This window comes from Meles meles, chromosome 7, assembly GCF_922984935.1.
Source record: "Meles meles chromosome 7, mMelMel3.1 paternal haplotype, whole genome shotgun sequence".
Lineage (NCBI taxonomy): Eukaryota > Metazoa > Chordata > Mammalia > Carnivora > Mustelidae > Meles > Meles meles.
Genome location: NC_060072.1, coordinates 72,503,207 through 72,791,564, shown reverse-complemented (window position 1 = coordinate 72,791,564; position 288,358 = coordinate 72,503,207). Strand labels below are relative to the sequence as shown.

At 38.9% G+C, this 288,358-nt stretch overlaps 3 protein-coding genes across 4 annotated transcripts; 1 reads left to right on the top strand and 2 right to left on the bottom strand.

Annotated features, from left to right (window-relative positions):
* Window positions 1-20,881: 20,881 nt before the first annotated feature.
* CMAS (cytidine monophosphate N-acetylneuraminic acid synthetase) lies at window positions 20,882-40,650 on the top strand. The gene is made up of 8 exons (XM_046012880.1): window positions 20,882-21,238; window positions 28,212-28,354; window positions 28,498-28,653; window positions 33,782-33,915; window positions 35,630-35,724; window positions 36,110-36,281; window positions 37,053-37,206; window positions 40,047-40,650. The coding sequence occupies exons 1-8, from the start codon at window positions 20,979-20,981 to the stop codon at window positions 40,235-40,237; spliced, it is 1,305 nt and encodes a 434-aa protein (XP_045868836.1). The 5' UTR covers window positions 20,882-20,978; the 3' UTR covers window positions 40,238-40,650.
* Window positions 40,651-56,857: 16,207 nt separating this feature from the next.
* Window positions 56,858-73,678, bottom strand: LOC123946276 (sulfotransferase 6B1-like). The gene is made up of 6 exons (XM_046011740.1): window positions 73,400-73,678; window positions 70,877-71,061; window positions 68,329-68,455; window positions 61,687-61,781; window positions 61,357-61,543; window positions 56,858-57,137 (listed from the first exon to the last, which is right to left on the bottom strand). The coding sequence occupies exons 1-6, from the start codon at window positions 73,542-73,544 to the stop codon at window positions 57,019-57,021; spliced, it is 858 nt and encodes a 285-aa protein (XP_045867696.1). The 5' UTR covers window positions 73,545-73,678; the 3' UTR covers window positions 56,858-57,018.
* A 25,038-nt stretch (window positions 73,679-98,716) lies between these two features.
* Window positions 98,717-254,221, bottom strand: ST8SIA1 (ST8 alpha-N-acetyl-neuraminide alpha-2,8-sialyltransferase 1). Of its 2 annotated transcripts, XM_046011739.1 has the most exons (6): window positions 253,986-254,221; window positions 202,930-203,074; window positions 161,096-161,205; window positions 150,721-150,813; window positions 107,466-107,718; window positions 98,717-99,155 (listed from the first exon to the last, which is right to left on the bottom strand). In XM_046011739.1, exons 1-6 carry the CDS (start codon window positions 254,219-254,221, stop codon window positions 99,108-99,110), a joined length of 885 nt encoding a protein of 294 aa, XP_045867695.1. In that variant the 3' UTR covers window positions 98,717-99,107. The 2 variants fall into 2 exon arrangements, with proteins under 2 accessions (XP_045867695.1, XP_045867694.1); XM_046011738.1 differs by lacking the exon at window positions 98,717-99,155 and having other exon boundaries at window positions 106,821-107,718.
* Window positions 254,222-288,358: the final 34,137 nt, after the last annotated feature.

The window sequence follows — 288,358 nt, the reverse complement described above, 5'->3', positions numbered from 1 at the left end:
CAGTGATTTATTCTTCCAGAGTTCCAGAGGACAAGTAAGGTGGCCATATCTTTCCAATCTCTTTCTCTGTGGTCACTCACAGTGCGTTCTCCTATTACATCTTTAATTTCCTTCTGCAATCCTCTTTTAAGGATACTCGTGGTTGTATATAGAGCACATCTAACTAATCCAGGATAATCTTTCCATCTCAAGATCCTTAACTTAATTACATGCAAAGTCTTTGCCCTGTAAGGTAACAATCATAGGTTTCATCCAGAAATTATGACATGTATATCTTTTGGGAAGCTATTATTCAACCTACTATAATTAGGACACCAAATCTAACAACATAAAAAGAATAATAAAAGTGTATACCACAATCTGTGGGATTTATCTCAAACATGGAAGGTTGGTTTGACATCCCCCAAATTCAATCAATGTAACATATGATATTAATAGTATAAAAGATCCAAAAAAAGCACATGATCATTTCAACAGATGCAGAAAAGATATTTGAAGAAAATCTAGCACCCTTTTATGATAAAAATACTCAGCAAACTAGGAATAGAAAAGGATTTTTTATACCTGATAAATAAAGGACATCTATAAAAAAAGAAGCAGCTAATAGCATACTTCATGATGAAAGAGTGAAAGCTTTCCCACTAAAATCAGACAGGAATGTCCACTGTCACCACTTCTGGTCAACGTGGAGGTTCTAGTGAGGGCAATTAGGCAAGTAAAGAAAGAAAAGCCATCCAGATTGGAAATAAGTAAAACTGTTAGCAGATGACAGAACCTTGTATTTAGAAAATCCAAATGAATCCATTAAAAAACTAGTATAGCTGATAGATGAGTAAGCTTGCTTGAACGTTAAGATCATCCCTTTACTCTGAAGTTTAGATGTAATTCTTTCATGTGCTATAACCTTGTGCTGCTCTTCAAGAGGAAGAACTCAGATTCAATTCAAGGAAATTTTCTTATACTAGTTCCATCACGCATGTTTTCACAGCTGCTCACGCACTATCTTATGCAGCCACGGGGTATAAAGAACAAAGTCTCAGTCAATTGCGTGGCCTCCTCCATCCTGGGGATAATGTCAACATTCTGGGAGGCTTATGTAATGTCAAAATAAGGGTGAAGCATTTGGTCTTCGTTATCACTGTCAATATATTCTATTAGCTGCTGCCACAATTTGCATTTCAGTCTGGTTTTTAGTTGCACATCTGTGTAGTCACAACTGTGTCCCCTGGTCATGACTAGGAGAACCATGGGCTGCGAGCCTGGCTACATCTGATACATACAATCTTTCTCTTTGTCATGTCTGTGCTTCCTCTCTGGACACACTGGAAACTTGGTGAGGCCTTATCAGTTTATTTATTTATCTTTAATTGAACTATAACTGACATATAATATTGTGTGAGCTTAAGGTATATAAAGTACATGTTGACTTGATACATTTATATATTGCAATATGACTCTCACTGTAGCTTTATCTAATGCCTCCATCACTTCTTTTTTTGTTGTGAGAATATTTAAGATCTCGTCTCTTAAAAATTTAAGGCTATAATACAGTATTGTTGACTATAATCACTAAGCTGGAGATATAAGCATTATATCTCCAGAATTTACTCATATTCTGTTTATAAGTTTGTGTCCTTGAACAGCATCTTCCCAATTCCCCACTCTGATCCTTTCTGCTTTCAAAGTCTTCAAGCTTAGCTGGTGTTTTGTTCCTCTACCGACAATATAGGTCATTAAGAGGATACTGTAAAGGGCAAGTGGCTGTCTCTGTCCATAGAGCATGAAACTCCTGATCTTGTGGTCTTAAGTTCAAGACCCATGTTGGCTACAGAGATTACTTTTTTTAAAAAACGTGCACCATAGGGTTGCCTGGGTGGCTCAGAATGTTAAAGCCTCTGCCTTCAGCTCAGGTCGTGATCCCAGGGTCCTGGGATCGAGCCCCACATCTGGCTCTCTGCTCAGCGGGGAGCCTGCTTCTCTTCCTCTCTTTGCATGCCTCTCTGCCTACTAGTGATCTCTGTCAAATAAATAAATAAAATCTTTTTTTAAAAAAGTGCACTGTAAAACTCTCCATTTCCCCCATTTTCTAGACTTTCTAATGCATTTTATGTAAACTTGTCATTTCTCTTTACGTTTGAAGATATGAATACTGAGTTAAAATGCCGATGTTTCAAGATTTCATGTTTTGTCAGTTAGAAACTCAAACACATTTTCCTAGTATAATATAAGTGTTAGTGAAAGGAAATGCCAATACATCATGTGTGAAAAGTAAATGCATGAAAATGTATGAAAGTTGAGGACAGTTTACATTATCCATTTTATTCTCCATATGTCATATTTAATAATTTACATATAGGTTCTCCTCCATAAAATGTCAAATTTCTTTACAGTTGGAGGGGTGTGTGTGTGTGTGTGTGTGTGTGTGTGTGTGTGTGTGTGTTTAATTTATGTAACCAATACATAATTTATGTAACCCAGGAAATTTATTTTACTCAGAAAAGGCCCTCAATAAATGTTTGTTGGTGAAGAGATGGATGACTATATAAATATATTCTGGCCAAAACCATAAAAGTGAAAGAGGTAGTCCTTGTATATTCTGTATATTCTGTCCCCCCATCCTTATCAAAAGGAGAAAGAAATTAAATCTTTGAAAAAGGAGAATTTCAGTGTCATTCTCCTGTTCTCATCTGTATCTCAAGTCAACTAGATAACATAGAACTGTTTGATTTCACAGATAAGAAGGCCCACTTCATGGTGCAGGTGAAAGAATACTTGTAAGTAACAGGGAGAGTAGAAAAAAGGAGTTCCTAGATTAATATAACCACATAAAACAAACAAACAAATATAGAGATTACAAGCACCCATGTGGACACTTGGGCTGTTTCCATCATTTGGCTACTATAGATAACGCTGCTACAAACATTGGGGTGCATGTATCCCTTTGAATTAATATTTTTGTATTCTTTGGGTAAATACCTAGTAATGCAATAGCTGCTTCATACGGTAGTTCTATTTTTTTTTAAGATTTTTATTTATTTATTTGACAGAGAGAGATCACAAGTAAACAGAGAGGCAGGCAGAGAGAGAGAGAGGGAAGCAGGCTCGCTGCTGAGCAGAGAGCCCGATGTGGGGCTCGATCCCAGGACCCTGAGATCATGACCTGAGCCGAAGGCAGCGGCTTAACCCACTGAGCCACCCAGGCGCCCCATACAGTAGTTCTATTTTTAAGGTTTTTTGAAGAACCTCCATACTGTTTTCCAGAGTGGCTGCACCAGTTTGCATTCCCACCAACAATGCAAGAGGGTTCCCATTTTTTCTATCCTCACCAACACACGTTGTTTCTTGGGTTGCTAATTTTAGCCATTCTGGCAGGTGTGAGGTAATATTTCACTGTAGTTTTTATTTGCATTTCCCTAATGATGAGTGATGTTGAGCATTTCGTTATATGTTTGTTGTTCATCTGGATGTCTTCTTCGGAAAAATGTCTATTCATGTCTTTTGCCCATTTTTTTAACTGGATTATTCATTTTGGGAGTATTGAGTTTTATAAGGTCTTTATATATTTTGGATACTGATCCTTTATTGGGTAGGTCATTTGCAAATATCTTCTCCCATTCTGTAGATTGCTTTTTTAGGTCTGTTGATTGTTTCCTTTGCGGTGTGGAAGCTTTCTGTTTTGATGCAGTCCAAATAGTTTATTTTTGCTTTTGTTTCCCTTGCCTCAGAAGACCTATCTAGAAAAAAATTTGTTATGGCTGGTGTTAGAGAAATTACTGCCTGTGATTTCTTCAAGGACTTTTATGGTTTCAGATCTCACATTTTGGTCTTTAATCCATTTTGAGTTTATTTTTGTGCATGGAGAAACAGAATGGTTCACTTTCACTCTTCTGCATGTTATCTTATTTTCCCAAAACTGCTTGTTAGAAGAGACTGTCTTTTTCCCATTGGATATTCCTTCCTGCTTTGTTGAAGATTAATTGATCATATAATTGTGGGTTCATTTCTGGGTTTTCTAGTCTGTCCTACTGACCTTTGTCTAGTATCACACTGTTTTGATTACTACAACTTTGTAGTATAACTTGAGGCCTGGAATTGTGATGTCTTCTGCTTTGCTTTTCTTTTTCAAGATTGCTTTGACTATTCAAGATCTTCTGTGGTTCCATACAAGTTTTAGAATTGCTTTTTCTAACTGTGAAAAATGCTGGGCTTATTTTGATATGGATTGCATTAAATGTGTAGATTGCTTCAGGTATAGTATAGACATTTTAATAATATTTGTTCTTCCAATCTATGAACATAGACTGTCTTTCCATTTCTTTGTGTCATCTTCAATTTCTTTCATCAGTGTTTTATAGTTTTCAGAGTACAGGTCTTTCCCCTCTTGGTTAGGTTTATTCCTAGGTATATTATTATTTTTAGTACAATTATAAATGGCACTGGTTCATTAATTTCTTTATCTGCTGCTTCATTATTGGTGTATAGAAATGCAACTGATTTCTGTACCTTGATTTCGTATCCTGCAACTTTATTAGATTTATGTATCAGTTCTAGCAGTTTTTTGGTGGAGTCTTTTGGGTTTTCTATATATAGTATCATGTCATCTGCAAATAGTGAAAGTTTGTCTTCTTCCTTGCTGATTTGGATGCGTTTTATTTCTTTTGTTTCTGAGTGTTGTGGCTAGGACTTCCAGTACTATGGTGAATAAAAGTGGTGAGAATGGACATCCCTGTCTAGATCCTAAGGAAAAGCTCTCAGTTTTTCCCCTTTGAGGATGGTATTAGCTGTGGGTCTTTTGAAACTGGCCTTTATTATGTTGAGGCACATTCCCCCTAAACCCATTTTGTTGATGGTTTTTATTATGAATGGATGTTGTTATTTTGTCAAATGCTTTTTCTGCATCTATTAAAATGATCATATGGTTCTTATGCTTTCCTTTATTAATGTGATGTGTCACATTGATTGATTTGTGAATATTGAACCACACTCGCAACTCAAGAATAAATCCCACTTGTTTGTGGCAAATGATTGTTTTAATGTATTGTTGGATTTTATTTGCTAGTATTTTATAGAGAACTTTTGTATCCATGTTCATCAGGGATATTAGCCTGTAGTTCTCTTTTTTAGTAGAGTCTTTATCTGGTTTTCATATCAGGGTAATGTTGGCCTTATAGAATGAATTTTTTAGAATAGTTTGAGAAGAATAGGTAGTAACTCTTTCTTAAGTGTTTGGTAGACTTCACCTATGAAGCCATCTGGTCCTGGACTTTTGTTTATTGGGAGATTATTTACCACTGATTCAGTTTCTTTGCTGGTTATCAGTTTGTTCAAATTTTCTATTTCTTCCTGTTTCAGTTTTCATGGTTCATATGTCTCTAAGAATTTATCTATTTCTTCCAGGTTTTCCAATTTGTTGGCCTATAGTTTTTCACAATATTCTTTCATAATTCTTTGCATATCAGTTGTTATTTCTCCTCTTTCATTTGTGATTTTACTCATTTGGGTCCTTTCTCTTTTCCTTTTGATATGTCTGGCTAATGGTTTATCAATTTTATTAATTTTTTCAAAAAACAAGCTCCTGGTTTCATTGATCTGTTCTATTGTATTTTTAGTTTCTGTATTATTTATTTCCACTCTAATATTTATTATTTCCCTTCTTCTGCTGTCTTTAGGCTTTATTTGTGGTTCTTTTTCTATCTCCTTCAGGTGTAAGGAGCTTCTTCATTAAGTAGTCCTGTATTGCTATATACTTCCCTCCTAGGGCCACTTTCAGTGTGTCTCAAAAGTTTTGGACCATTGTGTTTTCATTTTCATTTGTTTCCATATAATTTCTTAATTTCTTCTTTTATTTCCTGGTTGAGCTATTTATTATTTAGTAACGTGTTATTTAACCTCCATATATTTGTGATCTTTGCAGATTTTTTCTTGTGGTTGACTTCTAGTTTCATGGCATTTTAGTCAGAAAAGGTTCATGGTGTGACTTTGATGTTCTTGAATTTGTTGAGGCCTGTTTTGTGGCCTAATATATGATCTATTCTGGAGAATGTCCCATGTGCACTTGAAAAGAATGTTATTCTGCTGCCTTATAATGAAATGTTCTGAATATATCTGTTAAGTCCATCTGGTCCACTGTGTGCCTCAGAGCCATTGTTTCCTTGTTGGTTTTCTGCTTGGGTGATTTATCCACTGATATAAGTGTCTATTGATATTAGATATAGATATTAGATATAAGTGTCCATTGATATTATTGTATTATCAATTAGTTCCTTTATGTTTATTATTAGTTGTTTTATGTATTTGGGTGCTCCCATGTTGGATGCATAAATATTTACAATGGTTAGATCTTCTTATTGGACTCCCCCTTTTTTTTTTCCCATTTTATTTATTTTTTCAGCGTAACAGTATTCATTCTTTTTGCACAACACCCAGTGCTCCATGCAAAACGTGCCCTCCCCATTACCCACCACCTGTTCCCCCAACCTCCCACCCCTGACCCTTCAAAACCCTCAGGTTGTTTTTCAGAGGAGGCGAACCATAAGAGACTATGGACTCCCCTTTTATTATTATATCCTTCCCTTCTTTGTCTCTTGCTACAGTCTTTGGTTTAAAGTCTAGTTTGTCTGAAAGAAGCATTGCTACTCCAGCTTTCTTTTGATGTCCATTAGTATGACAAATGTTTCTCTATCCCCTCACTTCCTATGTGCAGATGTCATTAAGTCTAAAATGACTCTCTAGGTCATACAAGTGGCCCAGTCTGTTGAGCATCTGACTCTTAATTTCCACTCAGGTTATGATTTCAGGGTGGTGAGATTGAACCCATGTTGGGCTCCACAATCTGCAGGGAATCTGCTTTCCCTCCCTCTTCTTCTCCCCCTCACTCCACTTGTGTGCTTATTCCATCTTTCTCTCTCTCTCTCAAAAATAAATAAATAAAATCTTTAAAATAAAAAAAATAAAATAAGTCCCTTGTAGGCAACATATAGATGGGTGTTGGGATTTTTTAATCCATTCTGACACACTGTCTTTTGATTGGAACATTTAATCCATTTACATTCAGAGTAATTATTGATAGATATGTATTTATGGCCATTTCATTACTCGTTTGTTATTGTTTCTGGAGATTTTCTGTGTTCCTTTATTGTCTTTTTCACTTTTCCTTTCCACTCAATGAATCCCCTTCAATATTTCTTAGAGGGCTGAACTAGTGGTCACAAATTCCTTTAGTTTTTGTTTGTCTTAGAAAAATCTTTATATCCCTGTATCCTGAATGATAGCCTTGTTGGATAGAATATTGTTGGCTGCAGATTTTTCCCATTTAGCACTTTGAGTATATCATGTCACTCCCTTCTGGCTTGCCAAGTTTCTGTGGCGAGATCTGCAGCTAACCTAACGGGTCTTTCCTTATAAGTTAGGGATTTCTTTTCCCTTGCTGTCTTAAGGATTTTTTCTTTATCTCTATTTTATAGATTTTACTACCATATATCTTGGTGTTAGCCTGCTTTTGTTGACTTTGATGGGAGTTCTTTGTGCCTCCTGGATCTGGATGTCTGCTTCCTTCCCCAGTTTAGGGAGGTTTTCAGCTATTATTTCCTCAATATATTTTCTGCCCTCTTTCCTCTCCCTTCTTTTAGAACTCCTATAATATACATGTTATTATGTTAATGGAGTCATTGATTTCCCTTAAGTGCATTCTTGTGTTCCATAATTCTTTTTTCTCTTTGGTTTGGTGTTATTATTTTCCATTTTTATCCCTATATCACTTACTCATTCCTCTATTTCTTCCATCCTTGTGTTCATTGCAGAAAATCTGTTTCAAATCTCAGTTACTGTACTTTCCATTTCTGACTGATTGTTTTTTAACGCTTCATCTTTGCAGTAAGGGCTTGCCTGCAGCCTTCCATTCTTTTCTCAAGCCCAGTGAGTATCCTTATGACTGTTGCTTTAAATTCTCCATCAGGCTTGTTACTTTTATCTCTTCAGCTTAGATCTCTGGCCATGGCTTTATCTTGTACTTTCATTTGGAATGAATTCCTCCATATTAGCATTTTGTTAAATTTATGTCTCCTTCTGTGTGTTAGAAAAGCCCATATTGTTTCCTGCTCCTGAGAAGAATGGCTTTATGAGGAAGAGGTCATATAGTGTCCAAGCACTTCAGGCTCTCTGGAGTGTACTGTGTGAACTCTGCTCCTGTGTTTTGGCTGCTCTTTCAGGCCAGTAATCTGTAGAGGCTTTCCTTGTCTACAGTGAACAATGTTTGGTCCTTGGCCAAAATGTAGTTTTAACTAGATGTGCTCTGGTCTGCTTGTGAAATGAGAACTGACACCAACTGCATGAGAACTGAAGCCCTGCAGAACTCTCTGGTCAGGAAACATGGTTGGGCAGGGGTTTTGCTGGTCTTCTATGGAAAAGGTCTGCTGGGCTGGGACTAAGGCTAGCCTGACTGAGCAGGAAAGTACTACCAGAGGGCAGGGGTGTAGGACTTGGTGTAAGCAAGTTAGTGGTGTAACCACTTGGTGACATCAGCTGCTGGTGTCAGCACTGTGCTGCTTACTGCAGATAGCTCTGTGGGTACACTGAAGGGTGGAGGAGGGAAATGGCACCAGCCAGCCCCCTTTTCCCCAGAGGGGGATCTCCACACACACTGCTTCTCAGGGAAGCACTCTGAGAAGAGCAAATAATCTCCCTGCTCTGTGTCCCAGACTTTATTCAGATGACTCTTTCCATACTGTTGGCCTCCAGGTTTTTTGCCTGCCTTCTCTCTGGGAGCAGCACAGTGCCCTCCAGGCTCCATCCCACCCAAGCCTGCTGACCTTTAAAACTCCAAGTATTAGGAAAGCAGGGGCCTACCCTGGTCTTCTGAAAGAGAGTCTCACTGCACTAGGACTGAAGCTAGCTTGACTGAGAAGGGCAGTCACTCCAGAGCACAGAGGTGTGGGACTTGGTATAAGCAAGTCAGGCAAATAGTTCTTGGCTGAGCTGCCTTGCTGCAGGCAGCTCTGTGTGTGTGCTGAGGGGCAAGGGAGGGAAATGGTGCTCACTGGATCCTTTGTCCCAGGGATGCATCTCCTGAACTCTGCCTCTCAGGGACATGCCACAAGAAGAGTGAATAATCTCCCCACTGTGTGTCTGAGTGTTCCTCAAAATGCTGTTTTCCCTCCATCTGACCCTGGGCTCTTTGCCTGTCTTCTCTCTAGGTCGTGAGAGGGCATTGCAAAGCAGGGCAGTGTCCTCAAGGCTTTAATCCCAACCAAGCCCTCTGGCCTTTAAAACTCCAGTTTTCAAGCCCTGGTGGTTGCAAGAAATCACAAAAATCAACTCTTCTAATGGCTTTGGGGAAGTGTTCCCCAGTGTACTCCTCCTCCTGATGCAGGAATGCGCCTTTCTTAGTGACCACGGCTCCTCCTCTCTGTAGAACCCATGAGCCACCTCTCCCTCAAACCACATCTTTGCACATCCTACCTTCTCCAGTATGGTTTCCTCTCTTCCTTTAGTTCTGGAGTTTGTTCTGTCAGTCTTCAGGTCGACTTCTGGGGTATTAACAATAATGTGATAGATATCTAGTTGTGTTCAAGAGATGAGAAGCCTAGGAGCCTTCTCCTAGCTGCCATCCTAGCTAGTATACTAGTACATTTCACCTTTAGAACATCTGCAGCAAGGGCCTCACATTCACCCCTGGGAGCAGTGTAAATAAATTCTGGAAAACAATTTGACTATATGTATCAGGATTCTTAAAACCTCTGTGAAGCCTTCAGTTATCCAAGTTTCTCCCTATAGATGAGGTAACAGAAATGATAGTTCAAACTTTCTGCCTTTCCTCGCTCATGCATGAACTCATCCTTCATTAGTGCCCTCGGGTCTTTCTAGGAGTCTTCAGAAATGTCCACTATTTCTCCAAACAAGTCCTATCCCACTAGTGACATTGCTGGTTCTCCTGGCACCATGCCCCCCACCAACTAACCCCCCATCGTGGACTCTGTAGGTTTTCTCTGTTGTACCCAGAATAGCCACTAACAAATCTAGTAGAAAGCTCTTAACCTAGAAGCAGCGCTAGCCCTCTACTTCCCCTGCTCTGTGTCATACTTTCTCACCCAGAGCCTCAAGCATTGCTGTTTCTTCCTTCATCCTTCTCAGTCTCCCTCATGATGACAGCCCTTTCAGCTTCCTTTAATAACTCCTTTTATAGGACCCAAGTGCCATCCCATAGGGCCTGGCAGAAGACGGACCCCACATTGTCCTTTCCACTTTCCCACTCTTGCCCAAATACTCAAAATTTACTCACTGTGTTAATTTCCTATTGTTGCTATAACAAAATGACTTCAGATTTAATGGCTTAAGATAACTCAAATTTATTATCTGACATTTCTAGTCATCAAAAGTCTAAAATCAGTCTTATTGGGTTAAAATCAAGACATCTGCAGACCTTCATTCCTTCTGGAGGCTCTAGGGGAGAATCGTTTCCTTGACTTTCTCATATTCTAGAAGTTGCCTGCTTTCCTTGGCCCATGGCCCCTTGCTCTGTCTCCAAAGACAGCGGTGCAACATTTTCCCTCTGACTTCTGCTTCTATTCTTTTATCTTCTCTTTCTGACTCTAACACGCGCCTCCCTCTCCTTAGAACCCTTGTGATTATATTGGCCCCACCAATTAATTTCACCTGTAAAGCCTCTTTTCCCCTTGTATCATAGTCATAGTTTGGGGGATTAGGGCTTGGCTTTGGCAAGCTTGTATTTGAAGGCACAGAAGGTGTTTACAGTGGAGCACAGAGAGCACAGTAAACATCTTAAATACGCTCCAACTTTAGCTCATTCAGCCATGCTATTCACCTTTCTACCCAACATTTCATCTTTTCTACTCAACGAACCTCTTAAGGCAGTGTGCATTAAAAAAAAAAAGTACTAGGAATCTTCTTATAAAATATGAAAAACTGTGCCAGCTCATAAACTTTCTTCTCTGATACATAAATATTTCAGTAACTCCACTTATTGGCCCTTTACTATGTGCTATCCTCTATGCTAATTGCTTTTTATACATTGTGTATAAAAATTAGTCCTCAAAATAATTTTATGATGTGGTCATTATTATTATCAAACCTATGAGACAGATGAGAAAATTTAGACTCATAGAAGGTAAGTAATTTCTCAAGGTCCATCTAATAAGTGATAAAGGGAAGATCTGAACACACAGACCCAGAGCACAAAATGTGACAAGGTGTTCTCTGAAGAATCTTTCAATTTTGTGCAAGTATCTTCTGCACGCTGCCCTCACATCACAATGTAGTAGTTGGAGAAATAGGCAACGTGTTAACTTGATCATTCTGGTATTTCTCGCTTCCTTCCAGGGTCAGAGACTCCTATATGCTTGAAAGAAATGTGTTGCTCAGTCCCCTCTCCATGCAGAACGAAAGCAGTGCACGTGACCAGGACACTGGGCAAACTTTGTGACATCCCCTGTAAATTACTCAGCTTTATCAATAGCCTCCTTTACCCCATCATGGACTCCTGCAGAAATGGGACTGGACCTATAGGCTGGTTCTTTTTCCTAGGAACTCTTCTATATAAAAGAAGTGACTGTGTTGAAGAAACATTTGTTGCTAGATGCTATCCCTTTTGAGTCTCGGTGTCCTCTCCATTCTTTCCTTTCCCCAGCAAGTCAGACTTTAACTACTAAATCAGAATTTAACTACTCAATCATATATTTGTGACTGAGATATGTAGCTCATTCCAGAATGGTTCTCATAGCTTAGGGGTTTGAATCTAGCTTGGAGGATTTGAGATTCTGCCTTCAAATCTCCCCTTGGCCACTTGCCAGCTGTAGGACTTTGAACAGAAGTTAAAGTTACTTGGAGAGCTAAGTAAGGTGATGTTAAATGGTTAAGGATCAATAAAGATGAAATGAAATAATGCATGCAAAGACTCAGCAGTCTTCATGACATGCAAGTTCTCAATAAATGTTAACTATGATTATGAATATATTCCTGTAGAAAACGGCCATTTTCCACTAACATCAAAGTGGTGGGCATTTTTAATTCACCACATTGCAGAGTGTTGTTCTAGAAGATTCTCCTTCCAGTGCTAGATGGAAACTTCCTTTGTTTTGTTGGACTTAAATCTGGTCTTTGAAGGGCCAGTTCCACAACTTTATGGAAAACTAAATCCTGGTAACTTTCTGACCCACCCTGACATGCTCTGTAACAGAAGATGGCACCCTTATCAGTTACAGTTGAATTTGCTTCCCCCACCTTCATTCTATGCCAGTCACAGAACAATGGTTGTGTGTGCCTATCTGCCCAGGGGTTCTCTAATTGTGAACAGGTCTTTATCAGATTTTTTTAATACCCCAAGTAGCTGTACTACCTCCAGGCCACACCCTGTCAACTCTTCTGACAGAGTTTTTTTTTTTTTTTTTTAAGATTTTATTTACTTGACAGGGAGATACAGATTGAGAGAGGGAACATGAGCTGTGGGAGTGATGAGGGAAGAAGCAGGCTTCCCACTGAGCAGGGAGCCCAATGTGGGGCTCGAACCCAAGACCCTGGGATCATGACCTGAGCTGAAGGCAGACACTTAACGACTGAGCCACCCAGGCACCCCTTCCCACAGAGTTCTAAGACTGAATTAGCTAAAGCCCCTCCCAGCTCTGAGCTCAGTATTCTGAGACACCTCCCTTTCTTTTTCCTCCTAAATCATTATTAGTTAGAATTTGACAGGGTGAGGCCGATAATGGTCCAGTGAGTCCTTCAAGTCTTACAAATTATAATCATCCAAGGTTCCACAGTGACATTTCCCTTAAGATTAACCTTTCTTTCACTTGCTCCAATGGAATTTTCAGGTTTATTTTCTGCAGTTCCTTTCCTCCCTGGTTTCTGGATTAATTTCTCTAGCATTAACAAATACATGTTGTTGTTGTTGTTTTTTAAATCACTTATTTTGATATAAAAATGGGTGTGTTTTCAAAAATGGGTATGTTCATCCCAGGTATCAAATGCCAATTCAAATCTTAATAACTATAAAGCCACAAACACCAAGCCATTAACAATTTTGTTTACTGTGGAAGTCCTCTTTTTCAGGATTCTTTCACTCTGTTTATTATCTCTGCTTGAGGGATGTGTATCTTGAGTTATGTACCAGGAATAGGGTCTGGCCATTGTTGAAATTTTATCCCTTCAGGAACTCTCATCACACTATCTGGGAATACCTATGATTTGGGGACCATGTTTGTTCCATCATGGGACTGAGAAAATTCTACCAATTGATTGCCTATTTGGAAGTTATTAATCTAGTCTTCTGGAGATCTTTCCCAAGAATCAGGTCAGGGTGGACTCCCTCCTCCTCACTCCAACAAGTAAAAAAGAAATCTTTTTTACTTGTTGGAGTGAGGAAAGAAAGAATGGGGAGGAAAGAGGGAGGAAGGAAGGCCCAACTCCTAGATTACAGTGATTTTAAAGTTATGGCCATGAATTCTTTGATGTGCCACCCCCCCCCCCACCAAAAGTAGAGCCCAATTTCTCTCTCCTTGATTGTGGGCTGGACTTAGTGACTCACTTTTAACAAATAGAATGGAACAAAAGTCACAATGTGCAATATTGACACTGGTTTCCATCTTGGTTGCTCTGCTTCTCACTCTCTCTTGAATCACTTGCACTGGGGGAGCCAGATGCCATACTGTGAGCTGTTCCATGGAGAGACCCATATGGCAAGGAACTGAGGGAGGTCTTTGGTCAATAGCCAGCAAAGACCTGAGGCCGTTGGTCCAATAGCCACATGGAATTGAGGCCTGTCAACAGCCATGATGGTGAACCATCTTGGAATTGGATTCTCTAGTTCTTATCAAGCCCTAAGATGACTGTGGCTCCATCTGAGATCTTGACAGAAACCTCATGAGAAACTCGGAGACAGAACCACCACTGCTCTTTGACCCTCAGAAACTGTGAGATATAAGTATTTGTAGTTTTAAGCTGCTATATTTTAGGGTAATTTATTTATTTATTCATTTAAAAAGATTTTATTTATTTATTTGACAGAGAGAGAGACAGTGAGAGAGGGAACACAAGCAGGGGGAGTGGGAGAGGGAGAAGCAGGCTTCCCACTGAGCAGGGAGCCCGATGTGGGACTTGATCCCAGGACCCTGGGATTATGACCTGAACTGAAAGCAGACGCTTAACAACTAAGCCACCCAGGCGCCCTAGGGTAATTTATTATACAGCAAGAGATTCTTTAACTAGTAATTGTTGCCAGAATACTCAGATAGCACAGAAATTTAATTTGGATTCAAAAGAAAATAATCACTACATTTTGATCAAGTAATTACATTTCTAGCAATCTGTTTCAGGAGCTATCAGCTACATAATAAAAAATTTATATGCAAAGATATTAGGGATTGTTACCTTATATAAAACTGTCAAGCAATGAGAATTGTGAGATAAATTATATTCTGTCAATTTAAAGTAATTTTAGGGTTGCCTGGATGGCTTAGTTTGTTTGAGCAGCAACTCTTGATTTCAGCTCAGGTCATGATCTCAGGGTCTTGGGATGGAGCCCCACATTAGGCCCTGTGCTCAGCAGGGAATCTGCCTCAGGATTCTCTCTGCCCCTCTCCCCCCTTGCTCACTCTCTCTCTCTCTAAAATAAATAAGTAAATCTAAAAAAAGTGATTTTAAACAATGTTTAACAGTAAGTTTAAAGAGTTTGTAATGCAATATAGATAAACAAAAAAGAATGTAAAGTTGTATTTATATTGTAATTATAACTCTGTAGAAGTCTATACTTTAAAAATCAAGCTACAAAGTGGCTTTTATCTTTGCTCCAGCAATAGAGGTGAAGTCTTCCAGGGGTGTAGGTCTTTAACAACTGCAAATGTAAGTGCCAGCCAGGACTTTCTTTTTCATCACATGTAAGTCACCCCTTGTGACTCAAAGAAATACCAAAGGGTAGGAGAATTCATCCTGGACTGGGATTCTTGCAACCCTGCCTGGAGACGGACAGACTGCTAGATTCAGATGTTGGTATGAGTTCATTTCTACCCATTTGCTGGAGAGATTAAACAACACTAAAAAATTGTGACGGTGGGGCGCCTGGGTGGCTCAGTGGGTTAAAGCTTCTGCCTTCGGCTCAGGTCATGATCTCAGGGTCCTGGGATCGAGCCCCGCATCGGGCTCTCTGCTCAAGCAGGGAGCCTGCTTCCTCCTCTCTCTCTGCCTGCCTCTCTGCCTACTTGTGATCTCTGTCTGTCAAATAAATAAATAAAAATCTTAAAAAAAAATTGTGATGGTGTATGTTACCATTCACCACTCTTATTATTGGCTAGATTCTGGGCTAGGCACATTTATAGTATCTCAATTAATTCCAGCATTAAAAAAATGGTCCCACCTAAGCCAGAACTGAAATTTATACGTGGCTGTCAGATGGTGCCACACAATATCCCCCCCCTTTTTTTTTTACTGTTTTTATTTAGGTTAAACTAACCTACATAGTAACAGAAGGAAGCATTTGCTAAATGAACTCAACCAGTGTCTGAAGTGTGGGTTTAGTTACAAACACCTGCCTGGGCCTGAGGGGTCCTGCCAAGAGCTGACTAACACCTGGGGTTTGAAACAAAATTCAACAGATGGACAGAATGAGTCTGGAGTGAAGACCTTGGATTCTTGCACAGTCCCTGCCAAATGTTATCTTATATGGCAAAGACTTTGCAGGTGTGATTAAATTAGACTGTGGAGATAAGAAGATTATCGAGGATTATCCCAGGGACCCAAATTTCAATCACAAGTGTTCTGATAAGAAGGAGATAGTGAGAGATTACAAAGAGATTACAAAGGGGAGAGGAGAAGACAGTACAACTATGGAGGCAGAGTTTGGAGTGATGCAGCCCCAAGACAAAGAATTCAAGCTGTCACCCAATCCCATGATACAGGCTTAACTTTTTGATTAAAGGATACAAGTTATGGGGCGCCTGGGTGGCTCAGTGGTTTAAGCCTTTGCCTTCGGCTTGGGTCATGATCTCAGGGTCCTGGGATCGAGCCCCACATCGGGATCTCTGCTCAGTGACCTCTCTGCCTACTTGTGACCTCTCTCTGCCAAATAAATAAATAAAATATTTTTTAAAAAAAGGATACAAGTTATTAGGGCAAACATTTGGATTGTTAATCGACAGAGCTTGGCTATAAATCTTCAAGTAAAGCTGTTCCTTCCTTTTGGAACAGAACCCCCCCAAAATAAAAATAATAAATAATAAAACATAAATAAATACAAAAATAAATAAACTTTAAAAAAGAATGTTAACTTATGTATTACTCTGTTTTGTGTATACTAGTAAATTTTGACATAAAGACGTTTTTCATTTCTATGTAAAAAAAGAACAATAAACAGAACTCTTTATTTAAAAAAAAAAAAAAGCAAGCTGCCTTCAGAAACTAGAAAAAGCAAAGAATGGTTTTTCTCCTTGAGCTTCCAGAGGGAGCCTCCAGAGGGAGCCTTGTCCTGCTGACACCATGTTTTTAGCCCAGAGATACTGACTTCAGATGTTGGGCCTCTAGAATTGTGAGAGAATAAATTTCTGTTACTTGAAGCCACCAGCTTAATGGTAATTTATTATAGCAGCCACAGAATACTGATATACTGGTTTTGTTAAAGACTTTTGTGTCTATATCCATATGGGATAGTCATCTGTAATTTTCTTATGATATCTTGTCTGGTTTGAGGATCACATTAAGCCACACACCTGAACCTGTGTCCATGAAGCTCGTCTTCTGTTCTGCTACCAGCCAAAGCCAGTCCTGCCACCTAAAGTTAGATCACATCCCCTGTGGTCTACTAAAGGAAATGCACCAAGTCTTTCCTCTTTCTTCTGCATCAACAGTTTCTCTTTTTCCAACTCTCCTTATCACCATACAAAGATGCTATTATTTCCCACCTCTTAATTTAAGAAATAAAATCCTTTTTTGGTTCTGTTTAACCTTCCCATTACTGGCCCTTTCCTCTTCTGTCCTTAGGTCAAGTCTCTTTAGTTGCCTATACTCACAATCTCTACCTCCCCTCCTCCCATGCCCTCTTTCATCCACTCCCGCTGGGGGTTTGCCACCACCAAGCCGGTAGGCTTGCTGATCTTAACATTACTAATGATGCCACATTGCTAAACAAAACAGTCTCTGTTTATATGGCCATCAAAGCATTTGATACAACTGACTTCAGGCTTTCACACAGGTTTCCCTTCTCAATTTGGGCCATTCTGTCTCTTTTATTGTCTCCTTTCAGGTCCTGAATGCCGACATGGTAGAGGTCTTCCAGGCTCAGTCTTTGGACTTCCTGCCCACCAACTTTCCATTTTAGCTGATATCCTCTGGTTCCTCTAGATCCTCCTCTTTTCTGTCTACTATCGCGCGCCATATGTCATCTAGTATTATTGCTTTGTATATTATCTGTATGCTGATGATTCTGAAGCTATACTTATCTCTTAGACCTCTCCTGTGAACTCCAGGCCATTTTATCAAAGCCCACTTCTATATCTCTTGAATGTCTGATATGTGTTTCATACATGACATGTGCAAAACAGAATTCCTAGTTCTATCTTGTAAACTGTTCCTTTTGTAGTCTTTTCCGTCTCAGTTAATGGCAACCCCCTTCTAATAAGGGTCATGCCAAACTTCCTGTTGTCTGTCAGCAAATCCTATTAGTTATACTTTCAAAATATATTCAGATATTGAGCACTTTCATCATCTTCAGTGTATCTTTCTGGAGCCCAGAAAAGAACCTGATGCACAGTCATAGTGCACTAATGATTTGTTGAAAGAATGAACGAAGTCAATTATGTCATATCCCTGCTCTCTATAACTTCCTTGACAAAGCTTGGCCCATAACACCCTTCTGTGCTGTAATCTGGTCTACCTGTTCCTCTCTATTCTCATGGTTTGCCACTAACCAACAAGTATCATGTGCCCAATTATAGTGGCCCACTTTAAGTGTTCCAGTTTATCATGCTGCTTCATTCCTCTGTGCCTCCCACAATGCTGTTCCCTCAGCCTAAAACATTCTTACACTTTAACAGTATTTCAAGAGTTATCTCAGCCAACAGAACTGTCATTCTCACCTATAGACTTCTCCCTTGTGCTAGCCTACCTCAACACGTGCACTTCCATCGCTACACAAAACACACTCCACTGAATTTGCCTGTCTTCCCCTCAGAATTCTATGCCTTAAAAAAAAGAAAGGAATTCTATGTCCTGTATCTTGGTCATCTCCTGGTATCCCTAACGTGTACCACAGCCCCCAGAGTATGGAATGCAATGAACAGAACAAGCATATGAATGAAAGGACTCCTCTGTGCATTGAGTATGTTCATACACAGAATCATGAAACAAGAGTTAATATGAAAATATAGTCTATCACTACAAATACAAATGAATTATTATTTGGCAGCAACACTTCACACTCATCTCTAAAGGAAGGATGAATCCGAATATTTGCTTTGAGGGTGGTTTATTTTTATTCCTTCAAAGTAATCCAAAGACAAGCTAACATTTTTTTTTCTTGGCATAGTCATTCTTTCTCTCTAAAAAAAAATTATTGTGATAAGAACACTTAACATGAGGTGTATTGTCTTAAAATTTCAAGTGTGTGATTATTGTTGAGTATAGGTACAATGCTGTACAGCAGATCCCTAGAGTTAAATCATTTTGCTCAACTGAGACTTTATGCTCATTGATTACAGTGAAGAAGAATACATTAAATACATATACTCCGATTTTACTGAAAGAACATTTATCAAAATTTTATGTGCCATATTTGGAACTAGATGGATTATTTTCCACTTTTATTACCATCCTCTCTCCCTCTCTCTCTCTCAGTGTCTCCCTCTCCCTCCAAATTGAAATCAGCCAGTTCTTAAGTCAAACCAAAATTGTGCAAAGAATACAAAATGCTTTATTATCATAAGATTGCAACTATAAACAAAAATATGTGTGGGGAGAGACTGGAAAAGTAATAAAAAATGCAGCTCACTGACATTTACTGAACACATACTCTGACCCACACATTGTTCTATATGTGATTACAAAGAAGGAACAGTACTTCTGGAGCAGCTCTCACAGCATTTACGCAAATCACTATAATCTCTTTGATAAGTAACATTGGTAGCACTTGCTCTGTCCCCAGCTTGAAGGACACCATTGTGCCCCAGAGTCCCTCACTGAGGTGTTGGTGACCCAATAGAGTTTATGGGTCTCTAGGGAATCACTGTGGAGAATAGCAACTGTATTATTAGGGAGAACTAAGGCTGTTACCGAGGTAGAGAGGAAAAAAGATTTGGTGTGTAAGAAGCAGTAGATGTCCTTCTCACATGGTTGTCACAAAAAAAATCATTGTTGGTGTCTCTGAAGCACAGTAAATGCAAGATTTCTATTCAAAGAGCCCATAGGGGGAGGGGGCACAAACTGACTGTTTGGCCTAGAGCTCCGCAATGGTTCTTGGAGCACATCTCCCTCCTCCAGGCCTGCACTGATATCTGTTTACAGCCATCTTTTCACATTACTGCTGGCTCAGCACTTTCTCCCTGAACCGGTTCCAGCAAGAGCTGGTCCATCGGCTACCTCACAGGCAAGGGAATGTGAAGTTTCTAGTGGCTCTCCTAAGACCTAAAACGTGAGAGCTTTTTTCTCTTCCTTTCCAAAGAGGCCAAGACCTGAGAAGCACAAAGGCCTTTTTACCCTCCTTGAAAAGAAATGACAATACCATGTCCCATGCCTTCTGGATGTGTTAGCCTCTACTAGACAAGGAGACTCTCTATTTCTAGATACAGGCTTGCAAAAGTGGTGAAGACAAAATGTGTGTTAGGTCAGAGACACTTTCTCAAAAATCTGTAAAAAAGAGATTGTGTGTGCATGTGGATACATGCCTTTGAACTTCTAGGTGGATCAAGATATGATACCATCAGGGCTCTTTCTCTCTCTCCCTGCATATCTTGACACCGCATTTTTTTTTTTTTTTTTTTTTTTTGGTCTCCCAGCCCATTTCAGAACAGCAAACCCTCCTAGTTCCCCTCCCTCATCCTGCCAGAAGGAATCAGATTTATAGTGTTCTTAATACCCAGAAATTCAACAAGAGAAAGATCCTTTCTTCCCCAGTCTCTGGGAGGGTTTCCAGTGGGCTCTGCTTGGTCACCTGCTTGTCCCTAGACGACAACTGTGTTCAGGAAGATGAGATACTATACCCACCACTTGAGTCACACAGCCACCTCCGCAATGCAGAGGATGTGAGTGAAAACTCCACCAGATAATAGAGGTAACAATTTATAAAAGGAAAAGATTTATAGCAAATAAAACAAAATAACCACAAAAAAACAAGAACAGGTGATTACTGCACTGTAGGGGAATAGTCAAGGTTGACTTCCAAGTTTCCAATGCTAGATTTTCAGTGATGTTGATAGAAAATGCCGATGTAGGAGCATTTTGAGCCCATATAGAGAATTGAGGTTTTTTAATGTTGAATATAAGGTGCCTGTAAGACATTTGAATGCGGTAATCTCTTGGAAATAGAGTCAGGAACACAGCAGAAAAATATACAATTATAATTTTTAAATATAAGATTGATTCGTGTTAGGGTGCATCTGAGTGTGCAGTGGGAAACCCACTATCTTTCTTAAGTGGGGAAGTTCCTTACCAAAAAATCTATAATGTATGCTGCCTAGTTGAGAAATCTGCGTATAGTTTTCACCCCCTCCCCCCAAAAAGCTGCACTTCTTTCCAGTAATCCCCGGACTCTCAGTGCCTGGCGTGGGTTTGGGGTCTACCCCGCCTACGGGAACCCGGAGACACGGCCGCGGACTACAATTCCCGGCGTGCCCCGCGAAGAGACGGGCCGTGGCAGGGGCGGGGCCAGGAGCTGGAACAGCCACCCCCGCGAGTGCTCGGGCGGGGAGATCGGGCGGCGCCGAGCTGAGGTGGCGAGAGAAGAGCTCCCGGATGTGGAAAAGCTGGGGAGAAGGCGTGGGAGGAAGATGGACTCGGTGGAGAAGGGGGCCGCCACCTCCGTGTCCAACCCGCGGGGGCGGCCCTCCCGGGGCCGGCCGCCGAAGCTGCAGCGCAACTCCCGCGGAGGCCAGGGCCGAGGCGTGGAGAAGCCCCCGCACCTGGCGGCCCTAATTCTGGCCCGGGGCGGCAGCAAGGGCATCCCTCTGAAGAACATTAAGCACCTGGCGGGGGTCCCGCTTATTGGCTGGGTTCTGCGTGCGGCCCTGGACTCGGGGGTCTTCCAGAGGTGCGCATGTGCGAGAGTGGGCGGCGCGGTCTGGGCGGGGGTCGGGCGAGGGAGCCGGGCCGCTGGAAGGGCTGGGGCTCCCGGGGCAATTGCTCTTGAAAGGGGTGTGCAAGATCCGGGGTGTGGAGGCCCCGGGTGAGAGCGCAGGGAGGAAGTGCTCCAGCTTCTTCCTTGTTCCGTCGCTGCTCGTAGTCTTGACCTGGGACAGTGCCTGTGCCTGCCCTTGAGCATGCCGTCCGTCAGAGGGGAGATTGCCCCTTTTTCAGCCGTCTCCGCTGCCCTGGTTGACCTCACCGTGTAAAGGAAAGGAGGCCACCCCTATGAAACGTCTGTGGCGACATGTGAACTCCAGCAGGCAGAGGCCTTTGGGGTTCCCTTGTTGCTCAGCCTGTGATAACCACTTGGTGCCGATCGATTAGGGAGGCATCAGGTTCCTGAATGGAGTGAGGTGTCAAGGCTTTCTAGTTTCAAGCTCAGCTTGGAGATCCTTTTCTGACCTTTGCAAAATACTCCAAGCAAATCTGCCTGTGAGTCAGCACAATCTAGAAAACCCCCTGCATTTGTTCATAGGTAAGAGAGAGTGAGGAAACGTACAGCAGGCTGTTTTATGATATGCTTATAAATGCTTTCATTGTGTCTTTGGAACTTCGTCCGCCCCGAGACTGTTTTAATTGTGCATCATTCAGAGACATTGCCCATATGCCATTTTGGTCAGGAGGGACAAGCTGGTATCATTCATAAAAGAACAGAGATAGAATTTTGTGCCAGGAATGAGTTTACACATAGTAACTTCACCCTAATTATGCTTGAATTTGTTACTGTGGGAAGTAAATTATTTTAACTTTTGGATGGGGCTTTGGTTCTTGAAGAGATGATTGTTTTTGGAGCATCTTAATTGCCCACATTAATATATGGGCATACGATTTTCATTTAACTAGTCGTGTTTAAAGAAAGATACTCCAAAAGTATGGATTTACTTATTTTCTTAATGTTTTAATCCAAGGGGAGCGCTGGGTGGAACGAGGTAAATAGGGTAGGCACCCAGAAGATAACTCTGATGTAGCAATGTAATAGGAAGTGTGCAAAGGAGAGATAGGGAAAGCCTTGAGAATTTGGTTCAATTCAGTTAACATTTACTGAGCCCTAATTTCTGTCATGCACATCCAAGGAAATACCAAGATGAAATGACATGGTTCTTATCCCTGGGGCTTACTGCCTTTTGGAAATTTTTTCACCTTTATAAAGAGTGCACACTGGGGGAGAAAAAAGACTGAGAGAAGTGCATCCAGGCCAGGGATATGCCATTTTTGTGAAATGAAGTAGAGATCAAAAATCACTTTCACAGTAAATTAAGAACAAAACTCACAACTCTCGTTACATATCAGGAACCCCCTTTCAGCCTGGCTTAACAAAAAAAGGTAAGGCTTGTTTCAGGTACAGTGAGATTCAAAGGCCAAAATGATTCATTCATTCAGCAAATATTTGTTGACCATCTATTGTGTGACTGGCACTGTACTGTGTCCTTAACGAGAGGTGATAGTAGCAACAGTCAGTCCTTAGTCTCATGGAGCTTGCATTTTGAGAGACAAGCAATAAACAAACTGTGTATACTATATTTGGTGTTGACAGTATTTTCGAGAAAAATAAAGCAGGGTAAGGGAATGATGCACTCTGTCACCAGAATCCTCCATTTCTTAGTTCTTCTAGATAGGCTCTCCCTTTATGGTGTCAGGTGATTGTGCTGAGAACTGCAAAACTCTCAGCACATAACGACTTATCCAAACTCTAGTATGGTTTCCAGGAGCGTCAGGCCATGCTTCTGGATGATCCTAGCCCCCCTTAAAATGGCTGAGAAAGGTCAATGCTGCCAAGATAATTTACTGTTTTGTTTCAGGTACAACCTGGTGATTGGTGGGTAGCCTCTGAACCCTATCTCAGAGCAACTACTTTTGAAAGCTTATAGTTATAAACCCCTTTTCCAGCCTTTGAAATGTAAATTTACCACCCAAAACTGTCTCTTTGAAATGGAAACATCCTAGTAGATAACCCTCATTCATTCTTAGTCCCTGTGGGAGGATTAAGGGCCTAAATTCCATGGGCACCTTGCTTCAATTTGCACCTTGCCTCCATCATGAAGTTAAGTGTGTTTCTTCTCTGGATAAGCACCAGTTAACAAACCCAGATGGCCTAGTCACAGGGACTAACCCCCTTTATCACCCTTGCAGTACCTTTTCCTTAACACACTCCAGCCTTTAAGAAGTCTCCAGCCTTTGTTTTGGGGGATTTGAGTTGAGTTTCTGCTAGAGTCTTTTCCCTACTGCCATAGTTAACAAATCAAAGCTGTCCTTTCTGCCTTGCTCTCCAGCTTTGTTTACCCCTTTATTTTACTCCTTACAGGCTTAAGTCTAATCAAAGAGTTTCTTTGGGTCCCCAGTGCTTATGTTGGTACAGTTTAGCTGCCTCTTCCGCTGTTGGAGCCAGTGATGGAGCGTCCCCTGAGGCACAATGTGACAGTTGCATCAAGAGAAAAACTGGAATATGATTACCAAAGGGGAGTAAATGCTAGGAGTCAAAACCCAACAAAGACCCTTATAGCAGACATAGGAGATTTTGCTACAAAATGATTGGAAAATATATGTTATATATTAAGCATTAATTTTCCTGTTTCCATTTATTAAAATGCATTTATACAAAACTCCACGAAAGAATAAATGATCCCTAAGAACCTTTTCTGTGCCAATTTATTTAGTACATCTAGATGAGAGGAAGCATTTGACAATTGGAAGGATATTTCATACTTCAGGCCACCTATGGTATCTGTTACTATACTAATAATAGTAATTAGAAGAAATAAAACCAGTATTTTTCTTAACCAGCAAAATGAGCATAATTGGTCTGACTCTGCCTTCTTAAACTTAGAATACTGTGTAACAAAGTGATTTTCCTCTGTTTAGGTTGCATAGCTGTTTGCTATGTTGCATCCTTTCTAGGGATCTGAAAACTTCAACTAATAAGGTAAAAAAGGGGACTAGCACTACTTCCTCAGGGACATTTTTGCTGATCTCCTCAGTGAAAAGTAACTGTGTCTTCGTTTTCCGCACAGAGCAGCAGTGTTCAGACCTTCTTTTAGTACACGCACTATGCAGTGAAGTAAGGTCATAGACCCTGGAGTTAAACTGTGGATTTGAGTTTCTGGCTTCACCACATGTTAACTGCAACTTTGGGTAAATCACTTAACATCTGTGCCTCAGTTTCCTCGTCTGCAGAATGGACTTAAATATCCACCTCATAGGCTTGCTGAGGGGATTAAGTGAAGTAGTATATATACAGCCATTAGAATGTGTCTAGCGTGTGATCTGTCCTTGACATTTTACCCCCTTATTGAAAGTTTTTACAATCCTCATCTCTTCTATGGGCCACAGTTTCCTTACTTGTAAAATGGGAAAGTTGTAATGATTTTCAGAATTCTTTCTAATGCTGACACACTTTGACCTTGAAGAGTTCATGGAACTGTGTCTTTACTCTCTATTTCAAGGGTCCACCAACTTTTCTATAAAGGGCTAAATACTAAATATTTTAGACTTTGTCTCTGTTGCTTAGCTCTGTTGTATGTTGTGAAGGTAGCCATAACAATACATAAGTGAATGAGTGTAGCTATAGTCCATTGAAATTCCAATGAAAGCCAGATTTGGCCTGGGATGACCCTTGCTCTACTGGGTTAAAGAGGTTCTTGTGAGCAGGTACTCTTACTTACCTTGGTATGCTTAATGTATTGGAACCTCAATTAAAATGTGTTGATTTGGATTTAATTGATTTATTCTGAAGCTATGGTCCAAGTTTGGAGCAACCTTGCTGCCCCACACGTTCTATTTTCTTTCTTTGATAAATATTTACCCTAGGAAGGAATTGAAAATTGCAGCTGCCCAATTGTGTTTTTCAGGGCTAGAAGATGCTTAGGAGATTATTTTGTTCAGCCATGATTTGTTCATTGAGGCAGATTTTTCTGGCCTGCTCAGAGTCAAAGCTAACAATACTTCCAGGGTTGCTAACTTTGCATACTACTTTGGATAGCAGTTGAGAAAAATGCAAAGACAATTTTTTTCATTTAGTAAAAAGTTATTGTTAGAGGTTAGTTTGTAAGAGCTGATTTCAGCAGTGGTTCAGTGCTGTGTTAGTAAACCTCAGAACAAATTGATTTTGTGAATGTTACCTAACATACTGTGGGGGAAAAAAAATGAACTTTAGTTTCATTTCTAGGGTGTGGATTTGTGATTAATAATAAGCCTGGAACTTTAGTTTCATTTGTAGGGTGTGGATTTGTGATTAATAATAAGCCTATGCTCTGTTATCCCTAGAATGGCATTTTGTGATTTGAAATAATATTCACAGGCATCAGGGTTGATATTCCTGTTCATCCTATTAGATGGAATATGACTTCATTTGAGGCTAAAGTCATTAGCATTAGGCTTTGACATTTATTCTGTACTTGATTTTACATTTTATTGACCTGTTTATTCATTTGCTGACTCTTTCCTTTTGCCCTCTTTCTTCTGATTCCCCTAAACCAAAGGAAAATGATCTACTTACATAACCCCTTTAATAAATGATGTTCACTGTATTTTAAGTCTACATATGGGATGCTATTTTCATACATATAAATGAGACATTTGGACTTTCAGAACTTCAGTTTTCCTTCCAACAGAATCAGTGTGAGGATTAAATGAGACCATGTATGTATGCCTTTATTACCATTCCTATTTTATTATTTCGAATAGCTTGTGGTTTGTATTAAATCCTTCTAACAGTGATATGAGGTACTGTTATTATCACGGGTATTTTTTTTTTTTTTTTTAAATCACCTGCACTTTACTAAAAAATCGAGGCCTAGGGAGATGATGGATTTTGCCTAAGGTCATATAGCTAACATGTGGTAGAGCTAGGATTTGGACTCATTCCTTCAGATCCCATGGTGTTAACCATTTAATCTTTCATTTATTAACACATATAGATTGAGCGTGTTATGGAGCAGGCACTATAAAAATACTTTGTAAAAATAAAGCATTGTAGAGAGGTTAGTCGTTGCTTCCTTACCTCTCTTCCCTTGTCAGTTTAAGGAGTATTTCAGTACTGTGTTGGCCTCTGTCTCTACCAGTGGGCTAAGAACTGAAAGTTTCTCAAGAAAATGGACTACATGTCCACAGTAGGACCTGAAACATAATAGGCACTCAGTAAACGAATGAAATGATGAATGAAAATGAATGAATGAATGAATGAAAAAAATGAATGAGTGATAAAAGGGAGGAAGGAAAAACAAATCTCTTCCAAAACCTCTGTTATTTTTTATTTGCCTTTTAAGCATTTCAAAAATGTCACCGAATCCCATGGTGTTGAGTTTTCATTACAGAAAATCAAGATAAAAAGTGACATCAGTAATTTCAATTAGTGACATAAATTAGATGTCAGAAGACCATTTCTTTTGCTTTTCCTGTTCACTCCTTACTGTATTTACCACTTAACCATCCTCCCTTCACCTTCTCTATTTTAAAACTAGGTTTTCATTGGTACTTCCCTTTGTTATGCACCTTTGACTATGACATTTCTCCAGTAGAATATCTTCCCCCAAATATTTCTGGGGACTTCTGTGTTCTGCCTCACACAGACTGACAGTAAATGTAAGATATCTGATCCCTAGCCAGTGGCTCATCGTGTTTACTAGGCTTTAAAAAAAAAAATTAGGGAGGTTATTGACTTTATCTTTAGATTTAAATCTTCCTTCTGCAAATATTAAATGGAAGAATGGAAATCAATAAGTAAAATCTGGAGATGTTAGTTATGGGTTTTTGGTTTTTTTTTTTTGTTTTATTTTTGGTGTTCAGTAAACTTCTGTCTCCTAAAAAAATACTCCTATAGTTTCTCACTTTCTTTTCATTCTTGACAATTGAGCATAGATATCTGAAATATGTCTATCTGAAACATGCAGTTCCTCTTACCCCCAGCAGATGTTGAATAAAGGTGCTAAAAGAAAAATGCATATGCCAAAGACCACAAGTCATTAAACTGTCTTTGTGTAACATCACTAATAAAACATTGTGGCAAGAATATTCACATCTTTTTTTCTAGCAAAGGAAATTTGTGAAGGTCCAGGAAACTTAACTTCAGTAGAGACTGGCACACTTCCCTGAAGTAGCATTCTACTCATAGTCTTCATCTTAGAAAGTCTAAACGGTGAACCACATAAAATGTGGTGAAAGGTGCAGTTAAGTTAAATGTCCCAGAGCCAATCAACTCACATTCTCCATGTCTGTAATTATCAATGGCTAAAACTCCATCAGTTATGTGTCATATATTTATAGTATACCCATTGTTGGCAAAACAGGAGAGTTGGATTAGCTGATTATTTTGAGCCCAATCTAGGCATTACATTGCTTCTAAGCTTGAAATTCTTTCAGCTTCATGGTTTGACTAATACAAATCCGTTTTTTTTTCTTAGCAAGTATATTAAAATTCTTCACACACTAATTTGGATTGAATGAGGAATAAGAAGCAAGATCTTCTTTATTGCCTTTAGATATGAACTTCTATTTTACTTAATACCAGTAGCCTTAAATATACAAAGTGTCATTTTTTTCTATTTTTATAAAACTATATCTTGGGCTACATAAATAATACTTATATAAATAATATAAGACATAAGACAATACAAATACAAATAGTTTTGTATGTAAACAAAAAGTATATTTGGTACTATAGTTTTATTCAGACAGTTAATAAAGTGTTATATATATTATTATATATTATACAAAATATAATCCTTTAAATTTTATATTATGTTAGATCTGTAATTTTTTTGATGGTATAAAAACTATTCTAATATCATGTAAGCTGTATTTTGGTGTTGCAGAGCTCCTTTTTATCTTTAGAGGTTTCTTTTAATGATTTGACTTGTTATATTTATTTTTTACTATCTATCCAGTGTGTGGGTTTCAACAGACCATGATGAAATTGAGAATGTGGCCAAACAATTTGGTGCCCAAGTTCATCGAAGAAGTTCTGAAGTTTCAAAAGACAGTTCTACCTCACTAGATGCCATCATAGAATTTCTTAATTATCACAATGGTATGAATTTGATAGTTTATTCAAAATTTTATGTAATTTCTAATTTATTATTTCATAAGACTTGTTTTCACATTTGAATTTAAGATCTTTGTATTCCTTGCAAAGAACTTTGATGTCCTCTTCATTTGTTTTCTCTTTTTAAGAGGTTGACATTGTAGGAAATATTCAAGCAACTTCTCCATGTTTACATCCTACTGACCTTCAAAAAGTTGCAGAAATGATTCGAGAAGAAGGATATGATTCCGTTTTCTCTGTTGTGAGACGCCATCAGTTTCGATGGAGTGAAATTCAGAAAGGAGGTAATCTGTTATATCGGTATTGATTTTAGCTTTTATGGAGAATCTGCTTTTTCATGTGTAAATATTCTTTAGGAGTGAAGGGAGCAACACGTGATCATTAACTGTAGTAGGTAATGACATTTATAATCAGTTCTAAGTCTTGTGATTATTGAGACAAGACAGACCAAATTCCCTGCTTTACTTTTTAAAAATGGACATGTTAACACTCTATTTGCCTTTTGAGGCAGGCGTGTCCTTTTTCTAGATGTGAAATACTTCTGTGTTGGTTCTAGACTTACTCGGTAAACTCCATATAAATCATAATAGGATTGTGGGGATAGAAGTCTATCAAAAATTTCTAGAGGACCTCAAGAATGCATTCTGGAATTGCTTCCCACAATTTGTTAGATTGTCCAATGTAAGAAGACGCAGGAGTCTGATTTCTAGCCAGGTAAGCTAGTAAAATACGGAATAAAGAATAGGATGACCAAGAGTAGGTAAATGTAACATATGTAAGGAAAGGCAGTTTGATTTCTGTTAGGTGCCCTGGCATTTGTTGAATATAGTAGAGCTGCCTTGTTGTGACCTCAAGAAGACAGTGAAATGCATATGAGTGAAACTGGAGCAATGAAACTGGAGACAACGCAAAAAAAGAGAGCAAGTAAGAGGATGGAGGGGCTGAGAATAAGATTCTCCAGTCTCAAAATCTGAATGTTACCCAAACCAATGAAATACATCAGTAAATACATTTACAGCTTCATTACATTCAGTAAATATTTATTGTCTTCCCTGTGCCATGTTCTGTGTTAAGCTATACATTTTAACTTCGAACCTACCAGTTCTCAGAAATTTTTATTTCTGAGGAAATAATTTCTAGGAAGGCTCTTATTAAAGCTTAAGAAACAAATTGTTGAAGCAAATCAAGGAAGCCCAGTGTTAAACTGAATATTGAGCTTTATATGGTATACGATTGAAGTTCAAGAAGTCCAAGAAATATGTTTGTTAAATAGATGACAAAGCCAAAGCCATAAAAATTAGATCTGTAAGTATTTTTAAGAAAATTAGATATGTTCGATTAAATGTCTTTTAACATCAAGAAGTGAATATTAGGTCAGGGGTGGGAGGTTGGGGGAACAGGTGGTGGGTAATGGGGAGGGCACGTTTTTCATGGAGCACTGGGTGTTGTGCAAAAAGAATGAATACTGTTACACTGAAAAAATAAATAAAATGAAAAAAAAAAGTGAATATTAGGGACAAGACCTTTGTCTTGTCATTAATTTTCTTAGAATCACTATGAAACAGAATGCTATTGATGAACAGTGGTTCTAACCCAGAATGGTATTTCTTGTAAGTCTATTCTTTTGTTCCTTGTTTATAAAATCACTAAAAGTGCTACTGGATTAATCAATACTTGAAAAATTGTTCCATTTTATACTGTATTAACTTTTTGTATTTTTTTTGTCATCACGCTAGAACCTTACCATCTCATATAGTAGCCTCTAGTACTGTTAGCCCTCGAAGTGTAGTTAGTCCAAATTGAGATATGCGTTAAGCATAAAATATACATTGGATTTCTAAGATTAGTATGAAAGAAGTATATGCAATATCTCATTAATAATTCTTATATTTATTACATGTTAAAAACATTTTAGATACTTGGGCTAAATAAAATCTATTATTACAACTGACTTCACTTCTTTTTACTTTTTAAAAATTGTAGCCATTAGAAAACTTAAAATTATCTATGCAGCTCACATTATATTTATTGGACAGCACTGCTCAAGAGATTACACTCTGCACCCTTAGTTTGTTATTATCTACAAATAACTAATTTGTAGTTACAAATAACTACAGATAACTGTATTCACAAATAACTAAGAACCTTACAATAGTAAATTTCTATTTAGCCCCTGCCTTTTGTTCTATTGTCACATAATCTATTTCTATATATATTATGATACGTTGTTCTATTTATTTTAAATAGTTAATGGTACTTCAAGTTATTTTAAAATCGTCATTTATCTTCACCTGCATATTTATCTTTTTTTGTTATTCTTCATTTCTTACCACTTAACATGTGCTTCTGTCTTATAGTGTACAATCTGTTAGTAACAGCTCCTCTCAGCTTTTGTCTGTCTAAAAATGTCTATAATTTGCCCTTATTTGTAAAGGGCATTTTCATTGAATATAAAATTTTGGTTTGCCTTTTCTTTCTTTCAGCATTTTCAGATCGCATCTTTAAGATGTTACTCTTTTGAAGATGCATCATTAACACATCATTTCATTATTTTCTGCCATCCATTGTTTCTTAAAAGAAATCAGCTATTATTCTGATCCTTGTTTCTCTAAATATGATGTCTTTTTCCCTCAGGCTGCTTTTAAGATTTTTCCGTTTATTTTAATTGTTCATAGTTGACTCCAATTTGTATTGCTGTCGTTTTGTTGTATTTATCCTGTTTAGAATTCTCTGAACTTCTCATATCTGTAGGTTGATATCTGTCATTAGTTTCCAGAAATTCTGTGCCATTATCTCCAAATATTTCTTCTGCCATATTTTCTCTCTCCTCTCTTCCTGGGACTCAGATTTAAGTGTGTCTTAAACAGTTTTATGGGGTCCACATGTCTTTCACAGTCTGTTCTGTTTTGTTTGTTGATTTTTCTCTCTGTCCTTCATGTTGAGTAATTTCAGTTGACATATTTGAGTTCATTGATCATTTCCTCTGACTTGTCCAGAGCACTTTAAATCCTGTCCAGTGAATTATTTCAGATACGTGTGTTTTCCATTGTGGAATGTACATTGGAGTAATTTTTAGACATTCTGTTCTCTGTTGAAATTCTCCATCTTTTTATCTTTTTTAAATCTTTTCCTCTAATATCTTTAACATATTTATGATAGTTAATTGAAAAGCCTCGATTGCGGGTTCTGATAGCTGGGTCATTTGTAGTTCTGTTTCTACAACTGATTGTTTTTCTCTAATTATGGGTAATGTATTTCTGCTTCTTCAGAATAACTTGTATTTTGTCATCTGCCTGATACAGAGGCTGGAGTACAGCTGACCCTTGAGCAACACGGATTTGGACTGCACGGGTCCACTTATACACAGTGTTTTCAATAAATACAGTACAGCACTGTAAATGTATTTTCTCTTCCTTATGATTTTCTTAGTAGCATTTTTTTCTCTAGCTTATTTTATTGCAACAACACAATACATAAAATATACAAAATATGTGTTAATTGACTATGTTATTGGTAAGGCTTCTGGTCAACAGTAAGCTCTGAGTAGTTAAGGTTTGGGGGGAATCAAAAGTTACATGTGGATTTTTGACCATGTCAGTGGTTGGCCCCAACCCCGGCGTTGTTTAAGGGTCTGTATATATGATTTTCCTCTAGGGAGGGCACACCCTTTCTTCTATCAGGCAGATAGGATATGGAGCTACTCACTTTGATCCAATTAGGAGTTGTGCTGGTGGGTTTGAGCTTTAGTTTCACTTTACCTCTTAGTGCAGATGTCTTGCCAGGAGATGGATCTTGTATGTATTCCTGATAACCCGAAGCCAACAGGACTTTGGGATCTAAGCCCCACAAAACTCTAATGATCTCTCCTGCCTTCCAGCCAATCCCTAGCTTCTTGTGCCTCAGCTCACTCAGGAAACGTCCTGCAGGGGAAAAAGTGGGTGGGCTCTTACAGAAGCCAATCTGTGATTCTAGTCTACAGGGCCCATTAAAAACTCTTCTGGTTTCTCCTTACCCCAGCAGAGTCCTTCTGCTTATGCCAAGTTTGATCTTTCTTTCACTTCTTCCTCAGATGCAGCTAATAGCCCCAGAGAGAAAGCAGCTGCTGATCCTTGTTCACTTAGGAAAGACTTGCCCCTCTCATTCCTTTCCTTCAAAGCACCACTTGAATTAGTTTGTTTATTGCCTATCTCCACCACTAGACTGCACATTCTGTTAAAGTGGAAAGAGTTGTATTCATTGCTGTGTATCCAGTGCCTATAAAACTATACCCTGTGTAGTTAACCAGTGTATAATTGCTGAGTATTTTTTCTAGATTATATCAAGCACTGATGGACTAGGATTGAAAAAAGGATGGTTTAGTTAGGGAAGTAAGTAAAGTTATTTCTAGAAGCCATTGCTCACACAATTGACAACCAAAATTTGAATCAAAAAGATTCTGAATAATCACCAGCTTTAAACACACATGCACACACGCACACAGAATCATGTATGCATGTCAATACACATCCATAAACACAGTTTGGAAAAAATACAGTGAAAAGGCAAGAGGATCCCTTACCAGGATTACCAGTACTGAGGGCTTCGTTTGTTACATCATGTTGTAATCACTAATGTTGATATCGCTGAGCCTTCATTACCATGGATAGTAATAAGTAAATATTATTTATTATTATGCTTAGTATATTTTTAAATTACTGATAAGAATATGTAGTATACAAACATTTTTATCAATGTAAAAGTCTCAATAATTTAATGAGGAAATCTTCAGTTTTCTGTAATAGCTCTCTGCAAGTAATTTCTCAGCCACCTTATATAAACATGTACACTGTATTTCTATAGAAGTAAATACTTAATAATGAGAACTATATTAAAATATTCAAATAAGGATATTATATGACAAGTTCAGTCCTTTTTTTTCTTTTAAAGATTTTATTTATTTATTTGACAGAGATCACAAGTAGGCAGAGAGGCAAGCCAGAGAGAGGGAGAAGCAGGCTCCCTGCCGAGCAGAGAGCCCAATGCAGGGCTCTATCCCAGGACCCTGAGATCATGACCTGAGCCGAAGGCAGAGAGGACCAACGCTCTGAGCCACCCAGGCACCCACGTTCAGTCCTTTTGAAGCTGCCTTAAGGTTGCCTTGATGTCCTCCCAGAACCCTGTATTTTTTAAAATGCCTTAAAACCTCAATTATTCAGAATTCCTCTATAAAATACTTTATTTTTTATGATTAGATAATAATTATTAAATATTACCAAAGATAAATCATCAGCGTCATTAGAGATTTTATTCCTTTTAAAATCTATTTATTTATTGAGACAAAAATATTTTACAGTTTCAGTTTATTTTTAAAACTACTAAATGAGTACTCAGTATTCAAAGCAACAGAGACTTACTATAGCTTTTTGCTTTTAGTTCGTGAAGTGACTGAGCCTCTGAATTTGAATCCAGCTAAACGACCTCGTCGACAAGACTGGGATGGAGAATTATATGAAAATGGCTCATTTTATTTTGCTAAAAGACATTTGATAGAGATGGGTTATTTACAGGTTTGTGCCTTCATTTTGCAAAAATCTTTTAAACCTTTTTATGTGTATAACTCAGTTCTAAGGAAGACGTATGGCACAGTTCATAAAGGAAAATATCAGTTCCTAGAGAAAAGGCAATAACTGATAAGATTTATCATCTGAGGCCTTTATCCTGTAGGCTTACAATAAACTAATCTTTGGAATCCATTCAGTGAATAAGCAAGGAATTCTGCTACAACTAAGAAATGAATCAGATACTGAATGTTGTACACATGTCCTGATTTTCATTTTATTCCATTCAAAATTCTCTTTTTAATCCATGGTTTTTTACCATCAGGTTGTGGTTGTACAGTTGAATAAAAATCTATTGGTTTTAAAAAGAGACAAAATAACATAGTAGATGTGGAAGATCACCAACCTGGATGTCAGGAAAGCCAGATTATAGTTCTCTACCTCTAACTCTGTGGCTTTGAAAATACATTTCATCTTTTCCGAAGCTCTTTGCTCTCATTTTAAAATGGGGACGGGGATTGGATATCTCTCACATCTTTAGAGCCTACATGGTTGCATCTTATAGTATTTGTTCCTTTCCGTTAATAGCAATTATTTATTCAGCCCTTACTATGTACCAATGACTGTACAAAACACTTTACATCGGGTATCTCATGTAATTTGCATAGCAGTGGAATAAAGTAGACATTCCTGGCCCAATTTTGTAGAGAAGGGAATGGCTGCTTTAAAAAAAGGAAATAATTGGCTCAGGGAATAAATAGGTAGAAGAGGTATTATTGGGATTTGGATTCAGGTCCTTATGTCACCCAAAATCAGTATTTAAAAAAAACCCTCTACTTACTATAGTAAAAATTCTAATGTGACTTACGTTCTGAGGTAAGAGGGTTTTTAACAATCTTCTGGCAGTATATAGGCAAACTGTAGACTGTTTAGTTAAGTTTGAGTATTCAGGAAAATTAGGTTTGACACATGTAGATAGCACTCTTTCCAAACTCTGTGCTAAGATGACTGATATTTGACCCTTTCCTAAAGTGTGGAGAACAATGAACTATCTCATCGTAAGATTTATGAAGAGACTGACAATTCTAAAAAATGAAATTTTCCAGTAGTTGATTTTGATATTAAGATTTTCACAGTCAAAGGAAAGGCCTCCCCCTTTGCCCCCAGACCCCCAGATCAGGAAATTGTCCCTCCCTTTGCCCACATGTAATCCAGACAATTAATGTCCACTCCTGCCTGTAGTTCAGGGATCTAATACAGTTCTGTACAACAGATACTACAGTTATTTTTCCTCCCCAATCTTGCCACTTAGTTGCTAATTAGAACATAAGTTCTGAAAATCTTTATACTGCTTTGAATGATGACAGAAGAAACTATCAGAGGAAGGGGATACAATTAGGCAATTTCTAGAAAATTTTTTGTCAGAAATTGGAAGATGGGTATTTCTGCTTTTTTCAGTCTTAAAATAGAAATCTACTTAAAAATGGAAAGCTTGCACTGTGTAAACAGAATTTGAAGAATATTATGGCCTATGGTTTGAATATATAGGAAACAAAGAGGTTTTCCCTCAAAAAATTAGTTGTTGAATGTCATTTTACTGGGTAATTTATTTTTCTCAGTATTGTAGAAATGAAATGAATTCATTGTTCTGTATTATAATAAACTTTTTGGAATTGTGAATAAATGTTAAAAACAGTACTCATGGCATTCATACCATCTTTAGGGCGGAAAAATGGCATACTACGAAATGCGAGCTGAGCACAGTGTGGATATAGATGTGGATATTGATTGGCCTATTGCAGAACAAAGAGTATTAAGGTAAAAACAAGACTTGCACAGCCTTTGCACTGGACCCTGACATACTTTTAGTAGATATGTACAGTTTTCTAGACACTAATTTTTGATACTCCAGACATTTTAGTATCTTTGTAGTTAGTCTGTTCGCGTGAGGAAGACAGACACATAAAACATGCCTGTAGATGGCTTATTCAGTAACTAGAGAAACACATAGGCTGGTTAGACCACTCTACTCGAGGTCTTGCACTGGAAGTTGAAGTGTATATGTGAGGTAAATGTGAAGGGTAGAAGGGTAATGTTTGAGTAACTGAGTGGGAATGGTTATTAAGTTTACTGGTGTTAGCCAGTTGAGAGGGAGTGATTAGTATTGCATTTGTACTCAGAGGTCTATTTTGGTTTCTTTTAGATATGGCTATTTTGGCAAAGAGAAGCTTAAGGAAATAAAACTTTTGGTTTGCAATATTGATGGATGTCTCACCAATGGCCACATTTATGTATCAGGAGACCAAAAAGAAATAATATCTTATGATGTAAAAGATGCTATTGGGATAAGTTTATTAAAGAAAAGTGGTATTGAGGTATGTGCCCCCTGAATATAGTGATGTTTTTCAAGGTGATGATTCAGGGTCAAAGAACATATGAGGGAAATAGATTTAAATTTTTAGTATACTCTATTAAAATATCTGAAATTTAGCCTTCACATGGCTAGAAAACTGTCATACCTTTACTCTTAGATGAATAAAATTAGGAATTTGTCAATCAGCAAATATTTCTTGTTTATTCAGTAAGCATATTATTTTTAAATGGTAACTGTCTAGTAATTCCTGTAGGATCTTTCAATAAGAAAATTTTCATAAAAAATAGGTATCAGGATTTAGGGAAAAAAGCAAATATATTGTGGATTTTTTAAGATTAGCTTATTACGACTGAAATTTTTAACTCAAAATAACTTAATATATTTTCAAAAATGAAAGCCAAGATAGTTTCTTATAATTCCCTAGAAATCTTAAGTATGTGTATGTACCTAAGCAGCACAAGAGACGAGGTATAGACTTCCTCTGGATAAATCGAATTATAGGAGAATTTTAGGTTAGTATCAGACAATGTATATTTTTTAAACTGCAGATAGGTTCCTTCCCACTGTAGAAAACAGTGTCTTTTACCTTTATTGGACTATTAGAAAATGTTGTAAAAATTCATCATTTTAAAATAGCAGTTGATTTTACTTAATTGGTCCTTCACTCATTTGTGACTCATATTATTTACCAGGTGTTATTTTTATTAGGAAATACTTGTTTATTTACTCATTTTGCCCTTCTTTCTTTCCTTTTCTTTTTTTATTTTTTAAGGTGAGGTTAATCTCAGAAAGGGCATGTTCAAAGCAGACACTGTCTTCCTTAAAACTGGATTGCAAAATGGAAGTCAATGTGCCAGACAAGCTGGCAGTTCTGGATGAGTGGAGAAAAGAAATGGGCCTGTGCTGGAAAGAAGTGGCGTATCTTGGTTGGTATCTTATTATTCAGCCATCATAAAGTGGCCAGGATTTTTCTTTTTTCCTTCTTTTCTTTTTCTTTTGTTTCTTTCTTTCTTTTTTTTTTTTTTAAGAAAATAGAGAAATAAAGAAAATTCTCAAGATCGGCATCATTGTAGAGAAGTAGGAACTCTCTGCACTACTGAGGAAACTGCTAAATTGGGATGGGCTTTCTGGGGGTTAGCTTGATAGTGCATATATCAGTTGTATCCTAATAGAATGATTACTGACACACGGCTTTGGAGTCAGACTGCACCTGACTGGTCAGCTTTGGTAAGGTGAACCTTCATTTCCTCCCCTATAAACTGGAAATGTCAAGAGTACCTGTGTCATAGGACTGTCATAGGAAGCAATGAGGTAATCTGGGTAAAGCACTTAGCAGATCCCTAACATACAGGAAGTACACTCTGGATGGTGTTTGCTTTATTAAAATGCTCCAACTTTTAACTCTTCAGTTCCAGTTCCGGGAAGGAAATTGGACAAATGAGTGAATAATGGGGAAAAAAAAAAGAGCCCACTTAAATATCCTGCAAGCATAAAACATCCACAAAATGGAACGCTCTGCAACCATGTAATCTGTACTAAGGAGGGTCAGGTGTCAAGGTTTTCACGGTGGCATTTAGCAGATACGCTGTGTGCAGGCTTGGGGGCGGTTGCTGAGACTTAACTGCCTCCCAAGCTTGCAGTCTCGTGTCTACATTTTAGATATTAAAGATGACAAGTTATTGAAATACATATATGACATAAGCCATGTGTGAGATAAGTAGTTACAAGGGTAACATGGGCCTCAAAAGAAGCAGCACAGGAAAGCTTTGGGAGCAGGTCATCTGAGGACTTTAGGAATAGCCTTTGAACCACATGTGCAGATTCAGTGGAGAAGACGACAGAGCCCTTGACAGAAAATGATCTAGTTTTTGTAAGGAGAAAACAATTTTAGTGGCACATACAACAAATTCCAGGTGTACTAAGTACCATGCGACCCTCAGCGAGCTTTTCCAAACCTTCCTATTTATAGTTTAAGTGCAAAGCAAACTTTATAAAGCTATTGGAAAGAAAATTGAAAATAATATAGGATGCCTAATATAGTGTCTGCAGGTAGTAATAATAGTGTTATGTTGGTAAAATCATGCAATTGCATCTGCCAAAATATAGTGATTATCCAAAAATAGTGGTAATTAGGATGATATTGATTTTGTTTTTGCCTTGATTTAAAAAAATGTTTCTACCAAAAATATGCATTACTTATATAAAATTAAAAAAAAAACTATAAAAAGCAGAGGCTAGAAAACAAGAAAATAGGAAAAGACTCCAAATTTTAATTTAAGATCAGACCACTACTTTGCATGTGTCACACAAACATATGAAAATTTGTTCCTTAAAAATATCAACACTTATGTAGGTAAATTTACAAAACATAGCTTAGTTTCAGGGGTAGATTATGCAAATCAAATACTTGAATTTTCATCATCTTTCAGTGAAAAAATTCAGATTTCAATACATTTAATCATTTAGAAATTTTCACTAGATTAATGTGAAACAAATTTAAAACTTTTATTAACAAGCATTTTATTAGTAGCAGTTGGTCTATGGTATACTAATAATTCTACTCGGAATGGAGAATCTAAGGTACTGGGTGCTTCTGAAATTCATCCTATCAACACAAAACAGAAAGGGGGAGAGCATAGCAGGGCAGGTGGAGAAAGGGTATAGTTTTGTCAGTCTGATAGTAATTCTTCAAAGAATAATCAAAGAGAACTGTTACACATTAAAAGTACTTAAGATATAGATCAATAGAATCCAGTTGTGGACTTTGGCTTCTGACGCAAACAGATCAACTATAAAAAAGAAAATTTGAGACAATGGGATATTTGAGCACACACTAAGTTACTAGATGATATTTTTTTAAGATTTATTTATTTATTTATTTATTTATTTATTTATTTATTTGAGAGAGGTGGGGAGAGAGCACAAGCAGGAGAGGGAGAAGCAGACTCCCAGCTGAGTAGGGAGCCCAGCATGGGGCTCGATCCCAGGACCCCAGGATCATGAGCTGAGCCAAAGACAGATGGTTAACCAACTGAGCCACCCAGGTGCCCCAAGATGATATTAAGGAATTGTGGATATTGTTAATTTGATGATACTTTCTCACTTAAAAAAAAAAAAAATAGACATACCTATTAGAGATAGATATATGTTAGAGGTAGATGCTGAAGAGCTTTGGGATAAAAACATGATGTCTAAGAATTCTTCCTAGCCCTCCCTCTAAAAAACTAAGGGGTGGAGCAAAGAGAAAAACATTGATCAATGATCGAAAACATTGATAATCATTCCACATAAACTTAGGGTTCTTGCATGGGTTTAGGATATTTTTAATGAAAAGTTTAGATAATTCATAATTTACTTACAGAATTTCTCATAATTCTAATATGCATAGCAATCAGAAATTATAATCCATTCTCCTTCTTTAACTGATGAGTTGATTTTGAATTGCTTACAGAGAATACTAGACCTCAATTACACTTGTAAATGCTTCCTTTTTTTTAATAATCTTTTATTTTTTATTAACATATAATGTATTATTAGCACTAGGGGTACAGGTCTGTGAATTGCCAGGTTTATACACTTCACAGCACTCACTATAGCAAACACCCTGTCCAATGTCCATAAGCCAATAATCTGTGGTATTCTTATATGCAGTGCTTGAGATCTTACTGAAACCACCAGAATTACTTACTGGTTGCTGTTTGCATTATTAGAACTGAGTATTCTTTGTCTCCTTAAATTCTCACCCAGTGTTTCTTTCACTTGGTAGGAAATGAAGTGTCTGACGAGGAGTGCTTGAAGAAAGTGGGCCTAAGTGGCGTGCCTGCTGATGCCTGCTCTACTGCCCAGAAAGCTGTTGGATATATTTGCAAATGCAATGGTGGCCGTGGTGCCCTCCGAGAGTTTGCAGAGCACATTTTCCTACTAATGGAAAAGGTTATTAACTCATGCCAAAAATAGAAATTAGCATAATGTTAGAAAAAGAAAGTATACAGCCTTCTTTAGCCACTTTTATTTTTGATTAAGTACAATTCCATGTTGTAATGTTAACAGAGTGTGATTTGACCTGTGATGTACCTTAATATATTTTAAAGCAAAGTCTTCTCAAATCGTCACTCCCAAAACCTTCTACAAAATAATTGTGCTTTACTTTTCTCTTTATGCAAGATAATTATTTAGAGATTAATACAGTCTTTCTCAGATTTTTAGTAAATGCAAGTAAGAACATCATCTCAATTGATTTTGTATTGTACCCTGTTAAACTGTGTGTTTGTGTGCTTTTAATGATGCTGAGGTTTTATTTATTTGGGAACAGTGTGTCTGGTCAGACATGCCCTTCTATTAATTAATAAAATTACATTTCACAAACTTGATGAAAACTGTCTTGTTGCTATAGCAGGGATTTATCAAAGATTCCTGTTGTCCTTTCAACACTGACCACATGGTCAGCATGAGGAACAAGCCAGTCAGGACCTGGCGTAGAGCATCTGCTTGTGTTTTAGGTATATATACATATAGCGGCCACTCCATACAAATACAGAGCTGCAAAGAAATTCATATATTGTGAAGACTGTACATTGGAGTAAATCATTTGCAGTTACCTCTGAGGGCATGGTAATTTTATATACCAAATTTGACTACCACCACAATTTCTATCCACCACAAAGCACTCTCCTATCTGGGTGAATTCCAAGAACGGAGCTTTATCTCATAAATGTGGACTTTTACCTAATAAACACTAAACACTTCTTATGAAACATTTACATCTATTTCCACTGTAAAAAGAATTCAGTTCTGGCAAGAAGCAAGTCATTCAAGCCAAATCATACAGGAAGATCTTTTCCTCTGTCAGGATTGGGTGTGTCTGTCCAGTTCAGCGTCTGACCATATAAGCCAGACATTGCCAGAAGGAAAAAGGAACTTCTTCAGGGCACCTGGGTGACTCAGTCACTTAAGTGTCTGCCTTCCGCTCAGGTCATGATCTCAGGGTCGTGGGATCGAGACCCGCATCTCACTCCCTGCTCAGCAGGGAGCCTGCTTCTCCCTTTCCTCCCCACTTATCTCTCTCAAATAAATAAATAAAATCTTAAAAAAAAAAAAAAAAAAGAACATCTTCCACCTTAATTTGCTTTGTATCTCATCCTAGCTTTTCTCCCACCTTTCTGGCTTTTCCACTGCTAACTTCATTTTCTCCTACCCCTTAATTGTACCCATTCCCAAAGGTTCTAACCCCAGTTCTTGTCCTTCCCAGAACCACATCTATATTCCAAGTTTAAGCTATAGCCTCCATGCAGTGACTCCAGAATCAAGTCTCTGTTGTAAGCGCTGACTGCATCTCAGATTTTTCATGTTGTAAGCCGGGTTCTTGGATTTGACCTCTCAAATGTCTGATCTGACCTTTGAGATCACAGCTTTCTCAACTTTACCTTTTCATTTCTCATCCGATACCAAATCTTGAGCTTGAATACTATTACCCAGTGTCCTTTCAGCTTATCTAATACTTTTGCTAGATTAACTGTTGGCATTCATTGTTACCCTTTATGAAATATTTAGTGACTCTATGCTGACCACAGAATTTGATAAAACATTTTCTAGTCCAGATGTACTTTGGACATATCCTAATATTTCCAGCCTCAGGTCCTACAGATTCTTGTGGATCCCTCCACCCCAAATTACTCTCTATAATTCTCCAGCAATGCCTCGATTAGCCTCTTCTTAAATTCTTCCTTTAATCCCCATGCTAATCATTCCACAAAAAACTCCTGTCAAAATGCCTCCACCCACAGTAAATGCTACGCATGACTATTACACCATAGTGTTTGGGTATAATACTATGACCACACTGGAATCCTTTCATTTTGTGACCAAAGCCAAGTGTAAGGACAATTCAGTCCTCACTGAACTACTTCCTGTGTTCCCAATAGTAGGGAGTCTTAGTCAAGAAAGTACATGTTCAGCTCTGACATGTAAAGAACAGAAATTACCAATCCCTTCCTTACAGAGAGAAAAATTGAAAAAATTGAAAATCAGTGACTTCTCTTGGACCTCTCAGAGAACTGGGGTCAAAAAGCAACCTCTCCAAAGCCTGCAGGGATGGACATGGCCAGAGATACAGCACCTGATACCTACCTGGAGCAGAATCTGCTGGGTGCCTTAAACGAGCAAGAACACTTACCTGGTAATTTTGATGGATTGCTGGACATTGAGTATGGACTACTGTGAGAGTGAGAAACTTCTGCAGGTCAAAGTCGTGAGCTGGGGTCATGAGTCAGGAGCTGAGGTGGGAGTGGGGCACACTTTCCCTCCAGGAATGCCATCAGGTTCTCTCAGGATGGATCTGAGGATCCAAGAAAGATACCACTTGGACCCCAGTAGGAGTGGAAGAATATTCTACTACTTCTAATCTCATCTTTCTACTGTTCTAGTGCTTCCAGATCCTTGTCCCTACTCCTACTCTGCAGTAGAAAGCTTTGGTATAATAGTGCAAGCTTACAGCAACTGGGAGAAGGGAATTCCACTTCACTCTTGTTCCCTTCAGGGGGAAAAGCTCCATAGTCAACAGGGGAGAGGACATGAAGGAAATAGATCACGAACATCGCAGGCAGGAAGAACAGGAGCATTGGGAGGAGAACTGGACCCATGGATGAGGCCCAGAAACACTGGTGAAAGCCATACGCTCAAGACAAGCCCACCAAAAGACCAAGACTTAGAAGATTTTAGAATGCTCCCCTTCTTTCGCATGCTACAACACACCGATAAGTCCCCAGTTTAATACAGATGAATAGGCTGCAGATCCCAGACTGCCTGCAAAGAAATACCACAAGAAGTGCCAAAGCCAAAACAAGGACACTGAAGGAATTTGAAGTCTTGCACATGTAGCTAAAGAAGCATTAAATACAGTCCAACTCCCAGCAAGATTAACATAAATCTTCACTCTAAAGACCTGTTTGTCTTGGCACCTATTACTCGATAATATATCTGGCTGTCAAAAAGAAAAAACGTATATGGCATACCAAAAGGCAAGAAAAAGCAGTGCCCAAGAAGACAAAGCATTCATCAGATCCGGACTCTGACATGACACAGCTGTTAGAATTATCAGAATTTAAAAAGCTGTGACTAACATGTAAAGGGATGTGATGGGAAAAGTCTACAACATGAGAGACCAAATAGGTAATGCCCACAGAGAGATGGAAACTGGAAGAAAGAATCAGAATGAAATGCTAGAAAGAAGACACAGTGACAGAAATGAAGAATGCTTTTGATGGCTGAATCAGCAGGCTTGAAACAGACGAGGAAAGAATGGGTGAGCTTCAGTATTGGCCTATTTCATTTTATTTTTTTCTCTACACATCTGAATTACATGTGTTACTCTTTCCCCTAGCTTATGAAAATCAGAGTCAACATAAAACATTGTGTAAGTTTAAGAAGTACAACATGATAATTGAAAATATGTATACATTGGGAAATGATCACAATAAAGTTTATTGTCACCTCATACAGCCCATGACCTCATACAGCCTCCATTCCTTTCTCTTTTCCTTTTCTTTGTTTTTTTTTTCATTTTTTAAAGAAGAATTTATTTATTTATTTGAGAGAGAGAGCACAAGCAGAGGGGAGAGGCAGAGGGAGGAAGGGGAAGGAGAAGTTCCCTGCTCAGCAGGGAGCCTGATGCGAGGCTCAATCCCAGGGCCCTGGGATCAAGACCTGAGCCGAAGGCAGAGGCTTAAACGACCGAGCCACCCAGGTTTTGTTTTGACAACATTTAAGATGCATTCTCTCAGCAACCTTTAAGTATACAGTTTCACTGTGTCATTAACTACACTCACCATGCCGTATGTGGAACAGACTCATAACTGGACTTATATAAAAAGGAATTGCTTCATGTGTAGCTGTAGATTTGATTTGATAATGGAATATTATATATAATGGAGTATTACTCAGCCATAAAAAAGAGAGGAAATACTACTGTTTGTGATCACATGGCCAGAGCTTGAGAGCATTATGTTAACTGAAATTGGTCAGACAGAAAAAACAAATACTGTATGAACTCATTTATATGTGAGCTGTGCAATAACAGGGAGTACACTGGTTGTCACCAAAGGCTAAGGGATGGGGAAGATTGCCGATGGTGACCAAATGTACAGCTATACGTGAAGCAATTCCATTTTATATAAATCCAGAAACTAGTGAGCAACTCCTATACATCAGGCAAATGAGAACACCCTGTCACTGAAAACATTAGGAAAGGCTGAGGCCCCCCAGCCAGACCATAAACCGCATCCCCTGTACTGTGCCATACAAACATAAACTCCCAACTTCTCTCTAGGAGTAAAGGATTTGTACCGCATATTTACTGCCCCAATTTTTAAGACTTATAACCAAGGGAAAGGTCCCCAAAACACTGAATTCTGAAAGCCAATGAGGCTGGTATACATGAGACCTAAAAGACTACATACAGCAAGCAAAGGAACAGCTGTTCATAGGCATACAAACAACTGTCCTGGCTATCTCCCCAGGACTCAGTGCAGAGGGAGTCAGCCAAAGTAGTCCATCTCGCAGTTTCTCCCCAGAAGACATAATACTTACTTACACAAGCTACTGCCTGAGCATCCACTCTTACCAGGTATGTTTCTGGGAGTGTGTCCCTTTCATCCAGGTTGACTAATTTGTTACCATGTAGTTTGTTCAGAGTAGTCTCTGACAATCTTTTGTGTTTCTGTAGTGTCAACTGTAAAGTCTCTTTTTCCATTTATAATTCTACTTGAGTCTTCTCTCTTTTTTTCTTGGTTAGTCTAGTTAAAGGTTTGTCAATTTTGTTTGTTTTCAAAGAACTAACTCTTGGTTTTGTTGATTTTTTTCTATTGTCTTTCTAATCTCTATTTCACTTGTTTCTGCTCTAATGTTTATTATTTCTTTCCACTAACTTTGGGTTTTGTTTGTTCTTCTTTTCCTAATTCTTTGAAGCCTAAGTTAGTTTGTTTATTTGAGATCTTTCTTAATGTAGGCAGTAAGAAACACTTTATACACTATATGTTATACCCATCCCCTCTTAGGGCTGCTTTTGTTGCATTGCATAAGTTTTGGTATGTTATATTTCCATTTTCATTTGTCTTAAGATATTTATTTCTCTTTTTACTCATTAGTTGCTCAGGACGGTGTTGCTTAATTTTCAAGTATTTGTGAATTTTCTAGTTTTCTACTGATTTCTACTTTCATACCATCATAGTCAGAAAAAAATATTTGATAGGATTTCCGTATTCCTAAATTTGTTAATGATTGCTTTGTGGCCGAACATATTCTCTCTCCTGGAGAATGTTCCGTGTGTGTTTTAGAAGAATGTGCGCTCTGTGCTACTGGATAGACTATTCTGTATATGTTTGTTAGGTCCATTTGTTCTATAGGTTTACTCAGGTCTGCTGTCTCCTTATTGATTTTCTGTTTGGATGATCTATCCACAGTGATTATGGTCAAAGTGAGGCAAGTTGCTGACCACCAAACACAGATCAAGCCATCAGGAGATAAGAGTCTACTTCCTGGTAGAAGGAATTCTATTTTTTTTTAAGATGTTATTTATTTATTTGAGAGAGAGAGAGCACACACGGGGTGAGGGCAGAGGAAGAGGGAGAAGCAGACTTCCTGCTGATCGGGGAGCCCAAAGCAGGGCTCAATCCCAGGACCCAAGGCTCATAACCAGAGCCAAAGTTAAATGCTTAACCAACTGAGCCACCCAGTTGCCCTCTATTTTTTTTTTTTTTAAGATTTATTTATTTACTTGAGAAAGAGAGAGAGAGAGAGCGAGCGCGCATGGGGGCGGGAGCAGATGGAAAAAGAATCCCAAGCAGATTCTGTGCTCAGTGCGGAACCCAATATGGGGCTCGATCTCATCACCCTGAGATCAGGACCCAAGCCAAAACCAGGAGTCTGACATTAACCACTGCACCACCCAGGAGCTCCAAAGGAATTCTATTTTTATTCTTCTGTAATTGTCCATATGTCTGGACTTGGAATTTGGAGAAGCTGGAAAAGTTCTGTTTGAGGGTTGTTATTACAATTATTATGCATTTTGCACTTTGGGCAAGTTAGCCAACCTCTCTGTGCCTTAGCTTCTTTACTGCTGGGACTATTGTGAACATTAAAACAGCTAATACAAGTAGCATATTTAGAGAAGTACCTGGCTAATGCAAGGTTTCTAAATGTTGTTGTTCGTGATGATGATGACGATTGATTTAGCAATTAAGACATTTGTGTTTTAGCTTCAACTTTGTCACAAACTAGCTAAGTAACATTTTCAAATCATTTGACACTGCCAAGCTAATTTACTTGACTATGAACTAAGGGGGGTATAATAAATTGCCTCTGTGGTTCTTCTAACTCTTTAGCTGCCAGATGTACTGATGTTAACTTAGAAGAAGAAATATTTTACATAGAAGACATTATGCCTCATTTGTGATAAATACAGGTATTTAGGGCTCTGGGAAAATTTGGCTACAAAATCATAATGCAGAAGTCTTTTACATTTCTTTGTACATCAATGAGCTTGAGAAGTCAGTCCTCTTCATTAGACTCTATAGTTCTTAGAAAGAGAACAGCTATCAAGAAAGTAACTTCATCTGTGAGGACGATTTACATCTTTTCAACTCAGCAATGAAGGATCTATCGTGTTAAAGACACTGTGATAGGCCCTGAAGAAAAAAAATAAACAAGACCCTAGCTCACCACCTAGGCTGGCAGACAAATACAAGGGAATAGGATGAGAGGTAAATAAACAGAAACCAGGTCATGTAGGGTCTTGTGGCTTACATTAAGGATTTTTAACTCTATTCTCAGAATAAAGGTAGAAAGAGACCCTTACAGGGCTTGAAACAGGAGAAGCTTTTCAAGAGGAGGTGAAACTCGAGCCAGGCCTGAAGGACTTCAGAAAATGTCATTGGTGTCAAAGGATAATAGCAGAGACGTGGGATTAGCACAGGGTGTTCTGAGAATGGGAGAGATCTGTGGTATACAGGACCTACAGGATCCAGAGCGAGACAGCGAGAAATGAGACCAGAAATTTAGGACCAAATGAGGAGTGACTTCTCAAAAAAATGTTTGATCCCGTGTCCACTTTGAACCTCTGTTATATGAACAACTTACTTGTCTACTTTGCACTCGCTCTTCCCTTTGTGAAAACTTAAACAGGGATGCCAAACTGCTCACGGGCTAAGGTAATGGCTTCCCAGTCCAAGCGTCCTCACTCTCCTTTGTACCCTCCCCGCACCTCTAATCCACGGAGGAATCTAGCAGAGAGCTAGGCACTAGCCTTTCTCTCTTGAGTCCGTCCCCGCTAGGTATTCTCTTAAAGCCCAGGCTTTCTTGGGATTTATCGGTTATTTCATTGGTTTAATGTGTATCTGTAAGTTCCCCAAAGTCAGAAAGCCTAGCTGTCTTGTTAGCATCGTGTGGCTTCAGCATCGTTTGTGATGGGCCGTGCAGATGCCCCTGGAGCCTGGAGGACTGAGTCCCCCCACTGTCAGGAGGACAGTCAGCAGACAAGCCTCAGCTGTCAGCCCGCGGCAGCATTGCTTCAGCCAAAAGCTGCTTCAGCCACGGGCACCTGCTCCCTAGGGAAAGCCCATATCCTAGTAGTAGCTAAACAGAGGTGATGATGCCCCAATAAGAGGCGACACTAAAGGGCCACGCTGGCCTCGGAGCTCCCTGCTGGGTCAACTGAAGCCTTTGCTGAGACTGTATGGCAGCCCCTCTCTCCCTCTGCCCACTCCTCCCTTCTCCCTTTCCCGTCTACAGGCATTATCCCAGAGCACCCCCTCATAAACCTCCCAGGCACTGGTCTCCTTCTGAGAGTCTGCCTCTCTGTGAAATATTTCCCGAGTGAATCAATGAATGAATAAACAGAATACATCCTATGCCAGTGTGGGATGAGAGCTAGTAAAGTAATTACTGTTACCTGAATGGTTCATCATTTCCTCATTATTTAAAGTGCCAGGTGGGACTATGGTGACATCTTAACAGTCTCCGTTAAATTCTCCTGTGACTTTTGTTTGTTTACGATGACGTACTATGAATCCCTTTCTCCAAGTCTGAGAGTTCTGGTTAAGAATGTCACCATCCCCCACCTTCTGTGCTTTGTCTGCCTGAACTGGCCGGGGTAAGTCCTACTACTAAAAATACTACTAAAGTGTTTTGGTTTGCCCACACTTCATCGATGATATTCCTAATGCAGGACTGTTTCATGCTTTTGAAATTTTAAAGACAAATTAGATGCAGTGTTAAATACTTGTATGCTGAGAAAAAAATGCTTCATGTATTTCAAAACAAAACAATACTCAGTGGTTAGTTAACATTTTGGCCACTGGGTGTCATCACAGAGCTAACTTACAAAATGGAGGTTTAACCAGAAGATTGGAAGTGACTAACGAAGTCTAATAAGATTTAATAACAAATTGTTACCATTCAACCATATTTAGGACATTAATATCCTCTGGAGGAAATTCTTTGTAAAGTACAATTTCAGTATGCTTCAGTCTTTCTTCACAACAAGTCGTATAGAAATAAAGTTTCTTTTAACGATGTTTGGGGTGTCTGGAGTGAGTGGAGAAATGGGGGAGGCAGGCTAAGGCCTAATGAGGATCCGGAACTGGTTGGATTACTGCTGTGTTAGAGGTCCAGAGCTAACTAAATGGACATATTCTCAAAGCTACCCAATTCCGTCATCTGGTTACCTCAGGCCATAAACTTGACCTCTGTTTTAACTTCTTTGAATCCTCACAACCTCCATAGAGCAAGGACATTTATCTCCTCCATTTTAGCCAGATGGAGAAACTGAGGCACAGAGCGGCCAGACACAAGTTGGCAGAGAAACAGAATTCGAGACAGCGAACTCCCCAAGAGTAGCAGATTATACCTTTGGTGTGAAGGATGAGACAGTGTTAATCAAAGGGTGGTGGTCCCTTGGACCACCTTCATCAAAATTCTATATAATCATCATTAAATATAATAGTTGTTAACATAGCTATTCTAGCCACATGCCAGAGCTACTGAATCGGGACCTCTGGGATAAGGTCTGGGAATCTGCATTTCAGATTCTGTCTGAATTCTGTCAGGTGACTTTTGTGCACACTAAATTTTGAGAATCCTTGAGAGAAGTGACATTGGGAAGCCCTCCTTCTCTGGAAGGGAAGAGGGAGACTGGGCCTCAGAAAGTGTAGCAGGGATGGAGTCTGAGTTCAGGAACTAGTCCATACCTCCTTAACAGACACTTCACGTATGCTGGAGCCCTTCTTCCTGGTTACCAGCAGGCCTCAATGTTCCTGCCCCATGCAGCACCCCCCCCACCCAAACAGGGTGGAGGCCCCCCTGAACTCAGGGCTTCTCAATCTTGACTACACACTCAAGTCACTGAGGGAAACCTTAATATCAAACAGATGCCTAGAACTAAACCAGACCAATCAAATCCCAAGCCCCGGACATTGGGCCCAGAAAAGAGACATTTTTTTTTAAAGGTTTTTTTTGTTTTGTTTTGTTTTAGATTATTGTCATATGCAGAGTCAATAACTCCTGTCTTTGAGCAGCAGTTCTCAAACAGAATCTTAAACAAGTAACTGAGGGGTGATTCTCATGCAAATTCTGCAAAATACTCTTTGAGACACTGTCTTATGTAATATGAAGGTAGGGCAGAGAAAAGAATCCCAAGGAAAAAAAAATTTTTAGATAGACTGAGACCCTTCCAAGGCAGCATTAAAGTATGATTGATCTGGGGCATCCAGAAACCAGTCTTAAACCCCATGTGAGAGACCGAGCAGGAGGGGTCTGTCAAGGGCCATTGAGTTGAGTCACAATGTCTCTCCCCTCCTGCCTGACCACGCAGCGAGAGGATTGCATTTTGCATAATATGCAGCCCAGCTGGCCATGTGGGCACTCCAGGTTCCCTGCTGTGCGGTGATGGATGCACTGCAGGGCAGGTGGATCCTTCATGTAGGAGGGACGGCTGTCTCCCAGTGGCAATCCCTGGAGCTCCTTTATGGACCCCATTCCTGAGTCCACGCCAAGACGTAGGCCCCGAGAGCTCTGCCAATGCACTTCTCTTGTGGAAATCTCACTCTCCACTTGGGGATGTAACTCTCAAAGAAGCAACACCTTCTGGCTTGTTCCTCAGTATTTTCAGGGTATGAGACAGCACCAGGAGTCCATTCTAAAGGATTTACTACCCTCTTCCATCAATAGGAATGTAGTGGGTTGGAGTGCCTGGGTAGGTCGGTTAAGCTTCCGACTCTCAATTTCATTTCAGGTCATGATCTCAGGGTCGTGGGATCAAGCCCTGTGTCAGCCTCCATGCTCAGTGCAGAATCTGCTTGAGATTCTTTCTCTCTCTCTCTCTCTCTGTGCCACTCCCCCGCTTGAGTGTTCTCTCTCTCTCTCCTTCACCACCCCCCAAAAAAGTAGTGGGCTAAGTCTCCTGAAGGAAACCCTTTTATATCTGCTTAGAAGAAAACCTACAGTCCTGGCAGGAGGAGAGCAACAGAGATAAGGAATCCGAGGGAAAACAGGGTCCAATGTGACCAGGGGAACGACACCCCGTGTCTGAGTCCTGTTCCTTCCATCCTGTACCCACTCCCTGCACCCGGACCCCTCAGCCTTCCCAGATCTCAGGCTCAGTGCCCCCGAGGGAAGAAATTCAAAGCAAGGGAAAGGTCTGGCTTACATGGGCCCTCAGGGGTCTTTTTGTACACTCTCCTCATTTTATAGAAATAAGTGATACTGGCCACGTTCTCTTTGAATTTCGGATTGTTTCCCTCATAGCAGAGATCGGGCCGAGACCAGACTTTAGAGAGCCTGCATCTCTGAGAGAAGCCAAGAGCTTCCCTGAGCCAGAAGACCACCGTCCCTCATGCTGCTGCTCTCAAATGAGGCCTCTCAAACACACTGGCTGCTTGTCCTTCCTGCGTAACGGGCCCTTTGCTTGGCCAACACCCCAGAAAGAGCATGGTGATGAAGCTTGTCACCACAGCCTCATTGCCCTCGGGCCTCAGTTTGTTTGTACTCCCTCCGGGGCCCAGGGCATCCCTCCTCAGGTTGCATGAATCTCAGAGGAGAAACGTGACTTCGCTCCTCGGGTGGCAGAAGCTTATACCTCAGTTATAAATGAGAAGCTAAACACTCACCAAACAGGGGACAGGCGGAAGCAAAGGAGGAACAAAATGAGATATTTATTGGATTGGCTAGACCGACCTCTTGGGGCAAAATTAGTATCAATGTTATTCACTTGTGTATTTAGCCGATGGTTTAAAAAATATCTTTGCTGGAGCTAAAAAAAAACAAAAAACAAAAAAAACAAAACTTCTCAGGACCCTTTTCTAGTTCAACTGTATATTTCCAAATTACCTAGCAGAACTTAGCTGGTTTCACTAATTTATTTTAATTAAATTCTCTTCGGGTCAATGCCCCAGAAATGTGCCCTCTGTCCCGCACACCTGGCTAGTTGTTGCAAGGATGGTTTGGAACGACTGCCTCTCTCTTCAGTTGTCACTTGTCCAGATCCCCGTGGACTACCAGACGTTCACGAAATGAAGAAGCGATCTGAACTACTGACAATGGCTAAAGACCTGTATTTTCCCATCTCCAGTTGATAAGACTTGATCCTACAAATTAATATAAGCCTTTGAAATAAACAGCATGTTTGAACTGAATAGAATTATTCTATTCTAGTTTGAGATATTCCTTATCATGCCAGGGATAAGGGTAACCCCGCCAGTCAACAATTAAGGATGAGTAAACCCTCATAACTATTATACCAGTTGTCATGAACATTTTAATCTACTAGTGATTTTATTACAAACAACAACAACAACAACAAAATGTCCCAATTTATTTACCCAAATCTGCTTAGTTACAGCTTAAGATTATGCTCTTGGAGCTTTGAAAGGTTAATAACCCAAAATGTCCTTACCTAAATGGTGTTTAGAAACATGGTGTTTCTCTGGAATTAGTTTCTTAATTATCAACTGGGCGGCTAGGTGGATAGATGCGTCCTTACTTATTCCTGTTTCCTGCACCTTTTCATTTTCAAAATAGCTCAAAGGACTGTTTCTCACTTCTTCCCCTGATAACTCCTTAGAAAATTCCATTTAGGTCTGTGTATTTAGAGAAAGAACCAATAATTATTTCATTCAACTAAATTAAAAATAAATAAAACCAATGTGAATGTTATTTAAATGTTGCATTATTCCTCTTTGACTCTGATAATTAATATTTCATAAATGTGTGAATGAGCTGCTTAAATATAAAAAAAAGCATCTCTGTTTTATAATCTTACACATTACAGGAAAAATTATCATGAAGTAAAGAAAGGTTAAAAGCACACAGACATGCAACCCCCTACAGACTTCTCTACCAGATTTATTTACCTTGGAGGCGGGGGACAGTTACAGGCTATCCTTACCATTTATAATTCATCTTTGTTTACCTTTATGTTTGAAGGAAGATGGATAAGGTCTTTCACTACACACTGAATGAATTAAGAGATATTAAAAAGCAAGACTCAGGGGGCACCTGAGTGGCTCAGTGGGTTAAAGCCTCTGCTTTCGGCTCAGGTCAGGGTCTCAGGGTCCTGGGATCAAGCCCCGCATAGAGCTCTCTGCTCCACAGGGAGCCTGCTTCCTCCTCTCTGCCTGTCTCTCTGCCTACTTGTGATCTCTGTCTGTCAAATAAATAAATAAAATCTTTAAAAAAAAAAAAGCCAGACTCAGTAGTATTTTGTGACTGGTTTGATTTGGTAAGTGGAGAGAAAACAAGGAATTAAATATAACTGTAAGCGTTCCTGCCCGTAGGACCAAGAGGTTGAGCAGGTGGAGATACAGAAATGTGTCTCTTCATTCTTTAAATCATTCATCCGCTAATTCATTCTTCCACTCAACACATTTTTGTTAAACAATTTCTGAGGGCGATACACTGTGTCAGTCACTGGAGAAGCCACCCAGGGCCTCTCTGTAAGGATATGATAAAATTGGGAGGGAGAGACTCACATCCTGTGAATGGTAAATTAATAACAGAAGAAAATATAGGATCAGGTTGAAAAAAGAACTGACTCATGCAGACATGAAGTAATAGAATACAAAAATAGGGGTAAAGTGGGGAACAGTCCTGGAACTGAGTGTTCTGGAACGTGTAGGATTAAACTGTCTGTGAACTCAGTTCGCAGCCAACGTTTGTGAAGCACCCATGATGAGGGCTGTCCGGGGCTGTTGTGGTGGAAGATCCCAAAATGAAGAGAACACGAGCTCTAACTGGCAAGGACCTTACAGGCTAGACTAAGAGACAGACATTTACTTCATAATACAAGACCCGAATGAGTAAGAGTGGGAAGGGAAGGGTCCCTGGAGGGCCAGTGAGGGACGATGGAGAGCAGCGGGGACAGGGGACAGAGTTATCAGAGCAGGCTTTCCTGGAGCTGGTGTTGAACCAATTATGGGGTGGAATGCCTATGAGACACAAATGCAAGTGAAAAGTGCCACCTAGGAAACCTTAGAAGAATCCTTGGATTTAGCAGTTAACTTACTGACTAGAGAGGAGGGCAGAGAGAGAAGAAGAGGGAAACATCAGTGCCAGGGGAATAGTGAGAGGCAATTTGGATGAGGAAATGCATGTTAAGTTTTCTTGTCAGCTCCAAGGAAGTGAAAAAGCAAGGTGGGCAGGTCAGGGCTGGGGGGCTGGGGGGCTGGGGGGAGATCCAGGACCTACTTTTGAAAAGGCAAAAACCCAAGGGGCAGGGCAGCAATCAGCCGGCAGCAGGTCCCCAGCAACTGTCGTGGTCACTCAGACCCTCCTGTCCACAGGGCTCGGACACCGCCTGAGCTGGCTCCCATATCCCCCATGTCCTTGAACCCTCCCACTGGCCCCAGGAAACAACACCACGTCATTGGAGGTTCTTCTGTGCAACCAGTTACCTACTGTCTAGCAGACATTTCACATAGCATGGCCATAGTGGAAGTCCTGATCCATACCCCCTTTCATTAAATCCTCCCAAACCACTTGGCTGTCAAGCCTTGCCTCGGAATAAATGCTGCCCACAGATATTCCATTGATGAGCCAAAACTCTGGGCTTCATCTTGTTTCTTTCTGTGTCTCACTCCCGCATTAATAGGTTAGCTGGCTCGCTATCCATCTTCTATCCTGAAATTGGCCCTTTCTCTCTGTCTCCTCTGCCACAACCGCTGTCCACGTGGCCCTTTTCTCTCAGCCAGGCCACTGCCATAACCATGCATCCCTGCCTCCTCCCTCCACCCCTGGGTCCACCCAATCCAGTGGTCATGCCAGTGAAAGCATCCATCAGGACATGTCAGTCCCCTGTGGAAAATCGCCCAGCTAGCCACAATCTGAACTGCTCACCTGCCTCCCGGCCCAGGGAACCTGTGCATCCTTCACGCTGGAATCCTGTGTGACCCTGTCTGAGTCCCCAGCCCACGCCCCCGCTGGAGCATCTCTGCGGTCACTGCCTCCCACACGACCCTGTGTTATCTTCTCTATGGCACTTGGTGCTTGCCATATCTCAAATATTACCTTAAAAAATGCTATATTTACCCCCACTACAATGTAAGTATCTTGAGAGAAGGGACTCTTTCAAGTTTTTCATGTATCCCTACTCTAAGGCCTGGAACGTAGAAGGTGCTCAAAAAATATTTTTGACTGACTAATAATAATCCGGGAATTAAGGCTCTTAGAGATACCCCTTAGCTTATCAACCGTAAACAATTTTCTATCAAAACTGGATGTTGATGATCCCAAAGTTACCTATAAATCTAAAATTTTATAATATCTTGTACAGGCCTGTGTCAGTTCTTTCCCTCTCCGTGATCATTTCAATCTCGTGAGAAGATACTACAGTCTCATGTGATTTGAGCCTTTACCACCCGTCATGGTCTTCTTCCCCTGCTGTCTCATCAGACCTCCTTGTCTCACTCTGATGGCTTTGTCATTCTCTGCACATAGACATCAGGGAAAGTGAATTGTGATTTTGAGCTCCAACGTGAAGAGGAACACTTGACCAAGATCACACCTGCTTGCCTTTCTGAAACACATTTTATTTGTAAAAAGTACATATATTTAGGAGATTTGTGAAGATCTCATACTTCCTATAGAGTGATAAACCTGGGGCGCCTGGGTGCCTCAGTGGGTTAAAGCCTCTGCCTTCGGCTCAGGTCATGATCCCAGGGTCCTGGGATCAAGCCCCCCCCCCCCCTCTGCTCAGCAGGGAGCCTGCTTCCTCCTCTCTGCCTGCCTCTCTGCCTACTTGTGATCTCTGTCAAATAAATAAACAAAATCTTAAAAAAAAAAAAAAAGAGTGATAAACCCGGTACAGAAGACTCCAACAGATCTGTTACTAGAAATAAGATTCACGATACACTAAGGTCCAAAAGCAAAGCGTTTGGTTGAGCTCACTCACTCAGCCCATCGCTCTGGCAGCCTCGAGGTAGATCCTATGGCGCAGATGTGAGCCATGTGAAGTAGATGCTCATAGATGGTCATAATCCTGAACTAAGTTCACTGAAATTTCATTACAACGTCTTCGAGGCTAAAGCTGGAGAAGAATGCTCATTATAGGAGAGAGAGAAAAATAGAGATTGAATTAGTCCTGGAAGTGGTATTGGAAGAAAGAAAGCATACTGAAAATACGGGGAAAAATCATAAGCACTTCAAGGAAGATCAAGTGGAAAATAAGGAATTTTGTAATTTAATTGACTTTATTTTTTTTTTAAGATTTTATTTATTTGACAGACAGAGATCACAAGTAGGCAGAGAGGCAGGCAGAGAGAGAGGGAAGCAGGCTCCCTGCTGAGCAGAGAGCCCGATGCGGGGCTCGATCCCAGGACCCTGGGACCATGACCTGAATGAACTAAAGGCAGAGGCTTTAACCCACTGAGCCACCCAGGCGCCCCTTTAACTGACTTTATAAAAGATAAAATGCTAGCATGTCATGCCAGTGTTACTTTAATGTGAAAGAGGACCTTTTCATTCTTCCTTTTCACCAATTGTGATCATTTGATATAATCTGCCTGTTAGGTGTTCCACCTTAGTAAGACTGTTTGTCATTGTTCTGATAATGGACAATGGAGAACATTTCTACACAGACAACAGAGAATGCTGAAATGAAAGTGTTTGTTTAGAGGTCATTGTGTCCAAAGAGGCAGAAAACAAACTCTTCTCAGACATTGGCTATTTTAGATAATCCCTGGACCCTTTTGCTGTGCATTAATGCAGTTTATAGAACCCTTGCCGTAATACGCTCCCTCTGAATGGAAATAATCTCCTTCTCTTAAGAATATCCTGAAAGCAGATGTATAACTTGGCCATTTCAAAAGCACATATTATTTCCTTTTACTAATAATTCTCTGCTACCACCAAGTATAGTAATAACAGTCTCTCATACATGACACTTTTGACACATTCATAAAGTGTCCATTTCTCACTGAAAGAAATAGCTGCTTTTCATATTGGTAAAAAAATATTTATATATTCCCCATGTACTGCATCCCACAAAATGCAAAGTGGTCTTTTTTTTTTTTTGAAATAAATATTTTATTTATTTATGTTTTTGAGAGAGGAAGCATGAGTGGAGGGAAGGGCAGGGGGAGAGGGAGAAGCAGGCTCCCAGAGGGGATCCCCAGCTTCATGACCTGATCTGAAGGCAGATGATTAACCCACTGAGCTACCCCGGTGCCCCTGGAAAGTGGTTTCATTTCCCATTTATATTAAGAGTAATCTTCAAAGTGTTTTGCTAGTTCACTGTGTTTCATTTTCTCCGTGAATAGTTCATCAAATACTCTCCTCTGCTTTGAAGTAAAGTAGTTTTTCCAATCACCCACCGCTCCTGGAAAAATTGGAACAGACAAGAATCCATTTAAATATCCAGTATTCACAAAAGAAATCTGTCAGATTTGCAATAAAAGGTGAATGATTTCATTTCTTGCTGATAAGATGATGCAGGGTTATTCTTTTCCTCATTTGCATATTTGTTGTTTCCGATTTCCTCAGGAATGGTTGCATATTAATATGTATAGTGTAAAAAGTTAATTCTTAAAAAGAAAATAAGATTCAGATATATAAAGGTTCTAGGTTTTATGATAACAGGCAAAGAAATGTCTCAGCTAACCTTAGTTGAAACATAAAATCTGGGGTGCCTGGGTGGCTCAGTCGGTTAAGGCCCAGACTCTTGGTTTCGGTGCAGGTTGAGATCTCAGGGTTCTGAGATCAAACCCTATTTGCAGCTTCTAGTGTGGAGTCTACTTGATATTCTCTCTCCCTCTCCCTGCCCTTCCCGCTTGTGCTCCCTCTCATCTCTCAATCTCTCTCTCTCTCTAATAAATAAATACATCTTAAAAAAGAAAAAAAAAAAACATAAAAGCAGCTAAAGTGGACATAATGATGTCACTTATTTCCCTGCCTGTGTACCTATGAAGCAATGTCTGTGCTGATACCCTATCACAGGCCTGGGCAATCAGTCTCTCTTCTTGACTGAAGTATAATTAACACACAGCGTTACAGTAATTTCAGGGGTACAGTGCAGTGATTCAGCAATTCTCTGTGTTACTCAATGCTCATCATGATAAGTGTACTCTGAAACCATTTCACCTATTTCACCTTAATGGGTCTCACTGTAAGGAAATGTACTTTACAACATTGATAACAGAGCTGAAAATACCAGCACCAAGTTGCTTGTGTGATGTCCTCACCTTCAAACAAGGTATTTGTAGATCAAATCAGATCTATCCTTCCCTCCGTCCATCAGCCTCTCCTGATCCTACAGGTCACCCTCAGCCTTGGCCACAGCGCCAACCCCTCAGGACCACTCTTCTTGCCTCTATCACTCACACTGTGCCAAGCTCCAACCCTGGATCTTGCCCATCGTGGCCTTTAGTCACTTCTGGCCCCAGAATTCATTCCTGGGGCCTCAGCGTATAGATCCTGTTACACATCATCTTCCCATGTTAGTACTTCCTTCTCAGCAATGAAAGTTATGAGGAGGAGGGTAAGATGGCTTGGATTCAAATCTTCACTCTACCAGCAACTACTTGCATGACCTTGGACAAGTTGTTGAGGGGCGTGGCATCTTAGTAAAATGTAAATCCTATGAACACCACCCTCAGAAGTCTGCTGTCAAGTGTAAGGTAACTCCAGTAATGTGCCCGGCACATAGTCAGCCCACAGTAAATGCGGGCTATTTGCACTCCACAGTCTTCCTGGCTACAGAGTAAATCCCTGTATGGATGTGATTTAGTACATTTAACGTGTTCTGATTAGAGGCCAATTGGGCACATTTCAGGTTTTCAATGTCATGAACAATATTGCAACATGCATCCTGTCCATACATCTTTCCATAGTCCTGTAATATCCCCCCTAAATTTTAGTATGTAGGGGCCCTGGGACTTCTGACACTGATGTGGACCACTCTGTACCGTTGCCTGCCACCTTATCTCCATAGACAGTTTCTAGAATATCAGCTCCTTTTCCAACTTTAAAGCCAACTGCAGGCATGAATCTTCCTCTGTAAAGTGAGGAATTTCTCTTGCACCAAGGAGTCTGAATCATTGACTTCAGTCATTTATTTAACATGATTATTTTCAGAGGATGGATCCCTACTCCCACCTCATCCAGCCAATAGAAGGAATAAAGTGAATAGACCCATCCTTCTGTTTAATGTCTCATATAGTCCAAATTTAGCAATAGGCAGTCATGGGGACCAGTATCAGGGTTAACCTTCCGTGTTTTGTCAGATCCTATATAAGGAAACCACTTTTTGCTAGAATTTAAATTCATAAGAATTAATGTTGTTAGCCACAATTATATTGATAGGGTTTCACCTGGGGATATTTGTAGGGTTACTACCTCTGTTTTCATTAGACTGAAATTTCCTAAGTTAGTAGGATAAGACGGGTGAAAACTGCATATTTTGCTAATCAGATCTCAAAGGGCAGTGATAAAAGATATCAATAGTAGCAATGGATTCCACGAAACACCAGAACTTCTGCATTTCTCATCATTCTCTTTACCATAATCCCTCCCAATCTCTGTTTCTGGTGTCTTTGCTTGTTTTACCTGCTTTCATGCATCCTTTTCTAAATTCTCCCTGTCTCCCCTGTATCCTCTCTCTCCCACCCATCCTAATCTTTTTCTTGACCCCCCTATGTCATCTTGCTCTTGTCCTCCATTTTCAAACTTCGTAGAAGAGTGGTCCTTATTTGCTCCTTCCCTTCTTTCTCTCTCATCTTTTTAATCCCCTCAATTTTGCCTCCCATCACCACCACTCTGGAAATCACCCTCAGATTCATGAATGATAAATGGCCACATTTGACCCTGGCTTTCTTCATAATTCTGGCTGATTTCCTTTCCTGGCTTGTCTTAGCTGTTTCATTCCCATTGGAATGAAAGGGATCTCTAGGGCTTCCCTTTCTAACCCTTTCCCTACTAGTCCCTCCCACCCACGCTGAAGAACTTTACTTAATTCCACAAATTGCCAATGGCTCCTAAACTGACTTCTGAGCTGAGATCCACCAAACTGGCTCCCTGCCACTGCCCAAGTTATGACCCTCCATGTTTCCTATCTGGACTATTACAATAACCTCTTACTGGACTTTCTGCCTCTGGTTTCTAAACAACTCTTCTAAACAACTTTCCACCTGACTTTATTATTTTCAGGTCCCTTCTTAAAACAGCAAATAGAGAGGAAAAGACCCCTTCAGAATGTACAGAGAGCTTTTGGTCTCTGGACCCAATTTTTATCTCCCTCATTCTGCTCCACATGTCATATGCTCTTCTAGAACAGGAGACTAGCTGCAGTCTACCAATCCCATGGTGATTCTGGACTTTTCTTGCTGTTAACTCTTACTGGAGTATATTTCTTCCCTGTCATTTTCCTGGTAAATGCTTCCTGCTTATGCTTCCTGTCCCAGATCCAACGTCACCTCCTCACCTACTTTGCTGGGGAAAATTTATCTCACCCTTAGTCATGTTGCTATTCACAGTTGCTCATACTACTAATAAAGTTGTCAATCACCTTGTATTATTGCCAGCTTATGATCTTCTGAAGGACAAGACTATTTTATTTAACTTTTGAACCTCACATCTTGGAAAATAGCTTATTAATAAATATTTGCTGAATTGAGTTCTCTTCTCCCTCCCAGTCCTGGTTTTGCAACTATAAGAAAATGAAAAATGAACCGCCAAAAAAGACAAAAAGTAACTTGCAAAATTGAGGGACTATCTGATCCATAGGAGTTAGCCAATTTTTGCTTTGGGAGGAATTCTATTCAGATGAGCTAAAAAATGGAAACAAAGGTGTGTTTTCTAGTAGGAAACCTGAGTACCTAAATGTAGAAATTTTTGTCATTGTAAGTTATGAAGAATTTGAAGAATGTTCAAATATTTTCCCCTGGGATCTGGACTAAAATTCACATGGGTATCAAAATGATTCTATATCTGGATGAACCCAAACTACTTCTAAGTTACATGTTAGGAAGTAGTAGAGAAGATTTACTTCCTTCTCTTTGGGTTTTCATGCAGAGGAGTGCCCTGGATAACACTCCCAGCTTCTCTCTCTCCCCCGTACTTCTGTGGGGTGAGTTATTTGGTGAGTTTGGGAAAGTGCACTGTCCACATTCATCAACTCCCTTCTCTCTTCTGAAAAAAGCACATATCATGTACCACTCTCCACCATGCTCTCTGTGGGAGGCCTCAGTGCAGGGACAGGACTGCATTTGATTGTGACTAAGCAAGCATGTTTGCAAAATTTAGGATACGTTATTAGCAAACACGCAAGGCTGCACAGCCGAGGCCCATTCTTCAGGGAGTTTTATCATTTCCATCTGTTTGACACCTGTGTCTTTCTCTCAATTGGTTCATAACTGGGTATGGAAATCTCAATTTCTGGAAATAATGCGATTTAAGAAATTTGTTTAATAAACATTCACTCAGGGATGACAATGAGCAATCCATCGTGCAAGAGGTAGGGTGTATGATGGTGAAACGAGAGATTTAGAAATTATAAAGTGGAACTACTTCCAGCCAAAGTACCACATCCCTTTCCGACTTACCTTTTCTAAATACCAGGTTCCTGTTAGATGTGAGGGCACAGATGGTATGATTTGGATCACAGTTTTCTTTGGCTGCATTATTTTTCATTTCACTGAATGATGTTTTCTGAGCAATCTTATTAATTTCACTGTCACTCACATTTATACCAAGGAAAGTAGTTATTTTCTTGATGCTTTTAGAAAGATCCTAAGCAATAAGAAAAATTATTTTTAAAAAGTGTAATTCATCAAAACACCAAATTCATTCCCTCAACCCTGAAAAGAGAATTTATTGATTTGCTGCTTAATTTGACTTAAATTTTGATTATTGAAATGTTAGGAAGGACTTACTTTCTTCATTTCTTCATAGAATATAATTAGAATGTTTTTGTCATTTTTGTGCTCTTCCCAGCTTAAAACGTGATCAAACCAGGATCCATATACAACTAGAAGGAAAAATGAATTGTGTTAATATTCAAGATCATGGGTTGGCATCCCAGGATTCTTCCCACTTCACCAAAGTAGGCAAAATAAGACACACACATATTAGACTCTGGAGTGAAGGGATTTTACTTAAGAATTGTTGAATCACTATAGTGTACATCTGAAACTAATATACCACTGTATGTTAACTATACTGGGTTTAAAGTGAAAAAAAGAAAATGTTAATTACATATGTTAATACCATGTCATTCATTATCTATGAAGAAACATAATTAGGTTTAATAAAATTCAATAATTAAAAATTAAATTAGATCTTAAATATTTTTTAAAAAGCGTTTCCTTAGAAGAGCCCAATTTTAAAACACTACTGTTTCAACTAAATGCAATATTGAGAAATGAAGCTGGATTGCTGTATCTTTTAATAAGGCTGTGGTTTTATCTTTTTTTTTTTCTTATTTTTGATAAACATCTTTTTACCATCATCAGAAGTTACAGCAGAAATACAGAGATATACATTTTCCCAATAATTGTGTTCTGATAACTATTTTGGATCTTGGAAGAAATAAAGAAACATTGAGAATTTATTACTTTCTTCCTGTAAATGGCATGCTTTTTATAAGTTCTCAGCATAAAAAGTTTATAAACTTCCTCAAAAAAGGGGTGGGAGAGAAAAGAGAAAAGAAGTCTATTCATTTATCTTAGTTCAAGGTTGCAAAATACAGTGTTAGGGCTTTAAGAGTAGTTGATATTATCTCTTTATTGTTTTGTTAATTTGACAGATATCAAAAATGTCCAGGGCTTGAAGTAAAATGTTATCATGCAAAATAAATTATCAACTGTGATGATAAAAAACAAAAAGTGAGCAATTTCTTGTACCACAGAAAGTTGACTAGCTTGATAATCGAAAGCATATAATAGAGTAATTTAAAATACTGGGTATACATCTTTCCATGCATCCTTATTATCCATAGATTTAATAATAGCTAATGCCCAGATTATAAAATAGTTCCTCCGCTCGCAATGTTCTGAAGATCTGCTGACTATTGACTCATTTAATAAACATTTATGAAGCCATTATTGTCTACCAGATGCTGTGCCATATCGCTTTTAAACATGAAACTTTTGAATAAATTGATGTGTAGTTAACTCCTAGCTAACTGCAATTATTTACGGTTTCAGCCCCTGGGGAAGCAAAGGGCAAGGAAATAAGCAGAAAGCATTTGTAAAAGACCAGACTTCCGGGACTATGACGGTATCATCACAGAGCCCGATTTTCCACCCCCGGGGGCCCAGACGGTTGTAAAGCAAGAACAGGTGTTTGGAAGGACCATAGGTCTCCAGTTCCCAGCATTCTCACTGCCAGTTCAGTAATTTACAAAATACTTTATCTTGGAATGACGCAAATTACCCTATCAGTGATAAGGAGTTGACCTAAGAACTGCCAGCCTATTGCCAGGAACAAACACAGGGTGAGACAGAGCACTGATTTTCTCTCCTAGTAGTTTAGGCAGTGAACTGGTCTCTATTGACTCTGACTATGCAGGCAGTTGCCACCTGCACCACCCCACCCCCGGGCAGCTGCAGCCCAGCCCCGGTAGAAAACATCAACACACTCCACACTGTCAGGGAGCCCATGCTTCTGTGCCCCAGCCCCCGAGCCTGGGCAGGAAAAGACCCGGAGTCCCAGGGTCACGGCCGGTGGCTACCTGTGATTGACTCGGCCCACTATGGTTTTGCAGCAGGAAATGCATTCCAACATACCCCAATTAAATGTAAGAAAAATCTTTTGGATCATAGCCTGACCATCATTTGAGAGCCAGATATTCTATCATTAATTAATTAATTTATACTCTGTCTTGTTCCAAAAAGACAGAAGAATCTAAAGAAATTGGCTCCCTGGGTCTTCCTTAGCCATGCAGAGAATTATACTTTGGGTCATTTTTTTTTAATACAGATCCTCATTGTCCAGACCTAGGGCTTTAAAGAAAATACAGCTTCCAAAATAGAGACATGAAAATCTTTTTTTTCTGGGAAATGCTTTTCTCCACATCCTTCACTTAAAGATAGAATTTTCTACTACCTCCTGCATGGCCTTCCTTCTGTTATCCGGAATTACTTGTTCCCCCCGAAATGCCCTGACCAGAAAAGTTGCTCTTACTCGGCCAACCCAAGTGTGTTAGGGTCTGGACTGTGCATTGGCAATGTCACGGCTTCCTATCAACTTGCAGAACTCCTCCCTCCGAGATAATCCAAGCCCCTATAGGGCTCATGTCCTTTAAATATATCACTCTTCTTAGCCTTATCTCTGTCAGAAGTGGACGTTCTGATCTGTTCCCAGCAGTCATGGAAGACTCTGATCTTAGAACACAGCCTCCTGGGGCAGCTCATGTCTTGTCACCCACGCATTGATGGACAGCTTCTGCAAATACCCTACTTGGACCACTTACGTCCTTTTTAATCCTCATTTTCTTCGCCTTGTTCTTCTCCCTGACCTTTTTCTAGCTAAAACCTTCAACTTCCCTTTTTCCCTTATTATTTTAACCACCTGAAAAAACACTCAGTATTGACTCAAAACACATTACCTTCTTTTCTCCTTGCCCAATGCTACTGAGTTCTGCGGAAGAAATTTATATAACTCTATACTGACACCACTGCAAATTCATTTTTCCAGCCTTAAGGGTCCTGAGGCTGCCTAGAGAACTAATTTGTCCTGCATTAACACATTCTCCTATTTTCCACATCAGCGATTACAAACCTCCCACACTTTCTGAAAACCCTTTGTCCCACTCCTATCCAGTTTCAACGAACATCTTAATTTCTAGTTTCTAGAAAGCACTCTGATGATTGTGCAGAAATTCACGAGGACAAAGTGCTAGGAAATACGGAGTTCTCACAAAAGACTGGAGGGGGGGCTAGTGGGAAAAAAAGTATGATGCTAAAATATTATTTCATTAGATATTAATCTGTCAGAATATTGCCAGAACATAATTTACAGTTACTACTTAATTTGGAAAAACTAAAATGTATTTGTAAACTGTCTGAAAGGTAAATCAGATGGTTAGACAAATGTGTGCCTATCTATGTCTTTATGGTACAGTCTCCTCATATAATGTGTATATATTTATGGTTTGGAAATGGGTATAGGATATCATGATGCTTCAGTGTAAAATAATCTTTCTAGATAAATACCTACATGGAAACTTTCCACCCGAAAGTGAAACGATTTAAAAAGTCCAGGGGCATAGGGAAGCTCTATTTTTAATTTCTTCAGGAATCCCCTATGACCCTGCAATTGCACTGCTGGGTATTTACCCCAAAGATACAGATGTAGTGAAAAGAAGGGCCATTTGTACCCCAATGTTTATTGCAGCAATGGCTACGGTCGCCAAACTGTGGAAAGAACCAAGATGCCCTTCAATGGATGAATGGATAAGGAAGATGTGGTCCATATACACAATGGAGTATTATGCCTCCATCAGAAAGGACGAATACCCAACTTTTGTAGCAACATGGACAGGACTGGAAGAAATTATGCTGAGCGAAATAAGTCAAGCAGAGAGAGTCAAGTATCATATGGTCTCACTTATTTGTGGAGCATAACAAATAACATGGAGGACATGGGGAGATGGAGAGGAGAGGGAGTTGAGGGAAACTGGAAGGGGAGATGAACCATGAGAGACTGTGGACTCTGAAAAACAACCAGAGGGTTATGAAGGGGCGGCGGGAGGGGGTGGGGTGTGGTGGGAGGTTGAGGAACCAGGTGGTGGGTAATAGGGAGGGCACGTACTGCATGGAGCACTGGGTGTGATGCCAGAACAATGAACACTGTTATGCTGTAAATAAGCAAATAAAAATAAATAAATAAATTAAAAAAAAAAAAAAAAGTCCAGGGGCACCTGGGTGGCTCAGCTGTTAAGCATCTCCCTTCGCCTCAGGTCATGATCCCAGGCTCCTGGGATCAAGCCCTGCCTCAGGCTCCCTGCTCTGTGGGAAGCCTGCTTCTCCCTCTTCCACTCCCCTTGCTTATGTCCTCTCTCTCGCTACCTCTCTCTCTGTCAAATAAATAAATAAAATCTTTTTTTAAAAATGTCTATGTCCAATAGAATGAGTAGATTTCTACAGTAATTTCTAGTCATGACTTCATTTAAACATCTAAATAGTCCTACATAATCCAAGTCTGGGCCTCAAAATGATTAAACAACTTGTCCACAGTTACACAGGGGATAAATTAGAGTTAAGACTTGATCCCTCTTCTTCTGTCTCCATAGCCCGTTCTATTGTACCATGTTATCATTGGCAAGAGAAAGAATCCTCTTCTCAAAGAGTAGTCACTGAAGGAAATCCCTGAAATATAGTCACCTATCTTTGACAGGAGAACAAGCAACCTTATCTTATAAATACTGTTCCACTCAAGTAAATTTTAAAAAGCTTTAGCAATCACTGCTTACTCCTGGTGTCAGCAGGATTTCCCCAGATTTGCCTAGATTTCCCGATTATATAATACACAGCAGATCTCTTTGCAATTAAAAATCTCTTAACGCACCTAGAAGGTATAAAAGAATCATCTGGAATATTTTCTCCAACTAAATGCTCTTTCCAGATACTCTGCTTTGACATCACATAATAGGGTGGTGGATGTCCTAGGACAGTTAGTTTGCCTCCCTGCGTATGGACTGAGTTGCCCTTTTTGTGGCTACACTCATAGAAAAATAATCTCTAGAACACGAGCACTAACAGGCCTGCTTTACACTGTCCTCAGGTCATACCCAGAGGATCTTTTGATCTTCTGGGCACTCCAAAACGATAGAGATAGAGCCAAATTAGATCTTGAGCAGCAGCGTGAGGGGTAGTGAACCCCAGGGTGTAATAATTGGAGACAAACGTGGCTTTTCTTTTCTTTAGGAAAAGCAGACTCAAGATCTGTTTTGTTTTGTTTTTTAATAATGTATGTATTTAAACTCTGTTCACGCCAAAAATGGAATGGAGACAGAGTGAGGCATGCTAACTATCTTCAAATATTTAGAAGGCTACCGTGGGCAAGAGGAATTAGCGATCAGAGGAACAGCTTCCTCTCTAGGCAAGCTATGCCACAGTGCTAACAGCAAGGATCTGGGAGACTGACCCTTGAATTTAAACCTTGGCTCCTTATGAGTTATGCAATTGTCTGGCCTGCCAACATCTGCATTTCCCTCATCTATAAAATAAGAATGATACCTGGCTCTTGTGTTCTAGTGAGGATGATAGGAGATCGTGTTTGCATAGCACTTGGCTAAGTGTCTATATCACATAGTAAGATTTTTTTTTAACATCTTAACAGTACCAAGATGGAACACGTCATCTGGGGGCAGGAGCTGGGGTGCGAACCCGTTGTCAAAGTTAGGAAGTTCAAGTTTAGCTGGTCCAATCCTTGAGAATGCTATAAAGGCAATTCAAACATCAGGTCGGTGATTTTAACCAGATGATCTTCAATAGACCTGTCGTTCCTGAAACTTTGTGACTACTAAATGTTTGCCAAAGAGGAGCTGAACTATTGTGAGCATAGCATATTCTTCCATAGGGAATAGGGCAAAAGAAATTGTGAAACTCTGCTGCTAGCAAGTTCTCGATACCCTCCTGCTAAGGTTACACTTGCCGTGGCCTCTCTGAAATTAACAAGTAAAAGCTGAATCATTGTCAAGTGAAACAGGGAAACGAACAATTAAGCAGGTCTACCTCTAACCCCAGGGAGAAGGAAGATCCTGTGGGTACAAATCATTTCTAAATCCTGCCTCTTCTAAATTCTGCATCTTCTTGGTACGTTATTTTTATTTCATGAAAGGCTTGGGAACTCAGGTTTGGGAACTGTTTTTCGTTTTTTTTTTAAGTGCTCCAGATACCCATGAGTCAGAGAAAAATTAATAAATTCAAAGGTCATGCATGGTTAGGCAAGATCAATATGCATTGCACAACTCAATCGAATGATGTATCAGCTTCGTATTTTCAGGAGAAATTGCTTTTTGTTCATCTTTATAAAGCAAGTGTCAAGATGACTAATACTTTCATTTCTTTTATTTGGGGAATTTTATTCCTTTTTTTTGGAGAGGGGGAGGGAGAACGTGTTTGTGTGTGTGTGTGTGTGTGTCGTTTGTTGGTGTTATTTTCCATTTAGGTAAACATAAGACATGTTTCAGGCTGCCTGTGAAGGTTTCAGCTGTATCTCGCTCTACTCCAATCAATGCATAATTATTTCACTGGCAAAACTGATGGTATATGAAAAAAAGTGATGCTTGATCAGAATTAATCTCTGTTTTAAAAACACTGCTATCAGCTCAATAAGTAATTGCAAATCCATACTACCTACAGGTGATAAGAAAGTCCGTGAAGAAACAAAGTGAGAAAGAATGGCTTAGAAGTAAAAAACAAACAAAAAAACAAACAAACAAAAAAACCCAAAAAACTATTCAAATGTATTCCTGAAAATGGGTCGCTAGGATCCAGTTAAACTTTTAGAAAATGCTTTCATTTGGAGGGGAACTGTATATGATGAATAGAAATCATTGTTATATTTACCATCTCCTCTTAGGAAAAGCTCGAAAAATGCCGCCCAGGTTTCAATGCCAGGGAGATTCGGGTTATCTCTGTAGTAGTGGAATAAGGAAACAGCCGTGTCTTTTGGATTCCTAACGATATAGATAATCTGTTAAAAAAAAAAATCAGTTTATTTTTAGATGGAAAAAGCCCCCATGCAAAACATGCTATCAAAAAAAGCAACTGGACTTAACTGGACTTGACAGCTTACACTGATTATTAAGCACAGACTCAGGCCAGTGTTTCTCAAAAGTTAACGTGTGCAAGAATTATTCAGGAATCTTGCTAAAATGCAGATTCTGACACAGGAGTCCAACACGCGGCCTATCATTCTGCGTTTCTAATAAGCTCCCAGGTAAGGCTGGTAATGCCAGTCCACTGACCGCCCTTTTTCAATTTAGGCACTAACTGTGGCCCCATCATTTTAGCAGTGGATTCGAGAAACCATCTATCCATTTGTAGGACACGATTGCTTTCTTAATATAAAAATTTTTTGACATAACATTTAAACAATTTCAATGTTATAACACATGATTTAAATACACTCAGATTTCTTGTAAATTGTCTACTATTATTTATAAGATGAATGATATTTTAGAATTTCATTTTCTACAGTTGAATCCCCCACAGAGCAGGAAATCTGAGCCACCCTCCTAATTTACACAAACACTGCCCTTGCAATCGGATTCAGTTTAATGCATTTCTGTTTAGTATGGACTACACACTGGGCAGAGTGGAGTGTTCCTGGTCGGAGAAACAGGAGCAGCAAGGCAAAAACATGACCAGCTCCCTCAAAAGAGTCAGGCACAGGAGCGCGGAGTCATGAAGTTTGTAACAGGGCCGTAGGGACTGCAGGAACGTGCATATTAAAAAACCTCAGAAAACCAGGGCGAGAAGCTGAACTATTTTCTATCACGGTCAGTGTTGCCTGATGATCAGATGTTCCACTTACTCTTAGATCGATAATCAGGTGGGCACATTTTACGTAGGTAAGAAAGCGTTTACTGGGTCATGCTTGATACGTAACTATCGTTCTGTACTATGTTCATAGTCCAGGAGTGGTGCGTGTAACCCACATGAACAACACCTGCCCCTCTTGAGAGATGTGAAGGCCACTATGCACTGAGGTGAAAAGCCACCTTTAGTCCCCGTTGTGTCCCCATTATCCTCTCTTCCTCTCCAGAGAAAATTATGGAGTAACTCAACACTTCAGGCTTCTCTAACTGTTCTCTGCTTCTGGAGCAGATTCACAGAACCCCAAAGCTCTGAAAGCGATTTAAAAATCCACTCACTCTCTTATTTTTTTTTAAAGCTGTTTTAAAGATTTTATTTATTTATCTGACAGAGAGAGAGACAGCAAGAGTAGGAACACAAGCAGAGGAACTGGGAGAGGGAGAAGATGGCTTCCCGCCAAGCAGGGAGCCCAATGCAGGACTTGATCCCAGGACCCTGGGACATGACCTGAGCCAAAGGCAGATGCTTAACAATGGAGCCACCCAGGAACCCCTCCACTCACTGTTTTAACAAAAAGGGATAAAGTGGCGGGATGGGAAGCCTTAGCCATCTAGTTGGAGTTTTTGGTCTGTTTTGGTAGACAGAAGCATGCTTCAGGACCTTTGGAGAATACCCAAGGTTACACATAGGTATCCAGTGGGAAGGACAATGCAAACCACTAACACATTAATACATATTTTGACAAAAGAGGTGAAAAGAAGTATTCTGTAATTATGTGTGGTGACATGGTAAGTAGAGTTACTGTGGAGATCATGTCACAATATATACTAATATCGAGTCATTAAGTGGTACATCCGAAACTAATACAATGTTGTATGTCAATTAGATACTCAATAAACACACACATAGAATATTCTAAGAAATATTAGGGGATGGTTGAAAGATATGAAGAGAAGGCAGAATAGCACTCTGAGAAAAAAATTAAATGTTAACTAAATATCAGGAAATGAGCTGAAAACAGATATTTCCTGTAAGAGAGTTTGGAGGCAGAAAAAAAGATGGGGAGACAAAGATTAGGAAGAAAACATAGGAGGCTAACTAGGGTTGAGGGCCGTTGGGGAAAGATCACAAGAGGAACTGATCATCTGACAGGCCTGCTGGAGCAGGAAAGGTTCCAGTAGCTTCTAAGCTCTGAGGGCTAGGCAGGGGGCAACAGAGGACAGATCATCATCTTGGGAAACCAAGCGCAACCAGAGAGTCTCATTTCCCATTAGGATTGTACCTTACGACTCTCTTTACTGTGGTGGTTTTAAGAAGCCCCCCACCCTTTCTGAGCTTCAGTTTCTTTGCTGATGAAAGGGAAAACATCTACAGTTGCCTTTGTTGTAATGTGTTCACAAAACATAGCTTAATCTTTGCCACATTGTATGCGATGGATACTGTTATTTCTGTATCAAAGGAGGAAACCAAAGCTAGGAGAGCATCAGCAATTTTCAAAGAGTGGCAGAGCAAGAACCCAAGCCAGGTTTTCTGATCTTCCCGAGAATTTGCCCTTAACCACTGCCAATGCACTCACCTTGCATTGTTTTTGCTTAATATTCATTGGTAGCATGTTGTAGCTCAAATGTGTGGGAATAACTCTTCTCTTACAGTTCATTTTTATCTCTTCAAGTTTAGAAATGTCTCCCAACTCGATAGGAGACGTTAGATTAATTCGAGCATTGGGAATGTTCCCAATGACCTCCGCAATCCAGTGAGTACCTTCACATAAAAATAAAACAAAACACATTTTTTAAATTAATTGAAACTCTTGATGAAATAAATATAGAAAATTAGCATGAGGTTATAATAGCAAGGAGCGCATTAATTTTGTTATAAGTAGTTATTATTACCTCTTGTATTGAAACCTGAGACACTTGTTGAAACACCAGAGGCATTAATTCATTTGACAGGAAGAGTCACACTTTAAAGCATGAAGAGACTGAGAACTGTCTATGCCTTTTTCTCAGCTTGAAATATTCTCCTGTGTTACACTTATCTCTAGCACCTTCTCCAATCCACAAATACGCAGATCTTGCCACACACAGTTCCTCACCGGTCATGCAAGCTCATGCATCTTGCTCTTTTTTTAACTGTCTTCTGAGTCTCCACTCCCCTGGCATAACTGTTTACCCTTTCTGTCCCTCCCAAGTAGAACATACCAGAGTCCAGTTGCTACTGCTTGTATTCATGTATACCTCCCCATTTCCCCCTGGAAGATAGCCCCTGGATCTTATTTTTGTTTGTGTGCAAACAGAGTAGTCATGCAAACGAAGCCCTTGAACAATGAACAAATGCTACATTCAGAGAGCATAAAGATACAATCCTACCCAATCATGAAGTCTGGAAGGAATACATAAAGCAAATGTGGGTATGCTCCAATGTTGCAGACAATAGTAAACTGGAGCAGGGAGGTAGAAGTTTGGATGGGGAGGATGCTTTGCTGATTTGAAAGCAATGTTCCTAAAAAGTTTCAATCAGGCCTATTTCCTTTCCATTGAACTCATTTGTAATTTCAATTTGAAATCTGTTATGATATTCACTAATTTATAGCTGAATAAATATTTAAAGGTGCTCTCATCTGCATGATGTTTTAAATTTAAGTCTTTTAGATAATAATGTTCATGAGTCAATTCTAATATTCATATAAACATGACTAATATAACTAATGACATTTCTATTATTTTCACAGGGTGCATTGATTTATTCTGGTGAAGAAGACAGAATACAGTTTTGGATTGTATTCGGGGGACTTCCAGAGCTGGCAGGTGATATCAATTTATAGGCATCAATATGTGCAGTGGAAACTTTATATATGGTTGTTTATATAAGGTATAAACTAGGCACCTGCTCAAAGAACCTTAAAAGTATCATAAATTACTTTCTAAACTAACATATCAATTTGGGGTAAGGTATGTTTATTCACAGAGTGACCTACCACATAGAGAGAATACTGAGGTATTCTAGAAGCAATCACTTAATTTCCATCTGCAACACCATTTTCCAATAAAATAATGACATATGTGATTTACATTTATTCTCCAAAAACACCCTAGAAGGTCTATGTGAACTCTGTGTCTTCTAATGGAGAGGGCTTCTTGGGCCTGATTCTCAATCAGATAAAAGGACTAAAATGCAAACATGATTTGAAAGAGCTAAACTCTTTGTTGCTGAATCATGCTAGCAAGCATATGCCCATTCACACGTGTCCACTCTTCTGGAAATCACAGCAGACAGGTGGATATTATATATCCTGGCCACCTCTCAAAATTAAAAAGAATATAAAATTAATTTAGATTATCCCCAGGATGCCATTATTCATAATGGTCCTTTCATGAGTGAAAAACTATATATGGAAATAAACTTTGCATAAGAAGGCATAAAATTGAACACTAAAGTGGCACTTGTGGGACTCAGTTGGTTAAGTGTGTGCCTTCAACTCAGGTCATCATTTCAGGGTCCTGGACTGGAGCCCCCATCAGTGGGGAGTCCGCTTCTCCTTCTCCCTCTGCCCTTGCCCCCTGCTCCTGCTCTATCACTCTCTCTCAAATAAATAAATAAAATCTTTTTAAAAATGAACACTAAAAATACTTATGGTTTTTTATTAGCCTAGGAAAGAAATTATTCATTTATAAATCAATCATTAAAGTATGAATTGAACAAATCTGCTTATGGCCATGCCTGGTACAAGTATGAAGAGAACTTTATAATGTTACAGATAATATGCTTATTATGTATATCAACATTTGTATACTTTAATGAATAAAAGAGAAACAAAACTGTAGTAAAAGCTCTAGTTGAATTTTCTCAAAACACAGTTTACAGCTTTCTAATGTCAAACTTTTTCATTAAAATGAGCATTTAGGATACTTAAATTTCCTATGGATAAATTCTGAAAAATAAATGTTTTGTAAAAATTGTTATTATATTTCTATAAAGTAGTCTACTATATTATTATTATATTTTGATATAGTAGAATATTATATTATACTTATTTCTTATATTTCACACATTTAAAAATGTACTTATACATTTAAAAATACATTAAAATAAACTTTACCAGATTTTGGATAGGACACCAGAAACACATCATCTTCTCTTGCATTGAAAAAATCCAGGGAATTTAGAAGTTCTTCTGAAGACAGAGTAGAAAAGAGGATCCCCTTGAATTTATGAAGAACACTTGACTGGTTCTGGAATGACATCTTTCGTCAAATGAATCAAAAAGTATTTACTAAACCCTAACTTTACACAAGGCACAGAACAAGTAAGTTCCTTGATGTTAATCCTAGCTCAGTGGCAGGATAATCTTAGAATTACTAAGCTGGTGTTTCATCTAGAGGAATATGTATATATATATACGTTTTGCAATTCTTCACAAGAGTAATTTTTAAACCATAAGTAAGCCAAAGTCTACTGTGAAAATGATGTCATTTTCTTGATAACATGTTAAAAAATATTACCTCCAACTTGACATTCAAAATAGTTTACATATAAGGCTATCAAGCTATCAGAATGTAATTATTATCTGAAAGGACCAGAGTTAATCAAGTCCTTTGGCCTTAAAAAGAAAAGAATTAGTGGCGATAAGGGATTATGTCACTGTGGAAAGGACAAGAAAAGTTGAATGTCATGTTAATATTAACACATAGTGAGGAAGTAGCTAATATGTATTGTGTTGCTGGAAGAGGAGAGAATGGAGTGAGAAATATAAATTTTTCTCAGAATTGGCAGATAAACCTGAGACTAAAGATAAACTTCACGGGAAATACTTTAAGAAAGATAACATGGGACTCAGGAAACCCAAGCCAGAAAATAGATATCTTGAGTTTTGTTGTATAGAAGTTTATGGCTGAATTAAGCAAAATTCTTGTCTGAGTCATTCTTTGGTTTTCTCACTAATATTGTTACATTCTGGATTCAATGAGATATGGCAACAAAGTGCCCAATAACTTCAGTGAACCACAGTGAATTTTTTTGTTTGCTTGTCTAACCATCAAAAGAAACGTATGTCAACCAGGAAATGACCAGCATTTCATTGAGCATAAAAAAGTAGAGGTCTACTGTGGAAGAAATAATTAAAGAAGAAAGATATTCATGATAGTGGCAGAAATGACATTCAGAATAATCATATACATAGGAAATTCTAAAGAATCTACAATTAGAATAAACATGTAAATTGGGAGTGGTTGCTAGATGATGAAAACAAATTGTATTTCCTCATTCTGGCCAATCCAACTGAAAAATAAAATTCAAAAAACACTACTATTTACAATAATATGAAAAAAATCAAATGTCTAGAAATAAATGTAACAAAAGATATGCAAGGCATTGAAAAATCACAAACTATTACTGAAACTAGTTAAAGAAGACCTAAGTAAAAGGAGAAATATACCATGTCCATGGACCAGAAGACTCAATATTATTCAAATGTCAAAATTCTCCTTATTGATCTACAAAGTCAATTCTGTTTGATCAAAATCCCAACAAGTGTGTGTGTGTGTGTGTGTGTGTGTGTGTGTGTGTAAATTGACAAGCATTTATGTGAAAATGCAAAAGCAGAAGAGCCAAGGAAATCTTAAAGAACAAACTTGTAAGACTTAGATTATCGGATTTTAAGCTTTAGCCTAAAGCAACACTAGTTAAGACAGAGTGGCCTGAACTCAAAAATACATATATAGATCAACAGAATAAAGAGTACAGAAAAAGAGCCACATTTAAATGGTCAATTGATTCATGACAAAGGTATAATTCAGTAAAAAAAAAAAAAAAGTCCTTTGAATGAACGTTATTTTGTTCAATTAGATTCATATGGAGAAAAAAACTTATCTTACATCATATGCAAAGAAAAATTCAAGCTGGATCATAGAATTAAATTGAAAAAAAAGTTTCTAGGGGAAAACGGAATATTTTCATGAACTTTTGGCAGGTAAATTGTTCTTAAATATGATACACAAAAGCATTAACCATTAAAGAAAAAAAATTATAGTTGGGCTTGATTAAATTAAGAGCCTTTGTCAATTAAAAGACACCATTAAGAAAGTAAAAGACAAGACACAGACTGGAAGAAAATACTGTAATTACATATATTCAACATTATACTCACTTCCACACTCTTTAAATTACTCCTAATAATCAATAACATAAAAATCAAACAACTCAACAACAACAACAACAACAAAAGAGCATACCCCTGAATAAGACTTGGGAAAAGTGTTTAACACCAGCAGTTGTTGAGGAAATGGAAATTAAAATTCACATTATGGGAAGATCTACTCCCTCAACGATGGCATGAAAAACTCTGTGGACCCACTTCCTGACGAAACAACCATAAATAATAACAATTATTTTAAAAATAAAATAAATGTTTAGGAGCTCCTGGATTGCTCAGTCGGTTGAGCATCTGCCTTCAGCTTAGGTCGCAATCCTGGATCCTGGGATAGAGCACCGCATTGGGTATCCTGCTCAGCAGGCGGTCTGCTTCTCCTTCTGCCCTTCATCCCACTCTTGCTCTCTCTCAAATAATTAAAGTCTTTTAAAAAATTAAAAAATAAAAATAAAATAAACATTTAAAATCTCTAGTAATGATTCAAAATCAGGAAGGAAATGACGATACATTTATTCAAGAAAATATTTGCAAGTCATATATCCGGTAAGGGATTTGAGTCCAGAATATGTAAAGAACATTTACAATTCATTAACAAAACAACCCCATTAAAAAATGGGCCAAGTCTACACTGTTGAGTGTGGGTATAACACAGGCCCAGGGAAAGGCCGAAAAGGTAAGGTAGAGAAATAGGCTGTATCTTGGAAGGCCTTTGCACTAAACCAAGAAGTCTAGACATTGTCCAGAGAGCTATGGGAGCCACCAAAGCTCTTAAGCATGGAGGGAAGAGCTCAGATTACATGGTAAAGAGACCCACCTGCTAGCAGGATGGAGGTGGGTTGCAGTTAATCCAGACTGCAGATGGAAACTCAAGCAGATGCAGATGGGGATGAGGAAAGCAGAGCAGAGCTGACAGTGCCTCCAAGGTAGAATCTCTAGGAGTCAGTGGCCAATTAGACACAGTGGATGAAGAAGCAAGTAAAGTCCCCAAAGCGACAATCCCACAGGCCGGATTCAGATTGCTTATTTTGTGTTTATTTTGCCATTTGAAAAATTACATTTGAACTGTATTAGCTTGGCCAATCCTGTTTGCTTTAGTCCTCACCATTCCCTAGTCCCTGTGGCCCTGTTGGGCTTTACCTGCCTGATTTCTGAAGGAATGACTTTTCTAGACCGTCTTTTTTTTTTTTTTTAATAGTTGCTTATTCTGGATTTGTGAGGTCACATATGGGTGCAGAAGGGTTAAGGAAGAGTGGGGCAAGGTGACTTAATTCCTCCCTGGCTCTGCTACCATCTCCAAACCTTACCCACTCACCACCCCCCATCTTTTACCAACCTCTATTGGATTTTCTGCAGGAAAATCAAGAAAAGTGGAAGAACCTAAACTTTTTCTCTCATAGATGCCTTGAAAAGCTCGGGAAGATATAATATGCATCTCCAAAATCCCTGTCCGATTCCTAATGCTTATTGTGGCACTGCAGGAATCTAGGATTGCTTTTACTTCACAGATGTGTAAACTGAGGCAGTTTAAGTAAGCCAGGTGGCCAATATGCTTTAGAATACTGCGTTGAAGTTTCTTAAAAACAAAGGATCATAAAGCATGGCCTTATCCTTTTCCTAAGTATTTGACTTTTTTTTTTTAATAGCCCTCATTTACTTTTATGATAGATTCACAGGTACATTCAGAGTAACAATATATTCACCAGAATCTTTGATCAGCAAAATTAATAAGAATTATAGTTGAGTCATGTCTTTGCCTACATATGATATTATCATACTTCACTGGTAGGAGTAGAAATTGGCTACAGTCATATTGTAAAGGTGTTTGACAGTATTCTATCTGTCTGCAGCTTGCTGCAAACCACCATAAAATGTAATGACTTCAAAGCAACTGATTTGTTGCTTTGTTCAATTTAACAGTTATTGCTTCAAACCTCTCAGGCAGGGGCACCTGGGTGGCTCAGTCTGTCAAGCATCTGCTTTGGGCTCAGTTCATGATCCCAGGTTCCGGAGATCAAGCCCTGAGTTGGTCTTCCTGCTCAGTGCAGAGTCTGCTTGTTCCCCTCCCTCTGTTCCTCCCCCTGGCCCCGACTTGGGCACTCTCTCTCACTTGCTCTCTCTCTCAAATAAATAAATAAAATCCTTAACAACAACAAGCCAGTTGCTGTCAGGCAGTTGCTGTCAAATTGTAATAAGTACTGGATTTTTCTGAAGACTTGACTGGGCTCGTCACAGAAGACAGCTTGATCACACGGCTGGCGGTAGATTCCGGCTGTTTACTGGGAGGTTAGATGGGGCTCTCTATCAGAGAGGTTATGCGTGGCTTTTCCATGTGGCTTGGGCTTTTTACAGCATGGTGGCTAGATTTTGAAAGGGAGCATTCCTAGAGGGAGTGCTCCAAAAGACCAAAGCAGAAACTGCAAGGTTTCTTATGACCTAGTCTTGGGAGTCGTGTGACATCACTTCAGCAATATTCCACCAATGATACAGGGTCACCCAGACTCATTGCGGGGAGAGGACTACATGAGGATGAACACAGGGAAGTGTAGTTCACGGAGCCATTGGTGGAAACTAGCTCTTACACGGTTCTCTGACTTCCAATGTCTCATTTCCCTCCTGGCAGCAAAACGCTCTCACAACCTTCGCAAGGCCTCCAAGGTCCCACTCTGTCAGTTGTCAGGGTCAGGCTTCCCATCTGTGATCTCATTACCTAAATCAGGTCCAGATATCAATGGGGCATCTTGGGGCTATCCTCTTTACGGAAGCTCCTTGAGCGCAGCTTCTGCAATACGATTCTCTCAATCTTTAGACTTGTGAATTAAAGAGACCGCTTATCTTCTCCTACACCCACCATACAACAGGAACAAGGGTATGAGACACATTCATTTAAAAGGGCAAAGGACAGGAAGCACATAACTGTTGGAGGACGATAGAAATTTCATGGAGTCCAGTTCTCCTCCCTATCCGTGATTCTGGATGGCTCTAGGCTCTGTGACCTAAGCTCTTGGTTCCGAGTCATCTTCCTTCTCCATCAGAAATAACACTTCAACAGCTGAGCTGACTTCTCAGGTTGACTCATGCCTGTAGAAAGTTGGAGGCTTATAGCTCTTTTCCTGTAGAGTTGGCTCTGTCCCTTTAAGTCCACGTAGGGGTTTGGTTGATTTGTTCATTTGCTTAAAAAACAGTATCTAGGTTTTCTGTGATTATTGTTGGTGCTCCCTCTGTGAGACAAAAGCCACATCCACAAATAGGCTGCATTCTCCTTTGGGATGAGCATGGGGGTGCTTGGAGATTATGTCTTTAAGGTTCTTAGAAACCTTAAGGTAATATTGGTCTAGCAGGTAATATTTGACACGTGTGCCCTTAAGATTTTCTTTTCTTTTTATGCCCTTAAGAGTCTTTTCTTAAATCTTATTTTATTGAAATTCAATTAAGCCCTTAAGATTCTTAAAAGCCTGTTGCCTACCTATGAAGTCTGTGAGGCACAAACATGTTTTACTCTCTCTGAGGTGTCATTAAAGGATCTTATGACCACATCCTTAACTTCATTTTCACCTTGAGAACGTGTTTTGCTGGTGGTGTTATGGATGTGATCTTTGTTCTGGTGTCATTCCTTACTTTGAGACCATCTTGCTCACTGGAAAGACCATCATGGGCCTCCTCTATTTCCTCTAGATTCTAATTAAAACCTGGCAGTTTCTTCTTTAGTTCAACTCCCTTCCTATTTTTATTATAGGCAATAGAAGATACCAGTTATCACTTTCAGCATTTTTCCTGATAATCTCCTTCACAAAGACACATGTGTGTCAAGTACTCTTCCTATTTTCCATACTTACTCAGGGAAGAGTGTTGCTAATTGTTCTTCCATATATGATTCATATCCTCTTTCATTCAGCCTCCAATAATCACTTATCATTATCTTAGTCACTGTCTTTTAAAAAAAAGATTTTATTTATTTATTTGACACAGAGAGAGAGATCACAAGTAGGCAGAGAGGCAGGCAGAGAGAGAGGGAGAAGCAGGCTCCCCGCTGAGCAGAGAGCCCGATTTGGGGCTCAATCCCAGGATCCCGAGATCGTGACCTGGGCTAAAGGCAGAGGTTTAACCCTTGAGCCACCCACACGCCCCTCTTAATCACTGTCTTACCAAGAATTTGTTAACAAGTTTCTGGTGGCTTGTCAGGTTTCTGCTCACCCTCTAGTCCCCAAGTCAATGTTACATGTTGTAGGTTTTTGTTATAAAAACACTTCATATGCAAGTACCAATCTCCATTTTATCATCTATTTGCTGAATAACAAACCACTCCTTTAAAAAAAAAAAGATTTTGTTCATTTATCTGAGAGCAAGAGAATGAGCAAGCAAGAGAGAGAGCACAAGCTGGGAGGGAAAGGACAGAGGGGGAAGCAGATTCCCTGCTGAGCAGGTAGCCCAATGTGGGGCTTAATGGGGGGCTTCATGGGGGACTTGATACGGGGCTTGATCCCAGGATCCTGGGATCATGATCTGAGCCAAAGGCAGGCACTTAACCAACTGAGCCACCCAGGCACCCCTAACAAACTGCTCCTAAAATGTAGTATCTTAAGACAACAGTGTATTGTCTGTCATAGTTTATGATTTCACTGGGCAATTCTCATTTAGAGTCTTCTCATGATAGCTAGGGCTAGAGGAATGTGAAGACTGAGCTGGTGCTCTGAGATGACTTAATTACAATGAGGAGGAGATGATGCTGAATGTTGGCTAGGGCCATCTACCAAATAAACTTTCTACCATTTTGGTCTTTCCTTCCTTCTCCCATCTGTCTTTGTCGGTCTTTCTATCTTTCTTTCTCCCTTCTTTCCTTCCTTTCTTCTTTTTCTTCCCCCTGTCCCTCTGATTCTTTGAGACTTTTAGTCTTTGTAGTGAAGAGACAGCCCTTGGCTTGGTGTCTGGATCAGGTGTATTCGTTTGGTCAGGGGGTACATTTCTGGTCCATAGGAGCAGAGCACACTGTATCTCCCACCACTGATAGGTTTGCCGCCAACATGGGTTACCTAATAGAATTGAGCTCTAAGGGTGGAAAACCATGAGCAAGTGACTGATAATTACAAGTGAGCAGCTGGAAAGAAAAACCATGAACAAAACACCCAGATCTGGAAGGATTTGGTGAATTAGAATTGCTGGAAGAGATAAGTGACAATGTAAATTTAGAAAATAAATAATAAGAATATTTAAGGAGATTCTATTAAAACCTTTAAAAAAGACCTCTTAAAATGAAAGATTTAGGATTCAAAATTCAGAAAATGAATCAAAGGAGAAATTGGTTACAGATGAATACGCAATAGGTAGCCTAGAAAAACTACTTAAGGAAAAATGACAAAACACAGAGCAAAAATTAAAGAAATAAGGTAAAAATAATAAAAATGGAAGACAGCTCCAGGAGGTTTAACATTTGAATATAAGACATTAAAAAAGACATTTTTGACTGGATAGAATATAAGTATTTAGTGGGAATAGATATCACAAATCAAAAGATAAATGAAGATTGTGAAAATATTTCCAAACGGTATGACATTATCATCTATACGGAAAAGATTTAAAAACTGATTTAAATTTTTTTTAAATGATGAAGTTTGAGACAAACTACAGATCCAAATGGATCATAAGTACATAGGATTTTCCTCAACTTATGATGGGCTTCGGTCCCTAAAACTCATGATAAATTGAAAATATCAGAAGTTGAAAATGCACTTAATATACCTAATCTACCAACCATCACAGCTTAACCTAGTCTCCCTTAAACATGCTCAGAACACTTATTTTAGCCTACACTTGGGCAAAATCATGTAACACAAACCTGTTTTATAAAAAGTGTTGAACATGACATGAAATTTACTGAACACTATACCTAAAGGGAACACAGAATGGTGGTCAGCACTGACTGTTTACCCTCGTGATGGCGCGGCTGAATAGGAACTCCGCTCGCGGCCATCACCCAGCACAAGTCTTATACTGCATATCACTAGCCAAGGAAAAGACCAAATTTTGAAATTCCAAGTATGGTTTCTGTTAGATGCATATTGCTTTCTTACCAACATGAAGTTGAAAAATCATTAAGTTGAACCCTCCTAAGTTTGAGACAATGTCTTACTCACACACATCCTACTCCTGTTGGTAAGAAAATGGTTGTATGAATTTGGATCCAGCCATACTGGGAAATATTATGTTACCATTAAAAAGATGCATTGAAGGTGTAAGCAGCGTACAAAGAAAATGTACACCATACGGTCCTGTTTTTACAAAGCAAACAGTAGCCCTAAAGCCTCAATTTCTCTCTAGCTATGTATGGCACACTATGTATTTGTGTGCATATGATAATGCAGTAAGAGAAAGGTAGGGCTAGTTATCACGCGTGAATAGCTATAGAAGTGTGCAGAGAAGGAAAGGAAGAAAGAGGCAATAAAAACAGAGAACAAGAAGAGTCTTCCTGACAAAACAGCAAGCATGATATGATATAAACTAGGTGAAATTACATATACATATAATAAATGCCCATACACGTCTATATGCATAAAGAGATATATGAAAGGAAAAACATTAAATTTTAATGGTGGTTATCTCAGGATGAAAGGATTTCAAGTATCAGTTTCTTGTTTATATACCTATTAATGATGACTTGAATTTTTTCTACTGGAAACATATATTATTCATATCCTCAAATATGAAATTATTTTCATTGTAGAAAATGGATAGGGGAGATGAGGGCTAGATACACTTTCCGAGTAAACCCATCCTGAGATGGAAGAAGGCTGTGAAAGGATGCCTGATCAAGAAGGAAAGAAATGTGTTTAGAAGTAACAGTGGATGGTCCTGTGAGAGAGACTTGGTAGCTCAAAAACTGAATGGTGACCCAAATCGCTCTACTTGTATGGGCCAGGAAACCCCTTTCTGCTCCCCTTCCAAGGAGTGCTTTTCTCCTCTCTGAGAGAGAGCTGGGGACCCTCATGGTGTGACAACCGAGACAATGGCAATGCTGGAGCTACAGAAAGGGCTTTGGCTTGTGTCACAGGGATGACTGAGAAATGACAACTGCCATCAGCAAGTCATGCAAATCCAGATCTCCTCACTCGCTTCTTCCCATAATCCCCTGGGGCCAGAAAGGGGCAGACTCTCCACATTGATCTTACTGTCCAGACCCCCATAAGAGTAACTAACCATGAAGCCCTGGTTAGGACGGTAAAGAGACTAGCCTTGATGTGCTAAGAAAACTTAGAAGGGTAGGGGAGCGAATGTTCAAGGAAGTATTTAAATCCTCCTTCAAAATGATAATTTAGTTTATAAGAACATGTCTTGTTACGTAATTCTACTTTCAATATGGAAAATGACTTTTATTTGCTTTTCTTTTGTATAATTGCTAATTCCCTTTCCCAATCTCTAGGAGTTCTGAGGTATAGTTCATGTGCTTGGAAATTCAAAAGAAGAAAGTATATTAATTATGTTGAAAATATTGCCACTCTCACAACAGGTACCATCTATAGTGTACTTATTACATGTCAGCCATTGTGCTAAGTGTTCTATTGCCTATCTTTACTTAATACTCCCCACAACACTATCAAAGAAATACTATTAAACTCATATTTCTTTAGTGATAAAAACAGACTCAGTGGGATGACAATTTACTTAAGAATACACTTAGCTAGACTACTACTGTCAGTGTTAAACACTAACTTGAAAGCCTCTGTTCTTAATCACTAGGTGGTATCCTCTGAGTTGTATCTGTTCAAGAGCGTGTGTGTTTGTGTGAGTGTGTACACATGTGTGAGTAAAATGTCCTGGTAATAAATCTTTAAATATCAGAATTTTATATCTGCTATTTATTGTCCTAATAAATACATTCTCTTCACTCTCTTCTGCTCCTAAAAACATTATTTGCATCTTTGAGGTCTTCCAGAATCCTAGGCATAATCCCCAGTGGGAAATAAAAACCTAGAGCAGAATCCAGGGTCGAGTTCGGTGGAAACACAGGGCTGCATTAGTTGAGGAGAGAAAAAGCACGTCAGAGGAACAGACTGGTAATGGCTCCGTGGAGAGGTGGCCTTTGACAAAGGATTTGAAGACAGGAAGATTTTCACAAGTGGAGGTGCGTTGCCATTTCTAAAAATGGTGTGGGGGTGCTGCAAGAGAGAGACTGTACACCTCAAGGACAGTGCCTGAAGAGTTCAGCGACAACCTAGGTTGAAGATAGACTAGGAGCAGCAGAAGGTGAGGTTAAAAGATCAGCTTGGGTCTCTGCGCTGGAGAGTCCTGGGGGCCAGAGGGAGGGGTCTGTTTCTCATCTGGGGTCATTACAAGATCAAGTCACACCCACAGAGGCTGGTGAGGTGATGTAAATGAGTGTAGAGAGCCAAGTGGAAGGCACAGACATACGCTTTCTTTTTTATATTAAACATTTAGAAATTGACTTCCCTAAGCAAACATGTTGCCTTTCATTTATCATTTAAATATGTAGCTTCTCAGGCTTTCATTTTCTTGTGTTTGAGAGAGAGATGAGGATAAAGAAAAATTTCTCCACGCTAAGAAAAGCAACAGCTCATAGCAATTTGACTTGTAATAGCCCAAAAGTGAAGACAGCAACAACAAATCTCCATCAGCAAGTAAGTGCATCCATGTGACAGAATACTACTCAATAAAACGTAGTGGACAGGCCACCGCGTACGTGCATCTCAAAAGAGTTTTGCTTGATAAAAAAGCCAGAAAACAAAGATAATATACTGCATGACTTCACTTATATAACATTCTGAACAATGTACATGTGTCTGTGATGACGGAAAATAGCTGGGGTTGCCCGAGGTTCAAAAACGGTGGGGACGGGCAGGAAGGAGAACCATGAAGGGGCGCCAGGAATCTTCCAGGCTCATTGTGCTGATTGTGGTGATGAGTTTGCAGGTGTGTCCCTATGCCCACTGTGTTCTTTCAATATGTGCAGTTGCTTGTATATGCCAAATATACCTCAGTGAAGCTGTTAAAATTATTGAGGAAAATATTTCAGTACCCAAAACCTGACGATCAGAGATTATTGCAACACTCTTTGCTATTTACTGTGTTTGTGTGTGTTCAATATAAGATGGGTCTTGAATGTTGCTACTGAAATTATCTGATAAATCATTTATCTTTCTTTATAAATTGCTAGAAGTCTTTTCAATCAGCAGGTCAATTCATAGTTTTTCTTTCTTTCTTTTTTTTTTTTAAAGATTTTATTTATTTATTAGAGAGAGAGGGAGAGAGAACACGCAGGGGGAGAGGCAGAGGAAGAAGAAGAAGCAGACTCCCTGCGGAGCAGGAACCTGATTTGAGGCTTCATTCCAGGCCCCCAGGATCATGACCTGAGCTGAAGGCAAATGCTTAACCAACAAAGCCACCCAGGTTCCCCCGTTGCTTTTCAATTAATAATCTAAAATTGTTGGAAATACCCAGGTGCCTGGGTGGCTCCATCTGTTAACATCCAACTTTTGGTTTCAGTTCAGGTCACGATCTCAGCGTTGAGGGATTGAGCCCTGTGTGGGGCTCCATGCTTAGTGCGGAGCCTGTTTTAAGATTCTCTCCCTTCCCTCTGCCCCCCCCCCCCCCTGCTCTCACTCTCTCTCTCTCAACAAAATAAATAAATAAACCTTTAAAAATTTTAAAAAAGAATAAATCTTTTAAAAAAAACTATGGGAAATATCATGTGATTGTGTCTTTCTTGCTAAGGTCATTTATTTTGTAGGTTTATCGTTTTGGTAGTGAAACATGCCATCATCTTCTCCACCCTCACTGCCTGCCAATCACACATCCACCCTCTCTCTTCTCAGTGTGTCATTTCCAAGCAACCCCCAAGTCTGTCTAATCAAAAGGCTACTGAACCAAAGTATTACTGCCTTTAAATACCAGGGCTTTGTTTTTTCACTTAGCTGTTGATTCAGAGACATAGTTTATGCAGATGAAGTTCAGTTTGGGGAACTATTTTGTACCCACAGTGTGAGTGTTTCTCTGAAGTATGAGAGTAATTATTTTTCTCCTTTTGAGCCCCACACATATATTGATTATCATTGCCAAGAAGCTTAGCTCTGAATATGAAATACATAGAGATGCGTTGGGGGGGGGCGATTAGAGGGGTGAATCCAGGAGGTCTAGCTTTATTTTATCCGTCCTGTTTGTGCACCATGCTCACACCATGCTCACATCAAATTTGTGAAAAGCAGCACTAACACCAAGTAAAGTCAGCAATAAATATAGCATCATATATACAATTTTTGTTTCTCATGAGCCTTGGAATAGACACCTATTACACAGGGAAAAGTTAAGAACAAACCATTGATTCCGCTGTAGTTTCCCAAGGAGAAAGAAGTTTTCTCTAAAATGGAGAGTAACTCCTTTGGAAGATAGAGAATCTTTGTCAAAGAGGTTTATAAAAGATCATTTAATAATAAGGTTGGAGTTTATTCAAATGATCTCGTGGGATTTTTAGAGATGCTATATTTCTATCATTCTTTCTGGGCTTAGAATGTTGGCATAGTAAGACCAAAAAGAAAATTTAGAACAGAGACTGTATTTTATTTAAGATTAGAAAAATTCAGCTTTGTTTATAATCTAATTTTATAATCTATTTGCATGCATAGACCATCTAGCCCGTATATACAAATGGGACTATATTAAAAATAATAAATCTCATTTCCTTTGTCTAATCTATCATAAGAATACCACCAGTATCTTCTTCCTTCCGGACACAAATGTGTACACACTATGTGATTCCATTTTTATGAAATTCTAGAGTACAAAAAACTAATATATTGTGTCAAGAAGCAGATGAGCAATTGCCTGGGGCCAGAATTTGGGGAGATTTACTGAAAAGGGTAACAAGAAACTTTTTAGAATCACAGGCATCGTCTAGATCTTACATGGTTTGTCAAATTCATCACATTATGCACTTAAAATGGATTCATGTTATTCTTCTTGAATTCCACTTTAATAAACATTTTTAAGAACTATATTAAGATATCATTTACACCTATCACACTGATTTAAAAATTTAAAAGCATGACAACACACTCTGTTGGGCAGGCAGTGGAGAAATGCCCACTGGCGTTGCTTGAGGATTAAAAAAATATCAATCCCTAAGGAGGGGAATCTTACGCCTTCTGATATAATGTCTCAGAATCTGTAGCATTCCTGACAAAAATCTATTAACCAAATCTAATCATGAGACTATATCAGACAAATCCAAATTCAGAGACATTCATTTGACCAGAACTCTTAAATTTCAATGTTAAAGATAAAGGCAGAGGAATAGTTCCAGGTTGAAAGAGACTAAAGAGACATGATGTTAAATGCAAAATGGTCCTAGATGGATCTTATAACAGGAAAAAAGAAGTTATAAAGGACATTACTGGGACAACTGATGAAATTTGAATATAAGCTTACATTGGATTATACTATTATATCAACATTAAATTTCTGAAATTATTTTTGTACTATGGTTTTATAGAAAAATGTCCTTGCTGTAGGAGAGGAATGCTAAAGATTTTAAGAGTAAAGGATTGGGGCACCTGCTGGGCTCAGTCAGTTAAGCCTCAGACTCTTGGTTTTGGCTCAGGTCATGATCTCAGGTTCTGGGATTGAGCTCTGAATCAGACTCTGAACACAGTGGGGAGTCTGGCTCAGATTCTCTCTTCCTTTCCCTCTCACGCTCTCTCTCAAATAAATAAATAAAATCTTAAAAAAAAAGACTAAAGGATTATGGCATCTGCAACTTACACTCAAATGTTTCAGCAATAATAATAATGATGATTAGAGGGATAAATAAAGCAAATATGGCAAAATATTAATGAGGGGTGCCTGGGTAGCTTAGTCATTAAGTGTCTGCTTTCAGCTCAAGTCATGATCTTAGGGTCCTGGGATCAAGTCCTGCATCGGGCTCCCTACTCAGTGGGAAGCCTGCTTTTTCCTCTCCTACTCCCCCTGCTTGTGTTCCTGCTCTTGCTATCTCTCTCTCTCTTTCTGTCAAATAAATAAGTAAAATCTTTAAAAGATATATATCAATGATTGTTGGCTCTGAGTAAAGGTTCTATGGGAATACAATTTTTACAGCATTTTAAGTCTGATGGTTCTTTTAAGTTAAAAATTTTGAATAAATAAGATAAATCTTCATTCAAATAGCTGTTTCTCCATTAAGAAGGTAAACCAAAAATGAGAAAGCCAATAATTTTTTTTACCTCAACCTTCTATAACAGAGTAGACCTCTCAGATTGTTGAAAGAAATTTCAAAATGTTCCCAAGATTGTAACTTTGGATGATCTAGGAGTTCAGAAAATGAAACAGGAAAGAAGCCCCAGAAAGGAAGTGAGCAAAAATGTGTATGTGTGATGGTAAAGGTTGGAGGTCAGTATTTCTGCAGTCCTGTTTCTGCTCCTGGTCTACTAATTTGCCTCCCTAATTCAGAGGGCTCTGAACATCCTATCGCAATTTTGGCCACAATAGAAAATGCAGTCATATTAGTTAGGGGTCTTGACAGTCGTCAACTTTTCTGGGAAAAGAAGACGTCCCAGAATTTGCCTTGCCCATGAGATTAAGGCCATATAGTAGAGTCACTGCCAGGTCATTATAGTCTGGAATCTTCCAAGAAAGACGACGACGAAAGAAGGGATGTATAGGAAGAGAAGGGAAGGAGAGAGGAAGGCAAGAGGAGAAGTGCCAGTGCCAGTGATGTGAACAAGGGCAGCCCCTCGAGGGTACTGTCCAGAGGCCAGTGCCTCAGCTTCCATCCGTCCCCATTCTCCAGTCAGGATGGTCCCTTGAAATACAGGGTCTGGCAACCTCATTTAGGGAGATGTTAAATTTTTTTTTTTACCAAGTCAAGGAAATTTAAGCTGATCTAAGGAAGGATTCACTGTTCTTTTGGCGGTTTATAATTCTTTGTTTGTTTTCCAATACTGTTTCATGCCTCCCTTCATTTTAACTTTCATATGGGCTTCATTTCCTATACCAAACTGTCAATCTCCTAGAGGCTGAGTATAGAACGTACTCGTTTTTATTTTCCTCACTCTGAGCCTAACAATTCATGCTCAGTAAATATTTGTTGAGAAAACATTTTTTTTTTTTTTAAAGACCAGGCTACCAGTATTTCATTTGACATGTTGTGTGTTAGAGCCCCCTAGCGTGCAAAACCAGTCTCTGGAAGGAGCCCAGATGAACAAGAATTCAAGGAACAAGCTTTCAAGGGAATGATCTCTGACTCCATTAATTTGTGGTCCTTTTCTTATTTCTCTAATTTATTCTCCTGAGGGGAAAGACCAGCTGCAGGATATGAGAACTCATTAATTCTCGGCAGCAGCACTGACTTGTGCTTCTGCCTCCTTCCAAATTGCCTTCTCTTTCACTCCAGGAACAGAGGATAAAGTGTTTTATTGGTTCCAAAATACACCTTTTCACCTTTAATACTTCTGAAATCAAACCATGTCTTACACTTGATGCCTCTCCGTATCACTCCTAGCTGTGTGGTGCTCATGAACTCATCATTGCCCACACAGGTGCAAACTTGGTTAGGGCACCTCTCACTTTCATATCAGTTCAATTACAGGCTTTGCTTGTCCCATTTTTGTTAAATTTAACTGGCATTTCAATACTTTAAGAAAATATATATTAAGATACACTAACAATTGCATATCTACAGGTATAAATAGAGAGCCATAATTTGGCATAAAAACAGACAGCTATTATGTATGCAAAAAGGCAGGAAATTTATGCAGTGAATTTGTACATTGATTAGTGTGAACTGAATATTTTTTGGATTGTATTTCCAGATTGTGCTGTAAAACAACTAAGTTTTCTACGAGAACTGCAAAAATCGATAGAGCTATATCGTAGTTTATTACTGAGATTAATACAAACAGATTGCTTATCATGTATCAAGAAATGCAACCAGAGAAAATTTGCCGGCACCCCTCTGAATAGATAACAGAAACTTTAAAGTAATGAGAGAATGGTGTGATCTGTTCATGCATTGTACAAGACTATCGGTAAGATTTACATTGTCAGTTCCTTCAGGATAATTTGAAATAGAAGTTGTTTACTTGCAATGCTACATGATTCATTTGAGGAAAAAGTAGAAACGGTAATAATGGTAAACTGAAAATCCTTGTGAAACCGTTAAGTTAGAAACATTCCTCAGAATCATATTGACAGTGTTAATGGTGTTAAAGAGATCATGATAGTGAGCACAAGTGATAAAAATTAGCTTATCACTCTGATAATACACAAAATTACTGATAACTGAAAATTATTTCCATATATCAATTTTAAGCTACAACATGAAATCCAAGAATGAGATTGGCTCTAAAAATGCCACTGTGTGTAAATGGCAAAATAATTGAATAATCATGGTTGAGTTAATGGTGGACTGGCTGAAAGTCACTTGGAATTGGTATCCAACAGCTTCACATAATGTACACTGTAATTTGATTTTCAATGTATCTTAACATTGTACCTTAACAATGTACCTTAGCAGTAAAGGAGAAGCTCACTGAAACTATAGTAACTTGGGGTGTCTTGGCTATTCTTGGCTCTTTTCTTTTCCATATAAGTTACAAGTTACGCTACACAACAAACTCTATAGGCCTAGATCAATGTTAAGAGCTATGACATCTTCAAGAATCTTTCTGTTCATGAGTATAGTGCATTTCTCCAATTAATGTACATTTTTTTTACTGTCTTTCAATACATTTTATAATTACTCCATAAAAGATCTGTGCATCTTGTGTTTATTATGGATTGACATGTCATTATTCTTGTTACGATCATAAATGGTTTCATTTAGTATTTTATAATTATATAATATAATTATAATAATAATATTGGTGATACAAAATGAAATAAACTTTCATATGTTGGTCTTATGTCTAGTAACTTTGATAAATTTGTGCATTAATTTTACAGATTTAGCAAACTTTGATACGTGAATTAGATGATAATTTTGGGTTTCTTATCATTTTCATAAAGAAGAGCTTTGCATTTCCCTTTCAAGTTTATGTTTATTTCTATTTTCTTATTGTGCCACTAGATCCCAAGGACAATGTTGAATAATATGACATCCTACTCTCATTCTTTATTCTTAAAGGCATGTTTCTAATGTTTCACCACTAAGAATGACTTTTGCTATGCTTTTCTTGGGTAGATACCATTATAAAGTTAAGAAAATTATCTTCTATTCTTTTTTTTTTTTTTTTTGAGAGGGAGAGAGGATGGGGGTGGGATAGAGAGAAAGAGGGAGAGAATCTTAAGCAGACTCCATGCCTAGTGTGGAGCCCATGGTGGGGGGGACCCAATCTTACAACCCTGAGATCATGACCTGAGCTGAAATCCAGTCAGACACTTATTTAACTGAGCCACCCAGGTGTCCCATATCCTCTATTCCTAATCTGACAAAAAAATTTTAAAAATCAGGAATGATTTTTAAATTTCTCCTCATGATTTTTCTTAAACTACTGATACGATCATGACATTTCATGAATTAATCAAGTTAATGTGATTCATTATATTATTGTCTAATATTAAAGTCTCCTTTTATTCTGGAATAACTTCAACATATTCAGTCATCAGAAAGATTTAACAGTTCTAAAACTGTACCTAATAACATAGCTTCAAAATGAATTAAATATAGACAAATTAGACAAAACTCCAATTTGACAAACACAACACAAAGGCATTTGTCTTTTAGCAAGAGAATTTAGTACATTTAAATTAATTGTTATAGTGGTATATTTGGTCTTTTTGGGATATTTCACAATGTGAACTATCCATTGTTTCCTATATACTTTTCACTTGCCTGGATTCCTTGTGTTATTCCATCTTCCTGAAATGTCTTTCCCCATCACCTCTTATTTTTGTTTTTTATCTATACATAATCATGATGTACTATTCCTCTTCAAGATCCAGCTGAATTCCACTCTGTCCTCAACGATTCCCAGACTCAAGATTGAGAAGTAATCATTGTTTAAACTACCATAGCACTTTATCTTTAGCCCTCCAGGAACAAATCAAAGTAAAGAAAGGTAGAAAGAAGAATGTAACACAGCTTGAAGCAAAATCAAATGAAATCTTATTTTTCTAAAAGATTTTATTTATTTATTTATTTATTTGAGAGCGGGAAAGAGAGAAAGCAAGCACAAGCAGGGGGAGGAACAGAGGGCAGAGGGAGAAAAAAATCCCCACTGAGCAGGAGAAGCCCCATGTGGGGCTCAATGCCAGGATCCTGGGATCATGACCTGAGCAAAAGCCAAACGTTTAACCGACTGAACCACCCAAGTGTTTGAAATGAAATTTTAAAAAAAGAATGAATGAAACCCCAAATTTCTTTTTTACAAAGACAAAAACAATTGCTAAACTTTAACTAGATTAAACTGAAGAAAAAAGAAAGACCTAAACTATACATGTAGAAGTAAAAGTGGAGATATCACCCCAGACTTAGAGAAATTAAAAGGATAATAACAGAATATTATCGAGAGGTTTATGCCAAGAAATGAGACAAATTACCCAAATTAACAAAACAAACTTGTGGAAATTCTGAATACCTATATTCAGGGAAGAAATATAAATGGCTAATTGAAATTTTTCCCATCAAAAAACACTGAGGTCCAGATGGTTTTACTAGTGAATTCTGTCAACAATTTGGTGAAGAAATAATATGAGTCTCAGGCAGACTCTTTTAAAAGTAGAGAAGGAGACATATCCCAGCCTATTTTATGAAGTCAGTATTACCTCAAAGCCAAAAATATCACAAGGAAAGCAAACAGACCAATATCCCTCATGAACACAGATATAAAATCCTTACCAAAATATTAGCAGACCAAATCCTGAAATACATAAAAATTTTAAACAACATGAGAAAGCAGGTTATTACAAAAATGCAAGCTTGGTTTAATATCTTAAAATTGATTACTTTAATACACCACATTAACAGAATAAAGAAACCAAAGATGATCATCTCAATAAATTCACAGAAAGGAATTTGTAAATAACAAATATTCATGTTAACAACTCTCAATAAAGTAGGAATAGAAATCAAATTTCTCATTTGGATAAAGGGCATATACAAAAAAAAAATTACAGCTAGAATTATACTGATCCAGAAAGATAAAACATTTCCACATCAGATCAGGAATAAGGCAAAGATGTCTATTCTTAGCATTTCTATTTAACATTGTTTTTGCAGTTTTAGTCAGTTTAGTAAGAATAAGAAGTGAAAGGCATACTTACTTAAAAGAAAGAAATACATGTGTCTTTATTTTCAGATAACATCAGTAGCATTATCTTCAAGGAAAAGCATAAAATGAACTTCATCAAAATGAAAAACTTTTGATTTTCAAGAGATGCCATTAAGAAAATTAAGAAACAATGCATAGACAAGGAAAAAATATTTGCAAATATTATACCTTAGAAAAGACATGTATACAAAGGTATTTTTTAAAATCTAAGAACTCAATAATAAAAGGAACCCTCCCAAATAGGCAATGCAGAAGATCTGTTTTTTAAGATTTTATTTATTTATTTATTTGTCAGAGAGAGAGAGAGAGAGCACAAGCAGGCAGAGTGTCAGGCAGAGGCAGAGAGAGAAGCAGGCTCCCCACTGAGCAAGAAGCCCGATGCGGGACTCGATCCCAGGACTCTGGGATCATGACCTGAGCTGAAGGCAGCAGCCCAACTGACTGAGCCACCAGGTATCCCTGCAGTGCAGAAGATTTTAATAGATATTCAAATAAAGGAGATATATAAATGGCTAATAACACCAAAAATGTAGTCAACATTATTAGTCATTAAGGAAATGAACATTAAGTCTACAAAGAGGCATCATTACATACTCTCTAAAATGGATATATTTTTTAAAAGCCCAACAATACCAAGTGTTGTTGAGGATGTGAAGAAACAAACATACACTTACACTGGGTGGTATAAAATAGTATAGCTTCTTTGCAAAACAATTTAGCAGTTCCTTAAAAGGAAAATCTTACCATGTGAATCAGCAATCTACACACAAATGTTTAAAGAAACATTATTCAAAATAGGCAATCACTTAAATGCAAACACCCATTCACTGCTGAATTAATAAGCTAGATGTGTTAAATGCATACAATGGAATACTATTCACCAATAAAAAGGAACAAACTACTGATACATGCAATGACATAGATGAACTTCAAAAACATTTGCTAAGTGAAAGAAGTCAGAGACAAATGACTATGTATTATTATTCCAATTACATAGTTTCCAGAAAAGACAAAACTATAAGCAGATCCAGATTTGTTGAGCTGAGAGCAGGGGTTTTCCATAAAGCAGAACTAGGGAACTTTTGGGGTATAACAGAACAGTTATAAAATTGGACTCTTGTAATGGATTCACAACCATAAATTTTACTAAAAATAATCAAACTATACATTTACAATGGGTGAATTGTATGGGACATAAACTATTCCTAAATAAAGTTGTTAAAAATTTACTAACTTCCCAATTCTATTTTAATTAAAGTGTAATGCTCATCTCCCACACAGATATTGGATAACTTGTTTGTTAAATAATAAAAATAAATAATAATAATAATAATCCATTCAAGCGGCTGGTAATGGGAGCACAAGAGACTGGAAAATCCTCAGATGCACCAGTAATCTACTTGACCTGACATTCCCCTCCCTACGAAACCACCACCAACAACAACTTTGATGGGAAAAAGTAAGTCTGAACTTGAAAACACAAGAACTCACATAGATTTTTACATTTTGGTGATACCTAGAACTAGGGACTCTGATACTGCTAAGTCCAAAGGTGAGACCTCTGTCAAAGTGTCGAAGGCCAAAGATGAAGAAAAAAAATCCTAAAAGAAATTAGTGAAAATAAAGCTAATATAACAATATAATACAATGGTAATTTTAGCAAAATTCTCATCAAACACTAGACAAACCAGAAAAGAATGAAATGACATATTTAAAATGCTAACAGTAAAAAACTGTCAAGCTAGAAGTCTATATCCAGTAAAATATATTTCAAAAATAAAGATGAATTATAGAAATTTTCAGACAAACAAAGCCTGAGAGAATTTACTGTCAGCACTACAAGAAAAGCTAAAAGAATTTCATCAGGCTGTCAAGAAATTATACCAGTTTTACAGGGAGGATTGTAAAGCATGAAATTAGGACATGGAGTAAACATGAAAAAGTACATCATATTATCCTAATTTTTGTGAGATAACCGCCTACTTCAAGCAAAAACAATAGTATATCGTGGGGTTTATAAAATGCATGGCAGTAATATACATGATGTCTTCATGTCAGTTTGGGCAGCTATGGCAAAGTTCCATAGAGTGGATGGCTTATAAAGAACAGAAACTTATTTCACTCCTTTCTGTCGGTTTTAAGTCCAAGATTGGGGTACTGGCATGGTCAAGTCTGGTGAAGACTTTCTTTCAGGTTCCAAACTTCTGACTTCTTGTATCCTCCCAAGGAAGAGAGCAGAGAGAGGAAGCAAGCTCTCTGGTCACTCTTAAAAGGGCACTCAACCCATTCACAATGGCTCCATCCTCATGACCCTCCTCTAATCCTAATTCTCTCTCAAAAGCCCCACCTTTCAATATCATCACATTGGGGGTTAGGGTCTCAACATATGAAGTTGGGGTAGGGGACACAAACATTCAGTCTATAATATATGACAATAGGAAAAAAGGACAGGAAGGGCAGAGTAAAGTGGCTTATCCTGTTGTAAACTTGTTTTATTTTATGTGAGGTGGCATAATATTACTTCAAGTTAGACTATGATTAAAAAAGCATATTATAATCCTTAAAGCAAGAACTGCAATAAAAGTGTAGGTTAAAAGCTAATACAGGAGATAAAAGAAGATATTAATAAAATACACAGTTAATTTAAAAGAAAGCAAGACAGTGGCCTGAAAGGAAAAAGGAACACAGTGAATAAAGAGAAAACAAAGAGCAAGATGATATACTTAAGCCCACCCATATCAGCAATTATGTTAAATATAAAGGGGTTAGACATTCCAGTTAAAGGGGAGAGACAGTCAAAATAGATACAAAGCTAACGAAGACCCAACTACATGTTTTTTACAAGAAATGCATTTTAAAAATATACTAGCATAAAAGTAAAAGGATAGAAAAAGATATAAAAACATTAAGCATAAGCAATCTTGTAAGGCTTTCTTGGTCAAAGTGGACTTTAAAACAAGGAGGATTACTACAAGAATTAACAGAAGAAATTTTACACATTTATCTTGATATTTATTCATAGCATAATATTTGTATTGTTATAAGTATAATAAAGGGTCAATTCCTGAAGAAAATATAATAGTTATAAATGCATCTTTCAAGTAATCAGGTATCAAGGTGGCCAATTAAGATAATGAGCCAAATTAAAAATAATAATCAAGCCTTTATTCACTTACTGTGACATTGCAAATGGGAAGTAAAAACAGGCCCCAGTTCCTAAGGGTTTCATTTTTCCTCATGAAATAGCACTGGCGGAGTTGTGGAGGGGGAGTCAGGAGATGCTGTGCAGGTGGGGGAATTGTCTCACACCAAGGAGCCCTAAACGAAAGGCTTCTCCCTCTTTATGGACCTGAGGGCCAGCAGGGACAGAGCGAAGAACTGGGCATGGGAAAGTATTGAGTCAAAGTGGAGAAAAGTTGCTTTACGTAGAACCCTGATGAGGCCTTCAAATTGAGGTGTTAGGCTAGGAATGCAGACACCCATATGACAGTAGCTGTCTCTGGGGTCCTGAGTCCTTGACTACAATTCGCTCCAGAAGACCAGCACATTGGCTGCATACAAATACAGTGTGGGCAGCATAGCTTCTCCACGGGAAGCCTGCTAGTCCAAGCCTTATAACTGCATATAGTTGGGTATGAAGGAGCAGCATAGTTGTTTGGCCTGGAGTCACACTCTTCACTTTATATAGTTTATGACGGAACTGCAAAGCACATAAAGCTAAAATTTATGGAACAAAAGGAGAAGTGGGCATATCATATTGGGAGAATTTAGGACTTCTTTTTCTGTCCTTGATAGAGCAAACAGATAAAATGTCAGTGAAGATGCACTTGACCCAATAAACATTTTTAGTATACTCCTGATAGCAACAATTACTTTCGAAGTAATTGTGGAAGCTGAGCCATAAAACAAATCTCAACACATTTCAAAAGTTAAAATCACACATAGAGTATCCTTTGATCACGAAAAAATTAAAGTTAAAAAAGATTTTAAAATATACCATTAACTGCCCCTCCCCCCCTTATACTGGGAAATTAGAATATATACTTCTAAAAGCTCATGGGTGAAAGAGGAATCACAAGGTAACTGGGAAGTATTTTGAATTAAAATATTGGAAAGTATTTTGAATTAAACCATGACAGAAGCACAATATACTACAATTTGTGGAATTCACTCCTACTTCCATCCCTTAGTCACCAGATCCAAATACTCTAAATGTGATCCAAGTATCTAAATACAGGAAAAACTGGTCACTATGCAAAACACACACCACATCTTACAAGATGGTGCCACACCCCTAAGATATTGTCTCTCAGATGGTTCTTAAAATGAGTCTCTATTAGGCCCTACCAACGTTCTATAGGCAAGTGCTTCTAGATTAGCATTTCTCTAACCTTTTTTTAAACCCCCATCTCTTCCCCCAAGGAAGATTTTAAGATTTTTTTTCCCTCTAGTCATTGTAATATCTAAGGTTTTTTTCCCTTTAGAACCAACTCTTGCCTCTTGTGGAGGCAATATTCCTCCCACTGAGAATGAATGTTCTACATAATATGGTAAAGAGAATACCCATTAATTCCATAGGCATAAGCTCCTTTCTACACTCTTTTGCTGTAAAACGTGCTTCTTGGCCAAAAGGATGTTCCATGTTGTATACAATACTGATATGATAAATAATTCATTATGTAGGTTCATAGGTGGGGTACTGGCAGAAGCACTGAGGATGGGAAAGGCAAATCCAAAATAAATACCTATTTCAGCGAGAAGAAACTGTCACATGCTCCATGACAGAAAGTACTGGTAATCATTCTTGGCCTCTGCAGGCATTAACTACACACCTTTATAAGAGGTCCAGACAAAACAGGATGCTAAATGGATGCCAGTTAATCTCTTTTCTCAACTACCCCACTACTTTGTCGGTGGGCTTCTATACGAAGTGACTTTGGTAGCAGGTATGGAGGTTTATTCATGGAATCGATAACCTGGCTTCTAACATCCGTTGAGTGCCCCGCCAGTAATAGCAAAGGCCAATGTTGAACATTCAATTATAAAAACCATGTCCCAGAAGATCAGTAATCCAACTGGTGGGAGGCTGATGAAAGTGATCCAACAAAAGAACATTCCTATTCCTACTTTTCGCTCTTCCTCCACATGCAAAAGCCGAAATCTTCCTGATTAAATCTTGAGACCAAATACACTCTCAATTGCCTTATAAATTTTGACTGCATTATTAAAAAAAAAAAAAGTTCCCAAATACCGATTTTTAAATTCATGCCTGGAAACCATGACTCTTGTGTGGTAAAGAAACAACTTTAATGCTATCTATGTAAAAGAAAACATAAATATGTTTTCCCATATTTTCAAAATCCTAGAAACTATATATGTCTTGGAATTATACATGTTGAGCATAGTCAGGTACAGTCTCAACTTCCTCCCATGTTCTCCAGCTCATTCACAACGAACCCCACAAAATTCAATTCAATCATCTGACATCTTTGGTTCTTCATGTCATCAAGAATCTGTATATCAAAATAATAAGTTTTCAAGCAAAAATTGAGTCTGTGACTGTAATTACCTTCTTTTTTGGTTTAGAGATTCTTGAGTAATTAATGCTTTTGGATTCTTAATACATGTTTTTGAATGTTCTTGAGCTCAGTAATATCTAGATTTTATTTTATTTTATTTACTTATTTTTTTTACTTAATGATAGTTGGTAAAAACAAGTTAAATCTGTTTTCCCCATATGGTCTGAGAATAGGTTAGGGTAACCCACATTTAGACTAGAGTTCTGCCTTTTTTACTCCTGAATGATTCAGCTAAATACTGTGAAGTTTTAACATTAGGTAACAGAATGACCTTCTTAAAATAGCTGTAGCCCAAAAGGCTGTTGTGTGAGAGCGAACGCAGAGAATTAATAAGGAGATCTGTACAAAGCATCTTGATCAATTTCTTGGGTGAAATGTATGATAAAGAATGGACCAAGGTCACTTTGCCTGATGTCCCTCCTGCTGAGAGAGTGTCTGGCAGAACTGGGCCACTAGATCCCAAGGGAAATGGGAGTTCGAAGCAATTATCTAAATAATTTAGACAAGAAGGCACATTCGGGCTTGTCAAAGTCACCCATATGAACAGAAGGGGAATCTAAATATTTTGAATCCTGTTAGGAATTTGTTAAAGTATCTCTAGGATACACACACACTGATCCCAACCCATTACATAAAGGGAAAATTTTATCGCTGGAAAAAATAGGCTCATGTACATATATCACATTAAAGAAGCGCTCAATTTTCTTTCTGCTTTGCCCAATAGATAAGGCCTTTTACCTGCACAAGAGTAAGAATAGTGTTCTTGTATTCTATTCATAGCATTTAGAGTTCTGTATTTCTAAAATAATTTTCTCACCCAGCAGCATGAGTTTTCATCCAGAAGGAAAAAAATCGGTGTAGCTGATATGGATACAAAACAGAGGAATAGAAAAGGAAATAGAATTACCCATACGCTTCTGGGAAATAAAAAGACTTCACAAGCTATAAAAAAATCATTTTATTCACAGGGTACATTTCCAAATTTTCTCCAAGTAAGGGAGGTAGAGAAATTGAGACTTACTGAACCTTCTCACTACCAGCCATAATTACAATGAACACACCAAAGAAAAAGACATGTTTTTACAGAAAATCTCCTCCTATGACATTGCATTTAGATTCTGTAGAAACCAACTCAGCAGAACCAAGATAGATACTGTTTTTTCAAGTCACCATAAAAAGTATCAATTAAGGTTTTTTTCTTACCTGCTACATTTTATATGAAACTTCAAAAAAGAAATAGAAGAAGAAATGAAGAGCATTGATTTTCCCCCACACCGCCTGCCAGTGGAATTCAGCCTTAGTAGGAAAAAGTAACTCCACATATACTTCAAAGGTGATTTCAATTTTATAGTCTAATCTAAAAAGTCTTTTCCAGAATTATTGCATCCATGGACTGGTAGTCAAACTACACTGTATGAGAAAGAATACTTGAATTTCTCTATTTTTCTCTTACCTCCAGTCTGCAAATTGGCTGAGAACCAGCCTGCACACATGTGGAATGATACAGAAGGTGCAATCATCAAGTTAAAGAGAACAATGGGAAACTTTTCATTCCTCAAAGCTTTTCAGACCAACTTTGCTGTGTGGTACCTAGAGTTCTAATGATGTTCCAGACTTTTAAAAAAATTAAACAAGCTTTTCAGTGGAGCTGCTCCTTGTCTGTTCTCTTCCCTTCCCTCTAGTGTCTCTGACTCTGAGGTACCCCTGTGGCCATCAATCCCCACAAACTGTGGAATCCTGTATGTTGAGAGGGATGTCTATAGTAACTTATGGATAGGAAAGCACAAAGAATTGGTGCTTAAGAGTCAATGAGAAATAGAAACAAATTATTTCCTTGCTTCCATGAATGCTAGTGTTTGCTGGAGGAACAAACATTTTTAATATAATCATTTTTAGTTTTCCTGTAGCTATCATCTAAGGAGCTCTCTACGAGAAGGTTCTACTACTTCAACAAAGGATATTTACATACCATTATCAGACATCTCCAAGGCCTATATACTATTGTGCATTTATATAAAAGAGTCACATTCACTACATTTATAAGAGTTCTTGCTGATGGTAAAGATACAACTTGGAAGAGACACGGCTACGCCTCTAAAGTGACTGGGGCACAGAAGGAAATACAGAAGGAAGTGGGACCCAAGCCAGAAAAAGTTAAGGCACCCTCTGCCACCCCACCTGTTCAGCCATTTTTCTCTTTTCAATGGGCATAAATAATGCAGGGTGTGTGTGTGTGTGTGTGTGTTTACACTAGAACAGAGGGGAGAAAATGCATCTAAATCTTTGCAACTGTCACTTGGCATAGCATATGGTGACCATGTTTCAAAGGATCAAGTTCAAAGTGACACTTCCTACTATCGCTGCCTCACCATGCCAGATCTAAATAATAACCTTGTGCATGCGTCAAAGGAGAGATAAAAAGGGGCTATGAAAATGGCAGTGTTTGCATATCCCAGCTCAGACACCAAGGAAAGCATGACTCGGAGTTGGGGCAGAAGGGCCAAGTAGGTAAACTGGTGCGGTTCTTCCATTTTCTTCCCTAAGTGTCTCACCATCTGGCTCTCACATTGCTTCCTCTAGTGTCTTTTCATCATGAGCCATAACAACAGCATAACAATATATTTCCTTTAAAATGTTTTGAAAGGTTCTATTCTTGGGGCTGCACTCAAGGACAACAGCCTCTGTGCTCTGTGCTTAGTTTCATAGTCAGATCCCTCCCAGGGGTCCTTCACAATTAAAATCCCAATTTTATCTTTCTCTTTTTCATTTTTCTTAAATCCTCTTTTATTACAATTTTCCATTTCGCTTATGACACAGAGAAAAACAGACATATCTGACTCCCAATTTCTCTGCCCTGGATAAACTCATACTCCTTAGCTGTTCATTGGTATCATGTGAAACATATGCTTTTAAAATGACAAGTAACTGGGGGGGAAATCTAATTATATAGAAGCAGAAAGAGACATGATCGATATATTTGAATATTATTCTATAAAACTCCCAGACAGCTTTGCATCATTGATTATACTACAGCTTTAACAGGAAAGCAGAATGAGAACGGATTTTAGCACAATGCAGAGATCAGTAAGAACACAGAGGAGGTAGACACAGAAATGACCATGAACAAAATATAATTCCTCTCTTGTGCTTTAAAAAAGTTACAGCTGTAGGCTTTGGTTATTGCACAAATGTTCACAGGTATTATATGTCAATTTATAAGTTATTTAATTCCTTATTTGTTAGAGAAGAAATCAGAAATGTTGGCACCAGAAAGAAGAAAATCAGAAGGAGGAGACAGAAACATGTCGTTTTTCCTTATTGTGATGATGAGCAGAGGCTGTCTTTTGTTTGAATAGGGTTTCCTTTCCTGACTTGTTCCAATCTTTCAACTCTAGGAGGTATGTAAAAAATGCAAGAGATGCCTTGGCTGAGGTTAGAGTCAACAGTAACCATTTTCTGATGATAGGAAGAAAAAAGGCTATAGCAATTGTAGCTTCATGTAAGTCTCTTTCCACTTACAAGATAGGAATCTTACAGTGTTCAACCTAAATAGTCTGCCCTCGTATTTAGGAATCAAAAACACATATTCTAGGCTTCCAGATTCTTTTGGATCAGTCTCCCCAGCTTTTAAAGAGACTATATAAGAATTGATGGAACACAGTCCACTCCAATGTGGGGATCAGGGCAACCCTGCCATGCAGTTAACAATCTGTTTGCAACCTTTGACTCCTCCAAAACATAACTAGTCCATAACTACTATGTCTAATTTTGACTGGAAGTCTTATCAACATCAACAGTCGATTAACACATACTTTGTATGTTATTTGTATTATATACTGTATTCTTACAATGAAGTAAGTCAGAGAAAAGAAATGTTATTAAGAAAATCATAAGGAATATGAGGAAGTTGAGAGGCAACGTGGGGACTTTGGGGGGCAGGAAAGGAATAAATGAAACAAGATGGGATCAGGAGGGAGACAAACCATAAAAGACTCTCAGTCTCACAAAACAGAGGGTTGCCAGGGGGAGGGGGGTAGGGATGGGGTGGCTGGGTTATGGACATTGGGGAAGGTATGTGCTGTGGTGAGTGCTGTGAAGTGTATAAACCTGGTGATTCAAAGACCTGTACCCCTGGGGCTAATAATACATTATATGTTAAAAAAAATAAAAAATTAAAAAAAAAGAAAATCATAAGGAAAACACATTTACAGTACTGTACTACATTTATAAAAAAAAATCGGTATATAAGCAGACCCGTGTAATTCTCATCTGTGTCCTTCAAGGGTCAACTAACTATATTTGCTATCTCCCTAGCTTCAAGAACTCAGAAAATTCATCTGAATGGGAAAAAAAGTTCCATTTTTAATCATCACCGACGGGCCATAATTAGGTCAGGGTGACCAGAATTCTGTCACAGGACATCCAAATTTAGAGAGCACAAATTTAAGGGGGAAAAAAATACTGTTTAAGGCAGTGTAAAATTTTAAGCTTCTCAGCATGTTTTCACACCAAGTCCCCAGTCACAAGGCTACTAGCTTGACCCCACAGACAGCCCAGCCTCCTGGTAGAAGATAGAAATAGATAGTGCTGGAAAGCCAAGGTCAAGGGCAGAGACTTCTCTGACCCTTCTGTACTCTGAGAGCTTGGGAGTAGGGTTTTCTCCTCCTTTTCACTTGCCTCATCCTCTCCCTGGCACAGAGACCCAAGTGGCTGGCTATATTTAGTTAGTTACTACAGATTTTGCCAGAGGCTCGACCTAAGTTCTAGGTGCCTTGTAGTTGTTTACCAAGTTCTTGATGTGCGCTCACTAAAAGTCACCATCCGAGAGTTGACCTCCACGCTGGGAAGATGAAAATATAAAAAGCATAGTGATGCTCTCAGTCCTTATGCCTCCGCATATCTGTCCTTGGGTTCTCACAAAAGTCTTTACAGCTCTTGATCCCTGGAACTCTATAAAGGGAGCAGATACTACTACCTGCTTCTGGTGGGAACATTTTTGTACAACACCATCAGAATTCCCTAAAGTTTTTGGTGGACTGTGCCGTTTTTTTCCTCTTAGGTCCTTCCTAACAAGGATTTGTCCATTAAAAATTTCACAAAGCCACTATTTTTAAACATAAAATTATAGGGTCTGATTTTTCAAAGAAATAGAAATCTGTATATAATACATTATAAAAACTGTGACAGTTTCTGACCAGAAGAAATGTTCTTGATATTTTTTTTCTATTTCAGAATCATCTCTAACACTTCTGTAAAGCTTCTGAATAATCTAAGAATATTTTTGTCAAATTCAGAATCCTGGGATTTCTTCCATTGTTTTCCACATAGATTGTGTGAAGTTATGTTGCCCACTGCTTCAGGTACAAGTTACATATAACCTAAAATTAGTCTGTAGCCAAGGGCATCAGACATCACAAAGCTAAACAGGTGTTGTCTTGGTATCTATCATTTGTGGTCATTTGTATCATTTTGGAATATTTACCTTGTTAAAATAGAAGTGAACTATATAGAAACAAAATCCCATGGGCCCTCTTTAACTTCATGTGTTGGTTGCAGTTTAGATGTTTATATAAACTGTTGATCAAACACTCTACTTAAAGTATATGTATCCATTGTCTTCTTCCATACAAAAATCTTTCATACAAAAAATCACTTTTCTACCTTAGAAAATGACTTAATCCTTCACCTATGTTAATTTTACTCTAATGTAACTAAATTAAACAGAGGTCACCCTTACTTTTATGGTCCTTAGTGTCAATGCAATTCTCAAACTGGGACTGAGGGAGCTGATAAAAGGTAAAAATCAAGTCAGGTACCCATGCCAGTTTCATCACTCCCTCTTTTGCCCCCAGGGAGCAAGCTAATTTTTGCCAGTAAAAAGCAATTTCAAAATTAGACCTATATTAGAGGGTGACACACTCTCTTGGCAGATGCATTGAAGGCAATGAAAAATTTTCTTACCGACTATGTCCAGCATCACCTGAATATCTTCTGAGCTAATCTTATGGATCATTAGTATTAACATGTCATTGACCAAATTTGGCTAAGTATGAGGCCCCATTCCAGATAAACAGAATAAAATAATAGGTGCTTTGAGTTCAAATTCTTAATAGTAACAGAGTATTCCAGTCTACTCTGCAAGATAATTCTGGAGAGAGTGTCACTTAGAACACATATATTTCAATAAGGATAGATGTGTATGACTTTATGCTACAACACACATGTGTGTACACACACACATACACACACAAGGATAGCCACACTCCTAGTTTAGATACCTCTATCTAACCATGAAAAAGGGAATGTGTATGGCATATCTTTGAGTCAATATAAAATAATGCCAACTGCAATCTACTCTAAGAAACCATTCTCATCCAACTGTAGTCATATTCCAAATGATGTGAGCATGTATAGGTGTCCCTGAGTGAAGACAATCTGGAGCAATCAAAGCATTCTTTTGGTCTAATCCAGGGTTTCTCAACCTTGACTCTATTAATATTTCAATATTAATTAAATATTCCTTCCCTGTGAGGGGCTGACCTCTCCACTGTCGGGTGTTTAGTGGGATCCCTAGCCTCTGTCCCCTAGATGCCAGGAGCATTCTCCAAATCACAACAATCCAAAATGTCTTTGCACACTGCCAAATGTCACTGGATAGGGGAGGGGAATCACCCCAGCTGAGACATACTGGTCTAATTCAATATTATCATCTTGGGCCATTTCTGTTCTGCCTTTCAGAAGCCACAAATTTATAGTCTGAACATTGCACAGTTTATTGTATAAATCTATCCCAGAAATCATAACAAGATGTTAAATTTCCAAATGGCAGCTTCAGTGGAACTGTGATGCATGGGCTTTATGGAGCTCTTTAGTTACATTTTAACAACTTTATCAGTTAAAATGCTAATTTGTGGGACACATGTTTTTCATTAGCACTTTTACATTTTTGATAAAGTATATAGGTAAAAATATATTCCTTTTTATGGTAATTATTAAATAATAACAATGGCTCTAAAAAGGAAATGGGTTTAGGGTTTCACATCTAGTGTGTATTCAACACAGCTCACTCATAGTACATTCTCATTACATTTTTGCTTCCATATAGATCAAAATAACAAATTAGTCCTGTACAGAATCAGTATTCTCAAATTCTTAACTCTCCAAGCATCGGTATAATATGTGTTATGTCAACCAGTCATTTTTTAACTGCTGATTTCTATAAGAACCTCAAAATTTTAATCTTACTTAGAAATTGCTTATTCTGGTGGTGATACAGAATTTTTCCAAGGGCTCTGTTGTCTCAATGCTTTTAAATGAACCCATCAAAAACTGCCACCTGTTTTAATTGATATGGTAGACTAAGTTTCTACCATTAAAAATGAGCAGAACATTTTGGCATAGTTTACCTACATTTTGGTGACATTTAAACGAATAAAAATAGTGATTTCTAGTGTCTCCTTTTAGATTAAGGCATTCCAAAGAACAAAGACAATGAGAGGTTTCCTTTACTTTCCTTGCACACATAAACACACTTAACTGCTTATAATCTGTCAGGGGAGTTTGCAGTTTGTCGAAGCTTATGTAAAAAGCTTTCTAAGTGGCCTTACCTACTACTACCGAGGAAATCAACATCTGTGAATTCATATCCCTTTACTTGTATGAATCACATGTGTGTCACCGTGCTCAACACAGGGTCCATTCATGAGATGTTAGGGAGAGTCAGAATGAGTAAAACAATTCCGCTCATTTGGGGTAAGCATGTGGGGGTCACGCTTCTGTGAGCTTTATGTGCAACAACAGGTGAGCTGGCTTGTCCTACGTCAAGGGGTAGTGAGTAGTTCAACTGCAGCTTTTCAACAATGGTGACAGATTTTTCCAGACTCAGCTTTCGGAGTTGTGTGGGAATGAGTTTTGTTTAATTGTGTGTATGTGTGAGTGTGTGTGTACATGAATATATACGTTTTATTTGTGTGCATGTATCCTGGAGTGAATATACCACGGTAGACAGAAAACGGATGTGCCTTCCAGTCTGTTTTGAGACTAAACTTTACATATTGTGCTTTACTTTATCTGAGTATTAAATTATGAAGACAATTATGCCAATTTTGTAGTCTTTTTGCACTAAAAATAACATAATAATACAAATAGCATTAAATAATGTAGACCTAAAATTGAGTTTATGCCCTCAATTCTGAGAAGGAGAGAAAGTGGCTCATGTTATCCAGACTATGAATCAACACAGTCTAAATTCAACAATGTTTCACATCGTCTAAGTAGACTTGACAGAAGGGGAGGAAGCAATTCTTAACATTTTTTAAATGGAAGGAGACTAGAGTTAACATAGACTTGGTTCAACAAATCACAATAATTAGCTGTAGTGGTTTATATCGTTATTACTCAGTAAGGGATTTTTTTTTTTAATCTACCTCATCACCAACTCACTGCCCCTAAATAGGGCAAAAATAAATAATCATTTTTTAAAAACCTATACTTCTAAGATATGAGATAGGTTTGTTTGTTTTTTTCCCTAAAGCCAGATTGTGTTGATAATCAGTAACACTTTGCCCTGGCATTTCCTTTATTCTATCTTGATTAATTCCTCAGCTGCAGCAATTAGAGTTCTGTCTTGTTTGTGAACTGCGTCTTCTAGATTTGAACCACCAAAATGTGCTTCACCAACATCACCTCAGCAGCATGTTACTGGTTGAAAATCCACAATGTGCTATAAAATATTTCACAGGATGTTTCATTTCTTATTTGTCCTCCAAGACAACATCCAAAGTAGAGTTTCTCTTGGGTTTTTATAGTTGTTTTGTTTTTGTTTTGTCTTGTTTTTCCAAGTGGCCCAAGTAATCCATGAAATGACTTGACCTTTTGGAGTCATGTAGAAAACCTAACAAAAATACCCTGTCTCAGTTCTTTCTTTTTCCATGGTCCCTAGGAAGTGGGCTGGAGTGAAGTGTCTTCACATGGGTCTAGCTGCATTCTCAGTGCACCGATTTTATGAAGATACCAGAGCTGGAGAAATTCCTCTGGCATGGCATGGAAGCCAGAGAAGGGCAAGACGTTATCATAATAGTGGTGGCTGATGGGCTGCTCATGCATATTCACAGAGAAGGGCCAGAAACCATAGATAGCGACCTCTTCACAGAGGCCCAGAGCCGCACTCACCAGAAAGAGTCCTGTGGACAGGCGCTTGGCATGAATTCCCCTACTTTTCCAGAACTTTCCAATGCTACGCAGAAAGTTGGGGTTGGCAAAGAGCACTGTTTGATTGGCACCAACATCTGACAGTGTGTAATAAACCCGGAGAGATGGCTCTGTTCCCGTCTTCATAGAGAAGGCAGGCATGTAGATGTAACTGTGGTTATAGATCTTCATGTTGTCCACAAAAGTCTTCCTGGACCACAGCAGATTCTGAAACCTATTATAGAGAAGAAGAGGCTCAGCTAAACCCTGAGAAAAGGAACTCATCACACTCCACTCTACTGTTCGTCTGATGGCCCTGATAGTTCACATTATCTCAGGGGGAAAACGTGAAAGATGCTTCACTTATATTTAAAATCTTCCTTGAACTTACCAATTATTTCTCATCAAGTAGCTTGGCTTTCCCCAACACCAATAGTCTTAAATTCAGGTTAAGAGTCCTTAATGGAATTCCCTTTGAACTAAAATGTACTGTACATTTTGTTCTCCCAGAATTATTTGCCTGGAATGTAAAAATGGTTTAATACTCATGAATTCACAAAGGTTGCTGGTTATTGGATTGGATTTTTTTTAAAGATTTTTAAAAAGTTATTCATCTGAGATAGTGAGAGCATGAGCGGGGGGTAGTAGCAGAGGGAGAGGGAGAAGCAGGCTCTCCACGGAGCAGGGAGCTCAATGTGGGGCTTGATCCCTGGACCCCAGGATCATGACCTAAGCTGAAGGCAGACACTTAACTGACTGAGCCATCCAGACGCCCCATTGGACAGGATTTTGTTAAAAACTACTTGTACAGTCTGATATAAGCACAGGACTGGTTTCTTCATCTGCAAATCAAAGGAACCACCTGGAAAATACTTCTTCCCATTGAAATTCTATGATCCTAGAAGTATTCAGATTAACTGACATTATATTATAACTATAATATTACATGGAAAAAGAAGCACTTGTTACTATTATAAAATGACGCTGACAGAATTGCCCATTTTGCTCGCTCCAAAGAATTCTACTTCCCTATGTTCTTGCAGTTTGGATTCCATAAAAAGAGAATCTCCGGTTCAAGCGTATTCAACTAAAATTTGTGGTACACATCCTCCACGTCAGGCACAGGGAAATTAAAAATTTAATGACCCAATTTTTGTTCTTAAGAAATTCAGGTCCAAGTGTGGAAACAAAAATGTAAATGAGTACCACATAATGTTCTAAATGCAACAGTTGATATCTGTATACAGTATGGTGGGAATACAGATGAAAAAATAATCCTGCCTTAGGAGAAGAGTGGAGCCTGAAAAAGCTTCAGAGAGGGGATGATGTTTAAATACAGCTCCTGTGGGGGGACAACAGGAAGCACAGCAACTAAATGAGAAGAAACACTGGTCACAGGCTGGGGTACACGGTGTCCTGGAACATTCATAAAGAAGAGCCTGTTTTCCTGGGTCACGGGAGGCAGGAAGGGTGGAGGCAGTGACATGCTGCAAAAAACATCCAGTATCTTTAATTTGTTTGTGGACTTCAGTCAGCGGTGATAGGGAAACTCACAGATGCTATTTGCATTACAAATATTTCCTCATCTGTTTAGTGGTCAGTCTGTGTCAAAAAGGTAACTTGTGAACTGGGGAAGGAAGAGGCTGGTAGCTTGGAGACCAGAGAGGAGGTTGTTACAGAACAAGTATACAGAACAAGTATAAAAAGGGAAAAGAGACAAGGAACTACACTTAGGCTCTAGCAACTTTTATTCTCTTTCACACCGGGCTGTCCCCTGTCTCATGTTACATACAGATGGAGAACAATGCATGTAAGAATAGAACAGAGCCAAAACTCGCAGGGGAAGGTGTGGCCCAACACATTGGCAGCATCCATCATAAATATGTGAAACTCAAACTCTGAATAAACAAATCAGCAGGGTTTTCTGTAGCAATCAGTGTCCTTAATTCTGCCTGCCAAGAAAGGTATGTTCCTTAAGCCCCATGAAGGGAAAACTCTCCAGGTTTCTTCATGTCCTTGACTCAGAAGCCTGCTTTAGCAATTTTCTCTGGGCCCTGACAAATTTAAAAAAAAGGGGGGGGGGATAACAGGGCTTGACAGGGTTTGTAAGTGGGATCACTTTATTCTAGAAGAAGTCATGGAAGCACATTTAACCCTATTCCGGGGCTAGACCAGCCTCGCCAATACAAACTCCTGCCTCTAACTCCACTAGCCTGCTTAATAATTCTAGTCTCTCTGTTGCCCATCCCGATCTTCTGCTGTCCTCCTTAAAACAAGAATGTTTTCCCAATAATATGAATACACCCTGCAGGTAATCTCCTACTTATTTTAAACCATGGGTCTCAAACTCTGGTTAGAATATCCTGATTTTGGGGCGCCTGGGTGGCTCAGTGGATTAAGCCACTGCCTTCGGCTCAGGTCATGATCTCAGGGTCCTGGGATCGAGCCCCGCATCGGGCTCTCTGCTCCGAAGGGAGCCTGCTTCCTCCTCTCTCTCTCTTCCTGCCTCTCTGCCTACTTGTGATCTCTCTCTCTGTCAAATAAATAAATAAAATCTTTAAAAAAAATAATCTTTAAAGAATATCCTGATATTACAGCTTCCTGGGTTCCAATGAGTAATCCTGCTGAATGTGTAGTATAATCCAGCACTCCCTGGTGATTCTGGTGCAGGGGTCCTGTAGATAGACTTATTTAGAAGATCAAAGCCATCCATGTAAGTTGGCACCCCGATAGATCTAATGTTACTCTGATCAAGAGCTTACTAGAGGTGGTTTGAATTCAACTAGAATTATGAGAGTAGTGCTCCTCCCCCTTATCTCTCCAGCCTCATTCTCAGACACTCTTTATATATACCCTCACCCACGATTCCAGCCACTTCTGTATGTGCATCTGTCCTCATCTTTTTGCACTGGTAGTTTCTTTTTGGCTTATCTATTCATGGCCCTGGTGAAATTCTGCCTAAACATCAAGACTCAAGCTTTTCCTTCTAAAGCTCATTCCTTCCTTTCAACTTAAGCTTTCAAAGGAGGCTTCTTGGAACTTCTCAGGATGAACTGATTCTACCCTCCAAGACTGCGTATTCCTTGAAGACAAGGGACAAGTCTTATTTGCCTTCTGATTTTTACAACTTAGCTCAGAATAGTTGTATACTATACAAATGGAAAACTTTATTAAACGGAAAAAAGAAAATGAAATGAGATCAGCCAATGAATTATTAAAAATAGAAATGATTAATACATAATGAATATGGGCATTAAATAGGAAAATATACCAATAAAAAATAGAAATCACAGAAATAAAGCACACTACAAATTACATACATGATAATAAAGAGAAAATCATTGCAATTTTGAACAGTTACTATCAAGCTAAGTAACAATTTGAAAATTGGAGGGGGAATAGATTTATATTTAACAAGAAAATTTCAAAATAATTACAAGATAAGTAAAATAAATATTTAGAGTCTGTATAACAAGAAAAACTAAAGAAAACAACTGCAAATTTATCAGCCACTTGCAAATTATCTTTCTATAAAGGAAAATACTGCCAAAATTGATTACATGAAGATACAAAATTTCATTGCCATGAAAATCAGAAAACTAAAATAAAAAGGGAATGACTCTGAAAAGTATTCTCAACAAATATAAAAATAGAAGCTCAATACCGATAACATTAAAGAGTCTAAATATATTGATATAATGATATGAAAATGGACAAAAACACAGATAAGGGACAAAAACACAGATGCAAGTAATAAAAAATGTTAAATGTTCATTTTCAGAATGCCACTCAAGATGCAAACTGAACAGAAAAAAGGAAGGTAACGGTTCAGTTCTCCCCTCTTCCAGCAAATTTCTAGAAGTGAAAGAAAAAATATTTTTAAAGATCACATCTACCCAGAAAAAAGGAAAAGAAGGGAAACCCTCAATAAATCCCCAAATCTGTTTACCTCTGAAAAACAGAATGCTTACAGAAAGAAACCAGAATATAAGCTAATTTGCGGAGCACTGCTCTAGAATGTAGCAGTGCCCTATGCCTAAAGGCAGAAGATACTGAGAAGCTAGTCGTCTTGTAACACTCAATAAGGCAATTGTTTACATTATGGGGCAGGAGAGACATCCAAGTGGACTGAACCCTAAAATCCTGCACTGGTCAATTATCACTCTGGTTAGCAGGGAGAGAGTATCAGCCTCTACAGAGGAACAGTGACTGTGTGCCCAGAGGTGGCCCAGCTGTGGGGAAACTGAGATTCTTTTCAACTTGGACAATATTGGCAACAAGCTTATAATTCCCAAGTAGAATACTGACAGTGGCCCAAGAGAAAAGACGCCATATAGATAATGACATTTGGGAGCCACCCAAAAGAAAACCACTTGTTACCTTCTCAACCAAGAGTAAAGCCTAGTCTGCACAGAGCTTCCAGTTGGTAAACAAGAACAGAGAGCGCCAAGATCAGACGATACCAAAGGAAAGCCTCCACCAGGAGAGTCAGAGAACAAAATTGAAGAATAGAGAACTTAGAGGAAACCAATGTTATTCAAGGGCCAGAAGAAAACTCTTAAAATCTATAACTAGCTTGTTTAGAAATATTAATAGTTTACTGGATCCATTTATAAAACTAGGATGCCATAAAAAGAAAAAGAACATTTAAGTAACAAGAAAGAGCTCTTGGCGATTTAAGAAGATAATTGATGGATTCTGGTAAAGGAAATCTCCAGGCAAAGAGCTACAAAACATGCCTAGAAACCTATCAAACAGATTTTAGTGAAAGGAAAAGGGCGCTTCCTGGAGAGTTCTCTCAACAACAACAAAAAGTGCCTCTGATAGACTCCTCTGATAGATGTTGACAGTAATGAAAGAAAATTTGCAGCTCTAATTGGAGTCTGGAGATGAATTAGTTACTATTGCATGGAAAGTCTGTATTTGCTCTGGGGAAAAATTAAGAGGAAAAAAATTGAGTTGAACAGGATATCAAGTACTCAAAAAATAGACTTGTTGTCTTAAATGTAAATTATTATGTAGACAATAAGGTAAGCATTATTAATTTAATTGTGACATATCTTAACTGAAAAGTTACAAAAGGGTAAGTGTGTATGGAGCAGTGCTGAGTGGCACTTTAAGAGAAAAAAAACCTTTATTTTTCTGTAAAAAATCAATTGATAAACTGAAAAGTTTAAAACTGTAATTAAGCATGCTGCTTTAAAATGCAACAAGAGAAAAATCATCTAGAGAATTTGAACATTTTGGAACATTACTTGGGGGAATGTGAGATAAGAGTTTGCTTCTTGCCATTTTAAGCTTTGCCAAACTACTTGATTTTCAAAGTGTATATAGCAAAAACTAATTAAAATTTAGATATTCACAAATCCATAATCATAGAGAGTCTTCAAATAAAAAGTTTATTATTTTAAACACAAAAATTTCTAAAATGGATCACACATCACAAAATATATATATGTATGTATATATATATATAATATATTAGAACAATTAAAGAAGTCATAACACCTGATCTAAAATGAAAAGTCAACAATCCAAAGATACACATATGGCACCGAAAAAAATTTTTTAAAAGATTTTACTTATTTATTTTTGAAGGAAAGGAGGGGGGAGAGAGAGAGAGAGAGAGAGAGAGCATGGGGAGGAGGGGCAGAGGAGAGGAGAATAAAAATCTTTTAAAAAGATTTTATTTATTTGACAGAGAGAGTGTGTGCAGACAAGCAGGGGAAGCAGCAGAAGGAGAGGGAGCAGCAGACTCCCTGCTGACCAGGGAGCCCAATGTGGGACTCGATCCCAGAACCCTGGGATCATGACCTGAGTAGAAGGCAGATGCTTAACCAACTGAACCACCCAGGTTCCCTGAAAAAAAATTTTTTTAAGTGTATTTCAAGTATGTCTTTAAGGGGGAATCTATCAGTATTTGCAGATGACATAATTACCTGTCTAGAGTATATATAAGAGAAGCAATTGGAAAATGATTTGTTGGAACTAATAATGACATAGAAAAGCACAGTTTTTAAAAATCCGTAGCTAAACCAGACATAGAAGAGAACTTCCTCAACTTGATAAAGAATAGTTACAAAAAAATCTACACCAAGCATCATACTTTATGGTGAGAAACTTGAAACTTACCTATTATGATCAGTAATAAGTCAAGGATGTCCCCTCTCACAACTACTTTTCAACATTATACTGGAAGTCACTGCTAATACAACTAGACAAGAAAATGAAATAAAGATACAGAGTTTGGAAAGGAATACATAAAACTGTCTTTGCAAATACAATCATTATCACACAATATCTATGTAGAAAATCTGAAAGAATTTTTAAAAAAGCTTTCTGGAACTAGTAAGCAATTACAGTAAGTTGGTAGGATATAAGATTAATATATCAAGTCAATTGCTTTCCTAAATATAAGCAATTAGCAAGTAGAATTTGAAATAAAAAATACAAGGATTGGGAGGGAGACAAACCATAAATGACTCTTAATCTCACAAAACAAACTGGGGGTTGCTGGGGGGAGGTGGGATTGGGAGAGGGGGAGCGGGCTATGGACATTGGGGAGGGGAGGCGAACCATAAGAGACTATGGACTCTGAAAAACAACCTGAGGGTTTTGAAGGGTCAGGGGTGGGAGGTTGGGGGAACAGGTGGTGGGTGATGGGGAGGGCACGTTTTGCATGGAGCACTGGGTGTTGTGCAAAAAGAATGAATACTGTTACGCTGAAAAAATTAATAAAAAAGGAAAAAAAAATACAAGGTGCTTGGGTGGCTCAGTTGGTTAAGCATCTGCCTTTAGCTCAGGTCATGATCTCAGGGTCCTGGGATAGAGTCCCACATTGGGCTCCATGCTCAGTGGGGAATCTGCTTCTCCCTCTCCTTCTGCTGCTTCCCCTGCTTGTCTGCACACACTCTCTCTGTCAAATAAATAAAATCTTTTTAAAAAAGAAATAAATGGGCACCTGGGTTGCTCATGGGTTAAGCCTCTGCCTTCGGCTCAGGTCATGATCTCAGGGTCCTGGGATCGAGCCCCACATCAGGCTCCCTGCTCGGTGGGAAGCCTGCTTCCACCACTCTCTCGCTGCCTGCCTCTCTGCCTACTTGTGATCTCTGTCAAATAAATAAATAAAATCCTTAAAAAAAAGACATAAAAAATAAAATGTCATTTACATTAGCAACCCTCAAATATGAAATACTTAGGTATAAATCTAACAAAATATGTACAAGACCTATGTGAGGAACATTAGAAAACTCTGAAGAATGAAATCAAGGAACTAAATAAATGATATTTTGAGAGATACTACATGTTCATGGATAGAAAGACTCGTTATTGTCAAGATGCTAGGTCTTCCCAACATGATCTATAGATTCAATGCAACCCCAATCAAAATCATAGAAGGTTATTTTGTGTATGTCAACAAACTAATTCTGAAATTCATGTGGAGAAGAAAAAGATGTAGAATAGCCAATATAATATTGAAGGAGAAGAACAAACTTGGAAGACTGGCTCTACCCAACTTTAATATTTACTATAAAGCTAGAGTAATCAAGATAATGTGGTATTGGCAAGAGAATAGACACATCAGTGGAAGAGAATAGAAAACCCAGAAATGACCCACATAAATATAGTCAGTTCATCTCTGACAAAGGAGCAAAGGCAATACACTGGAACAAAGATAATGTTTTCAACAAATGGGTGCTGAAACAAGTGGATATCCACAGGCAAAAAGTTGAATCTAGACAGAGACTTGATAGCCTTCACAAAAATTAACTCAAAATGAATCATAAATGTAAAATGCATAAGATAAATAATGAGAGAACCTAGGTGACCTTGGCTGTGGCAATAATATTTTATATACAAAATCGAAGGTATAATCCATGAACTATACAATTGATAAACTGGAATCCATTAAAATTAAAAACATTTCTGTGAGAGACAATATCAAGAGAACAAAAAGACAAACTGCATCCTGGGAGAAATATGTGCCCAAAAACACAGCTGATAAAGAACTATTATCCAAACAATACAAAGAACTTTTTAAATTCAATGATAAGAAAACAAATAACTCAATTTAAAAATGGGCCAAAGACTTCAACAGACACCTCACCAGATGTCAAATAAGTATATGAAAGATGCTTCACATTGTATATCATCAGGGAAATGCAAATTAAAACAACAATGAGGTGCCATTACTAGACATCTATGACAATGGCCAAAATCTAGAACTCTGCCAAAACTGAATGCCTGTAAGGATGTGGAGCAACAGAAACTCTCATTCATTGCTGGTGGGAACGCAAAATTGTACAGTCACTATGGAAGACAGTTTAGCGGTTCTCACAAAATTAAACACTCCTACGTGATACAGCAATCCTGCTCCTTTGTATCTTCCCAAAGGCACCAAAAGTTTACATCCATGCAGAAACCTGCACAAACACGTTTATAGCGTCTGTATTCAAAACTGCCAAAACATGGAAGCAACCAAGATGATTTGCTAAGGTGAATGGATAAAGAAAGTGTATTATATCCATATAATGGAATATTATTCGTCACTAAAAAGAAATGACTTATCAAGCCATGAAAAGACACAGAGAACAAATGTGTATCACTGAGTGGAAGATGCAAGGATGGTTCAACATTTGCAAATCAGTCAATATGATATATCGGATTAATAAAATGAATAATAAAAAATCATATGATGATCATCTCAATAGATGAAGAAAAAGCATTTGACAAAATTCAACATCCATTTATGATAAAAACTCAAAAAGAAAGGTATAGAGGGAATGTACTTCAACATAATAAAGGCCATTATAAGACACTCACTACCAATGTCATTCTCAATAATCTGATAATCCTGATCTCTAAAATCAGGAACAAGACAGGATGCCCAATCTCACCATTTTTGTTCAAATTAGCATTGGAAGTCCTGGCCAGAGCAATTAGGTAAGAAAAAGAAATTAAAGGCATCAAAATTGGAAAGAAAGAAGAAAAACCATCACTATTTGCAATGACATGAAACTACATAAACCCTAAAGACTCCACCGAATAACTGTTAGAAACAAATAAATTCAGTAAAGTTGCAGGATACAAAATCCATATACAACAATCTGTTGCATTTCCTTACACTAACAAAAACCATTTAAAAGAAAAATATTAAAAACAATCCTATTTACAAGCGCATCAAAAATAAGAAAATACCTAGGTATAAATTTATCCAAAAAAGTGAAAGACTGATCTATGGAAAACTACAAGACATTTATGAAGGAAACTGAAGAAGACACAAATAACTAGAAAAATATTCCATGCCCATGGACTGGAAGAATTAATATTGTTAAAATATCTACACTATCCAAAACAACATACAGATTCAATGCAATCTCTATCAAATTCTAATGGTATTTTTCACAGGAATAGAACAAATAATCCTAAAATTTGTACAGAAATATCAAAGACCCCAAATAGCCATGTAATCTTGAGGAAGAAGAAGAAGGCTGGATGCATCATGCTGTAATTTCAAAGAAAAGCTACAGCAATTAAAACAATGTAGTACTGGCAAAAAACAGACACACAGATCAATGAAGCAGAATAAAGAGCCCCAAAATAAACCCATGCATACATAGTCAATTAATTTACAACAAAGGAATCAAGAACACATAATAGGGAAAGAACAGTCTCTACAAGAAATGCTATTGGAAAAACTGGACAGCTACATGCAAAAGAATAAAACTGGACCACTATCTTCCATCATACATAAAATTAATAAGATAATGAAATAAAGACTTGAACTTAAAACCTGAATCCATAAAACTCCTAGAAGAAAACATGAAATAAGCTCTTTGACATAGGTCTTGTTGATGATTTTTTGAATCTGTCACCTAAAGCAAAAGCAACAAAAGCAAAAATAAACTAGTAGGACTACATCAAACTCAAAAGCTTCTGCATAACAAAAGAAGCCATCAACAAAATGAAAATCAATCTACTGAATGGAACAGCATATTTGCAAATCATTTATCTGATATGGGCTAATATCCAAAATATATAAAGAACTTATAAGCTTGGTAGAAAAAAACAAAATCTGATTATCTGATTTTAAAATATGCAGAAGATCCAAATATACATTTTTCAAAGTAGACTTACAGATGGCCAACAGGTACCTGAAAAGATGTTCAACATCATTAATCACTAGGGAAATGAAATCAAAACCAGAATGAGATATCACTTCACACCTGCTAGAATGACCATTATCAAAAAGACAAGAGCTAACAAGTGTTGGTGAGAATGTAGAGGAAATAAAATTCTTGTGCACTGTTGGTGGGAGTATAAATTGGTGAAACCACTATGGAAGACTGTATGGAGGTTCTTTAAAAAAATAAAAATAGAACCACCAAACTATTAAAAAGATATATGTACCCCCATGACCACTGCAGCATTATTTACAGTAGCCAAGATATGAAAATAACCTAAGTGTCCGTCAATAGATAAATGGGTAAAGTTATTGTATAATCATATTACATATAATAATGTATATATAATTCAGCCATAAAAAAAAAATAAGATCTCGCTATTTGAGACAAGGAGAGACCCGAGGGCATTACACTAAGTGAAAGAAGTCAAAGAAAGACAAGTATCATATGATCTTATATGTGGAATTAAGGAAAAGCAAAAAAACTCAAGCTCATAGATACAGAGAACAGATTGGTGGTTGCAAGAGGGGAGGGGTCAGGGATGGAAGAAGTGGTTTGTTTGCTGGTTTGTTTTTATTTTAAATAAGTTGAATAAAAATGTTTTAAAACTGACAACATAAATAAATCAGAATCATAAAACAAAACACTATATAAAGAGACCAGGCAGATTTGATAAAGAACCAAGAGGAAATTCTGAAACTGAAAAAGACAGCCTTTAAAAATAAATATCTTGGGCGCCTGGGTGGCTCAGTGGGTTAAGCCGCTGCCTTCGGCTCAGGTCATGATCTCAGGGTCCTGGGATCGAGTCCTGCATCAGGCTCTCTGCTCAGCAGCGAGCTGCTTCCCTCTCTCTCTCTCTCTGCCTGCCTCTCTGTCTACTTGTGATCTCTCTGTCAAATAAATAAATAAAATCTTAAAAAAAATAATATCTTATGAAAAGACTAAACAGTAGATTTGATAGAATCAAAGAGAGAATAAATGCACTGAAAAATAAATCTAAAGACATTACCCAGAATGACACCTGGGAAGAAAACATGAGAGTTATTAAGAGACAGAGAAGATAGAATAAAAAGATCCAAAACATGTGTAGGAAAAGATCCCAAAGAAGAAAACAGAGTGAATGGGAGAAAAGCAATATTCAGAGAACAAATGTATATGTTTTAAAACCAATATAAAGTAGGTACGAATAAGGAAAGTGAGATGGGGAGATGAGTAGAGGCTGGGCTAGCTGGATGATCAGCATTAAGGAGTGCACTTATTGTGATGAATACTAGGTGTTGTAAGTGACAAATCACTAAATTCTACACCAGAAACTGATGTTACACTGCATGTTTACTAACTGGAATTTAAATAAAAAATTTGGACAAAAGTAAAAATAAAGAAAAAATTTTTTAAAACTCAATTATGTCTAAAACATAACACACACACACACAATTATGTCTAAAACATAACAGACACACACACACAAAAGAAAGCGAGGTGGTTATTAAGTACCATTCTCTTTTCTAGCATGATTAAAGTAAATAATACCACTAAAAAATAGTAATATACAATTAACACAAGAGCCTGGGTGGCTCAGTCGGTTAAGCATCTGCCTTTGATTCAGGGTCTTGGGATGGAGCCCCACATCGGACTCCCTGCTCAGTGGGGAGTCTGCTTTTCCCTCTCCTTCTACCCCTACCTCCTGCTCATGCTCTATTTCTCTCTCTCTCTCTCTCTCTCTCTCTCTCACTCAAATAAATAAATATCTTTAAAAAATAAAAGCAAATAATGGGAGAGAAAAACAGAAATGACATAGAAATGTCGAGTCTGAGATGAAGAAATTTAAAGGGCCAACGTACATATTAAAATGTGTACAATCTCACCAGCATTAACATTATAAATTTATAACAAAATTTTAAATCATACCAATTAAAGCTACAGGAAAATTACAGTTTTCCACATATCCAATTGGTAGAAATTAAAGAACATGATAATACATAGTAGAGTGTAAGAAATGGGTACTTTGATGCTTCAAATTGGAGCAGGAATTATTTCAAACAGCTCAGAAGATATTTTGGCATTTTCAATATGAACACTGATTGACTCAGCACTTCCGTTTCTCAGCAGGTCCCTTAGATATTTACAGAATAACCTCTCACTTCTCGTTGATCTTGGCTACTATATTTGACCTCAGAGAAGCCTTTTCTGACCACCCCATCTCTCACCTTTGTTGCATTTCTTCATCCTACCTATCACTACATGCCATTTTATCATACATGCATGTCTTTATCATTTATTGATAGATCCACAACATCAAGAATGGTGCCTGGAATACGGCACTAAGTAAATACTCATGAATGTTTGCTGAAGTGTACAGAAAATTCAAAACAACCTCAATGTCCATCACCAACAGTGTTACATCTATACTATAACTTATGGCAATTCTTTTAACAACACAGTTCCATTTGTGTTGACATGGAAATATTTCCAAAACAAAATATTATATAAAAAACAAAAAAGTTTTGGAATTAATACTGAAATTTACATAGTGTATTAGCACTCAAGATAAAGATATACATTTTCTATACTTACATGTACGTGTGTAAATGCATGGGAAAATATTGGAAGGATACACATTAAGCTGAAAACAATGGTTATCTCTAGGGAGAGCACTGGGTATGGGGGTGCAGGTAGAGGGTCAAGGAAAACTTTAACCATGTCTGGAACGCTCTCATTCTTTAGAAGGTGATATATTTATGTTGCTGCTTGAGTTATTAAATACTTCCTTTTGAAAGGTCAGTCTCCTTAGTTTTCACATAAATGTAAAGTAAAACAATCATGAATTTCTAGTTCACTCTTTCCAACACAACAAAAATTTAGGAGTGGGTTATTTAATTCATTAAGTTTTAAATAGTATTATGATATACTCTTTGCACTATAAAACACATTTATTAAAAAAGGCACAAATGCTCAAATTAATTTCTGTCAAGTTTATTTCCTTAACAATTCATTTCTCTTACGTAGAATATTTGTTCCAATGTTTTTCTCTATAATAATTTTATTTGAACACTTTCCTTATTATTTATTTCCTGTTCAAACGTTTCAGCAATTTTCCAGTAGGTCAACTCATTTCCGCATATTATTTACTTGCTTTTCTAATATTTTGGACCATTTGCCATATTCATGGTCGCTCACTGTTGTTTTTCTGTCTCTTTGTGCAGCTGTTTGTTTACCCAGCTGTTGCTTCCTTTTCCTTTGTCAATGAAAATTTTGTGTTGGTCCACAATACCTTCCTCCCCTGTATCTTCTCATCCTATGGGGGTGGCTCTTCCACAGGAAAATACTTTACCAGATCGCAAACAACACATTATACCAAGCTATTCCATTTGTACATGGTACATATTAAAATACGCCCTAAGAATGCAAAGTTTTAAAAATATTTTCAGAGTGGGGTTTCCAAACCTAGATTGAGGACACTGCTAAGAGGAGACAAATTAAGACAGGCCTTTCAGGGATGGATATAATCTGAACTGGATTTTGAAGAATGAGCAGAATTAGCTGTGTAAACAGAGTCAAAGGGGAAAGTATGCTTGTCTGACAGAGTATTGTGGGCAAAGGCACAGAGGTGAGAAAGGTGGTATTCAGGGAAATGTAAACAATTTAATACAGCGAAGATTTAGAGCCTTGGGAATAGTTAGAGATGAGGGACAGGACAGGATAAAACAATGATCTACTGCTAATCAAGGTTGATATTTTACCCACATGAGAAAAGGGAGATTAATTAACATTCATTAGTCCTTGAAAGAAACGGTTAGGGAGCATTTCACCACTCAGGCTATAGGGGAGGAAGAAAAAGCAGACTGTGGTGATGGGGACAAGCAGGGCTGATCTTCAGCTGGAAGGCAATGGTGAGGAATATAGGGCAGTGTCCATTCTGGTTTGCTGTGAATTCTGTACCAGTTGTTAAATATGTATCCCATCTAGGTGTGAAAGTGATTTTAGTTTGGGGTCCCAGGTGGCTTAGACTTCTGGTGGCTCCTTTCATGATGATGTGTAATACAACAGGAAAAGGTAGTTTGAAGGAAATATTATCACCCAGTTTTGGACATGCTGAACCCCAGACATGAGATCACCTAGAAGAGCCATGTGCCAACATGCAAACCACTGACAAATTATAGCATTGAAATGGTGGGCAAAGGAGGCAGAGTTGTGGCAAAGGGTAGGTTGGCAGGGAGGTGAGAGAAAAACCAGAAGAATCTTCAACAGAAGGAGTAAAGAGTTACCAAAGTTTATCAAGAGTGACAAATGATGAGGAGAGATCGAGGGAAGTAAAGACAGAAGATACTCCTGGAACATTTAGTAACATGGAAATTTTCAGTGGCAAGTACTACTTCTGTGGAAATGGTCTAGATCATAGGTTAAAAACTCAATTGTGCACAGGGGCCCAGCCGATTGTGATCATATGTGAAGGGACCAGGCCTAAGACAAGAGAGTGTGGGTCTGAAAATGGAATGTACATGTCTCATCTAAAGAATTTCAGAGTAAAAATGAAACAAGGTAATATCCATGCAAAACAATTATGATGGCCAGATTTGGCCTACTGACAAGTTTGATGTCAAACTTATTCCAAACTCCAAATGAAAATGAGACCATGGAATCACAAATCCCTTTGAAAGCAGATAAAGAAAAAAATATGTAGAAGATTTATTTATTTATGACATTAGTGCAAGTAGGAGATAAAAACCAGAAGACCTATAATCAAATCATAGGAATAATCAATAAATTCTATTATAAGATTCTTGCTTAACACTGATTATCTTATTTAAGCCTTGTAGTAACTCTGTGAAGAGGGCATTATGCCTTTTCCTCTGTTGAGGAAACGGAGGGTAAGAGTGGTTATGCACTCAAGTGAAGTTTCCCAGCTATGAAGCTGAATGCAGATTCTGGATTCCAGCTCAGCACAATCTGATTTTTGAGTCAATGCTCTTTTAGTTATACTGTGTGGCTATCCTCTGAGGGGGAGACAGATCTCTCCTGTCTTATATAAATTAATTTACCTGTGACCTGGGTTCCAACCCTTTGCACCTTCTCTGGCCACATTATCCTTTCATTGCCTTTACCTTCATTCACTCTTTTTCACTGGCCCTTTCCCCGAAGTGGGCTCTTGCCTAAGTCTCCTTAACTGAAAACAAAAAACTAACAACAAACCAAAATTCCCTCAAAAGTTCATCTTTCTATAGCTACTTCCTGATCTCTTTCTTTCCATCCATAGTTGAACTCTTCTTAAATCTCCCATACTTTCCGGGAGATTTGTTCATTTTCATTACCTAAACTAGGACTCAAACTGGTAATGGGTAGAAAATATTTTACCAACACACACTAGAATTCCTTGTGGAAAAAGAATTCTCTTTGTTTAGGTGTAGTGATTGCTTTGGGTGTGGGCTGTGGAGTCCTAAGAGCATGTCCCAATAGCAGAAAAGGAAATAATTGATAACCAAGTTCTTCTGCATAAATAGTGAACAGGAATTTGAGAACAGGGAGAAGGGAAGGGTGGGATGAAGGGAGAAGGGGTAATGACATCCTGGGAGGTTAGAAACTAGATGGAACACAGGTGGGATTCTGTGATTCTTGGTGATGTGGTAGTGAAAACATTTTTAAGAAAACAGATGCCTGGGGCGCCTGGGTGGCTCAGTGGGTTAAAGCCTCTGCCTTTCGCTCAGGTCATGATCCCAGGATCCTGGGATCGAGCCCCGCATCGGGCTCTCTGCTTGGCAGGGAGCCTGCTTCCTCCTCTCTCTCTCTCTCTCTGCCTGCCTCTCTCCCTACTTGTGATCTCTATCTGTCAAATAAATAAAATCTTAAAAAGAAAGAAAGAAAGAAACCAGATGCCTAAGGGCACCTGGGTGGCTCAGTTGGTTAAATGTCTGCCTTTAGCTCAGGTCATGATCCCAAGGTCTCGGGATCGAATCCTGCTTCTCCCTCTCCCTCTGCCCCTGCTAGTACTTTCTCTTTCTCTCTCAAATAAGTAGAATCTTAAACAAAAAAAAAAAAAAAAAGAAAAAGAAAAAGAAAAAAAAAAGAAAGAAAGAAAGAAAGAAGGAAAAGAAAAGATATGCCTGATATGTAGTTTTTATGCTCTTTGCTTGATGGTTTTTTAGGCACTCCCCTCCCACTTCAAACCTTCTATAAATTTTGCTACCTATACATAATGCCTTTAGAAATTGGTATTCTGGAAAAATCAAGGAAAGGGACTTTTAATCCGTGTCTGCCTTGATGTGGAGCAGAGAGAGGGGAGCCATCACAGGAGATGAGATGAGGAGACAAGGAATCTGATGGCAATTTAAGCAACAGGTAACTGTAATAGAACAATGATCATGTAAACTTAAGCTAATGGAAATTCCCAAAAGAGTGTAAAGAACATTACTACACTCTATGGCAGATATAGAAAAAGAGTTCCAAATTAATTTAAGGGGCAGGTTAACTTCTGTTCACAACTAAATTCATATTGATTACTTCCTAATCTCCATGTCTAGCTGTTTAACATCCCAAAATTACATGGCAGAAAACACCATGGTTAAAACTGAAGGCTTTTAACACCTAGATTTGAATCTCATCTCTAATTTACTAATGTGAGTTTGGTCAAGTTTTTTAAGTTGTATGTACTCAATTTCCTCATCTGTAAAATAGAGTTATTAGTTGTGTCTAGTTCACAGGAATGTTTTGTTATATAAATTAATCCTTGAAAAGTATTCAAGGGGCACCTGGGTAGCATAGTTGGTTAAGCTTCCAACTCTTGGTTTTGGCTCAGGTCAAAATGGCTCATTCCATTTTGATTGTATTGAATTTGATCTCAGGGTCATGAGCTCAAGCCCCAAGGAGGGCTCCATGCTCAACACACAGTGTGCTTCAGATGCAGTCTCCCTCTCCCTGTGCCCCTCCTCCCACTCTCTCTCTCAAATAAATAAATATTTTTAAAAAAGTATTCAGAACAGTGTCTGTTCCACTGTAAGCATGCAATAAATATTAACACTTACTATAACCAACAGATTGCTGGCAACTTCCATTTTGATTCATTTACACACTCAACAACTATTTATTGAGTGCCTGTTCTGTGACAGGCATTGCTCTACGCACTGTGTGATATAGCAAGAGAACAATATAGACTGAGTCTGTGCCCTCTTAGAGTTTTCATGCGGGTGAGAAGAGACAGCCAATAAGCAAACAAACAGAAAAGGGCAATATATGGGGAAGGTCATGAAGAAATAAAGTAGAGTAATAGGAAATAAGAGGGGTGTGATATTGCTACTTATAGTTACATTTTAGCAAAGTCTTATGAAAACAAGGGAGCAAGTACTGTGGAAACTGTAGAAAGCGTCTCCCTCCAGTACCTTTTGTAACAACCACATTCCTTATGTGAACAAATAGGACAACCCTCCACCAAGGACTCAACCCAGCTACAGCTTCTTGCTGCTTCTATACCCAGTTCATTACTTACCCTTTTATAACATCTTGAGTCTACTTTCCCATTTCTCTAACCCTATTACTTATAGGTTGAGCTACATGAAATGGCCATTCTACAGGTCAGAAACAGTTAAATATTGGCATGTGCTTACCAAACCCAGTCTGTTATCTTCCAGGGCATGCAGAAGGACCACTTCCCAGACTCTCTTCTGGTTAGGCAGAGCCATGTGACTAAATTCTGGGCAGAACTTCTGTAGGACACTTTCAGCCTGGACCCTACAATCTCTTCCCCAAATCCAAATTTGCTCTAGTCATTCCTCTGACAGTAACAGAATAAAGAGGGTACAGTCCAGGATTCTTTGGCTCTAGAAGAATGGTGGAACCACAGGATGGAAGACAGCATGGAGCAAACTCTTCGCCTTCCCTGTACACCCTCATTGTATTTGAGTGAGAATACTTCATAGTTTGTTATAAGAGTTAGCCCGCCCTACTAATACATATCTTCAGTGCCACAGTTTTATTTCAGATCATCAACTTTCCTCTGATCATACCAACAGCCTCCAAACTGATCTCTTAATTTCCAAAACATTCTTCTCAAGACTCCCACATAATTGTTCCAAGCCCCAATTTGATCAGGTCACTACCCATCAAAGGGCCGTTCTTCAATGGCCTGTCCTCAGCTTGTGATATAACCCTGGTCCTACAACCCCAGCCTCTCTTTTTGCTATTGCTCATCATTATTCTCTACCTTTTCCCACCTAACTTCTTCATGTTCCTCAAACAGGTCATGCCCACCCATGCTTCTAAAGCATTCCACATGCTACTTTCTCTGTCTGATGTGAACACCCCCTTCACCCTAATTCATTAATCTTTCAGTACTCAACTCATGGCATCTGCTATAGAAAGTTTTCTGTGGCACCAAGCCTGGATTAGGTACTTAACTTATATTCTTTTAGCACTTCATTTTTATCAAGGTACTTATCATCTTGTCATGAAATTATCTCTTTAATTTTCATGGGTCCTTTACTGAATTTTTTCAAAAAAGGCAAATGCCCTTTATATTTGGGTTCCCTAATATTATGCCTGACAAGTGTAGGCATTCATTGTTTAATGAATAAATACATAAAGGAATGAGTAAATTTCTAAGCATTTTTGCATCTTTGTCACAAAATGCATTTAATTCACTCTAAAATACGCTATAGAAAAAAAAACACAAAATGCTTTTTCTTTCAAGAATACTAAGATAATATAAAAGGATACTTCTGATTGTGTTTATATTCATCAACATTTTCTTTCACTGGTTTTTATGCAAACTATTACCCTGCCTTAAATCAGAAAATGGATAATTAGGAACTGAATAACATTCTTAACTATATATCCCTCATTAGACACTAGTTCATTTTCTTGTAAATAGAATATGGTAATTTCTGACAAGCTTCAGCCCTCTAAAAATCACATAATCATTTTTAATCTCAAAAATCATTTAGAAAAGTCTCATTTTTCCCAGAAAAATAAAATTATACTCGTTTTCCTGACCATGTGTCTTTCTATGATTTCTCCCTTTTGTAGTTCTTAAATAGCAATTATATTTATTTCTCTAAATTTTAATGTCAAGTTAAAGCCACACTGAACTTTAAAAACAGATATTGACTCATTTTGAGACATATAAAATTAACTGAGTTATATTCTAATTTGTGGAATATCATACATTTAAGTAAAAAATTATTGCAACATTAGCACAATGCAATAATCTTGTATTTTAAAAATAGATTGCATTTTAGAAGCCCACTGATTTTGCTATAAATGTATCTTACAAAAATCTCTGATATAGGTGATGGTCTCAAATGTGACTTCCAATTATAGAGAAGGTACTTTGAGAAGACTGCATGTTCAGTCCCTTCCACAGGTAAACTGTACAATCTTAAACAAGTTACTTCATCCCTACATGCTTCAATTTTCTCATCTGAAAAAAAAATGGAGATAATAAGAGCACATAGTTACAGGATCACAGTGAGAACCATGTGAGTTCATATGTGTGATGCACTTAGAAGAGTACCTGGCACATAAAAATTCTTAAAATTTTTAGCTTTCACCGTCCCTACTATCATCATTATTACTATTATCATCCATCAATACCATGATCCTCATCACCAACATCATCATCATCATCTTCGTCATTACCATCATCATCACCTAGATTATCACCATCATCACCCTTATTGTTATCTTCATCATCATCACAAGCACTATCACCATTATGGTGATCAACATCACTATCACCATCATTCTCATCATCACCACCACCATCATCATATAATCATCATCATCCTTCTTCCTCTCTTTGCAAGAACAAGTGATGAGAAACCAGTTCCTAAAAAACTCTAGAAAAATGAACACCATCTCCAAGGAAGCAAATTAGCTACTTGCTAGGCAGGATATGCCTAACATGCATTTACACAGACATTTTTGGAATACCGAGGTGCATGTAACTGTATGTTCACTTGTCATTTGTCATTATTTTGTGAAAAAAATCTAAATGTTACTGATATTCCAAAATGTCAGTAAACACTTAGAAATAAGGAAAGAATAAATGTCAGGTCAGTGAAAATGGTCCATTTCATGTAGTTTATCAGAGATCTATTTAGAGTAGAAAGAATATAAAAGAATCTCTCTTTTCTATAGTCAAAAAGAAAAAAACTAAATATAAGAGAATGAGATTTCTCCAAAATATTATAAAATGCATCATCTCTATTTTGTCATAAAGAATTTATGTCCTTCATAATGTAATTTTAAAGCAATTAATGGAACTATTTACATTTGCATGAACATTTTTAATATACTACACGTTTGTTCCAGCTATCACATTTAATTAATGGTAGATTCCATTATTCAATTATTATTTAATTAAAAATGTTTGCCTATAAAATCATCATAAATCTAAATCATGTAGTAATTTTACTGTATTTCTAGAGTTAGAGTCTATTTCTTTGATTATTTCTCAATTCTAATGTTAGAAAATAAGCCAAATTTCTCTTTTCTGACATAAACTAAACTGAAAATGAAGAAGGGTATGAAGGTGCAGATCCTTCTCCCCTCAGTATCTATGGGAGTGGTGGTCGGCTACACTTAACAGCCAGGACAGACATTTGATATCACTGTGCAGCCATGACTAAATCTGAAGAAACGAAAAACGACTTAGTGTTTCACCCACCCAGCCTTTAGTTGGGGGATCTGGCAGACTGAATGTTTGGCTATCACAAGCCAAATAATGCAACTAATTTGGGGCATCTTTTTTGTTTTTTAAGATTTTATTTATTTATTTGTCAGGGAAAGAGAGATAAAGAGAGAATGCACAAGCAGGGGGAGCAGCAGGCAGAGAGACAAGCAGACTCCCTGCTGAGCAAGGAGCCCAATGTGGGACTTGATACCAGGACTTTGGGATCATCACCTGAGCTGAAGGCAGAAGCCCAATCACCTGAGCCACCCAGGCATCTCTGGGCAGTCTTCTTGATGAGAATTTTTAAAAGTGAAATAATCATTAACTAATCATTTACAAATCCCAAGAGCTGCTAGAGAGTGTATTTGATAGCTCTGGGAAAGCAAATGAAAGTATCTCACTATTAATGTGTTACTTGTACCTTTTACCTTGTAAAGGCTACCTTTGCAGGCTGCCGGAGTCATGTCAATATGTGCATCATTCATTTGCAAAGAACACCCACTGTTTTTGGTCTGGTGAACATCCGTAGTATATAGAGAGATTATCATCTCAAAAATAGAATCAACAACCAGATTGGGTATGATCATTTGAGTACTAGGGTATCATGCTATTCGCAAACTTGTTCTACCTCTGAAGATCAAAACAGAATGCTGACTTGTATATAATCAAACATGGCAGATTTAAAACTGTGAATGAAAGATCTGCATGGGAATTAAGCTCTGCATAAGCTCTACAAAATGTGTTGTGAAAAGCCTGGAATTTACAATTAACCAACCTCAAAGCATATATTGAGAAACAGAAGAGTCAACTCCAAGACCTGATTTACAGCTCACATGGTGGGATGTGTATCATTCAAATGCCATAAAGGCTGAATCAGATAGACTTATTTTACAATAGTATTTAATTATTTTTTTCTCTTTACAAAAGCAAAACTGTATAATTGTATAATCTAGATAAGTTAGGAAATACAGATGAACAAAAAAATGAGCAGTATGTGTTTGATATAGAGTGCATGTTCAGTACATACATGTTAAATGATAGAGAAGAAAAAATAAAACAATAATCACACAACCATTTCACCATTCTGAGTTGACCTCTATTAACATAACAATTTCCATCTTCCACATACACCTCTAACAGCAGGATAAAATCTGCACACAATTCAGAAGGTCTGGCTTTCCTCCCCTCCCCCAACCCGCCCTCATCTTGCCTTCACCTTATTCTGAGGCTCCCATTCTTATTAATGACAAGAGAAAACCTTATATTTATCATTAAAAGTAATTAAGTATCTTTGGAACTAAAACAGTCTTTGGAGTAAATATTCCATCCATTTAAAATGCAAAATTCCTTCAGAGCTGGTTTCTGCCCTTTCAGAAGACCTCTCCCTTCTGGATCCTCACAGAAGTGATGGGTCCTTCAGCTGTCTCTACGGTGGTATGGTTGATCTTTGTCTCGTCCTTGGGGTTCAGTCTGGTATTTCTGGATTTTTGGACACCAAGCTGGCCACCACTACGCAAGTCTGTGATTCCTTCTCATGTCCCAGTTATTAATAATTGTCTTTTCCCAACCTTGGGCCCCTTCTTCTTCTCTTAGTACCTTTAGTGTACTGAATCTTCCTACTGGAAATATGGAAATGTCATGATTCCCAAAATATCACATGCAGGCACAACTACATTCAGCCATTTTTAATTTACCTCCCAGCATCAAGCTGGACTCCACTTGGGATGTCAGTCTTCCTGGAGAAGCACACAGTCCTTTCAGACACACACCCTGCTCATCCTTGCTACTATGCTCTAACTCTGAAATTTTTACCATCGCTGGGAAAAGAGAAGATGAGGCAAGAGGGCAGATGTGGAATAAAGACAAAACAAAACAGTGAAGAGATGAATGGGAAACAGACAAGAGGAGGAGGGGAATAAAAAATATTTCCAAAAACAAATGGAAAGATAAGATCAGGCAATCAAGAGCTAGTGTGACATAGTGTTTGAGATACAAAAGGAGAAAAGGAACAAAGATCTCTTCCCTCCCTAGTACTGATCCCATTATTTATCTGCCATGTTAAACAAAGATGAAGAGAGAAATAGCAAGGTGAAGAAAATAAGAAAGAAGAGGAGGTGAGAAGGTGTGTCTCACATGCTCTCTCCAACTTCAAGACCTAATTATACACTCATCTCATCTCACCTCCAAATTCTTTCAAATCATGAACTGCAAACAGCCCTAAACAAAACCTCTCAGTAAACTGCAAAAACAGTTGATTCTGTGGCTAGGTAAAAACAGAGCCCAAGAGTTAATTATATTACAAGTTGTTGAAAAGAGAACATCTATTTTCATTTCATGTTGTGATTCTCGTGTTAGTGAATTGCATCAGATTTTAAAGTAAACCGTTTTCCCTACTTACACCTATATTAGGTGCAGGACAAAGAGCAATTTCTTCCAGTTCTGTCTTCGTTCAGTCACTGCCCGTGCTAACAAAGTATTTTGAGTCAAAAATTTTTAGCAGCCATTCTCTTACCTCTCTAAAATATAGCTAATACCACCATTCTTCATCCACCATTGAAAAAATGGGAAAGAAAGTAAAAAAACAAAAACAAAAACAGAACAGTGTGTATACTGGAATCATTAACAGCAGGCCTTACAATCACAATGTGTTAGAATACGAGACCAAATATATTCACATTAAGGACGAATTTGGAGGAAAAGTTAGTTTAGTATACATCTGTAACTGGGTTAATTTTATTTTCACATGTTAGTCTGTACCTTTTAGCATCACCCGGAAAGATGTCTCCTGTAACGAGGGGAGGCACCTAAGTCAGAATCTCTGAGGAAAGCCTTGTGCTAGGTCATATGCTGAGCTGGAAAGCAGGGTCCAAATAGATATTTCGTTAAGAGAAGCTTCCTCACAAGGGAAAATTGTACAGAAAAACCTTTTTGTTCTACTTGGGTAGTTTTATTTCAGAAACTGATTTACATTAGAAAAGCTTTAGTTCTCTAAAAACAAAACCTCTAATATTTAAGGAAAAGAAAGAAAAGACACTGAAAAATTTAAATGATTTTTGTTACAGTTGATGAACAATAAAATTATTCACTCAAAATACCAAAGGAATTTTAAACTTAAAGTAACTCTTAATGTGAAAGAAAAGTAGTATTATTGCTGGTTACCTAGGAAAAGACCATATGTACTGCATGTCCAAGTCTTATTTTTTTTTTGCAAGCAATTGTTATACTTATTGATTTATTATTGATAAATAAAATTAGTTTCTTTCTATATTAATATGAAAAAAGATTCTATATAGTTATGGTGGCTTATTTTATGTGTCAACTTGACTGGGTCACAGGGTGCCCAGATATTTGTTAAAATATTATTTCTAAAAAATATATTTAAAATAAAATATTATTTCTGGCGTGTCTGTGCAGGTGTTTCCAGATGAGCTCAGCATCTGAAATGGTACACTGAGTAAAGCGGGTTGCCAGCCCCAGTGTGGGTGGGCTCATCCACCTGTCAAGGGCCTGAATAGAATAAAAAAAGTCAGAGGAAGGGAGAACATGGCTCTGCCTGACTACCTGAGCAGAGACATCAGTCTTCTGCTCTCACTCTGTGATGTACTCCATCAGTTCTCAGGCCTCTGGGTTTGGATTTGATCTTACACCATCGGTTTTCCTGGTTCTTAGTCCTTCCGACTTGAACTAGAACGACACCACCAGCTTGCCTGTGTCTCCCGCTTGCAGATGGCAGATGCTGGGACTTCCTACCTTCCATAACTGCAAGCGCCAATTCTTTATAATAAATCTCTTCATATAAAAATTATAAAAATATGTCTATAACTTCTAGTGGTTCTGTTCCTCTAGGAAACCAAATACAGAAATTACATACTTGAACATAAATACTGACATACTATATCTATAAAATGTATGTGTCTATCTATTTACTTATTTATTTATTACATAGACAAACACATACACACCTAAATTTATAGCTAAACTGTGCTGTCTGTACTCTGCTACCAGCACCACAACTCATGACTGCTGTAGAAAAGTCACGTCTAAAGGGAACATAACAATTTTTTCTGGATTTCCTTAAACCTTAAGACCACATAATAAATAACAATGGATATTTATTTTCTGTCCATTCATGTCACTGACTCTTGCACTTAGTTAACAAACAATTGTTTGCTTGTTTTAAAGGAGAATGAGGCCTATAAAATTACTTTAAGATCACTGTAGAAAAAGTAAAAGGTATACTTAAGTAAAAATCGCCCATAGTCTCACACAAGTTTTAAGGCATTGATGTAGTTCTCTAGAGTGTTTTGTCTCCAAATATTTTTTACCTAATTGAGATTATACATTAAATACGCCTGGGTGGCTCAGTGGATTGGGCCGCTGCCTTCGGCTCGGGTCATGATCTCGGGGTCCAGGGATCGAGCCCCGCATCAGCCTCTCTGCTCCGCGGGGAGCCTGCTTGCTCCTCTCTCTCTGCCTGCCTCTCTGCCTACTTGTGATCTCTCTGTCAAATAAATAAATAAAATCTTTTTAAAAAATGCTTCTATTTCATGCTTTTTTAAATAAAAAAATTAAGTAGAAATATTTCCAAAGTCATTTAAATATATTATTTATTTATTTATTTATTTGACAGACAGAGAAAGAGAACAGCAGGGGGAGTGGTAGACAGAGGGAGAAGTAGACCTTCCACCTACTGAGGAGCCTGATGCAGGGATCCATCCCAGAATCCTGGGATCATGACCCGAGTGGAAGGCAGACACTCAACCAACTGAACCACCCAGGTTCAGTTAAATGGCCCTCCAAAGACATTTAAAGTCACTGGATGCATTTCTTGTAGTTGGGTGTTTAGAGTGTGGCAAATGTACGGATTGGGTCACAGAGTATCTATTCCAGCCTCCTTTTGTATCTTCCTCTACTCAGCAGCTGGAAAGCTAAAACTCATTTCCCAGACTTCTTTACAGCCAGGGTTCTAGTGGTGATATAGGTTCAGCCAAGGAGGCACCTGTGGGTCTCGAATTCTGAATGGAGTTCAGGGAGGAGAGAGATGGAGTCCATGTTTAAAGTGAGGCTCTGGCTCAAGTAGCAGGAGTCAGTGTGGCAGGAGGCTTCCTGATTCTGCACTCTGCCTGAGCACAGCAAGTTCAACCACGGGGCTTTGGAGCTCTTCTTCACTCCCTTGTGTCTCACCCTCCTCCCAACAACTCAGAAAGCTTTTGAAATAAATCCCTTTATGCTTAAGCGAGCTAGAATGGATTACACTCTCGGCAATAAATCCTCAACAATAGAGTGCTTCTAATTGCTCAAGATAATAACTTAATTCTTTGATACTTTTTTTGATTTCTACTTCTTTATGCTTTATACATTTGAAGATTAGTACTCTGGGATTGACTTTTAGAAGTGTTATTACAAACTCAAAAGGGAGGAACATCATTAAGGTTCTTGATACATGTCAATTCTTTTGTTTTTCTAGAAGAAAGGTTGCACTAACTCACTCTCCCATTATTCTCCCACGAGAATATATATCATCACTGTTACCTTTTCTCTTTATTTTTGCTACTTCAGTAGTTAAAAATAGCGTGCTGCTGCTTTAATGTCAATGTACTTCATTATTAATATGGTTGAGCACTTCTAACTTCATAAGTCATCTATCTGTTATTTACTCCTCTGTGACTTTTCCACCTTCATATCCAATTATCTCCTGAGACTGTGCTTTTTCTAGTTATACACTATCTTTATATATGAAAGAGATCTAACCTTTTTATTTTTATACCTGATGAGTATTTTACCAAATTATTGTCGGGTTTTCAATTTTGTTAATGTTTTGACCAGAAGAAATTTAAAATTTTTGGATTCAAATGTATAAAACATCCTTGTATGATTTCTTCCAGCAGAAAGTACTGCATGCACCCTCAGAAAAAATTAAGTATTCACATCAATGCTATTTTTTGTGTGATTTGCTTGTTATGTTTTATGTTAATCCTTATACTGGGTTGAATAATGTTGACCCCCTCCCCCAAATCCATGTCTACCCACAACCTCAGTGACCTTGTTTGGAAATGGGGTTTTTGTGATGTAATTAATTAAATTGAAATTAGGTCACAGCAGATCAGGATGTGGCCTAATCCGATGACTGTTACCCTTATAAGAAGAGAAAACAGAGACACATACAGACACACACAGGGGTAATGCCACATAACAATGGAGACAGAGATAGAAGTGATGAGTCTACAAACCAAGAAATGCCATGGATTGCGGGCCCCCACCAGATGCGAGGAAGAGGCAAGGAAAACCCCTTCTCTAGAAACACAGAAAGAGCCCATACCTTGTTTCCCATCAGCTAGACTCCAGAGTTGTAAGAGTAAATTTCTCTTGATTTAAGCCACCCAGATTGCATACTTTGTTGTGGTAGCCCTAAGAAGCTAATAAAAAGAGTAGAGATTTCATTTTGGTACACAGTCTGAGATGAAATTTAACAGTTTTTTCCCCCCAGATTGTGAACTAACTGGTCCAACTGAAGCCAGACCCTAAAGGCATGTCAGAGTCAAATACCCACGATGGCAGTACTCATACCACAGAAGTCATCGAAATACAACTCAGGTCTTTCCTCTCTACCCCTAGAGCTGGTTTTAAGCATGTACTGTTTCAAACTCTCTGCATTTTTTATTACTTTTGAATTATTATTCCTTATACTACAAATTTCTTATTCTTTTGTAGTTGCCATTTAGCTGCAGTAGAGAGACACATATAACATGTTAATATCCAAGTAATTCGAGAAGGGTATTTGATAGAAGCACCTGAGTGGCTCAGTTAAGCAGCTGCCTTTGGCTCAGGTCATGATCCCAGGCACCTGGGATAGAGCCCCACGTCAGGCTCCCTGCTCAGCAGAGAGTCTGCTTCTCTGTCTGCACCTCCCTCTCCCCATGCTCTCTCACCTCTTTCTCAAATAAATAAAATCTTTAAAATAAGTAAATAAATTGGGTCTGATGATGGCTTCATTTTTTTCTTTCTTGATTTTTCTTTGGAAAATCTGTAACCTACATGTTGGGTCTCCTTTCTTTTTCCTCCATCATTTGTTTTGTTATATTCATCTTCGGGTTTTTTTCTCTACATTCTTAAAGTTGAAATATTACAAACTTTACTTTGTGCACTGTAACTCTGCTCTTTGATGTGTCCAATGTGAAATTTATTGCTTTCTTTGCAATTCTGCCTGCTCCCAGCTATCTTCCTTTTCAGGTCATTCTCAGTTCTCCTAAATGCTTCTTGCCCTGAGTAGGTACATTCATATTGAGTATATCAAGCTAGGACTTTGGAAGTTCTTCTTTTATTCCCTTTGGAAAATTTGTTTTTTCCCCCCCTGGGTCTTTAAATTGCTTTCCCTCATGTTGCAGAATATTTCAGGGAGATCTATACCAAATTTTTTAACATTCAAACTTATTTTTCTTAAACAGTAAACAGAGAGAGAGAGAGAGAATCATAAAACCTGATCCAGAGCAATATCTGACTACAGAATGGGTGCATGGTGTCTTCTAACCCACAGTTACTGATCATTCAGGTATTTCTACATATTCTCTCCTGGATCGAGACTTACAGAGAACACCTAACTGTTGAGCTTTGAGCCTGGTTTTCAGTGTCTTGCAAGCATTCACCTCATGGTTCTGCTGTATCAGGGAAGGATCGTTCACTCCAACTGTTCTGACTGCTAGGGAGTCATACACAGGCTTCAGTTCTTCTCCAGCCAATAATGGAGGTAAAAATTGCATCTCCAGCTGGACTATTCTTAGACTTTTCCTTATATCCTTCCTCTTTGAACATCTTCCTAAAGCTCTTACACATCATAGTGTGCAAAGTACCACTGCATCTCCCTGTCACTCTCTACGCATGGCAGTTGTATATACTGTGAAGTATGGTTCCCAAGTGGATGAAGGAAGAGAAGAACTGCTGGGGAGAAGGGCTGGCATGACACTATCGAGCTAAGAAGGGTTCACATGGCTTTGGGATTTTTCTGTGTTTCTTTGCCAGTACATAGAGTGGGGTTGACTCATAGTCTTTTCCCATCGTCTTCCCAGATTTCTGTGCTATTCTGGTTCAGCAGTCTTAGTTTAGGATTATGACTCTCAATGCAATTCCCTCCTCACTGCAGTTAGTGGAAATTCCCTGCAGATTCTAGCATCTGATTTTCTCTTATCCTTATTTTTCAGTTCTCTTATGAATCTTTGGTCTATTTTTTTTTAAATTTATTGTGATTTAGTTTAAGTTAGAATAGAGCATTTTACCAAAATGGCACATAATAACCCAGTTACTTGCTGAAGACTGACTCTATGTCAAACAAAAAGATTAAAAAAAGGCAGAGTCCAGCCTTTTGAAAGCTAAGCCTTGTAAGAAACTATGAGGAGGACAATTTAGGCAGAAGGCATCACATGTGTGCAGAGCATGGTCTTTGGGGAGTGATGGTGGAGTTTGAGGCAAATGGGAGGGAGAAGTGGGGTGGTGGTGATCAGCTGTGACTTATTAAGAAAGTAATGAGGAGCCAGGCAAAATTTTAACATTGGATTTTAGAAGACAAATATGTATGGTGGGGGTAAAATGGACTGAAGGAAACTCTTAGGACCCCATTTGAGCTCTGGCAAGGTACTGTTATGTCAGGGCCTGAACGAGGACCAGTGACAGTGGAAATAATGAGACAAGACAGAGTTTATGAATCACATGAAAGTAATAGTGACCACTGAGTAGATATGGATGATGGAGTGAGGGGGTGTGAGGGTGACTTAAAGGTCAGTAGCCCCTGCCTGCATGGGTGGTGCTAATTCATCCTGCTACAGGGACAAAGAAGATCTGACGGAAAAGCTACTTAATTCACTTTGGGGACATACTGAATGTGAGGAGCTTCTAGAGACAGCCGGTAGACACACGGTTGTCTGAAGCACAGAACAGGACCAAGGCCCAGGATAGATCTGTACTAGAGGTTGTTATGACTGAGGGTGAAGTATAAAAATTTGGGATGGCCATATAGAAACTGATTTATTTTTTTAAGATTTTATTTATTTATTTGACAGATAGAGATCACAAGTAGGGAGAGAGGCAGGCAGAGAGAGAGAGAGGAGGAAGCAGGCTCCCTGCCAAGCGGAGAGCCCGATGCGGGGCTCGATCCCAGGACCCTGGGATCATGACCTGAGCGAAAGGCAGAGGCTTTAACCCACTGAGCCACCCAGGCGCCCCTAGAAACTGATTCTTCTACTTTATGCTAACGTAGCAGGCTACATTGTTCAGACTGGGTTGTTGTGGTATTACAAATGCCAAAAAACCATGCTTGTTTTTCCCCAAGGGAAGCCCACTGCAAGAATAAAGAGAGCTGAGAGGCAACAATGGGGAACACCAACATTATGGGGATAGATGAAAGGAAAACCACCAAAGGAAGCTAGTAACAAAGATTGGGACACAAGGGAGAAAGGAATTTCAAGGGAGCAGAAAACCACAGGACAGGATTAAGTGCAGCAGAGGTCAAGTAATGTAAATACTAATAACCACTAGTTTCAATCTTCTAGGGCTTTAAGCCTCTATGTGCAAACATTTCTTTAATAAGAATTATGTTCAAACAAATAATAATGGAAAGCTCTTGCATGGTAGCACACTGCTTCTAATCAGAAAACTTTTTCATCTAATGAGAAATTATATTACGAAACCTTTGCCTTCTGGGCTTTTTACTGCTATCAGGCACAGGTATTATCTAGCAAATATTTGAAAAAGTGCAGTTTTTTTGTTTCACAGAATTTGCTGCAATGATGAGCTGAGACGGAACCCCAGGAGGAGACAATCTCCTAAGAGCCTCTGGTCTTAGAAGACAGAAGTAGTTGAGGCTTTGCAATTCAGAAAAATAGAGTCTGTTTCCCATTAGTTTTGCAAAAACTGTCATTACTGTGGCATCTAGGAATAACTAGCCATACAAATGGTGCGATAGAAATAACACTAAAGATTACTTTTTAGGAATGCCTGGGTGGCTCAGTCGGTTAAGTGTCAGGCTTCAGCTCAGGTCGTGATCCCAGGGTCCTGGGATCAAGCCCCACATGGGCTCCCTGCTCAGTGGGAGGATGTGCTTCTCCCTCTCTCCCTCCTCCCTGCTTGTGCTTCCTTTCTCTCTCACTCTCTCTCTCAAATAAATAAATAAAATCTTTTAAAAAAATAAAGATTCTTTTCTAATCCTTTGTTTAAAATGCCTTCCCAACACCACCAAGAGAGTCAAAGTGTCTGCAGTTCCTTAGGTAGAGAATTATTTTAATTTGCTAAAACACTTCAAAAATTATCCTAATTTGCTAAAGGACTTCATTTCCTTCAGGTAGTACCAGTAAAACCACTGTTGGCGGGGGGCACATTAACACACTCTCAGCCATTAATACTTCAACAAAGAACTGCTCATCAAATGACTTACTATCATCTTAAGAAGAAAAGATAAACAGCGGGGATTGAAGAGTATGAATTGGAGGGCCTTGGAACCAAGAAATATCACATCACCCAAAACAGGAGGAGGGGGGTACCAAAGTGGGGGAAAAGGCCCATGTAAAGCAGAATTTCTCAGACTTTTTTTTTTTAAACCCTTTAACCTCTTTTAACAACCATTAAGATCTCTTGGGTCACTGCCTTTCCAGATTCTGATGTTCTTGTCAAGGTGGGTGTAACCTTCTCTAAGAATCACAGATCTGCCACAAATCCTAAACAACCTCAAAATACCAAAAAAATGAACAAACAAACAAAAAGGTTGCTGAGCTTGGCTTCCTATAATTTGAATTGTGAACATAATAGGAAAATTCCTTAAATTTTTCAAATATAAATATTTAAATATATAATTAGATTATAATACCGCATAAGCTTTCCCAAAGACCCCAGGCCCTGCTGGACATCCTGCCCTGACATTCCAACTGCCCCACCACCATCACCACTTTCACTAACACCTTCACACCTGAACAGGTAAGAGGCAAACAACTGATCAAATTAATATAAGCCGTTTTTTTCCCCTGAACTAAAAGAGCATCACCAAAATAGTTGTTACAGACTGAAACAGAAATTCAAGGTAGAAAAATAAGCCCATTAGGAAGAAAATGCCTGAAAAAAGAGAAAGGAAGCATAAGAATCTGGGATGGCCACATAGAAATTAATTCTTCTACTTAATGCCAATGTAATGGGCTACAGTGTTCAGATTGGTTTGTTGTGGTATTCCAAATGGCAAATGATTAAAAGTCAAGAATAAGAATCTTTTGTCAGTGTTGACTGGTTTGAAAGCAGTGAAAAAAACTGCTTATTGGAATCAGCTACTGCTATGGAAAGGAGCTGCTGCTAGGGCCATACACAAAACCACAAAGAGACAGGAAACCTACAGGATGCTAACAGGAAGAAAAAAGACCCCTCTTCCTTCTCCAGTCTTTGTCTAGTGCTCCACCGGCACGACTGGAAAGCCTCATGGGGAATGAGCTGGCAAAGGGAAAATGTGATTTTTGTAGGGTCTTGGTCCAGCATCACAAAACGGGGTATAGGAAAGTGGGTTGTAGCTGAGAAATAATAAGCTATTAAATGGCACAAATGGTAAGGGTGGAAGCATAAAAAATTTGTTGGGAGACTACTGCTATCATTCAGAAGAGAAATCATGGCGGCTGGGACCAGGGTGGTGGCAGTGGAGAACATTGGGAAACAGTTACAATGCTTGAAAGGAGGTTCCTCATAATTGGGTCTTGGATTTAATCAAATGTGAGGTGTGAGAGAAAGAGATAAGCCAAGAAGACTCCAAGGTTTTTGAACTGAGCAACTGGAAAAACCGAGTTTCCATTTTTTGAGATGGGAAAAATGGTAGAATACATGGGCTTTAGGGGAGGGAAATTAGGCGTTCTATACTCATTAAGTTTGATACTCATGTTAGATATCCAAATAGGTTAGCCAAGCTGGGAGTCTGGAGATAAAGAAATAGATCCTAGGTGCCGTACACAATTAGGAGTCATTAGAGTATGGGTAGCATTTAAAGCCGTGAGAATGAAGAAATCCTGTAGGGAATGAATAAGAGAGAAAAAAGAGAAGTTAACGGATCAATTCCTTCACTCCAATGTTTACAGGGTTAGAGTTGAGAAGAAGTCAGCAAATCTATCAAGAAGTAGTGGTTTTTTTGAAATAGCAGGAGAATCAAAAGGATTGACTTGGGAGCTAAGTGAGCAATGTGAATTCAGAAAGAGAGAAGGATCAGATCTATCGTGTGGGGCTAAAAGGTAAAGTAAGGTGAGAACTGACAGTTGGCACTGCAGTTGACAATGTGGAGTTAAATAAATAGCTTAAGTACTTTCTCCAAAGTAGAAGGACATGAACTTGCAGACTGAAACGATCCACTGAGTACCAGCACAGTGAATAAATCAGGCCAATCATAAGGCACACCGTTATGAAATTTCAAAGTCCTGAGGTGGGAGCCTGGGGGAAAGGGTATGGGAGTGGGAATAAAGAGAAGACCAGTTTGGAATGCAGGGAGAAATAGAAATCCAAGTCATATATGAAAGACCAGGAATGAGAATGACATCCATTGTCTCAAAACCGCACTGGTTCTAGAAAACACTGGAGGAATGCCTTTAAAATGCTAAAGGAAAAGGATTTCCAAAGTAGAAATAAAATCCTAGCAAAAATACCAATCAAGTATGAGAGAAGAATAAATATAATTCCAGACATGCAAGGTCCCAAAACTTTTAGTTCCTTTGTACCTTTCCCTGGGAAGCTATGGGAGAATGAGCACCACCAAAATGAAAAAATAATCCAAAAAAGACAATACAGGTTCTGTGAATTAGGAGATCCAATAAAGATAAAAGGTGAAGGGAATTCTTAAAATGATGGCGAAGGAGGATTCTAGGTTAACAACCTTGCATCAGGTAAATATTAGAACATATAAGATTCCAGGACTCAAATTCATTGTTGATACTGCTGAATGCCAGTTGATACAGCTGGCTAAGATTTGGAAAGTTTTAATACAAAGAGATACATTTTAAAGACAAGGAAAAGAAGAAACAAGACGTGAACTTGTATTCACAGGGGGAACTGGGATTCTAAGGTGAGAGCGGGCTTCCTTCTTACCACTTCTGTTTTCTCAGTTAAGTAGAAAGCAAGGTTATTACCTGAAGGAGATGAAGGAGGAGGATTTGCTGGGGTTTGATGATAGGGGAAGATATGGTACAGTCATCTGGAAGCGGGCAAGTGAAGGCACTTGAGAAATGCTGTGGGAGAGCCCATCTACTGATGGGCAATTCTTGGACGTATGTGAAAGAACTAACTGCCCCCTCTTTGGGTTGTAAACACATCTAACAGGAAGTGATGGCAGCAGTAAAGACCAGAAACTATTCCAAAATGAGAAAAAAGGACACCAAGCAGAGAGTGTGGCTCATGAGTCTCACGTGGTCACTATGAAAAGGAGGTCCACGCTAGCAGAGAAATGGCAGGAGGGGGCCAGAGGAGGGGACCCCTGGTGCTGGAGAGGTGGCTTGAAGCAGAGGGCGATGACTTGGCCTCATTTGAAGGAAAGTAATTGGAAGAATTTAAGGGAGAATACCTCGCAGTTAAAATATCATGAGATAATTTAGTTGTGAGAATTGACTGTAAAAAGCATAGAGGAGAACAGAAGCAGAGAACCTGGTAAGGGGTAATCACAATTTATCTTGGAAACAAGTAACTGCTTTTTATCCAGATGGGAATTGGTTAGGGGTTAGTTAAAGCTACCACTACAAGCAATTATTTTGTGATGGGCTGCTTCTGTTTTGCACAGCTCTGAAAAACAACTGGAAATAGGAGATACTGTGAATTACATCTTCATAAAAAGGATTCCTGTATTAACTTGGAGTAGCCTGTGGTCTTTTTCCTGCTGGTTCATCATGTGTAAGTAGTAATTTTGTGGCTTCCTGTGGTGTTTTTTTTTTTATATTTATTGAACGTGTATTCTTCTACTCTTTTGTATCTCCTGTTGCCAGCAGAATATCGTAACATAGTGTCACAAAGTCAGAAATCACTTTTTTTTTTGCCTCCCACAGAGTTTCACCCAATTATTTCTAAATCAATAAATCCCCCTTTTCCTTTTAATAAACGGTCAAGTCATTTACGGGCCTCTTAGAGTTTTTCTCTTCTCTCCTTCCTCTTCAGAACTCTCTGAGTTGCCCCTAGGTGGCATCTCCCACGACTTCCCAAGAAAAGAGAGTCCAAAGGCCTTGGTTCAGGCCAAGTCAGCCACTTCATATCTGACTAAAGCGCATCTTTCAACTGTCTGTCACCAAAGCTCTCACTGAAAGATCAGGACGACGTGAACCCCTGCCTCACTTGGCTCTCCTCGAGCCAGTCTCCTGTACCTCACAGATACGCACGGCTTCCCATCCTCTCTTTTACATGGCTCTCTTCCTCCAAAGGGTGGTTCCTTTCTCTTCTGTCTGATTATTTAAATTTCTGAGTAACTAGCAGGTATCGTTTATTTAAAAGACATTATATTTCATCACATAGAAGATGCTATCATATTATCTTCCAGTAATACAGAAACAAAGAACACTGCCGGAGAAACCAGGACTTGGTGTTTTTACAGAAGTGCTCGGGATCATCCCGCAGTACCCTCCGCTGGTTTGGACCTCCTTCATCCACTCTGAGGAACTGAGAGATTTTTGTCTTCTTTCACTTGCAGCCTTTGGCATGTGATACAGAGAATCGCTACGCATCCAGCTTCACAACCACTTCTGTTACAGTTGCCCCTATTTGTGGGTAATTTTCTTCCTTCTCATTTTGCTGCTTTTCAAGAAAATATAGAATGGTTTCCATCATTTCCCTGAAATAATAGTCTGCTTATAAATCAAGCTGGCCACCCTACTGTTCTGTTTCCATGTCTTTTTTAACACCCAATAGATGTTCCAACTTTTCAGGGATATTTTAAATGCCAATCAAATTTGATCTGTGCAGTACCAATGACATACAAATATCAATGAAGATGACAGGACAGGAGCAGCTCTGACCAAGGTCCTCCTCACTCAGGCGGTGTCAACTATGCTTCAGCGCCTAGGGGCTCAAGAGAGGCTCTAAAAGGCAGCTCAGTCTCATAGATACTAGAACATTAAAAAATGGTACATCTCATAATCAATAAAATACAGTATTTTATTTTGTGGGCATCCCTCCTTCTGCTTTTCCCTTCACTAGTACCTGTAAGAGTAATTTATCAAATACGCCATCTACCCTATCAATTTATATTCTGCCCATGTCCATCGTTTACACCACAGCTCTGGTTTTTCAGACGCTCTCCTTCTCGGTTGTTGCTGTGTGTGCAGGTGTCACACAGAGATCCAGATATGAGCTAATAATGGAAACTTACGTCAAAACGCAGATCATGACTCAGAGATCAGCCAAACACTAAAACTCTGATTTAAGAAAAAATCCTTCTGTCAAACAAATTAAGACAATTTACTAATAGAAACTTCAAGAGGTGTGTTCTTACAATTCAAGTTGAAAAGCAAACATTTTTCAATAAGAATATATAACATTATTTTAAGCAATATATAATCAAATACAAGTATAATTAATAATTTCAAAACTATATTCTATTTCATCTACATAGTTCATATACTCCAGTAAATTAATTACAAATATAAATTTCACAATAAAGTAATTTTCTCAGAGAGTATAGAAATATTCATATACATACTAATAATTACTACCATATTACCCTTTTTTATGAGGATAATTAATGAAGTTGATGAATAGCTGAACAATCTGAAATTACTGCATACATAACGAACTCCATGAAATGGAACTGTTCAAAGATGGACCCCCACCATCTTGCCCAAAGAAGCTCTTAGCACATGTGGAGTCTGGTAGATAATTAGCCAGTTTCAGACTTTACATGTAAGGTTGCCTCCCACAGTTAAGCTTGAGCACAAATGCCTGGACTCTAATGAAGTATCTTTGTGAGTTGAGAGGGTGTCTCCACATTCCAAAGGGGCATGCAGTCAGTACAAGGGTAGCACCTGCCAAGATTTCAATTGAGTATTCCTAGTAGAATTACATTTCCAAGGCCCTCTCTGCCCTTAAGTGCCATGATTCAGAGGACAGGCCATGCTGATCCCAGATGAAACAGTCCCTCCACCATTTACACACACACGCACACATACATAAAAATGCCTGGATAGATTAGAAATCTGACTAGTAAGAGAAAGTGAGAGGGAGGCCATGGGAAATAATATCAGAACACATAGTTTCCGGAAAACCATTTACAACTGATTTTAGACATTTCAGTTCTTTTCTACCAATCTGCCCAAGGATTTCTCTCCTGCTCATGCACCACCTCTCCCTCCTCTAGTCCTTCAGTATTTTTTCCTTATCTCCTCTCTTTTGGCTCATCCTAGTGGTTTTCTACTTTTCTACTACTCACATTCAACTCTGGAATCAGCACCATGCCCCCAAGTCTCTCCCTAACTCCCAGCAGGAAAAGAGTTCCACATGCAGACAGCATACTTGCTAAACAAAAACTCTGGTGCCAACTGTTAACAACATTTTTCCTGCCGTGCTCTACGCAGAGAGTGGTTGAGTAACCTATCTGAGATCACACAGCCAGTGCCAACCCACTGGTTTCCAGAAATCTGCCTTCACTTTTTCCTTTCCTTCCCCTCTAACTGAAACTCACTGACATTCTGCTGATTATGAAAACTGTACCACTGAAGTACATATTAAAAAGAAGGTTGAAGAGGAGTGGGTACAGATTTTAAGTAGGTGGTGGCAATATAAATCCTGTGTAAAGATTCCTAAACTGGTCTTCTTGCTGAGTCCATGCCCTAGTGTTTTATCACTGGGATGCAAGCCATTCTCAATGGGCCTGCATGAAATTACCAGGAGAATTTAGGCTACTCTGATATCTATTTGCTAAACACTATCTATTTACTAAAACACTTCAGCTTTGTGTAAAACACTGCAACACTCCCAATTTATGTGATGATGTTTTCCAGTCCTTCAGTTGTGGCTCTTGTTTTGACACTACAAATCAAAATCATATGTAAAGACAAGCAACTATTATTTTATGCACATGAGGTATTTTAGATTTGTTTACATGCTTACCAATTTCTTTGCATCCCAGCTTTTCCTTCTGAAGTAATGTTTTTCTTTTCTCCTGAAATACACTCTTCGGGATTTCTTTCAGTGAACATCTATCGGTGGTAAATACTCTCTACATCTGTTTTTCAAAAAGGTTTTTTATTTTGAAAAACAATTTGCTGAGTACACCTCTCTGTGTTGATCATTTCTTCTCTCAGTACCTTGAAGGTTCTTTTTCACTGCTTTCGGACTTCCACTTTTACTGTTGGAGGAAGTCTGCTTTTCAATTAATTCTTTTGCAAATGATCTGTCTTTTCTATCTGGTGCTTTTTACAGTTTCTTATTATCTTTAGGTTTGCATTTTTTAAAATTTAGTTGACAATGTTTGATGCTTCATGTTTCCTGTATTTATGGATTCTGTCATTATTTAATTGTAAAAAGTCCCAACTTTTACCTCTATTTTATAATTCCACAATTCTATTTTAATGTAGTCCTTCTCATCTTATCATCCAAGTTTGTTATCTTGCTTCCATATTTTCTGTATCTTCTCTTCCAGCTCACCAATTCTCCTTCAGCTATGTCTAATCTGATGTGTGTTCATTTCAACAATCATCTTTTTCATTTCTAAAAGCTCTACTTGGTTCTTGTTCAAGGTTACCTAGTTAATTTTGATATTCTCTTATTGACTTATTCTACTTACTTTTTTCTATAAAGATTTCATAGTTAGATACTGCCCTAGACATTTCCAGTACATTCTCAGGCATTTATATCTATAATTTTTCATTTGCTTTTTGTCTCTGAGGACTCTCAGGGTTAATGGTTTTTGTGCATTTCAGTGTTTGCTTATCAGCTTAGTATTTTTTGAAAGTGATACATGGGAATTCTGAGAGTTTTCCTCAGAAGAAATTTGTGCTTCTGTTGGAAACCAGGGGCTGCTAATGACATGGGACCACATTAGGTCCCTCATCAGGGCTTAAAATGGGACGCACATTAGTATGGTAGGTCCTGGGCTTGGTTTCCAGCTCTTAGCATTGACATCAGAGTTTTGCATCTCATGGTTGGCTTTAGTTCTCTGATTTTCGGTTTGGTAGGGTTTTTTAGTTTGGGGGAAAGGTGTGCAGATATCCTTGGAGAGTTCCTAAATTTGATGAGCCCAATAATATATTTGAAAATATGTTTTATCCAAGAACAAAATGTATTCCAAGAGGAGAGTCCTCTTGAGTAGCTATGCTGGGTATCAGTCAGAACAGCTTCTACTGGACACACTTACATGATCTCATTTACACCACTCAGCAATCCTCAAGACAATTTTATTCTTACTTGAGAGATGGGAGGTTAAGAAACTAATGTTCCATAGCCAGTAAGTAGAAGCACAAATTCGTATTGGCACCGGAACTTGAACACCAATCTATCTACAGCCAAACTTGGGTTCCTCACCACTACGTAATATCGTCTCTCAGACACAAATTCACGAAGATCTGTACCTTTCCAGAGGCATCTCTTCCCTATCTTCTACTTGCTCTCTCCAGTTCCAATTTTAGTATCTGCTTTTTAATTCTCTTCTATCATGACAGACGTTAGACTGAACGGCTATCAGTGGCTGCCAAGCCTTGATGCAAACACTGATAAGCTGCTCTGAGTTTGGAGAGAAAAGAAAAAAGAAGTCATCCCGCAGAACAGATACGGAAGTTCGGGAACATAGTCTGAGATGTGAGTCATATAGAATTTTATAAAGAGAAACTGCTATAATCTTCTTTAGACCAAATATTTTCCTCAATTCTAGAATTATTTTTTAAAGTACTTAAATAAAATAAATAATTGTTCTCCCTGCTAATATCATTACATTGGATGAAGTCTGTTCCAGTTGTATGGGAAAAGATTACCCAGGCTCTATTTGATATTAAGAACCTCAACATAAATACTGGGGTCTCATATCAAGTCCTCCTAATGAATTAAAAGTTATGCATTTGCCAATTTTCAAATGTTAACTCCACCACTGACTTAGACTCCATTTATTCTGAAAACTTTATTTCCTAATTCATGTCAGCTTAAAAAAAAAAGAGTAAATAAGTCTTCCCGCCTAAATATTCCATTAATACTGTTTTGAAATATCTGTTACTAAAAAAGTCATCTCCTTGTCCTAAGACCATGAATATTTTAACTTACACCAAAGGAAAAAAAATCTTTTATAAGACAATTCAAACTACATCATTCAAATTTGGTTTCTAAAATTTGGCTTAAAGGAGATTTTAAAATATATTTATTCACTTATTCATTCATTCCATATATATTTGATCTGCATGTCTTGTATACCAAACAACATGCTGGAGGCTCGGGAACACAGATGAAAGATTTCTGACCCCAAGCTACTCACACCTATACTAATAACACCTCTGATATGCTTACATGGAAACACACACACTCAGATCCTGCTGCTCTTTGCTAGTTGTAGCAAATAATCACTTCCCAAGTTGGAGCTTCAGAGTTTAAAAATGAATTCTTAATTTCATAACAGGACAATCTATTAAGTTTCAGTTTTTATCTTTAACAATCATTTGCTCCGATATATACTAGACTCCTGGTATGGACAAATGGCTAATTGAATTTTCACCTCTACTGAAAAACTGTTTTAAAACAAGTTTTGAGAACTCTCATCTCTATTTTTACATCATGCTACTGTAGAATGACTCAGGCTCAGCCAGTAAGTTTTAAACATTTGTGAGTAATGGAACCCATGGAAAATTGGATGAAAAAATGCACATGTATGAAATTTTTGTTTATATTTCAGAAGTGGTTCAGGGAACCCCTAAGACCCAGGTACAAACCATTCAATAGGACCATGGTAATGCCTGCTGACTGTGAGCAACCTCGGGGTGTAAACTTCAGTCACGTCTCATTTAAGTTAGTACTTCCTGTCCCAGAGCAGATTTCAAAAAGTATTATTGAATGAGTACCTTGGTAACACTGTCTTCAAGAAGCTTCCATTATTATCTCCCTCTTCCCCCTAAACTTCCAAATCCTCAACTTCCACTTACATAGTTTTCTAAAATTTACTTGCTCAAGTCTAATCTGACAGTCTAGACGACTATCTCTTTCCCAGACTCTATGTCCATAATTTTCCCTTCTCCACTTCACAAAAGGCATACCTCCTACCACCCAAATGTTACAATGACGCATTGCCCCAGAGCATAAAAACCACTCAGGCCAGGAAAAAAAAAATTTCCAAGATACACAGTGTCTGAGGGAGTGTCCCTTGAGAAAAAGCAAAAAGATCCTTGTAAGAACTACAAGAGGTCATACCTCATTTTATCCGGGGGATAAACTCTTGGCAATTCCCATACTTTGTTTATATGTTGAATAATTAGAATTCAGAGGTAAGATGATTATGTGGGTTAGATTTTAACACTTATACTTGAATTAAAAAGTGATCAGCCTTTTTTCTGACAGAAAACTCAACTTATGAATTATTCTGACAGAGTACACTGAGGACATGTAACATCCAAAGAGCTAAATCTGCACTTTTGAGATTTTGGCAATATATATTTAAAGCATACGCACAACACAGAATACATTGAAAGTACATACTTGGTGACTATTTAAGCTTATGCCAAAAAATTTAGATAACTTAAAAACGGTCAAGGAAATAATGATGGATTTTTAAATTTTTTTTTAAAGATTTTATTTCTTTATTTTGAGAGAAAGAGTGTGCAAGCAGGGGATGGGGCAGAGGGAGAGGGAGAGAGAGAGAATCTCAAGCAGGCTCCATGAGTACAGAGTCTGATGTGAAGGGCTCTATCGCACAACCTCAAGATCATGACCTGAGCCAAAATCAAGAATTGGACGTTCAACTGAATGAGCCACCCAGGCACCCCTGGATTAAATTTCTTAAATAAGAAAATGGAAACTATAAATGCCTAGGAAAATACAGGACAAAATTTTTTTCAATGGAAGGGATGTGGGTAAGTAAGATCAAAGGAAGATTTTTTTTAAAAAGAAGCCATAGAGGAAAAGATTAACAAATTTCATTGCATAAAACATATTAAATTTTGAAAGGATATCAGTTAAAACATCAATGATAGGCCGGAAGAAAATATTTGTACATATACAGCAAACATATCTATAATATAAACAGTTAACACCTATAATATAAACAGTTCTTATAAACCAACAGGAAAATATTTTTTAAAAAGAAAAATAACACAAAATGAGCAAAAAATACAAGAAGGTAATTCACAGAGAAAATACTAACAGTCAATAGTCACTCAGCCCTTGCTGTAGTCAGCAAAAAAATGTATAGTAAATAAAAAATAATATATCATCTCTCACCCAACAAATTGCCAAAAATTTAAAAGATGAATAGTACATAATATTGTTTTTAGGACTGGGAAACAGGCAGTCTTATCCTTTACAAAAGAGAAAGTAAATGGTACATTTCGGAGAGGCGATTTCACAGTATCTGCCAAAATTAAAAAAATGTTTGGTCGCATTTCTGGACATCTTTTATATGGGAATGCTTACTTGTGAACCAAAATAGTGCAGCATTGCTTATGAGGTGACACACATGTGCGGTCACCTGGGTGAGACTCCCTTGGATGACAAGAGCCTGAGCTCACCACATCTGAGATTGCAGTCCTAACTGCTAGCTAGGCAGGAGAGTGTAAGGCAGCGTTTGACTTCTCTTTTCACAGAGATTGAGTCATTCTCTACACTGAGCAATCCTTGGAGAAACAACCCATAGTGTACTGATGGGCTTTGTCAACTACAGACCAACCCCCAGAAGTTCCCACAGCAGCTGTCTAAGATCTCCAGAATTGATCTGGGAGCAAGAATTTTCCATCTGCTCTCCCAAATCTGATTGAACGCAATATAACGTAATGTAATATCGTCATGATTATATATTCCTATATATTCTGACAATTTTGCTATTTTCATGCATACATATGCAGTGGATGGGCCATTTCTTGTTTTTATTCTTTAACAAAACTACTATTAATAGTAGTGCCAATCAAGGAGTTGGGAATAAAGCCAACAAGTTAGAAAGTAGAAATGAGTAAGCAGGTGATTGCATCGCTTCTCTGAGTGAAACAACGGATTCTCATGTTATTTCTACCATCTCTAAAGGCAAGAAACAGAATCCCAGAAGAGGCATAAATAATGTTTAGATTCCCATAATCCTGCTTAGTTTATTTACAATTCCCTCCTTCATCCTTCCTGCCTGTCCAGATGGTTTTCTTCTTTGTTTCTCAAACTGAATTATGTTCACTGCCTTAAGATGTTAAATACTTCAAAGGCCTTCCTCTTCAGTTCCTCACAAACAGAAGTCATAAACTCTTACCTTTGCCGAATTATGCTGGGGTTTGCGGTCACTAAATGACTTTTGGATCCAACATCTTTAGTGTATTCACTTGACAAAGGAGGAAGATTGCATCTAGAGAAACAAAACATTTTAGAATGATTTACAAACTTTTAAATCAATTATCATGACAAATGGGAATTTTCCTAAATCTAGCTCATCCACAAATAATCAATTTTATCACCTCTCCCTTTTAACAGTCATTAGATGACTAAATATAACCATCTTCAAAATGCAGTCATAAAAATGAGTCCTGTTTTAAAAGAAAATGTCAGCTAGAGAGTTAAGTAATCTATTAAAAAAGAGATATTAACTAGGATGAATTTATTCCATTCAAAATATTTTTGAGTTGGTAGGACAGGAAGTATTAGGCTTGAAACTAGAGCTCAGGAGGGTGTAGTATACTAGGACACAGGGCTGGCAGTGTTCTCTGTATACCCAGAAACCTCAAGACACAGGGAAGAATTGTATTTGCTTGTGGTTTTCTGTTTCCAAATCCTAAATTATAACAGTACATTCACAGCAAACTCTGCCACCTAAATCAATGCATGTCCAACTTCTGTGTACATGACCAATGTATGGGTTGACTACTGGTAGAACAGGGTGATTTGTTATCTAAAGAAATGCAATGATTTTCCACTGTCCCAGTTCAGCCAAGGGAAAGCATACAGGGATGTTTTCTTGGTGACAAAAATAAATAACTCCCCTCTCTCTCTGGTTCAGTCTCTCTCTTTTTCTCTCTCTCTCTTTCTGTCTCTCTCTCACACACATACACACACATACACACACAACCACCCCAGCCCTTATTGCTTTCCTTGGCCACAATGTCTTATGAATGTTTACAGTGGAAAATAGGGCAACTACAAATCCCAATTCCATGGCTTTCTGCCAGTGGAACTTCAGGCAAGTTAATTCATCTGCCTGGCCTTTGTTTCCTCATTACACAAAATGAGGATAATGACTTTTCTTCTCCAATGAGCTTGTTGTAAGGATTACAGTAAGAAATGTATAAGAGGTCCCTACCTTGATACCTCCTCCATAGTAAAAACTCAAAAATATTGTGTATCAGAAATATATTTATAATTAAATATATATTTTTTATGAAGACCCTAAATGAATCCATAGTTTCCATTAGGTTTAATTACTCTGTCCTAATTTCTCCTAGTCACCCCTAGCTCTAACTTGACTCCTACCACATCAGAGCATCTCTAACTTTGACTCTTCAACAAACTAAAACATCATTTATTTGCAGGTAAAGAGATGTAAACATTAAGGTCTCTGCCATTCCCCCAACTATTAAATTTACCCTACAAATTTCCCCAGGACACGGAATTGTCTGGGCAGCCACTCAGCTGATTAGCTCAAGTTCCTTGATGTTGTCTTGTATTTGTCCTGTGACTCCTACCACATCAGGCCATCTTGGGTAGAACTTGTCTCAGTTGATTTGGAATCTTCCTTTCATCTGCTCAACAGTAAAAAGATGCTGGCCCTCCAGGCAGCTACCCACAGATTACTTAGTCAGCCAGTTGGTGACTTTTGCTGAGTGCCCATTGAGAACAACACAGTGGTCATTGTAAGGGGTTGGAGGGAAGCCAAGTCACAGGGCTTCCTCTTGAGGTGTCTATACTGTAGTGGTCACACCATATCCAGTGTGGTTTCTGAGGACCCTTGTGAGGGAGTGAGCTTTAGCATTACCAGCCACGCTCATCCAGCACGGGTGCTGACTATGATCTTGTGATTGAACTGATCTTTGATCAGTTGATGAAGGTGACTTGCAGGGTAAAACATAAGTTAAAATTTGAGCATTTACATCTTTTTTTTAAAGCTTTAATTTATTAGAGAGACAGAGAGAGAACAAGTGATGGGGAGGGGGACAGAAAGAATAGGAGAGGAAAAGCAGACTTCCCACCAAGCAGGAAGCCCAACACGGTCTCATGGGATCATGACCTGAGCCAAAGGCAGACGCTTAACTGACTGAGCCACTCAGGTGCCCCTGAGCATTTCTGTCTTAAGGAAGCTTTGATCTTAATGGTCCTTCATAATATTGAGAATCAAACACATTATATCAAAACTTTAACCTCTAAATACTGCTGGAGAGTATAGTTAACCTATTTTGTCATTAATGAAACATGTCAGTTTTAATGAATAGTCTGTTTTTCTGTGTGTTCCTTGTAGGTTGATCCACGGCTCATATGTCTGGATTCCTTCATACCTTCTATCACACAGTCAAAGCTCAAGAAAAACTTCTGGATACTGATTGTTAAGTCCTGCAACACAAGGAAATTGTTTATAACAATTAAGATAATATTTTATAAATGCATTTCTGGAAAATAATGACACTGCATTTTGGTGTAAATATCTGTCTTAAGTTCTTCAAATGCAAATGTCTTTGACACTTCCTTGTAGTTCTTTTCTTAGAAAAAGCACACTGTAATTTTAGCTCTTCAATTCCTAAACTGATAATTACGTAGATTTACATAAGAGGCACATTTAATACAAATTGTTTCTAATAAGGCATAATTCTGTAAAAGTGTTTCAAACTTTGCATTATTGCTCATTGGCACAACTAACAGATATTAATGGCTAATGTGTCTTAGTAACTGTGCTCATGACCCTAAAAGATGTTATCACAGAATTGCATTTTTTTGGGATGCCAGGTTGGCTCAGTGGGTTAAGAATCAGCCTTCAGAACCATAAGAGACTATGGACTCTGAAAAACAACCTGAGGGTTTTGAAGGGTCAGGGGTGGGAGGTTGGGGGAACAGGTGGTGGGTAACAGGGAGGGCACGTATTGCATGGAGCACTGGGTGTTGTGCAAAAACAATGAATATTGTTACGCTGAAAAAATAAATAAAATGGAAAAAAAAAAAAAAAAGAATCAGCCTTCAGAGGCGCCTGGGTGGCTCAGTGGGTTAAAGCCTCTGCCTTCGGCTCAGGTCATGATCCCAGGGTCCTGGGATCGAGCCCTACATCGGGCTCTCTGCTCGGCGGAGAGTCTGCTTCCCCCTCTCTCTCTGCCTTCCTCTCTGCCTACTTGTGATCTCTGTCTGTCAAATAAATAAAAAAATAAAATCTTTAAAAAAAAAAAAAAATCAGACTTCAGCTCAGGTCATGATCCCAGGGTCCTGGAACTGAGTCCTGCATCAGGCTCCTTGCTCAGCAGGGAGTCTGCTTCTCCCTCTCCCTTTAGCACTCTCCCCACCCCGGCTGTGCTCTCTCTCTCGCCCATCTCAAATAAATAAATAAAATATTTTAAAAATTTTTTGAAAAAAAAAAGCAAAAAAAAGTTAAAAATAGAACTACCCTATGACCCAGCATTTTCACTACTAGGTATTTACCCAAAGAATACAAGAACACAAATTCAAAGGGATACATGCACCCTGATGTAAAGTAGCATTATTTACAATAGCCAAAATAGAAGAGCAGACCAACTGTCCATAGTGATATATATATATATATATATATATATATATATATATATATATATCACCCATCAAAAAGAATAAAATCTAGCCATTTGTAGTGACATGAATGGAGCTAGAGGGTATTGTGCTAGGGGAAATATATCAGTTAAAGAAAGAAAAATACCATATAATTTCCCTCTTATATGGAATTTAGAAGACACAGCAAATGAGCATAGGGGAAAAAAGAGAGAGAGAGAGAGTGAGGCAATCCAGGAAACAGATTCTAACTACAGAGAACAAACTGATGGTTACCAGAGAGGAGGCAGGTGGAGGGATGAGCTAAATAGGTAACGGGGACTGAAGAATGAATTTGTTGTGATGAGCACCAGGTGTTTGTGGAAGTGTTGAATCTCTATATTGTATATCTAAAACTAGTATTACACTGCATGTTAACTAACTGGAATTTAAATAAAAACTTTAAAAGTGTTATACATATTTAAGTATGCAAAACACACATAATAATTCCATGGCACCAAAATGATGTTGCCCTCACTTGTATCCCTAAGCCACCCAAATCATCTCCAAGATGCAATCATGTTACCTTTGTCTTGCAGACCTTCCAGATAAATTGTATTCAATGATATTATTTTTTAAAGTGTTTTTTGGGTTAGAGCAAATGTTTACTTTGAAAAACAAGAAAATAGAAAAACAAGAAATAGATGTTTAGCATTACAAAGTATACTTGAGTGGCACCTGGGTGGCTTAGTCGGTTAAGCATTTTCCTTCAGCTCAGGTCATGATCCTGGGTCCCTGGGATCGAGCCCCATGTTCGGCTCCCTGCTCATCTCAGAGTCTGCTTCTCCCTTTTCCTCTGCCCTCCTCTTCCCCCGTCCTCATTCTCTCTCTGTCTCAAGTAAATAAAATCTTTAAAAAAAAAAAAAAGGTAAGAAAGTGTACTTGAAAATGTCTAAGCAAAGAAAATTACAATACTGTTTTATCCTAATACTGGAAAACATTTTGAACTGTAATGTGGTATATCACTGTATGCAGGTAAGGCTATTTTTGGATCTTTTCTCTCACTGTAACTCTCCATGCATCCTACAGTCTAAGATCAGACATATTATGTGCTTTCTAATCATATGTTCTCACTAAATGTTTAATTTTGAATTATGATACTACCTCAATTTTCTCAAAAAATGTGTACGAAGCAACCATTTATAAGTAGATCTGTAAGTGGTCAAATAAAAATAATTTATAAACAATTTATAACACTCAATTATTCCCATATTATAAACCATAAACTAGGCTTTTACAAAATTCAAATATGTTATGAAAATGGCCCTATTCTTCACCGGAGTTCAAGATGGTGGCATAGGAAGACCCTGAACTGACTTCCTCCCACTGGTACACCAAATCTACAGCTACCTATAGAATAATTCTCCCTGGAAAAGACCTGAAAATAAGCTAAATGGTAACTCCACAACAAAAGATTAAAGGACCAAATCAGGAAAGGTAGGAGAGGCAGAGACACGGTCTTGTCAAAAATCCCACTCCTGGCATGGTAAGCCACAAGTGAGAGGGATCTCACAAATATAGAGCATATCCCTAAGGAGCAAGGTATTTGATCTCCATATCATGTATCCCAACACTTGGGACCTGCACCAGAGAGGCCCTAAAACATCTGGCTTTGAAAACCAGCATGGCTTATACCTAGAAGACCCAAAGGACTATAGGAAACGAAGACTCCCATCTTAAAAGGGCTCATGCATAGGCTCATTCTCCTGAGTACCAGTGCAAAAACAGCAAGCTGAAAAGCACCTAGACCATACGTGAAAGAAATTCATTGTCTAATCTTAAAGCATCTTCCAGAAGGGCGGGGGTCTGCTGGAACTCTCTCCAAGGATGGAGGTGCTGGTGCATGTCATGTTTGCACCCTCCTACCTTTCTGCTTGCCCTGGAATGGTGCTCCCATTCCCCCCTTTAAAAGATGTAAAATGTCAAACTGGTCAGGTGTATGTGCCAATAGGCTAGCACTTGTCTTCCCTGCCAAAGCCTATGGAAGGGCATGTCCCAGTCTGGCACTCTACTGTGCCACCAAACACAGTAGGTGCATTCAAAACATACAAGGGATGCCCTGTCTCTGAACCAAGGGGAACTTATGTATCTGGGCCCCACAGGTCTGAAAGAATTAGAGAAACAGTTCCCGGCAGGTTATCACTCCCAGGTCAAATGCAGGCAGCAGACTAAAACACTCACCCATCTTCCTGTGACCATTCCTTCAAGACTGGGAGACACAGTTGTTTGACATAATACAAAGAAACAAACACAGAGAACCAAACAAAATGAGGAAAAGAGGCATATTCTTCAAATGAAAGAACAAGATACAGCCCCCCAAAAAAACCTTAATGAAATGAAGATAAGTAATTTTCCTGATAGAGTTCAAAGTAATGATCAAATAGATGCTCACCAATCTCAGGAGAGTGGATAAACACAGAAAGAACTTCAACAAAGAGATATGAAATATAAGAAAGTACCAAACAGAAGTCACAGAGCTGAAGAATATAATAACTGAACTGAAAAATACACCAAAGGTGTTCAATAGCAGACTAGATGAAACAGAAGGAAGGATCAGTGACTTGGAAGACAGGACAGTGGAACTCACCAAAACAGAGCAGCAGAAAGAAAAACAAACAAACAAACAAACATTTAAGTGAAGATAGCTTAAGGAACCTCTGAGACAATATCAAACAGATGAACATCTGCATAATAGGGGTACCAGAAGGAGAAGAAAAAGGGACAGAAAACTTATTTGAAGAAATAATTGCTGGAAACTTCCCTAACCTGGAAAAGGAGGAAATAAACATTCAGGTTTAGGAAGTCCACCTAATGAGACCCACACTACAACACATTATAATTAAAATGTCAAAAGTTAAAGATAGAATCTTAAAGCGGCAAGAGATAATCAATGTGTTACATATAAGGGAACCCCCATAAGACCACATGCAGATTTTTGAAAGAAACATTGAAGATCAGAAGGGAGCGCATGATATATTCAAAAAGCTAAAAGCAAAAACTGCCAATCAAGAAGACTCTATTTAGCAAGGTTATCATTTAACTGAAGGAGAAGATAAGAGAGCTTTCCAGACAAGCAAAAACTAAAGGACCTCCACTAAACTGGCCTTACAAGAATTGTTAAAGGGACTTCCTTAAGCTGAAGGGAAAGGGCACTTATTAGTAACATGAAAATATATAAAAGTAAAAATGTCATCAATAAAAGAAAATACATAATAAAAGTCATGGACCAATCATTTACAAAGTTCACATGAAGGCTAAAATATAAAAATAGGAAAAATAACTATAATTACAATGATTAGTTAGAGGATACACAAAATAAAAGGATGTAAAACATGACATCAAAAACAAAACATGGATGGGAGAGTAAAAATGTAGGATTTTAGTAAGTGTTCAAACGTAACTTGCTATCAACTTAAAATAGACTAGTGTGTATATATATAGGCTGAGACATGTAAGTCTCATGGTAACCACAAAGCAAAAACCTACAGTAGATACACAAAAAAATAATGAGAACGGCATCGAAACATAAGACTGAAGAAAGGCATCAAACCATAAGGGAAGAGAGCAAAAGGAGAAGAAACAAGGAGGAACTACAAAACAGCCAGAAAACAATGAACTAAATGGCAAAAGTACATCCCTAGCTAGAACTACTTTAAACATAAGTGGGCTAAATTTTCCAATCAAATGACATGGAGTGTCCATCAATGGATGAATGGGTAAAGAAGATGAAATATATAGGCAATGGAATATTACTGTCATAAAAAAAGAATGAAATCTCACCATTTGCCACAATAAAGATGGCCTCTGAAGGTATTAGAGTAAGTGAAATAAATCACAGAGAAAGACAAATCCTCTGTGATTTCACTTATATGTGGAATCTAAAACACAAAACAAACAGAACAAAATTCATAGATAGAGAGCAAAGATTGGTGGTTGCCAGAAGGGATGGGGTGGGAGTGAGAGTAATGTGAACAGGGTGTCAGGAAATACAAAATTCCAGTTATAAAATAAGTAAGTCATGGGGTAACATATAGCACGTGACTACAGTCAGCAAATACCCTTTTGCATATAATGTAACTTCTATGGTAACAGGGAAACGAGACTCACTGTGATCATTTCAGTGTATACAAATATCAAATCAAGATGTTGTACCCCTGATACTAATAAAATGTTACATGTCAATTATAATTCAATTTAAAAAAAAAAGAAAATGGTGCTATTCTTGAAATTAAATCAATGGTCCATGCACAAATAACTCTGGTTCTTTGAATTTTCAATCTTCACCTCTCTCAGTATTCTGTGAACATTTATGTTTACTCATTAATTCTGAATTTGAATAGAGCAATGTTGATTGTACATAACACAAACTTAGTCTTGTTTATTTGCAATAAATAAATAGAGATAACCCCTCAAAAATGCTTAGCCCTAGTCTTCAACATGTTAAGTTTAAAACATGTACCTTCCTAAATATAGTGACACACATAGATATATAAACTTAGGAATAATATAAAAATATACTGTACTGCCTCCCACCAGACTGTATTAAGACCTTTTGAAATCACTTAAATTTCTTGAATTTGTAAGTATAATAATCACTCCTCCTTGCTCCTTACATAGTTTTTGGAAAGAGCAAATAAACATCCTTCAATGCAAGCTGCAAATATAAAGTAGACTACATGAACTGTTATGATTATATAGTTATATAGTTATATAGCTGTTATGATTATATAGTTATATATTATATAGTTATATAGTTATATATACATGGAAAGGCCTGAGGAACTGTCTGCTCCCACTCCCTCACATGCTGAGCCCCAGCAAGGGTAAAACGACATGCTGTAGATCATTGAGCTGGTTTGTGGCAAGAGCTTGTCTTCTGTCCCTCTGTGTTCTCTGCTGGCTCTTCAGCCTCCACCTAATGCCAGTATATTGGAGTGGATGCCTGGATTTGGTCCAGGGCCTTTGCTCTTCTCATCTACCTCAATTCTATAGGTGATGGTGGTCCCTCCCATAGCTGAACTACCTTTCCAGGCTCATCTCAATGTACTGTGGCAGCACTTGGTGTCTTTCCCACTTCAGAGCCTCAGAAAGACTATTCCTATGCCCAGAGTGAAATATAGACATGGTTCACTCCACACACCACTTCTCAGAAGGTCCCTGACCCCTCAACATCTGTCTCTGAATTACCTCTATCAGAGCACTCCAGGTACAACATACAGACAGAAATGTTTAACGTACCATTTCTCGTCCCAGCTAACGCCAATACCTAGTAGTAGCTAAATAAATAGATGTTGTATTGACATAAGAGAACTACATTTTTATTTTCCACATTTTCCTATTCTTTGTGTATACTGCAGCAATAATAATAATTGCAATAGAGAGAAAACCACATTCCTATACTGGAAAAACTATGGCAGGGCACTTCCATGAGGGAAAGATGGATATAGAAAGACATCCCCCTCTGCTATAGGCTTCACGAGCAAGATAAAAAGTCTGCTGAAGGAGCTCATGTCTCATTCTCTGAGCAGGAACTTGGCTCTCCCCCAAGTCCACGGCTTCCCCCAAAACACTCTTACCTAGTGTCTTCAGCCTCCTCACCCCACTGCGCTCAGAGCTCACAGGTTGTTTAGTGTTCTCTTAGCCACCTTTGACCACTTCTAGACTATTCTCTACTTATCCTTAAAAATGATCACAAAATCCAAATCCCAAGACCCACTCCCTTCCTAGGCTCAGCCTTCTTCCCTTTGTGGTGCTGCAGGCCTTAGCCTTCCTGGCCCTGGAGCCTTTGGCACCTGCATCTCTGTCGTCCCCATGTTAGTGAGGCTTTGGGGCCCATCTGAAAGACTCTCCACAACATAGCTTCAAAGTTCCTATGCTTCTTCAGCTACACATGTCTTCTTTTTCTGTCACACAGCAGATCAGCTCCCAGACATACTGAGTTCTGAAATCATAAACTCCACTGGGCCACTCTTTGATGTTAGTTCTTATCATTCCATTTCTCTCTTATCTTTCCCAGCACCCACTGCCTGTGGGCTCAGAATGACCCTGTCCTTGGGCCCCATTTGGGTCCCTTCCTCTCTTGTTCTTGCCTCTCAGAACCCACTTCCTGTCCAGCCCAGACCTCAAGGCATGTCACCTCACACTCTCTCTAGCTGGGATCCTCCGTGTCATTACTCCCCCTCCTCCCTCCCTCTCACCCAGACAATCCCAAACCCATTTCAGTCCAATCACTTGCTGTCTTCACTTCTGGTCAAAATCACCCACCAGTGATTTTGGTGGTGCCCCTACAGGTGGAAGGCCTCTACCCCTGACTGGATCCATCTTAGCAGGTTTTTACACACCCCTGCAGAAGCCTCTTGTGTTCCCCTCCAAGTGACACACATGCCACCACTCTGCTCAATCCCTTAACCAAACTTCCTCACTGCTCCAAAGTTATGCCCCCTCGTTCGTTCCAGTTGTCCCAGCCATACACAGGTCAGACCCGTCTTCAAATCCCACTTGCTACTCACAAATGCTTTTGTGAAAAACAAAGATGACAAGGGTGTAGAGTAGAAATGAATAAATGAAAATGTCCATTTAGAGACAATCTTTGAAGTTTTTATCACCCGACTCTATGCTCTAAAGCAAAATCTAAGTGTTTCTACTTTTGGGTCTCCCCACGACCTCTAAGCCCTTATTGGCTTTGTACTTTCTTGGGGCATGTTCCCTTGCTCCCTGGGCCTCTCCTACATTCATTTGTATCTGAACTTGAAGGGAAGCTAAAGAGCAGTTACAACTGATTAATCCCAAGTGACTAGCTTTGAAAGGCCCCAGGGCTCGTGGAAGGGGTGGGGGAAAGGAGAGAAGGCAGAGGCCATGCTGTGGGTGCTCTCTCTTACCGCATGACAAAATTTGCTTCATCTATTTGACGGCCACAGCCACTCTTCTTCAGAATCCCACCATTTCCCACCACCGCGCATTTCTTCAAGGGCAGCTGGAATGGGGTTGCCTAGCAACAGAAAACAAGGCGGGTTTTCACTGCAGAGAACACACAACCACTCACAAAATCATTGTTTACAGCAGACCCCTTGGAGGAATTTGACTGAAGACTGGGCAGACCAAAAGAGCATGGAGAAAGAAAGATGCCAAGAAGTTTATAAGGAATAAACTAGCCTGCTTCTTTGATACTAAAAATAAATAAATGAATAAACAAATGAAAATTTAAAAATTAACTCCCTGAAGTACATCTAAGTATAACATATTTTGTACCAAATGGACCACGTACATTGTAAAAAGTGGCTACTAGAGAAAAGAGAAAAATCCATACTAAACATTGGATTAGTTTTAAAGGCATTAAACTGGGAACAAGCTCAAATGAATTCTATCTCCCTATCTGAATGCAATTTCATTCATTCATAAAATCTGCAATTCACTCAACAAATAGTAGCTGAGTGCTTCTTATGCTAACTATTAGGGGTAAATACAAAAAGTTACAAAAAGTCACAGGCCTCAGGACTCAGTTTGAGATGTAGGGGGACTGTGAACATATAAACCTATCTAACAGACTCTAATGTAATGTTGAAATTGTTGTAGATGTGTGCTCTAAGTGCTGTGGAGAATCCCACACAGGAGGAAAAGGGCAAATTTCTGCCAAGCCAGCTCAGGGAACGCCTTCTCACTTGAGATGAATCTTAAAGGATGAATAGGATATTGCCAGCAGAGAAGCAGTATAAACAAAGGCACAAAGTATGCTGAAAGCAAATGCTGTGTTTATGAGAAAATGTACACTCTGGGTGGGTCTGTCTAGAACCTGGGAGACGCTAACGGGCAAGTGACTTGTGCAAACCAGACAGCATGTGACTTTCTTTCTGCAAACATTGAGCTGGACTGCAAAGAAAATGTTCAGTGTACCCGAGTGTTTCCTGAAGTGCTATTTATAGTATGGGGGACTGACTATCAAAACCTAGCAATAGCCCCTGGAAGTGAAATGCGTCATTCAGTGTCTTTTAGCTGGGTCAGCAAGAACCACCAGGTACAGAATCTCGTGCTTGCTGAAACAATGCTTACTGGTGGCAGTTCTTTGGGGGAAGAACTATTCTGATATTAAATTAAATTAAAATAACTATTCTGATATTAAGTAGGCCATTCTGCATGAATTTGAAGCAAGACGGATTGTACCAGCAGAATAAATGGAATATATGAATATACACTATAAGAAATTCACATAGGTACAAAGTAATTAAACCAGAAAAATAAAATTCCAAGAGTCTGTGTGATAACTAGTAGCTGAGGTCGGTACTTAAGGCAGCACAAGAAAAAGTGCTATGAAAATATAGTTGATAAAGATACAGTACTTAAACCGTAAAGTCTAAGCATTTGCCAGCAGACAATTAAGAATTCCCTGCATGACTGCAACAGAGAACAGTCCAGTAAACTCCAGAGTGGGATACAGAGAAGACAGACAAGAAAAGGTCAGCACTCTGACACGCCCAGATTGATCCACGGTGACATGTGGCATTTTCCTTAGTTGGTGCTAAGGAGGGTTTGAAGTTAGCATTAGAAATACATAGGTTAGATCGACCGAAACAAGGCAGAGGATAATAGGGGAAGAGAGGAAGAAATGAAGTAAGATGAAACCAGAGCTGGAGACAAACCATAAGAGATTGTTAATCTTAGGAAACAAACTGAGGGTTGCTGGAGGGGACAGGGGTGAGGGGATGGAGGAACAGGGTGATGGACACTGAGGAGGCTATGTGTTACAATGAGCACTGGGTATTATAGAAGACTGATGAATCACAGACCTGTACCCCTGAAACAAATAACATATTATATATTAATTAATTAAATTTAAATTTAAAAAGGAAAATATATTTGTATATAAAAAAGTGCAAAAAAAAGGAAATACATTGGTTAGATCTATAATATGATAGATGTATATTTAAGTTTATATGCTCAAATTAGTTATTCATTTATTCCACAAGTATTTACTAAGTGCCTACTATGTTCCAGGCACTGTTCTGGGTGACAGGGACATAAGTAATTATCCCTGTTCTTATGGAGCTTACAATCTCAGGAGTAAAGACAAATGGATGAAATGAATAGTATGTCAGATGGCAATATGGGCTGTGGAGAGAAATAAATCATTGGCAGGAGACAATCAGGAAATGGCTTTTAAAGAACTGCAATTCAAATAGGGTGGTTGGGGAGGACCTCAAAGGAGACATGTGAGCAAATCCTTGCACATGAAATGGTGAACATTATGGACATCTGGGGGGAACTGCTCTCGCTGACACTGAGGAAGGAACATCCCTGGGGTACAAAAGGAAGAGCAAAAGACCCCATTGTGTGTGAAGATGAGTAAGCAGGGGACTGAGACGTAGAAGAGGAAATCGGAGTTAACTTGGGGAGAGATTGGAGAATAAAGTCTGTAGGGTATGATAAAGACTTTGGGTTTTGTTCTGAGATGTACATCAAGTCAAGGTAGACGAGGAAAGGACTGACATTATGCCATATTTTGGAACAACCACTCTGCCTCTGTGTGAACAGGTTACAAGATGTCATGAGTAGAAAGAAAGTGACCAGTCAAGAGTTTCCTTTAACAGGGGACTAGAGATTCTGGTGGCTTGGATGAGGGCGATGGTAGTGGGGATGGTGGGAAGTGAGCAGATTCTGGACATATTTTGAAGTAAAAGCTGACAGGATTTGCTGATGTAATGGAAATAGAGTAAAAGAAAAAGAGGTATTGGGGTGCCTGGTTGGCTCAGTGGGTTAAAGCCTCTGCCCTCGGCTCAGGTCATGATCCCAGGGTCCTGGGATTGAGCCCTGCATTGGGCTTTCTGCTCAGTAGGAAGCCTGCTTCCTCCTCTCTCTGCCTGCCTCTCTGCCTACTTGTGATCTCTGTCTGTCAAGTAAATAAATAAAAAATCTTAAAAAAAAAAAAAAGAAAAGAAAAGAAAAAGAGGTATTGAGAATGATGCCAAGGGTTTTGGCTAACATAGCTGTAAGGATGGACCTGCATTTACTGAGGTATAGATTACAGAGGGGCAGATTTTGGGGAAAATGGTTTAGAGTTCAATTTTAAATATGTCGTGTGTGACATCTCCTTTAGGCATTTAAATGACAGTGTCAAGGAGGCAAATAAATATGAGAATACATCCAGGGAACTGGTCTTTCCTGAAGAGAGCTGGGAGTGATCAGCATACAGTAGGTAACTAACATTAGGAGACTCAATGGTGAATAGGTGTTGACAGAGAAGAGGCCAAAGACTTGAATCCTGGGACATTCCAACAAGAAGTCAGGACACTAAGGAGACTTAGGAGTGGCCACAGAAAAGTGTGGAGTCCTGGAAGATCAGTTAAAAAAAAAGAGAGAGAGAGAGAGAGTTTCTCAAAAACAAAGGGGAAAAATTGCAGCAAATGCAAAATATTTGCAATAATAGATTAATAAATAAAGTAAAATAACAGCTAAAAATTGCCCCCTGGATTTAGCAACATGGAGATCCCTTGGTAACCTTAACAAGGATAGATGTGCTCCATAGCATAGACAGAAGCCTGATCTGAGCTCAGTGAGTTATATATGTTTATTTGCATATCTATTTTTACATAGGTTATTTTAAAAGTGTGGGCTCATTCATGCTCAACTAATATTTAGTTTGCCTTGGGGCACCTGGGTGGCTCTGTCAGTTAAGCAAAGGACTCTTGATATCAGTTCAAGTCCTGGTCTCAGGGTTGTGAGATCAAGTCCTGCACTGGCCTCTGCACTAGGCATGGAGCCCGCTTGGGATTCTCCTTCTCCCTCTGCCTCTCCCCAGCTAATAAAATAATAATAATAGTAGTAATAATAATTAGTTTGCCTTATAAAAGCCAATTTAAACCCTCCCTCATTGCTGTTAGAGTCCTTGGGGGTGCCTGGGTGGCTCAGTTGGTTAAGCATCCAACTCTTGGTTTCAGTTCAAGTCATGATTTTGGGGTCATTAGACTGAGACCTGTACTGGGCTCTATGCGCAGCAGAGAGTCTACTTGAGAATTCTCTCCCTCGCCCTGTGCCCCTTGCCCACTTTTTAAAGGTTTTTTAAATCTTTAAAAAAAAAAAAAGGAGAGAGAGTTCTTGAACCAGGTTGACTGGCAACCCCAGGCTTCCTGGCACAAATCTGGGTACAGAGGCAGCATATCTGAAAAGGTCAGAAGTAGCAGCAGCAACGTAAAGCCAGGTATCTCCAGGGGCGCCAGGGTGGCTCAGTCAGTTGGGCAACGGGCTCTTGATGCTGGGTCAGGTCATGATCTCCAGGTTGTGGAATCAGGCCCAGTGTCAACCTCTGCCCTCAGCAAGGAGTCTGCTTGAGATTTCCTTCCTCTCCCTCTCCTTCTGTCCCCGCTCCACTCGTGCACTTTCTCTAAAATAAATAAACAAATCTTAAAAAAAAAAAAAAAAAAAAGCTAGGAGCCTCCTACCTCCTAACTTCTAGGTTGTAGGACTGTGGGACTATAACACAGGCTATCCAACCCCTCAGTGTTCTACTTCCTGTCCCTAAAGAGGGCTAATACCACAGGATTATATGAGATTATGCGAGCTGATATACATACATCTCATTGAGTGCCTGGTATGGTGTTCCTTGCCTTCTTCTTTCTTCCTTCCCTTCTTCTTTCATCCCTTTCCTCCTTCTAGCACAATTCACTGACTTGTTCAAGCCACAAAATACTGAGATTCCATGGGTTTGGGGAAACACAATAAAACAGTGATTTATCTAACTCTACCTTAACAATTATAAAATGTAACTATTATATTCATATATTATAAAATTTTTTTAGAAGCTCTTGAACTAAAGGTCAGGGATGGGGGAGCCATTTCTTTTTTTGCTGTTAATATTTTCTTGCTACTTCTCCATTTGGTCAATGGCTAGCCCTCACACAAGCAATTTCATTTCAATAAATATTTGTCAAGTGCCTACATGCACACTGTTCTGGGCACAATAACAGCTCATCAAAGCTTTATAGAGAGGAAAAACTTAACTGAGAAAATACTGTGTAATTTTAACTAATGAGATAATATTATCATTGTCGTATTTTAAACACAGAATTATCTCGGCTTGGCAATGGTTAGTGATATGTGAACACAAAGTTCTCCTTCTGGGGTACAGTACCTAGACAGAACTTTGGTCATCTGTTTCCACATGAGAATTATTATTTTGGCAAGGAGTATTTTTTTATTAAGGCATTGCATCCTTTCTTTTCAAATGTATCTCCTTGTATCCTTGCCAGAAAATGTCTAATGATTCTGAGAATATAGTATACCATAAAACTCTTCCTGCTAACCTTAAAAAATACTACTCTAGGGATGCCTGGGTGGCTCAGTGGGTTAAAGCCTCTGCCTTCGGCTCAGGTCATGATCCCAGGGTCCTGAGATCGAGCCCCACATTGGGCTTTCTGCTCAGCGGAGAGCCTGCTTCCCTTCCTCTCTCTCTGCCTGCTTGTCTGCTTGCTTATGATCTCTGTCTGTCAAATAAAAAAAAAAATACTACTCTATGTCCATCAGTATATGAATGGATAAAGAAGTCATGGCACACACACACACACACACACACACACACACACATACATACACAACAGAATATTACTTAGCCATAAAAAAAAGAATAAGATCTTGTCATTTGTGACATGGATGGACCTAGAGGGTATTATGCTAAGTGCAAATGTGTTAGACAGAGAAAGACAATTACCATATGATTTCACTTATATGTGGAATCTAAAAAATCAAAACAAATGAATAAAAAAACAAACGGAAAGCAGAAACAGATCCATAAATAAAGAGAACAAACTGATGTTTGCCAGAAGGAAGGAAGCTGGGGGAATAAGCAAAGTGGGTAAGGGGATTGGGATACAGGCTCCCAATAATGGAATGATTAAGTCATGAGAATAAAAGGTACAAGATAGGGAATATAACAGTGGTTATACTGGTATTGTATGTTGGTATGGTATTGTAATAGCATTATATAGGGACAGACAGATGGTAGCTACACATGTGGTAGGCTTATAGCATAATGGATAGAAACTTGTGAAATCGCTGTTTTGCACCTGAAACTAATGTAACACTGTGTGTCAATTGTACTTCAATTAAAAACAAAAACAGGGGCGCCTGGGTGGCTCAGTGGGTTGGAGCCTCTGTTTTCAGCTCAGGTCATGATCCTGGGGTCCTGGGATCAAGGCCCGCATCTGGCTCTCTGCTCAGCAGGGAGCCTGCTTCCTCCTCTCTGCCTGCCTCTCTGCCTACTTGTTATCTTGTTGTCTGTCAAATAAATAAAATAAATTTTAAAATCTTTAAAAAAAAACAAAAACAAAAGCTAAAAAATATTTTCTAAATGAAAGAATGGATTAGGCAGATCAACCATATGGAGGAATTCAAAATATTGCTGGACCATGAATTCACCTGATGGATCTTTGTCCAAATTTTTTCCCTATCACTGTCCCATCTATTAATGGCCATCTTCTTAATGACTATATTATACTAGCCATCTGGAATTCAGATTCTGGATTGCCAATCCCCTCAAACTCTCAGTGCCCCATGGGAAGTCAGGCATGATAATAACTATCCCATCTGTCTCCCAGTATGATTATGAGAATTAAAATAAGGTAAACCAAGGAACATCATCAGAAACTCTGAAGTCCTATATATGGTGTTAGTACATTACTGTATACTAAAAAATTCAATTCTCTAGGGAAAAAATGTGTCAGTATATTGCTAGACTAGTATAATATGTAGTTTATCGTTGGGTGAGATACTCTTCCAACTTCAAAGAATTATTTATGTCTTGAGGAAAATATTTTTTATCATTGGCCTTTGAGAATATATTAACTACTTCTATGAATCAATGAATTTAATGAATTTTTAAATGTACATTTTTTGTGTGAATCATTGTAAGGAGCATATCTTTTTTTGCTCAACACTCTATATCCCAAGTAAGCACAGAGCAGATAATCAACAATTTGTTTAATATGTTAATTATTTAATCAGATTTTTGTTGAACATCTCATCTGTTTTCGCCAGTACCTTTCCTAAAGTGGAATTTTCTTAATGTCACAATGGATATATAATTTAATCTCCAAACTGAAAGAACAAACATGAGCCCCACCCCTCTCTACATAAGAGCCAGTGAATGAAACCATTGCCAATTTCGTTTTTTGAGTTATCCCTTATCCTTATTAACATGGCCCACAACCTACATTGCCTGGGCCTCTCCTTAAATAGCCTGAGGTCCAACTTACCTTTTCACTCAACAACTATTTGTTGAGCATCTCTGATGGTTCAGAAGCTGTCGTATATGCTGAGAAAGTGCTGGTGAACAAAATGGACATGTACCCTATTCATGGACCTAACATGCTAACAGGAAAAACAGAATCTAACAAATATGAAAGGAAAGTATGGAGTGCTCTATAGTTACAGGACATCTTTATAAGGAAGTAACCCTGAGACCTGAGATCTCATGCTTTTAGGCAGAAGAAAAGTAGTTGAGGGGCGGCTGGGTGGCTGGGTCTGTAAGTGTCTGCCTTCAGCTCAAGTCATGATCCCAGGGTCTTGGGACTGAGCCCCGCATCAGGCTCTGTGCTCAGCGGGAAGCCTGCTTCTCCCTCTTCCACTCCCCTTGCTAGTGTTCTCTCTCTGGCTGTCTCTCTGTGAAATAAATAAAATCTCTAAAAATGAAAGGAAGGAAGGAAGGGAGGGAAGGAGGGAAGGAGGGAGGGAGAAAGGAAGAAAGGAAGGAAGGAAAGAACGAACGAAAGAGAGAAAAGAAAAGTAGTTGAGATTTCTGGTCTATTGAATAATCTTAGGAAAGTTGAAAGAAAAAAGACAAAATTAGGGTCTTTAATGTTTTATGGCATAAATAAAGGTGAAGAGACTTATTACAGGCTAGAAGACTTTTTCAGAAGCAAATTACAAATGCCACCTGATGGAATTATTCCTGGCTTACAATATGACTTCTGGAAGAATGCTATTAAAATCTGAAAAATTTAAACCATGTTTTTTGTGCCTTATGTAAGTAGTTCTAGAGCATCCCAGAATGGTTTTTATAATTAAGTGAATGAAGCATTATTTACCAAATTCATTTCCAAAACAAGATGCCTCACGTCTTCCTCTTCATACGCAATCACACAAGACAACAAAGCACTAAGGACTAGTGACTTCAATTACTAACATGTGGAGAGTCTGTGCCCACTCATCTTCTATCCCATAGATGTAACTAGATGTCTTGAATGAATAATTACACTATCTCTACGAGGAAGTGAGTTAACCACCATCAATCACCAACGCTTTTGGAGTCTGAGCTTGTCTTGTGGGGAGGGGAGGAAGTATATGGAGAAAGAAAAAATGTCAACCACTTAGTAGATAGAGAAAGGATTAAACAATGCTGTTGTAGCTATTTTTACAGGAATACACAACATTTTAGCAAAAACACCTCTAACACAAATTAATTTACAATAGTCTTTGAGGTATGTCTACAATGTAAAAAAATGAGCATCATGCATTGACATGAAATAAAAATTGAAGAATAAAAAATGTTCCACAGAACCACCACAGGGCAAAACCAGATATTGGGGGCAGGTGTGAGGTCCCTACATCCAAGTTATAAAAAATAACTAACCTTATTTTCTTCTTGGGAGCATCAGGAAGCCAAAAAGAGGTGACCCCCTGGTATTCTGTGAAAATGAGTAAAGGAAAACCTCATTCAAAATGGAGTTGAGACATCCTGAGGAAGGAGTTCTCAAGCCTGTACCACTACTTGCAGCTTACTCTATCTACCTGGACAGGAGGACGCTTCTTTTACCACACTAGCAGGAGGAAAGAGATTTTGTCCTAGCCCAACAACAGCCCAGACAATAAGTCCCCACAACCCTGAACTCTTGCTTTCCTCCAATGAACTTTCATTTAAAACCACCCCTCTCAACTCCTACCTTTCCTCTCTAAAAGCAAACCTCTCTCCTTTGCTCTCCAGACTTGTCTATGGTTGATTATAGTTTGCATGTCCCAAATTGCAGTTGCTCTGCTACTCCCAAATAAACTCATTTTGCTGGTAAAATAACTGGCTACTTTACTTTTAAGGCTGACAATTCTATCCATAGTGGAGCTCGGCTAGAAACGATCTGAGCTCTGACCAAACAGGAGGAGGCTCTCCAGTGCCCAGACTTGTAAGAACTGCGTAACAGACTGAGTCAGATTAAACAAACTAATGACCAATGAAATATCTTTAATTTCAAGATTTTATCTAAGCAACAAAGTAGCATTTTAAAATATTCTCTTGCTTTTGAAGATGGTGATAAAATAGTCCATTGGTTTAAACTTAATACAGGATATCTCAGATAAAAAAAGATAAACTCAGTGTTAATGACAATTATAACTCTCACTGCTTCAGTATAATTTTCCAGATGCACCAAATGACTTTTGCATCTATCTTGTTCTAGATCCTTCTTTCTCTAGCCTCCTTCTACCACTTCCTATTCCTATTTCACCTGTAACCTACATTTCCTGCTAGGCTGTGTCCATACTGGGGGGACGGGGGAAGGAAGGGAGAATTCAATAAATATTTCTGAATAAATATTTTCTGTAACTAAAAAAAAATAAGTGAAGCTATTAAGCTTAATTTTCCTTATTTTGTTACACATGTAATTTATGCTGATACTCTTAGCTAAAAGAGTTGGACTTTTATTCACACTTCACGATTCAAAGGAAAATTCTTTGTTTGTCTGTTTGTTTCACCCTATTACTCCCTCCAAACTCTTTCCTTTGATAGGAAGGGGGGAGCAAGTCTTCCATGTTATGCAGTTATGTTTTAAAGCTAGAAGAATTACCAAACCACTCAGTATTCAGAACACTACCAAGTGCCACTATTAAGAAGAGGAATCACTATCAATGTTAGATGTGGGTCTCAAGTCTTAATAGAAAAGCAGAGATTTTGATTTGCAACCCTTGAAGGGGCTTGAAAGGCTGTCACTATATGCCAGCTGCTATTACTCATGATGTCAAAACATATGCTTGCACTTATTGATGAAAATCTCAAGTTTTTGTCCGTAAGAATATGAACTTGCACTTCTAATTATAGCCCAACCCATTCATTTCTATGTACCCTCACCTACATATCCACATGCACTCCCACACATAATTATGCTTCACCCACACACATAATTTAATTTCTCACCCATATGTTAATTATATCCTCAACTCAGGCATCTAAATACACCCCCTGTCTCACATCTAATTACAGCCCCCCTCTTATGAATGTAATTACACCATTCAGCCACCCATCTAATTATGCCCTCCTTGGCATATTTAATTGCACTGCCCGCTCAAGGACCTAATTACATTCTAACCAGTGCATCAATTAAGCCCCCAACCCTCCAACAATATTCTTCAGATGCACATCTCTTTATCTCTGTACCCCACTTTATTATTTCCACTAAGGATTGACAACTTCCCACAAGCAAATTCCTAGTAAGCATGGAATCCAACTAACAGGCAAAATGATGACAGGAAGCAGCTGGATCAAAAGCAGCTTTGGTCCTTTCCAGTAAATAAGCAAATATGTATTTGCTTTTTCAGTTATTTAACTAGCCCCTTGGAAATTCAAATTAAAATTTCTGTTGTTTTCTGACTTTGCGTATGTAAGCATTTTTATGATGAAAATATCTAGTAGTTAGTTAATTTATTTCAGAGACTAATGCTTCTCATTACAGATATTTAATTATTGAACCCTTAAAAAGCATTACCCAAAACTTTGCCTAGGGATATACAGGTATTAATTAAAGAATACTTGCCCATCCATACCATTCAAAGAAGTTTCACTGTCCTTCAATCACATGAAAGTGAATTTCCAGAAAGCAGCTTCTAAGATTTGTATTCCACATTCCACTAATAAAATTGTGATTTAAAAAAGATAAACTCAGTGTTAATATTCTTTCTACAAAGGATGCATCTCTGGAAATTGAATAATGTGATATATTTATGTGTTGGGTACTATTTCTCCATTAAAATGTTTGATTCAATCCATTATAAAAATAGTACATAAGCATTCCAAGGAGTATTATGTATTTTTCATATATAACCTATAGTCGGGACGCAACCCTTGGAAGCCAAATATGACATCAGTTCATGGCACCACTGAGCAGATTCATTAGATGTTTTATAACCAATTCCCATTTGACTGAAATTTGTTACAGACGTTGCTTTTGACCCATGAATGCCAAAGCAATAAGGAAGGCCGTACCTCTACTTCAGGCCAGAGGATGGCCACATTTCAAAAGTTCTCAGACTGGGGAGATTTTTCATGGTGGAAAGAAAAGGGCTATGAAGGCCATGTCCAACATTTCAAAGGTAGTGTCCAGTGATTCTTAGAAGTTGAGCACAAAATGGCGGCGGCAGCAGCAGTAACCAAACTTCATGCCATTCATTGCTAGACTCTGCATTCTCAGCTCCTGAGGTAGAAGTACCACAGCAAGAATCTTTCTCTGCAAACACAGTGCATCTTCCATGAGGACCACTGCCCTCGAGCCCTGCCTGACCCTATCTGAGTCCTGACTGAACGTTTCTTCTATGACCACAGGCAACTTACGTAATCTCAGGGCCTTAGTGTTCTCATCTGTAATAATAGTACCCACCTCAGACAGTTGTTGTAAGGATTAAATGAGTTCCGTCTTGTACAAAGAAAATGATCAATACTGTTATCTTACTTTTAATGGACCGACATTTTCTCAGCAACATGGCCTAGAAACCTTGGAGTCATTTTCTCTCAATATCACCCTATCACCTACCTCTGCCGAGGTTCTTCTAGTCTCCTCTTTCCATCCTCATTGCAAATTTTTTTTTAAGATTTATTTTATTTTAGAGAGACACTGAGAGAGCTCCTGCATACATGGGGGCAGACTCCCTGCTGAGCACATACCCTGAGGGAGGGCTTGATCCCATGACCTATGAGATCACGACCCATGAGATCATGACTAGAGCCAAAACCAAGATTCAGACGCCTAACTCACTGAGCCACCCTGGCGCCTCACCTAATCGCAAAAACTTTATAATGGCTTACTTCTATTATTCGGCTTCTAGTTCTTGCCCACCATCTATCCTTCACTCTCACATACTATTTTTTCTTCCAAAACAAAAGTGATGTTATCACAACTGTTTGCATTATGTCCAAACACATAAAATTACGCACATTCAATATTCACAGTTCTTTCTATATTGCTTATCTTTCAGTAAATTTTTAAATAAACAAAATCTAGTGTAAGTTACTCCCCTACAAAGAATGTACAAAATGTACCATTTTTGCCCCATGATTAATAGACAGAAACATTTGAGATCTTCATTGTGGCACTCAGAACCCAATACCCTAAACTCCCTGTTCTTTCTTGTTTCATACTACATCATCTACGCTCACACTCCATATCCCCTCCATACCATTTTACTTACTGGGCTTCTCCTCCAAAACAGCCTGAATTTGGGTGCCTGGCTGGCTCAGTTGTTAGGCATCTGCCCTTGGCTCAGGTCATGATCCCAGGGTCCTGGGACAGAGTCCCACATCCGGCTCCCTGTTCAACAAGAATCTGCTTCTCCCTCTCCCACCCCCTCTGCTTGTGCTCCCTATCTCACTGTATCTGTCAAATAAATAAAATATTTAAGTAGGCAGAGAGGCAGACAGAGAGAGAGGGAAGCAGGCTCCCTGCTGAGCAGAGAGCCCGATGTGGGACTCGATCCCAGGACCCTGAGATCACGACCAGAGCCGAAGGCAGCAGCCTAAACCACTGAGCCACCCAGGCGCCCCCCAATAAAATCTTTAAAAAAAAAAAACAGCCTGAATTTCTTGTTTCCCTACATTTGCTGAGGCTGCTATAATGCCTCCTCTCCTACCTACTCCCACACTCCCTACTCTATTATCTACCTACCAAGTCATTTTTCACCATTAAGACCCACTCTCTTAATCTGCAGAAATGTCTGCAGGTATTATGTCTAATAAGATCCTCTACAAGTAAAAAAAATAAAAATAATTTTAAAAATAAAATTAAATAAAAAAAAAGATCCTCTACAAGTTCAAGGATTGCTCAAAAATTGAAACAGATTAGAGAAACATTAGAATTCATTTATGCTCAATGAGTTGTGAGTATTATGTGTTAAGTCTGTGCACAGGAGCTTGTAAATATATGTGAAATTGAATCAAATCATTTCTCCAATACTTCAGAGACTTTCAAACTTATTGTTGTTGATGACGTTATTTTGTTTGTTTCACAATGGAAGTCTTCCGTTGTTTTTCAAATAAGATCTTATGTAGAAAATCTCCATTAAAAAAAAAAAATAGAAAAACAGAAGATGCTGTTTGAGGTGCAGGTAGGCACCTCTCTTGGTATCTCTTATTTCTGAAAGTGACACTTAGACACCCCAAGGAATTTGATGGTGCAGAAAATTACTAATCGAATCAGACTTCCGTCTACCTGGAAATTAAGAACTACAAATATGAAGCACATTTCAGTTAAAGATGTTTGGCAAGTATTTATTGAGTTCTAACCAACCATATACTAGCCCTTCAATGAAGTACTAGGGCAAAACCCCTGACCTCCATCTTAATGTCTCCTGCACTAAAATGTGGTGTGAATTAATATCTATTTTGTTTTTAACCATAGCATGTGCAATTACTCAGTAATGCAGCAGACTGTTAAACTGTTAATCCAATTTAACTGATTAAGCACCTTAACAATAGTACCAGGAACAATTGCTGGCTAATTAACTATTAAATTATTAATTTCTTTAAAAAGCAAGCCTAGTATTGTCTCATATATAACTATTCCATGACAAAATGAAGAAATCAAGCAGAGAATATTTTCTTTGAGAATAACTGGCTCCTTCTGCTTTCTCCCCACACCCCCCCCCCCCACGCCCCTTTTATAACTGAATCTGGGTGGTTCAGTCTCTTACATAACTGACTCTTGATTTCTGCACAGGTCATGATCTCAGGGTGGTGAGATCAAGCCTGGGTTGGTCTCTCTCTCTGCCCCTTCCCCCATCTCCACTCATGTGTACACTCTGTCTCTCTCTCTCTCCCTCAGAAACAAAACGTATGTCATTCTTTCTTGTGAGAAAAAGGAAAAGAAGTTGTTTCTAGAGCATTCCTTTCTTCCCACCATTTTTCCATTAATCATCTCCCAGGGCTCACACATACAAGCCTCAAATCAACTGAATTTTATAGCTTCTAAATTCCTCACTCACGCTCTTACCTCTGCTTATTTTACCTTACCGGCTTGAGTCATCTTTTCCCTCTTTTTTTTATAGTGTGGTCCACATATACCAGAATCACCTAGAAATGCACAGTGAAGATACATATTCTTGGTCCCACTTCAGCTCTGGGTAGAGTTGGAGAAGCTGAAGTTCCCCTACATAATTCATGTGCATAATAAAGTCTGTGACCCGCCCTGATCCTACCAACTCTCAAGTACAACCTAATGTCTTTCTTCTTCAGAACTTTCCCTGACCAGCCTTATCTTCAGGGATCAGCATCCACAATCCTACCCACTGCCACAAAAAGAATCCTACAGCAACATCACTCCCTTTAACTGACACTCTAGACACTTAGAATTTAGTACTATTTGCTACCCATTTTGTGTATATACACTCATTCCTCCACAGGTGGAGAATACGTTGCTCAAGGTTATAAATCATGTCTTGTAAATATTAACCTCTGACATTATGTAGTAGCCTCAGTAAGTACAGAGATGTTTTGATTGATTGATTGATTTATCCAGAAATGCCAGGAATATAAGCAAATACAGCAAAACTGTTAACAATTTCAGACTACTGGTATAAAGGTTAAGGATACACAGATGAGCTAACCCAGTCTAGCACAGAGGAGTTCCACAATCAAATGCCTACAGAATCCAGGCAAGGAATGTAAGAGGAGTAGACGGAAGGCAATAGGGAGTACTAAGGACTGTGGTAAACAAAGGACACATGACAAAACCCAAAAGATCAGGATCTAATCAAACCATGCTGGTGGGCATAGGACCCAGTTGCTGCCATATATTCTAATTTTTTGTCCAACTGATAATAAATTCTATGTAAAATCTCCTAGTTTTTAACATTGGCAACATACTTCAAATAATTTTTTTAATTGTAAAGGCTGAATAAAATACATTTGAGGGCAACACTTGGCTTGCTGGTAGCCAATTTCCACTTTAAACTCTAAAACCCAGGAAGGGTCCTAGCCATCTTATATTTATTCAGGGTGGGAGGTTAAAGGGAAATATAAATCTTATTCAGGAAAATACAAGCTTAAAGGAACTTTTAGTCAAAGATGAGAAAGAGTCTCTTCTTCTTGCCAGGCCCAAATGAAATAATAGATCATTTTTTGAAGACAGTTTGTGAAAATTCATGATTCTAAGAAACAGAATACATGCCACAGGATTTCTGAAGTCTCCCTAATCTCAGCTCAAAATAACATAGAGAGATACTCAGATATTCCCCACAGTGATTTCTCAGCCCTCGATGACTGAGACCTCTCATCCTAAACAGCTGTTTGTTAGTTTCTGAGCAAAATGAGATCATCTTACTCATGCTTTTTAACAAGATATTATGGGCATCTTTCCCTCATTATTTAAACCGATGTATATTTCACTGGATAGGTGATTCAAAATTTAACCAATTCCCTACTGCTAATATTTTAGGTTGTTCCCAGTTTTTCACTAAGTTAAACAATGCTGCTATAAACATCTTTGAATTGTGGCAAATCCAGGAAGGTGAATAGAGAAGGAAGGACCAAGACATTCTATTTTTCCCTTTGGCTGACGATAACGTTTGCTTAATTTTATGTAAAGCACCACGCAAGAGCTTCTTCAAGACCACCTCTCAGGCACCTGGGTGGCTCAGTGGGTTAAGTAGTCTGCCTTCAGTTCAGGTTATGATCCCAGGGTCCTGGGATCGAGTCTGGCATCGGGCTCCCTACTCAGTGGGGAGTCTGTTTCTCCTTCTCCTTCTGCCCACCCTGCTTGTGCTCTCTCTCCCAAATAAACAAAATATTAAAAAAAAAAAAAAGACCACCTCTCAACAAGATTGCTGTCCCTAATCCATCCACATAGGATTCCTCATGCTGTCACTGACCCAACACCTGTAATCTTGAGCACTTGTCCAGTTATATCCTTACAGTTAATCCTTAGATGTGGAACTACCAGGTCAGATAATAAGGATATACTTAAGGTCCACATTGCTAAATTACTTACCAGAAAACTGTACCCAGTTCACTGGCACCACTCGTGCCTAAGAGCACCTATATCTCAACCTCCCTATCTAGCGCCCTTGAAACAACTTAGGTCCCCTCAATAGAAGCAGCTGAGTACACATTCATCCATTTCCATAAGAAAAACACAATGGGAATCTCCTTAGGCACTATGACAGCCATTTCAGACATAGCAGGGGAGAAACTTTATTGAGCTGTAATCATTCTATGATGTTTTACTTAATCCAAGGGGAAAGGCAGTTTGGCTTAAGTGGGTAAATTCAGAGTTTGTTTCAACAGGTTTGAGAGCAAATTCAGACTCAGTTTGGAATCTCAGCTTGGAACCAGCTGCTAGCTGGGAGATCTGAACAGGCCACTTAACATGTCACAGCCTCAGTTTCTACATGTAAAATGGAGACAATAAAATAAGCTTTGTATGATAAGACATACAAAACACACATAGCAAGAAGTCTGGCACATAGTAAGATCTCAGCAAACCACAGCTTTAGAATGTACCCACAAAACCTTATCAAATTACAAAAATATGATGAGCCCAATCTTTAATATTTTATCTTCTCTACTATATTTGATTTTCATTAATTTTGCTTAGACATTGTACCTATAATGTTACAGATTTTGAGACTGAATTAGTTAAACAAACTTCATTATTTCCACTTCAAAATAAAAATGCTTTTTCTTGAATTCCATGAGTGAAGTCATATGGCATTTGTCTTTCTCTGACTGACTTCATAGAGCGTAATAGTTTTTTGTTTTTTTTTTTTTTTTTTTCCCTTTTTATTTTTTTTTTTTTAGCGTAACAGTATTCATTCTTTTTGCACAACACCCAGTGCTCCATGCAAAACGTGCCCTCCCCATCACCCACCACCTGTTCCCCCAACCTCCCACCCCTGACCCTTCAAAACCCTCAGGTTGTTTTTCAGAGTCCATAGTCTCTTATGGTTCGCCTCCCCTCCCCAATGTCCATAGCCCGCTCCCCCTCCCCAATCCCACCTCCCCCCAGCAACCCCCAGTTTGTTTTGTGAGATTAAGAGTCATTTATGGTTTGTCTCCCTCCCAATCCCATCTTGTTTCATTTATTCTTCTCCTATCCCCCTACCCCCCCCATGTTGCTTCTCCATGTCCTCATATCAGGGAGATCATATGATAGTTGTCTTTCTCCGATTGACTTATTTCACTAAGCATGATACGCTCTAGTTCCATCCACGTCGTCGCAAATGGCAAGATTTCATTTCTTTTGATGGCTGCATAGTATTCCATTGTGTATATATATCACATCTTCTTGATCCATTCATCTGTTGATGGACATCTAGGTTCTTTCCATAGTCTGGCTATTGTAGACATTGCTGCTATAAACATTCGGGTACACGTGCCCCTTCGGATCACTATGTTTGTATCTTTAGGGTAAATACCCAGTAGTGCAATTGCTGGGTCATAGGGTAGTTCTATTTTCAACATTTTGAGGAACCTCCATGCTGTTTTCCAGAGTGGTTGGACCAGCTTGCATTCCCACCAACAGTGGAGGAGGGTTCCCCTTTCTCCACATCCTCTCCAGCATCTGTCATTTCCTGACTTGTTAATTTTAGCCATTCTGACTGGTGTGAGGTGATATCTCATTGTGGTTTTGATCTGTATTTCCCTGATGCCGAGTGACGTGGAGCACTTTTTCATGTGTCTGTTGGCCATCTGGATGTCTTCTTTGCAGAAATGTCTGTTCATGTCCTCTGCCCATTTCTTGATTGGATTGTTTGTTCTTTGGGTGTTGAGTTTGCTAAGTTCCTTATAGATTTTGGATACTAGCCCTTTATCTGATATGTCGTTTGCAAATATCTTCTCCCATTCTGTCAGCTGTCTTTTGGTTTTGTTAACTGTTTCCTTTGCTGTGCAAAAGCTTTTGATCTTGATGAAATCCCAATAGTTCATTTTCGCCCTTGCTTCCCTTGCCTTTGCCGTTGTTCCTAGGAAGATGTTGCTGCGGCTGAGGTCGAAGAGGTTGCTGCCTGCGTTCTCCTCAAGGATTTTGATGGATTCCTTTCTCACATTGAGGTCCTTCATCCATTTGGAGTCTATTTTCGTGTGTGGTGTAAGGAAGTGGTCCAATTTCATTTTTCTGCATGTGGCTGTCCAATTTTCCCAGCACCATTTATTGAAGAGGCTGTCTTTTTTCCACTGGACATTCTTTCCTGCTTTGTCGAAGATTAGTTGACCATAGAGTTGAGGGTCGATTTCTGGGCTCTCTATTCTGTTCCACTGGTCTATGTGTCTGTTTTTGTGCCAGTACCATGCTGTCTTGATGATGACAGCTTTGTAATAGAGTTTGAAGTCCGGAATTGTGATGCCACCAACTTTGACTTTGTTCTTCAATATTCCTTTGGCTATTCGAGGTCTTTTCTGGTTCCATATAAATTTTAGGATTATTTGTTCCATTTCTTTGAAAAAAATGGATGGTATATTGATAGGGATTGCATTAAATGTGTAGATTGCTTTAGGTAGCATAGACATTTTCACAATATTTATTCTTCCAATCCAGGAGCATGGAACATTTTTCCATTTTTTTGTGTCTTCCTCAATTTCTTTCATGAGTACTTTATAATTTTCTGTGTATAGATTCTTAGTCTCTTTGGTTAGGTTTATTCCTAGGTATCTTATAGTTTTGGGTACAATTGTGAATGGGATTGACTCCTTAATTTCTCTTTCTTCAGTCTTGTTGTTGGTGTACAGAAATGCAACTGATTTCTGTGCATTGATTTTATATCCTGACACTTTACTGAATTCCTGTACAAGTTCTAGCAGTTTTGGAGTGGAGTCTTTTGGGTTTTCCACATATAGTATCATATCATCTGCGAAGAGTGATAGTTTGACTTCTTCTTTACCAATTTGGATGCCTTTAATTTCTTTTTGTTGTCTGATTGCTGAGGCTAGGACTTCTAATACTATGTTGAATAGCAGTGGTGATAATGGACATCCCTGCCGTGTTCCTGACCTTAACGGAAAAGCTTTCAGTTTTTCTCCATTGAGAATGATATTTGCGGTGGGTTTTTCATAGATGGCTTTGATAATATTGAGGTATGTGCCCTCTATCCCTACACTTTGAAGAGTTTTGATCAGGAAGGGATGCTGTACTTTGTCAAATGCTTTTTCAGCATCTATTGAGAGTATCATATGGTTCTTGTTCTTTCTTTTATTAATGTGTTCTATCACATTGATTGATTTGCGGATGTTGAACCAACCCTGCAGCCCTGGAATAAATCCCACTTGATCGTGGTGAATAATCCTTTTAATGTACTGTTGAATCCTATTGGCTAGTATTTTGGCGAGAATTTTTGCGTCTGTGTTCATCAAGGATATTGGTCTGTAGTTCTCTTTTTTGGTGGGATCCTTGTCTGGTTTTGGGATCAAGGTGATGCTGGCCTCATAGAATGAGTTTGGAAGTTTTCCTTCCATTTCTATTTTTTGGAACAGTTTCAGGAGAATAGGAATGAGTTCTTCTTTAAATGTTTGGTAGAATTCCCCTGGGAAGCCGTCTGGCCCAGGGCTTTTGTTTGTTTGGAGATTTTTGATGACTGTTTCAATCTCCTTACTGGTTATGGGCCTGTTCAGGTTTTCTATTTCTTCCTGGTTCAGTTGTGGTAGTTTATATGTCTCTAGGAATGCATCCATTTCTTCCAGATTGGCCAATTTGTTGGCGTAGAGTTGCTCATAGTATGTTCTTATAATTGTCTGTCTTTCTTTGGTGTTAGTTGTGATCTCTCCTCTTTCATTCATGATTTTATTGATTTGGGTCCTTTCTCTTTTCTTTTTGATGAGTCTGGCCAGGGGTTTATCAATCCTATTGATTCTTTCAAAGAACCAGCTCCTAGTTTCATTGATTTTTTCTATTGTTTTTTTGGTTTCTATTTCATTGATTTCTGCTCTGATCTTTATGATTTCTCTTCTCCTGCTGGGTTTAGGGTTTCTTTCTTGTTCTTTCTCCAGCTCCTTTACGCGTAGGGTTAGGTTGTGTACTTGAGACCTTTCTTGTTTCTTGAGAAAGGCTTGTACCGCTATATATTTTCCTCTCAGGACTGCCTTTGCTGTGTCCCACAGATTTTGAACTGTTGTGTTTTCATTATCATTTGTTTCCATGAATTTTTTCAATTCTTCTTTAATTTCCTGGTTGACCCATTCATTCTTTAGAAGGATGCTGTTTAGTCTCCATGTATTTGGGTTCTTTCCAGCTTTCCTCTTCTGATTGAGTTCTAGCTTCAGAGCATTGTGGTCTGAAAATATGCAGGGAATGATCCTAATCTTTTGATACCGGTTGAGACCTGATTTGTGACCCAGGATGTGATCTATTCTGGAGAAGGTTCCATGTGCACTAGAGAAGAATGTGTATTCTGTTGCTTTGGGATGAAATGTTCTGAATATATCTGTGATGTCCATCTGGTCCAGTGTGTCATTTAAGGCCTTTATTTCCTTGTTGATCTTTTGCTTGGATGATCTGTCCATTTCAGTGAGGGGAGTGTTCAAGTCCCCTACTATTATTGTATTATTATTGATGTGTTTCTTTGATTTTGTTATTAATTGGTTGATATAGTTGGCTGCTCCCACGTTAGGGGCATAGATATTTAAAATTGTCAGATCTTCTTGTTGGACAGACCCTTTGAGTAGGATATAGTGTCCTTCCTCATCTCTTATTATAGTCTTTGGCTTAAAATCTAATTGATCTGATATAAGGATTGCCACCCCAGCTTTCTTCTGATGCCCATTAGCATGGTAAATTGTTTTCCACCCCCTCACTTTAAATCTGGAGGTGTCTTCGCGTCTAAAATGAGTTTCTTGTAGGCAACATACTGATGGGTTTTGTTTTTTTATCCATTCTGATACCCTGTGTCTTTTGATTGGGGCATTTAGCCCATTAACATTCAGGGTAACTATTGAGAGATATGAATTTAGTGCCATTATTAGCCTGTAAGGTGACTGTTACTGTATATTGTCTCTGTACCTTTCTGATCTACTACTTTTAGGCTCTCTCTTTGCTTAGAGGACCCCTTTCAATATTTCCTGGAGAGCTGGTTTGGTGTTTGCAAATTCTTTCAGTTTTTGTTTGTCCTGGAAGCTTTTGATCTCTCCTTCTATTTTCAATGATAGCCTAGCTGGATAGAGTATTCTTGGCTGCATGTTTTTCTCGTTGAGTGCTCTGAATATATCATGCCAGCTCTTTCTGGCCTGCCAGGTCTCTGTGGATAAGTCTGCCGCCAATCTAATATTTTTACCATTGTATGTTACTGATTTCTTTTCTCAGGCTGCTTTCAGGATTTTCTCTTTGTCACTAAGACTTGTAAATTTTACTATTAGGTGACGGGGTGTGGACCTATTCTTGTTGACTTTGAGGGGGGTTCTCTGCATCTCCTGGATTTTAATGCTTGTTCCCTTTGCCATATTAGGGAAATTCTCTCCAATGATTCTCTCCAATAGACCCTCTGCTCCCCTCTCTGTTTCTTCTTCTTCTGGAATCCCAATTATTCTAATGTTGTTTCGTCTTATGGTGTCACTTATCTCTCGAATTCTCCCCTCATGGTCCAGTAGCTGTTTGTCCCTCTTTTGCTCGGCTTCCTTATTCTCTGTCATTTGGTCTTCTATATCACTAATTCTTTCTTCTGCCTCATTGATCCTAGCAGTGAGAGCCTCCATTTTTGATTGCACCTCATTAATAGCTTTTTTGATTTCAACTTGGTTAGATTTTAGTTCTTTAATTTCTCCAGAAAGGGCTTTAATATCTCCAGAGAGGGTTTCTCTAATATCTTCCATGCCTTTTTCGAGCCCGGCTAGAATGTTCAGAATCGTCATTCTGAACTCTTGATCTGACATAGTACCAATGTCTGTGTTGATTAGGTCCCTAGCCTTCGGTACTGTCTCTTGTTCTTTTGTTTGTGGTGATTTTTTCCGCCTTGTCATTTTGTCCAGATAAGAGGATATGAAGGAGCAAATAAACTACTAATAGGGTGGCAAAGACCCCGGAAAAATGTGCTGTAACCAAATCAGAAGAGACCCCAAATTGTGGGGGGGGGGGGGAAGGGGATAAAAAACAGGTTCTGAAAAAAAGAAAAAAAAAAAAGAAAAAAATTTAAAAAATAAAACAAATAAAAAAATATAAAAAAGAAAGAAAAAATATATATATTTAGATGAACTAGTCAAAAAACGTTAAAAAAGAAAAGGGTAAAAGTTTTTAAAAAAATTTAGCAGAAGAAGAAAAAAGAAAAAAGAAAAAAAAATTGAAAAAAGAAAAAAAAATAAAAAATTGAAAAAAGAAAAAAAAATTGAAGTAGCCGCAAGACTAAAGAATCATGAGGAGAAAGCCATGAGTTCCGTGCTTTGCTTTCTCCTCCTCTGGAATTGCTCTGCTGTCTTAGGAATTGAATCTGCTTTCTCCTTGATAGATGAACTTCGTCCTGGCTGGATATTTTGTTGATCTTCTGGGGGAGGGGCCTGTTGTAGTGACTCTCAAGTGTCTTTGCCCGAGGCGGGATTGCACCGCCCTTACCGGCGGCCGGACTAAGTAATCGGCTCGGGTTCGCTTTTGGGAGCTTCTGTTCCCTGAACGCTTTCCGTAGAGTTCCGGAGGACGGGAATGAAAATGGCGGCCTCCCAGTCTCCGGCCCGGAGGAGCCGAGAGCCTGGGGCCCCACTCCTCAGTGCGCCCCCAGAGGACAGCACCCAATCACTCCCGTATCCCCAGCCTCCAGCCGCGCTCCGAGCTCACCCAGCCCGCGACCAGTTCAAGGTAACCCCGAGCTGAGAGTTCAGTCCTCGGCTCTGTCTTTGCAGCCGGTTTCTCCGTTCTAATACCTGCGAGCTCTCCGACACTCTGACACCCCCGATCCTTCTGTGACCTTGCGGGGCCTGGGGCCACGCTGGCCCCGCGTGGGCTTCACCCCGGTTTAGCCCCTGGAGCAATGTCCCTCAGTGGAACAGACTTTTAAAAGTCCTGATTTTGTGCTCCGTTCCTCCGCCGCTTGCCGGGAGCCGGCCCCTCCCCCCGCGGTCTATTTTCCCGTCGTTTTAGATTCACTTCTCCGCCAGTCCTACCTTTCAGAAAGTGGTTGATTTTCTGTTTCTAGAGTTGCTGTTCTTCTTCTCTTCGCTCTCCCGTTGGATTTGTAGGTGTTTGCTATGTTTAGATAAGCTATCGAGCTGATCTCCTGTTACCTGATGTAGTCTCAGGCTGCTACTTCTCCGCCATCTTGACTCCTCCTCTCGAGCGTAATAGTTTTAAGCATTTTATATTTATTGCTTTATTTGTATGTGTGTTTGTCATAGGATAACAATTAATTAATTGAAACATCTTTAAGAGGTCATTAAATTAACCCTTTTCCTTTGACAAAAGAGGCAGGAATATGCAATGGAAAAAAAAGAGTCTCTTCGATAAACAGAGCTGGCAAAACTGGACAGCTACATGCAAAAGAATGAAACTGGACCACTCTCTTACACCATACACAAAAATAAACTCAAAATGGATTAAGGACCTAAATGTGAGACCTGAAGCCATAAAAATCCTAGAAGAGAGGACAGGCAGTAATTTCTCTGACATCAACCATAGCAACATTTCTCTAAATATGTCTCCTGAGGCAAGGGATATAAAAGCAAAAATAAACTATTGGGACTACATCAAAATAAACAGCCTCTGCACAGTGAAGGAAACACTCAACAAAACTAAAATATAATCTACTGAATAGGGGAAGATATTTACAAATCACATATCCAATAAAAGGTCAGAATCCAAAATATGTAAAGAACTTACACAACTGAACACCAAAAAACAAATAGTCCAGTTGAAAAATGGGCAGAAGACATGATTAGACATATTTCCAAAGAAGATTCAGATGGCCAACAGACACATGAAAAGATGCTCATCATCACTCATTATCAGGAAAATACAAATCAAAACCACAATGAGATATCACCTTATACCTGTCAGAATGGCTAAAATCAAAAACACAAGAAACAACAAGTGTTGGTAAGGATGTGGAGAATATGGTGGGAATGCAAACTGGGGCATCCTCACTGGAAAACAGTATGGAGGGTTCTCAAAAAAATAAAAATAGAACTACCCTAAATCCAGTACTCCCATTACTAGGTATTTACTAAGAACACAAAACACTAATTCAAAAGGATATCAGCCTCCCTGTATTTATTGTAGCATTGTTTATAGTAGCCAAATTATGGAAGCAGCCCAAGTGTCCATCGAAAGATGAATGAATAGAGAAGATATGGTATAGGTACACCATGGAATATTACTCAGCCATCAAAAAGAATGAAATCTTGCCATTTGCAACAACACTGATGGAGCTAGAGAGTATAATGCTGAGTGAAATGAGTCAGTTAGAGAAAGACAAATACCATACAATTTCACTCTTATGTAGAATTTAAGAAACAAATTAAAGAAACAAAGGGAAAAAAGTAAAAAAGACGGCAGTGCGCCATGACTGGTTCCAGGACGGCTGGGAAGGCCAGTGGGGAGGGTGGATCAGCCCCCCTCTACCCCCTACTCTCTTCAGAGGGCGGGCTCAGCCCCCCCAAGTATTACAGCCCCCCTCTGTAGCAGTGCTAGCCTTTAGCATTTGGGTTTTTCCCCCAATATTTAAAAAAAAAAAAAAAAAGTCAGGTGCCTGGGTGGCTCAGTTGGTTAAGCAACTGCCTTTGGCTCAGGTCATGATCCTGGAGTCCCAGGATCAAGTCCCACATCAGGCTCCCTGCTTGGCAGGGAGTCGGCTTCTCCCTCTGACCCTCCCCCTTCTCATGCTCCCTCTCTCATTCTCTCTCTCTCTCTCAAATAAATAAATAAAATCTTAAAAAAAAAAAAGTAAAAAAGAAACAAACCAAAAAACAGACTTAACTCTAGAGAACAAACATATGGGTACCAAAGGGGGGATGGGTCGGGGATGAGTGAACTAAGTGAAGGGGATTAAGAGGACACTTATCATAATGAGCACCGAGTCATGTATAGAATTGCTGAATCACTATATTATACACCTGAAACTAATATAACACTGTATGGTAACTATACTGGAATTAAAAACTCAATAAAAATTTTTTAATATCTTTTTAAAATTTATTTGGCCATATTCACTTCTTTCTAGCCACCCTGTCCCTCTTGGAATTTTGGCAGCCTTTCACGGATAGGGTAAGCCCATGATGTCTACATTTCCCAAGCATACAGAGATTTCTTTTTTCTTTTTGCACATACCAGTAGGATTCCCAAGTAAATGAAGCTTTCATTGTTCCGACAGCAGTGGCTTTGATGGACCATTTGGCTCACATATCCCCTAAGTGACTCAGTGAGAAAAAAATGTACATTCACAGGGTGATTTTCGAGGCTAGAATGATCTTCTTTCAAGAGTGCTAAACATAATGCCAAGCCCCAAGGAAGTACTGGCAATAGAAAGTTCGGGGTTGGCCAATCTAATCCTCAGCACTTCTCAAGCACATCTTAATTGAAGTACACTTTGCAGATGGAACAATAACAATATGGACTCCGTATTTATACACATAATATATCAAACCATTTGTCAGTCATCTTCTAAGTGTCCAGGTCGTAGAAACAGCTCTCAAGTCATGGAGACCATACGGTTAAGCATATGAACTAGTGACCCAGTGACCTTAAGATGGTTACTGAACCTTCGTTAGCCTCAGCTTTCTCGTCTTCTAAAATGAGGGTAAATAAAAGAAACTACCACCATGGAGACATTAAGAGAATTAAATAAGGGATAATTATAAAAAGTGCTAAGCCTGGTACTTAGAAATCAATAAATATTAACTATTTATAACTTTAAAGTATGAAAGCTTCAACAACCATACTGCTCTGATCTCTTTCCTGGTTTTCTAGAATTTTTTCAGTGCCCTGTTCCCCACATCTGCCCCTCCTGTCCCCATTCACTATGTACCCCCGTCTACTATTCTGCTTACAGCTGCTCTGAACCATCTGGAAACGTGATTCACCAAGATTCCCGTGGTATAATACAACCTAAAACACAAAATTTGTGTTTCCTTCAGACACTCTCTTTTTAAGGACATGACATTATCTATGACATTTTGTTGCCACTATTTTTATTTAAAGGATAATAGTTTGCCTTTTTCCAACAAAGTTTCCTAGCCCTTACTTTATCTACCTCACATCTTATAAATCTTTACCACTATTTATTTCCCTAAACATAAATCTTCATCTTCTAAATCTTTCCTTGCCTCTAATTATTCATTATAGAAAAGGTCAACGACATTATAAAATGCCTTAAGAATTTAATGATTGTCATTTACTTTTAATTTTTGACCTGTTCCATTCTTCCTTCTGAATACTGCAAACCATTTCACTCCTTTTGTTACAAGACCATTTCTATGAAATGTGAGTACAATGTAAAAAAAAAAAAAGTTTTAGAGGATTAATTTATGTTCTTTACTAATTTCAAGAACAGTCACGAAGTTTTCAAATCAAAGGATGATTGTTCCAACCGCCCTACACTATAGAATCATCTAGTGTCTATAATCTGGCTGAATTTTTTTTTCCTCTCTAAATTTCCAAGAGGTTAAAAAATTATTACTGCCTCTGGCAAGAGGTTGTTTGGAAGCCATATTGATTGGCTTGTTTCCTAAGCCTATTGGCTCACAGTGCTACAGAGACTAAAAAATGTTTTCCTTCAGTAGCTGAGCCAAGATAACTTTGAAAACAAGCAGGAAAGCAGTATGTTAATTTAAAAGATGGAGTATTATAATATCCATGATTTCAAAATACAAATCCCACACATTCATTTTGTGGGGAAATTGGTGCAGGAATAGCTGATGGTTGAAAGACTGAGGAAAACAGAGAGCACCTTGGCCTCCACACAGGGGCCTGGAGCCTGGGGGCACCAGCTCCCGACAGGGAGGAGGGAGACCTAGGAGTCAGCCCTGCTCTTGGCTCCATCCCTGCTTCTGCCATTTAGTTCTCATTGGACAGAAGGCAGAGACTGGCCAAGCTGACATCTTGGATAGTGATTCTAAGTCTTCAGAAAGAGCAGCAGTTTCTCCACTGCAGTGTCTCCTAAGACTGATTTCATTGCTGTACCTGGGACGGGTATTGATAAATAACCACAAATGGGCAAAAACACAGCTGCAGGAACAGCAGGAGCTCACTGTAACCCTCTTTGACTTTCTCCACAGTCTTCTCTTAAGGCCCAGGCTGAGACAGTCCTTCTCAGGTTTCCCTGAGCAGACTGCTTCCACTGTGGGGGTTTTCCCCTCCACTCCAAGTCTCTCTCTATTTATACCAAAACGTAGGCTGTGGGGTCAACCAGATTTACAGCCAGGGATTTTATAGCAAAACCAAGCAGTCTTTCCTTTTTCTTTTTTTTTTTTTCTTTCTTCCTTTCCTTTCCCTTTCTTTCTCCTTTTCTTTCCTTTTCCTATTCCTTTTCCTTCCTTCCTTCTCTTCTTTCTTCCTCCCTTCCTTTCACTCATTAATTCATTCATTCCACTGAAATTTACTGAATCTCTGTATATCCCAGGTATTATGTTAATAATTGAGATACCACAGCTCCCTACCCTCCCAGATTAAATACCGTTCCTGGGGAGCTTCCGAGCTCCTGAGAGAGAAAGAGATAGAACCTTGAATCAAATACTTAAACTGACTACAAAGTTGCAAACGATAGGTATCTGGTGCTTGGGAGGAAGGCCCTTCAGACAAAATGATACTCAAACAGGATCTACTGGATTAACATAAATGAACAAGACAAAAGGAGACAGGAGTCTCCCAGAAAAAGAGACGGTGTGTTGAAAACCTCTAGAGACAGAGAGAGTCTAGTGTTTATGAGGAGCTGAAAGAAGGCAAGTAAGACAAAGTGTAAAAGGTGAGAGGGAACGTTGTGGAATTGCATGCTGGAGGAACAGGCGCCAGATCACCCAGATCAGGAAGAGCCTTGTGGGCAGTAAGGAGTTAGCCTTATGCCAAAATCAAAGGGAAGCTAATCAAGAGTTTTAAGCAAAGTGATGGCATTACCTGATTTGCATTTTAAAACAATAACTCAGGCTACAGTGTGGAAATGGACTGGAGAGGAAGCCAGATTAGCTACAAGGAGGCCAATAAGAGACTATTGCAAAATTCCAAGCAAGAGGTCATTGTTATCTGGAATAGCATGGTAGAGGCAATGGGGGAAAATAAGAAATAGATACAAGAAAGAGAAAGAAATGATCTTCACAAACTTCAAAATGTCCTTTGGCTCTATTCAATAACAACTTCTTTTTTTTTTTTAAGATTTTATTTATTTTTTAGAGACAGAGAGAGAAAGGGGCAGAACACAAGCAGGGAGAGCAGACAAGCAGAGGGAGAAGCAGGCTCCCTGCTGAGCAAGAACCTTGATGCAGGACTCAAACCCAGCATCCCAGGATCATGACCTGAGCTGAAGGCAGACACTTAACTGACTGAGCAACTCAGACGTCCCTCAATAACAACTTCTTAATAATACATGATCCTACAATCGCACTACTAGGATAGTAGGATAGGATACACAAATACAATAGCCAAATTATGAGAAGAGTCCAAATGTCCATCAACTGATGAATAAAGAAGAATGGAATATTATTCAACCTTAAAAAAGTGTGAAATCTTGCCATTTGCAATGACATGGATGGAGCTAGAGAGTATTACGCTAAGCAAAATAAGTCAGTGAGAGAAAGACAAATACCATATGATTTCACTCATATGTGAAATTCAAGAAATGAAATGGATGAACACAGGGAAACAAGAAAAGAAAGAGGCAAACCATAAAACACTCTTAACTATAGAGAAGAAACTGAGGGTTGCTGGAAGGAGGTGGGCAGGGGGATGGGTTAAATGAGTGATGGGGATTAAGGAGGGAACTTGTGATTGGGTACTGGGTGTCACTAAATCCTACTCCTGAAACCAATATTACACTATGTGTTAACTAGTTGGAATTTAAATAAAAACTAAGAATACAAATAATAAAAAATTTTAAAAACCCACATCAAAAAAATACATAAAATAAAAAATAAGAAAATATATATGTTTTTAAAGTGAGTAAGAATAGCAAAACAAAAGCAAAGTAACTACCCATCCAGCACCAAAGCTGTGGCTTTGGTGTCGTATGAACACATCAGCTCAAGAGTAAGATGAAGTTCTGAGCACCAACAGGGTGACTGCGGACACACCATCCAACACTCTGCATTACTGTTATCACCAGACCCTCCCCTTCTTCCAATGCTGTTGTCTATGAACAACTGATCCTGGGTCATTTTAGTGAGGAACACCTCCTTCCAAAAGAATTAGGATCACGCATGTGGTTGCAAAGGTTTTGAAATACTGGACATCCCTTCTATTGCTCATTCAGCATACTTTTCAATTACCACCTGCTACGCTATGTGCCAGGCACTGTCAAGGTTCTGCTCTTGAGGGCCTCACGGTCTGCTAAGCAGAAAGCATGTGTACAAATAGTTGTTATTCAACAGGACAGTAACAGATATACAAATTATGGGGGTGAAAAAGAACAGATTTTAAATTAAGACAGCAGGACAATAGAGATTTAGGAGAGGGAACTGGGAAAGTTTTACAGACACAAGATGCTTTAGCATGCTTCATGAAGGCCCTATGTACTGTCCTACAAAGTTTGAACTTTATCCTCTAGATGGTAAAGAAGAAGGGCTAACTTGTCTAAGACTGATGGGCTGCAGTCCAAAAAAGGAAGTGGCCCCCAGTAAAGTTCTATGGAAACCAGCACTGGCCCAGTGCTGAAGGCCCCCAGTCCTGCCCAGTGGCAAGGCTGGGATCCCAGCACTACATGCCAAGAAAGAGGATAGCTCTTGTCTAACCATGAGTTGACTGATACATCCTCTTCTGGTCAAGCTGGGTCATTCACCTGCATCTGCAAGGCTTGTCCCCTAGCTACCAGTCACGGCTACCGAGGGCTTTCCATTACTCATGGACACTGAGCTGGTAAGTCAGGCCAGGACAAGGTTCTATTCTATTCCAGTGCTATTATAGCACATCAGTCTTTGAATCACATCAGTAAAGGCACTAGTGCATCTATTCCTCATAAGACAACTAAAAAGCCCAGCTCAGTTTCAGGTTCCCTTTCCTAGGATCTAGAACATCTAGAATTTCATCATTTCTAATCACAAAAAGGCAGAGAGTATCTGATGTATCAGATAACAGGGTGTCTTACTAGCTGCTACTTGCCCTTCTCCCCAAGTCTTCTCCAGTAAAAACTGCTCCCGCAAGCTTGGGGAGTGTGCTGTGTGGCCATTTCCTCTTGCTTCCAAGGCAGGCAGAGAGGAGACAAGTAAACAGATTTACATTCTATAACTGCAACACTGGCAGCAGGGTGAAGGATATGCAGGGAGGCAAGGTCATGGTTGTGAAGTTATTAGAGAGTTCTTGAATTAGTCCACCTAATGCTGATAAGTGTTGAACTAACAGTGGTAGAGAAGTAAGAAAAGGGGATAAATTCAAGAGATAGTTACAAAATAAAACTGGATTTGGATAGTGGTTAGTAGGGACGATGGATTCAAACGTTAAGATCCAGGTGTCCAGATTAAGTGATTGAGTGGGTCATGATCTGGGACAGAGAATAAAGAAAAGAAGTAGGACGCGGAGGGCAGGAGTTAAATTCTGAACATGTGAAAGGTAGGGAACCTATGGGCCACTGAAGATATGGAATGGGAGAAGGGACTGAGTCTGTTTTTACTCCGTTTTACCATTATTTCCCCAGCAACTAGCATAGTACCTAGCACCTAGTACTAGTTGCCCAATAAATACCTGAAGGAATGGTTGAACTTTCATTTTATACAGAATCATCAAAATTTTAGGAAAACATAGTTTTGCTGGTAGCAGGGCATATCCCTGTATGTAGTAAGTCTAGCAAATGTGAAGGGGGAATTTCTGATGCCTCAAAGCCTTATTTTACATTTCGCTCCAACTCTGACTTTATTTTGTAGATTCTTGACTTGCCCTAAATTTCACGGGTCATAGAGAAGCACTAGGTTTTTTCCTGCATCCACTAATATCACAGGCCTTTGGATTTAAAGAAATCTTCCAACAGTCCCCATCTCAGTCATCTAAAAGACCTCCGAACCATAGTCCTTTCAGTTCTTGCTGACCTTTGTGCTGCTGTCAAAGCCTACATCAGGCTCTAACAAAAAGCGATAATTGGCAAATTTAAGTTAGGGCTTTGGAATTAACAATACTTTGTGAATATAGACTATTATCTGAATAGTTGATTAGACCCCAAAATGTATATAATATCAGAATAGATTGAACCCTAGGAAAAGAAAATTTAAGCAAAATTATTAGATTTTGTATATTTTACAAGAAGCTGTTAACCGGTAACCACACCTCAGACAAAAAGATTACTGAATAAATTTGATATGCAATTGCCTTTTTCTCAGCACCTTTTCTTTTTTCTTAGCAAAGAGCTAAAACTCTGAGGCTGGGTAGATAGAAATAAATAAATTTAGGGAGAAAAAATCCTATCCATAAGAGTTTTCAGAATAGGGGCACCTGGGTGACTCAGTCAGCTAAGCAGTTGACTCTTGATTTCAGCTGTGGTCATGATCTCAGGGTCATGACAGCAAACCCCATGTGGGGCTTCGTGCTCAGGGGGGAGTCTGCCTGGGATTCTCTCTCCCTCTCTCCCTTCTCCTCCCCCACTCACACATGCTCTCTCTCTAAAATAAATAAATTATTTTTCCCCCCAAAGGGGGTTTTCAGAGTATAAAATGTTGATTATCCCCCAAAAGCACAGTTTCCCTTCAAGTCAGCAGAAGTGACCCACACCCCCATCCTCTCACCACCGACATTTCCCCACCATGCTTATCCAACTCACCTATTTTTCTGACAAGCTGCCGATACAATGTCTTAATTAACAATCCACCCAGATTCTCTCCTTTACTTAGCTGCTGCTCCCTCCACTCTGTCAGTCTCCACAGAGCTAGGCATAGGAGAGAACCTTATGTTTCTGTCTGAAAAATTCTGCTTTCTCAGAGGCTTCATTCTCAGCCTCTATATACAATCCTAGGCCCACATTTGGGGACACTGCAGATTCACTCAGCCTGAGCCCAGGAAATGTGGATCAATCCTGGCCATTAGGGGAATGGTTTGGCGAGTGGTCAGTCATAGCTGTGGAAATCACCATCAAGTTTTATACCTGTGGTCTTCTAGCCTAGACTTTGAGGTGTGGTTCTGGGAACTTGGCTTCCGTCTTATTTTTAAAACACAGTCCTAGGGTGCCCTTCCAAATTATCAGTGACCAGGTCACATGCAGTCCTAGAACTATGCTTCAGCCTGTTCTGAAAAACAGTCCCTATATGAGCCCAATGCTGGGGACCCACACCTTGTTCCCTTGAGTGGCTGCCTTGACCAAATGATCCATTCCCAAGCCTCTAGAAGGGTGATCCTGCCTTCTTCTGGCCATTACTTCTTTGAAGCTGCCAGTTACTAAAATCTCCAGCCTAGATGGTGGGAACTTGAAGTCCACTGCTATCTTCACCCTACCAATTCCCCCATTCTTTGGGCATGTTGACCCTGTAGATCACAGGATATGAGTAGTCAGGCCATGAGGGATGGCAAGCATAGTGTTCTATCTCCTATGTGGAAATTACAGGCCAATTAGTAGAAGAGACAATGAATTGATTTGAACAAATGTAAATGTTAAGAAAATGTTCTCTGTACTCACTTGTATCTTCTCATTCCCTGACCACATTAATTAAGTCAGAGAAAGTCAGTGTTGATATGATACCTCTCCATAAGTTAATCAAATATATCTTTATGCATTTAAGAGCTGTCTAATATAGGGTGTCTGGGTGGCTAAGTCAGTTAAGCATCTGACTTTGGCTCAGGTCATGATCCTGGGGTCCTGGGATCAAGTCCTGAGTCAGGCTCCCTGCTCAGTGGGGAGCCTGCTTCTCCCTCTACCTCTGCTGCTCCCCCTCCTTGTGCCTGCTCTCTCTCTCTTTCAAATAAGTAAAGAAAATCGAAGAAAAAAGATGTCTAATATAATTAAGAAGTGCAAATAAACATATCAATAGCAGAAATGAAACAGAAGCCTACTGGCAGGCAAATGCTCAAAACTAAAGCAAAATCATTGGAAATTCCTTCCTACAGCTGGACCTTTGCCTATAATAAGAGCCAAGAGGAAGAAACCAATTGGAAAGAAAGAAGGAAGGAAGGAAGGAAAGAAAGAAAGAATGAATGAATGAATGAATGAATGAATGAATATACAAACATTTTCTACAGGAAAAACCTGTCATGTCATCAAACCTAAGAAGAAAAGGTTATATGGAACATTAACACCTCCTGAAGAAAATTATCACTCCCATCAGACCTAGAGAATGAGATTTGACTCAGTGGTAATTGGCATCATGCATCCTTTTCAATTGTTCCCAGGAATCCAGAAGCCTGAGCCATAATCAATCTTTGTACTAAATTTTACACACTGTCAAATATTTTAGAAAGGTCTGCACCTTGGTACAATAGAGCATTTCTTACATTTCATTTTCATTTTGTTCTCAACCATAGAAAGTCTGTGAATGTTCACTAAAGAAAGGTCTTAATTTGTAATTATTTCTATATTTGCAAAAGAAGAAACCTTAGAATTTACTTTCAGCCCCACCGTGGGCCAGTTCCATGTGCTACCTCACTTCTAATCATTTGCTTTCCTTTCCTACAAAACTAACAGATATTTTGACATCCTGTGACCATCACTTTCCTCATCTCAGTTACACAGCAATTTGAAGAATATGAAGATATGAATTCATTTGGATACACGATCTTAATTCCCTAAAAATTAATAACTTCTCTCATACAGCATTTTCAGTTTATCATAATTATTACCTAACTATAACGACATGAAAGTACAAGTGGCAGGGCCTATAGCATTCTCCATTACTACTTTATGTTTCCCTAAGTCCCCGACTCAACAGATTTATCTCTTCTTACTACTCAACGGACTGGAAAATTAACTTCATTCCTTTTCTAGTAGTGTTTTCCCCCCAACTGGTTTCTAGTACTACCAAAATGTGAAAGAGACGTTTGCATGCCATAAAAACTTTAGCAGATAACAACAGTAAGAGTATTAGATGTTTGTATAGCGCCTTCCTTACAAAGCACTTTTACTTCCATAATCTCATTTTAACTGTTTCTCATCATAACACTGAAATACAAAGACCAGGGATTTTAAGTCTTGAATCGAATAAAATTCAGGCTGATAACAGGTATATGAAATCATAAATGTCATCATACGAAGGACAGGTCTAAAACCCAGATCTTTAAATTCCATCCCCTACACCGTTCTCTAACATTGCCACTTGGCCAGGAGCAATAGAGTAAATGACCTGAATTATTTAATGGTAGGGGGATCCTGTTCTGGATTCCTATAATAAAGCAACAATGTGCAAAGTATAACTTGCTTCCCTTTGAGAACCTGGAGTTCTCTATTAGAGATGCAATATTGTGATTTATAAGAAATATAGATATTTCATCATTTAGATGACCAAAAAAACATTTCTCATACATATCTGGTCTTCGTCCACTGTTCCTGTCTCACAGCTCCCAAAATCCTTGGAATCTCCTGAGCACTAAGAGCACTGGTAGCACCTGTTATCATATTTGGTCTCTTGCCCTCAGTTCCTGAAAACCCTTCAGAATTATAAAGATGAAATGGAAATCTTGTTATTCATAACAAGGCCCTTTCCACCATAATGAGGTTTATGTTAATGAGGTGACTTTTGGAAAGCACCTGAGGGTGGGGGTGGCTGCCAGACAACCAACCACGAATAGAGGACTGGAACTTTCAGTCCCACCCCCTCATTTCCCGGAAGAGGAAAGGGGCTGGAGGTTGGATCAATCACCAGCGGTCAATCATTTCATGTCATCGCGCCTGTGTAATGAAGCCTCCGTAAAACCCCAAAAGGATTGGGTTCGGAGAGCTTTCATGTTGATGGACTCAAACACTTCCACCTGCCACCATGCAGGGCCCCAAGTGTCACAAGAACAGAAGCCCCTTTGTCTGGGACATCGCCCTGTCTTCATATGGCAGTTGGTTGTACCTTTTAATATCCTTTGTAGTGAATCGGTAATATAGTGAGTAAGTGGATTTTCTGAATTCTGTGAACTGTTCTAACAAATTAATCAAACTCAAGGAGAGGTCATGGGAAACTCTGATCTGTAGCGATTCAATCAGAAGCACAGGTTAACAACTTGGACTTAGCAACTGGGGTCTGAAGTAGAGGGTGGTCTTGTGGGACTGAGACTTTTGTCTATGGAACGTGATGCTATCACCGGGTAGAGTGTCAGAACGGAGTTGAATCGGAGGACACCCAGCTGGTGTCTGAGAATTTCTTGGTAAAGTGGGGAAGCCTCCACACACAAGTTGAAATTGCGCCCTTAATAGAAATCAATATAATGTAACTGGTCTTACTCCTCTTTTCATTATGGACTGCTAGGGAGCGCAAAGTCAAAGGGAAACTACAGTGCCATACTGGAAGCTAGTTTCAAAGGGAAGCTACAGTATGGTATGGGATCTTACAACTTGCATATCTACACTTTATTTTTTTTCTCCCAAATATCTGTGAACGAAACTCCTCCAATTCTTCTAGGGAAAGATATAATCTATATCTTTCCATTATATATAATGGAAGTGAAATGCCTTTAAGTGGTCTCAAGGTGACTTAGTGATAAGAATGAACAACTAATCCACCAGAACCAATGTCTTTTTAAGCAAATAAAAACAGGGGCGCCTGGGTGGCTCAGTGGATTAAAGCCTCTGCCTTCAGCTCAGGTCATGATCCCAGGGTCCTGGGATCGAGCCCGCATCGGGCTCTCTGCTCAACAGGGAGCCTGCTTCCCCCTCTCCCTCTGCCTGCCTCTCTGCCTATTTGTGATCTCTCTGTCAAATAAATAAATGAAATCTTAAAAAAAAAAAAAGCAAGATAATAAACAATGGAAGCTTTGACATCAGATAAGCCAGGTTTCAGATCCCAGCCCTTCCAGTTGCCAGCTCTAGAACCTTGAGTAAGTTTATTAACTCTTCTTGGTCTGTTTCATCCATGAAATGAAGACAATAAGAACATCCATATGGAGTTGCTGTAATGATAGCCTGAGATAACATGAGAAGAAGCTGAGTTAGACAGGCCAGCACATAGAGGGCATTTGCCTAGAGCTGAAATACTGAAATTCCCAACCTCTCTTGCACCTAGACACGCGCATGTGATTGAATTCTGACTGCTAACACATCAGCAGGATTTATTCCATATTCCTTTTTCTCTTTCCTCCTTCTTCCTAGTGGGATCCTGGACCGAAACTGGAAGGTCCTGTGGCCATCAACTAAGGGCATTCAAGCATCGAGATAGAAGCCTGGGAGCTCGATGGCACTGTGTAGCCATCACCTGACCCTCAACTACCCACCTGCTAATTCTCTATTTTGGGAGATAAGTAAGTACCTATTCCATTAAGCCTCTGTGCCAAGTTTCTATTATAAAGGAGGTAAATGTAAGCCTGACAACATGAACCTAACACAGATTTGGCAAAGATCTATGTCCACCAAACATCAGTCCCCTTAGTTTCTTCCTAGTCAAAAAGGTACATGATTGGAAAAATTATCATAATAATATTGATAAGTAGAAAAACAAGTTACCAAATGCTGTAGATTATACGGTATAATCCGAATTTCATTAGCAGGGAGAAAAAAATTGCTGTGAGACTCAGGGATATCCAGAGGCTCAGAAGATTCTATTAAGCACATGACTGTGAAAGGAAAAAAAAAAATGTGTATTTTCATTTTAACAAAGCCATTTAGACAAAACTACTTCAGAATGTCCTACTGGGTTTCCCACAGGCCAAGGGCAATGCGAGTCTAGGCCAAGTGGAACACGTCAGAGAGCTTATGGCAAACAGAGGAGCTGGAAATATGTCTGCGGTGCATTAATGATGCTTTGTGATTCTTTACAAGTGGCCTTGGGTGGATATTCTGAGAAAAAATGGCTAGTGTGACTTCTGATTTATATCACATGACTATTCAGCACAACATAAGTGAATAGTGAGCTGACCATGTTTTTATTACACCAAAAGGAAATATTTTTCAGATTATAACTGCACAGTTGTGGTTTCTAACATTCCTGCTGCTCCCTCGCTCATTTCCAAGGAAAGTTAAGCTTTTTCTGGGCACGGATATGTTTTAGGTCAAAATAGTATTTATTTAGGTAATAGCTACACACATGGGACCATGCAAGCTTAAAAGGGACAGACTTTGGCACAGCAGGAAGGAAGTGGGGACACAGAGGATGGGAGTGTTCTCAAAGCAGGAACACTTACCATCACATCCTCTCTAAACACACACACACACACACACACACACACACACACACTGTATATTCTAGAAAAATCTACATAAAGATTAAACTTCAGCCCTTTAAGCCGAATAATATTCAACCAATACTTAACGAAAATACATGTATAGAGCCACTTGGAAATAGCTACATCAAAACGTCCTGCTTGGTCTCCAACTGTTCAAGCAAGGGCACTTCAGGGGATCCCCCCAAGGGAGGACAAAAATAGGGAGCCCTAGGCAAACACCAGCAGCTAAAAATGACCATCTCTATCGAGTGGGAAGCCCTGCATTAAGCCCAACACAGAAAAAATACTCTTGTTGCTCAAAAGCTCACAAGATGGTATTGAAATCAGCAGATAACGACTCTCAGAAAACTGTAACCTGTGGATATGCAGTTATGTAGCTAACTGCATATGAGGTAGAACTGACTGAATTTGATAATAACACTATAGGAAGTTATGGGAGGTCCAAATAAGAAACAACTAATTGGAAGGAAGGAAGGAAGGAGGGGAGGGAAGGAGGGAGGAAAGAAGTGGGGAAGCAGGGAGGGAGGGAAGAAAGGAAAGAAGGAAGAAAAGAAAGAAAGAGAAAAAAAGAAAAAAGAAAAGGAAAGGAAAGGAAAAAGAAAAGAAAAGAAGGGAAGAATATTATAATTAAGGAGATTCACTGTCACATCTCAAACAACACTGGTGGGGTGCCTGAGTGCCTCAGTTGGTTAAGTGACCCAAGACTCAAGGCTTCGGCTCAGATCATGATCCCAGGGTCCTGGAATCGAGTCCAATGTCGGGCTCTTTGCTCAGCAGGAAGCCTGCTTCTCTCTCCCCCTCTGCCTGCCATTTCCCCTGCTTATGTGCTCTCTCTCTGTCAAATAAATAAATAAAATCTATTTAAAACAAACAAACAAATGCACACTGGCTCTCCACGGGACCCTCCTTGGACCCTCCAGCCCTGATTCAGGGCCTGCTACATTTCTACAATACATAGAGGATCTTGTATTGCTTCTTGGCAACGACTCAAGGAGCAAGAATAAAACAGTGGATAAAGGTAGGCAACGGAATAACAATAATGATGATAGCTAACATATATTGAGTATGTAGGGGGAACGTGTAATAAAAATCAAGATTAACATGTTAGAATACATAATTTAAAATGTGATGTAGAATTATACATCTGAGTTAGAGCATGAGTGATTTGGCATTATTTTGCTGAAATTCAGGGAAAGAAGGGATGCTTTGTTCAACCAACAACATTGAGCCTAACCCATTCAGCTGCATTTCTGCCTAACTAGCACATACAACTTTCTTCCCACAGGAATCTGAATGAAGCGTATCAATTAACCGGTAACTTAGCTTCCTGATATCAAAGTAGGAATATTGCACAAAGGAATAATAATGGAGTGAGGGCACAGGTATATATACCATCCTTTTTATTAAACACTGGTTTTCTGGGATTTCTATAAATTAGTCATTTCAGAATCTCAGCAGAAAAATACACGTGTAATTTAAAAAAAAAAATCTATTCGTTGAATTGGTTTAGCTCTTTGTCATGACTGTGCACACACACAATGATGTAATGACTTCTGCTTCCTAAGAAAAACCATTTTTTCTTATTATTCAGGGATGGTTCCTTGGTCTTACAACCAGCACAAAGAAGTATAGAATTCATGTGCACACACTCATAAAAAGGAAATGTTTCCTGCTATCTTACTGCTGCAACTGACAGATAAGATGGGAGGCTAGCTTGTATTTCTTTAATCATCTCTTTTCTTCAAATCTATTTGCTAGCACAAAGTTAGAAGTCAGTCGGGATGACTGAAAACCCTCATGTATAAAAAGACTATTTTGGATTTCTTTTAAAATTTTTCTATTTGATGAGCTTTAAAGAAGATTGCTTCCTTATCTCTTCTTCATTCATAGCAAGTTGACATCAGGTTTTGTACATAAAGGATACTGTGGATTGGCTTGTTTACCCTCCCTTCCATCTCTTTTCTAGCTTCCTGCTGAAGCCTGATTGTTTTAAAAACTGCCTCTCCTGGACTTCTCTGCAACTAATGTTCCAGATGCAAATTAATCTTAGCCATTAGATGCACTTGAGGATTTAGAAGAAGATAAATGGGAACCCATCTTCCCGACCCTGTTTCTGTCACAGGCAGTTGTGACCATGTTAATGGCAGTGGCAGCTGGGGCTTTCTAATCTCTTAACCACAGTTATGGCAGTAAATTCTTGAACTAAGTAATTCCAGGAGCCACTCTTGACTCCCACTTCTCCATTCTTCTAATGCTCTTTTAAGTACCTAATTCCCAATAAGAAGTATCTTTCTGCTAAAAATACCTAGGAAGATTTCTGTTCCCTGCCTTAAACCCTGACTAATGCAATTATCTCCTTCATTCCTCAGCCTGAAGATGGAATATATGAACCACGACATTTACAACATGCTTTGTGTCTTCAAAGTCCATGGACATGCATTATTCACCTCCATCCTGACCACCACTCTGTGAGGTGGGAGGACAGGTACTGCTCTCGCCACTGTACAGATGAGAAAGCTGAGTCTCAAAAGAGCTGGGTGACTTAGCAGGGCATTTAGTTAGTAAGAAATGGAGAAGAAATTCAATCTCACATTTTATGGCTCTTAGTCATTTCCTTTGATACTGAGAAGCCTCTCAGGAGCAAATGGAGAAGAGAGAGAAAACACACAGATGATGGCCAGGAATTTAACCTTTTATTTTACTACTTTAAAATAAAAAATTTGGGGGTGGGGGGCTGGGTGGCTCAGTGGGTTAAGCCTCTGCCTTCGGCTCAGGTCATGATCTCAGGGTGCTGGGATCGAGTCCCGCATCGGGCTCTCTGCTCAGCGGGGAGCCTGCTTCCTGCCCCCTGCACCTCTCTGCCCACTTGTGATCTCTCTTTCTCTGTTGAATAAATAAATAAAGGATTGGGAGAGGGGGAGCGGGCTATGGACATTGGGGAGGGGAGGCGAACCATAAGAGACTATGGACTCTGAAAAACAACCTGAGGGTTTTGAAGGGTCAGGGGTGGGAGGTTGGGGGAACAGGTGGTGGGTGATGGGGAGGGCACGTTTTGCATGGAGCACTGGGTGTTGTGCAAAAAGAATGAATACTGTTACGCTGAAAAAAAAAATAAATAAATAAAAAGGGGAAAAAAAATAAAATGAAATAAAATAATTTTTTTTAAATAAACATCATTACACACTAAGACTATGAGGTTCAACTAAAATATCTAGAGATGAACTAGTAGAGATGGGCTAGTTCACAGAGTGTGTCTTTGGATTTGGCAGAGCCTGTGCCTCAGCTTGATTAGGTCCCTCCTTTGAAGCCTCCTGGCTATTAACACAGACACACGAACGGCCTGGTTCTGTTCCAACTCTTAACTGTGAATTCCCTTTTTGCCCAATCATCTGGCCAAACCAGGAGTGGCTTGAAGACTTGGGGAGGCTAATCTTCATTTCTTCATTTCTCCATTTCTTCCTAAGGGCAGTTTCACCTAAGAATCACCCCCCTCTCCAACCTGGGCTCCCTAGAAATAACAATTTCTCTATTTTTCCATTTCACTGCATATATTTTAGTAAAACATTTTATTTCATTGCTCAGGAAACCCAGAAGAAAAACTATAAGTAACCAAGGCTTCATTTAGACCATTTCAAAACTGATGGAATTCATTCTCTCCATATTCACCACTCCTCCACTTCAGAGCAGTGTCTGACCACAGGATTAAGATCCAAGAGCTCTAAGAAGCAGACTTCTAACCATATGGTTCCCAGTCCCCGAGAGCAACACCCGTCCTAAGAAAACATTCCAGTATTGCAAGTCTTCAAGATCATTCCACAGCCAACCTTGAAATACTAGAATTCCACAATTCCTGACCTTGCTTCCTTCAGTCTCATATGTCTCAAATCAGAAGGGTTAAGAAAACTATTACTTCGGCCCCTGCATGGAAACATTATGTGATTTCTTCAACAAAGGTGACAGCTATAAAGACAAACATTTATAATGAAGAAGAGAAGAAAGGAGATGAAAAGAAGGAGATCTGATTCATTAGGCAAATTCAATTATCTTTTCCCTATGATGTTAAGATACATGGGAAACTATACAGCAAGGCAACAACAAACTATACTAACCTGGGGGAAGAGAGAATAAGTTGAATTGTCAATGGTGAATGAGTATAAAAACTCCCCATCATACCACATGCTCTTCCCCATGGGGGAATTCATTTTAGTCATAGCAAAGAGATGGGCGGGGTCACAGCAGTCTTCCATCTGTTTCCTAGGAGAGAAAATAGAGAGAGAAAAGAACAGCAGGTTAAGTGAGCGGCAGACTCATTCACTTGTCATTCCTACCGAGATGTGCAGCCTTACCTCAGTGCCGCCTCACAAAAGCATCTGTGTCTCCACGGTTATTAGACTACTATTAATTCACTCTTCCAGCCATCAAAATCTTTTTTAATAAAAAAAAGTTAAAAAAAATACATTAGCTCTCAGATGCAGCTAAAATGTGTCTGAAGGCAAACATGATCATTATAATTGCAGATTTGTTGATTGACTGAAACCTCCAGGCCCAGAAAAGATTGGAGGGTCTTCTGGAGACACTGAGCTACGCAGCTGCAGCAGAAATGTATCTTTATGGTGATTTAACAATCAGGGGGATGAGTTCAATGACCAGGCACTTTTACATGTGGGAAGTAGGGGGTGCACAGAGCGGCCCAAAAGAAGGCACACCTCCCAAAACTGGGGACAAAATTAAGGAACAACGCTTGGGGAAAAATCCTTCTAAATCGAAACAGAATGAGATGAGTGATGTGATTTCAAACACCAGCGAAGCCATCTGTGTTCTAAGTGGTAAATCTCACGGGGCTTTTGGTTCTTGTTTGGTCTGATCTCTTAGCAGTACTGGGCACAGTTCAGAACCATGACCCCTGAGAAGGGATCCCACTCCTTTAGTGTCTGACATACCAGGGTCTCCTAGGTCACCTCACTCCTCTGGGCTAGTTCGCGGGTGGCTGGCTCTTCTGCTTGCCCCTCAGTGGAAGCCCTGTCACTAGTCTACAAGCCAATATTTACATTCTTCTCAATTTAAAAATCTGTCATAAACCAACTCTGTTTATTCCCTGTGCTCTCAGGAGTAAGAGAGCTTATTCCCCAGCCCCACCTTTAGAAAGACCAATGAAACAAACTGCTAACATAAACCACTTCTGAATGGTGCCCCCACAGACCTGCTTGCTCAGACATCTTTGGCCACCATAGTGTAGAAGCTTAAAGCTGAAAGGGGAAGGTAATGTGGAATACTTGGGTTCAAATCCTGGCTCTGCCACCTACTAACTCCATAACTGGGGAACATCCCAGCTTCACAACTGGCCTCAGGCATTGTTTTTGAGAATTCACTAAAAATGTCCAGGTGGCACACACAGTACAATTTCAATACATGTCATCACTACATAGCCCCACTTTGCTGTAGAAGCGCATACACTGTGTCAGTGTCGGGGGTCCCCCACCTCAGCCAGGGGTCCTGTCAGTCTCCCCACCACGCAGTGCTTTTCCCAGCATGCTCTGGTTCGCTTCCTCTTTACAAGGGTTTCCATAGAAAGGATGGGGGAGAGGGGCTCAGGAAGAAAGCCTTCATCTTATCAAATTTGCTAGAATTTATGGGTGGCCTGAATGGTTCAGTCGGTTAAGCATCCGATTCTGAATTTCAGCTCAGGTCTTGATTTCAAGGTTGTGAGTTCAAGCCCTGCATTGGGCTCTATGCTGGGCATGGAGCCTACTTATATAAAAAAAAAAAAGTTGCGAGAATTTAGAATTTTCATCACTTCTTGCTCTGACATCATCATTCCATCTCTTACCAGCTGTGCCTCTTTCCTCTACTCCTCCATCTTCATTAATTATCAGTGTTTCATCACCTACTAGGTGGCCTGAAATGGAGGCAGTCAAGTTACACAGTGACTTGCCTGCATTTTATCAAAAGAGTATCCTAGACATTATATTCCATAACATAAAATTAGACACATCTTAAGACCACTTTGGGCGGGCGCCTGGATGGCTCAGTCCATTAAGCATCAACCTTCTACTGGCGTCATGATCCTGGAGTCTGGGGATCAAGTCCTGCATTGGGCTCCCTGCTCAGCAAGGAGTCTGGTTCTCCTTCTGCCCTTCCCTCTGCTCATGCACCACCCCCCATCAAATAAATAAATAAAACCTATTTTTTAAAAAAAGACTATCTTTAGAAATAAGGAGAATTATCATAGGCATTACTGTAAATTTTTGAGCCACTATTACAGGCCTGGTGATATTTTACCACTTTTTGTTTTTACAATAACCCTAAGATATAATTAAGAAACCATTATTATTATTATCCCTGATTCATAGCTGAGGAAATGGAATTAAGGTCATTCCAGGACTTACTCAGGTCACACCAGTTCAAGTTAGGCTTTTTCCTCTGCGTGCTGCCTGTTCAGAACCTTTTTGATTCACCTTTACCATTCTCTGCCCTGAAGGAATGCTTTCTAAACAATGGCCAAGCACTTGCACTGTACCTGGGGCCTTTCGAGATATTTTTCCACTTCATCTTCACAGTGAATGACCTTAGAGCTAAATAGCTTTAAGATTCTTTTTTCAGAAACTTATCATGGGTCACATAGCTACTGAAGTGGTGGGGCATGGCTTTGCTCCCAGTTTTTTGCCTTTTTTAAAAAAAATCTCATGTCGGTACTTCCAACCAGACGACAGCTCTCACCTCCAAACCAAGCTAAATTTGCCATTCAGTACAAAGTGCTACTGGAAATTCAGAGGAAAAACTGGCCACGGCCATATAACAACACCTCTTTTTGTCTAGAGCCTGGCTGCTTATATATCCTTTCACATTGGTTTCTTCTTTTCATCCTCAAAAAACTGAGTTCATTACATTATAAACCTATAATGCAACTGAAGCTCAGGCCAAGAGACCTGCTCAAGTTCATTAGGTTAATTAGTGTTTGCATAATTATTAATAAAATGTGTGTTAGATGGACTCAGATCTACATCTCTTCCTATGGCATCACCATGGTCAGAGCAATCAGACCTTTGTGGGAAAGCCAAATACTCAACGGAAAATGAAAGTCTCCCATGTGTACAAATATTTTTTAAAAATCCAAGAACTATAGCAAATTTGTAATAATCATATCACCATTTGCAAGATGAGAGTGCTTTTCCTATCATAACTCTCAAACCTTTCCCTCCACCCAGAATGCCTCCTCCTCATCTCTTGCCATGCCCCTCTCCAGAAGGGGGTCAGAAAGGGATCACAGTGTGAAAGATGTGCACTCCCCAGGCCTGGGAGGGTGCCACTAGCTCACCAGCAGCACTGGCCACAGGAACAACAGCGGTAGGAATAGCACCACCAGCAGTAGCAATAGTAGCCATAGTAGAAGCAGCAGTCATGATTTTCACAGAGTTCTCACCGAACACTGTGTGAGGTGCTTGGGATATAAAATTGAATTAAACAGACCTGTCTTCAGAAAACATGCTCAAGAGGTGGGCAACCAACAAACAGGTCACTACTTATGAAGGCAGGAGGGTGGGGCCAGCGCCCTGACAGATGTGGACAGCTGCAGTTGCTCAGAAAGAGGAGGGCATGAACACTCTGGGTTCCAGGAAGGGTTTCCTGCTCTGAGGTCTGCAGCCTGGGAAGAGCTGGCAGGAAGAAGGAGGACGCAAGTCATCTGAGGCAGGAAAGCGGCTACAGGGGTATGAGACAGAAAGACTCATCCCTTCATTAGAATACACAACACAAATACTAAGAAATTGTTGACAGTTGACTATTGAACATTACCTCCACCCAACCTGGCGGTGATCCTGGAGAGATGACATATACCAGCTCTTAGCTTTTTAGTCAATTTGGTCCCCATCCCCTTTCTCATGCTTTACCCTGATGCCGCCTATTATTTGCTTCTGTTTTGCAGCAGACAATAAATCACAGGGTCAAAAAAGCAAAAGTAAATCCCTTTCTATTCAAGTTTAAATTTGCAGATTATTACGTTTCAGATGAGTGTAAATTGAGTAGTGGAGCCAAAATTTAAATACTTTTTATTATTCAAATTCAAGCTTCAGCAGAGTTCCTATCAAATGATGCCACAGTTGCACAGAGAAGGTAAATATGAAGCCTGGGAGACACTTACTAAAAACTCATTCAGATTCGCACCCCCTTCTAATGAAGGCCATGCATACCAACTAAGCCAAGAGAACCACCTGCACTGATGGTGTCCACCAACAAGGAAGACTAAGGTTCTGGGGAAAGTAAACAGGCAAATAAGGATGAAAACCCACCTATTCAGTTAATAATGTCCCATATCAAAATGAACCTTCGGAGACTCTCTCAGATGCCACGTTCAACATTTTAGTTACCAGAGATGAAGAAGGCTGGGAAGCTGTTGCTCCAATGGCTATCCCTACTGGGCCGCTTCCAAGGAATGACTATTTGGGAAAGCAGGGGTGACTGGGAGCTCTACTGCTGTTTCACGTTTGGCCAAAAGCTGCTGTTCTACTTCAGCTTCATACCCAGCTACTGGAAGGCTGAGGAGTCGAGTAGCCAACCAACCAATTCAATGCCACTTCTGTGTCCCTGAATGTGTGTGTGACAAGAGCTTGTGTAAAAATTCACATCACCATCATATCTAAACAGGGTATTGTTGTGAGCAACACACACAGCGAATGTTGTCGGAGTTTATGGGTTTTTTTTTTTAAGATTTTATTTATTCATTTGACAGATAGAAATCACAAGCAGGCAGAGAGGCAGGCAGAGAGAGAGGAGAAAGCAGGCTCCCTGTGGAGCAGAGAGCCGGATGCAGGGCTCGATCACAGGACTCTGGGATCATGACCTGAGCTGAAGGCAGAGGCTTTAACCCACTGAGCCACCTAGGCGCCCCGGAGTTTACGGTTTTAACTAAATATGCAACTTAAAAATCTTGTAAGCAAAAGGTACAGCACAGAGAATAGAATCAATGGTATCATAACAGCACTGTACGGAGACAAAGGAGAGCTACTTGCGACAGGGATAGACTAACTCTAGAGTTGCTGAATCACTATTTTGTACACCTGAAACTAATCTAATGTAATACTGCATGTCAACTATACTCAAATAAAAAAGTAAAAACAAAATAAAATTCTGATGAGCAACTTAGAAGTAACCAGAGTGAAAATCTCTTTATCTGTTTTATATATTGGAATTCTGTCAGTCAGAGGAAGTTTAAATGTATCTCTGGAAGAATAAAATGCTGATAATAAATTTATTGTCAAATTTATTTTATGTATTTTTGAATTATGAAGAATTATTGACTGCATAGGAGAACAAACTGTCAGCAAAAGGACATGTTAAGAGAAGAGTGCGTTTGGAAGATAACTTTAGGAAAAATACTATACCATTTTTCTGCCAACAAATGTTGATTAAGTTTTAAATAATAATGTAAAGCAGAATAACAGGGTTGAGATTACATGATAATTCAAATCCTTGTAGAATTAGTTGATGTATTAATATTCAAAATATTAAACAAGCTGAACTTTAGGAGCTACATATAATTTTCAGTTACTTAATTCCATTTAGACAATGAGTTGCTCAAGAAAGAAAGTCTTAGTTGGAAACTCTTCATATCTTATCATGAGGAATTAATTATATGCCAAATTTGCCCCTAAAAAATTCCATAAGAAAGAAAAATTCCCAAAACCAACATCATGAGAAATCATCATGACCCAGTCATAGTAGAGAATTGTTCACATCTCTCTTACCTGCTTTATTCTTCTCTATAGTCCTTAACACTATTTATATGCTGTATGTTTAAAGTTTTGCTTATTGTCTGTCTCCTGAAGTCCCAGAATGTAAACTCCATGAGGAGAGAGACTTTTGTCTTCTCGTCACTACTGTATATTCATCTCCTGAAACAATGGCTGATACACTGAACAGGTGCTTAAAAAACACTGACTGAATGAAAAATTAACAAGTAGGAAGAAAAGAAGAAAATGTTAGAGAAACAAGAAAATCTCAAGGTGAATTTTGTTCTCACTAACCAAAATTCAAATGGAAGTCAATTCCTTATGGTGTTAGTCTACAGAGACTCAAAACACAAAAGCTTGTCAAAATAACTGCTGTAGACTGGTAAACATTTCTCAGTAACAACAGGTCCAAGACTTCAGAGACTTGCTGAGTGGTGAATCCCAGGTTCCTTAAACTGTGCACTAGACGTTAGTCTGATTATAGTAAGTGTCCCTTTAGGATCACTGATCCACTGCACACCACAGGGGTGGCCCACCAGTTGATGGTGCTGATAAAGTCTGTTTCCTCCACCGTAGCATCAAACTTTCAAAAATCTGACTTCTAAAATAGTTGATAAGGTTTCAGATTTAATCTTTTCTTCAAAAAGTTCTTTCTATTCTAGCGATATCTGACTTCTGTCAATTATTGATTTTAACATCTGGCTTGTGGCCAAAAATGTATCTAATGCATCTCCTCCAGACAGCTAAATCAATAGTCCTTATTGGAAACTCTCCTGAATCAAGTTCCTAAAATTGCTTGTACACTATTATATGTTAACTCTTTGAGTTAAGTGTCACAGAGCCTCAGATCCACGATTGAAAATGTGCCCAAGATCCACATCAGAGGATGGCTTTGAAAGTGAGATATTATACATATATATATATGTATATATATATGGAGAGAGAGAGCACGTGCGAGGGCACTTAGCACATATCATGGTTTCAGTAAGTATTCATTTCACTTTCCCTCATAGTTAGGAACCACAATGCTCAGCTTGCCTCACACAATCCTAGGTTATGTTGTTTTCCAGATATATTAATAGTCACCTCCCTTCTATTCCTAAACATGTCCCTATTTGGATAATAAACTATACACATTCACTCTATTAAGACTAGAAGCTAGGGGCGCCTGGGTAGCTCAGTGGGTTAAAGTCTCTACCTTCGACTCAGGTCATGATCCCAGGGCCCTGGGATCGAGCCCCATATGGGGCTCTCTGCTTAGCAGGGGGACTGCTTCCTCCCCCCTCTCTCTGCCTGCCTCTCCACTTGCTTGTGATCTCTGTCAAATAAATAAATAAAATCTTAGTTAAAAAAAAAAAAAAGACTAGAAGCTAAATAGCTAGCTTCAAATCAAAGAGGGCTTTTTTTTTTTTAAAGATTGATTGATTGATTGATTTGACAGACAGAGATCACAAGCAGGCAGAGAGGCAGGCAGAGAGAGAGAGGAGGAAGCAGGCTCCCCGCTGAGCAGAGAGCCCGATGCAGGGCTCAATCCCAGGACTCTGAGATCATGACCTGAGCCGAAGGCAGAGGCTTTAACCCACCGAGCCACCCAGGCACCCCAAAAAGGGCTTTTCTTAAGTGAAGAATCTGGCAGATTACAGAGAAATCAGAGATATTTCTTATGGCAGATTTCACCAAGATTATGGGAGGTAGAGTTTGAGCCGACATAGTTATTTCTCCTCCTAACTTAAAGGAATCTTGATCTTAAATGATCAGTTTTGAAGCAAGCTTAAAAGTCGGCATTTACTATGACTCAGTGTCCAGGATATAGAACGAGAACTTGCAGCAGTCGCTGTGAACCAGCAGCACAGCCCTACCCACAGCAGGAGAGGGGAAACAAGCGGTGACAGGCCCCTCTCTGGGACAAAGGCAATACCTTCTGTTCACAGTGTGGGCCCCTGTAATAGCTGACATCATTGACCCAAGAGATTCAAAATACACAGTCAATACTTAGAGATTTGTATTCATCTTATTTTTCTGTAAAATTGTCTTGAATGGTGTGGAGGAGAAATACTTTCATTAGATTATTGCTTAAAATAATGTCTTCTATGGATATAATAAAAAGTCTCTTCAAAGATTAATCTTCTAGACAATTTGCCAGGATGACAAAAACAGAGAACAACAGCTCTTGTGTACTACTCAAGACAGCAAATAATCTTTTATTTAGCAGCATTTTATTCTTCCCATTTGAAATAACTGCCTAAGAAAGCAAAAGTGTTCCAAAGAAAGGTAGATTGCTGCCACGTGTAATTTGCATTTCTCTAAAACAGGAAGAACAGACTTAAAGGAGGAACTTTTAGAACATAAATATTTCAAGGATGATCCAGTTTTGCCTAGTACATGTTTGTTTTGTAATGCACTACATCTACACATCATTATTTTAATTAAAACACACAAACTTTTGTCTAGGAAGGATTTCAATGAATGCATTTCTTCAGTCTTCCTATTTATGCTTACTTCTCTATATAGATAGAAGGAGTCTAATATTATCCTGTGAGAATCGCCCATTGGCTGTTTTGGTAGCAGGAAGTAACTGGGTTCCTCTGGACAGCAGTCGTTATTTGATTCGCTCAATAAATATTTATTGGGCACTTTCTATGTGTCGCATGTTATTCTAGGCACTAGAGACAGACTGGGGAAAGGGGACAGGGAATACCTTGCCCTCTTAAATTCTAATGGAGAAGCCAGACAAACAAGATAAAAGATGTGGTTTGGGGGCAAGGGGTGTAGTTTTCAACAGGGGGCTAGGTAAGTCCTCATAGTGTCAGTGGACAACTGAGTAAAGACCAGAAGGAGGGGAGGATGTGAGCCATGTGGTTTTCCAGGAGAAGAGCGTTCAGGTAGAGTCACCAGCAAGTGCGAAGACCCTCGGTAGGAGTCTACCAGTGTGTTCAAAAACATGGAGAAAACCAGTGAAGTTCTAATAAAGAGAGCATGGGGCAGGCACGTCAGCGGGAGGAGATCATGCAGGGTTGTGTAACTGTGGTTTTTACCTGCACCATCAAACTTCTTGTAGCATCAAACACAGATCCTCCAGAATAAATCCAATTCCAAAATCGAACAAACACAGCTGGACTTTATAGAAGTTGTCATGGAGGGGGCAGGGCCAGCACACCACCAAAACTTCATAAATCTTCCGGTGGATGCCTGTCTCTGCCCAGACACAATCCTATCCTTTCTTCTCACCAACCCCAGCCATCCTCTCTCCATCACATCTCCTCTCGCTTATCCAGAGCAATTTCACCCTTCAGCTCTCCAATCTGCACTCCCCTCTAATTACTTACCATCATACTTAGGTATGAGAAAACCATTACACATACCGTTTTTGGATTTTCCCCTCCTTTTGAAAAAGGTAGAGATTTGAAAGACAAATAAAATTTTCCTGTTATTTATGTTTAATCTTTAAAAATAAAATTGTTTCTCTCTTAGTCTATTAGCAGGATTGTGGCAAGATTGCTAAACAGATATGCACCAAATTTGGACAGTACGTTTTCAGTGGCCTGAAATCTAAAAGGAGGAATGCAGTGAATTCACTTGGGCAGGTTTGGGTTGAAGCATAGGAAAGGGCAGGTGTGTCCACTCCGGATGGCAGCTGAGCAGTTGTCCAGGAGAACCTGGGGTTCTGAAAATAAGGTTCGGATCAGAGCCACCAGTCCACACAAAAATCCCCATCCTCCACTGAGTTTTAAACTTGTGCAAGTGGCAAATGCTCCAAATTACAAATTACACTGATTTAAAATTGGGTTATTTCTCCAATGTACAGGTTTACACCGCAGGATGGAAGCGGCAGGGATTTCTTAATGTAATCATGGTCCATGGTGCTCCTCAATTGTGCTAGGAAGCCAGACATGATGTATTATATATAAAAATTCTCTTCAGAAACATCCTTTCTTTTTGTAATGACACTTAAGTCTGAGATCATTTCTGTGAAAGATGAGCAGACATTATAGGAAGGCAAAGCAAATGGAAAGGAGGAGACAAAAGAGAAAGGCATTGTGAGTTTTCCAAAATACACAGACTTTTCTAAATCTGGGAACTCAATCAACAAATATTAAGGTAACCAGGGGAGTGGTGAATTCTAGAGAGTGAAGTTCAGGATTCAAGTTCCCTGAATTCACCTCAGCTCTATTGCCTATTAGATGCAGGACAGGAGACTTTGTCCTGAAAGTTTTCCCTCATTATCTTTTCTATGATTTAGGGCTCACGCTTCTTTTATTTCTGTGAGTAACTGTTCCAGTATTTGAAGAGATTCAAATTTTTATTCATTTATTTATTTGACAGAGAGAGAGATCACAAGTAGGCAGAGGGGCAGGCAGAGAGAGGTGGTTGGGGTGTGGGGAAGCAGGCTCCTCGCTGAGCAGAGAGCCCGATGTGGGGCTCGATCCCAGGACCCTGATATCACAACCTGAGCCGAAGGCAGAGGCTTAACCCACTGAGCCACCCAGGTGTCCCTCAAATTTATCTTTCTGAGAAAAATTTTGGCTTTGCTCTATGACCCATTTCCACAGGATGGAAGTTTGTGTCACAACACAATGCAGCCAGGGATTCTCAATTTTCTAAACAGAATATTAACTATACCACCTGCATCTCTAAAACATATGGGTCTCTCTTTACTCAGCACAGAGTATCAGCATTTCAGGTTGCCAACAACCTTTGACTGTCATCTAGATCCCATTAAATGTGTGGTTAAAGAAACAGCTATTTGAGAGAGATGAAAGGATGTGTTTGTTAACTCATTTGCTACTTGGAGCCAGATTCTCTACATCAAGTCAAGCAATGAGCAAGTCAGCTATTCACATTACATAAAGCAACTATTTTCAGGGCATCTGGGTGGCTCAGTTGGTTAAGCAATCACCTTCAGCTCAGGTCAAGATCCTAGGGTCCTGGGATCGAGTCCCGCACTGGGCTCCCTGCTGAGTAGGGAGCCTGCTTCTCCCTCTCCTTTCCCTTCACTCTGCTTGTGCTCTCTCTATCTCTCTGTCAAATAAATAAATAAAATCTTTAAAAATATATATGGCAACTATTTTCAAATATCCACCCTATAAACTGTCACAACTGGAGACAGAGATATTTTCCGGGTCAAACATGTCAACTTAGCCTACCACCAACATATTGTGAAAACAATCAAGCAGGCATTTTCATCACACCCACCTATTTTCCCTCACCTCAATGCTATGTTCACTGCACTTGTACTTAATTTTGAATGGTTTTGTGAATATCATTGACCCCCATCATGACAGAAAAGTACATAGGTATTGAGAGTGTTGATGGCAACAGGTCAGGAGAAGTGAAGGCTTGGAAATGGAAACAAGAGTAGAGATGATTTTTTTTAAACTGAAAGCATTGAGAAAATACAGGATATTACAAGTATAGATGAAATGAGTCATTTGACAAAGAGCGAATAAGGAAACAACAATCGGCAAAAGAGAAAGAAATAATAGAGGAAATGGGTTTTTTTTTAAGTTTGTAGATAAAGGATAAGCAGAAGCTGAAAATTAGAGACCAGATAAATGTACTATGATGTATTCAGGGCTCAGGGGTTAACAAGACTGCATACAACTGGAGAAGTGAGAGATGACGACGTTTATTGCTAAAGAAGCAGCACAGATGCCAAATGTCTGTTAACCCAGTGACAGTTTAGGGTAACGATAGGGCATTCTGAAAAAACTCGAAGGCGATGGTTTAACTACTACTGATGCAAAAGTGCTGTGAGCCAGGACGCCTGCCTGTGTTCAAGACCACTCTGGACCCGCCCATCAGAGGGTACCGGGCAAGTGTTGAGGGATGACCTGCTAAAGAATCCTGGAAATGAGATCATGAAGGAATGGTTTAGTTGCCTCAAAATCCTTCAATGAATACAGCACCTAACCATTTGGAGGAAATGTACCAAATCGACTATATACAACAAAAAATAGAAGGACAAACCCACACTCTATGTGGTAAAAATGCACTGGGGAACAAAAGGTTAAAAATTGGTCATTTTGGACCTTAAAAACTCGTTTGGTACTGTAACCTATGTAAAAATTGAGAAGTCTCTGAATTAACTAATTATCCTGTCTAAATGCCTTCACCAAGCTACATTACAAAGTTAAGCTTTTTTTGAGGGTCAGGATAGGAGCTACATCAGGAACAGCATTTAATTTCCTATAAAACTGAAGTTGTAGATAATGTCTATTATGTTTCTGTGGTCTTGTTTCCTATATAACTTCTTCCTTGAATTTATTGTCAGGAAGATTTTTTTCTAATTACATAAAAATATATGCTTCTGCTTATCAAACAATGAGAGCTATTTTGACCCTCTAACTGGTCCTTTGGTCTGAGTCATCAGGAAGTTCAGAAGAAAATACAGTATAATTATTAGACAATCTCAGCCTCACCTCCATGGATGGCCAACTCTCTTCTCTTTATTGCTGGTTGTTTTTAAATTGTTAATGTACCACTTTTTAAATTTTATAAGTTTAAACTGTTCATTTTAGAAATTTTCAAAAATAAAATTAGAAAAGTAGGCAAAAATAATTTATCACAGATAATCCCTCCAGACAGAGGAAACCACCGTCAATGGATTGTTTTTGTGCATTTTTCCAATGAATTAATTCAAATGTTCCCCGAGTAAATATTCAACAAATATTTATTGAGTACCTAGTATGTGTCAGATACAATTCCAGAGACCCAAGATACTAAATAAGATACAGCACTAAGCAAGATGAGATCAGTGCATGCCCTCCTGAAATGGGAATTTGATATTTACAGTTTACTGATGCTACAAACAACTCTGTGGTACACATTCTCATGCTTAGATTTGTGAACACACCCCAAATTATTTTCCTGGGATAAGTTTTTAAAAAGTATTTCCTGAACTAAAGGTTATGTACGAAGGCACCCCTTGCCTCAAAGAAGGGGTTATATAATCTTTTAAAAAAATTTTTATTTCTAGGGTGCCTGGGTGGCTCAGTCAGTTAAGCATCTGCCTTTGGCTCAGGTCATAATCCCAGAGCCCTGGGATCAAGGCCTGCATCAGGCTTCCCACTCTGTGGAAAGCCTGCTTCTTCCCCTCTGCCTGCTGCTCTCCTGCTCGTGCTCACACACTCTCTCTCTCTCTTTCTGTCAAATAAATAAAATAAAATAATTTAGGTGTGCCTGGGTGGATCAGTGGGTTAAGCCTCTGCCTTCGGCTCAGGTCATGCATGATCTCAGGGTCATGGGATCGAGTCCCACATAGGGCTCTGCTCAACAGGGAGCCTGCTTCCCCTGTTCCCTCTACCTGCTTCTCTGCCAACTTGTGATCTCTCTCTCTCTCTGACAAATAAATAAATAAAATCTTTTTAAAAAATAATTTAAAATATTTTTAAATTTTAAAAAGTAAAAATTTTTATTTTTAGCAAAGCAAAGTATGTACAGAGTTTAAAGTATCCTAAATCAACAAAAATAAGAGATCTCTTTCATATTCCCCACTACTGCATCTAAATCAAAAAGGCAATAGTTTTCATATTTCGATTATCAAATACTGCTGTTTTTATTTTCCATTTTTTATACTATTTATTGACTTACTGCTATGGAAGATAAAGATATCATTTTCTAATCCTACCCCAGACAGACATACACAGACTTTCTTCACTCACATTCCTTATAGAATTACATAAAAATGTTTAGTTAAGGGGTGTTTGGGTGGCTCAGTTAAGCATCTACCTTCGGCTTGGGTCATGATCCTGGAGTCCTGGGATTGGGCCCCACATCAGGCTCCCTACTCAGTGAGGAGTCTGCTTCTCCCTCTGCTCCTCCCCTTGCTCATTCTCTCTCTCAAATAAATAAAATCTTTTTTAAAATGTTTAATTAAAGCATTATTATTATAGTGTCATGAGTCTCTAAGTATAATTTAAGAGCTGAGTGATGCAGTATATATTATCACTCTATTTTCTTTTTTTTTAAGATTTTATTTATTTATTTGACAGATGGAGATCACAAGTATGCAGAGAGGCAGGCGGGGGGGGAGGGGGGGAAGCAGGCTCCCTGCTGAGCAGAGAGCCCAATGCAGCGCTTGATCCCAGAACCCTGGGATCATGCCCTGAGACGAAGGCAGAGGCTTTAACCCACTGATCCACCCAGGCGCCCCTCTATTTTATTTTTTGTAGGCTTTTTAAAATCTGCTCTCCTGGAGTTAATTATTGCCTAACTTTTTTTCATTCGCTTCATGTATTATGTACCTTTCAATAATTCCTCTTTTAATTCTTCAAAGAACTAAAACATTTTGTTGATGTAGTCAAATATATCAGGAAATCAATCTGCTCAATTTTTTTTCTAGGAAACATGTCTTCTCGAGCCTCTGGTCTGCTCTAATTTGAGCTATTTCCTCTCCAACTTCAATAAACACCTGTCACCTTGGGAATTGCTTTCACCTCTTTTCTGCCTTGGATTACCTGGTCTCCTCTATCCATTAGTCTCCCTTTGTTGTTACTTCCTCATTGAGGTGTAACATATACTCTATTTCCTTCTTGAGAAAGAGTGAAAGCAAAATACATTGTAAGCCTTTGAATATTGAAAATAATTCTTAGTTTGGCTGGGTACAAAATCCTAATTTTGAAATAATTCTTCTTCCAGATTTGAAGGTCGTTACCCATTGTTTCCTAGCTTCCAATGTTTTGGTTGAGAAATCTAGCATCATTCAAATCTAATGATTATACTGTAATCATTTTTCAGCTTTGAAAATTCTTAAATCTTAAACAAAGGATTCTGAAATTTTACCAATAATAATCATGAGTGGGTCTTTTTGCATTCGTTTTGCTGGACGCTTATTGGTCTTTTGCAACCAAGAAATAGGTCCTTCGAATCTGGAACCAACTTTCTACTATTTCTTTAATAACTTCTACCCTCCCTTTCTTTTATATTTCTCTTCCTGGAATTCATTCCTATTATCCAGACTTCTCATCTTTTCTCCCCCTACCCCTATTTTTCACTTCTTTTTCTTTTCTACTTTTGGGGAATTGATTTCCTAAGCATTATCTAACAAATCCACCTACTGAACTTTTAATTTCCAATACCACATTTTTAATATCAAAGAGTTTTTTATCTTCAGAAAGTTTTATTTCATAGCCTTTTAGTCTTTGTGAATGCAATTTATTTTGAGTGTGTGAGAGAGTCACAGTCAGAACATTTTTTATGTGTTCTTTTTCTTCCTGCATTGTCTGTTTGGTGTATGTTTTTTTTATTGGTTCATTTTGCTCTCTGTCTTTTATGTTGGAGGCTTTCAAGAAATATTTATAGATCCAGAGCTGCCTGTTTACATTTAAGAATGAGGTACTAAACAACTGAGTGGAAGTTCTTTACAGTTGGGTAGAGATTACCAACTGCTGGGCCTCATCAGAGTGTGATCCAGCAGGGACCCAGGCATTTCATGGGAGCATCCCCAAATGTCAGTATCCACAGCTTTTTCTCTTATGCTAGTCAGTTTCCCCAGAGAGGAACTTCCCAATTTCTTGATAAGATATAAGCCTAGTTGATAACATTCCAGGAGCTAGGTAAAAAGGTGGGGCTGAGATCTCACTCTTCGTAACACAACCTTTCTCTTAATTCCTCTGTTTTCATCTGATGTCCCCCATCCAGAGTCTCTGTTTCATCCCCAGTCTTCTGACACATGTGCAAGGGCACCTTCTTATGTTTGCGCAGAAGGGGAGATCTGGAACACTTCCAACCAATCCTCTTTTTTTTGTTGTTGTTGTTTTTTTTTTTAATTTTATTTATTTGACAGAGAGAAATCACAACTAGGCAGAGAGGCAGGCAGAGAGAGAGGAGGAAGCAGGCTCCCCGCGGAGCAGAGAGCCCGATGTGGGGTTTGATCCCAGGACCCTGAGATCATGACCTGAGCCGAAGGCAGAGGCTTCAACCCACTGAGCCATCCAGGCGCCCCCAATCCTCCTGTTTTTAGCGTCATCAGCACTCACCTCTAATTGCTGAAACTTTCGGGAATTCTGCAACCTGAATGGGCTTTCTTCTAGCTGGCTTCCCAGCTGCAAGCCCTCAAATTGTAGGTCCTCTCCTGGTCAGATAACACCGAGCCATCTGCTTTTCATCGCCTAAAATTTTGTTGATGTCTTGTCTTTGCTATTGTCTCCTCTTCCAATCTCTTCATTTTTAAAAGTTTATTCCTATTTATATTCCTCTCTTATAATTTCATTAGTCTTTCAAGAGGGGTCAGGAAATCAGAAGCCAGGCTGTATTATCTTTTTCAAGTTTAACTTCTTTAACTGTGATTTTTTGAAATTGTTTTCTGATTCTAAAACATATGTGTGCTACCAAGAGTAATTTTGATTGTGGTTGCTTTAAATAAATAAAAATGGAGTTTTAGGGTATGTAGGGACTTCTAATTTTCATCTTATGTGTTTCTAGACCTTTTTAGTGTTGTTGAACTTATATTACTTTATCATTTTAAATCTGATTTTTAGGAGCTATTAAAAATAAAAACTAACAGGTGATTGATATAGAAAATCTGGAAATATTCAAAAGGGTAAAGAAGAAATTGAAAGTTAAAAAATAATACAAACACACGGAGAAAAATATGATTAATCTGATTTTTCTCTCTGATCTTGATGTTATAGTCTCAGAATTTCTTCAAAATTTACATAGATTAACCAACCAATTATCTCTGCCTTCCAGCATCTTCAAGTCTCCTTCTTCTTCTCTTTTACTGAGTTATAACTGACATCCAATATTATATTAGTTTCAGTTGTACAACATAGGGATTTGACATTCATATACATTGTGATATGATCAAGATAGTAAGTCTAGTTACCACCTGTCACCATACAGAATAGAATATTATTGCTTATATTCCCCATGCTGTATATTATATCCTATGGCTTATTTATTTTACATCTAGAAATTTGCACTTCTGAATCCCCTTTACCCGTTTTGCACACCTCAAACCACCCTACACTCTGGCAACCACCAATCTGTTCTCTGCATCTACAAGCCTAGGTTTTGTTTTGTTTCTTTATTTCTACATATTAGGAAATCATGCAGTATTTGATTTTCTCTGTCTGACTTATTTCACTTGGCATATAACCTCAAGGTCCATCCATGTTGTCACAAATGGCAAGATTTCATCCTTTTTTATGGCCTGAGTTGTATTCCAATGTAAATATATACCACATCTTCTTTATCCACTCATCCATCAATGGACTCTTAGGTTATTTCCATATCTTGGTTATTGTGAATAACGTTGCCATGAACAAAGGAGTGCATTTTGAATTAGTGTTTGCATTTCTTCCAAAAGATACTCTATAGTAAAATGGCTAAATCATATTACAGTTCTATTTCTAATTTTTTGAACAACCTCCAGATTGTTTTCCAGAGTAGCTAGCTACACCAATTTACATTCCCACTAACAGTGTGTGAAGGTTCCCTTTTCTCTATGTCCTCACTAACACTTGTTATTTCCTGTCTTATTGACAATTGCCATTCTGACAAGTGTAAGGTGATAGCTCATTATAGTTTGATTTGCATTTCCCTGATAGTGATGTTGAGCATCTTTTCATGTGCCTGTTGGTTCTCTGTATATATTCTTTGGAAAAATGTCTATTTAGATCCTCTCCCTTTTTTAAATCAGGTTAGTTTTTTTTTTTGCTTTTTTTTCTTTTTACTGTGTTGTATGCATTCTTCCCATTCAGTAGGCTGCCTTTTCATTGTGTTGATGGTTTCCTTCACTGTGCAGAAGCTTTTTAATTTGATGTAGTCCTATTTGGTGATTTTTACTCTCATTACTCTTGCCTTTGAAGTCAGAGCCAAAAAGCACTGCTAAGACTGATGTCAAGGAGCTTACCAACTATGTTTTTTCCTAGGAATTTTATGGTTTCAGGCCCTACATTCAAATTTTTAATCCATTTTGAGTTAATTTTTGTATATGGTGTAAGATAGTAGTCCGGTTTCATTCTTTTGCATGTAGCTGTCCAGTTTTCCCAGCACCATTTATTGGAGACTGTCCTTTCCCCATTCTACATTCTTGCCGTCTTTGTCTTAAATTTAGCTGGAAAAAAATGTGTGGTTTATTTGAGTTCCCTACTCTGTTCCATTGATTTATGTGTCTGTTTTTATGCCAGTACCATATTTTTTTTTTTTACCATATTGTTTTGATTACTAGAGTAATCAGTTTGAAATCAGGGAGCATGATAACTTTGGCTTCTGTTCTTCTCTCTCAACTTTTTTTTCGGGAGGGGTGCTGTTTAGGGTCTTTAGTTGTTCCATGTAAACTTAAATTACCTGTTCTATTTTTGTGAAGAAACAATGCCATTGGAATTTTGATATGGATTGCACTGAATCTGTAGCTTGCTTTGAATAGTATAGACATTTTAACAATAGTAATTCTTTCAATCAATGAGCATGAAATATCTTTCCATTTTTTTTGTGCCTTCTTCAATTTCTTCCATCAATGTCTTAGGGCTTTCAATATATAGGCCTTTCACCTCTTTGGTTAAATTTTATGCTTATGTATTTAATTTTTTTTTTAAGTGACTGGAAATAGGTTTGTTTTCTTGATTTCTCTGGTAGTTCATTATTAGTGATACAGATACAACAGATTTTTGTAGATTAATTTTTTTATCCTGAGATTTTCCTGAATTCATTTATTAGTTCTAACAGTTTTATGGTGAAGTCTTCAGGGTTTTCTATATATACTACCATGTCACCTGCAAATAGCAACAGTTTTACTTCCTTTCTAAACTGAATACATTTTTCTTTTCCTGTTTTGTTTGTTTGTTTGTTTTAGTTGTCTTTTTCTTTTCTTGCCTAATTACTGTGGCCAGAACTTCCAAAACTATGTTGAATAAAAGTGACAAACATGAACATCCTTGTCTTGTGTTTGATCTTAGAGGAAAATCTTTTGGCTTTTCACCATTGAGTATGATGTTAGCTGTGGGCATGCCAACATTTCTCATAAGGTTGGTCTAGTAGTTATAAACTCCTTTAGGCTTTGCCTGTCAGAAAAACTCTTTATCTATACTTCAATTCTGAATGATAACTTTGCTGGATAGAGTATTCTTGGTTAGACATTTCTTCATTTCAGCAATTTGAATGTCATGCCACTTTCCTCTGGCCTGCAAAATTTCTGCTGAATAATATGCTGATATTCTTATGGGGCTCCCCTTATAAATAATAATTTATTTTTCTCTTGATCCTTTTGAGGCTCTCTTTTTATCTTTAACTTTTGACATTTTAATTACCATGTGTCTTGGTGTGGATTTCTTTGGCTTCATCTTATTTGGCACTCTCTGGTATTCCCAGATCTAGACATCTATTTCCTTTCCTAGGCTAGAGAAGTTTTCATCCATTATTTCTTCAAATAAGTTTTCTGTTATTTTTTCTCTTTCTTCTCCTTCAGGACCCCTAAAATGTGAATATTATTCCACTTGATATTATCCCTGGGTTAGATTCATTTTTTAAAATTCTTTTTCCGGGACGCCTGGGTGGCTCAGTGCTTTAAGCCACTGCCTTTGGCTCAGGTCATGATCTCAGGGTCCTGGGATCGAGTCCCACATCTGGCTCTCTGCTCTGAAGGGAGCTTGCTTCCCTCTCACTCTCTCTGCCTGCCTCTCTGCCTACTTGTGATCTCTCTCTGTCAAATAAATAAATAAATAAATCTTTAAAAATAAATAAATAAATAAATAAATAAATAAAATTCTTTTTCCTTGAGGGTTGCCGGGGGGTGGGGGGGGGGTGGCGGGTAAGGAGAGGGTTGTGGGGTTATGGACATAGCACTGTGCTATGGTGAGTGCTATGAAGTGTGTAAACCTGGTGATTCACAGACCTGTACCCCTGGGGCTAAAAATACATTATATGTTAATAAAAAAATAAAAATAAATTTTTTTTAAATAAATAAAAGTTTTTCTTTTTGCTCCTCTTTCTGGATGAGTTCCACGGTTTTGTCTTCTAGCTCACTAAACCATTCTTCTGCTTATCCAGTCTGCTGCTGAAACTCTCAAGGGTGTTTTTTTCATTTTAGTTACTTTATTCCTAATCTCTAAGTATTATGTTTGGTATTTTCTTATATTTTCTATCTTTGTTGATATTTTCACTGTGTTTATCCATTCTCCTGAGGTCAGTGAGCATCTTTGTGACCATTAATTTGAATTCTTTATCAGGTAGATTACTTACCTCCACATCAGTAAGGTCTTTTTCTGAAGTTTTGATCTTCTTTCTCTGGGAATGTATTTCTCTGTCTCTTCATTTTGCTTGACCCTCTGTGTTTATTTCTATGTATTAAGTGAAACAGCCACCTCTCTCAGTCTTGAAGTGGTCTTTAGTAGGTGATGAACTTTCCTATTCAACCTTGCCCTAGCTCTTGGTTGTCCATCAAACTTCTCTGATAGTCTAAACCACCGGACATTCTTAATATGTCCCCATTTTGAGGGTGTGTCAAGACCCATCTTGATGTCTTTTTATGCTTTGTTATGGAGAAACAGTTCATCTGTTTTCAGATCATCTTTTTCAGGGAGAAATGATCCATACATAGTGTAGATTTGGTGTGTTCTTACACTGCCATCTTTGGAAACTGAAAAGGTAAATTCCTACATTGCCATCTTTGGAAACTGAAAAATCAGAATGAAAAGACGGATCCTTTTGCATCAATTCTCTTAAGTTGGGTTTCCTAGAAGCAGAGATAGAGTTTAAGTGAATTATGAGGAGTGCCTCAGAAGAAGAGGAGAGGGAGTCCTGAAATTCTTTTTTTTTTTTAAGATGTTATTTATTTATCTGAGAGAGAGAGAGCACAAGCAGGGTGATGGGACAGGGTGAGGGAGAAGCAGACTCCCTGCTGAGCAGGAAGCCTGATGCAGGACTCGATCCCAGGACCCTGGGATCATGACTTGAGCTGAAGGCAGATGCTTAACTGACTAAGCCACCCAGGTGCCCCAGTCTCCTTCAAAAATAATTAACTTCTGTCCATAAGAATACTTATATTTGTCCTAAGTTAAGGAAAAAGCCACTGAACTATGCTATATCTTTAAGATATGCTAAATTCTGAGAATTCTTACAAACCAAACACCTCAAAGCACTACTACCTTTATTTCTTCATCAGCCTTTTCACTTGCCCATCATCTGTCCTGAAACTGCCCTCTCCAAGATCTTCAAATATATCCAAATGACCAAATCATATCAAATGGTCTTTTCTTACATCTTATTCATCCTGACCACTCTGGCATTTTACATTGTTGACCAAATCCTTTCTTCCAACAAGCCCCTCTCTTCCCTGGATATCTACAGCAGTATATCAATATATCCAACAACTCCTATTTGGTTTTTTTTCTCTCTTTTCCTGACAAAATAGCACTTCTTCTCCTCATCTAAATGTGGTTATATCCCAAGGCTCAAACTTTGGCCCCCAACATTTTTTATTCTAATAATAATGGGAGATTGAGTCATAGCCACATACTCAACCCTAGAGAACTAACATTACATCCTAAATAAATACAAAAGAGAATAGATGTAGGATGGACCATCAGGAGATGTCTAAATTTGAGGTTGGAGAATAGGGTTGGGTGGATGTAGAAAGGACAACACAGAGGGGAAAAAAGGAAATTAGGAAAAATACTCAGTTCTTACTATGCACAAGACACTATCCCAGGTCCTTTCATATGTGTGCTACCCCATTTAGTTCTCAAAACAGTCCCAAGAGTCAACTATTTTATTTCTCTTCGCAGGAGTTAATTAGCAGCAGCACAAAACTACATAGCTATGTTCCAGGTCACCTGACGAGGAAGGCAGCATGGCAAAATGCAAAGAACAGAAACTTTAGTGTCATACAGCTTTAACTCTGCCCCTTGCTGCTGCATGGTTTCAGCCAAACCACTTAACCTTCTGCTGTTCAGCTTTCTCATATATAAAATGGTGACAAAATTAGTTGACGGTATCATAAATAAGATGTATAGAGTACCTCATAAACAAGAGGTGTTCATAAGGAGTTGTCAGTATTATTATGAATCTATAAATATGAGTTATTTTTATAACAAAAGGGAATGCAAAGGAAGGCAAAGGAAGAGTTTCAAAAAGAGGAGCTAATGTTTCTTCTGAGGTATAGATCCAAGCCCGGACTGAAGCCTGGACTTCTCATGACTGTACAACCTTAGAGAAGAGATCCCCGCAATTTCCTATCTACAGGAGGTATGTCTATGAGAAAGGCAAAGAACCAGTACCCCTCTGACTGAGTAAGAGTCAGCGAGAAAAATGCAAGTCACAGTCATCTTTTTTTTTTAAAGATTGTATGCATTTATTTGACAGAGAGAGAGAGATCACAAGTAGGCAGAGAGGCAGAGGGAAGCAGGCTCCCCACTGAGCAGAGAGTCTGACGCAGGGCCCGATTCCAGGACCCCTGAGATCATGACCCGAGCTGAAGGCAGTGGCCCAACCCACTGAGCCACCCAGGCGCCCCCACAGTCATCTTTTGATCTGGAAAAATGCTCAATCCAGTAACTTATATTGCCTAGAGATCATATGTCTCCAAATGAAAGTGTTTGTATCACTACCAAATCTTATGAGAAGCTATGGCTAGCTTTTCTGGATAAGCTGTTTTGACAAAAATTTTTAAAAGGGAAAAAATAAAAAGTGGGACATCTGGGTGGTACAGTCAGTTAAGTGTCCAACTCTTGGCTTTGGTTCAGGTCATAATCTCAGGGTCACGATCTCAGGGTTGTGAGATTGAGCCCCACATTGGACTCTGAGCTTAGCATGGAGTCTGCTTAAGATTCTCTCCCTCCCCCTCTACCCCTCCTGCTTGTGTGCTCTCTCTCTCTCTCTCACTCTCAAATAAATAAATACCCCTTTTTTAAGGTGCAAAAAAAGTTGTTTTGATAAAACTGTTTAAAAAGAACAATAATAGAGTGGCACTTGGCTGGCTCAGTCAGTAGAGCATGTGACACCTGATCTTGGGCTTGTGAGTTTGAGCCTCACGTTGGATGTAGAGGTTACTTTAAAAAAAAGAAGAAGAAGAAGAAAAAGGGGGGCACCTGGGTGGCTTAGTCAGTTGAGCATCTGCCTTCAGCTCAGGTCATGATCTAGGAAGGGAGGGGCATATGGGGCTCCCTGCTCAGCAGGGAGTCTGCTTCTTCCTCTCCTCTTTGACCTCCCCGCTGCTTGTGTGCACTCACCCTCTCTCTCTCTCAAATAAGTAAATAAAACCTTAAAAAAAGAACAATACAAAAAGGTGAAGGATTTAAGCCTATGTAGATTTAGAAAGATCAGACTACAAAAATTCCTGACTATTCTCCATACGTACTTTATAGCATGACACAACATTGTTTTGCCATAATAATAAATTAAAATGTGATCATCCACACGGTAAATCAAAAGTGAGCAGATGGAAAGAAAAACACAACCTGACCGGAAGGGCGGAAAGACGCGTTAACGCCCCTGAAGATCCTTCAGACGGCAGCTGCAGACTGTTCCCAGACACTCTGATAATGGAGAACCTAATTAGTTTTCCTGACAAAGAAAAATAAAAGGACCAATGAGGTCAAAACCCATAAATTAATTCAATTCAATGAGTGTTTGTGTTTGTTCGAAGGGATCCTCTGCTTTTAAATCTGAAGGTCAGGGGAGTTATACGAGACACAAATGCCATGAAGGGTACACAGGTATTACTCATTCACTCACATACGCATTAATTCATCTGTTAAATATTCATTACACACTGTATGCAAAAGACCATGTGCTAAACTTTAGGAAAGGGGGTGAGTAAGATGCAGTTTCTGTCTTCTAGAATCTCGGGTCTTGTGATGAGAGAGCAGTAAATAAACCCCAGCACAGTTTCTCGGGGCATGGAAGAAGCCAAACAGAATGCTGCTGAGATAACTGGAGGGGTGAGGAGGGTGGGAAAGAACAGGTGGAGGGAGATGGGAAGAGATTTTCTAAGGTCAACATGTAAACTGAGAATTGAAGGCCCAAGAGGATTTAGGCAGACAGGCCAAATGCTAGTGGCATGGGAAAAAGCAGAGAATCCCTGACAGAGAAAATAGTGTGTACAAAGGCGCAAAGTTCCCAAACACCAGAGGCTAGTGCCAGTCCAGAACCATTTTTTTCAACAGTCTCTGGCAAAATGAGGGAAATATAGGCAATGAATGAGGCTTTTATATTTTATTTTTAATTAGCAGCCCATTTTTTTCTGTGAGCTTGTGTGCTTCTACATTTTGAGGGATCATATAAAGTCTTTAGTGAAAAGTTGGTATTTTATTTCTTTATTTGCCAAAATATAAAATGATCAGAACTGTCCATTTATTAAGTTATTTGATTATTTTCTATCCCATTAAATCCTGAATCTGGGTAATCCTGAACACAATTAACAGAGCCACAAGTACTTAGCATGATTAGAAAGGCAGGGGAGATGAACCATGAGAGACTAGGGACTCTGAAAAACAACCAGAGGGTTTTGAAGGGGCGGGGAGGGGTTGGGGGGAGGTTGAGGAACAAGGTGGTGGGTAATAGGGAGGGCACGTACTGCATGGAGCACTGGGTGTGGTGCAAAAACAATGAATACTGTTATGCTGAAAATAAACAAATAAAAAAAATAAATAACAAAAAATAAAAATAAAAAAAATAGAGTGAAAAAAAGAAAGAAAGGCAGAATACATGTGGCAAATAAATACGTCATATTTTACACAGGAGATTAAGTTTGGAAAGTAGGCAAGGACCATATTATGAAGGGCTTTATGTGGCTAGTTAAGAAGTTTGGACTTTAGGGGCACCTAGGTGGCTCAGTCGGTTAAGTGTCTGCCTTCAGCTCAGGTCATGATCCCAGGATCCTGGGATCAAGTCCTGCACTGGAGCAGGGATACTGCTTTTCCCTCTGCCCCTCTCCCTGCTTGTATACGCGTGCTCCCCACCCCACCCCCGCCCCACCTCAAATAGATAAATGAAATCTATTAAAAAAAAAAAGAAGTTTAGACTTTATTCCATAGGCAAAAAGACAGACAGTAACATTTTAAAAAGTGAGGAATTACCCAGTATGATGCTGGGCAAGTCACTTACTCTCTTTCTCTGGTACTTGTTCGTAAAATGCTGATGCTGATAAAGACCCCACACCTACTTCTGAGTACTTAAATGAAAATCAAGATGAGTTGAAATACTCCATATACTGTACATTCCAAAGGTTAATGTTAATAAGATCCTCCCTTTCCTCTAAATACATAGGTAAACCAACCCACTTTAAAATCTCCCCTCCTCCTCTACTTCCTTGATCGCTTCTGGCCAGGAATACTGGACCGACAGGTCCTACTAACAAGACATGAAGGGATGCTAACAGTCAGATGATTCTTGAGTTATAACAGATAAACAGCACATCTCTTAGATTTTGATTTTCATTTGTGATAAAGGACCACCTACGAACAATCTACAAAGTTCATTTTTAAAGAGTTATTAAAATTGAGTATTCAAGAATTAGAATCATCACATTTTTAGAGTTTACCAAGGATGTCACTCAACATTCTACAGAGAAGCCTGGCCGCTGTGCAACACTTGGCCGTGTAACAATGCTTCCTTTGTGCCCGACACATGCAGTTTTGAAATTCCCACAATTGTTAGAAAAGACATGCTTTATCAGTGCATCATCAGTGTTGTGGGGAATTGGCTGTAATTTTCAATTGCCACTGCTCTTGTTTGTAAATATAAATTACCTTAGTCATTGCAGAATTAACCAAAAGGCAGACTATGTTCATATTTGGCATATGCCAAACAAATAAGGGGATCACAGAAATGGGGAAAAGAAGCACAAAAAATAATTTGATACTTGAATTTCTCAAAAGCATTGGAGTCAATATGGGCAAATTCAAAAAACTCAGCTAAACTAAGCATCCCATATTCTTTGAAATGCTTCTGTTCTCTTAAAGTCTTAATCAGAACTTTTGATTAATTTAGCAATCAACTTTAGTTTGTACTGCATTCTTGGACAAACCATTTGGTATGTAGAGATCAGTATTTACATGACAATATTTTATGCCACAAGTTTTGAAAAATTTAATTTGAGACCTATCTGTATTACAATTCCAATATGGCTCATCCATAAATGCATTCATATAGTAATAGCCCATAGTTAGTAAACTTTGAAAGCAAGCTAACCTGAATTTAAATTCTGGTGCTACCTCTTAATACATAAGAGAACTTGGATACGTTCCCATAAACTCTCTAAGCCTCAGTTCTCTCAACTGGAAATAAGAGTAAAATAGTATCTGTCTCGAGGTTAGCAGAGAAAACTAAATAAGATCAGACATTTAAGTCCCTTTGCATGGAATGTGCCGTACTGCTCAAAGTTAGCCATCATTATTGTCATTATTGCTTGAATTCATCTTTCAACATAAAGTAATACTAGGTGGCATAGAAGGACAACAAAACTCCGTGCATTAAAGTCACCAAATAAACACACTTGAATTTGCCAACAAAGAAAATAAGAAAAGCACAGAACACATGCTGAAGGAGTTATTTCTGCACATAAAGCATCAGGGATAGAAATGGGATAATATCCAAGGGAGCTGAAAATAAGAAGCAAGAGAATTCTTGCCTGTGCCAAAGGGTTTGGGTAACCACTTGCCCATAAATGTCACCCTATTTCAGTGAGCCTGGACAACTAAGCCAAACACCCCTGATGTTTGACAACAAAACAGAATTACTGGACTACACGCAAAATTGTACCAGAGCTGATTAATTGATGCATAAGCTCAATTTGATCATTTTTATGTTAAGTACTCTTTAAACTTCTCACACAGGTGCTTTTAGGTCTGGAATATGCTGGGATGTCCATGGAGCCAAAGGCATGTGGTGCCAGTGGGAAGGTATCTTGGGCCATATGGGCTCATCAGTTGGTGGTCAGATACCTGGCGCAAGTAGATATGTTCTGTTTACACCCTGGTAGTTGCTCGTAATGCAAATTTAGAGGTTTTCATTTTTTAAATGTTTGTCTATTGAGAAGGTATTTTGGTTGTATTTGCTCCATGTGTGTTGTGTCTATGTTTCGGTGTGTTGCAGGGCAAGGGAGACATCTAGAATAAGCCCTCTGTAGTCCTTAATGCATTGGGTTGGTTTATCTGGGGAAGAATAAAGGAAGAGAATATGCATGTCTGGGAGTATGCCTCTCCCAGCTATCCAGACCCCTGCTAGCTCAGTCCTACCAGGTGCACAAACATCCACTGCAAAATGGGCTAAAACAGAGGAACTGACAAAGTAGCCTAGCCTTACACCCTCCCCTTCCCTCCACCATGCTCATTAGTACCAGCATTCATTACAGATCTTTAGTCATCAAAAAAAAATCTCAAATATAGTTATCTCCTGTTAAAGAAGAGAAGGAAGCCAGCCAGTATGTTTTCTAACAGGCTTTTAACCTCTTCCTCTATTTATGCCATCATGCTTTTCACTCACTGGAGCATCTACTGGAGGATTGCTCGAAGATAACTCAACACATCTGATAAAAGTGTTATGGGAGGGGTGCCTGGGTGGCTCAGTGGGTTAAAGCCTCTGTCTTCGGCTCAGGTCATGATCCCAGGGTCCTGGGATCGAGCCCTGCTTTGGGCTCTCTGCTCAGCAGGGAGCCTGCTTCCCTTCCTCTCTGTCTCTGCCTGCTTCTCTGCCTACTTGTGATCTGTCTGTCAAATAAATAAATAAAATCTTAAAAAAAAAAAGTGTTAAGGGAACACACCAAGAAGCCCATCTAACAACTGAGAAAAACTTTAAGGATAAAAAAATAAAATGGTAACTGGCTCAACTGACAGAAAAAAAAAAAAAGCCATTTCAGCCCAGATTCCGTGACTAATGGATGTATTCAGGATGAGTATATAGATAACGTCAAATTTGCCTGTCCAGTTTTGAATAATAGCACTTGAGGCTCAAGCCATATTTATTGTGTATCTTCCTTCTTTGCCATTAACTCTACTAAATCATTTTTTAATCTAGGGGGTTTTCTACTAAGTCTCTTAGATCTGCACATTCTATGCTAGTCCCATTGTCTGCACTCTCCATGGGCTCTTGGCATGACTGCCTCTGAACTCCTGTCTCTGCCTCTGCCAGTCTGCCCCATGCCACTACCAGATCTGCGCTTCTAATCACAGTTATCCAGTTACTTTCATACCAAAGAACTTCCAGTAGCTCACAAACTTTTCTTGAACCTAATCCTAACTGCTCAAGATTTTCTTTCATTCTCACACCCACATAATTCTGCTGAAGCCAGCCATTCAGCACTAACTCACAAACAAAACCATTTCTCATACTGTCTCTCCCAGGCCCAGAATGTGCCATTACTATTTCTCTGCTGATTCAAACACCATTCATCCTTCAGGAATAAGTTCAGCACTCTTCTTTACTCCCAAGTATCATTACTTAGTTGACTGACCCACTGGCTAAAAGCACCTAGAGATCAGGGACAATGTCTTACCCTTTTTTTGTATCCTCCCCTCAAAGCTATCATCATAGTAGGAATTCAACAATGATCTGTTGAATAAAAAGTATGTACTAAGTAGAGTTGTAAATTCTATCACTTGCAAGTAAAAGTCATTTTATTTTTGTCATTTCTTCTACTCCTTATCCATCCCCATCCCAACCACCCAACACAGACCTGTACCTCACTAACAAAAGACTTAGTTTAGAGCAACCAGTCTTCCTCTGAAGTAAGATTCATGCAGAGAAAATATAGAAAATTTAACACAAACCAACTTTTTAAACCTATCACTGTTTCCTCTCTTCTGAAGAAAACTTCTATTTTGCCTTTTGCTTTCCTTTTTTCCACAGAAATTTAAACTATTTTCCTTCCCTCCCTCCTGTGCTCCTTTCTAAAGTAATGACATTTCCAGAAACGAGTCATATGATTTAAGCCTCTCACAGTGAGCTGTGTTTCCTGTCAAACTGAGGACCTCATGGTAGTGAAGGGTAAGAGAACATGCAGCAAAAATTCTTGAAATAGTAAAGAAATTATGAAGTGTGAACAATTTGGAAAAGATGAAAGTAGCTAGGGCAAACAAATAAACCAATTCAGGAAGCCCCACACCTCCAAAACTAAACCCTCTCATAGATAGGCAATGTTACATGATGATATCTTCTGTTCTGAAGGTCAGACGCCCATCATGTCTTGCTTCCAGTCACCATAATGGTATATCTAGAAGCAAATTTTCACCACAACTACTAAAACAGGATGCAGTCTTGGATGAGATTTGGTGACTAGATTTAGAGGATCCATAAACAATAAGCAGAGAAAGGAGGGGAGAGAGGGAAGGGATAAGGAGGGAAGGAGAAAGAGAAACAGAGAAGGAAGAAGAGGAGAGAGGTGGGGGAAAAGGAAGGGAAGGAGAGGGGAAGGGAAGGAGGAGGGGAGGGGGAAGGGAGGGAAGAGGGAAAGAAAGGAAGGGGGAGGGGAAGGAAGGGAAGGAGGGAGGAAGGGAATAAGCAAAGAAAATGGATGAGTATGAGCCCTGAAGCCAGAGACTCCTGAGTTTGTATCCTAGCTCAATCACTCCCTAGTTTTCTAAGCTCCACTTTACATAATGTCAGTAAATTGTCTAAGTCACAGAACTAGAAACTGATGAGAAGATTCAAAAGAAGAGAGACAGAGAAGAGGAAGACAAAAGAAATCCAACTTTGAATTCACTGAAAAAAATGCTGAAAGCATGTGCATTAAAGAACACAAGACACAAGAAGTAAATACTAGAAAAGAGAACAGATTATCATTATATATAAGTTAGGTAAATACAGAAGTAAATATTTGGAAAACCCAAGAGGATAAACTGAAAAAAAAACCACACTAGAAACTTAAATAAGGTGGCTTCCCATAAATAAATTTTAATAACTTTCCTATATATAATCACAGAAATAATTATAAAAACAAGATATTTCTTGGTATGAAAGTAGAAGCATAAGAAACAAAATATCTAGGAGTAATCTCAATAAGAAATGAGCAGAATCTAAAAGAAAAAAATTATATACTCTGCTTAGGGAAATAAAATAAGGATTGGATATATAAGTAAATATATCTATCCTTGAATAGAATAGAAAGTCTCAATTTTGTAATGATGTATCGATTAATGAAACTCAAATAAAAATATCAACAGAAATCATTTGAACTTGGAAAGCAATCTCAACTGTACCTAGGAGAAAAATATGAAAGAATTACAAAGCAAATTCTAGAAAAAAAAATGACTGACCTTATGGTAAAGCTACAGTAATTGATACAGTTTGGCTGTAGAACAGAACTAATCAGATAAAGAAAACTATGGAAGAAAATTGGGACATCCAAAATGACCCACACAGATTAGATTATCTAGCATGGATGAACCTGGCATTTCAGATAAGTGGAAGGGGGTAAAATTTTTGTTTTTGTTATTGGATAATGATGCTAGAAGATATAGGGAAAATATATCTTCCTCATTATACTAAAATAAATCATAGGTCAGAAATTTTAATGCAAAAAAATTAAATCATTAAAAAACTAGACGAAAATATCCTAGGCTGTAGGAATCATGACACAAAGGTTCAAAAGCCATAAAAGAAAAACCAGATGAAGTTGATAGCTATTTATTTTTAAAGTCTTCACACACAAAAAAAAGAAACATAAACATAAGACAAAAGACAAACTGAGAAAAATATGTACCACAGATATGGCAAAGAGCTATAGTCCTTTATTTAACAAAGGACACTTTGGGTATCAAAAAGGAAGAGATGAACAACTCAAGAAGGAAATAGGCAAAAGACCTAAAAGTGCTCTCCATAGGAGAGGAACACTTCAAGAACAATCATAAAAAAGTAAAATGAGGCTCAGTCTCATTAATTAAAATTATAATTTTTCACCTATATATTAGCAAAACATTTTAAGGTTAATTATATTCCATATTGGAATGGCCAACAGCTCTTGGTCACAAAACAGATGACTTCAATTGGAAGACAATTCATTAAGTATCAATTTTAAAATTAAATGTGTTGTTTCATGACCCATCTTCGCTTTAAGAAGCTATCTTATGGAGATAATTACAGAAGCAGAAAAACACATTCCAGGATGTTTGTAAAGCCATTTCCCATTTTTAAAAAAAAAGAAAGAAAAATACCATAGTCAACCCTAAAATGGAATTTCATATTCTCTCCATCTTTTTTAAAAAAATGAGATAATGTTGCTTTGTGCCACACATACTAAATGAGGTATCCACTGACCCATATGTTGTGGGTAGCAAAAAGAGGATATTGTCAAAAACGATTTTATATGATTTGATTATTACTTAATATGTCAGCTATCCATTACTATACAACAAATTACTCCAAAATTCAGCAGCTTCAAACAACAAAGATTTACTTTCTAACAGTTTCTGAGGGTCAGGAATGTCTTAGCTATATGGTTCTAGCTCAGGATCTCTCATAAACTTGCAGTGAGGTTATCGGCTGGCAACTGCAGTCAAGGAAAGCCAGAGGGTCCATCTCTCAGTTCATTCATGTGGCTATCGGTGGCCTTGGTTCCTTGCTGGCTCTTGACCAAATACTTTAGTTTCTTACCACATGTTTTAGACCAGTACCTTACCTCAGCTCCAAATTGCCCGAGTGTCCTCACAACATGGCAGTTGGCTTCTCCCAGAACAAGTGACCCAACAGAGAAAGCGAGCATGCAAAATGGAAGCCACCATCTTTATAAATCTAATCTCAGAACTGCCAAACCATCACTTCCACAGTATTCCATTCCATTCTAGAAGTAAGACACTGAACCGAGCCCACACTCAAAAGGAGGGACGACACATGAACACCAGAAGGTGGGTATCATTAGGAGCCATTTTAGAAGCTATCACTATATGTGGTATATATATGGAGTATAACTAGATGTTTCTACAGATAGGGATTTTTAAGAACTCATATATACAGAAGGGGAATTATATATTCTGGTTAGACTGAAATAGTCCTAGTTTACATCTACTGTCCTGGAATAATGATAGTATCAAAACATTAATATTGTTCACTTCTCCAGAAAGAGACTGAGAAGACTTTTATGCTTGCTTAATATATACCTATATAAAGTTTTAATGCTTACAATCAAAATGCATTACCTTATAAAGAATTTTCAAAAGACAAAAATTGCACTTCTAACAGAAATTAGACCTCTAGATTCTCATTCGGAATAACTCAAAATATTGTCACATAGATTCCATTTCAGAGACAGTGACTGAGTTCGAAAGAAAAGTTTCTGGGGATTTCAACAATGGAGAGAAGACAAAGAATAACTTCCTCTTTTAGGCAACACAGAAACAGTTTCCAAACAGTGGCTGTTCCACTCCTGTTTCTCACAGTTGTGTAAGTTTTTAGTCCCCCTGACTATGGCATACTTCGTATGATTTCTTGGCATCCATCTCATAGATATAAATGGGAAACAACCAAGTGAGCTATGACAGCTAGATAGGAGAGCCCCCCCCCAAAAAAACCCTAAAATTAAGCCACTGGGATGAATCCAAGATGTCAGACAAAAAGAACAAGGAAAGAGACACCTTGCCCATGACTTGAGCCCACTGCTTTATTTGTAGGATCCTTGAGGAGTAAATAGCAAAAATAGTCTTGGATATTAACAATAGTCAAATACCACAGGAATTAATTCACCTTCATAGACTTAAATTTTTCCATTTGAGAGTCCTTCCTCTGTAATAACACAATATAAGGAGGTGTTAGGATTTAACACCCTGAATGTCAATGTTGACCTTACTTCAAAGGAGTAGTCTGGCGTAGGAAGGGGCCCGAGAGCCCTAAAAAACCATTTCCTAACTGCATAACTTTGAGTGAGGTCCTAAAGTTCCTTTTGTTTCAGTTTCTCCATCAATAAAATAGGACTATCTTAGTCTTTTCAATAAACAGTGTTAAAACAACTGTACATCCACATGCAAAAAAACAAACAAACAAAAAAATTAATCTAGACATAGACCTTACACCTTCACAAAAATTAACTCAAAATGGATCACAGACCTAAAGGTAAAATGCAGAACTACAAAACACCCAAATGATAACATAGGAGAAAACCTAAATGACCTTGGGTATGGCAATGATATTTTAGATACAACACCAAAGGCACAATCTAAGAAAGAAATAATTGCTATACTAGACTCCATTAAAATTTAAAACTCCTGCTTTGTGAAAGACAATATCTAGAGAACAAGAAGACAAATCACAGACTGGGAGAAAATATCTGCAAAGACAGAGCTGGTAAAGAAATGTTTTTCAAAATATACAAAGAAGGGGCTCCTGGGTGGCTCAGTCAGCTGAGTGTCTGACTTTGGCTCAGGTCATGATCCCAGGGTCCTGGGATCAAGCCCTGTCTCAGGCTCCCTGCTCAGCGGGGAGCCTGTTTCTCCCTCTGCCTCTGCCTGCCGCTCCCCCTGCTTGTTCTCTCTGTCAAATAAAAAAATAAGATCTTGAAAACAAAAACCCAAAAAAACAGAAAAAGAACGCTCGAGATTCCATAATAAGAAAACAACCCAATTTAAAAATGTCCCCCCAAAAAAGCCCCTAAACATACATACAGAGAACAGGCTGGTGGTGCCAGAAGTGAGGGGTATGCAAAATGGGTGGAGATGATAAAAAGGAACAAACTTCCAGTCATCAAATAAATCAGTCCTGGGGATGTAATGTACAACACCATGACTGTAGTTCATAATAATGCATTGTATATTATAGTTACTTAAAGAGTAAATCTGAAAGGTTTTCATCACAAGTAAAAAAAAAAGATTGTAACTGTGCGGTGATGGATGATAACTGGACTTATTGTCGTGATCATTTTGCAATATATGTAAATATCAAATCATTATGTTGTACATCTGAAAATAAGATAACATTATATGACAATTACATCTCAAATTTTTTAATGGGCTAAAGACTTTAACAGATATCTCACCAGAAAGCAAATCAGCTGTGAAAATATGCTCCACATCATATGCCATCAGGGAAATGCAAATCAAAACAACACTAAGATATCACTACATATCTATTAGAGTGACAAGAATCAAGAACACTGACACCACCAAATACTGGCAAGAATGGGGAGCAACAGGAACTCTCATTAATTGCTGGTGGGGTTGCAAAATGTTACAGTCACTATGGAAGACAGTTGGGCAGCTGCTTACAAACTTAAAGACACCATTACATACAACACACAACCATGCTTCTCGGTATTTACTTACAGGAGGTTATTCACTTATATATTTACTTAAATAGGCATCCAGCTCCTTAACATTTATTGAGACAGTATGGCAACGCCTTAAGTCTGTGAGGCCAACTTTGGAAGCAACCAAGAAATCCTTCAGTAGGTGAATGGATAAGAAGACTGTGGTTTACTATTCCACGCTAAAAAGAAGTGAGTTATCAAGCCATGAAAAGACACAGAAGAAACGTAAGTGCTTATTACTGAAAGAAAAAAGCCAATCTGCAAAGGCTACATACTATATGATTCCAGCTATATGGTATTCTGGAAAAGGCAAAACTCTGGAAACGCTAACAAGATCAGTGATTGCCCAGGGTTGGGAAGAAAGGAGGGATGAACAGGTGGAACACAGTGGATTTTCAGGGCAATGCAACGACTTTGTATGTTACTATAATGACACATACATGTCCTTACATATTTGTCCAAACCCTCAGAATGAACAACACCAAGAGCAAACAGATGAACTATAGACTTTGGGTGATTGTACTATGTCAATGTAGGTTCATCAATTGAGGTAGCTTTCTGGGGGAGGTGTTGATACCAAGGGGTGGCAATGCGTATGTGGGGCTGGGGGTATACAGGAAATCCCTGTACCTTCCTCTTAGTTTTGCTGTGAACCTAAACCTGCTCTAGAAAAATTAGGTCTTTAAAAAAAAAAAAAACAAAAAAGACCCAACTTGCTTTTCAAGGCTTTTTAGAAGGAGGAAAGTATTCGTGAGCCAAAAGATGAGGGTGGCCTCTAGAATCTGAAACCAGCCTTCAGTTAGCAGCCAGCCAGAAGATGGTCACATCCATTGTACAACCACAAGGAAGTGAATTCTGCCAACAAGTGGGATGAGGAAGAAAATGGATCCTCTTCTAGAGCCTCCAGAAAGAAATGCAGCTTGCTGACACTGATTTTTCACCCACTGAGACTCGTGTTAAACTTCTATCCTACAAAAAGATAAAATAATAAATTTGCGTGGTTTCAGCAGGCGCGGGGGAAGGGGACACATTATCTTATAGGGCCGTTATCATACATCAACATACATAAAGTATTTAAAAGAGGGCTGACACATAGTAAGCACTCACTAAATGCTAGCTGTCAGCACCACCTACAATCTAAATGGCCTTAAAGAAATAATTACTCACAGCCTGATTCTTTGTAAAACAGGGATAATAATATCTCCCTCCCAGAGTATTTGTGAATGCCAAATGATAATACTGTGTAAAGTGCTTAAAATAGTGCCTGGCATATGGCAGATACAAAATAAATAACAACTATACTACTAAAAATATCATCATTATTGCCTTAAAAATGGAGCTGATTTTAAAACCAAGAGTCAGATGGACTGATATTTTGCACATGAAAGCATCTAGCATAGTACTTGCACACAACTGGTGTTCAAATATTCACTAAATATGAACTTATGTTTCCACAGATCATCTCTATTCTAAAGGCCCAAAGAGAGTTTTTTTAGACAGCTTAGAAGTTTTCAATCCTGAAATGTGATACTCCAGGAGCAATCTTCTGGCTTATTTATTGGTTCTTTCCTCTTGTAACAGGATGTTCAGTGGGAATTTATGCTGGAATCATGGTTTAAGTACAAAGCTGGAGACACAGTTGCTAAGTACCCTTTATGGAGCTGAACAGGCAACTGGATCTGTAGCAAGCCCCCTAGCTGAGTTTGGTGGGGGTGCTCTGAATCCAGCCCCACCACACAACCACCCCCCAACTGTGGTCAACATAAATCGGAAATTAGGAATGAGAGGAACCTGTTGAGGAGTGGCTTTCCCTCCCTTTCCTGAAGAAGAGGGATCACCCAAGAAAATCAAGGCTGGGAGCGCGTGCCCAAAGGGATAACATTCCCCAGCTGCAGTCTGCTTAGCCAGCATACTTGGCGGTCTGCCCCCAAGCTTCCTGAGCAGAAAAGAAAGGAAATGAGGAACAACTGGCAGTATAAGAGAGAGTCTAAAGGGCATGGTGACAATTGGAGACATTTGTGGTAAGCCCCCTAAAATGGGGGCATGGGGGTCTTGAACGCCTTGTTTGTGATAAGAAACCTTGATCAACCTGCTCGATATGAAAGTGAACTGACCCAGTTGAACATTTCTCTATTTCTGGGGCCCACAGGGATCGTTTAAGAAACAGTATGACTGAATTTTGTGAGAGTACACAAATGTACCCAGGAAATAAAGATAACAAAATATGAGGTTTTTCTCTCTTATCTGGGAGTTATGGTCAGAAGCCAAAACTAAGACCAATATGTGCGAATTACCCTATTTCTCAGGTTCAGAGAGCTGCCAGGGTTGGAGCCAGCCACCTCTCCACAGGTTCTGTAAGTGGTGCTAGACCGTGATGCAGTCCCATCTCCATACAGCGGATCCACATGGAGCAGGACCAGGACAAAGGCACAGACTTGGGAGTGCCATGTTTTCTCATGAGGTTCTTGCCTCTCCACCTCTGTAGAGCAAGTCTCTGCCCTCCCTGCCAACAAAGGAAGAAGAGGGTTGGGGGATGTTCCAATAAAATCACTTGTAAAGTGGTCTTTAATGAGGGTCTACAGTAAAGAGAAACGGGCATTTTTTGCTTGGGCTGTTTGCTGTGCTGGCCTGAGCTATCTCCTGTGAAAATGAACCAAGGAAAACCTCACTACGATGGAGTCGGGAGGCCAGAAGGGGGAGCCCTCACACTGTACCACTCTACCTCAAGAAATTTAATTATAGACTACCCCTCCCGGCAACAGAAGTACCAATAGGGAAGAGTTATCAGTTACAGTTCCCAACAAGAGAAGATGTACATTGCATCTCTTACAAGAAATTGACTACCCCTGCAACTCAGCCAATGGGAAACCATCATCACCCTGAACTCTTGCCTTTCTCCAATGGACTTTCCTTTAGAACAACCCCTCTCACCTCCTTCTCCATAAAATAATGTTCCTCTCCTTCATTGGCCTAGCCTGTGGTATTAGCCGTCCCTTGCAATTTTCCATGATTCCCAAATAAACCCATTTTTGCTAGTAAAGTAACTTTTATTTTTAAGGGCAATGCTAGCAAGGAGAAACAGAAATGGAAAGAGATGGGGAGGTGGTGGGCTATAAAAATCCCTTTGGGGTGGCAAGAATGGGGAGCTGCCTACTACTATTCCACCCAAGAAGGCTGCTCATCAGGCCAGTTTGCCCTTACAAGAGCTGGGCAGCCCATTAGGATTCACCTGAGAAGCCACAATCATTAACAGAGAAAAAGGACTGAATATTCGTGTCCTCCCTGCCCATGGGGGTAAGAGGTAGTTCCTAGAGGGAGACAGAACCTCAGAAAAGGCCTTTCCTACATGCTCCTGTAGGTTCAGGTAGAGCCAAAACAGGCAGAGATGGTAGCCACAGGAGTTTTCATTATGCTTTAAAATAAACTAAAACTGAGGGGCACCTGGTGGCACAGTCGGTTGAATTCCCACGTCTGCATTTCAGCTCAGGTCGTGATCTCAGGGTAATGAGATCAAGCTCCACATTGGGCTCCTTGCTGAGTGGGATTCTGCTTCTCCCTCTCCCTCTGCCTCTCCCCACCACTCATGCTCTCACTCTGTCAAATTAAAAAAAAAAAAAAAAATCTTTAGGACGCCTGGGTGGCTCAGTTGATTAAACAACTGCCTTTGGCTCAGGTCATGATCCTGGAATCCCCGGATCAAGTCCCACACAAGGCTTCCTGCTCAGCAGGGAGTCTGCTTCTCCCTCTGACCCTTCCCCGTCTTGTGCTCTCTCTCTCAAATAAATAAATACAATCTTTAAAAAAAAAATCTTTAAAACAGATTAGCTGCATACAAAGTAAATAATCCCCATCCAAGCCAGCCTGCCTCTAGGTCTCTTTCATTCTACCAGTAATTGGGCTTTGCTTTCCCCCATGGACTTGTGTATCTTTTAGCAATTTTTTGAAGGCCTTTTCCCTCCTTAATATTTCACATGTTGCATAGGTTAACCAGCATCAAAAGATATCATACCACTAAACTGTCCAAAGGCCTCTGGCCTCACGATCACAATGCAGGACAAACCGGGGGGATCAGAGGAGGAATTTTGGCCCAAACACAGACACAGCAAAATTCTGAAAGTGAAATTAATTAAACCTGGGCTTGTTTTTCCTCCACAAAAAGGAGCTGAGAGATTTTTTTTTGAAGAATATCACTGCTCTTTTTATAATGTAGGCTGTGTGCTTATCCATTCTATGAGAGGAAGGCCCACGTCTTCTTGGCTAACTACTTGATTCTCAGCACCTAGCAAGAGTGTCTGGCACACAGAAGGCCCTGAACAGTTAGATGCTGAAAAAAGGAATGAGTGAAGGAGTGAACAAATGAATTGGTAGTGAGAATTAATAGTATGGAGTCTCAATATTAGGTAATAAATGAGACTATCCCTGAAAGGTATTCAGACAGCTTTCTACAGGCCTTGCAGAAAATGTAATGTTTTCATTAGTAAAGCAAATACTTGTTAGTAAGACTGTGATGAAGGATCAGAGGCAGACAAATAGAAACAAGACTCAACACCGGACCCTAAAGCACCCAAGCAACAGTATGTATGGCTGCTTCAAACAGGTGCAAAGGAGAAGGACACAGGATAGAAATGACTAGCCCAGTGTCAACACAATCAATCACTAACACCCAACTTCCAAAAAACCAACCCAACAAAATATTACCATGGGATTTTTGTGCCTTTCTGCTGTACTCTCATCCTCCACACAGGTGGATATGATCTGTTCTAGTTTCAAGCCCAAGATTTCCAATTCTATTTTTTTTTTCAAAGATTTTATTCATCCGTTTGAGAGAGGGAGAGGGAGAGAGAAAGAGTACAAGCGGGGGGAGGGGCAGAAGGAAAAGCAGGCTCTCCACTGAGCCCAGAGCCAAGATGGGGCTCGAAACCAGGACCCTGAGACCTAGACCTGAGCTGGAGGCAGAAGCTCAACTGACTGAGCCACCCAGACACGACCCCCCAAGATTTTCAATTTTAGTATATAGGAAAGTGACTCTTAAAATAACAGTCATCACATATTTTTTTTTTTAATTTAGGACATTAATCCTTGAAATCTCTACCTTGCTTGTCATGAGAAAAAGTAAACTTCTTTTTAAATTACAGTTTTGAATTCTTAAATCCTAGAAAATAGTACAAATGGTCCCATAAAGGTATTTCTTTTTAAATAAGAATGACACTTTTAATAAGTGTTTAATTACATTTTTAAATAAGAATGAAACAGTTATGAACTGTTCTGTAAGAGAATAATCATGACAGACAAAGGCACATCTTCCAGGGAACTAAATAAATTCCTCATAGAAATGTCTCCATAATGCTCAATGAGGGTACTGCTGCCGTACACATCCCATTGTATGGGAATCTTTCCTAGCTGCTTCCACCTCTTGAAAATTCCCAAAAGAGAACTTCATCATTTAATGTTAACAATCATTGTATGTTTTCTACTTATGCAATCACTTTCTACACTGAAATGGAGAAAAACTCAAATCTGCCCTTAGCCAAAGTTGAATATTTTCTATGAACAACCAAAGAAGCCAGTTATAAGAATTGAAGGTAGAGGGGGAAGAAATGTCAAGAAACTACTTTTAGAAATTTATACTAAGAAAATAAACAGATTAAATGTTTAAGATGTATACACAAAGATGTTCATCACAGCATCATTTACAAAGGTGAGAAACTGCAACAACATGAATACAAAATAATAGTCGATTAGTTAAATAAATCATTAACTATCCTAACAAATAAAAACCTTATATCCATTAAAAAGGGCTGAGGTATACAAATGGCCAAAAGACACATGAAAAAATGCTCAACATCGCTCAGCATCAGGAAAATACAAATCAAAACCACAATGAGATACCACCTCACACCAGTCAGAATGGCTAAAATTAATAACTCAAGAAAAAACAGGTGTTGGCAAGGATCCGGAGAAAGGGGAACCCTCCTACACTGTTGGTGGGAATGCAAGCTGGTGCAGCCACTCTGGAAAACAGTATGGAGTTTCCTCAAAAAGTTGAAAATAGAGCTACCCTATGACCCAGCAATCACACTACGGGGTATTTACCCCAAAGATACAAATGTAGTGATCTGAAGGGGCACCTGCTCCCCAATGTCTATAGTAGCAATGTCCACAATAGCCAAACTATGGAAAGAGCCCAGATAGCCATCGACAGATGAATGGATAAAGAAGATGTGGAGTATATATATATATATATATATATATATAATGGAATATTATGCAACCATCAAAAAAGAAAACTTGCCATTTACAACAACATGGATGGAGCTAGAGGGTATTATGCTAAGTGAAATAAGTCAGATAAAGATAAATAGCATATGATTTCGCTTACATGTAGAATTTAATAAACAAAACAGATGAACATAGGGGAAGGGAAGGAAAAATAAAGTAAGATGAAAATAGAGACAGGCAAACCATAAGAGACACTGAACTCTAGGAAACAAACTGAGGGTTGCTGGAGGGGTGGTGGGTGAGAGGATGGGGTAATCCGCATTAGGGAGGGCACTTGATGTAATGAGCACTGGGTGTTATATGTAAGTGATGAATCACTAAAATTTTACCCCTGAAACTAATAACACAGTATATGTTAACTACATTGAATTTAAATAAAGAATTTTTTAAAAATAAAAATAAGAAGGGATGGTACAGGTTTACATGTATTGTTACTAAAAATTTTACAATATACTGTCAAATTCATTATATTTTTATTTTACAAACACACATAAAGGAAGCACTGAATGCTCTGGAAAACTATATGCCAGATATTAGCAATGTTTGTCTCTAGGTGATTAAATGTCAATTACTTTTACAAAGTACTGTTCTTACCATTTAAATGCCAACTTTGAGAAAGCAGAACTCTTTCAAGAGGCTTTTTGATATCCCATGCTCAGTATTTACCAAATATATGAAGAAATATTTAAAGAAAAAAATCTAATGTGCAAATATGGTATCCTTTATAACAATCCTTTGGAAGAAAGTAATTTGTTCCAAAGTGATAACATTTTAAAAATTCACAGTAAATAACATTTTTCCCCAAATGAAAATCGTAAAGCATTTTATCACAAGCTTGGCAGTTAAAAATTATTTATTTCTATGAGAAAATGTTAAAGATATAACACTGAGTGGATAAAAGAGAATATAAAACTAAATATACAAATATGCACCATTTAGGAATACAGGTGCAAACCAATATGCACAAAAGAAACAGTGTTCACAAGAAATACTTCTGAGGGATAGAATTATGCATTTTTTTTCTCCTTTTTACTACATTTAAGTTTTTTCTACAGCATCTATTACTTCCAAAATCAGACAAATAATGAACACTATAGATTTTTAAAATAAGTACAAGGGACATAAAATCATGCATATATTTGTATATATGTATGTATATATTGTATCAGTAACTGAAACAAGCGATTTGTTCCCCAAAAGCCCGTTCTCATTATACTCACTTAGAAATCTCTGGTAGTGTACCCTGCTCCTTAAGCCCTGAATAACAGAGAATGTGTAACTCTGAATTCACTTCAGCTTCCTCCTGGCACCTAATTAAAAGAGTGACACAGCTCCTCTGGTCTTGTTGGCTGCTTCCCTTGCATGCAATGCCATAGCAAGAAGACAGTCCAACAGAGAAGGAGAAAATCAATCACTCTGAAACTCGGCACAATTATCTGAAACAGACCAACCGTAGCCCTTGGAACACTACATTACTCAATTTCTTACTAACTTACCTAATGACACTAGACCAGACTCTAAATTTTATAAAATCAGGAATCGCGTCTTAACTTTCACTGCTGTATCCCAGTTCCTCCCTGGTGCAAACAGGCAGTTAGTCAATGTGGATGAATGAACAGGTGACTTATGGCTGGGCTCTGTTCTCTTCCTTAAAATTCCACTGGCCATTTTACCCAACTTTAGTACTAGCGCTAGGGAAGAAGAAGGTGTATCATAAGGTCACAGTTCATTAGCTATTCCATTACTGAAAGTACAAGTAATAGGCATCAGATCTGTCCCAGGAAGCGGCTTTTCCCATCATTATGGCTTAATCATCAGCAATAATTCAACACCTAATCCTCTTAAGGTAACTACTGCCACCCACAGCTAAGGATCAGAGAGGCCAGGAAAATTTTTCAAGGTCACAAAGTTAATAAATGACACAACCAGGATCAAAACCTGATTCTCTGAGGCCCCGGAGTCTACACTCTTTCTAGGTGGGGACAAGCATCCTGTCATCTCACCAGCCAGGTGAGGACGGCTATGGATTCTACAATAATTAGTTCAATGATCATCACAAACATATGAAGTGGGTTAGCATATTACAGACCATTTTTCGGATAACCAAAGACTGGAGAGGTTAAACAGCTTGCACAAGATCACACAACTCCCAACAGAGCCAAAGTAGAATGAAAAGCTAAAAAGTACTGTATTTTACTAGAAATCTATTAACTCCATCAAAGAAACTGTATAGTCAGCATCAGTTTCAAGATGATTTATAACTGTGATAAGAAAAACAATTTTTAAGAAAAAATGACTTTTGTTTTTCTGAGTTGCTGCCTAAACATTTTACAGTGTGATAACCCTGCTCTCACCCACAGTCTGGACATTTAGACAAGAACTTAAGTTTAGGATTTCCACCTTAAGTTCCTGCTGTACTTTTCTCGAGGAACCTTTTAAAATAACCGCTTACAGTCAAGCTCAAAAAATGTTAGTGACCTCTGCTCCAACCACCTTACAAGTAATAGGTACTTCTGTTCCTAATAGGTACTCTCGAGCTCCTGCTCATTCATGACCCAGGGCAGAGGCCTGCCCTTCCTCCAGCTCATTGCACGCCCTCCATTCTAGGATCTGATAAATCTTGGGACTCTACTTCCTTTGTGGGGGTTTATTGAAAACAGTGTCCTCAATCAAAATGACCCCATATGGGTTTCCTTCCCCAAAGTGAGAGCTCCAATGCTAAGGGAACCACCTGCTTCCCCCGACCCACCATCCCACATCCGCATGAGCAGCTTGTACCTTCTCATTCAGTGGGTTATACTCTGTATGTTCTTAATTCACCAGCTCTGGCTTCCTAACACAACTTTATCAACAGACAAACTGGCCACACTCTACACAAACGTATAAAATTATTCAACTAATCCAATGAGCTCCTTAAATAGTTCTCTCCAAAATGAAGACTAATAGAATTCCAAGTTGCAAAAACCACCTCAGTTTGCAAGGGAGAGGACAAAAGCACAAATGTATCTAAATATTTAAAAGTTACAATCAAATCAACAAACAGATAAAAAAATATGTTCCAACCTCCTACCCTTGTCCTTGAACAAATATACCTGCATAACAAACTGGGATGCCGGGTTCAAATGAAGGCTTCTCAAACTTCAGGACATTTAATACTGGAACGGGGCAACATGGGGAGAGAACCTCCACATGTCCATGTGAACCCCCAGTCCCATATCCAAGTTCTTTCCACAGCCTCTGTCTCCCACAGAGAGCTGTTCCCTGGCCATCCCTTGGCCGAGGAGTGCACACAGCAATAGGAGAAGCTACTTTGGGGATGGGGGTTCAGGAGAAACTCCCCATGCAGGGAGGCAGGCTGTGGAAGTGGGCTTGGGTCATTTGGGCAGAGAATTCCAGGCTCTACAAAGGCCCCAGTATTGCCTTGTCCCTTTGCAAAGAGCTGAGACCAAGGGAGGAACAGAGTGAGGGCCCCCTGGATCCTTTTGCCAAGGTCTAAGTGGGACTCTGGTGAGAACCCTAGCCAGCTCTCAAACAAGCTTTCAATAGAGACAGTTGCTTAAAGTAAATTTCCCTAAATGCATCTCCTCTTGCTACCTTTCTTTAACCAAGACCTGGCCATCTACCAAAGTATAATTCATCCACTCCTCTTCCAGTAGTCAAAGCATTTATGGTTTGTAGTTTCCAGATTTAGCTCTTCATGGCATATTTTCTGGGATTTTTTTTTCTTAAATCCCATCAATTGGGTTGGTTTTGTTTCTCTAAAGCAGTGGTTCTCTACTGGGGGGCAACTTTGCCCACCAGGAGACATTTTGCTAAATCTGGAGACATATCTATTTGTTTCATTTAGTGGACGGAGGCCATGGATGTTGCTAAATATTCTAAAATGTACAGACAGCCCTCCACAACAAAGAATTTTCCAGCCCAAAATGTTAGTAGTGCTGAGATGAAAAACTCTGCCCTAAAGTAAGAACTCTTTCAAAATAGAGAGGATGTCATTTCCTCCTTTGATGCACACAGGACCAAGCAGAATATTGGACCTCATTAAGTATTTGTCAACAGACTGATTAGCTATCTGGTCCCATACCTTGCCAAAACGTTCTCACACAATAACTCAACAAAAATGACGTGCCAGAAATTGCACTCAGCTCTGGGAATGCAAATATGAATGAGCCAGCAAAAAAGGCAGACAGATAAACTGATATTTTTAAGACAGCATCATGAAAAATGCACCTGTCATGACCAGGTATTTGTATTTACATATTTATCTATTTATTATGTCTCCACTCATCAGCCCATGAACTTCAAGAAAGTAAATTTTAAGTTAACTGCTATAGTTTCAGCATCTTCTATGGTAATAGTGGTAGACATAGTAAATGTTTTTTGATAATTAAAGAAATGCAATAATATGCACATTAAAAAAAAGAGAGAGAGAGGAGAAGCTTCTAACACAGCCTGGGAAGGAAGAAAGGAGTAAGGGAAGCTGCCTTGAAGAGAGATAACATGGATTAAGCACTAATTATATGCCAGAAGATTTTTCAGTGCATTATCCATTCTAATGCTCACAACAATCCTACCAGACGCCACATTAAAAGTAAAAAGAAGCAGCAGCCACATTTTACAGATGAGGAAACAGACAGTGAAGGCTGACTTGCCCAAGAACATAGCAAATGGTAGAATCACAACTAACTTTGGGACCTTTGCTCTTAACCAGTAAATGCATTGTCAAGAGATGAGTAAGAACTAGCCAGGTGAATGGCAAGGGGTTGCCGCCTTGAAGGAAAGACATTCCAGGCAGACGGAATGACACAAGCCAAACCAACACAGCCTGGCTCGTTTCAGCAACTAGAACCCTCAACATATTACTATACCAAAAGAGGAATGCTGATGAAAGATGATGTTGGAGAAGTATTCATGGCCAGATCATAAGGGATATAGGCAGCTGTACCTCATTTATCTAAGATTATCAGGAAACAAGCATAAGGCTTAGAGTCAAAGAGCTCTGGGTTGGAACAGTGACCCATCATTTCGTTACTGGATTTCTCTGAATCTTCACTTCCTCATCCATAAAACAAAGGACATACAAATACCTACTTTGTGAAGTAGCTATGAGAACAAGAGATAAGAAACAGAAACACTGAGAAGAAGGACTGATACATTTTATGTACCCAATCAGTGTTAATGATTTATTCTTGCTCTTGTGGTTATTGCTTATGAAGTTTTTTCACATTTGTAAATCCACAACATAATTGAAGCTTATTTTCTTAAGCACCAAAATGTATTAAACTATCCTTTTCCCAAACTACTTTTAATGTGAATTCCATAAATCTCCACCTCACCAAACATAAGTCTTACATCCCATATATACAGAGGGCTGCACCTGCCTTCCCTACCACCCCCTCCAACAGCCCTTTTGCAGCCACCAGGGCAGCTGTGGAAATATCGGAAGTTTCCGGGATCCACGTATTCAAAAATATGGACAGAAACAAAGGCACATAAAGCTAGAAATGCTTAGAGTAGTATTTCATTCAGAATTTGGGAAAGGGAGGAGGAACATCATGGCTTAGAGTAATGGTTAGCACCCAGTGAATAAACAGAATTTTCCAAGCACTTTGGTATGTTATCTTCTATCCCCTAATTCCGTAACAGTGATGTGCCAACACTGCTAGCAGACAACTGACACACGGGCGATACCCTCTGATACTTACTTGATGTTCATTCATTTTTCACAAACAATACCCCAAGCCCATTCAGAGATGGTGACCTGGCCTCCATGTATCTCCCAGTCTGCCTTCCTACTACCCTCTCTGTGGGAGAATATCTTTCCACGCAGGAGGCACATCAAGAATTTCTACAACTCCCTGCTTTTGCCTTTCCTATTCTCCCTGCCTAGAATATCCTTCTGCCCTTACCTCTTACTACCACACAATTTTACCAACTTTAAAGGCTTAGTGCAAACACTATCTCCTCTCTGATTTCTCTCCTTCCAGCAGAATTAAAAGCCATGTCCTGTGAACTTCCCTGGCACTTTGCTTGTGTTTCTCTCATTATGCTTTGAACAGAAGTGTGTGGCAAGCATCGTTCTAGGTGCTTTCTACATGCAGAAATTTATAGTACATGTACTTTGCACTATAACTTGTAAGAAATTATTACACACCCCATTTTACAAATGGGGGGGGCCAAAGCTCTGAAGGTTGAACTTAGCAATGATCATACAACCAGAAAGGGATACAGCTGGGATTCCAACCATGTTCTGAGAGCTCCTGAGTCCCTAAGTTTTTCTTTCTGCTATGCTCCTCTCTTTGATGGCCCTAGGTCCAGGTGGTTAGTTAATTATACACATATATGACTCTCCCTGGGATTATAGTAAATCCCCTGATGGCAGGGACCTGGGTATGTTCCTCTTTACAAATGTGGATGATAAAGTATCCACTTATACAAGGTTGTTAGGAGAATTACATGAGACAGTCCATGTAAAGCATTTAGCACAGTGTCATGCACATTACAAGCTCCTAATAATTCGCCAGCTTTGTTGTTGTTATCGTTGTCATTAGTGCTATGTCTGATGCAAAGGATAAAGCCTTGAGCATAAACTGTGAGCTGAAGTTTCTTTCAAAGAAGCAAATGAGGTGGGTAAGGCCCTGATGGAAGAGAGTAAGGCCCATGACACTTTGGTTCAGCATTTTCCCACACTACTTGACTACTCATTCAAAAGCAACAAGAGTTGCACAGAAACTCTCCAGTATTTCTGTGATATGGTCAATTGATTCTTTTATCTTTCTATTGCCATGTGAATGTTACAAAAACCTCCTCTAGCCCAAAACTCTTGCAGCTCTGTGACTTTCTTGCTGCTTCTCCTATGCAATTGGTCAAGGTTCCCCTCTGAAAAGTATTTAGGTCTGAGCCAAGAGAAAGAGAAAATCACAAAAGTAAATGACAGCACAGAGGGCAAAATGCAATCTGAAATTCTAACAGTTATACACATAACGAAATACTTTCCTTTGCCTTCATAGCACTTAACGGCACTTTAAATCTTCTTATTGCTTTACTCCTTTGTTTTTGTCAGTCACTCCCCAGGGGGAGGTAAGCTGTCTCAGAGAAAGCAATCTGTCCATCCTGTTCACTGCTATCTCCCAGGGCCTAACTTGTGTCTGGAGTATGATAGTCAGTCATTAAATATTGGTTAATGAATGACTATTATATACCAGACACAAGTCAGGCACAGAGACATGAAAAAATGTTCATCATCATTAGCCATCAGGGAAATTCAAATCAAAACCACATTGAGATACCACCTTACACTGATTAGAATGACCCAAATTAACAAGACAAGAAACAACAAGTGTTGGAGAGGATGTGAAAAAAGGGGAACCCTCTTACACTATTGGTGAGAATGCAAGTTGGTACAGCCACTTTGGAGAACAGTGTGGAGATTCCTGAAGAAATTAAAAATAGAGCTTCCCTATGACCGCAATTGCACTACTGGGTATTTACCCCGAAGATACAGATGTGGTGAAAAGAAGGGCCATATGCTCTCCAATGTTCATAGCAGCAATGTCCACAATAGCCAAAGTGTGGAAAGAGCCAAGATGCTCTTCAACAAATGAATGGATAAAGAAGATATGGTCCATATATACAATGGAATATTATGCCTCCATCAGAAAGGATGAATACCCAACTTTTGTATCAGCATGGATGGGACTGGAGGAGATTATGCTGAGTTAAAGTCAAGCAGAGAGAGTTCTTATCATATGGTTTCACTTGTGGAGCATAAGGAATAACATGGAGGACATTAGGAGAAGGAAAGGAAAAGTGAATTGGAGGAAATCGGAGGGGGAGATGAAACGTGAGAGACTGTGGACTCTGAGAAAAAAACTGAGGGTTTTGGAAAGGATGGAGGTGGGGGGTTAGGTGAACCTGGTTGTGGGTATTAAGGAGGGCAGGTATTGCATGGAGCACTGGGTGTGGTGCATAAACAATGAATCTTGGAACTCTAAAGAAGTAAAATAAGATTATAAAAAATATTGATTAACTGATTGTAATTTTATGTGTGTATAAATTTACACATATACATGGCATCATTCCACAGTTTATGAATAAATGTACACTTGTCTCCACCCACAAGTGCATATTGTGTTTTCATGTACATATATTTCTATTTGTGCGGAAGATATATTAGAGTGGAAAACACAGCCATCTGTTTGCAAAAGTTGCGCCTTCTTAACATAATATAGACCTCTGGCTGACCTAATATTTTTAAAACATACAGTACTACCCACACACTAACAATCCACATGTGTAAAACAACAGATTTTATTACACCTGCAGAGTACCAAAAATTTTTGACTCAACAAAGCATGATAGTTTCATCTTTTAAAACTCCTCGTCCCTATTTATCAGGTACAGTGTAAGAAGCTGGGAGGTGGGGGAGTAGTATATTGACCAGTCATGTTGCTCTGCAAATTTGGCAGGTAAAATGTTCCAAATTCTTATGGGCTGGCCCAAAGTCCTTATTTAAGCTGTAACATATACAGAAAATTATAATTCATGACAATTATAATAACACCATTGCCAGTAAATGTGTTAAACACCTGGCATCATTTTTTTTAATTTAAATCTATACCAACCTTGCAAGGTAAATACTATTATCCCTAAGAAAAGATGAAAAAGTGAAATAAGGTGAAATAAGAGAGGGAAACAAACCATAAGAGACTCTTAATCTCAGGAAAAAAACTGAGGGTTGCTGGAGGGGAGAGGGATGGGGGTATGGGCAACTGGGTGATGGACACTGGGGAGGGTATGTGTTATAATGAGCACTGGGTATTATATAAGACTGGTGAGTCAAAGACCTGTACCCATAAAACAAATAATGCATTATATGTTAATTGAATTTAGATTAAAAATAAATATATATGTGTATATATATATAGAGAGAGAGAGAGAAATAAGCAAACTAAGACTCAAAGAGATAGCATGGATTGCCAAAAATATTCTGCTGCTTATCTATCTAGTCATGGTGCACACAGCCTAGAGAGTCTACTAGTCTAGAAATATACTCCAAAATCCAAACTCTTCAACAAGCAACAGTGCATCTTACACAATTTTACAGACACTAACTTTGAGAGATATGTGTGTAGGCAGTTTTTTATAGTGTGTGGATTTTAAGTGGTAGTTCTCTACACATAGAGACTCAACCAAGTGACAGCCAAACACACTGAAGATTACTCCATGCCACAGATAGCAAGGGACAAATGTGTCTCAGAAATGATCAGCCTGTGTTTCTCAGAATATGAAGCATTTTCCACTTGATTATGTCCTGCAAAAGAAATTTACGCTCTAAAGGAACTTTGTTAGTCCTCCTCCTATACCAAAAAAAAAAAAAAAAAAAAAAAAAAAAAAAAAAAAACTCTTTCATCATAAACCAAAGGGAAGTTTTTAACTCATTTCCTTATATTACTTGGGATAAAAGTGCTTTCTGCCTTTAGAGAAAAGAATTGCTGGATGCTATGCCTTTTGAGTGCTTTTGAGTCCAACAATCAATATTGTGAAGGTGAGAGAAAATTAGCCCTTATATACTTTTAAGGGGTATAGGATTATTTTAAAATTAATGGTAGCTGAATTCGAAAGAAAAAGAGAGAAGGAAAGTCTCTGCTCCCAATTCAAAGAATTCATCTGCTCTCCCCTGAAAGAACTGGTATTATCTCTTTGACCATCTTCCCAAAAGCAGGCCCAAGGAGGAGAAGGAACCCATATGTTTAAAAAGTTTTTTGAAATTTACAGATGAACATCTATACATCTGAACATCTGTAACCAACAGTAGTGAAAATGTTTAGGCTGGCTCTCAGCTGCCCATATATACTGCTTGGAAAGATCCTAGCAGAGCAAAGGAAAGCACTACAGTCTCAGGCAGGGCCAACTGCAGCATCATTAGCCCCAGGGACTGAAGGGGAAAAGGGCACCTGGCCCTCATGGAAGTCCCTGTGTGTCCCCCTGAACATGCCCAGGAAAGTGGAGAGGAAGGGGAAGCAGCACTGCATTCCCTCCAGTCTAACTACACAAACCCTGCTGCCAAGAACTTATTTTTAGACACTTAAGCTGAAATTCCCGGAAAGGAAAGGAAACTACAATCTCTGAGCTATCCTCAGCATTCTAATATCCAACCTGACTTGAGTTTTTTTGGTTTGTTTTCTGATTTCAAGTCTCTACATAAAGCCCATCTCCCATCCTCCAGAAGGCATCCACAATCTAAGCCAAAAAAAAAAAAAAAAGAGCTGGGAGCTGTAGAGCTTTACGTGATGACAGTGTCAGCTCCCACACTTCAAAGGGATATGTCATGACCTCAGGGAAATAACTCCTCCTTCTGGAGACTCAGTTTGTGGTTGGTAAGATGGGAATAATATCTGTTATTGGAAAGTTGTTGAGTCTTCAATAAAAATCACACAGCACCCGGCTCTGAGGGGACCCGTAAGTGCTCTGTGTTTTGTCATGGGCACACTGCACAAAGCAGCGGGATCCTAGCTAGGTGTCCATGTTTTTCCTGCCCAAGATTTGCCCATCACTCCGTCATTAGTAATTTATGTTACCAACCACTCACCTAACCTCAGGAAGATGCCTCTGACCTTCTTCTAGTTCTCTATAGCTTCAAACATCTGCAGAGCCCAAGAGATAAAATCTCATTATGTGAAAAAGACAAAGTTAGCCTGGATTCTCCTTCCCACCGGTTATTAACGAATCACGGACCATAACTCAGGCTGGGGAAGAAATGCTTAGAGGCTTTAGGTGGGTAAAGCAGGTGTCTGCACATCTCTTGGTGTAAGGGGTGGGGAAGGACCCCCGACTAAAGTCTTCAGGTTTAGAAATGGCAGAGAAAGGAAGTAGGACAAGAAGCACTGCAAGAAAGAGATGTCTCTGCAAGGCGGTCCTAGCCAGTGACCCTGTCCTCGGCGCACGGGGAGTAAAGGACACGAGCTGGGAGGAGCCGCGAGGGGAGGAGTACCTGAAGACTCTCGCCGCCGTCTGATTCCTTCTCCACGCCGTGCCCTGTTGCAGCACCCCTTGCACGATCTCCTTCTCGTTGGGTAGCCGGTAGACCGGGAAGATGTAGAGCCAACAGAGGACCACGACGCAAAGGGCACTGGCTCCCACTGGTAGCCGGGTCCGCGGGAACTTCCACGCCAGGACTGCCATGGCCCCTCTGGACGTGTGTCGCCGGGCCCGCCTGCAGGAGCTCATCACAGCCCTAGGGTCCCGGGGGCGGCCTCAGCACAGCGTTAGGCGGAGTGGCAGCAGAGGGTTCCCCCACCGCCGGCCCCCCATGCACACACACCTTTCGCTTTCTTGTTTGCACTCGCACGCACGTTTCTTCAGCCCCTATGGCCCCAAAGGTCAGCGCAAGGATTTTTTTTTTTTTTAATGCAACTTTTTCAAGGGTTTCTTTCTAGGGGAAGTGGCCGGGGGGCAAGTCACAGGCTCTGGTCATGGTCGCTTCCCCTGCAGGGGGCAGGCGCTGGGGTCTCCGAGAGCGCAGAGAGCGGCCGCGGCGAGTCGCTCCCGCCGGTTCTGCAGCATCACTGTCGCCCTCCGCGCGGTCCGGGGAGAGGCTCGGCTCCCTCCCAGACAACTGGTCCGCCGCGTCCCCTTCCGAGAGATGCTCCTGCGCCCTTCGCCGCCTCTCTCCGCCTCCCGCGCTGCTGCACCGCCAGGCACCCCCAGACGCGCTCTCCGCGCCGCGCGAAGTCCTTGGAAATTTCCACAGCGGCCCGGGACCACTATCCTGCCCCGGGCTTCTCCTCCTTGCCCGCCAGGACCCTCGCTCCCCACCCCTCCCGGAGAAGAAAAGAACTCGCTCTCATCAGTTAATTCAGCGGCGCGCCGCAGCCTTCCGCTGCGCCCCGGACTTCGCAGACAAACGCCCAGGGATTGGTGGAAATCAAGGTCTCCCCCGCCCTCCCCCACCCGCAAATTTGCCTCCTTCGACCCGTTCAGATCCGCGACGCTCGCCTGGAGCTCGCGCCTCTACCTCCCGCCCTTGTTCTCTGAAGATAGAGGGAAACAATAACAAATAACCTCCTACCCCCAATGGTTGTATATATTGGAGTGTGGCAGAGACCGGCTTGATAACCTGAGCCTTCCACACGCAACCGGCGTGCCGGGACTGTCACCCTGCCGCCGTCACCCCCGTCTCTCTATAACTGGTTGGTTATTAACCCGCAATCAGGCGCGAGGAGGCCAGCGGAGATTTATTCCTTCCTGGGCCCCCACCCCCATTACCCGATCCCGGAGCCGCCAGCCGACTCTTGTGAGCGCGCACGCGCACACAGATACACACACTCGGATGCTCACGGACCCGCACGCGCGCGCACGAGGAGGTGCGTGCACACCGGGATCGTCCGCTTCGACTCCGCCCTGCGGGGAAAGGCGCCGCTGCATCCAGATGTGCAGCCAGCTTGTGCCCAAGCTCGCAGACCTCCGGAAGAGATAATGGCATGGAAGCGCGTTCACCTCCTCCGCCCTTTCAATTAAGGGGCCGTTTGTTCTTAGACCTCTTCCTCGTTCCACACACAAGCTAATCGCACCCCCGACCTTGGAAAAGCGCCACCAGCCTGTACCCGCGGAGCTGAGGGACCCACAGTTAGCCATTTCTGCTCGCCCCGCGGTCAACGCAAAGCTCGGGTACCTCCTAGCGGTTGCCTATTCCATGTGCTTAAGCACCTCATCAAGCAGAAAGTGTGCAGGGACAAAGAAACCCAGCAGCCTACTAACCGGGTTAGCTTAGTCATCACGAAACCAAAATCCAGGGCCATAGCTCCATCTGCTCAGCTGACCAGTCTGCAGCGTCCCAGCGCAATCTCTGCGGACTGCTAAGAGGCCTGGTATCTTTCACCAGCATCCTTCTCCACTGACAGGTGAAACTTGAGAACTTGATGGAAAGTTATTTACCAAAAATGACTGGAAGGACCACCATAGTCTCAATACTCCAACACTGCTAAGGCCTCTTAGGAAAATGACCCACTGCACCCCATGACCAAGCATGCCCCAGAAATCTCTCCTATTTAGGTAAATCCTTAGAGACAGGAACTGTGAAATTCCAAAGTTATATCTTAGCATAGTGGAGCCTAGTAAAAATGTTTGAAATGAAGATCACCTGAAGTCCTGCAAAGTAACCTATCCACCCTCTTCTGTTGTGTAAAGGCCAAGGATCTTTCCCATAGTTGCCAGAGCTGTGGATAAATCACCTGCCATCCTTTTCCCTACAATATAAATAGGACAAAAACCATTTCAATTTCTCTTTTCTTCCCCAAGTAAAAGAGATACTTGCAGAGCAAAGAGCAAATAAATAAACCATCAACTGAAAATAAGACACTGCAGTTCTGAAGGGGCTATGTAAATGTATCCACATATAACATCATAAAAATGCATCAAAGTCGTATCTTATATTGAGAGACTTCTCAAATTCAATGTGCTGTTTTTCCTTCTTCTGAACACTAAGGTTCTTTTACTTTTTGTGGCTCTTGCCTCACCCTACAATCCAACCTCATTCCCTGCTTTTCCTTAGGATGCACATCAAATCTAGACAGGCCTTGCCCTCACCTTTCCAAGTCACACAGGCATCATTTTGGCACTGTATTTTAGGGTCCACCTTCATCTTGCATGGGATGTATTTTTTTCCTCCCTCCATACAAATCCAATGCATCATTAAAGGCCAACCCAAGTGTCTACAAATTCCGCCTTCAATATATTCCCAAACCACCTAAAATACAAGGGTCACGGGATAGGAATTAAGTAAATGTTTGTGGTTTTTCCTCCTATTCCCTTTGACCTCCTGCTCTGAATGTCTATAGTATTTGCTGACTCCAACAAATAAGACACTCAGATGTGTTGTGTTGTTTTGTTGGCATTTTTCATATGTTAACTTTGTCATAGCAACTGGGCAATAGGAGTATTTGGTCTTGTATATCAAATGGTAAGCCTGGGCTTTTGATCCAAACAACTTTTAGTAGGTAGCTTAGCTATTATTTTCTATGCCTGCATCTGAGTACACAATAGGGTTTTTGCTCAGGAGCTAAACAACTTTTAAAATTCTATAAATGTTTGTTTACTGAACCAGTAAACATGATGTGCAAAGCTATTTTATGCCATAAGTAAACTTGATGGGGGAAACTTTTGTGACACCAGCATTGTAGTGGAAGCCAGTATAAGGGACAAAACCACTACAGAATTGAAGTCATGGAGAAAAGAGGAAAAAGAGAAACTCTCATTGAGAAGTCAAGAGAGAACAAGATGTAGAAAGATGATCAAGGTAAATGGGAAACAATTTACAAGGCAGCTTGGATGCGAATGGGTATGAAGACAAATATTAACAGTCACATAGAAATCTTTCCTTAAAAGACTAAGTAAAATGAGGCCCCTGGGTGGCTTATTTGGTTAAGCATCTGCCTTTGGCTCAGGTCATGATCTCAGGGTCCTGGGATCAAGCCCCACATTGGGCTTCCTGCTTAGAGAGGAGCCTGCTTTTCCCTCTCCCTCTGCCCGCTGCTCCCCCTACTTGTGTGTGCTCTCTTTCTGTCAAATAAATAAATAAAATCTTAAAAAAAAAAGAAAAGAAAAGAATATAGAAAGCTCTGAGCCTTCAAGTGATGGTGTGTGTGTGTGTGTGTGTATGCTGGCACAGAATGGGGGAGTACAGACAGAAGTTAACAAGAATCAAGCTAATTTGCTATATAGTAATCTTGAATGGCTTAGAAGTTAGAGGCACCTAGTACTCCTGAGGCGGAAGTGATAGATGAAACCAAGTAAGAGATTTGTTAGAAGGTCTTTAAAAGGAGCAGTGAAGCCTCTTGATCTTGCTCTCCAAATTAGCTTAAAACACAAGGTTACCTCTCTAGAGAAATTGAACAGCACCAGTAAGGAGACCTACAGATTCTGATATGTGCAGCTCTCCAATCAGACAGCAATATCCCTGACCAACACCCTATGGGGAAGCCCACCACTAGATAAGCTCTATTCATAGAACTTCTACCTTCTTTTCTGAGGTTTTCTGAGCTCTATTCTTAGACATGAGTAGACAGCCAGGATCTCCAGACATTTGAAGGAAATCTCCAACATGACCAGAGAGACAAAATAAATAAGAAACATACACAAGAAAACCCAGAAGGGGAAAAGATAATGCAGAAAAGAGAAGGAATCTTCAATAAAAGCTGTAATTAATACTTTCACAGAAATAAGAGACAATTCATGAAGAACAAAAGGAATACTCAAATAACCAAAAATGAAGTCCTTTAAAATTAAAAATATGGTAAACACACAAATACACAATTCATGGAAGAGTTGAAATACAAAATTGAAGAAGTATCCCAGAAAGTAGGTGAATAAGATAAAAGAGGGTTTTTTAAAGATAATAAATTATAGACTCAAACAGAAAAATAAACATCCAATTAAAAGGAATTCAATAGGGGGAAAAGACAGAAAGGGGAAAATTTTCAAAGTCATACTTAAAAAAAAAAATCCTAAGATTAAAGAGTCCACTAAGGACTCAATAAAATGAATTAAAAAGGCCACTACCAAAGTATATAGTGGTGAGATTTTAGAAAAAAAAAAATTGTGAAAGTGTTTTTTAAACACACACACACACCTAATGATGTTAGGCCTCATCAAAAGTAACATTGGAAACTAGAAGAAAATAGGGTTAGGCCATCAAAATTTTTAGTGAAAATTCTTCCCAAACCTGAATTCTATACCCAGCCCAAGTATGACTCAAATATGAAGGTAAAATACTTTTTTAAATATTTTTATTTAAGTTCAATTAGCCAACATATAGCACATCATTAGTTTTTGATAATAGTATTCAATGATTCTTTAGTTGTGTGTAACACCTAGTGCTCATCACATCACCCACCCTCCATAATCCCATCACCCAGTTACCCCATCTCTCCACCCTTCTCCCTCCAACAACCCTCAGTTTGTTTCCTATGATTAATAGGAGTCTCTCACAGTTTGTCATCCTCTCTGATTTCTTCCCATTCAGTTTTCCCTCCCTTCCCCTATGATCCTCTGTGCTATTTCTTATATTCCACATATGAGTGAAACCGTATAATTGTAAAGACATTTTTTTAAAACGCAAAGTCTGAAGAACTTCACTCCCATGCACTGGGAAGATACTGGAAATACTCCGGTAAAATAACAGGTTACCAAAAAGAGGGAGCTAGGGATCCAGAAATCCAGGGCTCTCATGCGGGAGAGACAAAGGCAATCCTTAGAGAGCTAGCTGTGCCTCTGATCAAAAAAGCAATTAATTACTTTCAGTTTCAACTCAGACATAACTTGGAAGTTGTAACTCCCATCCTTACAAGAAAAGCTGAACAAGCTGAAAATCAACAGCTTTTCTTGTATTCATCAAAGAACTGAGGTTGTAAAGCAAACTACCAGCTCCAGTCTGGAGAAACAAGCAAATCCATGTCAGAACTGAGGACTGTTTGTCACAAGAAATACTGGAGTCGGGGCGCCTGGGTGGCTCAGTGGGTTAAGCCGCTGCCTTCGGCTCAGGTCATGATCTCGGGGTCCTGGGATCGAGTCCCGCATCAGGCTCTCTGCTCAGCAGGGAGCCTGCTTCCCTCTCTCTCTCTCTCTGCCTGCCTCTCTGCCTACTTGTGATCTGTGTCTGTCAAATAAATAAATAAAAAAATCTTTAAAAAAAAAAAAAAAAAGAAATACTGGAGTCATAAATTGGTGGGAACAGCTCAACAATCGTTGAGATTGGAGTTAGTAAAAGTGGAATTGCTGGAAGCTGAGGGTGAACTAGCACAGGGATGAGAAACTCCTGGGAATCAGGTGGGCCTCCATACTATTATGAGTTTTGCCTCCGGAATCCCACCAGGTTTTCAGGGTGAAAACCTGAGAAAAATCCTCTTGGTGCTCTGTCAGGGACAGAGAAAACAGTAACCATTGTGAAATATGCCCAAAGGATTCTCCATAACAAAGTCCTACTTTCCAGGGAAAAAGACCTTATCATAACCTTATCCCACTTGAAGGAAGGCCACTTCTCTCACTTCAACCCCCAATAGCCTTCCTGTTTCACTTAAGCTGGAAAAAGAAAAAAACAAACTATGATATATTTGTGAAGTGTGTTGTGCAGGGACACAGCCCCACTGAAAGACTGAAATTTCATAAGAAAATCGAACACCTTCCCTCTCCCACATCTTACCACCACACTCTGAGGGCTCCAACAGAACATCAGTAGATTACATCTAAATGAGTTAAAAGACGCAGGTTCTCTCTCTTACCTTCATAAGTACTCATGGAAGCCCAAATTCAATAAGACGACAAAACCAATGACATTACAGAAATCTGAAGCCTCCAGCACCTTTAGATACACCAAACATAAAACACAGATGAACTCCCAGCCAAATTAGCAAAAAAATTCATATTAAGACCTACTTATTTCTTTTCCTATTGTTAAATATATCAGATCTGGCTTTCAACCAAAAAATGGTAAGGTATACTATAAGACAAGGGGAAAAAACAGCCTGAAGAGACAGCACAAGTGTCAGAATCAGACACAGCACAGAACATATGATCCAGGTGTTGGAATTATCAGACAGGGAATTTAAAGTCACTATAACTAGGATGTAAAGGCTTTAATGAAAAAAGTGGACAATGCGTAAGAACAGACTATTAATAAGCAGAGAGATGGAAGTTCTAATAAAAAAATCAAATTTAAATACTATGAAAAAATTCACTATAGTGTTAACGAATCACTTTGAAGAGTTCACTAGTGATGGGATATGTCAGCATGCTTGAATATATGTCAATAGAAATGCCCCAAATTAAAGTGTGGGACAATTTCAAAAGGTAATATACATGTAACTGGAATATCAGAAAGAAAAGAAAGAGAGAAATGAAAAGAAAAAATATTTAAAGTAATAATAGCTGATAATATCATCCTCAATGGGAGGAAAACTACATTTCAATGGTTAATAATAAAAAAATAAATAAAATAAAACAAGTAAATGAAAAACTACATTTCAATGGATAAATTTTATATATATATATAAAAATATATATACATATATATATATATATATTTCCTACAGTCAGGAATACGACACGGATGTCCACTTTCACCACTGTTGTTCAACACAGCACTGGAAGTCCTAGCCTCAGCAATCAAACAAAAAGAAATAAAAGGCATCCAAATTGTCAAGGAAGCAGTAAACCTTTCGCTCTTCTCAGATGACATATGATACTCAAAAAGAAAACCTGAAAAGATTCCACCAAAAAATTCCTAGAACTGATACAGGAATTTAGCAAAGTCTCAGGATACAAAATCAATGTCCAGAAACCTGTTGCATTTCTATACACTAATAATGAAGCAGCTGAAAGAGAAATCAAGGAATGTATCCCATTTACAACTGCACCAAAAACTCTTGAGACACATAGGAATAAACCTACCAAAGAGATGAAAGATTTGAACACTGGAAACTATAGAACACATATGAAAGAAACTGAAGAAAATGGAAAAAACATTTCATGTTTATGCATTGGAAGAACAGATATTGTCTCCAGAATGTTTGAGTGTGTTGAGAATAGACACTTGTGTTAGGTTGGAATGCAGTACTAGTAAGTATATAGAAGAGGAAATCAATATAAAACTGAAGCAATAACAAACTGCAAATAAAACAAAACACTATACAAGAAAAGAAACATTTTCAGGCACTTGGGTGGCTCAGTTGGTTAAGCACCCAACTCCTAATTTCAGCTCAGGTTATGCACTCTGTGGAGTCTTCTTAAGATGATCTCTCTCCCTCTCCCTCTGCCCCTCCCCCCACTCCTCTCTCTTTCTCTCTCTGTCTCTCAAATAACGAAATAAAACCTTTTTTAAAAAAGAAATTAAACATTTTATACATTAAAATACATATTCTTAATAAAATAATAATAGATGCTAATTTAATTTAAAAATGGATAAATGATATTGAGTAAGGGTGGGATAAGATGAAGGTATAAGATAGCAAAATCTTCATTTTCCTTAGAAAGAATAAAATACACAATGTTTTTTTAAAGATCAAGAAAAGGTAGGGGCACCTGGGTGGTTCAGTTGGTTAAGCAGCTGCCTTAAGTTAAGGTCATGATCCCAGGGTCCTGAGATCGAGCCCCGAACTGGGCTCCCTGATCAGTGGGGAGCCTGCTTCCCCCTCTGTCTCTGCCTGCTGCTCTGCCTGCTTGTGTTCTCTCTGTCAGATAAATAAATAAAATCTTTAAAGATCAAGAAAAGGCAACATAAGCACATTATTTAGAATTATGGGGTAACTACCAAAAGAAAAAACAGAAACAACTGAAAGTGACACTCTCTGTGGAATGGGGAACAGAAGATGGATCAGGGAGATCTTTTTATGCATCTGTTTATTTACTTACTGTTTTAAGCTACTACCTGAGTTTTTGAAATATGTTTATTCAATCTATTAAATGAAAAATAAATTTTTAAAAAGAAAGAAAATTGGGGGAGCCAAAGTCTATTCAGAAAGATCATTAAGTGTGGGATTCTTGCAGTAGAGATTAAGGAAATAAAGTCGATTAAAGAAACATTTAGGGGAAAAAATTTACAGGAGTTGGAGAGTAATTTGAAAAAGACAGGAGGGGGGTGACTGGGTGGCTCAGTGGGTTAAGCTTCTGCCTTCGGCTCAGGTCATGATGCCAGGGTCCTGGGATTGAGCCCCGCATCAGGCTCCCTGCTCTCTGCCTTCCTCTCTGCCTACTTGTGATCTCTGTCTGTCAGATAAATAAATAAAAGCTTAAAAAAAAAGGATAGGAGGGAAATGTGGATGTTGAAGCTAACTCCTACGTTTGGACTAAATAACAAAAGATGCTATTAAAGACAGCAGGGGTGCCTGGGTGGCTCAGTGGATTAAGGCCTTTGCCTTCGGGTCAGGTCCTGGTCTCAGGGTCCTGGGATTGAGGCTTAAGTCCGGTTCTCTGCTCAGCAGGGAGCCTGCTTCCTCCTGCCTTTCTGCCTACTTGTGATCTCTGTCTGCCAAATAAATAAAAAACAAACTCTTCAATAATTAATGAATTTAAAAAAAAAAAAAGGCAGCAAACACTACAAGCAGAGCAATTTGGGTCTGCGGACCTGAGTTTTGTTTCAGATGTGTAGATTAAGGTGCCTTTGAGGCATCCAGATAGAGTTATCATCTAGATAGGGATCTATCTGTATCTAAAATGCACTGGAGAGATTTGGGCATGGTGTTTATTTGGAAGTCACAAATGGTGACAAAGATGAAATTGCTTAGTGGAAAAAAACAGGAAGGAGAGAACAACGCATAGGAATAAGCTATGATTACCCAGCTACAGAGGGCAGATAGAAGGGAACAAGTATGTAACAGAGTTGAAAAAGGCTTGGCCCAAGAGGTGGAATGAAAATCCAAACTGGGGGTGCCTCTGTGCCTCAGTGGTTAAAGCCTCTGCCTTCCGCTCAGGTCATGATTCAGGGTCCTGGAATTGAGCCCCGCATGGGGCTCTCTGCTCAGCGGGGAGCCTGCTTCCTCCTCTCTCTCTGCCTGCCTCTCTGCCTACTTGTGATCTCTCTCTCTGTCAAATTAATTAATTAATTAAAATTAAAAAAAAAAAAGAAAATCCAAACTGAAGGCAAAGGAATAAAGTATTGAATAAAGACCTGGTCAATGTGTGCGGAAGACTGTATCTCCCTTCGGGGCCCCTGGGTGGCGCAGTCGGTTAAGCATCTGACCCTTAGTTTTGGCTCAGGTAGATCTCAGGTTCCTCCTGATCTCTAGGTTGAGATCTCATGTGGTGAGACTGAGCAGAAATCCCTGTCGGGGGCTCTGAGCTCAATTAGGAGTCAGCCAAAGCCTCTCTCTCCCTCTGCCCCTCCCTGCAATCGTTCGTGCTCTTTCTCAAATAAATAAATCTTTTTTAAAAAGGGGAGGTGGGGGGGCCACCTGGGTGGCTCAGTGTGTTAAAGCCTCTGCCTTCAGCTCAGGTGAAGATCCCAGGGTTCTGGGATCATGACCCCAGGGTTCTGGGATCAAGCCCCACATTCAGCTCTCTGCTCAGGGGGGAGCCTGCTTCCTCCTCTCTTTCTCTGCCTGCCTGTCTGCCTACTTGTGATCTCTATCTGTCAAATAAATAAACAAAATCTTAAAAAAAAAAAAAAAAAGGAAAGGAAAGAAGAAAAAAGAAAAAAGAATGTATCTTCATTCAACTGTAATGTATTTTGGAGTTGATTCAAGGAGGGCTGCTCGTGGCCTGATTGTGTTGATATGAAATCATTTCAAAAATACAGTTTTAGGGACACCTGGGAGTCTCAGTTGGTTAAGCCTCTGGCTCCTGATAGCAGCTCATGTCATGATCTCAGGGTTGTAAAATCGAGCCCTGCGTCAGGATAACACGTTGGGCAGGTGGAACCTGCTTGAGATTCTCTCTCTCCCTCTGCCCCGCTCCAAAATAAAATAAAAATATAATTTTGAAGAGAAATGGTCATATTGGCATACAGCAATAGTTTCCATGATTTCAAAACAAGGTATTTCAGATGTGTTAAATATAAGGTAGAGAAAGAACAGGAAAAGGGGATCTAACATTTACTGAGATACTAAATATGGCACTTAAACACATTTTCACTCATTTAAACCTCACAACAGTTCTCTGATTTACTACATACTACTATTCCCATTTTTCAAAGGAGCAATTTGAAGTATGTAGAAGCTAAACAATTTACATCATTTTGTCCTTATTCAAAGTCTGCCTAGAAACACCTTAACAAACTTTTAAAAAATGGTTAGGTGTAAGCCTAAGCAACAGAACTGAAGAGACTTGAGGTATTATACTTCCCATATACATTCAGAGATTTTTGGTAAAAGTGGGTTAACATTTTTACCCTGAAAAGAATAATTATTAAATTTATGCATGATAGGGGTGCCTAGGTCAGTCAGTCAGTTAAGAGTCTGCCTTCCACTCAGGTCATGATTTTAGAGTCCTGGGATGGAGCCCCACATCAGTCTCCCTGCTCATCAGGGAGCCTGGTTCTTGCTCTCCCTTTGCTGCCCCCCCGTCTTCTGCTCTCTGTCTTGTCAAATAAATAAATAAAATCTTTTAAAAATAAGTAAATAAAGTTATGCATCATAAATATTCATCTTTAAGAAAATCCTAGCTTCTAGGTAGACAGTGATGCATTAGTGAATTTATAACATCTAATTAGTACTAAAGTGTGCCAATTTTTTCTTCGTGTGTCTTCAGGATCCAATTTCCTATCCTGTTACCATGTCAATTCTGCTTGTGAATTTTTTTTGTTTTTTGGTCCCCTATCATTCCCTTTTTCTGCAATTGTCTCACGCATCCATCTCGTGTACCGCGGAAATATCAACCAAAGAAACTTTTTTTAAAAAGATTTATTTATTTGACAGACAGAGATCACAAGTAGGCAGAGGCAGGCAGAGAGAGGGAGGGAAGCAGGCTCCCCGCCGAGCACAGAGCCCGTCAAGGGGCTCTATCCCAGGACTCTGGGATCACGACCCTAGCCAAAGGCAGAGGCTTTAACCCACTAAGCCACCCAGGCGCCCCCAAAGAAACTTTTAATTGCATAATCCGCAGTCAAAAAAGAATTCCTGGTTACATACATCTGTTGTCTAAGTCATTCTACTACTCCGCGTCCCCTAACTTTCTTGTGCTTGCTTTGTTCATGTTAAGTCCCTTCGTTTTGATGTAGTTTTTGAATGTAGATAAGGCCAGGAGCTGAAGGCGAAGAAGGAATTCGAATTCTTAAGACATCTTTGGTGTAAAAATGTGGATTTATTAAAGCAAGGGAACAGGTCCCATGAGCAGAAAGCTGCACTGGGGAACTGAGGAGCAACTGATTATATACAATGGGGTCAGGGGGGTAAAGAGGGAGGTGTGCAAAAGGACTTTCATATGTTAAAGAAGACCCTCCAGATACTGGAGGCCTTGCACTTATCAAGCTAAGTTTGTTTTTCCCTTTAGCAAAGTATTAAGATACCGAGGAATGTCCCACATAACCTGCCCAGGAATGGGGGTGGGGGAGTTGCCAGGGAGGTTGTGGGGTGTCAGTTTATGCTTGTCCTCAGCTTGCCTTCTGCTCCCTCATCAGTTTGAAATTCTGTCACTGCCTCTGCCTCTCCAGATCCTGCCCAACTTCAAAATCCCATCCTTTTCATAAATGTTTATTTTTCCTCCACAGCATTCCAGGCCAGTCATCTTTCCCCTTGTGATTTTACGCCCGTATCCACAAACTTCATGTAGCACTGCACCAACAGCACTTGCAAGCTGGCTTGAATGTTCATCTTTTTTCTTATCTGCCAGTTAGATTTACATGATTTTGTTATGCCCGAGTTCTCCCGCGAGTGACCACCAAGGAGCCAAGCACGGATGCAATCACACGAGGGTTTATTTGACAAGCTTAAGCTTGGGCTCAAGTATACCCGACACAGCGGAGTAGGGACTTGGACACCGAGCTTAGTTAAGGCAGGGGTATTTATGGGTTCCTGTTACTAAAGCAGGGTGGGGATTCCTGGAACCAAAGCAGGGTGGGGGTCTCTGAAACTAAAGCAGGGTGGGGCTTCCTGAAACCAAAACAGGGTGGGGGGTTACTAAAGCAGGGTGGGGGAAAGTTCAGCCCTTGGGCACAGGGATCTGAGATGGGGGCCAGAGCTAAGATGGTTGTACTTATGCTAAGGCTAAACCTGAGGTGGGATGGCCCTAATTTTCTCAACCTCCACATTTCCCCCTGAACAATTTTGACCCTTAAATCTTTAAGGTTGTTGAAGGTGGAAGGTCTCATCTTCTGTAACTTCTTCCTGCTGAGTAGGGGCGTAGAGTTGTCCCTGCCTACTTGGGTCAGCATTGATCAGTTGGGGAATGTATAGGGGAGTTATGAAAGACAGAGGCAGCTGAGTCAGGGGTCTAAATCAACCATTAAAGGAGAGAGGGACTGTTTAAAGTGCTAACCTGAGTAGGTCAGAGCCCAAGAGATATTTTGTGATAATCTGGAACATCAAGATGGCTGCGCTTATGTCAGGGCTAGACTCAAGATGGGTACAGCCTTGTTTTTCTTGGCCTCCACAGATTTGCCTTCTCACTAGATTTTAAACTACTTAAGAGAGGGCACCAAGCAAATACAAAGAAAAAAAAAATGCCATCTTTGACAGCCACACCACTGTGGTGGGTATAAAAATAAAGCTATGAAACAAGACAGACAGTCTCTATTCACACAGCGTTTGTGTCTTCACCCTTTTTAGCTCCAGAGATAAAGCTGTATTAGTGGGAATAAAGCTGTATTGGCGACTATGCCTACCCATGATTCTTACTAGTGTAGCATGAAACAGACTTTAACATTATACAGAGTGCCCATGGAACACGAAAAAAAAATTATCAACACAAATCTGTATTCCCAAACTCATAGGCTAAAGCAAAGAAATTCCCTGCTCTTCCATACCCAAATATCTTTGTTCTTGTCAGTAAGAATATGCAGATGCAGGGTCACATTCAAGCAAATTCTTTGAACAGGATCATCTTCAAATAAACTCTTTGTGCACTTCGTAAACTAATCTATTTTATGGGACCTGGTGGAGACTAAATGCCCACTTTATCTGGCATAATATATTCATTTCTTTCCAAATGTCATCATGGACACCATACCAAATTCTACCCACAGTGACCACAAGGTCAACTCACCCTTCTGGGCCACAGGTTTCTCTCTTCTAAAATCAAACAATTATGCTTGAGAATGCTGAAGTTCCTTCCAGTTACAGAATTCTACAGTTATACACATACTACCTAGACTTGTAATCAAAGTATTAAAATAGTAAGGACAAGAAACAAAGAAAAAATTTCTTTAGGTGTGTAATGGTTCATTTTATTTGTCAGCTTGACTGCATCACAGGGTGCCCAGATTAAACGTGATTTATGTGTGTGTCTGTGATGGTGTTTCAGGATTAGATTAGCATTTAAATCAGTGAACTCAGTAAATAACTCTCCCCCATGTGGGTAGGTATCAGCAATCCACCTGGAACCTGAACAGAACAAAAAGCAGAGGAAGAAGAAATTTGCCCCTTTTCTTCCTTTATGCCTGCTTAAGCTGAAACATTGGTCATCTCCTGCCCTTGGAATGCACACTATCACCTCCCTTCATTCTCAAGACTTTAGGCTTAGACTGGAATTATACCACTGACTTTCCCAACTCCCCAGCCTGCAGATGGTAGACTTCTCAGCTTCCATAATGATTTGAGCCAATTCCTCATAATGTGTGTGTGTGTGTGTGTGTGTGTGTGTACACACTACTGGTTCTGTTTTGCAGGAAAACTCTAATATAAGTACCAATGAAAACTCTAATAAAATACCAATGAGATTGGGGAAGGTAAGGTCAAAGATGCCAGAATGAGGATTTAGATGTAACTCCTATTATATTTACTAAGACAAACACCCTACCACATACTGATAGAAATGTTTGGGAAAAAATGGAGCAACAAAAACATAGCTTAGCAGTTCTAGGTAAGTATATGGCATTTGAAAAATCTCTCTTACACAGGATAATATATTTGGAAAATATAAAAACTGGGTAAGATTGCTAATGACTCTTCCAAATCTACTGAAAGAAATAGAGGAAATCCTACAATATGAGAAGGATAGAAAAAACCTATTTCAGTGTTTCTCAAATTTTGATGTACTTGTGATTCATGGGGGGGGCAAGTATTTCTTAAAATGCAGATTCTGATTCAGAAGATTTAGGCTATTCTGTATGGTAGGCAATGATCTTTAATTTGTCAAAACCCAGACAAGTATGGGGAATATAAATACCTTTTGAAATTGGTGGTACTGTGGGTTTGATGGAACCAAAATAAAGATCAAGTGACATCTTGCCAGTTCAGGCTGGCCATAGTTTTCCCACAAATGGACTCTTCCAGACTGAGCCTCCATTACTCCTGGCCACTGCCCTTTTAAGTATATCAGATGCTACTGCAAGCAATGTGTCAAGGTTCATGCCTTCCCACAGAGATGTTAGCAAGCCCGATCCTCCATCAGTTCAGTAATAAATAAGCCCATTCTCATATTGCTTCATCATCTTCTCAGATCAACTGTCAAGACTGCAGTGGTCCCACTACTTATCCTCATCTGAATTAACAGGTCTTTCCTATCCTGATGATAAGCCTATCTCCACTTGTCCTCACATGCCAAGTCCACCTCCCAAAACCCACAAGTCCCTCTTAGTACATCTTGGCCAATATTATTTAAGGCACAACAAATGTCGCCACTGTGTGCAATTTTTCTTCTTGAAGTTCCAGGAATGAACTATCAGTGATATATGATAATCTTATCGAGCCAATATTCACCTTTTGGGGCACCATCCTAATTCCATCAAAACAAACCTGTAGAGCACTTTATTTGTGTTTACACCTGGTATTGTCAAAAGAGCAAAGGAGACCCTGACATACAAGGAAGGCAGTGATGCCTCAAATTATCTCCCATCATGCCCAGTTGCCTTAACACGCTGCCAACTCAGCTCACCAAGGCACCAATTAAGCTACAGATGCCAAATCTGCAATGTAGGCACCCATTCAATGATAGGTCTTCTCTAGAAACTGCAAAAGAACAGGTACAATAAACACAACCGATGTAACATTACCCATAATGGCAACTGCAAACTGCTCTTATTCAAATGAGTCATCATGAGATGCTGATTAATATCTTTTCTCAAAAATTTCCCAAGTATATTCTTTGGGTGAATCTTGTAGTATGGCCTTTAATCTAGTTCTCTTTTTCAGGAGAAAACAAATCTGGGGGACTTGCCTAGCATTGCCTATGTTTCAACACCACTTCTGGATTCTCTGGTTCTAACGTGTTCTCTCAAAAAGTGATGATGCCCTTTCCTAGCATCATTACCCAGTTACATACTCATTTCCCACAGCTTCCATTTATTACCTTGTTTCAGCCTTCCTGGGTAGGAGGCTCTGCCCAGCCACAGGACAGGCAGTAGGCACAGCCTTGCTAGAGTTTGCCCAGGAAAACAGGATTAGGCTAAGAAAGGGTAAGAATGATGAGAGAATTTCTACCACTAACCAGTGAGACAGCACTGAGTCAAATACAGAGAAATTAAAATAGTTTTCTGAATACTATCTCTTTCTTCCAGATATACAAGGGCAGTCCCAGACAGCAAATCTGGATACAGAAAAACAAAGAAACATTTTGTGAGATAGGAAGAATGCAGGATTGTTGTGATTGCATTGAGGCCCACTCCTTTTGTCCCAATTCCACATTCCAGAAACCTGTCCGCAAGTATCTCCCCTTTACTACCCAGGTAGTCATATGAAAGATACATTCATCAAAAGTTAGTCAGGCATCTTTTCCTGTCATACCATCCCCCAGATTACTAATAGGTGTTTTAATTGCACATCCCAGATCTGAAACAAACTTTTACTTTGTGTATAGTCAATGATATGTCCATTCATTATTAATCTCTATAGTCCATTTCTGCACGTTGCCAGTCGCTAAATGCATACCTTGATCCAGTGAAATCTAGAGAACAGATTAATGTATAACCTGGTACTCCATACCCATAAATGGTATTCTCAGCCACTGTTTAGGTCACTGGGTGAGCACCAGCCATAGTAGATTACATGTCTACTCCAAGCAGGACCCATTTGAAACCAGCTGGGACTACTAGTGAGACGCCCATATATTCACTTGCCAGCTAAATGCTGGCTCTTCGGAGACCTACCCATCTTCAGGCAGTTCTTTTCTTATTGACATTTATACAATCTTTTACCTTATTAGAAGCTTCAGCAGGAAGCAAAGGAGTTTGTCATTTTTCTACCTAATATTTCGTAACATGAGCCTCTTCATGCTGCCCAGTTCAGGTAACTAGGCAGTTATTTCAGGGGCTGGACAAGGACAACCTCTACATTCTGGTCCCCTTCTGAGCCATCAGCTGGGCCTTTCTGGTTGGCATCTCCACTGCCCACTTCAACTTACCAATGGAATTCCTACAGGTATTTCTATAATTGAATTCTCCATAAAGCATTGAGCGACTATACATCAAGACCTTGACAAGGTCAAGTTCTTGCAGTACTATGCATACACCGCTCTCAATTTTGACCCATTATTAAAACTTACCTTTGCGTCTTTAGCCAAGGTTTTATGAGCCAGTGATCAAATGGGGCAAACTTCTAGATTGTACTTCATTCTCAATTTTGTAACTTTTATCAATAAACCAGGAATTCACTTTGCTTTAACAAGAAGGGAAGCCTTATAGCAGCAATGTCCACAATAGCCAAAATATGCCCAGATGTCCACCAACTGATGAATTGGTAAAGAAGATGTGGTGGATAGATAGATAGACAGAGAGACAGACAGACAGATATATGCAATGGAATATTACTCAGCCATCAAAAAGAATGAAATCTTGCCATTTGCAATGACATGGTTGGAACTAGAGGGTATTATGTTAAGAGAAATAAATCAGAGAAAGACAAATACTGTATGATTTCACTCATATGTGGAGTTTAAGAAACAAAACTGATGAACATAGGGGAAGGAAGGAAAAATAAAATAAGATAAAAAGAGAGAGAGGCAAACCATAAGAGACGCTGTAGGGGAGGTGGGTGGATGGATGAGGTAATGGGCATTAAGAAGGGTACTTGATGTAATAAGCACTGGGTATTATATGCAAGTGATGAATTACTAAATTCTACCTCTGAAACTAATAATATACTATATATTAACCAACTTGAATTTAAATAAAGTCTTTTTAAAAAAGCAAGACAGAAAAAAACAGGGAGAGAAACCTATAATTCAAAACACTCAGCACTAAGAACTGCCACTTTTGGAAGCTCCTATTGTTAGTTCTAAGGGGAGGACAGCAATATAGTTATGGATACACTATAATCCCCAGGGCCACAGCCAGTGGGGACTATATGGTATATGGATGAGTACATGATAGGGCACTCCTATATCCATATACCATTTCCACTTTAACACTGAGCTCTTCTGAGATGCTCCTTCCTTATGGGAAGTGAATCTGACATTACCCAAGACAGAATGGTGCTTGGGATCTGAGAATCATTTGACTCCCTGACTAGTGGGAGCAGCCTCCACTAAATCCCAGTGAGAAGCCGGTAATTGTTTCTCAAAAGGGCCATATCTCTTCTTGGCATCACGTAACTATGATCCAATATTCCAGAAGTCGCTATTTGGGGAGGAGAGGATAGTGTTAAAGACTTCTGCAAGAGACTCCAGTGTGCATGCGTCTAGACAGAAAAAGTCTCCAAAACAATTTGTGCATTAGGCCAACCTAAATGGTACTGTTTGGGGCTAAAGCCCTCGGCAAATTTCTCAAAGCCTGATTTTTTGTTTGTTTGTTTGTTTGTTTGAGATCTCATTCAAATTCATTTTTTTTCCATTTTATTTATTTTTTCAGCGTAACAGTATTCATTCTTTTTGCACAACACCCAGTGCTCCATGCAAAACGTGCCCTCCCCATTACCCACCACCTGTTCCCCCAACCTCCCACCCCTGACCCTTCAAAACCCTCAGGTTGTTTTCATTCAAATTCATTTTTTTCTTGCCACTCAATATATTAGGGTTAGCAAGATGCCCAGGAACAGTGTATGGTATTCCCCACAGTCAAATGCCCCACAAAGTACTGTGTCTCTCTTATTAGCAGGACCTCACAAATATATCAGTGTAACCCCTGCCTTGTGTGAACTGTCTCTTGTAGCCTTCAACCCAAGTCATTCTTAAATGTTTAGCTAATTGAATTCAACTTTGTAGTTTAGCCAAACAGATTAGCCATCTTCTACTAGTCAATGTACCAGTGTTATTCTCAAATATTTATTTCTGGGGTGCCTGGGTGGTTCAGTGGGTTAAAGCCTCTGCCTTCGGCTCAGGTCATGATCCCAGGGTCCTGGGATCGAGTCCCGCATCAGGGTCTCTGCTCAGCAGGAAGTCTGCTTCTCCAACTCTCTCTCCCTGCCTCTCTGCCTACTTGTGATCTCTGTCTGTCAAATAAATAAGTGAAAATCTTAAAAAATATATATTTCTTTCTGGACTTCCTCCTCTGAGCAGGAGGCTTTCATGCTACCATTAGTACAGCTATGAACTTGCATTTGACTGTGACTGAGTCTAAACCACACCTTGCCAAGTTGTCAAAATATATAGACGAATTCAGCTACCCTTAGGAAAGGATGGTGAATATTTATCAGTCACTCTCATGAAAGAGGAGACTTTGCCCCATTTGCATCTAAGACTTTGAGGGAGAAGAAAGAATTCACCAAGACAACCACAGTATCCCAGTCATCTTAGCCTCTTGGATTTCCTGAACAGCTTTCCCGATGTCTGACATGCTGGAACTTATCAGTAGAACTACTTGATTTAAGCAAAATAAACAGCAGCTAGTTTCCAGGAGTCACCCACTTTTTTTCACAGGCCAGAGACCAAGGAGGGTTTAGGCAAATCTAAAAATTCCCAATTAAAATGACCAATTAAAATCAAGCAAAAAGGAGAATTGCCAGCAAAGGCAAAGACCTCCATTCACAAACACAATGATTCCACTTGTGCACTTGGGTATAGAGAAAGCCACAGCAAGCTTTTACATTTGGGGTTTTTTTTTTTTTTTCATTAGTTTTGTTGTGATTGTTGTTTACGCTCTCACTTTCCAAACAATGGTTTTTGCCATAAATCTAGTATATAACACCACAACTTTACCATACCCCTAAAGAATCGCCTTCAGTCTCTCCTGATGATTTCCTACTACCCTTTATCAGGTATTGAATGAAGTCCACTGTGCACCACCAATATGCTGTAATTCCATCACTCCAAGGCTATGCAATTTAAACACAGCATACCTCCTTGTATCTCCCTGTTGGGATTCAAGTCAATCATCTTGTCTTTCACCATCTTAACAGATGGAGCAAACTCAGCACTCTGCTCTAACACATTCTTCTTCCACTCCTTATCAGTGTTATGGACTTTAAATTCATTCATGCTGCAGTAAATAGAGCAAATTTAACAAGACCCTTTAGGCAGGTGCTCACCTGTGCTGAAGTAGTTTTTCTTCCTTCGAGCTAGTAATACTGTGCAACCCAGCAATGTGCAAAGTTGACACTTTTTTTCTTTTGTTTCCAAATACCTGCTTTAAGTTCATGTTGTCTCACCTTAACTTTTCCCTGGTCCCATCAGTGATTAAACTTTTACTAAAGCAGTTTGTTGTAACCAGGAGTTTTTTTGAGGTGCTTGTTTGTTTGTTTGTTTTTGGTTTTGTTTTTGTTTTTTAAGATTTTATTTATTTATTTCACAGAGAGAAAAAGACAGTGAGAGAGGGAATACCAGCAGGGGGGGTGGGAGAGGGAGCCCAGTGCAGGGCTTGATCCCAGGTTCCTGGGATCATGACCTGAGCTCAAGGCAGACCCACAATAACTGAGCCACCCAGGAGCCCCAGGGTTTGTATTTCTAGCCATTTCTTCCTCGTTTTGTTTCTCCTTCTTCATGCATTTTCCCAATTCTTTAAGAGTCAAAGTTTTTTTTTTTTTTTTTTTTTTTTTTTTAAGAGTCAAAGTTTTAACATCCAAATCCCATTGATAAGAATTGTTCCTGGTAATCTGTCACCCACCTTTCACAAGTTTGAACCCAGAGTGGGTCAGTAACCACCCTAACTTCAAAATGTTAGGAATTCAAAAATACCATGCTGACCAAGACAGAGTAAATCCACTATTACCTAATTACAACTCTGAATGATACAAAAAGCAACCACCTGAGAGCTCTGAAAATTAAATAACAGCAGGCAGATTAGGAAAAGAAATTAAATTTTATGATGACCAGTAATGCAGTGAGTTTTCTGATTTTTTCCCTCCTTTATCATCCGACTTTAACAGAGAGTAGCCTACTGCACAGTAGGCACAGAAAAACTCAAAGAGAAATCCTCTTTTTCTGGCTAGAGGACCAGAAAAATAGGCTTTTATTTATGTTATCTATTTTCTCTGAGACTTTCTACTTTTTCATTTATTTCAAATATATTTGTTTGTTGAAGGCTTTTTATGATGGCTGCTCTGAATTCCTTGTCAGAGGGGTACCTGGGTGGCTCAGATGATTAAGCAGCTGGCTCTTGATTTTGGCTAATGTCATGATCCCCCAATCCTAGGACTGAGCCCGCTGTGGGCTCTGGGCTCAGCAGGGAGTCTGCCTGATGATTCTCTCGCTCTCCTTCTGCCCCTACTCCCTTGCTCACTCATGCTCACTCGCTCTATCTAAAGTAAATAAATCTTAAAAGAGAAAAAAGGAAGCCATTTTAAATAAATAAGTAAGTAATAGGGACAGCTGGGTGGCTCAGTGGGTTGAGCCTCTGCCTTTGGCTCAGGTCATGATCTCAGGGTCCTGGGATCGAGCCCCACATCAAGCTCTATGCTCGGTGGGGAGCCTGCTTCCCTCTCTCTCTCTGCCTGCCTCTCTGCCTAGTGGTGATCTCTCTGTCAAATAAATAAAATATTAAAAATAAATAAATAAATAGTAAATTCCTTGTCATATGATCCCAACATCTGTATCATCTCAGTATCTGCATTGATTGTCTTTTCTTATTCAAGTTAAGATCTTCCTGATTCTTAGAATGATGAGTGATTTTGATAGTATTCTGGACATTTTGAGTATTGTTGAGACTCTTATCTAAATCCTCTGATTTAGCAGACCTTTTCTGACACCATGCTGGTGGGTGAGAAGGGGAACTTTCCCACTACTCCCAGGTGGGGATGGAAGTCCAGGCTCTCTAGGTGTTCTCTACTGCACTTCATAGCAAAGGGTGAGGGAGGGGTGTCCTCATAGCTGGATGAAGGGAAAGTCTAGCATCTTTACTCAGTCTTTGCTGAAGAAGATGTAACCACTTTTTATTCTGGGTTGTCATGGTTGCATTAGGGTGGTTAGCATGTAAAAGAGATCTTTCTTGCTAATCTGCCATTTTTCAGTTCCTTTAGCTAGAGAGAGGCAACTTTCTTTGGGGCTTTTTTGGTCTATGCCCATTAATGTTCCTGGGTTACTCTTTGACATCCAGTCTGGGGCATATAAATCATCATCAATAACAAAATCAACAGAGGTACTTTGCCAGATTTTCCACATGTCCCATGTCCCCAGTTTTTCTGCCTTCTCTCTGCCTTCCAAAGTCTTCTATGTTTGCTTTACATATTTTGTCCAGGATTTTTAGCTGTACTTACTAGAAAGACAAAGGACAATTTCGTCTGCTCTAGACATCTTACAGGAACTTCAGGAAGAACTTTCAGAGAAATCCTAACTGTCTTTTAAAACAAAACAATCAACTTTCTTCAGAGAATTTTAACAGAACTCAGTGTTCATGTCATTCCACTCAAAATGTCCAGGATGCAATCTAAAATTACTCAAAATACCAAAATCCAGGAAAATGTGCCTAATTATTGAAAGGAAAAACAATCAAGAGAGGACAACCCTTAGATGACTCAGATATCGAAACTATCAGAAAAACAATCTTACAACTATGCTCTGAAGCAAAGGTGAAAACACTTGGGATGAATGGAAAGACAAATTTTCAGCACAGAAATAGAAATTATTTAAAAAAATGAAATAAAAATTTTAGAATAAAATAATACAATGTTGGGAATAAAAAAATCTGTGTTTGGGCTCAAAGGCAAAAAGGAGATGAAACTGGGAAGAGCATAGACAATAGATTAAGGGAAATTATCCAACCTGAATAACGGAGGGAAGAAAGAAAAAATAAATTAACAGAGCCTTAGGGACGTCTGAGACAATATTAAATGATCTAATATTCATATCATTGTCACCACAGGGGAAGATGATAAACAATTAGTAAAAAAAAAAAATCTAAAGAAATTACACTGAAAATTTCTCAAGTTTGAAGAAAGGCCTAAACCTATGTATTTAAGTAGCTCAACAAACAATACTCAGATAAACTCAAAGAAAAGCAAAACCAAACACATTATAATAAAATTGCTAAGGACCAAAAATTAAGAAAAACTTTGAAAGCAGCCATAAAAGTGACACTGCATATGGAAGAGCAGCCGTTTGAATGACTGCAGATTTCTCATCAGAAACCAGGAAAGCCAAAAAACAGTGAAGCAGTATCTTTAAAAGTACTGAAAGAAAAGTACTATCAACCTACAATTCTATGTCCAGCGAAAACATCCCTCAGGAATGAAGACAAAATAAATATACTCTCAAATGAAGGAAAACCAAGAGACTTTGTTGCCCACAGATTTGCTCTAAAATAAATGGTAAAAGGAGTTCTTCTGGCTGAAAGAAAATGATACCATGGAAATAGTGGAACTTCAGGAATAAAAGAACAACAGCAAAAGTGGGTACGTATTTAGATAATTTTTAAAATTATTTTCTTCTAAGTTCCTCAAATAATGTATAGTCATTGATGAAAGCAAAAGTTATGACATTTTCTGATGTGGGTTTTCAGTTATTTATGTTTAAAACATGACAACTATAACATAAAAGAGGATAAAGAGAAGATTTCTAAGCGGTGGCAAAATATTAATTCTAAGTACATAATGAAAGGTTAAGTTAGTATACTGTAATCCCTACAGCGTGTGCACATGCACACATGCACAATATCTATCCAATAAACCAATAATATGAAATGGAATATTTTTAAAATCAAACAATCTGAAAGAAGACAGAAAATGAGAAATAGAAAAAAAAGACAGATTGAACCACAAGCAGATTAATATTGGTATAAAATAAAAATAATCTAAGCACATTAATTAAAAGACAAAGAATTTCAAATTGGACTTTAAAAAATGAGGCCCAACTACATGCTATCTACAAGAAATTCACTTTAACTACAGTGGTATAGATATGTTAAAAGTAGATGAGAGAAAAAATATACCATGCAATTACTAATCAACAGAAAACTGTAGTTATTATATTAATAAGGGACAAAGGATATTTCATAGTAAAGAAGATAAGTATGGATAAAGAGGGCTATTAAATAATTATAAAAGCTATATAGGAACTATATAAACTATAAAAACTATATAGGAATCCTAAATTTGTGTTCACCTAATAGTAGAATTTTGAAATCTATGGATCAAACACGAATACGCTTAAAGAGAAATAAATAAATCCAAAATTACACCTAGATATTTAAAGAATCTTCTTTTAGTAACTGACAGAACGAGAAGACAGCCAAACTACAAGGATAAAGATTTGAGCAACACTATAAACAAACTTGACCTAGTGGACATTTATAGATCTTTATAGACTATAGAATATTCTACCCAACAAAAGTGGAGTACACATTTGTTTCAAGTTTACATGAACTTTCACCAAGACAAACCATATATTTGACCATAAAACAAAACTTAACATACTTACAAGAACTTATATTATACAAATTATTTCTTGACCATAACAGAATTAAATTATAAGTCAGTAAGATAAATGGAAGATACCTAATTGAGTGAAAATTAAATAACTTGCTTCTAAATATCACATGGGCCAAACAAAGTTGTGGGAAAGTTAGAAACTCATTTAAACTGAATAAATTAAAATGTAATATATCAAAATCTATAGCAGGAAACTAAATCAATAATTAGGGGAGATAGAGAGATATTATTAAAAGGTTGTACTAGAAAAGAAAAAAGGTCTCAAATCAATCATTTAAGATTCCACCTTAAAAGAAACTCTTCACTATAAAGAACAAACTGAGGGTTGTGGAAGGGGAGGTGGGTAGGGGAATGGGGTAATTGGGTGATGGGCATTAAGGAGGACACTTGCTGTTATATGCAACTGATGAATCACTAAATTCTACCCCTGAAACTAATAATATACTACACATTAACTAAATAGAATTTTTAAAAAGGAGAAAAATTCCACCTTAAATGAAGAGCAAATTGAAACCAAAGCAAGTTGAAGGATGGAAGCAAATAAAAATACAGCAAAATCAATGACATTGAAATTTTTTAAATGGCAAAAATAAATGAAACCAAAAGCCAATTATTTGAATAGATTAATAAAATTGATAGAACTTTCACTAGATTAATCAGGATAAAAAGAAAGAAGACACGCATTACTAATACCCGAAAGAAAGAAGAAGTATCACTACAGACCATGTAGACATTGAAAAGGTAGTAAGAATGGGCACCTGGGTGGCTCAGTTGGTTAAGCATCTGCCTTTGACTCAGGTCCTGATCCCAGGGTCCTTGGATGGAGCCCTGCGTCAGGCTCCCTGCTCAGCGGGAAGCCTGCTTCTCCCTCTGACTGCCACTCCCCCACTTGTGTTCCCTCTCTCACTGTGTCTCTGTCAAATAAATAAATAAAATCTTTAAAAAAGAAAAAAAAATGTAATAAGAGAATGCTACTTATTTCTCTGTGCCTATAATATGAAAGTGTAGATAAAATAGAATAATCTTTCAAATGAATCTGAATAATTCTTTGAAGGAATTACCAAAATTCACTTAAGAAGAAACAGATAAAATAAAAACCCCATGCCCTAACAACATTCAACCAACACTGAAAGAAGAAATAATACCAATTCTACATAATCCCTTAAAAAAATAGAATAGAAAGGAACACTTCTCAACTTATTTTATGAGACCAACATTACTCTAATACCAATACCAGACACAAATATTACAAAAAATAAAAACTATGGAAACTATCCTTCATGAATCATAATTTTTTTCAACAAAACATTAGCAAATAGAATTTGTAACATGTTAAAACAACAATAATCATGACCAAGTGGGTATTTTCCTAGGAATTCCAGGGTGTTTCAGATCGCACAATATTAAGAGAAGAAAAACTAGATTAGTCATCTCAATAGATGCAAAAAAAAAAAAAGCAATTTACAAAATTCAATAGCTATTCATGATACAAATCTTTAGCAAACTAGAAATAAAATGAAAGATTGAATGCTTTTCCCATGATAATGAAATCTACCAAAATAGCTCCCCAAACCCTACATTCTACCTAAGACTTGCTAATAAAACACTGAAGACTTTGCTGCTAAGATCAATAAAAAAACCAAGAGTGTCTGCTTCCACCACTCATACTCAGTATCATATACTGGAAGTCTTAGCTAGTGTAATAAAGGAAGAAAAGAATACGTAGCCTACAGATTGGAAAAGAACAAATAAAACTGTCTCTATTTCCAGATGATGTAGGAAAGATATTAGGGTTCGAAGCCGACAGCCAAGAAAGAATTCTTGAGATGTCTTTGGTGCAAAAAGGTGATTTTATTAAAGCATGGGGACAGGAACTGTGGGTAAAAAAACTAGCAGTGGGGTTATAAGGGGTGGTGATCATATACCTACAAATTGGAAGGGAGGTTAGGGTAGCATAAGTCCTAAGGAATTTTGGAAACAAGGTTTCCAAGACCTTAAGGGGGACTAATTATTGTTAGGAAAAGGTCATTTATTACCATCTAGTAACACCTTAGTCATGAGATCCTTCAGGTGTATATCAGCGGGCCATATGCCTGGGAGATGTTTGTCAACAGGTATCTTAGGGGATTTAGAGATAAAGGAAATTTCTAAAGGAATTTTTATATGTTAAAGCAGACTAATAGGACCCTGGGGGCTGGGCTAAGATTGCCTGTTGTCCTTTAAGTAAAGTATTAACATCGAGGCAGTTGAGTCCCTAGAGGAATATCACTCTGCCTGTTTCAAGGACTTGTCAATGGGCTGTAGGCAGTAGGGAAATTTAATAATTTTCCTTCTGTCTGTGTTTCCCACAGCACTATCTTGTAGAAAATCCAAAGGAAAGTATAAAAAAGTTTCCAGAATTAATAAATGAATGTAGCAAGGTAATAAGGTAAAAGGTCAATATATAAAAAGTAATTGTCGGGGCACTTGGGTGGCTCAGTGGGTTAAAGCCTCTGCCTTCCGCTCAGGTCATGATCTCAGGGTCCTGGGATCCAGCCCCACATCGGGCTCTCTGCTCAGCGGGGAGCCTGCTTCCTCCTCTCTCAGCCTGCCTTCTGCCTACTTGTGATCTCTGTCTGTCAAATAAATAAATTAAATCTTTTAAAAAAAAGTAATTATATTGCTATATATGAACAACAGATAATTATAAATCAAAATTGAAGAGGAAAAAATACCATTTAAAATAACACCAAAAAATAAACGAAGTAAGTACAAACCTAAGGAGATATGTGCAGGATCAGTATGCTGAAAAATATTAAATATTGGTCAAAGAAATAAAAAAAGACCCAAATAAATGGAGAGATATTCTATGTCCATAGATTGTAAGGATCAATATTGCTAAATTGCTAATTCCCCTAAAAGTTATCTGCAAATTTAAAGTAATCCCCCCAAAATTCCAGAAGCATTTTGTATAAATATAAAAAACTGATTCTAAAATGTATATGGAAACACAAAGGAATTATAATAGTCAAACAATTTTGAAAAAAAATAGGGATTCATACTACCTGATTTCAAGATCTAATGCAAAGCTGCAGTAATGAAAATTGTGTGGTATTGATGAAAAAAATAGACATATCTATCAATGGAAGAGAATAGGGAGCCCATAAGTAGACAAATGAAAATATAGACGATAACTTTTCACAAAGGTATAATGGAAATTTAATGTAGCAAAAACTGCAGTTCCAACAATGGTACTGGAACAACTGGACATCCATATGCCAAAAAAAAAAAAAAAAAAGAAGAAGAAGAAGAACCTCAGCACATAACTTACACTTAAAAACTAGCTCAAGTTAGGCCTAAATATAAATTATAAAAGTATACAAATTTCAAAATACCGGAAAAAATCTTTGTGACCTCAAGTTAAGCAAAGATTTCTTAGATGAGACACCAAAAGCACAAGCCATAAAAAAAAAAAATTTCCATTGATGAACTGGATTTCATTGAGTTTAAAAATATTTTGATCTTTGAAAGACACTGTTAAGAAAATGAAATTAGGGGGACCTGGGTGGCTCAGTGGGTAAAGCCTCTGTCTTCGGCTCAAGTCATGATCTCAGGATCTTGGGATTGAGCCCCGCATCGGGCTCTCTGCTCAGCAGGGAGCCTGCTTCCCTTCCTCTCTCTGCCTGCCTCTCTGCCTACTTGTGATCTCTCTCTCTGTCAAAAAACTATAAAGAGCTAAAGGTCTAAAAGTCTAAAAGCTAAAAGTCTAAACTATAAGAGCTTAAAGGTCGCTAATCCAAAGCAACAAGATTGAAAAGAAAGGAAAAGTAAAAGACAGGATAAAAGAATATAGTGCAAAAAGGGAAAGGAAAGAGGGTTGTAAAGGAAAGACAAGATAGAGAAAAAATACAATGGAAGAAACAGTGTACAAAATTTTTATGTTTCTTATGCAGCATTCATTTCCCATAATGTAGAGATATAAAAGCGAGAAAAAACACAACTGGGTACTAAATGTCACTGCCTTTTACTAAGCTGCGTTAACTTTCTCACACACTGAAACAGATTCTTTAGTCTTCTTCCTTACCAAAATACTGTCAATTATTTCCCCTGAGAGCTGGCATATAAAACATCACCAACTATCTCAGAAAATGAAATTATCTCAATGTTCTCTTCTATGTCTGATGCTGGTTCTCATATCTTTTAAATGTAGGAAAACTACTTTTTCCATAGATGCTAAGTGTAAAACAACACTGAAATAAACTTTACCAGCCAGATAAATGTTACCATAAAGTTATCAGTAAACTATGTGGTGCTTTAACATTTCTAACAGTATAATGTGGCATGGAGATCTTCATGACATAAAGAAATAACTTCTTTCATGAAAATAAAACACCAGACCCTTCCAATCAAATTGTATTTAATAAAATGCCAATGAAAACACACAGAGACTTCCAAGTACACTATAAATTAAAGCTAAGAGAAGACAGTATATCAAAATTGGAGAATTTCCATGAATTGCATTGTCTACTGAGTCTTGAACTGTACATCTTATTTTCCAACCTATGAAGCAAAGCATGGCCGAATCTTCTTCCTGGCATTCCCAATGAGCACACTAGAATGTATGTCTTAAGTTTTTTCTGCCCCAGCCTCTAATCCCCTTCTTTTGGTCCTATCCAAGTGACAGCCAGCCCTCCTTTAGCATCTGTCCACACAATGCAAATGAAGTTGACTCCACCGATTCCAGGATAAGTATCCTGTGAACTAAGTATGGGCCATTAGAACACTGTGGCTCCCTTACTACACTGATTGATTCAGGTACGGGCACCTGACCCAACCCAGGCCAATCAGAGCCAATAAGATTCTATTTTAGGATTTTAAAATATTATTAGTAAAAGGAAAATATTTTTGTACCCAAATTGAACTAGTAGAGTGTACATCTAAAGATATTAGTGTCCATCTTACTACCCCATGGACAGAGTTGAGAAAGAAGACACACAGAGAAAGCAGAGCTGAGAAATGTGTGTAGAGACTGCATCTTAATGGTATCCTAATTAAGTCTCTGGATCTATTTCTATAGATCTACCTTTGAACTTTTCAGTTTTTGAGTGAATAAATTCACTATGTTTATTAGACCATTTGAGTTAAGGATTCTGCCAAATCTAATGGAAAGCATCCAGGCTAATAAAATTTATAAGCTAGTCATTTTCTACATTAATCAATCAAACTGTTAAAAAAAAAAAAGCAATTAAGGGTGAAGGGCCAGTAGATGTGGTAGTTAATTGCAAAAGTAGGGAAAGAGGCAAGAGGAATACTGGGAATCCTCCACTCTCTACGTCTCAGTCAGCAATATCAAAGTAAGGGAAGCTTTCCAAAAAGCTTCTACTTGGGTCTGATTCTCTGTATAGCAGCATAATTTGGATTATGATATGACATATCAGGGGTTTTCAACCAAGGAGATTTTGTTCTCCAGGTGACCCTTGGAGACATTTTTGGCTATGATAACTGGTAGAAAGCTGCTACTAGCATCTAGTAGGTAGATGCCAGGCAATGCACAAGACCACCTTCCACAACAAATTGTCCAGTACAAAATATCAAGAGTGCCAAAGTTGGAAAACTGGTATCTGTAACTCTTAATATCCACTTCCTTAGCTGTACCTATTTTATATCAAGTACTTATTTGGGGTTTATGCTTGTTTTTGTAGTTTTGATATTTGGGGTTTTCTGATAAGGATGCTTGTTTCTGTGTAAGAGACCACAGACTCCATTAGCAGACTCTTCAGAGACCTAGGAAAGATGTTTTTAGTAATATTGATCATTGCAGCCCCTTTCTGACTCTAGCAGCAGAACCCTGATTTATGCAGCCACATCAGCTCTGAGGAGGAATAGAGCCTGTGAGTAGGAATAGGAACTTCCACAGTTCTAAGGATTGCACACCTGGTCTCCACTGGGAAGTAGTAATATTCCTATGGCACTTATTAAAAATAATAGCAAAAGAAAGGGGAGACACCTGGGTGGCTCAGTGGGTTAAGCCTCTGCCTTCGGCTCAAGTCATGATCTCAGGGGCCTGGGATCGAGTCCTGCATCGGGCTCCGTGCTCAGCGGGAGTATGCTTCCCCCTCTCTCTCTGTCTGCTTCTCTGCCTACTTGTGATCTCTCTCTATCAAATAAATAAATAAAATATTTTTTAAAAACCCTCCAGAAAACTGCTTGTTTTACAGAATATCAGATAGTGTCTGCCCCTACTTTAGGTCTATCTGATTATATTGTCCTAAGAAAAGAAAGAATCCATAGAGAAAGCAATTATCAAAGAAGTTCAAAGTAGGATTATAAAATTCTCCCAGGGTCTCTAGTTGGTTCAGTTGGTAGAACACACAACTCTTCATCATGGGGTTGTTAATTCAAGCCCCGTGTTGGGTAGAGCAATTTAAATTTTTTAAAAATGTATGTAAATATTTGCATACAGACACACATATACACACAAAACGTTGAATTCTTTTAAAAAATAAATAAAATTCTTCTCCCTCCAAATCATAGCATTTTGTTTAAGAGTCCATGTTTGAGACCCAAACTTCCCAGATTCAATTTCTGTGTTTCTGTGCCTTAGTCATTTAATAGTGGTGTTACCTTGGGCAAATTATTTAAGTTCCTTAATCATTTTCTGATTCAGTATATCCACTAGTAAATGGGAATAAGAACAGTACCTACCCTATAAGGTTATTATAAGGAGTAAGAGAGACATACAACATTTTTAACGACTTGGCATAATATATGAAACACAGAAAAATTATTATATTACTCTAAACACTGAAACCATTCTCTCTATACCCTAGAATAGGCAGGGGTTTTTTTGTTTTGTTTTTTGGTTTTTGGGCTTTTTTTTTTTTCTGGTTTGTTGGTTTGGTTTTGGTTGTTTTACATTTCTTTTTAAAATTTTCTAAAGTTTTTATTCGAATCCCAGTTAGTTAACATACAGTGTTATATTAGAGTCCCGCGTGCAATATAGTGACTCAACACTTCCATACACCACCCCATGCTCCTTAATCCCCATTACCTATTTAACACATCCCCCCCTCCCCTCTGGTAACCATCAGTTTGTTCTCCATAGCCAATTTTTGTTTTGTTTTGCTTTTGTTTTTGTTTTAATATATTAGAGACCCAGTCCTGAAAATCAGAAGGGATACTGGTCAAAAATTTTTGAAATTTATCATTGACTTCGCCAAACTGAAAAAAAAAATGTAGTTACTTTTAGTAAAATATTCTGTTATATTACTGTATTTCATAAATATGGACATTTACAGGGTTGAAAATAAAACATAAGATATATCTCTGAGTTCTGTTTAGTACTCAAATGGATCCGAGAAAGATAAGATTTAGAGGAAAGGAGACATACTTACTTTTACACAGGCGGTGACAAAGATGTGGGGATGGTTCCCATTTGTCATATACATAAGTGTACCACCCCCTTTTCTGGGAGTTTGACATACCCACTCGACTGGTCCTCCAAGCAACCTTCTCAGTGGAAACCACTGTGATGTCCATCTTTGTGAATGGAAAAGATAACACAGTGAGAGGTTTAGTAGCTTACCCAGGTTGGGAAGGGCGGTGAGGGGCAGAAAAGTTACTGTATCAAAAAGCCTGAGACCTATGGTTCTGGGAACACAACGTTTTAAAATTACTTTTATTACAGTAATAATAACTTGCTCATGTGAACCAATGAGTTTAATAAAATGTTCTTTATGTCAATCATTGTAACAGATAACACTTAATGCTTACTATACACAAAGGGCTGTTCTAAATTCTTTACACATATTAACTTTCTTAACATTCACATTAATACTATGAAATGGATTACTGTTCTTTAACGCAATTTGTTGACAGGAAATCAAGGCACAAGAAAGCTAAGTGACGTACCCAACGGGTACACAAGGCAGGTGAGGAAAAGGGTCAGATCACACCATGCAATCTGTGTCTAAGAGACATACTGTCTCTTACCATAAAAATGGTCTCTAGTCTCTCCGCTTTAAAATACTAAATGATAAATATATATCATGTATTTGAGAATACATGAAAAAGGCTAATTATGAAGGAAATAATTTATTTCCAATGTTGGTTCATAAATTCATATTTTCAACAAATCTTTTTAAGTGTGTATTAAAATTGTTCTCCTTTGTGACAATCCTGGCCTGAGTAACTGAGAGTTATACAAACAAATTAGATTCTAAGAAAAATCTGTTCTTTAAAGACAACCTTAGAAATATTTCTTTATTTGAATTATATATTAAAAAGATTCCTGAAAATTTCATTGCTAAAATATATATAACATCATGTCTTCTTAAATCTTCGTTTATACAAGGCCAAGGGACATAGAATACTACTCAGGTTAAATGTCTTTGAGACATGTATAAGTTTCACCATTTGCAGGGCAATCTATTTTACTAAATTTGAAAATGGTGTTGAAAAAAAGCAACTGGAGGATTAAGATTCTATTACTTTACTCTCTCATTATTATAAATATTTAGTTTCTTTTACTTTTCTATTAAGGATGGTTCTCATAAATTATGATCAAATAAACTGGCATCATACCTAGACCTGACATTTCAAGCAGTAGGGAAAAAAATAATATGGCTTAGGTTAGTTTGACACCTTACCTGGAATCCACAGATTCTGTGGCTTCTGAAATGTTTAGCAAAGAAGTTGAGGTTTGAATTACTCCTTTCCATGGAACACTACATCAAAAACTAATGATGTACTGTATGGTGACTAACATAATTTAAAAAATGAAAAAAAAAAAGGAATTACTCCTTTCTTACATTCTTTCATAAAACGAGAGAGAGGGGGGCACCTGGGTGGCTCAGTGGGTTAAGCCTCTGCCTTCAGCTCGGGTCATGATCTCAGGGTCCTGGGATTGAGCCCCACATCGGGCTCTCTGCTCAGCAGGGAGCCTGGTTCCCCCTCTCTCTCTGACTGCTGCTCTGCCTACTTGTGATCTCTCTCTCTCTGTCAAATAAATAAATAAAATATTTTTTAAAAAACACGAGAGAGAGAGATTAAATGGATGATGTTAATCAAAGAAAAAATATGTTATCAGAGTTAGTGCATCAGAATTTCGGATACCATGAACCTGGAAAAAGAAGTGAGAGATAAGAGGATCCTCGAACTGAAAGCTGATATGTGGTGTCCAAACTCAAGTAAGACAGAAGTTTTTCCCATCCCTGCACATGTAGAGCTTGAACATGCCCAAGATGACAGAACCAATTTAAAAAGAGACTGTCAGGGATGCCTGGGTGGCTTAGTCCATTAGGCATCTGCCTTCGGCTTCAGGTCATGATCCCAGGGACCTGGTATTGAACCCCACACTGGGCTCCCTGCTCAGCGGAGAGTTTGCTTCTTCCTCTGCCCTTCCCCCTCACTGGTGCACTTCCTCTTTCTCTATCTCAAAAATAAACAAAATATTTTTAAAAATAAAATAAAGTGTTGGATATCTCGTGCTGTTTATTGAATATTGTAGTAAAAGTGAAAAACAGAATGGTTGTACAGGTACAGAATGGTTGTCACTGTACCAGCTGTTTACCCTCGTGATCACGTGGCTGGCCAGGAGCTGCTGCTGCCACTCGCCAACATCACCAGAGAGGATCATACTGTATATTGCTAGACCAGGAAAAGATCAAATTCAAAATCTGAGGTAAGTTTCTACTGAATGTGTATCACTTTCACACCATCATAAAGTCAAAAAATCCTAAGTTGAATCATTGTAAATTGGAAACCATCTGTAATTTTGTTTAGCCTAATGAAAAAGCAGATCATCTTTGCCTGATAAAGAGGGTAAGGCCAAAGGTCTCCCCATTCACCTAGAAAGACAAAGTGGTCCTTCCTGAAATTGCTGGTAAGAGGCTTAGAGGTAAGATCACGTAAAACTTATGTAATGCTATTTGTTCTATCTTCACACATGTATTATTTAGATTTGCAAAACAAGAACCTAATAATTATCAGCTCCAAACAAATAATTAATTTTGGG

Excerpts from the sequence above, each read along its gene's own strand:
- CMAS (XM_046012880.1), top strand. The coding sequence starts at position 20,979 with ATGGACTCGGTGGAGAAGGGGGCCGCCACCTCCGTGTCCAACCCGCGG. Across the intron at positions 28,654-33,781 it reads GAGTGAAATTCAGAAAGGAG|TTCGTGAAGTGACTGAGCCT; the intron begins GTAATCTGTTAT and ends TTTTGCTTTTAG. Across the intron at positions 36,282-37,052 it reads TAAAGAAAAGTGGTATTGAG|GTGAGGTTAATCTCAGAAAG; the intron begins GTATGTGCCCCC and ends TTATTTTTTAAG.
- LOC123946276 (XM_046011740.1), bottom strand. The coding sequence starts at position 73,544 with ATGTCATTCCAGAACCAGTCAAGTGTTCTTCATAAATTCAAGGGGATC. Across the intron at positions 71,062-73,399 it reads GGTGTCCTATCCAAAATCTG|GTACTCACTGGATTGCGGAG; the intron begins GTAAAGTTTATT and ends TTTTATGTGAAG. Across the intron at positions 57,138-61,356 it reads GAACCTGGTATTTAGAAAAG|GAGCGGTGGGTGATTGGAAA; the intron begins GTAAGTCGGAAA and ends CAATTTTTCCAG.
- ST8SIA1 (XM_046011738.1), bottom strand. The coding sequence starts at position 254,221 with ATGAGCTCCTGCAGGCGGGCCCGGCGACACACGTCCAGAGGGGCCATG. Across the intron at positions 203,075-253,985 it reads ACGGCGGCGAGAGTCTTCAG|GAAACAGATGGAAGACTGCT; the intron begins GTACTCCTCCCC and ends TTTCTCTCCTAG. Across the intron at positions 107,719-150,720 it reads CCCAGCATAATTCGGCAAAG|GTTTCAGAATCTGCTGTGGT; the intron begins GTAAGAGTTTAT and ends TCTCTATAATAG.